The 288,358-nt window shown below is 36.9% G+C and overlaps 3 pseudogenes; all 3 read right to left on the bottom strand.

The window, feature by feature from the left end:
- Positions 1 to 80,992: 80,992 nt before the first annotated feature.
- LOC147824142 (tRNA pseudouridine synthase Pus10 pseudogene) lies at positions 80,993 to 81,799 on the bottom strand (annotated as a pseudogene).
- Positions 81,800 to 82,000: 201 nt separating this feature from the next.
- Positions 82,001 to 196,437, bottom strand: LOC110348536 (tRNA pseudouridine synthase Pus10 pseudogene; annotated as a pseudogene).
- A 3,019-nt stretch (positions 196,438 to 199,456) lies between these two features.
- Positions 199,457 to 200,093, bottom strand: LOC101696582 (acyl-coenzyme A thioesterase 1-like; annotated as a pseudogene).
- Between the last annotated feature and the right edge of the window lie 88,265 nt (positions 200,094 to 288,358).

Below are 288,358 nucleotides of genomic sequence, written 5' to 3' on the forward strand. Positions count from 1 at the left end.
GTGAATAATACATATCAATTCCCTAAGTCAGTAGGAGAGCTAAAGACTGAGGATTCATCTCTTTTCTCTGGGATGGAATATCAAATGATTGCATAAGAAGTAGGAAATATTTGGGAAGAGTGAAGTACATCTACATTCACATGTTTATTTCATGTTTTTACTTATTCAGCACAACATAAGCCTTTTTCTCTGTTATGTTACAATATGACAGCTTACAATTCTACTGATAATACAAGCATATTGTTTTTACTTAATCTTTTTTTCTTTTGAAGGGCACTTTGTTTGTTTTTAATTTCTCATGGGTGTAAATAACTCTGGCAGTACAATCTTGCCATATTTAGTAACATTTCCTTTGAGTTCATTCTGAGTGCCAAAATTCCTAAATCAAAATAAGACTCTTAAGCCATATTGTAAAATTGCTTCCTTAAAAGTTGCAATAATCTATCCTTCCTTAATCAGTGTAACAGAAAACCTTTTCCACTATTCTTTCCATTATTGTCCTCGTATTTTTTAATATGATGTGATAGGTGAAAATTGTTACTTAATTCTAATCATTGATTCTTTAATTATTAACAAATATGAACATTCCCCAGAGTTTTATCTTACAATAATGTAAAAACAAATACCAGAGCTTCGTATCAGCATTTATTTGACAAAGTTCAGTCAAAATCCAATCAACAAACTACACAGTGCTCAGTTACAAACTACACAGTGCTCTAAACGCCTCTGACATAGAGACAAGTTAAACAGAGCAAAGAGAGGATTACATACAATCTGATTAATATGATGAAAAGTATAATTGTCCAGAATTCTGGAAGCTCAGAATACAAAAAGCTCTTTCTGGAAACAGAATTACATGAGTTATTAAGACAAGTAGTGGACAAATGAAGGGAGTATGGAGGCAGCAGAAGGTATATGGCCATTCAAGGCAGGGGAAAAGGAATAGGCCAAGGCACCAAGGTTCAAAATAAGGTACTTGAGAGAGAGGAACTATAAGTAATCAGTATTATTACAGCAAATGAGGAAGAGGGAGGGCTAAAAATATTACCACAGGCCAGATCATGTGTTAACTCAATCATTTATAATTCTGCTCTTCTCTCTGCCTAGGCTATACTTATCATTTTTACCGCCTCTGCAAAATCACCTTCATCCCTCCACTCCTAACTCCTACCTCCTGGGTGGAGTATTTCATGACTTTTTTGTTTGACAGTAAAATGTGGATTGAAATTATCTGTTTAAATTTCTAAAATATGTACCTTATTGAAATTGGTAAAGGTAAGCTTACTGATTTAAAATGAATCTGAAATACAGTGCACTGAATGATACTTTCTGTTTAAAGGGACACACTCAGAGCAAACTCAAGAGAATGATTTAAAGAATGTGGCAGTCTTTGGCTTCCTCTACAGACTTATCTATAACTAATTAGTAAAGTATCATTTCAGTTTAGTATCTTCTGATACACTATTGGAATACTAGAGTTTAAATAAATCCATTGTTTATTATAATTTTTAATTTGCTGTTTTTATCCATTAATACTGATTTAATATCTACTATGTATAAATCTGGGAGCTAGATTACAAGGATAAATAGAATACTATTAAGAGCTTAACAATTTAATTGGAAATTTAAATTGTATCCCCATCACTATGTATGTAACTAGCCCATGTTGCACTGGTTGAAAGGAAAGAACTGGAGAATGTACCCAAGGAGGATGCAGTACGGTGCATGGAAGAAGTGGCATCAGAGCTGGCTTTTGAAAGATGAGATGGGTTTCAGGAAGGACTGATAAACTTATTGCATGCAGACTCATGAACAGGCCAAAATATGGATTGCTTGGAAAGTGCCATTGTCCAAGTGAATCAGTAGTGCAATATAAATATTAACTGAAATGCAGCAGAGGTTGAGGGGCAGATTAATGGCTAGAGAAGACCAGTGTAATGTAAGGTTTTCATTGTGGTATAAAATGGGAAAAGCTGATAGCTTTTTATCAGAGTAATAACTTCACCTAATTTGGTCTTTGCAGAGATTCATTTTGGCAAAGATGTGAGGTTGAATTTAAGAGGAGGAGGAGGGGGGAGAGAGCAGAATGACAGCAGTATAAAAAAAAATCATGAAATAGTACAGACATAAAACAATGAGGCTAAGCTAGTAACCAGGAGACTGAACAAGAATTCATCCACAAGTGAAACACTTCCAAAAATTCATTAATGCACATTTACTATATTACTAGTAAATTCTTACTACTATCACCTACTGTGTGGTGCTTTTTCTCTCTAAAGGTCCTAATCAGATTATTACAGCATCACGTAACTAATGCAAAAAGAAATCCATTGCTCACTAGAATTCTATGAAATGAACTGTGAGGTCAAAGTGTTTCTTTCAAATGGGTTTGTTCTCTTCTCTGAACTCTCCCATTACTAATTAAAGAGTCTCAGAGAAGAATGAAACATCACAACGTATTCAGTTACTGTACATTTTCAGACCACTGCATTTTAAGTGTGGGTTAGATTACACTAAGAAGAATCTTGCATCGCAAAAAAAAAAAAAAAAAAGGCCTCCATCAATTCACTGTCTTATGAGAATAGATCTTTCCAGAATCCTGTGCTTCCATCTGGAGCTCTACACATGAACTTCAGACACACACAAACCACTTTTTTAAAAAATGTATTCCCCGTGGTATACAATAAAAGATTTTAAAAATTGAAGTATAATATATATACAAGCATATGTATGTGCTATAACCATAGAGCTAGCTAAAGTTTTTCCAGTTGAATATCTATGTAACAAGACTCAGATCAAGAAACAGAACATTACCAATACTGTGATATCTTCCTTCTTTCATGAAGTCCCTACCACACCCTCCAAGGGAAACTACACTCCTGACTTCTAATGCCTTAGGTTTCTTCTACCAATCTTTGTGCTATTATGGAATTAAATAATATGTGTTATTTTCTTAGCTGTTTTCACTCTAGTTTGTGAGATTCACCCTTTTTGCTACAAGTAGTGCTTGGTCACTTATTTTATTGCTCTTATCATATCTCACTGTGCAAGTATGACACAAATTTTGGTGCATCAGTAAATAGGAAAAGTCAGCAAACTGGGTCACCGGCCAGGTGACTATTTTTGTAAATAATGCATTATTGGAACATGGTCACCTCCATTCAGGTACACCTTGCTTGTGGCTGCTTTCTTGCGACAATGGCAGTGTTCAAAAGTGACAACAGAGAATATATAGCCTGTAAACCTAAAATGTATACTACCTGCCTCTTTACAGGAAAAACTCTATTTACACTTATTTATGATATTCTATTGTGGGACTATGCCACATTTTGGGGTATTTCTCATTTTGACCTATTGCAAATACTACACCTCTGAATGTTCTAGCCCATGACTTTGTGTAGACATATGTGGAGTGGAATTAGCCATGCAGTGTGTGTTCAGCTTTAGCTTACATAGCTAAACAATTTTCCTAAGTAGTTTTACCAGTGTACACCCACACTAGCAATATATAACTTCCAGTTTTTCAATGTACTTGCCTACAAAAGGTATCTTCCATCTTTCTGATTTTAGCCACTCCTGGAGAGTGTAATGCAGGCTTAATTTGGATTTGTTTAGTTACCTGTAAGGTTCACCTTCTTTTAATACGTGCATTGGCCTTTTGAATATCTTCTGTTATACAATATCTATTTAAATTGTAGCAACTTTTTCATGGCTTGACTGCCTCTTTTCTCATTTGTGAGACTCAAGGTGAACTGTTACCTGTAAACCTCTGTAAAAATAAAAACAAGTTACATAATTCCAGGGTACAATGACAAAGCATAAACATTCATATTCTAAATGGAAACGATAGGGAGAGAGAAAATAATCTAACCTAATTAAGAACAAAACTCAGCAGGCCAAACATCAGGTCCTTTAGCTCCCTATCCAGCATCCAGAGTACATGGTGGTAAAATGAGAGTTCCAAAGTGCTTGGGAGGCCCCACCTTTATTGCCTTGCTGGTTGCAACCTGCAAGGCCTCTGTTTTGGACTGGTTCTATTCACAGCCTGAAGCTTTCCTCAGCAAATAATCCACATTCCTGCATCTCTGACTTCCTGGGATTTCCACTGAACCTTTGCCTTCATTCCCAATTATATGCAATGCCATCTCAGGGGTTCCTTGCCTATTCTCCCTGTCCTTTCTTTGGAATTTGGTTATTATTCCCCCTGACCTCACAACTCTCGCATTCTTTCAGCCAGTAAAACCAGCACTGCAGAAAAGTGCCATGCACCAATGTCAGTCAAAACATTATCCAGGTCCTCATAGACCATAGTTTCAGTGGGCTATGAGTGCCTTGCCTGGATGACTGAATATAGTGAAATAAATCCTAGGGAAGCAGTTGTGTAGGAGACCCTTCTTGAACAGGGGTTCCAGGGTTTGTTTGTTTTTTTCCCAAATGAATGGTTTACATAGTTGTACCCTTGAGCCCAAAGTGCATGGACACTTGCTGATTTCTGGAAGGCCCCCAACATACCTTTTTTCTTGTTCCTGTATGTCTTAGTTACTTTTCTCATTGCTGAGATAAAATACCCAACACACAATGTTAAAGGAGCAGAGATTTATTTAGCTCACAGTTTGTGGAGGTTTCAGTCCATAGTCAGCTGGCTTGAAGGCAGGGTGGCATGGCAGAGGGGCATCTCAGAGGACAAACAATCCATGACAAAGCGCGCAGGCAGAAGGCAGCAAAACAGTGAAGTAATAAAGTAGCTTCTTTCTGTCCCTTTATATTCCAACCAGGATACTCACTTTTTCATGGTGCAGCACCCTTAAACCCAGCATCACATCCTTAATCCCAGAATCACATACCCTAATCCAGATACCTTTGAAACTCGCTTCCTATGACCACGTAAGGCTGTGGGAGGACATCTAGATACAAGCCATAACATTGTATAAAGTATTTGTTTCCTTTTTAATGGCACTAACATTATCAGTAGCCACACTTCCTTTGCTTCACATTTATACATGGTTCCTTCTGGGTCAAAATTTAAAGTTTTGTTTTGTTTTGTTTTTTTGCGATACCAAGGATTGAACTCAGGACCTTGTGCTTGCAAGGCAGGAGCAGTGCCATTGAGCTAAATTCCCAGCACAAAATTTAAAGTTTTCAAAAATTTTCTGCTCTCCTTCCCTCTCATATGTAATTGTCACTAGAATGCTACATGAAAGCAACCAGCAGTGCCTATGCCATAGTCTTAACATTGGCTGACTTTGGATTCTTTCTACCGTGTTAATTAGTCCATTGCATCTAGTCTCAGTCTCCTGCAAAGTCTCAGGATGTGGACAAAATGTAGACAAAAATTTCTGCCATAGTGTAACACACAAAGCCTTCTAGTCCAATTGCTAATGAAGGCCTTGTTTCCAACTGAAACCTCCTGATCCTAGTCTTTACTGTCCACATTCCTATCAACATTATTGTCTTCAAGGCTGCGATTAGAATCACCTATCAGACTCTTACAGCATTCTAAGGCTTCTCTAGCCCACATCTCGTTACCTTTCCAAACTCCTCCCACAAACCAGTACCAAATGCTTCTAAACCACCTAGTGAGGTAAAATCATAACAGTAAACCCACTTCTCTGATGCAAATTTTCTGCATTAATCAGTTTTCCCATTTTTGAAACACAATACCCAACATACACAATTTAAAGGAGAAGAGTTTAGTATAGCTCTTGGTTTCAAGGGATTCAGTTCCTGGTTCTCCATCTGCATGGCAGGTACATCATGGCAGAAGGGCATGGCAGAGCAGAGCTGCTTAGGACATAGTAACCAGGAAGCAAAGCAGGGGAGCAGAACCACAGAGGAGATGGCAAGGGACCAGATGAAATACCCAAAGTGTGTCTCTATGACCAATCCAGATACACCCAATCCAGAAGTATACTCACCAGTCTTGTGGGTAGCTCCCAAGCCAATCAAATTGACACAACCAAGCATAACCATTACACTGGAATTGAATTTATATGCCCTTGAAATGAAGTAATTATCCAGATTTTTCAAGTACAAATATCCAGTTGACTCAGCATAAAATAATAAGAATACCATCTTTTCCCTCATTGTACTACCAGGTCCTCTACTACACTTAATTCATGTATTTTAGTGCCATTGATCACTCTTCCTCAATTACTCTGTAATACATCTTGGTATCTGGTTGTGAAAATCATTTCTTTTGTTCTTCTTCAAGATAATCTTGGCTATTCTTAGCCCTTTATGTTTCCACAGGAATATTAAAACTTACTTGTCAATTTACAAACACACACACAGATTTTGATTGGGAATTAATTGAATTAATAGCTAAATTTAGGGAGAGCTGACATCTTTACAATTATGAAAAGGATTTACTTTGTTTTGATTGAATCCGAGAGAACTTGTACTTATTCAACTTTTATTGATTCATTCAACAAATATTTATTGGACTTATATTAGTTGAATGGCAAGTTGATAGCTGCAGAGTTTTGAGATAAATGAAGAAAAGTAGAAATATCACATTAAATAGCCTACCAAGATAAGTAACAAAGCCTAGAATTTTTTCACTGCATTACTTAAGGTCCAAAAGTACAAAAGATTACACTAAAAATCTAATATTGGAGTATGTTTGGTGATAAATTCTGAAGATGATTAACAAATAAGTTTTTCCAGGATGGAGGGTTTTTTCAGTTAAATACTACAGAAAATGATTGGAATGTTGTGGCTAAAAAGTGGCTGACATTACAAACTATTAAATTTAAGCTGGCTAGGAAATAAAGAGAGTGAGAGAAATGAAGATGCTAAGGTGTAGAAGGACTTGAAGTCCAAGAACAGGTACTATGAGTGAGTGTAGCAAACCCTAATACCTGAAGTGATCTGAAAGTGGAATGTTGAATTTAATATTTACATGGTGTGCACATCTAAGATACTGCACATTCCGACAAATTTATGAGGCTGGATGAGAAATTACTAATGATGAGGAGCCCAAGGAAATTAGAGGTAGAAAATTGAAAGTTGAAGCAAAATAACTTGATGAAAAACCTAGTGTAGAGGAGAAGGATGGTTAGTCAAGTGTCTAAGCAATCAATAAATGATGGAAGCAACCTAAGGATGGATAAAAGGCAGTGTCAAGGAAGGACACTCATTTTCTGTATCAGTGGCATGACCTGAAAGAGCAGCAGGGTACACAAGTGTAGAGGAACAATGAAGTACTGGTGGATTGGGTGGTGAAGACACGTGGCACTACCTTGATCCTGCAACACATGAGATAAGCAGTGTTCACTGGAGAAAGGTGAATCACTTCATTTAGGGATGAACCAAGGCTCAGTTAAGGGATAGATGAAAAAAAAAGAAACCATGCAAGATTTGAGGGTGTGAGAGCATGTGTTAACCAGGGGCAAAACATCCAGGAGACATAATAGAAAAAAAATCTTTGAGGAAAATATCTTGGTATGGAAAAGACCATAATTATATGATCAAAACCATCCATGACCCTGGACAAATAGATGAAAGTGCTCATCACTTTGCCTTAGTGCCACAGTTAGAATGGGTTCTGAAGCTACTTTACTGGATTCACATAGTGTGGTATACACATTCTACAAAGTGAATCAATTTCATTTTATTTCAGCCTCTAAATAAGAGATAAGCATAAAACCCAGGTAGAATTTTTTTTGAAAAAAGATATGGTAATCCAGCATGGAAAAAGTGTACCTTGACCTATTACAATTGCCTTACATGTTTTATATGTTCTTTGGCCTATTAGTCTAGTTTTTGATCTGTATATATAATAATTAACTTTATAAGGTCATATAAGATAAATTAAACTGATGTTGTAAAAATAAAAAAGGGATGGGGAGAAAGAGAAAAAAAGAATTGAAATATCTCATGTACACGTACCTATTCTCTACAATGAAAGTAATCATTATGTACTGTAAACATATACTAATAAAAGTAAAAAAAAAGAAATTTTTTTGAAATACTATAAACAACATTTTTCATACTTTGTACCTTGTGAAAATGATCCATTTTACGTGTAGTATTGATAATATGCACATAAAGAGTAGTCATTACTGGCTTCTAAATCTTAAATCTCATGTACCTATTTTGTTCTGTAATGAAAGTCATTTATACACTCTGTTTCTTCAAGTACATCTTAAAGAAAATATATTAACTGATGTGTCTACTAAAAGTAGTTTTATCAGTAGTAAGCCTGATGGTTGGGTTTCATGTCTTTAAGAGGTCATTCTGGGGCCATTGATTTAGCTCGTTGGTTCTGTTGCCTGCCTCAAAAGTGCAAGGTCCAGAGTTCAATCCCTGGTACAAAAAAAAAAAAAAAAGAGAGAGATCATTCTATCTCTGTCTTACTTCAAACTATTTATTTAAAGCAACTGAAGAATAAGAAATACAACTTTTCAGTTCATTATATATTAAGAATTAGTTTTTTTGGACACCCTACCGAGGTCCCCAGTCACGTGGAACATGCCGAATCAGCCTGCTGCAGGCAGGCAGGTCTGTGCATGCCCCATCGAGGTCCTGAGTCACATGGAAGACACCGAATCACCTCACTGCAGACAGGCGGGTCTGCCCACACCCTACCGAGGTCCCCAATCACAGGGAACACACACCAAAAAAGCCTGCTGCAGACAGGCAGGTCTGTACATGCCCTACCAAGGTCCTGAGTCAGGCGGAAGATGCCTAATCACCCCGCTGCAGACAGGCAGGTCTGCCCATGCCCTACCAAGGTCCTGAGTCACACAGAACATGCAAAATCAGCCCACTGCAGACAGGCAGGTCTGTGCACGCCCTACCGAGGTCCTGAGTCACACTGAAGACACCGAATCACCCCGCTGCAGACAGGCAGCGACCTGATTCCACACTACAAAGACGCAGAGAACACCAGACCACCAGACCAAGGTACTGAGTCCTGCTGTTCCAGGCCCAGAGGTAGGGGCTTCTGAGCCATCGTCCCACTGCTCCTGGTATAGAGGAAGGGGCTTCCTGGTCACCATCCCTCCCGCTGCTCCCAGCCCAGAGGAAAGGGCTTTTGGGCCACCTTCTGTCCCACTGCTTCTGGCCCAGAGGAAGGGGCTTCTGAGCCACTATCCCACTGCTTCTGGTCCAGAGGAAGGGGTTTCCCGGACACCATCCCTCTGGCTGCTCCCAGGCCACAGGAAAGGGCTTTTAGGTCACCATCCCTACTGCTGCTCCTGGCCCCTGTCCCACCTCACCCAGCACAGAGGAGGTAATTTCTGCACATGCTAACAGCCCCCAACCCCAGTCAAAAGGAGAAAACACATAAATAAGTCTCAAAACCAGACTCCCAGATCACCTACAGCAACCCCAAAGGGAAATGAGATGGAACACTCTGATACTCAACCACTTGGACCCACTGAACTGGCAACAAAAGGGGATCTGGAAAAAATGAAATCAGAAATAATTTCTCAGAAAACAGGAGAAATTGTGCCCCTAGTGCAAGACATGATTAATAAATCTAGAGAGGAGCTCAGGAACATGATGGAATCCCAACATAAGAAACAAATGGAATCCATAAAACAGATGCAAATAGATTTCCAGGACATGAAAAACTCCATTGAAAGTCTACACAGCAGAATGAGCCAATGTGAGGACAGAATTTCAGATATAGAAGATAAGATTGCAATTAGTAACTAGGAAAAGAAAAATTGCTTCAAAATTGTAAGGGAATATGAGAAATCAATCCAGCAGCTGCTAGATGATGCAAAGAAGAATAACATAAGACTGATTGGGCTCAATGAAGAAACAGGAGAGAGTGCAGATGACATAAAAAAAAAAAAAATCTCTTCACAGAAATAATGGCAGAAAACTTCCCAAGCAGGGGAAAAGAGCTTGACAGACAGATAAGTGAGGCATATAGGACTCCAAAGAGCCTTGATCAAAAAAAATCTACACATAGGCATATAATTGTTAAGATTCCAGAAACACAGCAGAAGAACAAAGTTCTCCAAGCCGTCAGAGAAAAGAAACAAATCACATACAAAGGAAAGCCCATCAGAATCACAGCAGTCTTCTCAACACAAACCATCTAGGCAAGAAGAGCTTGGAGTGACATATTCCAAGCCCTAAAAGAAAACAGAATCCAACCCAGATTGATGTGCCCTATAAAAAACTATCTTTCAAAATGGATGGAGAAATAAGATACTTTCATGACAAAGAGCACCTTAGGAACCTCATGAATACCAAACCAGCACTCCAAAGAATTTTACACAATATCCTAGGAACAGATATTGAGGATCACAAAACCAGGAAGCAAAGCAGAATGAACCTTTCTGGCATGACAAGAAATTAAATGTAAAGGGGGAGAACCCAACAAAAAGAAAAAGTCATGGCAATGATAAGTCAGTACATTTCAGTTATAACCATCAATGTTAATGGTCTCAATTGACCAATCAAAAGAAATAGACTGGCAGAATGGGTCAAGAAGCAAAATCCAACAATATGCTGCATACAAGAAACACACTTAATTCAAAAGGAAACTCATAGACTGAAAGTTAAAGGGTGGAAAACAATACTGCATGTGACAGGATCCTGAAAAAAAGGAGGAGTAGCTATCCTCTTTGCAGATCAAGTAGATTTCAAACCAAGACTGATTAAGAGAGATGAAGAAGGACACTACATCCTTGTAAAGGGAACAATCCAAGAGGAAGAGATGACAATCATAAATATCTATGCACCAAACACTAGTGCATCCAACTATATAAAACAAATACTAACAGACATGAAAAGTCATATATGCACTAATACAATTGTAGTGGGGGACCTCAACACCACACTGTCACAAATAGATCAACTAGACTAAAAATAAGTAATGAAATATTAGAACTCAATCGAACTCTTGAACAAATGAACTTAACAGATGTTTACAGAGTCTTCCACCCCACAAAATCAGAATACACATTCTTCTCAGCTGCACATGAGTCATTCTCCAAAATAGACCACATACTCACTCATAGAACATGTTTAAGTAAGTGCAAAGGAATTGAAGTTGTCCCCTGTACATTATCAGACGGTAGTGCGGTGAAATTGGAGATCCATAGCTAAAGAAACTCAAAAACTTTCATAAACACATGGAAATTGAACAACACACTTCTGAATAACCAATGGGTCACAGAGGAAACTAAAGAAGAAATCAGACAGTTCCTTCAATTAAATGACAATGACAATACAACATATCGGAATCTATGGGACACAACAAAGGCAGTCTTACGAGGGAAATTCATAGCAGTGAATATGCATATTAGGAAAACAGAACGAGCCCAATTAAACAATCTGATGCTGAACCTCAAGCTTCTAGAAAAAGAAGAGCATGACAACCTCAAAGCTCATACAAGGGAGGAAATTATAAAGATCAGAGGAGAAATCAATGCAATGGAGACTAAGAGAATGATACAAAAAATCAATGAAGCCAAGAGTTGTTTCTTTGAAAGAATCAACAATATTGACAAACCTTTAGCCAACCTTGTCAGAAAAAGGAAAGAAAAGGCCCAAATCCATGCAATTAGGAATGAAAAGGGTGAAATTACAACAGACCCAGCAGAAATCCAGACAATTATCAATGCCTACTTCCAAAACCTATACACCAATAAGATGGACAACACAGAAGAAATGGACAGATTCCTAGATACATATGAATTACCAATGAAGAAGACCTAAAACTTCTGAACAACCCAATATCAACCAATGAAATTGAAAATGTAATGAAAAACTTATCAACTAAGAAAAGCCCAGGCCCTGATGACTTCACTGCTGAATTCTACAAGACATTTAGAGAGGAACTACTGCCACTACTGTTTAAAGTCTTCAATGAAATTGAAAGGGAAGCAATACTCCCAAATTCATTCCTGGAAGCAAGCATCACCTTGATCCCCAAAGCAGAGAAAGACCCAACTGAAAAAGAGAACTATAGGACAATCTCACTAATGAACATAGATGCAAAAATCCTTCATGAGATAGTGGCAAACAGAATGCAGAAGATCATAAAGAAGATCATACACCCTGATCAAGTGGGATTCATCCCAGGGATGCAGGGATGGTTCAATATACAAAAATCAATTAGTGTAATACACTATATCAATAGAGCCAAGGACAAAAACCATATGATTATCTCCATAGACACAGAAAAAGCATTTCACAAAATCCAACTTGCATTTATGATAAAAACCCTACAAAAAATTGGAATAGATAGATGGTCTCTACCTCAAACTGACAGAAGCCATCTATGAAAAACCAACAGCCAATATCATCCTAAATGGTCAAAAACTGAAATCCTTCACAATCAAATCAGGAACAAGACAAGGAGGTCCACTATCACCACTCTTCTTCAATATAGTTCTGGAAACATTAGCCACAGCAATTAGACAAGAGAAAGAAATAAAAGGAATAAAGATAGGTAATGAAGAAGTCAAATTGTCATTATTTGCAGATGACATGATACCCTATATAGAAGACCCCAAGAACTCCACCAAAAGTCTTCTAGACTTAATAACCAAATTCAGTCAAGTAGCTGGTTACAAGGTCAACACACAAAAATCAATAGCTTTCCTCTACACCAATGACAGACTCACTGAGAGAGAAATAGGGCAAATAATTCCTTTCACAATAGCATCCAAAAAACTGAAATACCTAGGAATCATCCTAACCAAAGAAATCAAAGACCTCTTCTCTGAAAACTATGGCACTCTGAAAAGAGAGATTGAAGATGATATCAGAAAATGGACAGACATCCCCTGCTCCTGGGTAGGAAGGATTAATAGAGTGAAAATGGCCAGACTTCCAAAACTGCTATATAGATTTAATGCAATTCCAATTGAGATCCCAGCAGCATACTTCATAGACCTCGAGAAAACAATCCAAAAATTCATTTGGAACAAGAAGAGACCCAGAATAGCAACAGCAATTCTAGGTAACAGAGACATGGCAGGGGGTATCACAATCCCCAACCTGAAACTCTACTACAAAGCTACTGTGATAAAAACAGCATGGTACTGGCAAAGAAACAGACTTGAGGACCAGTGGAACAGATTAGAAGATGCAGAAACAACCCCAGACACACTCAGCCATCTCATCTTCAACAAAGGAGCCAAACACCCTCACTGGAGGAAAGATAGCCTCTTTAATAAATGGTGCTGGAAAAATTGGGCTTCAACTTGTCAAAGATTAATACTAGACCTATATCTCTCACCATGCACTAAACTAAAATCAAAATGGATTAAAGATCTAAATATTAAAATAGAAACTCTGAACCAGTTGGAACAGAGGTTAGGTAGAACCCTTGAAGACATCGGTGTAGCAAAAGATTTTATGAACAAAACCTCAGTTGCCCATGAACTAGAACAAACAATCAACAAATGGGATCTCTTCTTATTAAAAGGCTTCTTCACAGCAAGAGAAACCACCAGCAGTGTGAAGAGACAACCCACAATGTGGGAAAAAATCTTCACCTGCTCTTCCTCAGACAAAGGTCTACTATCTAGAATCTATAAAGAACTTAAAAAGATCAGACCTCCCAAATTTAAAGTCCCAATCCAAAAATGGGCATCTGAAATGAACAGACATTTCTCAGACAAAGAAGTAGAAATAGCAAATAAATACATGAAAAAATGTTCAACATCACTGGTCATTCGAGAGATGCAAATGAAAACAATGCTGAGATTCCACTTCACTCCAGAAAAAGTGGCTACTGTCATGAAATCAACCAATAACCAATGCTGGCGGGGCTGTGGGGAAAGAGGAACCCTGCTCCACTGCTGGTGGGAGTGTAGACTGGTGCAACCACTGTGGAAATCAGTATGGAGATACCTCAAAGAACTAGAACTGGAAGTCCCATTTGAACCAGCTATTCCACTGCTGGGGATCTTCCCCAAAGAATTAAAAGAATCATACCACAGTGATATATGTGCACCCATGTTCATAGCAGTGCAGTTTGTAATAGCTAAAACTTGGAAACAGCCCAAATGCCCATCAACTGGAGACTGGATCAAGGAAATGTGGGGTTTTTTATAAAATGGAGTACTACTCAGCCATAAAAAATGAGAAATTAGAGACATTTATAGCTAAGTGGATGCACATTGAGGGAATACTCTTAAGTGAAATAAATAGGACACACATGTGTAAATACCGAATAGTTTCTCTGGTGTGAGAAACTGAAAGTGTAAATAAGGACTAAATGTATAATAGGTAATGTGAAATAGGAAGAAAAGGGGCAAAGGGGAAGGAAGTGGGAGGGCTAGGGGAAAGGATAGAAGGGAATGGGATTAATATGAGCAAATGGAAAAATAGGAACAAAATCTTTGTAAATAGGGAGGACTGGAGGGGTTGAAGGGAGGGCTGGGCAAGGGTGAAAAATAAGAACCAAGAGAGACTATGTAAAGGTGCAAATTTCCAATGATGAATGTCATTATATTGTATACCTAAAATGTACCAATGATTAGAATGAATAATCGATAATGTAAAATAGGAAGAAAAGGTCTAAAGGAGTAGGGGTAGTGGGCGGGGCAGGGTAAAGGAAAGAAGGGAAAGGACAAAATGATGAGAAATGGAAATAATGGAAATAAAGTCTTTGTAAATAGGGAAGGGTGTTGGGGGTGAAGGGGGGGCTAGGAATGGGGAAAAAATAAGAACCAAGATGCATCATGTAAAGGTACAACTCCCAATGAGAAATGTAATTGTGCTGTATACCTACAATGTACCAATAAAAGAATTTAATACAAAAAAAAAAAAAGAATTAGTTTTTTTGAGAAAATTTTAAAAATCTAAAAATTATCTTCCATAGGTAAACAAAGTTTGGCAGTGAGTTAGAAACAAAGAGGACTGACATAAATTAATTTCATAAAAAATAAGAAAGTCCTATAATATGTTCATGTGTATCTTTTTGTATGCTTTTCATTTTTAAAGATAATGCTTGTCTTTTTTCTCAATATACCATAAGAATAATAATAGTGTTTGGAAAGATTTTTTTTTTCCTCCAAACAATGTTGAGTGAAAACTCTACTCTCACAGTGAGACAATCTGCTTTATCATTCATTACTCCCTTCAGTAAAAATCAGCCAATACATTTTAACATGCACTCTTTATACATGGTCTTGGGCTTTCTATTATGAAACAAGTAAGTGCAGAAAGATGTTATTTTCTTTTGGTATTTAACAGGAGCTATAAAGTTAGGAAAAGCCCAAGAATCTACTATTTGAGGCACAATTATCTTTACCACATACTAACTTTGTTTTTTTTTTCTCTCCTCACTGAAAAAAACAACAAACCAGCAAGCTGGTGGGAGTGCTCACCATGCTGGACTGGGGGCTGGGTCAAGGGCTAAGAGAATGGGCTTTTGTTAGCTATCCCTTTTTTGTTTTCTTACAGGCTGGTCTTGACTATTACTTCCTTCTTTGTGCCTTATCTGTGGGTGAAATAATCTTCTGGAAAACTGAAGGGTAGCTTGACCTCTCATTTATCTCTTTCCAGAGCCCACTGTCACCAGACCGATGAAAAGTAGGGAAAAAGGTCCGTCACCAGAGCCTGTTAATTCAAAGATTGCTGTCTGACTCGTTTTGTTTTTAGAGTATAGACTTTCTTTCAGTTAAGTGAACAAATTATTTTCTTTCTGTCCAGTTCAGGCTATACAATGATTAGGGTCCTGAAGAGTAAATTAGGCTGTGATGACTGTGGTAACTGAGAAGTCTTATTAAAATAAGACTTTCCTTCTAAGTGTCACTATGTGTACCAGAGCCAACTGTTCATGACAGCATGGAGAAACAGAACTGAATTGATAAGGCTCCATTTAGATTTATCCAAATCCAGGGGGAAAATGAGCTGATATATGAACAAACCAGGCAGCATGGATCTGTGGAGACAAAGTTGACCTTTGATTGGAATGCATAAATCAAATATTTGCCAAAATTTCGAATTTCTTCCTGAAGTTTTCTTTCCTTTTCTTCCCTTTTTTTAATCTTTCCAAAAATGAAAACAGCATTTTCCAATATTCTCTTTCTTCTACAAATCAAAGTAATTGAGTGATGTAAATATATCTGTTATTGTAGAATATGTGCATAGGAACCTTCTATTTAAACCAAGATTGTTAACAGTGGAAAGTGTACTAAAGAATCTCATAGCCAGTGTTATCTTTCTAGTGTAGGGGATGTAGAGAGATGGGGTAAAGATGAAAACTATGAGCGTGGCCCAAAATAACAATAAAGATCTTTACAAATTGAAATGAGAAAAAAATACAGCAACATTATTCTTTTAGGGAGAGGGAGCTCAAAAAATACATTATCCCAATTTACGAAATTTTATATATTTTTTCTCATCCATTTTCAACACTGGCTATTTCTGAGTGGCACGATCACGATAGATTTTTATTTTTTATTCATTTTTTTAAAGTAAATGTTATTTTAATAACAAAAATTATATTCTATTATTTCTAATACATGTTTGTTTATGCCTTCATCTTCTCAAATATACTTTTTTAAATTTTAGTTTTAATATGTATGTAAGATAGTAACACTATGGCCAAGTTAAAATATAGAATAATTCTAAACTTGAAATATTTTTTAAAGTGTATTGGTGATTTTTAATTGTAGCAATTTTTATATTTACTTGCAGAAAAAATCATTTTAAACTTTAAAATGAGAATAAAAACAAAAATCAGTAGCAATTTATGTCTTTTAAACATAGCCTTGTGTCTGTTTCTAAGAAGCAATTTTCTTTTTAGTGACCACTGCAAAATAATAAAAATTTCTGTCATAAAAATGTACTTTGTGTGTCTCTTGGGCAATTAGTTGAGTCACTGCCCTAAGAAAGAGAAGACCAGAGTTCTCAGAAAAGCCCAGTGTCGACTCACCAACATTTACAGCCCGGCTGTCCTCCTCCATGCTTTTCTTAAGAAAAAAAACTCTTACATTCATCTCAGCCACATATACTGGATAGAAAATAAGCAGCTTCAATATCTTCTAGATGGAAAAAAATGTCTAAAATCATAATCGTACATACACTTTAAATACAAGGTCTTATTAGAGCACTTTTTTTGTCTGTGTTTTCAAAGCACAAGGCTAGACATTTTGTTCATATTTGAAACATAAGCATCATTGACATCAGGGTCATTTTCCACATTCATAAAGTGCATCTAATGAATTTATCTTTATTTTAATAGTATATCTACCTTCCTACCACAAAACTAACAAACTTAAATTCAAATGAAACCAGATATAGATATAGATATAGATATAGATTAGATATAGATATAGATATGGAAAAATAAAAAGGAGGAGGGGGGAGAAGGGAATTAAAATGTGCTATGTACATATACCAGTCCCCTATAGTGAATGTGGTCATTATGTACTACAAACACACACTAGTAAAAGACAAAAATCATATGGTTTTTCTTATGAGAAACTCAAAATATAAATAAAGAGCAAAACATAAGATAAATAATAGGAAGTAGAAAGATAGCTGTTCTGCAAATGGGAAAGGAACTGAGAGATGGAAGGAAGAGGGTAGAAGAGGGAAAGGAATGGAAAAGGTATTAAGATGTGTTATACACATGTATCAGCTCCACACAAGGAATGTAAACATTATGTACTGCAAACATTTACCAATAAAAAAAGTAAAAAATAACCTAATATATTTTTTTAATTTTTTATTGGTAAATGTTTTATATATATATATAGTGTTAAACATAAATGTTATATATAGTGAATTATATATGACAGCATATATTTGGATGCAAACAAGGGTAAATATTTTGTTTCAAAGATTTCTTATTAATATTAATTTACTACTGGCTTTCTTTTTAAAGTTCAATATTTAGGAAAGTCTACTCCTTATGAATCTTCTCAACCAAGTGAGTACTGGTGGTGCATCTTATAACTGCTCAAGCACTGCAGTGATGCAGAAGAATGTTTGATGTGGTCTCTAAACTCAAGAAAGATCCATGCTAATTGGGGGAGAAGAAAATAACACCCGTGAAAACAATTAAGTAACATGACAATAAACTGTATGTAATTTCTAATAAACTCTGTACCAATTCAGAGGAGAAAATAGTCTGTATACCTTGTGGCTATATTTCTCAATGTGTATTCTAGTGTGGTAATCCAAGCTCATCAAATTTCTTTACTGTACTCTTTAATATATTAATAACCCCTATGTGTCTAAGAAAATATAGTAGTGCATTAATGTTCCTATTCAAACAAAATGTTTTTTGGGTGCCCAGTATATGTCAGGCACCAGGAATTTGGCACTAAATAAAGTAAGGCTGCCCTTCACGTGGGGATTTTATGTAGAGTCAGATTAACTCTCATTAATAGGTCACAAGTGAGGAAAACAAAGAAGAAGCTGAATGAGAATGAGAAAAAAGAGCAAGAGGCAGAGACAGGAATGCATGTGGCATATTTCAGGAATGACAAGGGGTTCCCAGGCCTAGAGCAGAGGAAAAGGAGAGGAACCATTGAGCTACAAGAAGGATATTGGTTTCCAAATACTTTACTCTCTCTCCCCTTCTTGAGAGAATCCTGCAAGCCTGAGGGAAAGCAGAATATGCTGGCCAAGGACGGTCCAGGCAGCAGAGGTTAGATGTACTCTAGATGTCGGAACATGGGTTGGAGTACGTGGTTGACCTTGTTAAGAAAGAACATTCCAGGAAGCAGTGACAGAATGAACTGAGACCCACAGGAAGGACTGAATAACAGGTGGTGAGATAAGAATGCCAGAACGAGACCTGAGAGTAGGCGGTTATGTGATGGAGTTTATTTATGCAAACTAAATATCTAGAACATTGATGGAATTATTTGTTTTCAAGCTGAAAATATATTTTGCTAAGATTAATGTGGGGCTTGAGTTAGCCAGAAACTGGTTTCATTTCTCCTACTTTGAGTGTGCATGTGCCTTTTCATTCAATAGACTGAAGTTAAATCATAGGCTCTTTCTCTTGGGGAACAAAATACAAATATTGTTCACAATGATTTATATGGATAATTTATTTAACTCATTCAACAAATCATCTAGTCAGTGAGCCAGTCAGTTGCGATTTACTAAACACCTACTGTGGAGAAAATACACTGGCAAATACTGTGTGGGTTATAGAACTCTTAGAGACCCAGTCACTGCCCTCATTCTTCCAGGGAGCATAAAAAGATTGACATTTACTTTTTAGAAAAAAATTAATGTACCATGATAGGTTACAATTTCAGCTGGCTATCACTCCAGAATTTTCAAGGAAATGACATTCAGTGTCTGAATAAAAACTCCAAGAATGTCAGGCAACTCAAATATATATTATGTTACTGTCATGGGGTGAATATAAACAAGTCTAAAAAAACTAAAGACTTACTTGATGGTGAGCTGGGGTTTGTCTATTAAGGCTTTGTAATAACATTTGATCGATAAAAGGAGGAGGAAGAGGAAATTATGAGCATTTTATTTTGACTAAATTTGGAAAATAAAAATTATGTATTTGGCAGCATATACTCTGCAATTCTGCTATCAAGTCCTGCTCATTCAGGAAAAGTGGTTTTCAGGAATACAAATTCCTAAAATCAACGCCACTGACAAAGCAGCTTCAACTCACTGCTTCCATATTTTCAACAATTAAGAACACCAAAACATATGAAACCTACTCATTTCACTGTATGTGTGGGCTGCTCATCTTTCTTTTTTTCCTTCTTTGCTGTCTTGCTCATATCATGCTTTTAGAACATTGTCTCTGACATGAATGACCTCTTTGAATTTTCCTTGGTATAAGGCATTAGTCTCTGGAAAAAAGATGCATAGGAGCAAATGAATCTTGTCCAAAGGAAGGCTAGTGAGCGTCTTGCCGTAACCACCTCCATCTTGTGAGTTAACTGCAGGGAGAGAGAGGGGCTGGAAGGCAAGTGTTTTCTCTGCATTCCTACAGTCTCGGGGGACCACTCTTCTTCCAAAATGGGCCAATATGTGCAGGAACATCACAGAGTTCATTTTGTTTAATAAGAGTTTAACTATATCATAATTTTATTTCAACTCTAACTTCCTATAATTATTGTCAACATTGCTCATTAAACATGAAATTTTTACTGCCTACTGGTTTTTAAACTTTAGTCATGAGTTCATATATTTCCTTAATTAGTATTTTGATTTTTAAATGCTATCACTTTATGCATTTCTTCAAGTATACTGTGAGTATTTTGAAGAGATAAAGATTCAAAATAGATTGGGGGCGGGAGGGAGAGAGAGACTAAAGAGAGAAGAGAGAAAAGACAGAAGAGAGACTTTTTCCAGAATCTAGTATTAACTAAACTACAGGAGTAGTTTATAACTAAAATACAGAATGTATTCAGATTTCACCATTTTTTCATTAGGATCCATTTTTTGTTCCCAAGATCCGATCAAGGATCTCAATTTATATTTGGCGGTCATTTCTCGACCCTCAACTTTATTGGGTCTTTTGACTGTTGAGAAAGATGCTTGTGATGGCTCTGGTTCTGAAACAGTTTCATTATTCCACATGAAGAAAGTGTCAGTTGGTTCTTTTTCCACTAACTGATATTATTTTTACCTTTCAACTTACTGTCTTTTCAGAGTAAGTTATTAATCTCATCCAGCATTCTCAAGATTTCAGAAGGTAAGCCTGAATGTGCAAAATGGAAGTGCTGATTTTCCTCTCTTCCCCTTAAAATCATCCCCACCTGGAAAACCCTCCATATGGTAACCAGAGCATGTTTTTGCAGAGAAAATCTTTGTGTATTCTGAGCTAGTGCCAGGAATGATTTTTAGGAGGTTTAGTAAGTGTAGGGAACTGAAGTGGGTCCTGAGAAAGCAACACTTATCTGCAGGAAACATGGCTCTATGGTATTATATGATTTCCATTCTTCTATTATCAGTAAAAAATGTTAAGATCTTTGGCTCATTCCTGGGTGCAGACTCACTCCAGAGTGTATTTTTCCACCTTGAACTTTAGAGTGATTATCATCTCAGAAGCTTATGAGCACAAAAGTGAAGTCTAGGGCACATCTTGGCACACAACCAAGGGTCACCAAAATGTACACCTGACCCTTTGTGATCGACTCCTATTGAGACAATTGGCACTTTAAGGCCAACAAGAATTGTGAAACATGCTTTTGGTCTCCTATGTGCCAGGTTTTCATGGGTAACTGCTGAGCAGATGTCTCAAGTGAGACATTCAGCCTGGATAGCAATTGTGAACTGCTGAAAGCCTTCTCCTTCAGAGGAAATTTTGGAAGATGTCTTTCCTTCCTACTGTTTAAGCACGGCAGATTGTCAAATTATACATGGCAGATGGATTATAGTTTGTCCTTTTAGTGACAGGAAAAGCTGTTTCTATATCTTGGCAAAGACATCCATTTACATCAAGATAGGATTCTACTGCTCCTCAGTTATATTTGAGAAGATGGTTTTTGATCTTTTTAAATCAGTGATTATAAAGCTTTTTCATTATATTATGTCTCATTTAGATAACTGGTTTTCATTAATGTATTATACTAAAAATGCTATAGGCTTCCTATAATTACATGCTAAGACTTGGCATATATTTGCTCAACGGTGTAGTCTTTGTAGTGTATAGGAAAATTGCAAGATAGATAAAATTTTCATTGTGAATCATTCTGTCATTATTGGGAAATTGTTCTATTTATTTAAAAGCAAAAGGCAAATATAGCGTTTTTCTTGCTGTTAAAGCTATTACAGAAACTGAGTGTCTATTCTTTTAGTTTTTCTCTTTTTTCTTAAACTGTTATGCCTCAATATCTTTCTTGCTCTGTTCCCCTTGTCTTTCATATTTTCTCTTTGTTCTTTCAGGTGCAATCTTTGATTTCTTCCCCCAAAAGTTAATCTTCAAGGAGTCTTGACCTGGCTTTGGGTTGGGTAGATAAACTTCAAAGTATTGTCATTGAACTTTGTCATATGTTGAATGAATAAATGAAATAAAAATGGTATCAAAAATCGTGTTTCATAATTATGAATAAAGCTCTTGCATGCTCTCACCTCTTCGTCAATTCAATTTTTCCTTATAATCTGTTCTTTCCTGGAGAAAATAAAACTATTTTCAGCATGAGAAGCAAAGTCTTATGAGTACACCTGCTCTTCCCTCCATTCCCTAGTGTTCAATGTGTTACTATCCTTCTGGAATTTCCAATTGTGTCTCTGCTGTTTTCTTCAAATAGCCAGTGGATCCTGCCAGTCTGCTGGGGCCTGCTTCTTCTTTTTCTTCACTTCTATCATGGCCCAATGAATGCTTGCTCATTTCCAGACATCCAGACCCTGGAAATAGTTGCTTCACTGTTTTTACTACCCCTGGTCTTTTTCTTACTCTGCACCCCTCCACTAAACTGTCCTTGTAAATTCCTGCTTTGATCTTGAAAGTTGCTTGCTCAGAATCATTCACTCCTCTCAGAAACCTTAGTATGATGGTCATTTACAGAGACAATGATCAAAGAAGACAGAGAGTCTTCTGCTTACTAAGCAAGAAGTTCAGTTCCCTGACCTAGACCAGCTCCCAGTTTCCCTACCATGCTCAGTCTGCTTTCCACTGCAGGCCAGCTTCTCCTACTCATTCATGTTCCTATAAAGCAACTCCAATTTATGTATACTCCCAGAATCCATCAGGTGTTATTGTTCTCATCTCCTTGGAGCTCGTTAACCTTATTGTCTCCTGAAGTTGAAAGGAGACCATTTTCTCTTTAAAATTGAACTTAGTTCCTTCATAGAAAAATAATAAGCAACAAAATTCAAATTAGATCAAAGAACATCTAATATCATTTTAGAGAGATCTTGGTATTATGTCCAGGTCTCAGCAGCTGCAAATACCCACTGGGAGGTAGTTACTGAGACTTTTCCTCTTGTGTGTCACTGTGGTCCTATGCACGGAGACCTCAGGTACACCCATGCTTTAGGATGTCACATGCATGCTAAACAAATTCCAGGCAGGAGTCTTTAGTTATACTGCTACCCTTTTCCTCCTAGCTGTTGTACATAAGAAAGTTACTTTTGGCTGTGCACTAACAACACTCTGACTTCCAATTGCCTGTATTATTGTTGCTAATAATCCAAATACTATTCCTAACAACACACTTTCATTCTACTCTTCCAGCTTCTTCTCCTTCCCCATGGTACGATTAATGCCATCAGGGCCTCTACAGTTTTGCTTTCTACTTGTAACGTCTGCGTGCCTTCTTTTTTCCTTGCTGTTCTCAACTCATCTTTCAAACTTCAATCCCTCTCCCAATCTTCTCTAAAACCTTTCTTATCTTAGTCCATAATGGTTGCTATGGTTTGAATGTCTCCCCCAAAGTTCACGTTAAAATTAAACTAGCATAGTGATACTAAGAGGTGGAAACCTTAAGAGGTGATTGAGTCATGAAGGCTCCACTCTCAAGAATGGATTGTTGCTATTGTCATTAGAGTGGGTTAGCTATTACAGGAGTGGCTTTGTGATAAAACCGAGCAGTCTCACATGTGTTCTTTTGTCCCCCTCTCCCCCTTCTAATGCAGTCTCATGACGTGATGCCTCCATCATGTTATGACGCAGAAAGATGTATCCCTTCCATCTTGAGCCTTCAGCATCCTGAAAGATACATTTCTTTTCTTTATAAACTGCCCTGACTGTGGTATTGTTATAGCAGTGGAAAATGAACAAAGACAATGGCATACTTGTAACTTACAGCTTCTATTAATTTACCATTTTTGTTGTGCATGTCATTGAATTAAAAATTTAAAATGTCAATAATTTTTCTTTGTTATACCTTATTCTCTTACCTACCAGTATGGTATATTACCAAAACATATTGTAAAATCCAATGTTTTACACCCCTTGATCTTAGAGATCCTTGAGGGACAATAGTATTATGAAATTCCAAATTTTTGCAGATTCTGTGAATTCATTAAAAGACTAAAAATTCCATGAAGACTAAATTGCATATGGCTTACAAATATACATGCTAATAATTTATATACACATAGATGATGTTATTTTTACATATATTGTATGATTAATAAAATTATAATTTATTTAATGTATTATTGAATATAACATAGTTTTTAGACTTTTTCAAACAATGTATATTAAAACTAAACTACTGAAAAGAAATATTCCAGTCATTTTTACTTGAAAGGGGTTGTACTCATTCATCAACTGCATACATGTAAAGGCAAACAAAATACTTTTCCTCTACTTCAGTCTAGTTTCTACAACTTGATAGGAAACTCCCTCTTCAAAGCTACAATGATTATCAGTTGGGGCCTTTCCACAATGAAACACTTGGTAGTTGAGGCCAACTATGTCTTGAATAAATTGCTTAGTTGTTGAATAAATTACCTCTTCCTAACTTCTCAAAGCCTCTTATACAGCTCAGGTCAGAAAGTAGACATACATACTTTCAGGTGGCTCCTCTTCTGTGGGATCAGAGAAGAGAGTTTCCGCCTGTACCACATTTCATTTTCCTGACCTTCCTTTCCATCCTATTCTCAGGGAATTAATGAACTGTAAAAAGTGGAAACTGAGTAGCATTTGCAAAATACCCTGAACAATCAAATATCATTGCTGCACAGGCAGTTGATTGAGTTTGTCAAAGGCCCATTGACCATGAACACTCAAGAAAGAGCAGGGTCATAATTTGCAGATTATGAAGTTAGCAAATGAAGAATGAATCACATTAAAAAAGGAAAAGGAAGATGTCAAGTTTTACACGGAGACAGGCTTCTGGATCTATATATCTGCTCAGGAGACTTCTGCTCTTATGCATGTATCTGGTGACTCATGGTAAATATTAGTGTCCAGCTTCTTCAAAGAATGATTTTGCACATGTCATAAAGCAGAGGTATTAGCCATTAGAGATCAGTGTTTCTCCATTAAGAATTAAAATGTGTTAGAACCAAGACTATATTAGTGATTGTTGAATCAACAAAACATCTCTGTTGCTGACATCTTAATTAGCTCATTAATTATATTTTAATTATCCATTGTCCATAACCTACAATTGTCGGCAACTGAATTTTCAGTCATTGACATTAATTGTGTATTCTGTAATCACTCTCCATCACAGTCTGGAATTCTCCAATACAAATTAGCCAGTGTTACAAGCCAGTGCATTAAGCCAATACACTCTCGTGAGCAGAGTTATAGTGAGTGCCACTTGGACACTTACGATAATTACTTCAGGGAGTAATTTAGAAGGTAGACTCCAGCTAAATTCGGCATTCTTTTTTCACTCAGTCTCTCATTATGGGGCTCCTGCACTGAAATAGTTCCATCAGAAATTTTGACTGTAGTTATATCATCATTTAAAATAAAATTTTAAAAATGTAAAATATAATGTAGCTCTCATGTTAAGTAGAATCTTTGCCAACCAGAAAATAATTGAAGGTTACACTGCCAAATGTCCACAGGGCCAAATCTGTCCTGCCCAATTCCCTGTGTGTGTGATTTGAGACAGGTCAGAAATCCCTCTTTCCAAAAATATCTGTAAAAGTAGCTGTCTGTCACAATTACCTGGACATTATTTCTAAGTCAACACATAAGCACAGTCTGACAAAGGAGTTTTTGATGTGCTTATTTGTATATGACAAGGTTTGAAAAGTTAAAATTACATTGAAAGAACTTTTAACCAGTCCTTTACATTGAAAAATATTTTTAAAAAACAAAATATTTGGACTACTTCACAATATTTGGACTAACCTAGGATATGTGAGTTGTAAATAAGTTTTCAACACTTCCATTAGAATTTTATTTCTTAGGACTTGGAAGGCATTGAAATTCTTAAGAGGCTACAATTAAGATTCAAATCCCCCCAGAAGTATTAATACCTTTAGCATTTATCAATGAACACCTTAGTGAAAAATAGCCCATTACATGTGAGAGTTGTTATGAATTTTCCAAAATGTCAGCAGATGGAAAGTGCCAAAGTGACTTCATTTATTTCACTCTTTTCTCTGAAGCTAAGAAGAAAGTGAAGTAAGGAAATTAGAAAGAAAACTAGCATCTAATTCTTAAATGTTGTCTTATGAAACACACACATGAATGTTTGTGTGTGTATGTGTGTGTATGTGCATGTGTATGTGTATGTGCATGTGTATGTGTATGTATATTCTTAATCTAATCAAACGTGACAGCTCTCCACGGTCAGTAGCCAGGTTTGCATTGCCTATAAATACAGAGGTTAGACAGCTGTAGAGCCACAATTCAGATCGATTACTTTTCCCATTTATTTCAAGCCCTGTGTTCTTCTGATGGTATAGTTCTATATCTGAAAATATTCAGACCAAATCAGAAAACACATTCATCAAGAATGAACAGAAGAGAATCCAGCCCACGAGATGCAAGTTTCTTGATAATAACATCTCAGAAATGGGCTGAATATAAAATATTACATATAAAAATAAATGCATCTACTATGTTTCCTTTCTCCCATTCTCTTATTAAAATAGATGCTTTTTATTTTCCTTGGATAGAATGAAAAATTCTAAAGAGTAGAAACATATTTAAATGATGATAGGTTCTTCATTTCTCAAGTTTCATCCTGCTTCATGTAAGCTTGATTGCGTCAACTTCATTGGTTTGGGAACCACCCAGGGGAATGATAGAGCACACTTCTGGGTATGTCTGGGTGGGTCATGGGGGCCATGATCTTGGGGTCTATGTCTGGTCCCTGGCACCATTTTCCTGCTCTGCTTCCTATCCACTATGAACTAAGCAGCTTTGCTCCAACATATCTTCTGTTGTCCATGATGTTTCTGCCTTGGAGTCAGATCAGCTTGGAGTGAATCCCCTGTGACCATAAGCCAAATTAAACATGTCTTACTTTATATTTTAAGTATCAAATATTGTGTCTGAGTGATAGGAAAGCTGACCAATATAGAAAATTGATGCCAAGAGTAGGGTTGTTGCCACAACTGTACATGATCATGTGGTTTTGGAACTGGCTTTCAAAGGTGTTTGGAAAGATTTGGAGATGCAAGCTAGAGAAGCCTAAGAATGCTATAAGCATAGCCTGGTTGGAATTTAAAAGGCCTGAATGCTGAAAGGAATAAAGACAGTAAAGGCTGGGCTCAGGAGTTTTCAGTTGGGGACAAGGAGTATGTTGGCCTTTGAACTAGGAGCCATTTGTGTTAGACTCTGACAGATAATTTGCCTATATTTGGCCCATGACCTGAGACTTTGCAGGAGACTGAGATTAAGGACAGCAGACTAACTGATCTGACATATGAAATTTCAAAGCAACCTAACATTCGGGCTGTGGCATGAGTATTGCTGATTGCTTTTAGCAGGATTTATAGTGAGAATCAGGCAAAAAACAGAAAAGTATTTAGAAAACCTACATTTTGGCCTACAAAAAAATGTGTAAATTTGGGGTCAAATGAGGGATGGCTGCTGAAGACAATAGTACCATTAAAACAAACAAACAAATACCTGTACAAAGGCAAAAACAAAAATGCCTTAGAGGAATCTCAGGAATCAGGAAAACACACTCCATCAAGACACAAAGGTACAAGAGTATAAACATTTGACTTGAGAAGAGAATCCCTGGAACTGTAGCTGAAGAAGAGTCTTCTAAGAAATTGCTTCCTCAGGATTTATTTCACCATATTCATCCATCTGGGCACTAAAAGGCAACCACTGTAGCCATGGTTCAAGAGGGTCTGCTACTCCTTCCACTGACAGCAGACCTTAACTTTGTCCATGTGATGGTGGTTCTAATAACACGAAGAATGCAAGACTTGTGGGATCAGGAAAGCTTCCAACCAAATTTCAGTGGTAGACCTGGGAGGCCAGATAAGGACTCCCTGAGAGGGAAGTGTATGAAACTGTGGGAATGAAGTCAGTGGTACAGTGGAGACCCCAGGAAGTTGGGGATGCCAGGAATGTGAAATGTCTGCCAAGAAAAACTGAAGGCTGCAAACAGAGTCAGCTCAAAGAGAGGCTCTGTGGGTTACAACTATCAAGGCCAGAGGAGTGGGGCTTCTCAAGCCCTCTGAATGTCACCTCTTACCATCATGTGCCCCAAATACCAGATATGGAGCTACAGGATTTAATGCTTGTCCTGCTAAGATTTGGTCTTGCCTTGGTCTGATTCTCTTCTATCTCCTTTTTTCTCCCTTTTGGAAAGGAAATGTTTACCCTATGTCATTGTAGCTTGGGATTTTGAAACTTATTTTTTATTTTTACAAAAGTTTACAGATAAATGTTTGCCTTGTGTCTCAGAAGTAACTTGGACTTGAATGTTTTTTTACACACTGGAATTGTTAAGGCTTTGGGAAAAAGATCACTGCATTTTTGGTTATACACAAGATAGTCATATCATCCTGGATAGAATTATGACCTTGTGTTTATTCAGGTATTAAGTATGGTTTAAGGAGATGTTTTTGGATACCTGGTTCACACAGGGTGGGATATGGATGATTAAGCTAAATTATGTCAACTTGATTGGCTTGATTACTTAACCTACCGCAATGGTAGTGAACCTATGGCATGCATGCTGCAGCTGATTGTTTGTTATCATTGAAAGCCCTACAAGGTTGCCATCATTGGCTCAGGGGATTGGTGGAACATACTTCTGGGTATGTGTGGGTGAGTCAGAAAGGTAGGACCTTAGTAACTACATCTTGTCCATGGCTCCTTCTCTGGCACTCTTCCGCTACCCTGCTTCCCTGCCACCATGAGCTAAGTAAATAGCCTTGTTACACCACACCCTTCTGTTGTGAATTTCCTGCCTCAAAGCCAGACGATCATGGACTGAGTCCCATTCAAACATCAGCCAAATTAAATTTCCCTTCCTTTAAATTGTAGACATCAGGTATTTTTTCCAGCAACTGGAAAGTTGACTAATACAACTACTCTTCTCTAAACTTCTGTATTCTTTAATTTTCAATAGTTTGTAGCTCTATATTTCTTTTACTCAAATACCATATTTGAGATACTTAACTGAAAGAGAAAATTTCATGTTTAATCACAGTTTAGGGGGTTCCAGCCCAAGGTCAATTGACCTCATTGCTTTTGACCTGTGAGACGGTACATCATGGCAGCACATTATGAAAGAACAGAACTGCTCACCTTCTGGCCAGGGAGGAAAGAGAAAGAGGTAGAGGCCAGGATCCCACATTCTTCTTCAAGGGCCACACCTGCAGACCTGAGGCCCTCCACTGGGCATCATCACTCGAAGGCTCCAATATCTCCCAATAGTGTTTCCCTAAGAACCAGACCCCTACTGCATGAGCTTTGAGGGAACATTCAAGATCCAAACTACAGCAGATAGTTAGATGGTAGAAATCCAGAATTATGTAGCACACAATTCACTAAGGAATATTCCATAGAACTGTCTCATAGGGCAATAGTCTGGGAGAGCAATGACGATAAAATCATAAAGTTTATAGCAGACACCATTATTAAAACCTCTTCCCTGCTACTCCTTGCATTGTCAGATGATGTACCTGAGACCTTCCAGGTTGAATCATTTCTCCCATGTTCCATATTTCATTAATATTTAAGCCTGAATTTAAACAGAAACCTCTTGATTCCCAGAGAAACACTCCCTAGAGTAGCAAGGCTCCATTATATACTCTAGCTGTCCCCTTCTAATTGTAAAGTTTCATTACTTTCTAAATTTTTAGAAATGTGATTTTTCTTTTCTTATTATTGCAGGATTTTATTTAATGCACTGGGCTTCCTATATTGGTATATACATAATTGATTCATCTTGTAATGGACCTTGTGTAACTGGCAGTTTAGTTATCAGTGAATATTTAATTATAACAAAAATTATCCTCATGGCTTTTCAAATGAATAATAAGTATAGGAATTATTTATTTCATTATATTAACCTATAAAAGAAGTCCTGTTAAATTGATTAGCAGGTGATCTGACAGGCTTCTACTAGAAGCAAAAACTTGAAAAAGTAAAAATAGATCTCAGAAAGCATTCTGTGTGTCCATAGTTTTCTCATGGAGAAAAGTGAGTTCATACTATGTATAAAAGCTTTGGGGGAGACACTTGCACCTATAATATCCAACAGTCCAAAAGAAAGCAAGCGGTTTAATATGCAGAGTCAATGACCATACTTGCTGAGAAATCACTAACTAGATGTGAGGTTCTTATTTCATGCTACCAAATCTACTCCATCATTCAGCAGCACATATTACTATACTTTAGTTTTCTTCTACCAGTCTTAAGAAAATAGTATAAAGAGTAGCTGGTGCTCATTGGTACAACTCTTTTTAAAAAAAATATTTCAGTCTTTCAATCAGAGGATATAAGCTCTTATAATCTTACCTGGGATATCACTAGTAAAAATAGAATTAGATATGCCAGAGACTCTGCTCTCTACTCACTTTGTGCTGCCTCTGAATAACATAATGACAACTAGATTATGTAATGCCTTGATAATCAACCAGTGAAAGTGCTTTATGAGTTATAACAGGCTCCCAAAATTATTTGACATTAATTAGAAAGATATTTGTATCTGATAAACTTAAGGATTTTAGCTTGAACAGATATGTAATGGCATTTACAGTAGGCAAACTAGTCCCAGAATCTTGATGAACTATGTCTCACTTATTAAAATCTGCTTATATCCTTTACCTTGACATCTTCTTGAATTTAGTAGCTTCATTTTGGTTTCTTTATAAGAAGATGCAATAACAGTGTAAGCTGTAACTACATATAATAATATTTCAGAACAGAGATGATTTTTACTCCAGATCATCAAGACTCTGATGATTGAAAGAAAAATAGATCAGTAAAGTGCCTTTTAAAAACCTGTTGGAGATTAGTTATCTCAGAAAATCTTAAGTCTAACACTAAATTTATCTAGCAGGACTTAGTTTGATACAATTTTATAGCTCACACAAAAATCTCATTGATGCCTAACTTCACATAAGGAAATATTAACCCTTGCTTTGCCCTGCAATATTGGATTAGAATTAGAACTTCATTCTCCTAAATGTTGCCATTAAAAGAAGAAATTTTTTTAAAATTTGGTTAAAAACACTTGATGTATTACAACTCTAAAAGAGAGTCATGATTTGGCCAGAGAGCTGTTGTTGAGCTGATGGATGGAAATTGCCTACTCACCACCTGTTGGAAAATGTTAGTGTTCATGTTCAATTATGTGCCTAATTATGTGTGTAATTGGAAATGTAGTGGTTGCAAGGCTGGCAAATCTTTTTGAAGGTTTAGCTATTCATATTGAGGGTATTAATTACAGTGAAATAGAGGAGAACACGGAGCTATCAGGGGAACAGAGACCACTTTCAAAGCAACTGCTCAACAGGACACATACTGGTTACTTAGGAAGATAAAAGCACTATTTTGCCTGAGTAAGTGTGAAATATTTCAGGGCTGCCATATTATCACCATCTCAAATTGTCAGCAGATGTTTCTTCTATTTGAGTCAAATGGGCACTGGTTCATCTCACTGTAAAAAAATATGTGTGTGTGTGTGTGTGTGTGTGTGTGTGTAGCTTATATATATATATATGTGCGTGTGTGTATGTGTGTATGTGTGGTTTGTAAAGACCTTGTTTCTTTTTTTCCATCCTCTGTTAGCATTAAGATTTTCCTGCTGCATTTATTTATAATCATTACTGGAAATGCTATATGCACCTGGTACATTGCAATTTTCCCATCATTGTTTACTATATTGCTGAGCTGAAGCCTTCAACAGGATAAACCTAAGCAATTTTCGAGTGAAACCTTTAGTTCCCATAGTCAGCTGCCTCAGCTTCACCACTGGCAAAATTGGGGCCCCTCACACATACTGAGCATTCTCCAGGGCATGGAGAAGCTGATACATAATAGTAAGTCACATTGAAGGCCCTGAACTGCAGCCAGTTAGGCTCTGAAGCAATGAGTTGAGAACATAGCATTGAAAGGAAATTGAGAATGAAGAAGATTCTTTAGCAGCTATCATATGGCCAAGTAGAAGGGTGTGGGGGAGAGCTGTGAGTACAGAAGCCAGCAAAAATGCTAAGTATCCTGAATGTTGTGCACAGTCAGAGATTATTAGTTGTTTATCCTAAAACATTTCACCAGCAAACTGTAGAAGTGTAGAAACCTCTGGGAAATCTGTCCATCCCCAAGGAAACCAAGTCTTCTTGCTGTCACTGTGGTTCATTGCACAGCCACACCCACACGGCCACAATTATGACTATGAAGTCTCTGAAGAGTACTGTGCGTTCATGTTTTAATGAGAAAAGATGCACTTCATGATAAGAGGGGATGGGATGGATGTAAATTTATTTTAATCCTCATTCTCAATTCTCTTTATTATTCAAATTCCCAATCTCTCTCTATATATAATTTTATATATTATTATTATTATATTATTTATGTAATTATATCTATAATTTTTTTAACTTTAGTATGTAAACACCCTCCAGTTTGATGGCTCATCTCACCGCCTTATTCTTTAGCATGTTCTTTTTTGAAAGACTGGGCTCCAGGTCTGATCCTACATACATTTAGCTTCTCTCTGCATCTTTCAGTCCTCTTTTCGACTCAGCATCTTAAATCAGTCCCCAAAGACATAAGAACTGAGAAGCAAAAGAGTGAGAAAAACTGAATAATAATACCCTGGTCTATGTTTTCCCTGTTGAATTTGTATTTACTATAGTTATCTTATTCATATTAACATTTTATGTTTTAGTCATCTTGATATCTTCATGTTTCCTTTTAACACAAATAATATGCTACAAATTTTTTAATATAATGAGTCAGAGAAAATGCATATAAGGAAACTGGCAGGAATACAGAGAATAAGTGTAAAAGAGTGCATTGGATGAGGATCACCTCATATTACCATGCTTTGTTTAGAGATGATGATGTCTGCTAACTGTTCTGTTGTACCAACTAATATCACTCATACTATGCTAAATGAAGAGACCAGGATTTGGAAAGTGATAATGTCATAAAGCTAAGAAACTGAGAAATTCAATTTATAATGTGGTCTCTTTCCTCAAAGGAACTATTATGCTTAAAATTTCTCTTTAAAAAAAAAAGCAGAGGTCATATCAGCAAGATGACCTGTTGAAAGATCCTCATGCCTGTCTTTCCACAAAACAATTAAGGAACTACCTACTGGTGAACATAGCTCTGGAAGAACGTTGGACTACACAGAAGAAGGAGCACAGAAACTCAAGGTAGGAAGCATATTATCTCTGCCACTCCATCTTCTAGTCTGGAATCTCCCAAACCCGGGAGGAATAACCCCAGCCCTGACATCTCCCAGTGGAAGGAGAAGGGAACATGAGGACCCCAGCAAATGTTGCCATGGAGGACCGCTGCAGTCTTCACCAGCACTGACAAGTTAACACAGAGCCCAGAGTCCATGATACTCCACCATCTCTCTCAGAAGGAGCCACCTCCATACACAGTCCCTGACCCCCACCTCCATGCCACCTCCTTATGATCCAGCAATTCTATATATTTGTACACACCAAGAGAAAGTAAATCTTACTGGGTAAAAACATACAGGGGGGAAATATTACTAAAAATCTGTAAACCAAGTTATTTCCAGAGGTCCCTGAAGCCCAGGCCCCTCAAGTTGTCACAGTCCAAGGTAGAGGGGCCAGGTAGAATACAGAGCATAACCTGTAGAGACTACCTGCAAAAAATCAAACTGTCATAGTAAGGCAGAACTAAATCTGGAGAAACATCAACTCTAGACCTATCAAACTGATCTATAAGTCTACAAGTCACTTAACTGCATGAAATACACTAGAAGATTTTTTTAAAGATATTCAACAAGATCTACTACTCACAAGTGTAAAATTATAACATTTAGCATCTAATTAAACATTAGTAGGGATCACTTAAACATCTGTCAACAGATGAATGGGTAAGGAAAGTGTACATACACTTAATGAAATACTATTCCATATTTTTTAAAAGGAAAGAAGTCCTGTCATTTGTAATATGAAGAATCCCGACAGACATTGTGCTAAGTGAAATAAGCCAGATACATATAGATGATCTTGCCTATATGTAGAATCTTAAAAGGCCAAATTCATAGAAACACATAGTAGACTGATGGTCACCAGTCAGCAGAAAGAAAGAAATAGGGAGATATTGGTCAAGAGGAACAAAATTTCAGTTATGCATAGAAAAATAAGTTCTGGAGATCTAGCATAGAATAATGTAATTGTAATTAAAATGATGTACTGTATACTTGAAATTTCCAGGAAAATAGATTTTAAATGTTCTCACCACAGAAAGAAAGAAAGAAAGAAAGAAAGAAAGAAAGAAAGAAAGAAAGAAAGAAAGAAAGAAAGAAAGCTAATTATATAAGATGATAGATATGTTGATTAGTTTGAAATAAAATAAAATATCTAAGATTTCTCTGCTGCACTAGCTAGTTAGAAACATACAACACACCTACACACACATTTAGTCAGCCCTCTCCCCACTCATCCTCTTCCTTCCTCTCTCTGTCTCTCTCTCTCTCCCTCCCTTCTTAAATCATTTTTTTCTGGACATTCTCCCTTCTGAATATCGCTACTAGAAAGATCTGCTGAAGCACAGTTGCAAATCATGTTGTATCACATCTCAAAACATTTAATGAATCTCCACTTTCTTGAGAATAAAATCCAAACTTCTGTGTTCTGTGATCTGATACCAACATGCATCCTCAAATTACCTCCCACTGCTTCTGCTCATAGACCCTATGCTCCAAGCAAACCAGACTTGCTCACTATTGCTCCAATATGCTCCATTGCTAATGACTTGCCTGATTTTTCTCAATCTGCACACACTAAATTCCTACACATTTGCATGTCCAGCTCCAACGTTGCTGGCCATGAGACTGTTTCCAAGATTCTAAAACTGATCCCTTACTGTTTCTCTTTATTACAGCATGTTTGGTCTTATAGTAATTTCAATGCTAGCTTTTTCTGTGTTTCATTCCAAGTGAGAACAGAGCTGTCCATTCTTGCCTCCTCCGCACATAACACAATGACCAACACATAGAAGATATTAAATGCATGTTTAAAAAATTAGCCAAAATAGCTTAGTAAAATGACAATTTCATTGAATCCTCTCATTTATCTACAAATTTCCTATATTGCTAATAATGAATTACAATTTTTAGCTGGTAAATTATAAGAAACTTGGAACTGGGTGTGGTGGCACACACCTGTAATCTCAGCATTCTCTGAGGTTGAGGTAGGAAGATCACAAGTTCTAGCCCAGTCTGGGTAGCTCAGTGACTTAGTGAGACCCTGCTCATTATTTTTAAAAATGTGTGTAAATACCGAATAGTTTCTCTAGTGTGAGAAACTGAAAGTGTAAATAAGAGTTAAAATGATTAAAATGAATAATTAATAATTTGAAATAGGAAGAAAGGTCGAAAGGGGTAGGAGTGGTGGGAGGGGAAGGGGAAAGGAAAGAAGGGAAAGGAAAAATTATAAGAAAAGAAAAAAATGGAAATGAAGTCTATGTAAATAGGGAAGGGAGGAGGAGGGGAAGGGCGCACAGGTAATAGGGAAAAAATAAGAACCAAGATAGATCATGTAAAGGTACAAGCACCCAATGATAAATGTAAACGTATTGTATACCTAAAATGTACCAATAAAAGAACTTAAGAATTAAAAAAAAAACAGGCCAGGGATTTAGCTCAGTGGTTCTGGTGCCTGCCTCACAAGTGCAAGGTCCTGAGTTCGATCCCTGGTACAAAAAACAAAACAAAAACAAATGTGTGTGGGGTGGAGGATCTGGGGATGTAACCCCATGTTAAACTCTGGGTTCAATCCCCAATGTTAGAAAAAGAAAAAAAAATTTTATAGGTGAAATAGTTGGTAAATTCAAACTAAATTAAATATGATATGGAGGGGGTGAAAGGTGCACAGGTAATGGGAGAAAAAATAAGAACTAAGATACATCGTGTTCTGGTACAAACACCCAAAGATAAATGTAAATGTATTTTATACCTAAAATGTACCAATAACTATATATATAAATTTAAAAAATAAATAAATTAAATATGATAATATGACTTTAATGATTTAAGCCAAGGGGTGCGTGGCAAAATTCAACCAAGTGCATTTAAGATATAGAATGGTGCAAGTGCCAAGTTTGAGAACAGCTTTTGTTATTTGTGTCCCTTAAAGGTAGATATGAGAAACATAGAAATGTTACAAAACTCTGCAGTGGTATGCACCATAACTTCCAAGAAAATAGGTTTTTCAGAGTTCTTAAGTACATAGATACACATGCACATACGTGCACACACTGTACATCTGTATTCATTCAATATAACACATTTAAGAGAATGCTCTACAGCTGATAACTAGTACAAAAAATCAAAATTAAGAGTAATAAGCAAATTACACAGGTATAGCAATTTAGTTATTACATTTAGCTTTCTTTTCTCTAAAATTATACAAACAATTTTCCATTCAAAGAAATATATCCCATAATGGTACTTCTTAGAGTCATCACTTTTATACTGTGTTGGCCAAGAAACAGAATACTTATGTGTAGGTTTGATGAATACAGAGGTAGAATAGAAAAATCTACATCTACTTCCATCACGATTTTGCTTATCTGGAATAATTTCATATTTTAACTGATCAAAAGTCTTTCTTCTCCAAAATTTATGTCTTTACATTCAGGTATGATGGCTTTGAAAGCATATACATTATCCATCTTAATGGCAAAGAGCTAAAATCTTAGCCACTTAAAAAGATAATATGAAGTTTGATCATTCAAAGCACATTTTTCCTTTAAATTAATGATTTAGATGTATCTGTGAGTGCCTAGAAAGGTGTTAACATATAATAGAAGCTCAAGAAATATTAATTGAATAAATGAATGAAATACAGTATGAGTTCATTTTTGGTCACATAAAGCTTAAATGAGTTTTAGATGCTGAGCCTCTTCCTTTCTCTAAGGACCTTAGCATTCCACTGGCTATATCAATAAAAAAAGAGAAACCACACATGGGATGGTTTATCTGCTTGTACTTGTCGTGGTGCATACAATGGACTTCACATCGCACTGGCTAGAACTAAATCACATGCACTCACCTAACCTTGATGGAGACTGGAAAAAAATAGTCTAGCTTTGTGCACACAAAGAAAGTTGCTTTGGAGATCTGATAGGTCATGTCTGACCAAACAAAATCTCTAAGCTACTGTGACACCCAGGTTTTAGGGTACTCAGTCCGGAGGAACTCTGGATTATACTGCAGAACTCATATGGCAGGCACACTATTACTGCCACTGGGCAGAGATACTGCAGCCAGAAGTGGGGAGGCTGGCCTGTCACATCACCCCAAACAGCTGCCACTGTGTTTCTGCAACTGAATGTGGCTCTGGTCTTTTCCTGACATGATTTTATGCAGTTTCTACTTCTTTATTGCAAGCTGTCAACTGCTTCTGACTCAACATCAAGAAAAATACATCTGCTTGGTGGGCCTTGGTCATGTGTCAAGCTCTAGTCATGAGAGACATTAAGAAATCAAGTTCTAGCATGTATGGTGTCAATGAAAAATATCAAGTTCCTCTTCAAAAGTAAGACATTTCCTTAACATGTGAGTAAGTTTCAGACAGTGATTAGCTTCCTTCATCCAATAGAATAGGGCAAATGTGGACCACACCCACCAAGAAGACACAGTTTGCCTGGGACAGTTGAACAATTTTTAAAATTACACTTGGAAAAAGTAACCTCAATAACTTTAGAATAGAGATTGAAATAGGTATTCAAAAATGTTTAGTATCACACTGTTGGAGAGATTCTGAGGAAGTACTTGAGGGCTGAATAAATGGGACCAGCATTATTCGCATGTCAAAGATGTTTTGCGTCATGGCCTCCGCCGGCCACTCACCATATGATGCTGTGCTGTTCAGGATGGAACTTCATGAACTTGGTGGTGTCCAAGGAGTTTTTCTTTTAACTTTTAATGGAAACCTTAAGAGGAAAAAGTCATCTTCAGTTGAAAGCCTCAAAATGAAGAAGCTGGAGGGAAAAAAAAAATCCTTTATGAAATAAAATTAAAATCATCTGTTTCATTGATAGAACTACATGCATCACCATTGAACCATATATTTATCCAATCAAAAATGCTATTGTATGAAAATATAAGATGAATATAAGGTTTTAGTTGATATGTACTTCATGGGGGGAAGATTCCCTAGGACTGAGAACAATGAAATTAATTATTGTAATGACAGTCATCATCTTCAGACACATTTTGTATTGTCTTTGCTGATTTATGGGACACAGTGTAGCACAATAGTTAAGAACATAGGCTTTCAACCTTGCTAATCGTTTCTGTGAAACCTTAAATGTTTTCCTTGGCCTTTCTGCATGATTTAGTTTCTACATTCTAAAGTGGGAAAGCTAATAGTGCCTGTGTCATAAGATTATCGTATTTAACAGTATTCAGCAAATGTCTACTATGTGCCTAAGAGACTATTCAGTAGTAAAGAGAAATCAGTGAAGAGACAGACAAGATTATCTCTGCTCTGTTGGAACTTGCAACCTAGTGATTTCCAAAATTAAGTGAGATAACCGTAAAGCACTTATGAAAAGCCTTTGTAAATGGATCCAAACTCAACACACAAAACTCAGTACTGTTCCTTTATACCAATAGTGAATCCATTGAGAAAGAAATCTGGAAAATAATTTTATTCACAATAGCTCCAAAAAATATAAATACCTAAGAATCTGTCCAACCAAAGAGGTAAAACACAGTATCTCTACTATGAAATTTACAGAAGAAATTCTGAAGAAACAAATTAAAGAAGACATTAGAAAAAGGAAAGATATCAGTTGTTCTTGGATCAGAAAAACTAGTACCGTGAAAATAAAAAAAAATAGGCAACTGAACTTAATAACACTTTTGAAAAGCAATACAAATGGCCAATAAGTACATGGAAAAAATGTTTATCATCTTTAGCCAGTAGGGAAATGCAAATCAAAACAAGTTTTAGATTCCATCCTACCCTGGGTAAATGGCTATCATAAAGAACAAATAAAAAACAGCAAATCCTGGCAAAGTTGTGGAGAAAAGGAACCCTCCTATGTTATGGGTGGGAATATAAACTAGTGCAACTATTATGGAAATCAGTATGAAGATTCCTCAAAAACCTAAAAATAGAAATACCATTTGACCCAACCATACCTCTCCTAAGTATATTTCCAAAAGAATTTAAAATGACATACTATAGTGATACATGCATACCCATGTTTATAGTGGTGCAACTCATAACAGCTAACTTCTGGAAATAGTCTATATCATATGACAAAAGAAAATGTATTATAGGTACACAATGGAATGTTATTCAGCCACGAAGAAGCATGGAATCATGTCATCTGCAGGAAAGTTGATGGAGCTTGAGATCATCATGCTAAGAAAAATACATAAGCCTCAGAAAGTTAAATATCTTATATGAGAAACATTAAATGAATAAAAGAATAAAGCAAAGACAATAGGAAACTAGAAGGTACACTCTTAGAAGTGGTAAAGGGGATCAGGACAAGGTAAAGGAAAGGGAAAGAGATATAAAGGGATAGAAAATAATAGCTTCACAGTTCTGTATGACAAACATGCACTAATAAAAAAGTAGCATTTTTTTATTCCTTCATTAGTGTGCACTTTTCTTAAACTGCTTATTTACAGTGTATACTAATGTAATATAGAACATAAAATAGAACTTCTCTCCTAGACTTTCTTTGATTTTATGATAAAATTCACTTCAGTTTTAAAGTTTCTGTGTCATTCTTTAATTCACGGAAACTTAAAAATCTAGAGAAGGTTTAGATTTTTATTGTTGTTAAATGGTATTCCTCTCCTTTGCTTGATCAAAACTTACGAGTGAGTAATCTAGGCGTGGTGGCACAGGCCTGTTAAGATCAGCCCTCTGAGAGGCTTAGTCAAGAGGACCAAAAGCTCAAGCCCAGCCTGGACAATTTAGCAATTTAGCAGGCCCAGCCTCAAAAAAATTACAGAAGTACTAGTGATGTAGCCCCCTGAAAAGATGGTGGGTTCAATCCTCAGCATCACAAATGAAAAAAATAAAAACCTTATTAGTCGGTAACACTATGCCCCGAATTGTACATATCTGTGCTAATGGAGCATATTAAAGAGTTTTAGATGATTTTTGATTGACTGCTAAAAATTCATATTTTTGAAAGTTATTTTTGTTTAATCTGTAAAGTCCTTTCACTTTATTTCAAATTGATATGGAGGAAGATTTGTCTTCCAGAAGAGTGGATCCTTCATAGCACAAAAGTGATTTTCAGGTCTCAAACGCTCCATCGAGGATTGGGAAGATTGTCCATTATCTTAAATTATATCATTTTATTTAAAGTCTCTACCTCTAAAAGATATTTTGCCCTCTCATTAGCTTCCTTTTATTTTCAGTTAAACATCTTTTTCTAATTTACTGTGTCTAAGATATTCTGTTAATTGTTGGATCCATAGATGTACAATTAGAGAAATGAATAAATGTCTTTCTTTTGGAATGTAACAGTTGAATACACCAGTGCCAGAATGACTTAGGTCTTTGGCAGAGTATTTCAGAACACTCTGGAGCAGATTTTCATTTGCCTTCCACTTCCACTTTTGTAATCTCAACAGTTAGAGATGATTAGGTAATTAACTTTTCCACAATGGTGGTTTCCAGAGCACTAAGTACAATCTCAAAAATGAGCTTAGTTTTGGGAAATTCATGTGCTGAATCTCATGATTACCTTGGGAGGCATTTGCCTTACTTTCATAGCAAGAAAGAATAAGCAGATATACATGCGGTCACTAGATACATGTTAAAGAAATTTCAAAAAATAATGTTAGACATATTTATGAATTTCTATGGGCTTTGAAAAGGGAGGATTCTAACAATCAAAGATTTTTATTTTACAAATACAGAATTAAAAATTATTTGATTTGTATGCATACATGGTAAATATGTTACATAATAAATTACAATAGATTATAATTTTTTAAAAATATATTTTATATATGTGAAAAACATATATATAAATTTTTGCATCTTCTTTGGTACTTAAAGGGGTTAGGTTTTTATATGTCACCCGTTTTCCAAAAAGAATTTAAGGCAGCTTGAAATGAAGTTACAGCAAATTTTGTAGAAGAAAATTTTCGGTACCATTGTTGATATAATCCACTTTCTTTAGCAACAAAGGACGTATTATTCTAGTGAAAGTGGAGAAATTGTCCTAAGAGAATAAAAAAAAAATTAGGTAAGTCTTTACCAAAAAGAAAATTTTAGCTTCTTTGGTGTGTAAGCTTTCTTATGTGATTGCTCAAGGTTTTCATACTTAGTTTTTCTCAAATACTCCATTTTATTTCTGTTCTAATTAAGAACCCCCCAACTGTTTATGCTAATAAAAAAATATCGCAGTAAAAGCATAGACATATTTTTTCTCTACTTAGTCATAAATACTGCACTCAAAATTATCTTCTCTTTCTACTACTTTGATTATTTTACATTCATCATGAAAATCCTAAAGTACATTTTAATTCCCCTCTGCACATCACAACCAAGTGCTTCATTTTAGAGTCCAGATTTCTCAGGACTCTCCCTCCCTAACCCTTCTCCCCCCACACTCCACCCACCCATGGCTCTCCACCCAGATAAGGAAGCACATCAGACCTTTCGTCTGTGCATTCCAGAGACCTGAACTATGTTTGGAATCCCTTCTCCCTAGCCTTGATGAGTCTCATCCCTTCTGTCATTTATGAACCTTATCAGATCACACCTTCTTCTCAACCTTCCCCAAATAACTGAAAATGGAGGAGTTCCCTGCCCTGCCTCCTTGCCTCTAGAAGATAGAAAGTTTTGCCTACAAATGCATGAGAGAATGAACTACCAACATTTTACACTTCTGTTTGGTGCTTCTGACCTTTGCATTTTGTTAATGATTCAGTTGTCATTCTTTTAGGTAGTGTACACCACTACAGGTTGCTAATTCCAATAGGATAGAGTTGGAAATCTTGCCTTGTGCCCCACTAGAAGTATTTCTTCTTCTTGGAGCCAATACTCCCCCATATTCACAGAGTTAGAAGGAAAGGAGGCACAAGGTTCCACAAGAAGATCACTGGGAGGCCAATCATTCTTGTGAAGCTGAATAACTCCTAGAATCTAGGAACATGAGGTTACATGGGAAAAGAGACCTTGCAGATCTGCTTAAAGTTATAAGCCTAAAGATAAAGAGATTATTGTGGATTATAAGGTGGGCTGAACCTATTCACATGCACCTTTAAAAAACAAAATTTTCTCTGGTTTGAGTCAAAGAGATGCAGTAAAGGGGAAATCAGAGAGATTTGAAGTATGAATGGGACTTGACCTGCTATTGCTTGAGGAAGGAACATGGAAACATGAGAGGGAATGCAAGCAGCCTGTAGGAGGAAAAACTCTGTCCTCGAACCAGGGAACTAAAATTCAAGGAACTGAATTTAGCCAACAGTCTGTGGCAGCTTGGGTGTGGTTTCATCCCTAGAGGATCCTGAAAGCTGTACAAGCCCAGGAACACTTTGATGTCAGTTTTGTGAGACTTTTGGTAGAAATCAGGTCAACTCCACAAGTCTTCTAATCTACAGATTTATTAAAAAAAAAAAAAAAACAGAATAAACACAAATGAGTATTGTTTCAAGCTAAGTTACAATAGCAGTAGAAAATATACACAGGGCCACTCCCATGTCAAACCCCTGGCTTCTTACATGGTATGTTCTACCTAATATCACATAACCATTGGTGATTTCCGGGATATACTGAGTTCTGGAGGAAGGCTTCCAACCCCCTTAGATGTCGCCACAGAGCTAGTCCTTCACTGTGTTTTAGCATATCATTTCAACACTGCATTGGTATGGCAGCTTCTGGGAGAGCAGCATGAGACAGAACCAGTGGATCTCATATTCATGTGATTATTACCTCATCATATAATAGTCCTGGCTAACAGTTTCACGGGAAAGCAAACACAGAGCTAAAATATTTATCAATTACAATGAAGAGATATTATAGACTCTGAGAGTTTAAGGGGCCCAGTGGAATGACCTTGCCATTATATGCCTGATTTGTGTCCTCAAGGGATGATATGGCCCTGAAGGCTCAGTGTTTTTCTATATTTCTGGAGAGAAACATCAACAGCTTTAGTAGTTAGAGGAGGCTTGTTGAATGGTATTCCATGCTGATGGATGTGTATACACCATGCATCCTTACCACCATATATACTGCAGTGATCGACTAATCTAATGATAGGTTATATTGTCAATGTACTGGATTATTATCTACCTGGGTTTTTGTACCTTTTCTTAGTAGAACATCTTTCGTGGGTATTAACATGTAACAGAGACACCGTCTTTGCAGAAATCATGGGCTTTGCTAGATCTCAGAGGTCTAAATCGTAATTCTCCTACTGGGATTTGCCAAACAGTCTTTATGGCATCATATCTCTTTTCATAGATTTCTCTATAATTTAGCACTTTCTGGGCATGTTAGTCCAAGTCACAGAGCTGCTTGTACTGCCACCGGGACTTTGTTCAAAGCACTTTCTGTTATTGACCTGCCCAAAGCTGACAGGCTTTTTATCATTTGGAGAATGTATTAAAGACTATTAGTCATTGCTTTTCCATGAGGAATATGTTTCAAGACCCCCACATGAATGCCTAAAACCACAAATAGAACAAACTCTATATATATTGGATTTTTTATATGTGCATACCTACAATAAAGTTTTATGTACACATGAGCACAATGCCTTCTGATGTATCCAAATATGTTTCAGTCCATGGCATCAACTCACAAATTTAGTGACTTTTCTCTTTTCGCTAAGCACTTACCATGCAACCTGATAGGCATTTGTGTAGTTTGAATTATGACAGCAAAACTAGCATGAATTTCATTTTCCTTCTCCCTAACTGTATAAAGAATATTATTTTTTATCGTAGATCTCAAAACTTCCACAAACAACTTTTTTCTTTTCTTATTGAGAATTTGAAACTTTTCACTTAAAGCAAACCCTTATGGCTTTTGTTTGTCACATCTGAAATATCAGTAACACTGCTGCTGTCCTCTGGACCTGTTAGTAAATTTTAAAAAAAAGACACTTGAACACAGCATTGCAACAGGCAACAGTCAGTTTGACAATTCACATGGCTGCCCAGTGACTAGACAAGAGGGTGAGTACCTTTTGTGGTGTGGATACCTTATACAAAGGAAAGACTCATATCTTGGGAAGTTTAGAAGATGGTAGCATGAGGCTTCATCATACTGCTCAGAACAGTACACAATTTAAACTTATAAATTTTTAATGTATTAGTCACTTTCTCAACACTGAAACACAGTACTCAACACCCACAATTTAAAGAAGGAAATGTTTTGGCTCACAATTTGCAACAGTTTCAATCCATAGTCAGCTGGCTCCAAGGCAGGGTGGCATAGGAGAGGGGCATCACAGAGAAGAAATAGCTCCAGGCATGGCACCAAGAGAGGAGGGAAAGAGGGGAAGAGAGGGAGAGGGAGGGAGAGAGAGAGAGAGAGAGAGAAAGAGAGAGAGAGGAAGGGCAGAGAGGGAGACGCACCCTTCCAGGCCACACCCTCAGTGACCCACCTTCCCCAACCAGGATTCACCTCCCAAAATCCCATTTGGCTATAAATTGTTCAGAGTACTAATCCACTGATGAATAGCACATCCCCATATTCTATTAACCTCCAAAAAGCCCCACCTATGAGTGCATGAGGCTTTGAGAAGACATTGAGATATAACCCATAACATTCGACTCCTGGAGTTTTCCATTTAATATATTCAGACCATGATTGATCATAAGTAACTGAAACTACAGAAGATGAAATATCAGTAAACTACTGTAGTATTCTCAAGTATAGAATACACTGACCAAGAATGCAAAAATCCCTAGAATAAATTGTACATCCTTCTTATTTGTGGAAGATGTAAGATAAAATAATATTTTGGAAGTGATATCTTGGTAAGCTTCAGATCAGTGAACCCCTAAAACTTCTCTGGGAAAACAGACACCTAATTATTTGTAGAGTTTATTTCCTATGTGTCTCACCAAGGGCTCCAGTGTACTTGCTATTTTTCTTCCTCTATTGGTATTAAACGTCATTATTACAGTGGACCAAAGTGGTGCTCTGCAAAATATCTAAATAGCACAGGTTCCTTTGGACTATATAGTGACCCCAAAAATGGGATGTTAACATAGCCTTATGTCAAAACTACAAAAACATGCTATAGTAGTCAACCACTATAGTAGTTAGCTTTCCAGTCACTGGGACACAATTCCATATACCCACATTTTAAAGGAGGAGAGGTTTAATTTGGTTCACAGGTTTCAGAGAGCTCAATCCATGGTCAGCTTGTATCTAGGCAGAAATATCATGGCAGAAAAGCATGGTGAAGAAAAGCTGCTCAGTTCATGGTGGCCAGCACTGATGTAAAGCACTTGCAAGAAATATCCTCTCCATAGGCAAACCCCCAGTGGCCCACCTAGATGTACCCAGAAGTGTGCCTTACTAATCCTGTAGGTGATTTCCAAGCCAATATGGTTGAAAATGTATCTTAGCCATCACATTTCACCACTTGTCAACTCCTCACCTAATTACATCTCTTTGAACTATACTTAATCTCAAATAAAGACAATAGTAAGTTCATAATTCTGCCTAACATGATACAACTATCCTGTGTACAACAAGAAATGTACTGATTCCCTCCCTAGAATAGGAGGTAAAGTTTTTTTTTCTTTGGGTGATATTTATCCTCCTGACATTCCATAACTTAAATATTCTAATGTAGATTTATGAATATTTAAGAACCAATATTGGTCAATCAACATTATAGTACATGGTAGAGGAATACAAAGAAAACAAAGATATCTCCTTAATATATGTGCACAAGCATATTCTTTTAAGAAGAGAAAAAAATACTCATGACAATTACAATCCTTGTTTCTGTAATTGAATCCTGGATAAGGGAGAAATAGTACCATACATTGGCTGTTGATTCAGAGCAAACACACCCTTCTTGAGAACCTTGCCCCAGCCCTGCAAGGTATTGTCACTTAGCTGGTGCTGTAAATGCATCCTCAAAAGGTCATTCCACCTTTATATCAATCTAGCTGCTTCTGGATGATGTGAAACATGGTAAGACTACTGAATTCCATGAGCCCATTGTCATACTTCTTTTAGAGTCAAAATTTAAGCATTTCAAGTCTTTCTTCTCTACTTTTTACTGCCAATTCTCACTATAAATCTGGCTAATAGCAGCAAGAAGTACTCATGTGTGGAGAGCCAACAGCTCTGTAAGTATTAAGATGGACAACTTGGATTTCCTATGAAAGGGTTAAGTGAAATATTGTAGAGCTTGCTGCCCAGCTCTGAAGAAGCTGGGCGTAGGAGAAAGCGATAAGAACAGCACAAGGACACGGAGCTAGGGAAAAGAAAACACGGGACTGTCTCAAGGCCTGGGGAATTTCCAGATGTGCCTTATGTAAGATGTTTTCTATTCTTGAGTACTATAAAAGAGAACAGTAAAGTCAATAAAGTAGCTCGGTAACTGGGAGCCCTCCCGACTCTGTTTCTTTGTCTTTCTTTTCTTAATCCTTACTTCCCCATTCAGGAACCGTTCGACAGGTGACGGCAGGCTCCGTCACACTCATGCCCAGCCTAAACTTGAATTGTCTTGAAATTTTCTCCACCAGATCATTAGTCCATACCTCTCAGCCTTGCAAAAAGTCTTAGGACATGGGCAAGATATAGACCAGTTTGTTTGTTTGTTTTGTTGGTTGGTTGGTTGTCAAAGTATAACATATATAGCCTCTAATCTAATTCCCAACAGAGTCCTCACTGGGACTCTGTTTAAGCTAAAACCTCAGCTTGATCTTTCCTCTCTGTATTCCTCTCAGCATTCTAGTCTTCTGATCTCCAACCAGAACGGCTCGTCAGACTCTGCTTACAGAGTTCTAGGGCTTCTGTAGCCCACATCTTCAAACATTTCCAAACTCTTCCCAAAAACCAATTCCAGGGCTGGGGATTTAGCTCAGTGGTTTCGCCGCCTGCTGCTCAAGCGCAAGGACCGGAGTTCGATCCATGGTACCAAAAAAAAAAAAAAAAAAAAAAAAAAACAGTTCCAAAAGCTTCTGAAACATGTGGTCAGGAATAGTCACGACAATGACCCACTTCTCTGGTACCAGTTTTCTGTGTTAACTTTCCCATTTCTGGGACACAATACCAAATACTTGGAATTTAAAGGAGGGGTTTTATTTGACTCATGGTTTCAGAGGTTTCAGTTTATGGTCAGCCATCATGGTGGAAGACTGTGGTAGAACAGAACTGCTTATTTCATGTCATTTGGGAAGCAGAGCACAGGAGAAGAATGCCAGCAAGAGATATACGCTTCAAAGGCATGCCCTCTCTAACCTACCCCGACAAACTGAGAAGTATGTTCTATTAATCCTCCAGGTAGCCTCCAAACCAAAAAAGTAGTCAATTAAACTAATCATCAAAACCATTAAGAAGTCTACTACATAGACAGTGGAGTTGCTTTGAATATTCTAAGCTCTTGAATATTCAAGAAAATATTCACATTTTCTTTCATCTATTGCAGGCTTTTGTGTGCCCTACAAGTAAACACCAGCCCTCAGTGGGGAGTGTAGGAAAAGACAATTTCTGAGACTTTTGTGATTATGAGTATCTTAGTCAATTTGAGCTGACACAACAAAAATATCATAAACTAAATACCTTATAAATAACAGAAATTTAGAGGCTTAGAATTTAGCTCAGGGCACTGCACCTCCCTGGCAAACACAAGGTCCTGAGTTCAATTCCCAGTACTGAAAAAAAAAATTATTTTCCACAGTTCTGAAGGAAAAAAATTTCAGATCAAGGCACAGGCAGATTTGCCATCCTGTGAGGGCCTGCTGCTTTATAACCCTGTAATCTCACATGGTGAAAAACCATGAGCTCTCTCTAGGGCCTCTTTTATGAGGGCACTGACTCCACTTATGAGAGTTCTGTCATCATGACTTAATCACCTCCCAAAAGTCCCATCTCTGAACACCATTGCTTTGTAGATTAGTGTTCCAACATGAGTTTGGAAAGACACAATCACTCAGACTATAGAACTGAGTAAAGCTAAGAGATGGTTAGGGTCTAGCAGTTTCCCATACCTCAGTGGGGCTTTACTGGCACACTCCTAGCCCTGTACTTTATAGGCCAGATTAACCTCTATGCTATGACTAAAGCTACTCTAAACATATATGATATTGTATTTAACTCCAAGATACTTCCCAATAGGAGAATATTAAAAATGCTACCGAAAGTTGTAGAAATGCTTGGCACTATAACAAATTGACTAGATTCTGTCTAAAAGGATCATTTATCCAGGGAAAGAATTGCCCCACCTCCTAACAACACATTCAGCTAGGAACATATAATCCACTGATGTTCATCTATGAACATATAATCCACTGAGGAGTACAAGACCTCCTTCATTCAGTCATTTATCTGGAAGTGTCTTAGTCAAGTTGAATATTAAAATTAACTGACTCATTGCTGAAACTTGCTTTTCATAAAAATGAATTTGTAATAATTAATTAATAATTACTGAGACTCACTATTGGCTAACTACTTCATTATTTCATTATTTCTTGCATTATTTCATTAAACCCTCATAATTCTATAAGATATGTGTTATAATTATTTCTGTTTTAACAGATGGAGAACTGAAGCAAGAAGTGTGACAAGTTCTATTACACAAGCAAAAAAACTAGTGCTATGGGATGAATGTTTGTTTTCCCTAAGAATTTATATATTGTAGAGGCCAAGGATTTAGCCCAGTGGTGCCGACACCTGCCTCAAAAGCGTAAGTTCCTGAGTTCCATCCCCGGTACCAAAAATTTAAAAAAGTAATAATTTATATATTGAAACCTAATTGCCAATGTGATGGTGTTAGGAGTTGGAAGGACTCTATTCTTGTGAATGTGATTAGCGCCCTAAGATCTCCTTTACTCCTTTCACCGAGTGAGGTCACAGTGAGAGAAAATGCATCTGTGAACCAGGAAGCTGGTCCTTACCAGGCACAAATCTGCTAATGCCTTGACTGGGGACTCCTCAACCTCCAGAACTGTGAGAAATAAGTTCTCTTGCTTATAAACCCCTCATTTAATGAGTGTTCCATTGTGCTCCAATAGTCCAAGTGTACGGAGACACTTTCGTTTAAGGAAATATACTTCCTGGTTTTCTGCTGTGATTTCAATGCGTCCTTCAAATTTCATGTGTTGGAAACTTAACCCCCACATTCACGTTAGTGGTATTTGGATGTGGAACTTTTGAGAAATGAATAGGTGATGAGGGCTCTCTCCGCATTAAGGGATTAACTCATTCATGGGTCATCAAATAAGTGGCTTTGTTATAAAATCTCTCTGGCATCCTTGCTCTCTCTGCCCATGTGACACCTTCACCAAATTGTGATGCAACCATAAAGCCCTCAGCAGATGCTAATCACATGCTCTTAGGGTTTCTATTTCTCTGGTTTCGTGCTCTTAGGCTTTCTAGCTTCCTCTCGGCCGTTTTTCCACTTCCTCTGCTTCCTGGCTGCCATGAATTGTGCAGCTTTCCTCTCCTACCCCTTCCTGCCATGATCCTTCTGCCTCACTCCAGACCTAAAAGCAATGGAGTCAGTTGACCATGGAGTGAATCCTCTGAGACCATGAGCCAAAATAAATCTCTCCTCCTCAAGATCTTTTATCATAGTGACAGAGATGACCAATGGAATCAAGTCCTGTTAACTTTTAAAAGTATATATCTTGAGGGCTGGGGATTTAGCTCAGTGGTGCCGCATCTGCCTCACAGGTGCAAGGTCCTGAGTTCAATCCCCAGTACTAGGGGAAAAAAAGTATATTTCTTTCTTTCAGAGTATACCTTTTTCATTGGGATGTCAAAATAATGCAGGGTTCAAGAATACCCATAACACTGTACCTGTTACAGTCACTCATCTTGTGGCTGAAGCTAGCTATTCATACCACCATTTATTCCTTCAGATTGCACTTTAACCCAGTCCCAAAATATCTTGTTTCTTTTTCCTGGAGAAAATCTAAAAGTAATTCAGTTGACATGTCAAAGAGACACGGGAAGAGGACATCCAATCTTCCTTGGGCTTAACTAAGACACTAGGTAATTTATATAATACTTAGCAATTTAAACTTGTTCCTGTATAGAATAAGAAACCATTAATATAGTCAGAGAGTAATTTGCAAACATTTATATCTCACCATTTAACAATATAAGTCAATTATCTTCTTGTAAATGTTGACACTATGATATTAAAAACAATAGTCAACATCTCTCCAGAACATTTTTAAACCATAAATTTTCATGATTAGAGGACTTCGGATTTATCAGGGGGTATTTGTTCAAAGCAATCCCAGGTTTAAGAATTAAGTTACAGAATAAGCCATAACTAATGATTCCTTTCTAGTAAGTACTAAACTAGGAGTGGAGTCCCAAAACTTTATTGAGTCAATAGGATTTTTACACAAGATTACCCTGGAAAGAAATAAAATTTTAAAATCTGGTTAAGAGTGGCCTTGAGAAGAAATTCTTCAAATAAGCTTAATCAAGCAATGGGTTTAAGAAGTATTATGTTTAAACAATACAGTGAATGAGAGGTTAAAATGATGAGATCTTTTGAACATTTTGAGATTATTTTGCATCAATTGATCAAAGCTTCTTATTGCTGGCATTGAATAGCCATTCAATTTTAACCAAGAAGATTGGTCTATCAGTGTCTCAAACTGTGATCATAGAGCTTTCTCTTAATCTTAAAATATACAGCTTTTTCATGTATAATTGACATTGTTGCCTTATTATCCACTCAAGTCTTGGTTTATCCTTTTTAAATTCTCAGTGTATTCCCATGTCCTCTTGCAACCAAGACTCTCTCAAAAAGTGGAGTCTCTATGTGTTATACTAGTTTACTGGCGTTGCAGTTAGGAATAATAAGTGAATTGTGATGACAGATAAACACTGTATCTCCAAAACCATCTATTTTGGAGATTTTTATGTATCTAGGTATTATAGACAACTAAGTTAGGCTGTCTATTATAGGCAGTCAGACAGGGTTAGGCCTGTTGAGAGCATCAGGACAAAGGTAAAAATATATTGCAACTGTGGCCAGAGGCACATCTGTTGGAGGCCAGGCCTCAAGACAAAGATGAAATGACAAGGCCTAAGATAAGTGGTAACACTTGGTCTAATGAAGTCTAGATAGACATCAGCCACCTTGGTGGGTGACCAAGACCCTCAGACTCATCCCTTCCTGAAAAGTTCTTTGTTCCTTCCATGTACACTTGCTACATGACTTGCTTCCCCATTGGATCAATGTTACCTAAGCTACTATACTTATAATTTTATCAGTTGATCACAGCTGTAACCCATGTTGTACCCATGTGGTTGTGCTCTATAAAACTTCCTCTGAGAAGTAAGGTCCACAGCAACCCACTTTCAGGCCGCCTCCTGCCTGTCAGGAGCTGTATCTTTCCCCTCAATATATATTTGATTTATTATTCTTAACCTCTACTGTTCCTTAAAATTCATTCTTCAATTTTGGGGAACATAAACTCGGTGTGTCAGCCATGTAGCAGGTTGGGAGTTATACTATTTCCCCTCTATCATTTGGAGATCCTGTATCATTTCCTATATCACAAGACCTAAGGCCACATAGGCTGGCTCTTTCTACCTCAACTCAATTGTATCCTGTCTGTACTGATATCCCTGGAGTGCCCTAGCTTTCAGATTTAGTTTAAAAGATATTTCAGTCTCTATAATATTGGTATTTAAAATTCAGCTAAGCATTTTATAGTCCTACATTTTTTAGAAACCTTTTATTACTCTCAATAACATGAATCTAATATTAATGTCTACATTAGCTAGTTTTTATCTTTTGTAATTTTGGTAATTCCCAGAGTCCATTTATTAAACCTATGAGATTAGAATATTTTTCTAACAAGACAGCAAAGAAATATACCAGATTCTTTTTTTCTGCTGAAATGCCAGCCAGTATCATTTCCAAAAAAATTAATCCCTAAATGTCACATGCTTTTCCATTGAAATGAGAAATAAATGAAAAATAATTGATCATTTTTTTATTTTGCAAGAACTATAAACTTTTCATGAACATGGTTATTTTTTACTAGCAGCATTAAAAGTATTCTCTAATTGAAACTTTATCAAACAAGTTTAACAATGGCAAAAAGATTTTAAAGCTGAGTTTAATTTAATGAATAAAAACCAAGCATTAAAAATGTTCCTAAATTCCATTTTTCTTTCTCCCTTTTCTTTTTTCCCTTTTCAGAAATTTCATTTTCTTCTTCACCAATGGCTGATAATAACAGCTTTGTCTGGCTTCTGAATTCTTCCCTGTCATTTAATGCCAGCTGGAGTCTTAAGGGGTCCTGGCTTCACTTCTAGCTTTGAACTTCCCCAGACTGTAGGTTGTTAATTGTTCAGTAAAATAGCTGAAGATCAGATAAAGTTGCTTAACCCCTCCCAGCTGAGGGTCATGCAGCCTGCAGTCTCTCCTTTAGGAGTCATTCTGCTCCTTCCCTGTCATTACAGGTCAGCTCTGGAGGGCTTCAAACCATATCCTTTTGTTGAACTCCATCTTCCCTCTCTAGGGCACTAAAAGAGTTAAAGAACGTTAACATCAAAATTTATTTGCACTTTACCCTTTTCATCATTTGTGCTTTGGCTGGGATGTATATGGGACTTTTTCCCTGCTTTGCCTCCTACTATTTCATGTGAATGGTTAATGGATCTGTTAAAGAGGAGGGCTATTAAAGAGGAGAGTGTTACATAGGCTGCAATTTAATATATCTCTATAGTTTACTCAATCAATTAAGTCACTGATTGCCTTTTTTCTCCAAAATTGTTCATGATAGCTTTTTAAGAATACAAGCTGCAGTAAATAGGGGTAGGAGAGTGTGTGTTTGTGTATCTGTGTCTATGTGTGTCTCCCTATATGTATATTTTCTGTAGTATATACAGGCATATATGTGCATTTATATACTGGAGAAAATGTATAAATATACAATGTACACCACAGAAAGTACTAGACAAAAATGTACATAAGTATGTATAATTAAACACAATATGTTTATGTACCATATAATAAATTATATGCTATAATAATATATCAATTAAAAATATGTTATAAAATTATGTTAAAAATGTACAAACTGTTCTTATACTGGAAACTGGAAATTGAGGTATGTGTTCTATGTAGATTTTGATCATTAAGAAAACTTACACAGTACAATCCAAAACGATGGACATGCAAAACTGTCAGATCCTTTGCTCCAGACTTGCCTCACCTACTTATGTTTAATTTCCTTAATGGTTCTACTTTTTTAAAAAAGTGAAAGGACTTTGTAAAGATAAGGGTATATTAAAGCCCATTAACGCCATTAGGGCAAGTGTCTTAAAGAAAATCTATTAAAAGTAACAAAAATGCTGAATTTCTACTCTCAGGCATTTTTTTCACTTAGCTCCCAGGACAAGAGCCAGGTGGGGTACATTTCAAAGCACCTTAATGTCATTTATATTTTACTTATGGGATAACTTGACCACCGATAAACCTCAGGAAGGACAGAACCATTTAGTTAAACCTTGCATTGGGCCGTGTGACAGGAGCTGCACAGACAGTTTCCAGCTGTGAAGACACTTACGTTCCATTTACAACTCTACTCTGTGATCCTGTCTTTGAAAGGTCTCTCTAGGCTCTCAGCCCAGTACTTACTTTTATGAAGACTACAGAACTACACCTTTACATCACTTTCTAGAACACCACATGGAGTCCTAGTCAGTTAGCTGTAGAGTCACACAGCTATGGTAACAAGGTTTTGAATTTTATACAATTAAAAACAAAGGTTGTTGGGCCGGGGATTTAGCTCACTGGTTTTGCTGCCTGCTGCACAAGCGCAAGGACCCAAGTTCGATCCCCGGTACCAAAAAAAAAACGGTTGTAAATATATAAAAGGAAGTGCCTTAGTTAACATCTTACTTCTGTTAACTGCCACTTCCCTACTTGTTAAAAAATACAGACAGAAACATTTTATTTTGACCATATCTATAAATATGACCATCTCATATCTATGAGGATTTGATACTCAAGAGTAAGAAATTTATAATTGCATTTTTTTTCTGGTACTGGGGATCAAACTCAGGACCTTGAGCTTGCAAGGCAGGTGCGGTGCCACTGAGCTAGATCCCCAGCCCTAAGAGTAAGAAATTTTAAGAAAGAGAAAGGCAAATTTCAGTCTCTACAAAAATACATAGCCTACATCATTTTGTACATACTTGAATAAATAAGAAATTGTCCAAATTTATTTTTCATAGCAATTTTCCAGAGGTCAATTATGAAAGGTGAGATCTGCTTATGTGCAGAAAAAATGTCTGTGTAACTCTCGTTGACTCCCTGATATCACCTCACTCTTTGTCTGTCCCTCTGAAAGAAAAAGGGCATCATATAAATTAATAGAAGCAAGACAAGGATCATTTTAAATTCAGCCTGCTGCCTCTGTTGCAAATCATTTGCAAATGTCACTCCTTCCATTTGTAAGACATGCTCAAGGCAGTAAGAAAAAGGCAATGTATCGTGACAATAGTGGTTACAAGTATAGAAGAGTGTGATCCCAGCATAGGAAAAAAATAAAAATACTAGTATGAGTCAAGCCTTCCTAGATGTGAGATCCATCTGGCCTCTATTTGTTAGCTCTGTGACCTTAGGGATCTTCTTCTATTTTCTTCAACCTATAAAATAAATGGGAACAAGAATAGTACCTAGATAATATTCTTGAGAAAACCATAAGACATAACATACATAAGCACAATGCCTGACACATACTAAATAAATGCTATATTAAGATTCTGTAGTTTAGAAAAATTCTAGCATTAAAATTCTTAGTTCAAGAGCATTAGTTCAAGTATTGAAAATCTTCTGCTTTCATCCATGAGGAGAAAAAGGTCTGGATACACTTTTCCAGCAAAAACAAATAGTTGAACAAAATGTTTGAAACACCATTTTCAGATATTGGACAACAGACAACACAAGACTGTGATCTCTGAGGGAGAGGAAACAAATGAGGTGAATCTTATGATTACCTTAACTTTTTATCTGGAGATGTTTCCCAGACACAGCACAGGTAGGGAAACTAAGGGGAGAATGTAGGTTGAGAAGAATTTGAAGTATCAGAGTGGCTGCAAATTGTAAATTGTATTACTAGAAAGAAAGGAGCAATGCAAAGAAACATTTCCAGAATTTTACACAGTGTTCACTTAGCTCTTTGACTGTCAATATGTGTATGTTTAGAGCAAAATTCTATCATGCTGGGCAAAAATCAACATATGGAGGAAAACCATCAAAAATTGACAAGTCAGACTGGGGATTTAACTCAGTGGTGCTTGCATCTGCCTCACAACTGCAAGGTTGTGAGTTTGATTCCTGGTACAAAAAAAAAAAAAAGCAACAAAAAAAGACAGCAGAAAACCAAACAATGTTGGTGACTTTTGGTACAATATCAAACAACACACCTGTGTGCAATTGCAGTTCTAGTAGAAAAGGAAAAACCTTAAAACTGATAAAATAATAACTCAAAATGTTTATACTTTGATTAAATTTATAAAACTACAGTTGATATAACATCAATAAAACTCAAGCTGGGTAAACCAAACAGACATATCAAGGTATGTTATGATCAAATTACTTTAAACCATTCATTAAAATGAACTCTTAAAAGCAACATGGCAAATATAATATTCTAAAAATACTAAGTCAAAGCCAGGAGTGGTGGCTCATACCTATAATCCCAGCACTTAGGAGGCTGAGGCAGGAGGATTGCCATGAGTTGAAGATCAGCTTGGGTTACATAGTGAGTTCAAGGCCAGTCTGAACTATATAGTGAGACCCTGTCTCAAGCAAAGCAAAATAAAATAAACACACACACACACACACACACACACACACAGAGATACATATTAAGTCAAAAAGAAGACAGATGTAAAAGGAAAAATGAACAAGTACAACAGATGGAATAAATAGAAAACAACAAATAGTAGTTAAAATCAAACTATATTAATAATAACTTTAAACAGTTCAAATTACAATTAGAAGAAAAAATTCAAATTAGACAAAGGGAAAATGCAACATATACTATCTGCTAGATATGAATAGTGCATACATGAACAATGATTCATGTTTTGGGGGGTTGGTTGCCAGTGTGGTAATCTTGGAAAGTGATGGAACGTTTCATGGTGGAACTCAGAACAAAGTAATTGAGTCACTGGGAGCAGTGCCCTCAGAAAGAATTGTGGTAATTCCCAGGGCACCCCAGTTAGTTTTATTAAAATAAGGTTGTTATTTTTGAAAAGAAAAAGAAAAAAACAAAGCAAGACTGGTTGCTTCCCACCCTCTGGTTTTTTCTTGTCATGTGATCATTCATTCCCACACTCTTCTACCACAATGCCATTCACCATGAAGACCTTACTAAAGACTGAAATGATGGGGTCACCTGATCTCAGACTTCAAACCCCTAAACTACAAGTAAAACAAACCACTTTTCTTCATAGGTACTTTGTTATATAGCAATAGAAAATGAACTAATACACTCCTGTAAAAAGCTCACTTTGATTGTAAAAAAATTACATTAAAATTAACACATGGAAAAATATACACCTTGCAGAAAAAATGAATCATTAGAAAGCTAGAGTGGCAGTATTAATATCTACTGTGCTTTCAATAAATGTTCTCCAAAGCCCCAAGTGTTACAGGCTTGGTCACAAGGCTGTGGCGCTACTGGACTATGGTAGAACTTTAAAGGGATTGGCCTTAAAAATGAAATTGGAGGTCAGCAAAAGAAACCATAAGAACTCTATGGAAAGTGAATAACACCCTCCTGAACAAACAATGGCTCACAGAGGAAATTAAAGAAGAAATCAGACAGTTTTTACAATCAAATGACAATACCAACAGAACATATTGGAATTTATGGGGCACAATGAAAGCAATCCTAAGAGGAAAATTTATAGCAGTGAATACCCATATTAGGAAAACAGAGCAAGCTCAAATAAACAACCTATACTGCACCTCAAGCTTCCAGAAAAAGAAGAGCAAGACAAACTCAAAACTCATTCAATGGAGGAAATTATAAAGATCAGAGCAGAAATCAATGCAATAGAGACTGAGAGAATGATACAAAAAATCAATGAAGCAAAGAGTTGATTCTTTGAAAGACTAAGCAAAATTGACAAGTTCTTAGCCAACTTTATCAAAAAAGGAAAGAAAAGGCTCAAATCCATGCAATTAGAAATGAAAAGGGTGAAATTACAACAGACCCAACAGATCATCGATACCTATATTGAGAACCTGTATTCTAACAAGACAGAAAGTACAGAAGAATTGTCAGATTCCTAGATACATATGAATTACCAAAGTTGAACCAAGAAGACCTAAAAATTTTAAACACCCCAATATCAATCCATGAAATTGAAAATGTAATTAAAAGCTTACCAACAGAGAAAAGCCTAGGTCTTGATGGCTTCACTGCTGAATTCTACAAGAAACTTAGAGAAGAGCTACTGCCACTAATTCTCAAACTCTTTAATGAAATTTAAAGGGAACCAGTACTCCCAAATTCATTCCTGGAAGCAAGAATTACCTTGATTCTAGAAGCAGAGAAAGAACCAATCAAAAAAGAGAACTATAGACCAATCTACCCAATGAACATAGATCCAAAAATCCTCAATAAGATACTGCCAAACACAGTATTGAAGATCATCAAGATCATATACCCTGACCAAGTGGAATTCATCCCAGGGATACAGGAATGGTTCAACATACATAAATCAATAAATGTAATACACTGTATTGACAGAGTCAAGGAAAAAAAAACATATGATCATCTCAATAGATGAAAAAGCATTTGACAAAATCCAGTACCCATTCATGATAAAAACCCTATAGAAAATTGGAACTGATGGTCTTTATCTTAACCTAATAAAAGCCATATATGAAAAGCCAACAGCCAACATGACACTAAATGGTCAAAAACTGAAATCCTTCATGCTAAAATCTGGACAAGACAAGAATGTCCACTATCATGAGTCCTGTTCAATATAGTTCTGGAAACATTAGCCACAGCAATTAGACAAGAGAAAGAAATAAAAGGAGTAATGATAGGAAAGGAAGAAGTTAAACTGTCACTGTTTGTGGATGAGATGATACTCTATATAGAAGGCCCCAAGAACTCCACCAGAAGACTTAATAATCAAATTCAGTAGAGTATCTGGATACAAGGTCAACACTCAAAAATCTATAGACTTCTTGTACAAAAATAACAGATTCACTGAGAGAGAAATTAGGGAAACAATTCCTTTCACAATAGCATACAAAAAATAAAATACGTAGGAATCAATCTAACAAATGAAGTAAAAGACCTCTACTTTGTTTTCTGTTGGTACCAGGGATCAAACTTGGGTCCTTGCACTTGTGCAGCAAGCAGTGAAACCATTGAGCTAAATTCCTGGCACAAGACCTCTACTTTGAAAACCACAGCACTCTGAAAAAAGAGATGGAAGAGTATATCACAAAATGGAAAGACATCTCTTGTCCTTGGGTAGGAAGAACCAATATAGTGAAAATGGCCATACTTCCAAAACTACTATATAGATTCAATGGAATCTGAATTGAAATTCCAACAATATACTTCACAGAACTAGAGAAAATAATCCAAAAATTCATTTGGAACCAGAAAAGACCTAGAATAGCAAAAGCAATTCTAGGCAACACAGACAAGGCAGGGAGTATCACAATCCCCAACTTGAAACTACACTACAAAGGTACTGTGATAAAAACACCATAGTACTGAAAAAGAAACAGACCCAAGGATCAAAAGAACAGATTAGAAGATGCAGAAACAACTCTAGACACACTCAGCCACCTCATCTTTGACAAAGGAGCCAAACACCCTCACTGGAGGAAACATAGCCTCTTTAATAAATGGTGCTGGAAAAACTAGGTGTCAACTTGTCAAAGATTAAAACTAGGTCCATCTTTCATCATGCACTACACTAAAATAGAAATGGGTCAAAGATCTAAATATTAAAACAGAAACAGTAAACCTGCTGAGGTTAGGTAGAACTCTTGCAGACATTGGCATAGGAGTTTTATGAACAAAATCTCAGTCACATGGGAATAGCACAAAGAGTCAACAATCGGGATCTCATCTTATTAAAAAGCTTTTGCACACCAAGAGAAATCAACATCAGATTGAACAGACAACCCACAATGTGGGAAAAAACTTTTACCAGCTCCTCAGACATAGGTCTACTATCTAGAATATATAAGTAACTTTAAAAAATCATATTCCCCCAAGTTCAAATACTCACTTCAAAAATGGGCATCTGAAAGAACAGACACTTCTCAGATGAAGAAGCAGAAGCAACAAATAAACATATGAAAAAATGTTCAATATCACTGGTCATTTGAAAGATGCAAATGAAAACAACACTGAGATTCCATCTCACTCCAGGAAGAATGGCTGCTATCAAGAAATCAACCAATAACAAATGCTGGCAGGGCTGTGGAGAAAAACAAAACCTTCTCCATTAGTTTTGAGAGTATAGACTGGTGAAACTGCTATGGAAATCAGTGTGGAGACTTCAAAAAACTAGGATTAGAGGTCCCATTTGACCCAGCTAGTCCCCTTCTTGGAGTGTTCTTGAAAGAATTAAAAGCATCATACCACAGCAATGTATGTGCACTCATGTTTATAGTGGCACAGTTTGTAATAGCTAAATCTTGGAAACAGCCCAAATGCCTATTATCCAAGGATTGGATACAGAAGTTGTGGGTTTTTTATAGAATGGAGTACTACTCAGCCATAAAGAAAGATAAACTAGAGAAATTTATGACAAAAGGGATGCACCTTGAGGCCATACTCTTAAGTGAAATAAATAAGATACATATGTGTAAATTTTGAGTTATTTCTCTGGTGTGAGAAACTGAAACTGTAAATGTGGACCAAGATGCATAATAAATATTGTGCAATAGGAAGAACATGTTCAAAGAGGAAGAGGGACCAGGCAGAGAGGGTGGGGGAAAGGAAAGAAAAATAAATGAAGAAAAGAAGAAAAAAACAGAAACAAAGCTTTTGTATATGGGGAGGGGTGGAGGGGTTGAAGGAAGGGAAAGGGAATGGGGAAAAAATAAGAACAAAGATATATCATGTACAGGTACAAATTCCCAATGATGAATGTGATCATAATGTATACCTAAAATGTACCAATAAAATTAATGAATAAAAAAGAGATTGAAGTGAAGACTGTAATGAAGTGAGGCCACTGGGGGCTATGTCCTTGAAGGGGATATTGGGATCTGATCTCAGTTCTTTCTTCCTTCTTTCGTTTCCTCACCACCATGAGGTGAGCAGCATCACCCATCACATGCCCCAGCAAGAGCCAAAAACAGCAGGGCCAAATGACCATGCGATGAAACTTCTGAAACCATGAGCCAAAGAAAGTTTTCTTCCTTTTAAGCTGCCTCAGGTATTTTGTCCCAGTGACAGAAATTGGCTATCACAATATTCAACAAAGTAACCTTGAGAATGAGAAAAGTTATGAAAGACAAGGACAATTCCTAAAGGACTGCTTCATGAAGAAAATAAAATAATTTAGAATGTATATGCATGCAATAAAAGAGCTTCAAAATTGTTGGAGACACCCACAGAACTGGCAGAAAGATAGTTGTACATTTCACTATTTATTTCTCAGTAATTAAAAGAAAATAGCAAATCAATATGCTTCTAGAAGACTTAACCAACACTACCAATCAACTTAATCTAAATGATAGTCTAATACTTTACTCAAAAATTAATGCAAGGTTTGGGGATGTAGCTCAAAGTAGAGCACTTGACTAGCATGTGCAAGGCCTAGGTTTGATCCTCAATGCAAATAAATAAATATTTAAAAAACAAATAATAAATCTATGTAAACCATTCACTAGAATGAACATATTCAGAGCTATAAAATAAGATGCTTGTATTAGGAAAACATGTCCAGTAGCAGCAATCTGTGTTTCAACTTTAGGAAAATAGAAAACTAAGTAGAATAAAAGCAATAATGAAGTAGGTAGAAATAAAGGACTTAAAATAGATAGAAAATTAACAAAACAAAAGTTTATTCTTTGAAATAAAAATGATCACAATTATCAATATGAGAAATAAAGATGAGATACTATTACGGATCCTAGACACATTGAAGGATAATAAGAGAATGTTAGGAACCACTTTATGTCAATGTGGCAGTCATAAAAATTATCAAAACTTATTTATATAATAAATATAAATCTGAAGTATATAAAATCTGAAGAATTCTACATGTATTAAAGGAAATTAATTTGTATTCAAAACCTTGCAAAATGCAAGTAAAATTTAAAAATAATTGTATTTCTATATTCAAGCAATGAGAAACTGAATGCTTAAATAAAATGCCATTTTTTTAAAGGAACCTTATTGTTTGGTCTTTTTTTTCTTCTTTTATTTTTTGGTACCAGGAATCAAATTCAGGGCCTTGGGCTTGCCAGGCAGGCTCTGTGCTGCTGAAATACCATCTACATGTCATGCAAAAACTTAAGGATAGGGCTAGGGATTTAGCTCAGTGGTGCCGCCACCTGCCTCACAAGGGCAAGGTCCCGAGTTTGATCCCCAGTACCAAAAAAAAAATTTAAGGATAAATATTATTAAAAATATATGTAGGACCTGTAAATGAGAATTATTAAACAATGCTGAGAAAAAATTAGAAAATTTAAATAAAGAGATATACCATATTTAAGGATTTGATCGTTACATATTGCTAAGATGATGATTGTCCCCACGTTAACCTACAGATCCAGCATAATTTCCATCAAAATTAAATCCAGTTTTTTTATTTTTTTTCCATTAAATTTATTGGTACATTTTAGGTATAAAATACAGTTACCTTCATCATTGGGAACTTGTACCTGTGCATGACGTATCTTGGTTCTTATTTTTTTTCCCCTTCCCCTGCTCTCCCTTCACTCCCTCCACCCTTCCCTGTTTACAGACTTTGTTTCCATTTTTTTTCTTTTCTCACATTTTTTCTTTTCCCTTCTATCTTTTTCCCTACCCCTCCATCTTTTTCCCTACCCCTCCCACTTCCCCTACTCCTTTAGATCTTTTCTTCCTACACACAATATCAATTATATATTTTTAACTATAATACTGAGATTTAGAGGACATTATCACAGATTTTGCAGAATTTAAAAGGATATAGAGGGCCAGGGATTTAGCTCAGTAGTTTCGCCACGTACTGTGCAAGCACAAGGACCCAAGTTTGATCCCCAGTATCAAAAAAAAAATTAAAAAACAAAAGGATATAGAAAACATATTACAAAAATCTTTTTTGAAATAAATTTGGTAACTTCAATGAAGTACCTCAGAAGACAAATTAATGAAACTGACTCTGGAAGAAATATAAAATTTGGTTCAATTCCCTGTACCAAAAAGAAAGAAAGAAAGAAAGAAAGAAAGAAAGAAAGAAAGAAAGAAAGAAAGAAAGAAAGAAAGAAAAATTTTGAATAGCACCTATTAAAGAAAGTATATTCCTAGCTTGAAAACCTACCTATATGACAACAACAGGCTTGTATACATTTTAACTGATAAATTACGTCAAACATTCAAAGCAGAAAAAAGAAGGAACACTTCTCCCCTCATTTTAGGAAATCAACATTGTGCTAATCCTAAAACTGGATAAAGATAATAGAAGAAAAAAGTTTGAACATAGATAAAAATTTGTTTAACAAAACAAACTATTAGAAGTTAGATATGGCAGTATAGAGAAAGTGGTTTTGTTATAGAGATGGCAGTGTTGGTTCAGCATTGGAAGATCCACCCTCATAAGTCATCATTTTCACAGAGGAAAGGAAAAACCCATATAATCCTATCACAGTAGTTGCAGAAAAAATATTGGACTAAATTCTACAGCTGTTCATGGTAAAAGCTATCAGGAGACTAGAAGTAGAACAGAACCTTCTCAACAGATAGAAGACATATACTCCATACTTCCAGCAAAAACACCTTCTATGAATGGAAAAGATACAATGCTTTCTCCCTAAGGTGGGGAATAAGGGCAGATATGCCTACTCTTCATCTGTCCATTAAACTTTGAAACATAGGACCAAACAAAAATAGTCTGGCAATAAAAAGAAACAAATAGCATAGGATTGGCAAGGTAGAAGTAAAATCTTTATATGTAGATGAAATGGTAATTTACAGAGAAAATACTAAGAAATCTCTAGGAGCCCCTAGAACTTCTATTTGAATTTAGCAGGATTAGAAAATACAAAGTATATATAAAAATTCAGGTCTATGTATATTTTCTATAAATGAAGAATTGGATATTGAAATTTAAAAGTTATGTAGGAGTACAAAGGACCTAGAAAAGTTAAAAAAAAAAACAGTGTTGGAAGACATTTAGGACCTAGTTTTAAGACTTCCTCTAAAGCTACAGTAATCAAGGCAGTGTCAGTATAAGGAAAGACATATAGATCATTGGAATAAAACAGAGAATCTAGAAATAGAACCCACATATATGGTCCACTGAGTTTTGAAAGATTATTTAACATTAACATTTTATAGAACATAAACTCAATTCAAGAGCAGAGGAAAAGATAGTGTGTTCAGCAAATGGCACTAGAACACCTGATATCTGTGTATAAAAATTTAGCATCAACCCTTTATTTCCATACATAAAACTAACTTGAAAGGATTTATGAACCTAAATATGAAAGACTAAAACTATAAAACTTGAAGAAGAAATTATAAGGGAAAATGTTCATGAATTTAGGGTAGGCAAGAATTTCCTAGGATACAAAAAATATGATGTATAAAAGAAAAAAATTGATAAATGAGATTCCATCAAAATTTAGTACTTTAAATGACATTGTTAAGAAAATGAAAAGTAGTCCTTAAACAGACCATATTTACAATACATATAGCCTATGACCAGAATATATGAAGAACTCTTACAGCTCATTAATAGCCAGACCAATTAAAAAGTAGACATAAGAAGATGATAAACAGCCAGTACAGTACAAGGAAAGGTGTGCAACACTAGAATCAGAAAAATATTAATCAGTACAATAACAAGATCATATTATACACTCATTAGGGAGATTAAGTTAAAACTTTTGAAAGAAAAAATGTCAGGTGTGAACCAGTTAGAACTTTCTAAAACTGCTAATGTGAATGTAAAATGATAAAACCATTTTGGAAAACAATATACAAATTTCTTGTGATACTGTTAAGAACCAAAAGTTCAGCTCTTGTTTTTACTTAAAAGAAATGAAAACACATGTTCACAGCAGATTTGTACATAAAAGTTGACTATCCCTTATCTGAAATTCTTGGGACCAAAAATGTTTCAGATTTTGGTTTGAAATGCATTTGATCTGCAAAGAGGATAGCTACTCCTGCTTTTTTTCGGGTTCCTGTCACATGGAGTTTTGTTTTCCACCCTTTAATTTTCAGCCTATGAGTTTCTTTTTGAATTAAGTGTGTTTCTTATATGCAGCATATTGTTGGATCTTGCTTCTTGACCCAATCTGTCAGTCTATTTCTTTTGACTGGTGAATTGAGATCATTAACATTGATGGTTATAATTGATACATATTGACTTATCATTGTCATGACTTTTACTTTTTGTTGGATTCTCCCCCTTGGCATTTAATTTATTGCAGTGCCTGATGGATTCATTCTTCTGGGCTTCCTGGAGTTGTGATCCTCATTGTCTTTTCCTAGGATATTGTCTAAAATTTTTTGGAGTGCTGGTTTGGTATTTGTAAAGTTCCTAAGGTGCTCTTTATCATGAAAGTATCTTATTTCTCTATCCATTTTGAAAGATAGTTTTGCAGGGTACATCAATCTGAGTTGGAGGCTGTTTCCTTCTAGGGCTTGAAATATGTCACTCCAAGATCTTCTTGCCTTGAGGGTTTGTGTTGAGACGTTTGCTGTGATTCTGATGGGCTTTCCTTTGTATGTGATTTGTTTCTTTCCTCTTAACTACTTGTAGAATTTTGTTCTTCTGTTGGGTTTCTGGGATCTTAACTATTATATGCCTTTGTGTAGATTTTTTTTTTATCAAGTCCAGTTGGAGACCTATATGCCTCACTTATCTGTATGTCAAGTTCTTTTCCCCTGCTTGGGAAGTTTTCTGCCATTATTTCTGTGAACAGTTCTTTTTATGTCATCTGCACACTCTCCTGTTTCTTCACTGACTCCAATCAGTCTTATGTTATTCTTCTTTGCATCATCTAGCAGCTCCTGGATTGATTTCTCATGGTCCCTTACTTTTTTACAGCAATTTTTCTTTTCCTGATCACTAATTGCAATCTTATCTTCTATATCTAAAATTCTGTCCTCACATTGGCTCATTCTGCTGTGTAAACTTTCAGTGGAGTTTTTAATCTCCTGGAAATCTATTTGCATCTGTTTTATGGATTCCATTTGTTTCCTATGTTGGGATTCCATCATGTTCTTCAGCTCCTCTATTTTTTTAATCTGTGTCCACTCTAGATTTATTAATCATATATTGCACTATGAGCACAATTTCTGCTGTTATCTGAGAAATTATTTCTGATTTCATTTTTTCCAGATCCTCTTTTGTTGCCAGTTCAGGGAGTCCAGGTTGTTGAGTGTCAGGTTGTTCCATTTCATTTCCCTTTGGGGTTGCTTTAGGTGATCTGGAAATCTGGTTTTGAGACTTGTTTATGTTTCTTCTCATTTCAGCAGATGCAGCCTGCTGTGCCTTTGTTGAAGCAAACTTTTGCTCACCCAGTGGTCTTCAATTCTCAGCAAGCCACAGAGCAGCCTTTTCTTTGCTGCTCACCAGTACAGTAACTCCTGGGTTCGGAAAGGTGGCCTTCTGGGTCCCTAAGCTGACCTGTTGTCTGGGTGGGCTTCTGCCTGGGGCCTTTGCACACTTGGGATTTTAGCTAAGTGTGCCTCTGGCTAGGGCCCCTAGCTATTGTCTTGGAGGGTCTTTGGCTGGGGGCTGTGCACTCCAGTTTCTGTTGTGTGAGCAAGCTTCTGGCTAGGGTCTCGTGCACTTACCGATGGTATCAGGGTGAACCTCCGGCTGTTGCTTGTGTGCCCATGCAGCTCTTTTCCAGGCAGGCCCTTGGCTTGGGCCAGTGTGCCCCAGCTTCTGGGGTTGGGGTGGAGCCCTGGCTGGGATCTGCTTGCAGCCACACCACTCTGGTCCACACCACTGCTCCCCCAACTGAGGTGGTCTGGTGTGCCTTTACTGCAGTGATTTTCCTCACTTTTCTGGTGGGCTTTAATTTTCATCAAGGTGCCTCAGAGAGGCCCTCTTTCTGTTGTTCACTTCTTCTCTATCTTCTTGAGCTCAGAACAATGTCATTTATGACCCCTGCAACTCTCCAGTGTGGATCCAGGTAATGGCTCTGCACAGCCATGGGGAGGAGGGGATGCTGGTGCCCATGTGGTTCACCTCCTCTGTGCTAGGGGAGGCTCTGCTCCTCAGCATTCTGGGGCAGTGGTACAGTGGCCAGAGAGGCTCACCTCCTCTGCTAATCCAGTTTTTTAAAATTGATGAGTCAATCCTAAAATTCATTTTAAAATATAAAGGATCCAGAATGGATAATATATATTGAAAGAGAAAACCAAAATCAGAAGTTTAGAACTCCTAATTTTTGAAAACATATTACAGAGTTACAATAACCCAGACAGTGGTATATTTTCACAAGGATCAATGGAATAAAATAAAGAGATCCACATATATATATATATATATATATATATATATATATATATATATGTCTCATTGATTTTTGCCATGAGAATCAAGATGAAGGATAAAAGATCCAGGTGTGGTGGCACATGCCTATAATCCCAGCACTTGGGAGGCTAAGGCAGGAGGACCAACCTAGACTACGTGGTGAGATCTTATCTCAAAAAATCAAAAATTATTTTTAAAAAGGATAAAAGAATAATCTTTCAAAAAGGGGCTGAAACAATTAGCTATTCAATGGAAAAATTAAATCAACTCTTATTTATACCTTAGGTATAAATTAACCCATAAGGGATTATATACTAAACATAAAAGATACAACTATAAATCCTGTGGAAGAAAACTTTGTGAATGTAGGGTAAGCGAAGATTACTTAGAATGCAAAAAGCACAGAATATAAATGGAAAATGATAAAATAGACTTCATTAAAATTAAAACCTTCTGCTCTTAAAAGCAACAGACTAGGGAAATATTTACAGTATATATATCTGACATATGGCTTGTATAAAAAATATGTAAAAGCAAACAACCCAATAAACAGAAGGCCCAAAGATTTAAATAAACACTCACAAAGAGAAGTACATAAATGACCAATAAACACGTCTGAGAAAAATTGTCCACATCATTAGTTGTTAAAAAAAGGCAAAGTAAAACCATAATTAGATAACACCACACTCCCATTTGAGTGACTAACATTAAAGGAACTGATGATACCAAATGCCAAATGCTGGTGATAATGTAGAACAAATGGAAATCTTACACATTTTGGTAGGAATTTAAAATGGTACAACTGCTCTCAAAAATTTGTTTGGTAGTATGTTAAAAGTTAAATATATTCTTACCACATATCCCCCATTTCTACTCTTGAGTGTTTATCCAAAAGAATCAAAAATATGCCAGGGATGGTGGCACTGCCTGAAATCCCAGAAGTTGGGAGGCTGAGGCAGGAGGATCACCATAAGTTCATGACCAGCCTGGCCTCCATAGTCAGATCCTGTCAGAAAGAAAGAAAGAAAGAAAGAAAGAAAGAAAGAAAGAAAGAAAGAAAGAAAGAAAGAAAGAAAGAAAGAAAGAAAGAAAGAAAGGAGGAAAGGAAATGAAGGAAAGGAAGGAAGGAAGAAAGAAAGAAAGAAAGAAAGAAAGAAAGAAAGAAAGAAAGAAAGAAAAACCAAAAACATATGTCCATCCAAAATCTTATATAAAGTTGTGCTTTTATTTGCAATAATTTTTGTGGTGATGGATTATAAGATAATCCCCAACTCCTAGTATTTATGCCCCAAGTAAATTCCCCCCTTTTACATGTGAGTGAGGCCAATAACTTGTGTCTACCCAATGAATAGAACAAAGTGATTTAATTTCATACTTATGATTACACTGTTATATAAGGTTCCATCTTGATAACATACACTGTGGAAAGTGTTGATTTCTATTTCTGATATTTCTAAGTGACAAGTTACTATGCCTCCTGCAGGCTTCAGGAAATGAATTCTGCCAACAATGTGAGTGAGTTTGGATGAGAATCTTTCCCTCAGATGAGAACCCAGTCCTGGCTAACACCTTGGTGGTAGCCTTATAAAGGACCCAGCTTAAAGCATATGCACTGAAACAGCAAATGTGCATTGTTTTAAGCTAAATTTAGGGCAACATGCCACACAGCAATAGAAACTAATACAATTCAAAACCTGGGGACAACCTAAATATACAAAAAATACATGGATGTGTGCTACTGCTGTCTTCCTACTATAGAAAGAAAAATTTTACTGATGTACAGAACAGGATGAATTTCAAAAAAGTGCTGAATAGAAAAAATAAGAAATTAAAGTCATATTGCATGATTTAATTTATAGGAAAAACTTTAAAAGAAACAACTTTTTTCATTAGAAACAAAAAGATCAGTGCTCATTCAACTGTACCCACATACTATACCTTAATAAATTTGCTATTTTTAAACTTTAAAACCAGAATGTAAAAGAATTGAAGGTACCCCCTGTATGTTACTAGAACATAGTGAAATAAAATTGGAGATCAATAACATAAGAAACTGCAAAACCCCCACAAACACATGGAAATTGAATGACACCCTCCTGAACAACAAATGGGTCACAGAGGAAATTAAAGAAAAAATTAGACAGTTTCTACAAGTAAATGATAATGCCACTACACTATACAGGAATCTGTGGGACACAATGAAAGCAGTTCTACCCAGGAAATTTACAGCAGTGAATGCCCATATTAGGAAAACAGAAAGAACTCAAATAAATAACCTAATGCAGAACCTCAAACTCCTGCAAAAAGAAGAGCATAACAAATCCAAGGCTCATATAAGAGAGGAAATTATAATGATCAGAGCAGAAAGCAATACAAAGCAGACTAAGAGAATGACACCAAAAAATCAATGAATTGAAGAGTTAGTTCTTTAAAAAAATAAATAAAACTGATAAATCTTTAGCCAACCTTATTAAAGAAAGGCAAGAATAGGCTCAAGTCAATGCAAGTAAGAACGAAAAAGTTGAAGTCACAGCAGACCCAGCAGAAATCCACAGGATCATCAATACCTACTTCGAGAACCTGTACTCCAATAAAATGGAAAACACAGAAGAAATGGACAGATTCCTAGATACATTCGAATTGCTAAAGTTAAATAAAGAAGATACAGAAATTCTAAACATCCCAATTACAATGAGTGAAACTGAAAATGTAATAAAAAATTTACCGACAAAGAAAAGCTCAGGTCCTGATAGTTTCACTGCTGAATTCTATGAGACATTTAAAGAAGAACTATCACCATTACTCTTTAAACTTATCAAGGAAACTGAATGGAAAGCAAGGCTTCCAAATTCATTCCTGTAAGCAAGTGTTACTTTGATTCCAAAACCAGGGAAAAACCCAATCCAAAAAGAGAACTACAGGCCAATTGCCCTAATGAACATAGATTCAAAAATTCTCAACAAGATACTGGCAAACAGAATACAGAGGATCATCAAGAAGATCATGCACCCTGACCAAGTAGGATTTATCCAAGGGATGCAAGGATGTTTCAACATATGTAAATCCATAAATGTAATATACTATATTAACAGAGTCAAGGACAAAAACCATATGATCACCTCAATAGATGCAGAAAAAGCATTCAACAAAATCCAACACCCATTCATGATAAAAAAAAAAACCCTACAGAAAATTGGAATAGAAGGTCTTCATCTCAACCTGATTAAGGCTATATATGAAAAACCAATACCCAGCATCATCCTAAATGGTCAAAACCTGAAAACTTGCATGCTAAAATGAAGAACAAGACAAGGATGCCCACTATTGCCACTCCTGTTCAATATAGTTCTGGAAACATTAGCCACAGTAATTAGAAAAGAGAAAAAATGAAAGGAATAAAGATAGGAAAGGAAGAAGTTAAACTGTCATTATTTGCTGATGATATGATACTTCACATAGAAGACACCATAAACTTGGCCAAAAGACTTCTAGACTTAATTGACAGATGCAGTAGAGTAGCTGGATACAAGATCAACACTCAAAAATCTTGTACACAAATAACAGACTCACTGAGAGAGAAATTAGGGAAACAATTACTTTTACAATACCATCCCCAAAAAATGAAATATCTAGGAATCAATCTAACAAAGAAAGCAAAAGTCCTCTACACTGAAAACTACAGCACTCTGAAAAAGAAGATTGAGGAGGATATAAGAAAATGGAAAGACAGCCCTTGTTCCTGGGTAGGAAGAACCAACACAGTGAAAATGGCTATACTCCCAAAACTGCTATATAGATTTAATGCAACACCAACTGAAATTCCAACAATACATTTCACAGAACTAGAGAAAACAATCCAAAAATTCATTTGGAACCAGAAGAGACTTAGAATAGCAACAGCAATTCTAGGCAACAGAGACATGGCTGTTGCCTAACTTGAAACTATACTACAAAGCTACTGTGATAAAAACAGCATGGTACTGGCAAAGAAACAGACCTGAGGATCAGTGGAATAGATTAGAAGATCCAGAAACAACTCCAGACATACTCAGCTACCTCATCTTTGACAAAGGAGCGAACCACCCTCATTGAAGGAAAGATAGCCTATTTAATAAATGGTGTTGGAAAAACTGGATTTCAACCTCCCAAAGATTAAAACTAGACCCATACCTATCACCATACACTAAACTAAGATCAAAGTGGATTAAAGATCTAAATATTAAGACCAAAACACTAAACTTGCTGGAAGATAAGTTAGGTAGAACTCTTGAAGACATTGGCATAGGGAAAGACTTTATGAACAAAATCTTAGTAGCACGGGAACTAGCTCAAAGAATCAACAACTGGGATCTCATCTTATTAAAAAGCTTCTGCACTGCAAGAGAAACCACCAACAGAGCTAACAGACAACCTACAATATGGGAAAAAAATTTTGGCACCAGTACCCCAGACAAAGAACTACTATCTAGAATATATAAAGAACTGAAAAAAATCAGAACCCTTCAAATTCAAAGACCCAATTCAAAAATGGACATCTGAAATTAACAGACACTTCTCAGACAAAGAAGTAAAAGCAGCAAATAAACATATGAAAAAATGTTCAACATCACTGGTCATTGGAGAGATGCAGGTGAAAACAACACTGAGATTCCACCTCACCCCGGAAAGAATGGCTGCTATCAAGAAATCAACCAATGAGCAGTGAATTTAGCTCAGTGGTTCTGCCACTTGCCATGCAAGCGCAAGGACCCGAGTTCAATCCCTGGTACCAAAGAGAAAGAAAAAAATGAACCAATAACAAATGCTGGTGGGGGTGTGGAGAGAAAGGAACCCTTCTCCATTGTTGGTGGGAGAGCAGACTGGTGCAACCACTATGGAAATCAGTATGGAGATACCTCAAAGAATTAGGACTAGAGGTCCCATTTGACCCAGCTATTCCCCTGCTGGGGATCTTCCCAAAAGAATTTGAAAAATCATACCACTGTGATATATGTGCACCCATGTTTACAGTGGCACAATCTGTAATAGCTATAGCTTAGAAACAGCCCAACTGTCCAGCAACTGGAAACTAGATAAAGAAGATGTGGGGTTCTTTTATAAAATGGAGTACTACTCGGCCATAAAGAATGACAAATTAGAGACATTTATAGCTAAATGGACGCATATTGAGGCCATACTCTTAAGAGAAATAAATAGGACACACATGTGTAAATACTGATTCATTTCTCTAGTGTGAGAAACTGAGTGTAAATAAGGATTTGAATGATTAAAATGAATAATTGATAATTTGAAATAGGAAGAAAAGGTCCAAAAGTATAGGGGAAGTGGGAGAGAAGGGGAAAGGAAAGAAGGGAAAGGAAAGAAGGGAAAGGAAAAATTATGAGAAAAGAAAAAAATGGAAACAAAGTCTATGTAAATAGGGAAGGGTGGAGGGGGTGAAAGATTACAGGGAATGGGGAAAAAATAAGAACCAAGATACATCATGTGCAGGTACAAGCACCCAGTGATAAATGTAAATGTATTGTATACCTAAAATGTACCAATAAAAGAATTTAAGCAAAAAAAATTTTTCTTAACTCAGAATGTATATATTTATTGATAAATAATTCCATTAATGACATAGTGCATGCTCCTATATATTATATACATTTTATAAATATATATGTATATATTGGTGAGTCCATTCCTAGGGTTGTACTAAAGCTTGGGAAAGGGTCTTTGGAGTTGAAAGGTTATCTGGTGTTAGCTTTTCTGGCTTCAGAGTAAGCCTTTCTGTTGTCCCGCCTTCTCATTCTTCTTCATGTCATTCTGCTTCATTTTCTTCATAGCACTTATTACTTTTCAAATTTCACTTTCCACTTCTTTGTCTACTTGTGTAAGAGGAGATGCTCTTGTCGCTATCAGAATCCAAACTCTACAAGAACAAGGACCCTGCTAAAAATTCAGGGCTATAAATCAAGAATCTGCAGCAGAACATGTCATATACTGGCCCTTGAATGTTTGCTGAGTGACTGATGTGAATCTATAGAAAATGACATATAAAAGAAAAAACAGAGCTATCTTTAAGGGAGATATTGCTATGGTTTTAACCAGAGAAAATAAAGACCTCAATTCAGATTGTGCAAATGGAAATGGTAAGAAAAATAAAATATAATCATATTTCACTGGGTTTGACAGATTAATTGTGAGTAACAAATGGAAGGAAGTTATTGTCTTAGTCTAATTCTGATGATGTAACAAAATAGGTTAGATGGGGTAATTTGTAGGCATTTGAAATTCATTTCTTATGTTCTTAAGGCTGGAAAGTCCACAATCAAGGTGGGAGAGATTTGGTGTCTGGTGTGGGTTTGCTGTCTCTTAAGATTGCACCTGTTGCTGCACATTTCCACAGAATAAGGAGAGAACTCTCTGTCCTCTCTTGATGAAGGGTAAAAGGCAAAAGGGGGGAACTTGCTCCCCTTAAATGCTTTTTTTCTATTAATTTTATTGGTACATTTTAGTTACACAATATAATGACATTCATCATTGGAAAGTTGCACCTTTACATAATCTTTCTTGGTTCTTATTTTTTCCCCATTCCCCTGCCCTCCCTTCAACCCCTCCACCCCTCCCTATTTACAAAGATTTTGTTTACATTTTTTCATTTTCTCATATTAATTCCATTCCCTTCTTTCCTTTCCCCTACCCCTCCCTCCCCTTAAATTCTTTAATGGTGCGGGGGATTTAGCTCAGTGGTTCTGGTGCCTACCTCACAAGCGCAAGGTCCAGAGTTCGATCCCCTGTACCAAAAAAAAAAAAATTCTTTAATGGTGTAGTTACTTCTAAAAGGCTCCACTTCTTTTCCAATTTGGTGGGGTATAAATTCCAACATATGAATTTTGGAGGAGGACATACCATAACAAGTGTCTAGTATCCCTGGGATCCTGTAAGCTTAGATGGCCGGGAAGGGAGGATGGTGGTAACATTAGAAAAAAATGGCTTACCTAATAATACTAAGCTTAATGCTTTAAATTGTAATGGAGATGGATTGAAATATTGCTTGTAAATATATGAATCTCTTATCTGTTTTAAATTCTATTTTCCTTTAAAGTTTTTACAATTATGGTATTATTTTCTGAAGTTTTTCGTTCTTCAGCTGTAGCAAATTCTTATCATTCTATAAGGCAAAATCATGTCAGTATAAGAAAAGGTTATAACTCTGAAATTATCACAGGTTTTCTAAGTAAACAAAAATATAACATAAATAAACCAGGTTCATTTTCATATTTAACTTAATTTTACCTTCCAACAAAGTTTGTCAGTGTCAGCTACAGTGAGTAAAACTCTAGAATAGCATCAGTCAACTTGTATTTAATCATCTTCTAACACAAGATAACACACTGCTCTCTCTAACTGCCCAAATGTTTGTTCCCAACACTTGCTGTGTGACCCACAGGGTTCCCTAAATGAGCAGCTGATGGTAGAAGGACCAAGATTTAACCTGGAGCCGCAATGGGGAACATATCTAATGAAACACTTAGCTGGATAGATCTAAAATCTTGTAATAGTCTTTCAAACTGTTCCCTGACTTGAAATTCAGCATCATGCAATATGTTGAGAATATATTGTTTTTTCTCCTTTTTCTGATTGAAACTTCATCCAATCCGTAATCAGACAAAGAGGGCATCCTTTGCATAAATATAGAACAGATGATTCTGGTTCAATAATACAAAATAATCTCTTGATACAATACAAGAAATAGACAGCTGTGGTGCACATATCTGTAATCCCAGTGGAGGCCAAAGCATCTCTGTGAGTTCAAGGTCAGCCTAGGGCTGTAACGTGAGTTCAAGTCCACCCCGAACTACACAGAAAGACCTTGTGTCAAAATATGTAAATAGATGATAGATAGATAGATAGATAGATAGATAGATAGATAGATAGATAAGATTTCAACATGTTCTCATAAAACTCATAGTCTACCAAAGAAATTTGAAGGGGCTTGACTTCATCTTGCCCTTCTTAGCCTGTAATCTCACCTGTACATCTATGCCTAGACAGAGGTTCTGCTGAAAAAAGTAAGTGAAATTGTACTTACCTAACAGACACACTCCCACAGCAGAGCCTTTGCATGGAAAGAGTTTCTCTCTCTAGCACAGCCCAAATCCATAAGGCCATAAAGCCAGCTTTTCACATCTTCTTGTAGGTTTTCTTTTTCTATTCCAGACCATGTTGCTTCCACTGGATGCAAACCCCGCCGCCCCCACCCCCACCCCCAGTTTGGAGAATCATTTCACTTGGAAATAAGGAACATGACAAAACTCTCCCATCTCCCCTCACCTCCATGGCTAATGAGTCCAAGATTTGGGCATTCATCTAATAGTCTTCCGCTCCAGTAAGGTTAAGTTGCATCACAAAGAACCTCAGAATTCATTCATACAACAAACCCAACTTTCATCCCTTCTCAGTCTTTTGGCTAAGATCAAGTGTAACAAACCCAACTTTGGTCACAAAATTTCCTGTTCTTCTTGGAGTCAACAAAATTTCATCTTTAAACCACTTTTGCAAGCCATTCTCATAGCTGAAAGTTCAGTAAGCATTTCTGGTGCTCTGACCAAGCTTTCAACCTTCCACTTTCTCATTTCTTTATTCCCAGTATGAGAATATTCACAAGACATATAGTAAAGGATTAATACCTCATAAATCAGTAAGAAAAGGTCAAATCACTAGGAGAAAATGAGAAACTTATTTGAACAGGCAATTTAGAGAAAAGAACCCCAGAAAACCTTTACTTACATGATTCTTTTTCTTCAAATCCATCATTCTCGCTCCATAATTTAAATACTTTCCATTTTCTTACTCGAACCCTCAAGCTCTCTCCTGCATCTGTTATTTGAGTCACCACATCTTGTATTAATCTGTCCATCATTTTTTCCAATTGACTCCTTCCTGCTAATGGCTAATAGGTATAATTATAAAACCTTGTGATATCAAGTCTTACAAACTTAAAGCTTTTAACTTTAGATTGAGCTTTGGATCCCACAGAAACCATTTTAAGCTTTTATCACTTTACTAATGATATTTATTTGCAGTCAGTACATTATATTTTATATTATTTCACAGAAAAAGATTGCAATTACCAGATGGGAATGCCTTCCATTTTCTTATCATCAAACAGTATTTTAGATCTATTCAAAAATATACATGTCTTCTTAAAGATCTCTACACAATCACATTTCTGCCTCAGAGAAAAATCAGTTTTATTTTTGTGTCTTGATACCCCTTTCTGTACATTAAATAATTGTGTATGTATATGTATATATATATATATATATATAAAAATGTATTGGCACATTTATGTTTGAACAAAAATAGTGTTCTGTAGCTGTTGTTCTGAAAATTCCTTTTTTTTTCTTTGTTCATTGATATGGTATGAAGATTTTGCCATTTCAGTGTTTTTAATTTCTTAATATATTGTATAAATACATCACTGCTGATTTACCCATCCTCCTCTCTATGAACATGTAGATGTTTCTAATTTATTGATATTGCAAACAATGCTATCATAAGTATCTTTTTATAGTTCTACCTATTGATGTGTGCAGTTGCTTCTCTAATATAGGTGTGAAACTGCTAAGTACATACTCTGTATTTTTTAAAAATTTCTTTGTTTCTGCCTATTTGCTTCTAAAGTACTGTGTAATTTACACTGTACAAAATCAATGAATGAGAATACTATAATTCTCTTCTGTGCCCTCAGCAACACTTGGTACTTTTTGCTATTCTTATAGGCAAAAATGATATTGTGTTATTTTCTGTTTACCAATGTGCTAACTTGAAGTGTGAATTGGATATTTGTACTCTCTCTCTCTGCCTGTATAAAGTCAGTTTATATCTTTGCCTTTTTTGGGGAATATTATTTTTCAGTTGACTTGTGTAAACATGTTATTGATACATATCATCTGCATATTTAAAATATAAAATATTTCTTTCAGTTTCTCAATTTTCTTCCAGTCTTTCCAGTAACAAACTTTTAGCTTTATGATTGTGTTGTCTTATATTTAGAATTGCTTATGTTGACAGTTGTAAGGAATTTGCGCTGTTTTATTTTGACATATACAACTGCTCCAATCTTTTCTTTAAGACTTTCTTGACAGAAATGCTAGTTTATGAAGCATACTCCTATATATTTTCTTCTAATTCTCTGTATATTCATAAACATATACAATATATACATTCATGTGCACATGCTTAGGATAGATCTTTACTTAAACTTGTTGTGCCCAGATCGCGAAGTCCCCAAAGACCACCAAGGAGCCAATTCCAATGCAAACACACGAGGGTCGTTTATTCAAGCTCGAGCAGGGACTCTCAACCGACGCAGCGGGTCAGGATTGAGAGGCCCTAACTTCAAATTAGCAGGGTTTTTATTGTGGTTGCAGCAAGGTTTGGAGATTTTCCACTTAGCAGTTACATGATTGGTTGACATTTAGCAAGCATGAAGTGTACATTTCTGATTGGCTAGGTTCATGGGGGGCGGGGGGTTGAGGGGCGGTTACATGTAGGTTTTACGAGGGAAAGGAGGGACAAAGGTTAGTGGTCGACTGTCACGTACTGACGGTCAGCAGACACACTGACTATTAGTCACGACCATTACGTACTGACAGGCAGCACATCTACAGATTGTTCTATGGATAGGGGGCCCGGAACGTTCTTTTCCTAGGCACACAGATGGTTGAGTAATTAACTTAGGAACTCTGCTTCGGTACAGATTGTGTCTTTTGTCCCCGAGCATGCACATTTCAACCATTAATTTGTGAGAGTGGTGCATTTTAGCAAAATGGAGTCGCTTTGGTCTCACAAACTGGAATTTATTTCCTTTTGATTGTACATGGTAAATACTTTACTATGCTATTTTTATGAAATTCTCACACTATTGAGTAAAGAATCCACCCATTTTTCAGATGATATGAGTGTACCACATTTTAAGTTCCATTTATACCAGGGTCTACTGCTAAAAGCTCTATGCTGTTCCACTTATATATCATTTTATTTTTACATGGCTGTCATCATGTTTTACTTACTACATCTTCATTAAAATTTTTGAAGTCTTGTATTTCTAAATTGTCTTAGATAATTTTACTTAAATTTTTTCTTCAGATGTATTTTAAAATTTTACTTCTGTGTTCCTCTAAGAAACCTTGTTAAATTTTTATTTGGACTGTATCAAATTTAAAGATTATCTGGAACACTGCCCCCCTCCCCACCATGTAAAACTAGGAGGGAGAGTGGTACAAGGGGGGATGACGGAGGATGGAGGTGAGAATGTTCAAAATATGTTATGTGCATGCATGAATCTGCCAAAATGAACCCCATTAATCTGTATAACCAATACACAGTAATAAAAAGAGATGTGGGAAAAAAGGTTATTCTGGTCAGTATTTAAATATTTATGCATTGTGTCTTTCTATCCAGGAATAAAGTATCTTTCTCCATTCACTTGTATTTTCTCTTAATTCCATAGTTTGATGTTTTTCTTGTGCATGTTATTTCTTTTTCAAGATATTTTATAGTCTTATTCACTTGTGAATGAACCACAGGCTTATGAGAATGCATTTTCAGATATTCCTGGAGAAATCTCATGATCCCACCAAGCCTGAGCTCTTCCTTGGCGCAATTAGTCCTCTGACGCCTCCTTTCTTCCTCTGGGAGTAGAGGATGTTCCCTGCAGACCTGCTGGGTGTGTTGCTGGGCACAAGATCTCCCCACACTCCCCTGTGCACAATCTCAGAAATGCAGTCTTATCATGGAACTCCCCTACTTGGAATCCTCCACTGACTCTCATTATTACCTATGAGATTATGTCAGAAATGTCTGTAGCACACACTTAGCTTCTGCATTCTGGCTGCTGCTCTTTGCTCTGTCTTTATCTCTAGCTGTGTTCCTAGGCTCAGGTATCTTGTGGAGCATGGACCGTACCCAGTGTTGGGAGCAATGCTATATAATTCTAGGGAAAAATCATTTGAGTAGGCCTAGTTCTCCTGCCTACAGACCAGCTAGGACATTCCAGACATAATTGCATTTTGGCCTCCGGTCACAACTAAGACCTCAGTGATCCAGTGATGCTGTGATTCTTCAGGACCAGACCACACCTGCAGGAGACACCAGGGAGGAACCAAATCTTCATCTGCATAGTTCCTCATTGTTCTTGGATTTCCACTGCCCCCCAGTCTTCTGTTACACCTCGTTTATCCCAATGTGAAGTACTGAACTCTGCATTTCACTTGTTACATTTGTTTCTCCCAATGTACTGAATAAAAGGTGCAATAAGCTGGGGGCTTTTGTCTTTGCTGCCCAGAGCAGCACTGATCAGACCCAAAGCTCAGCTTCTTCTCATTCTCATTTGTCTACCTTTCCTGTAATTCACGTGTGCTGCTGTGGCTCACAGGAGACTAGGACTCACTGCAGAGGTTCTGGTAACGTCCCCTTCCCCTGTTCCCTACAACCCAGCTTCTTGCTCATTCCTGAGGGTGACATGCTCTGTTACCTTCTGTACTTTGACACACATTCATTCTTCCTTCACTTTGAAATGTTCTTCTCACCTTAGATCACCTACCTTATTCCTGCTCATCTGGAACTTGTGTCCTCCAAGACACTTTTTATCATATTCCAAGAATTTTCCTGACTTATTCCCACCCTCCTACCCCAGTCCATATTGCTACTTCATCTCAATACTTTCCTGCATCTGTATATGTATCACTTCATTCTAGAATGTGCCTCAGTGACCAGCATAGTGGCTGAGTGACAAAAAACTTATTTGTTAAAATAATAGGTTTCATCTATTTAATAGTACATTAACCCTGTAGTACCTAACCCTAACCCAAATGCTCTCATATATAAAGTTGATATTGCTCAAGCTCTCTCTACAACTTAAAGAAGGCAGATTACAGTTGCAATAATACCTCTAAATTTTAACATTTCAAATTTCTCACTTACAAAATTACACTTTTCTTGACATCTTTCTCTTTGATCTGTCTGAGAAATTCTAGGGATGCCAAGGTCCACTGAACACATCAGGTTATTGATTCTAAGGGAGGACCCTACCTCTAACAGTCATGAGCAGTTTGGGGAGAGAAAAGACTTTGTCTTGGGTTGTCAGAATCTCCACCTGCAGTTTCCAAATCCTCCTGTTCCACAGAGCATGTTCCTCTGCCCCACACATGGGCCAACATCCGTACCCCACAGGGAAGTCAGACCACTAACCTCTGCTGCTTCTCCCCTCAGTGTCTCCCCCCAAATTTCCACTCTGGGGACACATGTTTCCTAGAGAATTGGCACAGCAGAATTGTTTGGACCACAAGTAGCACTGTTCTTTTCTTTATAGAATCTCCATTTTCTCCCAGACCACACATATATCCTGAGGGTAGGGTTGGGTGGGGAAAAGAAAGGGACATTAGTGCCATGATGGAGCAAAAGTTGTCCAAGCACCTCACTCCTCGGACGTGCAGTCCAGCCCCACCAAGCACGCCACACATTCATTCTTGGTGGTTTGTTCTTAGGGCTCTACTTTTCCCTTTAGGGGATCTTCCAGTCTTTCTACAGCTCTGCATCACTTGAATATGCTATGGATAAAGCTCAAAATGTTTAGCACAAAGACTCTGTGCCAATCTTTTAAAAATGTAACAGTACTTTCCTGAATAATTAGAATTTCTTAAACATAATACACTAGGAGAATAACCTGACCAGGATACAGGCAACCTCTAGGGAAAAGTGTTTCCCATTCACAGAGTCACCTAAATGGTTAAGATAAAATAATTCTGCCACTGGTGAACTTTTTACTTTGTTCTTTTGTTTTTCCAGGCATATTTTAATTCATATAATTTAACATTTTAGAACATGATTTTAAAGTTTGTATATGTCTTGTGGAGGGAAATCTTACTGAAAGAAATTACAGCTTCTCAGACTAACAGGCAGTGTTTTCTCCTTATGTACCTCTCTAAACAAAAAAATTAGAGGATGAATGGTTTTATTATTTATAATTTGGTTTGTGGGAGTGAGAAAGGGAATGAGAAAAAAATATTAGGCATCATTTGAACAATTTAACACAAAATAGAGTATATGTATACATAGATACTATGTTGTTACAATGAATTTTAAAAATATCTAGATTAATGATCCAAATGATTTCTAAGACATCGTTATGACAGTTAAATAGCCTTGTTATAGTGTACGCTGCATGAATGTTAGAAAAACCCACGCTTCTGTCTCAAAACTTAAAATCTAGTTTCCAGTCAGTTGGCCAGTAAACATCAAAATTCAACATTCAGCTCAAGATTTTCATTCATCAGAAAGCCAATGTTTGACTTTGTTCTCCAAAAATCTTCATGTACACATTCCTTAATGTAGGTTCTAGTTGAGTCTTCACTTAGAAGCAAAAATAAAGCACATCCACATAGTGCATCTCTCTGGAGTTGAATGACATGAATTCTCACAATCAAAGCCTTAGGTAAAGGAACCAGACAAGTGTTTTCAGGTGGCTCCTTAAATCCTTTTTATCATTTAGGAATTCAGTGTCTTCTTCTGTATTGTTTTGTTTGTCCATATTAAAGCAGTTTGGGTCTTAATCTTTTCTTCATAGTTCTACCTCCTTTGTGACAAGCTGCACAGTTACATTTTGTTAGATGACTTATTAATTTCTGTTGAAGTTCCTCAATTTCTTGTGATGAGAAAGGTACTTTTTGAGAATTCACCAGACAAGTTGCAAAGGATCATTTCCTAATGTTTTCACATCTTCATCTTCTATGAGGATGAAAATTTAAAACTCATCCTTGAAAACTGTCAGCAGATAATCTGAATGTAATTCTTCCACTGAAGTTTCCATCTTCCTTTCTCCATCAATTAACTCAAGAGTTTGCAGTAGATTCCTAGAGTATCTATTACATCTGCAAGTCACAAAAGAAACAACATCATGAGCACATTCAATTTAAAAGTGGTGCATTCAATTTTTGGTGAGTTTGGAAGACAAAGGAGTTGTTTTCAGAGTTTCTCTACATTTATCTTATTAAAAGCTTTTATAACTGCCATTCTTTTACTTTTTTGATACTGGGGATTGAACTCAGGGCCTTGTGCTTGCCAGGCAGGCCTGGTGCCACTAAGCTACATCCCTGGCCCTATAACTTCCATTCTACTGAGTACCAAGTGCTTTGTTTCTCTTTTTGTGGCTGGCTGGATTGAAATAATCTGAGCAAACTACACCAGAGAGGTGGCACTCCTCAATGGTTTCTGGGTGAGCAAAGACCACACTCACTTAAAGCAAGCTCTTTCCATCCATGGAAACACCATTGTTACTATCAATGGAAACACCATTTCCTCTGAAAACAAAATGAGTTATCCATTTGTAGGCTTCTTTTAGCTGAACTAGATCATGTTTTCCCACCTACAGCCTCTTCCTTTCCATTCCCTATTTTACCAGCAACCATACAACATGCTCTCTTACTGGTTGTAATGAGAAGGAAACGGAAAATAAGTTGGTGAGTTAAAACCCAGAAGCCTCAAATCTTTTAGTGCAAGTTTTCAACGAACTCTCTGTGGCAGAATTCTTGGCAAATATTGCATAGATTTAAATTTAAGCTCTTGGAAGCAATTTTTGCACCTTTAATAACAGATTCAGATTATCAATCACATCTTGCAGTTATAGTCAAATTTCCTTGTGGGTAAGTTTGAAACTTTCAAAATTCACTCACCATTTTCAGTTTCTAGAAATTCTTCTAGTTTATTTAATAACTCTTTATATGACAGTTTATAAGGTACATGAGTATCCACGCTACAGAATCTAAAGATACATCTCAGACAGGTACCAGTATTGAGCAACAATTGGGCCACATATTTATTTTCTTCAATCTGTAGTAATATTTTGAATAATTAAAACTTTTTCCAAGAAGCTAAAGCTTAAGATTTCCAGACAAACTTTAAAATTTTAACTCTCACTACAGTTGTGGTACGTAGATAGACCTTGTTGTTGTTCACATTTTACAAAAGAAACAATTAATTTTGCAAATGTTTTATGATTTTCCCCATGCTAGACAACTAATGAGAGCCAAACCAAGACTGAGAACCCAGAAGTTAAGTATTACAAGTTAAACATGTGGATGTTGTCATCAGACTGTTATGGCTGTGAGTCCCAGATATGACACTTACTCCCCAGGTAGAATAATCCAAGGCTAACTTTCCTTCTCCACCTAATAGACTTCTACTTTGGGGTAGTTCTTTACAAAATATGTATGCAGAGAACAAAGCCCAAAGCTTGTGACAAAAGATTTGTTCTACAAATATCAACTGTTCATCTGTTCACATTTTATAACTCATCTTTTATTTTATAATATCATAAACTCTATTGCCTTAAATTTAAGGAACCAAACAACACTGCAGCTAAATATAATTTTTAAAGGAATCCCACTGAAAACCTTCAGCATAGTTCTGGATTCTAAAGATACAGTGACAGAAACACACTTCCTACAGTCAAGCTGTTTATTGACGGAATCAGTCAGCCTTCTGTCACTATGACAAAATACCTGAGATAAACAACTCATGAAGAGAGTAGATTTATTTTGGCTTATGATTTCAGAGGTTTTAGTCCATTTCCTGTTGGATTTGGACCTCAAGGGAGGCAGTGCACATATTGGCGAGAGAATATGGCAGAGGAAGCTATTCATCACATGGCAGCCAGAAGGCAAAGAGAGACAGGAGAGGGCTGGGTTCTCAGTGTCTCCTTCAAGAGCACCCCCTCAGTTACTTCGCTTCCCCCCATTAAGTCCCACCTCTTAAAGGTTCTACCACCTCCCAGTAGTGCACAGGCTGGAGATCAAGCCCTTAACCCATGGGCCTTTGGATATTTATCCAAACCAAAGTGGAACTGAGGACAGTGTTGGTCAGATGGGGTCACTCAATAATAATTACGAAGTATCTGCTGTGAAAAGGGTATTATTGCCTTCAAGATATGTTCCTTCTAAGGTTATGCCTGTATTTACAAATTCTCTCCCTCAAAGCAAAGAAAGCTTTTGGAAATGGTGCTCTGTAGGGAACAGGGAAAGGGGACGTTACTAGAACCTCTGCAGTAAGTCCAAGTCTCCTGCGAGCCACAGCGGCACAAGGCAAATTAACTTATTATACAAGAAAGGTAGAAAAATGAGACTTTGAGAAGGAGCTGAGCTTTGGGTCTGATCAGTGCTGCTCTGGGAGGCAAAGATGAAAGCTCCCAGCTTATGGCACCTTTTATTCAGTACGTCAGGAGAAACAGATGTAACAGATGACTTGCAGAGAGTTCAGTACATCCGGATAAACAAAGTGTAACAATCCAACAATAATGCGGAACTGAGTAGATGAAGATTTTGTTCCTCCCAGGATGTCTTCAGCTGGTGTAATCTTGTCCTGGAGCATCACAGCATCACCGGATCATTGAGGTCTCAGTTGTGACCGGGGGCCAAAATGGAATTATGTCTTGGAATGCCATAGCTGGGCTGTAGGCAGGAGAGCTAGGCTAACCAAATGATTTTTCCCTAAAATTATGTAACATTGTTCCCGACAGTGCTCCAATTGTGAACCAGGCTGTGAAGTCCCTTAATCATGTAATCTGATGTCTAAAAAAAATAGAATTGTTCCATATGTAAATGCCTGAAAGTACAAATGATAATAATCCATTCATTCATTCAGATCATAATTTACTAGGTGGCTACTTGGAACAAAGGATTTATCAATTCTCAATTGATGAGAAATTAGTTCATGGAAAGAGTATTATCATTCTCTAACTTATCCATGTGAAGCTACCAAGATTTATAATTCAGAAAATAATGATTACACATCAAAGTCAGTATTCTGTATTTTTCCAATAGCATGAAGTAAGATTGAGGCATTGGGCTTTGAAATTGGATTTCAAATTATATTTCTGTGGTAACTTGCTGTGTGTATAAAGAAAAGTTGTGATCTTTCTAAAGTTTTATTTTTAAAAATCTAAAACAAGCTTGGAAACAGCCCAAGTGCCCATCGACTGGAAACTGGATAAAGAAGATGTGGGTTTTTTATAAAATGGAGTACTACTCAGCCACAAAGAATGAGAAACTAGAAACATTTATAGCTAAGTGGATGCATATTGAGACCATACTCTTAAGTGAAATAAATAGAGCACACATGTGTAAATACTGAATAGTTTCTCTAGTGTGAGAAACTGAAAGTGTAAACAAGGATGAAAATGATTAAAATGAATAATTGATAATTTGAAATAGGAAAAGGTCCAAGGGTTTGAGGGTGTCGGGAGGGGAAGAGGAAAGGGAAGAAGGGAAAGGAAAAATTATGAGAAAGAAAAAAAAATGGAATCAGTCTGTGTAAATAGGGAAGGGTGGAGGGGATGAAGGGTGCACAGGTAATGGGAGAAAAAATAAGAACTAAAATACATCATGTTCAGGTACAAACACCCAATGATAAATGTAAATATATTTTATACCTAAAATGTACCAATAAATATATAAATTTTTAAAAATCTAAAACATGAAAAATCATGTTATTGAGGCTCAATGTCAGGCTCAATGTTAGGTTAAATTTAACTCAAATAAGATAAAGTATACCCATGCTGGTTGATGGTAAATACCCAATAAGTGTTGGTCTCCTTGTCTGTTTTTGCAACACAGTTATCCTGGATAAGAAGAGAAATTTGGAACAGTAACAATAATCTTATTTTATTTTGTAAAGTGTCTAATGATAATTTAACAAGAACTATCATTCCAAATTCATTTGTGTCTTGAACCTAATTTTAAACAAGATATATAGTACTATCCAGCACTTACAGGACAAACTTTATCAGTTGACTGTGTACACTGGAGGAGATACATCTAATATTCCTGCTCTACAGACTACTCCAAAAGTACAGTGGCCTCATTTATGTTATGAAATACAACATTGAATTGGCCAAACTAAGACTAAACATATAAAAAAAAAGTTGTGAATATAAAAGCAACTCATTGGTTTAAAATAAATTTTAAAATAGAATTATATTGAAATGGGATGATTATAATAAAAATTATATTAATTAAAAGGAAAATAAAATGAAAAGAAAAAAGGAAAGGAAAAAGCATTTATTTAGTCCCTATGTATGATGAGCCCTGTGGAGAGCTGCGTGTGCCGCGCCTTAAAGATGGCGCTGGTTTCCGCCTTCCGCCATCCCAACGGCGAGAGCTCTTTATGATAAACAACTCCTTATTTGGCTGTGATGTGTCTGATGCTCTGCCCCCTCTTACGTGTACCTATCCGCATTCGCCACATGACTATCCGTGATTGGTTGGTTCAGGGGTACTTATTCTAGGGACGGGTGCTCCCCAGGGGTAGAAGAAAAAGAATGTTAAGTTTTCCTGAATAAACTGCTAGAAGAAGAGCGTTGGTGTTGCGTCGTCATTGCTGGTCAAAGGCGAACGCGACAGAGCCCTTCATATTTGATATATTGGGTTTTCATAACTTTTCTATGGACTGTATAGAAGCAGTACATTGTTCAACTCAACACTGTCATTCACATCTTGGACCCGCTTTTAATATCTATAGAATCATCTGTGTACAATCTGTTGGCTATATTGAGTTTTATTTTTTAAAAAAAGATTATTCTCATTAATGATAAATAATACATGTCTATCAAATCCAAGTTTACTACATTTTATAAAATAAGAAACTTTTCTACAGAAATGAAGAGGGCGATATTAATTTTTGCAAGTTAAATGACACACCCTTAATAAAAATTATATATGGTTATGATAGTAAAGTTCTTTAAGATTTTTGTTTGTTTAGTTTTTGGTTTTGGTTTTGTTTATATAGTTCAGGCTGAACTTGAACTCACTATGTACCCCAGGCTGGGCTCAAGCTCATAGCAATCCTCCTGCTCTAAGATCTTTGATTATCAAAAATCTGGTTATCAGAGGGTGTTCAATCCTCTGACTGCCTAGAAGGGAGGATGGTGAGGGCTAAAGAAAAAAAGACAATGGAGACTTTTGTAATTTCAAGTATATGGGGGACCAGGAAGTCACTGACTCAGAGCGGGCAAAAACAAAGACACTCCAAGCTTGCTGCTATTTATGAGTTCATTGGGAGTATTAGATGACTCAGAGGGTGGCAATAATACTGAATTGAGGAAGATCTTATAATCAGAGGAAGTATCAAATGACTTGGAGGATGGCAGTAATCCTATGAACAATGAAGATCTTGTGCTGATGAGGATTTTAGGTCCATGAGGAGTTTAAATTGATTAGGATGGTGAGATGAGCAGAACGTTCTTACAACAGTAGGTGGGATCAGTTAAGCTGATAAGGAATTTGCTCCTTCCCAAGTAAAACCTTTCTGTTTTGTATTACTACTCAGTTCTTAAAGAACCAGGATGTCTTCAACTGATGTAATCTTCCCCTTGAGCATCACAGCATCACTGGACCATTGAGGCCTCAGCTGTGGCCGAGGCAAATCGAAGTTATGTTTCCAAATGCCATACCTGCCCTGGAGGCAAGAAGACTAGGCCTCAGACAGCCTAACCATAATTAAATTGTGAAATGATTTTTCCCCAAAATAATGTAGAATGGCTCCTGATACCTGGTCACTCCTTCAGGGAAACTAAATATTTTTCTTCATTTCTCTGGTTAGGCTGTAGAAATTCACACACAAAAAAAATCAGTATTTCCACTTTAGCAATGAGAAATCATAGAATGAACTTAAAAGTAAAAATTTTGTAGCTATTAAATTGCTTAGATACAAGGAAGTCAAAAAGAATTATATTCAGAGAGTAATGAACCCCTCCAAGGCAAGCAGAAACTATTGCTCACTTTTATTTGTGAGAGTACTGACTTTGGGGGTCGGGGATTTAGCTCAGTGGTTCCGCTGCCTGCTGCGCAAGCACAAGGATCAGAGTTCGATCCCCCTGCACTAAAACAAACAAACAAACAAAAAATAAAAATAAAAGAGAAGTTTTAAAAAAAAAAGAGAGTACTGACTTTCCATTGTCTAAGAGATAGTCAAGAAGAGCCATGAGCCTGGTAAAAGCTGGGACATTTGTTATGAAAAGGAGAATCTACTAAAACTCATAAAGTCTATGCATTTGTTGGCAAGTTAGGTTAAAATCTGAAGGAATACAGACTTAAGACTCCCTGCCATCAGTAATTTTTCCATAGGAACCTTTTCTGATGAAGCAGTATCATGGAAAATGGGTGAAACTAAAAAGCAGATAAAAAAGACAAAGTCTTGCTAAGCTTGGACCCAAAACCTTGTTGGAGAGAGGAAATAATTCCACCCCAAAATAATTAAAAATTAGAGGTGAACTGAAATAAAAGTAATAGTTCAACTTTGTGACAGCTCAGCTCTCCATTAGCTTCTTCACAAAAGGGCAAGCTTTTTCTGAAATAAAATTAGGATCCATTTCAGTTTTTGCCATGTTTTATATATAATATCTAATACATAATAAAAATGTAAAGAAACAATGAATATGACTCATATCCATTAAAAAATAGCCAATAAAAGCATATTCCCTAACTACCCACATGATCATACTAGCAGGCAAGGACTTGAAAAAAATCACTATGAATATGAAAATAGTTTAGAAGAAGAAGTTACTTTTAAGAGTAGAATTTCAATAGAAAAAAAGTCCTTAAAAGAGAAATTTATGATTCAAATGTATAGTATCAGAAATAACAGCTCCAATAGATGACTTAAGTTTGACATTGACATCAAACTGTTATGTGTAAGTGGAATCTCAAAAAAAGAAAAATGAGAATGTGATAATATTTAAAGAGATAAAGGCCAAGATTTCCAGAAACTTAGGATATCAACCCACAGATCCAGAAATCTCAGTTTGATTACAAAAAAAGCCACATGTAATCATCTTAAATTCAAACTGTTAATTATCAAAGAAAAAAGAGAAAAAAGCATGCAGAGAAATATACACACTATGCTTAGAGAAATAACATTAATAATGATAACTGGATTCTAACCAAGAAATAAAGAAAACCAAAGACAATGAAAAACATCTTAAACATGCTAAAAAACCCAATCAGACTAGACTTCTGAAAGATAAAGATATTTTACGTAAGTAAAAGCAGAGGAAATATATAATCAATAGACCCAAAACACAAATGTGAAAAATAAAAACACATAGCAAGACAATAGCAATGTTTGTAGTAAAGGTAAATGAGTTAGTCTTTTTGAAAAACTAGATTTAAAAACAAGACACAATTGTATGATATTTTTAGAAACATTTTTAAATATAAGTGAGAAAGATTAAAATTAAAAGAAAAAGGGAAAGGACTACAATCTGTCAAAGCTAATCATAAGAAAACTAATGTGGATGTACTGAGATAAAGTCAATTTTAAGAAGAGAATTATCAGAGAAAAGTGACATATTTCAAAATAACAAAAAAGCCAATTTATCAGAAGATAATAATTATGTATACTCGCAGAGAAATTACAACAAAATATATAAAGGAAAAATTGAAAACTAGATGAGAAAATAGAAAACTCTACAATCTAAATATTTTAACATAACTCGGTAATTGAAGAAGAAGAAAAATTAATAAATAAGAAGACAGAACATTTAATAATATTAATTGAACTAATCAATAGTTGCATTAAGTTTTACCCAACCACAGAAAGAGTCCATATTTTCAAAATTGATATTTCCACATGTTCAGTAAAATATACCATATAATAGACCATTTAACTAATCTCCATAAATTTCAAAAAACTGAAATAAAAGAGAAGATTTATGACTGCAGTGAAACTAAGCTAAGAATAAATAACAAAAAGAAAATGAAAAAGTTCCAATATTTCAAATAAGGCAACATTCTTTTAAATAAATTCTTGTGTCTGTGAAGAACTAACAATGAAAAAGAGAAAATTATTTTAAATAAATAATAATGCAAACCTAATATATTAAAGTTTATGCAATATAGATATATATATCCAATTTCTGTTATATTAATATATATATATCATCCTAGATAATGAGAAAAGTTTGAAATCAGTAATTAAAGCTTCTACTCAATAAGCTAGAAAAAGAAAGAAAAGTGAAATAAAAGGAGAATAGAAGGAAATAATAAAAAGAATTGTTGCCAATGACATGGAAAATATGAACAATAAAGGAACAAAGCCAAAATACAGGCCTTTATAGATAAAAATTCAATTAATCAATATAATGGGAGGGGAGAGAGAAGAAAATCAGGAATAAAAATATGAGACCCTGTTACAGACAATATCTATGATAAGGTAGAAATGAGAATGAATTTCTTATAAACCACAACCATTCAAAATTGGCATGCAAGAAGTAGAAAGTCTGATTAGTTCTATACCTATGTAAAACACTGAACTCATTATTTAAGACTTTCTTCAAAGAAAACTCCAAGTCTAAATTATAGAAGTGATATTTAAACACTTGAAGTGTAAAATGCAGAGAATAGTTTCAAAAATACGACTCTTAGGAAAAAAAATGTAATCAAAGTAAGCATCTCTCTCTGCTCACAAGGCCTTCACCTCAAGAATCATCTGTACATTCTTCTTTTTAGTTTTTACTCCCTTTTATAACTAAAGTTGTGTTTTTATATTCTATCTGCTAGATTCATACACAATATTTTCTTTCAAATAATTCCATTTTTCCAGGTCAAAATTATGTTAATTATTCATTTACCACTTACTCTATACCAGTGATGGAGAACTTTTTAGAGCTTTCAGTGATGCAAACAGCCTGCTGTGGCACACGTGCCATAGGTTTGCCACCTATCAATACCGTGTTAAGCATTTTACATATATTATATCACTGAATTTACATAAATTGGTTTGGACACTATGTTTTCCTGATCTTACAAATAAGGAAACTAAGGCTTGAAGTTCACTAACTTTGCCTGAGTCCAGAAGACTCAAAGCCTGTCTATTTGATTCTAGCTCCCACACTCCTTCCAACACATCATTCTGTCACTGAGTGAGTGACTAAGGGATCATTCTCAGCCAGCCTGTCAAGAAGAAGTACCATATAAGTTCTGTATTTAGTAGTGTCTTAATAATTCATTGAACCAGGAAAATTAAGAATTTCGTAGGGAGTGTTTATCTAGCTGCTTTCATTCTCATGAACCAATCAGTCATGCTTCAAACTACAGAACTTGTCAGAGGATAAATAACTTACTTTATCATTTGTAAACTTTCATGGATGTCTTAGCCCCATTTAGGTTTTTATGTAAAAAAATGCATTAATTTAAAACAGACAGGGATGAGAAAACCTACCTGTTAAAATAAGACTTCCAGCAGGAAGTGTTTGATTACTGCCTATTTTAAATAATACTCCGTCACTACTTGAGCTTAATGTTTTTACTACACTCTTCACCAGCTTGTAGTTACCACTTTAGAAACACTAGTATCCATATTCAAAACATTAAAAATAAACAAATGAAATTAATTGTAACAATAGTTTCAATTTAAACAATGTATCTGAGACATTATTATTTCAGCACATAATCACAAAAGTTATTTATAAGATGTGTATTCTTTTATTCATACTAAGTCTTCAAAAGTACATTTCATTGCTATCTAACAGAACATTGCAGTTCAGACTATTCACATTTTGGTTGCTCTATAGTTTCACATAGCTTGTGCTAATGTATTAAACAACACACAGTTCAAATTTACTGAAAAGACAATTTTAAATAGGGGGGAAAAGTTTGCATCAAAGTAGCAGTCAGATGGAGAGAAGAGAAGATTACTTTTGATTGGACAAAGACACCTATGGTGATTCATACTGAAAGGAAAACATGGAACTGGCTTCTTTTCCATCTTTTCCAGGTAGCATGAGTCTAGAGTATCTTTAAAGAGATGGGCAAAGAAATGTCTCTAAAGAATTAATTCCAAGGTTAAATGAAAATTGATTGCATGCTTTGAGGCAGACTGAATATTTTAATCATCTTGGTGAATTAGTTAATTACTAGGAAGAGAGAGGGAGATCTTTATGCCTTCTACGACAGATATGAAAACATCTGTGTGTGTGTGTATATATATATATATATATATATATATAGTGTATGTCTATATGTATACGTAATATAGCATATACATACAATGGTGTGTGTCTATACTATTCCACTTACCTGAAGTGGAAAATCATTAAGCTTTCTGGATCACAGATATCAGCAAGTTCATTAAATCACAGTTGTGTTATGATTGAGAGTATAAGTAACTCACAGTAATTTGTATTTTTCTGAACTCTGAAAAGCAGATTACAGATTGTTCAGAATCTGTCACATGCCATGAAATATCATCAGCCCTCAACCCATAGGTAGCTGGCTTTTGAGTAAAAGTTGACATGTCCTAGAACCTTAAAGGTATTTTCTAGCCCAGTTCTCACCTAATCCTGAGTTTAAGAATCCACATCATGTATCTAAATTACCACAGATAGTTCTAGTTTGGGCAAATCAAGCACAATTAGAGACAGAGATTTTATGGACCTGCCATAAAAAGAAGGGAGTCCAGTATCTTAGTGTCTCACAGGCCAACCCAGAACCAGCCAACCCAAATGATGAGACTTAAAAGGAGAGACTGTCAAGACCTTCATAACAGAATTGGATCACCAGCATTCACACTGTACTGATCCAGTGTCATCTCACCAGGCTTAGTTTTGAATCTCCTTTAACCAAAGGGGACTTCATGAGCCCAGACAAATCAAGAAAGAAAGATTTCCAAGAATCTCGCTAGTTGGTCCCTAAATCATTCCAAATATTATTAAGTTGAAAATACTACCCCAAGTCAGTATGATACTTTATATTTGAGAGCCACATCTCCCTCCTACTCAATTAATTATAACACATTGCTATAGAAAGTTAACTTTTAGGCCAACAAACCTATTTACACAGACTAATAAGAATCAAACCTAGTAAATTTCTAGTATGAAGTATCCTTACAAAACAACTACCCTGGAATAATGAGTTGTCTATCAAAGGGAGACATAAATGACCCCCAAAAAATCCAACTCCTTGGTAGATTAGAGGGATGTGAGAGAAGGATGTTGCCAAGCATGAAATAGCTAAGTAATGCCATTTGAAAACACCGGAAAGTTCAGTTTTGCCAGTGAGTTGTTTTTTCAGGCATTTCAAAACCACCCAATGATTATAAAATTTGGCTCTAATTTAAAAGCTAGCACACAGGCAAATTTATTAATTTTCTTAGAACAAGGTAATCTATATTGGTTTTGCTCAGATTTCTTGAGTAGGTTTAAAACCTAGGTGAGTTTTTGCTTAGCTTAAAGACATGGTCTTCTAGAAATGTGATTTTTTAATATGGTTTCTCATACACTGGCTTCCAATGCAATAAAGGTCAGTTTGTTAACTGTGGTGACAGCCTCCCTCTCATGGCACATGTCCAATAAATGTCAGTAAGTGAATGAATGGGAGATACTGGAACACTCTCAGCCTTAATAAACTGAAAAGGTAGAAGTGAACTGAAAGTTAAATTCATTCAGAATAAAAAGGTCTTTAGAGTCAGTTTTTCTGGTTGAAAGATCAGAGCAAATGAATCTAAACCTAAAATAGAAGTTGTTTTATTCTCAAGCGTTCTGACATTTTAGTGGTAAGCTGCAAGTTATAAAAACTGCTACTAACATCGAAATTCCTAGCACCATATGGAAAAAGATGCCTGCAATATGTCTATAAACATATACATATATATATATATATATATATATATATATATATGGTCATTGCACTTGAATTACTGCAGAATGATTTTTAAAGTAAGCACAATGAAATACTGACATACCGGGAAACCATACAAACTATGACAAGTAAGGAGATAGCAGCAGACCTCATGCTGCTTAAATTGAATATTTAAGCAGGCTCCCTTTACCTGCTCTTTGGTGAAATTGGTGAGTTTTAGAAGACTTATTATGTCTCTTATAAAAAGCCGCATGGCTGATTTGTGTCAAATTTCTTAGAATTTAAGGACTTTGAACGCTTGTGTGAACTTTAAATCACAGTTAGCTGAAAATGAAATTAAATAAATGGCTTATATCTAAGTGAGGTTGGATCTTTCTCATCAAGTACAAAATAGTTTTAAAATTAAAAATGTCCTCTCCTTGCCTTCTCTTAGTAATGAAATAAATAAGGAGTAAAATTTTGAAACACTGAAATGCAATTGCTGTGTGAGATAATCAGAAAAGTGATGCACAGAGCAAAATTTCAGAAAGCAGAAGCAGGTGTGTCCTCAGGATTCCTATTGTATGCTCCCTTCCTCCAAAAGAAATAACGTCTTATTCCTGCATTAGTATAGGGCATAGGCTCTTAAATACTTGGGCAATACCTCCTTCTACCATAGGGTATACTTGGTGCTACATTCTCACCTATCCTTTTTTAATGATAATAGCACCTAGAATTTTTGAAGTTTTTAGATGGTGTGGTAGGTAACTTCCTATTTCTCATCAAATTTCCACCACTACCATATGCAGTATTATCTTCGCTGTTCTGCTTATGAACGACAAGGCTTAGAGTGTCCAGAGAATCCCTACCTTCACTGAAAATTGGAATAAATTAGGAAGCTTATAAAATTTCAACGTTTAAGTCTTAACTCACAACTAAATCGCAGATTCTGGGAGTGAAATCAAAGTAACAGTATATTTTTAACAGCACTCAAGGTAACTCCAATTTGCAGTTTAGGTTGAGATACATTGGGTTAAATCAAGTTTATCAAGCTAGTAAGTAAGCTGAGAATAAAAAGGTAGTTCATATGAATACAAAGCCCAGTTCTGCCTCACAAATTTCCCACAAAATCGCCTTGGGTAACCTTGGGACCAGGGCACAAATATAGAACCATTATGCATCCGTCAGTGTACTGGTCTTGGGGAAAATTAGAATGACTTCTTGTATCCTCATCAACTTCATAGTCCATATCATATAAGGCAATTTCTGGGCCATTTGAGTAGCCAACACCATATTACCCAGAGGTGTATCAATGATATATTAGGTCATCAGCAAATACTTTGTACACTAAGATTCTACCAGCTTGCACACTCGATTTTATCCCACTAAAATATTTATCACTGTGCAAATACTGCCAGAGGGATTCTCTGGGATTGCTATGTGTTCCTTACTAACAAGTTTATTATTCAAGAGTGGCATTTAGCTACCATGGGACAATGCTGAGAATGGAAAATCTGGGGTGGTTTATAGAACCAGCACAAAACTTTCCATATGCTAGAAATTCAAAATCAGGGAGTCAAGTCACTAACAGTTGAAAACAATAAATCTAATTAGCTTCATTTTCTTTAAAAAGAGGCAAACTATACCATTTCTAGTGGTAGTGTGGTTTTAAAATATTTACTTTAAAGATATATTATGGCTAGATACACCAAAAACTCTCACTATCAAAAGTTTTCCTGAATACAAGCATAAAAATAGCCAAAAATAAAAGCATATATATGTATCATATTATTACACTGTACCCCATAAATATGTACCATCATTATATGGCCATTAAAAAATAAATAATGAAAATTTTAAAAATAAAAGCAGATTTACTAGTCCATTTGCAATACTAACTAAAGAATACCAAAAAATAGGAAAAGATATTATTTTTAATGGTTAGGATCTATTTAAAGCAAATTATAAAATTCAACCAAATGTATAAATAAGGACATAAGTGAAGAGCCATACATGGATGGAAAGAAAAAACACTGAGAAAGTATGAATGGTTCCCAAAGTAATTTTTAGATTTTGCATAATTCTCATCAAAATGCCATTTTAATATTTTTGGAAGTAGATAAATTTTTCCTTCTAAGGAAAGAACAGATAGGAAACTTTCAAAAGACTAATGAGAAAGTACCAGTTTCAAAAAATTAAGTATATTATAAATCTACGTTCATTAATACAGTATTGTGATATTTAAAAAGGCATATAAATTAGAAAACAAAATGAGAAGCCCAGAAATGAATGAAAATTTAATATTATTTGTAATTTGAATAAAATCAAAATAAGGGGAAAATATAATTATTTAGTGACTGGAAGCTAATTAAATTTTTAAATCAGCTTAGACCTTTGTTTATATTATAAAAATGGAAAAATATATACAAAAAATAAAAGTATAAACCTCTAAAGAAAATGCAGGTTAATATTTGTCTTTTAAATGGGAAAAGATTTTTGAGGCATAAAAATAATCAGTGTTGAGAAAAAACAAGAATGATAGATTTGGTTGCCTAAACATTTACATATTAAAAACCCAACTTTAAAAATCCTAAGAAAAAATTGGAGGGAATATCTACAAAAATTACAACAGAATTAATGCATAAAGAATTAAATTCAATCCACAAGAAAAGCATCACTCTCATAGTAGAAAAGTAGTCAGAAAACAAGCACAAAGAATGCACAGAAGAAATACAAGGGCATCACAAACAAAGACAGACACACAGCCTCAGAGTGATTTAAAAATAAAAATGAAAGGAATAAGATAATGTTTTGTCTGCCAACAAATAGAAATTTTCTAAATCATCATATTCAGTAGTGATCAGAAAACTCCAAGGTCGCTACTCCTCTGGGCTTCCAGTTTAAATATAGCTTGCAAGGAAAACAAATTAGCAATCAGAAGAGTATCAAAAAGTAAGACAAATATTATATACCATGATGTTAATAACATTATATATAATAATAAATAAGCATGAGAAATAAATAGCCAATGATTTGGGAATAGATCAAAATGTACAGCCAAAGAATAAAATAATACAACTAACAAAACCACTCTCTGAGGCTGAATGTGGTGGCACACACTTGTAATACCAGCCCTCTGGGAGGGCAAGGCAGTAAGATCACAAGTTTGAGCTTAGCCTAAGCAACTTAGCTACACTGCAAGACCCTGTCTCAAAATTTTGAAAAGGGGTGGGGAGTGGTCTGGGGATGTAGCTTAGTGCAAAGACCCTGGGTTCAATCCCAAATACCACCAAAAGAACATCCAAAATCTTCACTACTGCATATACTTCTCACCACGTTCTTACCAAATTTAACTATTGCGCCTCTTTCAAAGATAACAATGTAACTAGACTGGTGAACACGCATATGTGTGTATTCTCCAGCAGAGTGTCTCGCCTCATGGCTGGTACAGCAAGGACAGCACAGGAGTCCTTGATGTCATCAGAGGAATTCTGAAGCCACCTCCATCACAGATATCAACCCAGGGGGACAGTCTGACCGGCTCTTCCAGTAAACAAGAGCTGTTGCATCTGGTAAGAAAGCAGAATTACCAAGAACCAGCTTTGCTTGCAGTTCCATTTCAGACATACACAGTGAAAGTTAAAAATCAATTTTTCCACCTTTCCCATTTGTTAGTTTACTGGTAAGTTGATAGCTGATTCAATTCTCGTTTTGTAAGAATTAAAAATCTATGTACTTATAGGTTTTAATAAATGATTTCTGAAAATAAAACACTTTTGGATTCACTAATATAATGACTCAGAAATATGAGTTGTTTCAATTTTGTTCGAAGTGAATACTGTACAAGATAGTTCACCTTTTTCCTAATTCTTTCTAAGCACACCTGCCGCTTGGCCCTAAATTTAGGCTTGTACATATTATTGTTCAAGTGTTCCTGTGTATCTATACTAACTTCCTATGGATTGCAAACTTCCCAAAGACAGGCAGGAATATTTTTGTGTCCACATTCTTTCCGCTTTACATAGTGTGATTGAGACACAGCACAGTGATACCTGTCCCTAAATATTTTCCTGAAATGAACACCACCTGTTAGGAAATTCCCATTACTATTCATGTATTCATCAACCCAGTCATTTATGAAACATTTATTGAACACCAAGTATGTGCTAGGGATAATGCCAGGTACTTGTGATACTGAGATAAATAAGACATGATTAAGCCTTAGTATTTACATCCAACTCATTTCTGTTTATAGGACCAGAAGATGCTATCAAAATACCTCCTCTCGTCAATTTAACAAATGTTGCTAGACATCACCCATCAGCAAACCTCAATCTAACTTGCGCTATCCTACTTCTATTCCAATTATTTTGGACCTGTATATATCAGTGTTCACAAACCATGTTTCCCCCCTTCCTGTCATCAATTACAGAAACTCTAAGCACTCCCAGCCTTCTTCTGAAACTTTGGAATAAGTCTCATTTGCTTGGGCTTGTGATGAGCACAAAGCATTTAAAAGCATACTGCTGATACTGTATAAAATTAGGTAGTAATAAGCCTCTAAGTACCACTAAGCTGTAAGGCTTTCAAACAACTCAGTGGTGGGTCAGGGAAAATCCAACCAACCCAGGGACATATCACCACCTAATCTTTAGATTTCATCTGCTCTTTACCTATGATCAGATGGGAAGAATCATACACATTTATGTTCAAGAGGCCTGTAGTTATTTTTATAAAGCTTAAGGGCTACCCCAAGCACACTCTTAAAACCACTCTATTAATACTCCGACCATGGCTGTAGAAAATTTAAAAGCAAGAGTTTTGAGTGACTAGACCACAGGACCTCTTTAAAGGAAGATGCTTGATGAAAACATAAATCGATAAAATTGATAAAATTGACAAAATGGATAAAAACTATAAACCTCAAATATTTCTATTGACTCTGGATCACATAAAATTATAAACATTGTAAAGTATCTTTTATTAAATACGTGCAATTGACTTAATCTAGTTAAATAAAAGTATAAGGTCCTTCATTTTTAAAAAACACTAAAATACACCAATGTAAACATACACACATATACACCTGAAGATATAATTGCATGAAAATTTATTAGCTAAAGTCCTAAAGTGGCTTCTACTCATCTATGCAAAAAAAAAAAAAAAAAAACAAGACTTCACAGCTACTACAAACCTAATTTGTTGTTTATTTACTAAAAGTGATGATTGTTTTCACATGAGTTGCTGATGTCATCCCTCAATACATGCCCTTTTTTTTTTATGGTCATTACAACAATAATATAGTTAGCACTCATGTGGTACTAACTATATGCCAGACTCTGTTTTAAGAACAGAAGCAGAATCTTGACATGTGCAAAATGAACCAAATCTAAAGTCGGTTTTAATCTATGAAGGCATTTATATTTTAATCTAAAACATGAACTCAGGGTTGCTTAAGTTCAGCAGTAATGACATTTTCAGCCAAATAATTCTTTGTTTTAAAATCTGTCCAACAGATTGTAAAATGTTCAGAAGCACCCTGATCTCTGCTCAGTAGATGCCACTGGTATTCACTTCCCCTACCGATTTGACAACCAAAAATATCTCCAGACTACTAAATGTCCTTACTAGGGGGAAGGGAGGTCAAAATAATCCCTGGCTCAAAGCCACACTAATTTGCAGAGTAATAGGATATAAAAAAGTTGCTAGTAGCAACCCAAACAATGTAATGAAATATCCAAGAAAAGTAGTATGATATCAAACTATATTAAAAGTATGATGAATATTCTAATAGGAAAGACTGATGCTTCCCATTGTGAAATAATGGGCACATTATTATGGAAAATAGTGGATAATGCCTTTAATAAATTTACAGATCATCCAATGTGTCTTCAGAGATGACTGAAATAATAAGGAATCTCTAAAATCCTAAGGAAGATGGCTGAACAAACATGAAATATCTACAAGGTATGACTGAGAGAGACAAGCAAAATCTCTTCAAAGATAAGGAAGGATGGGATTTTTTTTTCTGCTGTGTCAAGAGGTAGAAAGAATCAATGAGAAAAAAATTATAGTCTAATGTGTTTGTAAGAGATATCCAAGAATAGGATATAGTTCCTTATTACTCAACTAAAATGAAAATGCAGTAAGAACGTGAGGAAGGAAAAATATTTTTAAAACACCTGAGGATTATCTTTTCCTCTATTCTTGGCTACTTCCATATATACATACTTTATTTTGTACCGGGAATTGAACTCAGGGCCTCCTGCTTGCCAGGCAGGCACTGTGCCACTGAGCTACATTCCCACTGAGCTAGGGCTGTTTCTATGGCTGGCTGCAAACCTCACCCACCATGGGTTACAAAAATAGCTCATACTGAAAACAACCAAAGTAACAAGTGAAAAGATGACACTTTTCTTACTATTGAACATCTTCTGACCAAAAATAATTTAATCATGCTCACCAAAAGGGATGCAGGCATATAAATGTCTTCAAGTAGATAGCAGAAATTTTTACAATAAGAAATATATACTTTTCTGCATTTCTCTTGAAAGAATCCACATTTTAAAATCACATCCTACAAATCTCTAAGTTCTCTTATCATTTCCATTTTTGGCTCAGTATGGGTCAGTTCTTTGATCTTCTAAGTAGACCTCCACTCACAGAGCTTCTGATCAACCAGTAGTTGCTCTAGAACACAACAGAATGCTTTTAAATCAATATTGCCTATGTCTACATTCATCACAGTAATAAGATGAAAATGAAGCCCCATATCTTTGGTACTCACTAAATTATAATTAATCATTTAATCATTGAGATAATTGCTTTCTCTTATTTTTCTGACAAGTTAAATTTCAAATTGTCGTTCCATTGAAATGAAAAAATATATAAACAATCTCTGTCATTACTCCACATTTTCTAATCCAGAATTCTATCTAAATGCTGACTTTAAGATTTGTGTCACTTATGAAAGGGTTTGTTAAGGAAATTAATAAAAGAGCCTTCCTACTAAGGACTTGGTACACTGATTTCGCTGATGTTTTCCAAAAGACCATAGTATTTTCTTTCTTAATTCTTAAAAAACTATAATTCTTTAGTACTCTAACTATAGTATATTTGATCAAAAGAAATAAAATGCCAGCTACTTCTATTTATTGGATATACTAATTAACTTGCCATGTTGTAATCAAATGTTTTGGTAATTTTCAAATACTGTATTTTGAATCAGTGGGTTTTACTGCAACACATCAAATAGTTGTGTTATGCGACAGTAATTGTCAAATTCAAGACCCCTGGAGAAACACATTTCTAAATGCTGTAGCTTTTTTAATAGAACCAACAAAGTCTTCATTAATTCTATATTTCCAGGCACTTCAAATACATGTAAGGAGCACTTACAAGTCAACAAGTGAAAGAATATCTCACAGAAAATAAGTGTACAGCTCCACAAGTAATTGAAATAATGCAAATTAAATTTAAAATGAAATACTATTTATTCTTTGCATATGCAAAATGCAAAAAGTGCTTTTTTATTTGTTTTTTTTTTCATTGGTACATTTTAGGTATACAATACATTCACATTTCTCATTAGGAACTCATACCTTTACATGATGTATTTTGGTTCTTATTTTTTCCCCATTCCCTGCCCTCCACCCCCTCCATCCCTCCCTATTTACAAAGACTTTGTTTCCATTTTTTCATTTTCTCATATTAATTCCATTCCCTTCTTTCCTTTCCCATAACACTCCTACTTTCCCTTCCCCTTTTCCCCTTTTCTTCCTAGTTCACATTATCTATCATACATTTTGTCATTATTTACACTTTCAGTTTCTCACATTAGAGAAACTATTGGGTATTTACACATATGTGTCCTATTTGATTTAAGAGTATTGCCTCAATGTGCATCCATTTAGCTATAAATGTCTCTAATTTCTCATATTTTATGGCTGAGTAGTACTCTATTTTATAAAAAAAAAAAAACACATTTTCTTTATTCAGTCTCCAGTTGATGGGAATTTGGGCTGCTTCTAAGTTTTAGCTATTACAAATTGTGCTGCTATGAACATGGGTACACATATATCACTGCGGTATGATTCTTTTAATTCTTTGGGGAAGATCCCCAGCAGGGGAATGGCTGGGTCAATGGGACTTGCAGTACTACTTCTTTGACGTATCTCCATACTGATTTCCATACTGGTTGCACCAGTCTAAACTCACACCAGCAGTGGAACAGTGTTCCTCTTTCCCCACAGCCCCGCCAGCGTTTGTTATTGGTTGATTTCATGATAGAAGCCATTCATTCTGGAGTGAGGTGGAATCTCAGCATTGTTTTCATTTGCATGTCTTGAATGATCAGCGATGTTAAACATTTTTTCATATGTTTATTTGCTATTTGCACTTCTTTGTCTGAGAAATGTCTGTTCATTTCAGATGCCCATTTTGGGATTGGGTCTTTCAATTTGGGAGGTCTGATCTTTTTAAGTTCCTTATAGATTCGAGATAGTAGGCCGTTGTCTGAGGAACAGCAGGTGAAGATTTTTTTTTCCCACATTATGGGTTGTCTCTTCACACTGCTGGTGGTTTCTCTTGCTGTGCAGAAGCTTTTTAATAAGAAGAGATCCCACTTGTTGATTGTCTGTGCTAGTTCATGGGCAACTGAGGTTTTGTTCATAAAATCGTTTCCTACACCAAAGTCTTCAAGAGATCTACCTAACCTCTGTTCCAGCCGGTTTAGCGATTCTATGTTAATATTTAGATATTTAATCCATTTTGATTTTAGTTTAGTGCATGATAAGAGATACAGATCTAGTTTCAATCTTTGGCAAGTTGAAACCCAATTTTTCCAGCACCATTTATTAAAGAAGCTATCTTTCTTCCAATGAGAGTGTTTGGTCCTTTATTGAAGATGAGATTGCTGAGTGTGTCTGGAGTTGTTTCTGTATCTTCTAAACTGTTCCACTGGTCCTTCGGTCTGTTTTTTTGCCAGTACCATGCTGTTTTTATCACAGTAGCTTTGTAGTATACTTACAAGTTGGGGATTGTGATACCCCCTGCCCTGTCTCTGTTACCTAGAATTACTTTTGCTATTCTGGGTCTCTTCTTGTTCCAAATGAATTTTTGGATTTTTTTTCTCAAGGTCCATGAAGTATGTTGCTGGGATCTCAATTGGAATTGCATTGAATCTATATAGCAGTTTTGGAAGTATGGCCATTTTCACTATATTGGTCCTTCCTACCCTGGAGCAAGGGATGTCTTTCCATTTTCTGATATCATCTTCAATCTCTCTTTTCAGAGTGCTATAGTTTTAAGAGAAGAGGTGTTCAATTTCTTTCATTAGGTTGATTCCTAGGTATTTCAGTTTTTTGGATGCTATTGTGAAAGAAATTGTTTGCTCTATTTCTGCCTCAGTGTGTCTGTTGCTCATGTAGAGGAAAGCAATTGATTTTTGTGTGTTGACCTTGTATCCAGCTACTTACTGAATTTGGTTATTAAGTCTAGAAGACTTTTCATGGTGTTCTTGGGGTCTTCAATATAGAGTATCATGTCATCTGCAAATACTGACAATTTGACTTCTTCATTTCCTATCTTTATTCCTTGATTTCTTTCTCTTGTCTAATTGCAATGGCTAATATTTCCAAAACTATATTGAAAAAGAGTGGTGATCGTGAACATCCTTGTCTTGTTCCTGATTTTAGTGTGAAGGATTTAAGTTTTTGACCATTTAGTATGATATTGGCTATTGGTTTTTCATAGACAGTTTTTATCAGATTGAAATAGATACCATCTATTCCAATTTTTGTAGGGTTTTTATCATAAATGCATGTTGGATTTTGTCAAATACTTTTTCTGCATCTATGGAGATAATCATATGGTTTTTTGTCCTTGGCTCTATTGATATAGTGTATTACATTGATTGATTTGTGTATATTGAACCATCCCTGCATCCCTGGGATGAATCCCACTTGGTCAAGGTGTATGATCTTCTTGATGATCTTCTGCATTGTATTTGCCAGTATCTTATTGAGGATTTTTGGATCTATGTTTATTAGTGAAATTGGCCTATAGTTCTCTTTTTCAGTTGGGTGTTTCTCTGTTTTGGGGATCAAGGTGATGCTTGCTTCTAGGAATGAGTATTGCTTCCCTTTCAATTTCATTGAAGAGTTTAAACAGTAGTGGCAGTAGTTCCTCTCTAAATGTCTTGTAGAATTCAGCAGTGAAGCCATCAGGACCTGAGCTTTTCTTCGTTGGTAAATTTTTTAATTTTGTTTTCAATATCATTGGTTGATATTGGGTTGTTTAGAATTTTTGGGTCTTCTTCGTTCAACTTTGGAATTTATATGTATCTAGGAATATGTCCATTCCTTCTGTGTTTTCCATCTTATTGGCATATAGGTTCTCAAAGCAGTGATTGATGATCCTGTGGATTTCTGCTGAGTCCATTGTAATTTCACCCTTTTCATTCCTAATTGCATGGATTTGGGTCTTTTCTTTCCTTTTTCTGAGTGTTTGATTGAGTTCTAGTATTTTGTTGCTTGTTTCTTGTCTAGTTGATCTATCAATTTGTGACAGTGGGGTACTGAGGTCCCCCACTACTATTTTATTAGTGCATATATGACTTTTCATGTCTGTATTTGTTTTATATAGTTGGGCACACTAGTGTTTGGTGCATAGATGTTTATGATTGGGATCTCTTCCTGTTGGATTGTTTCCTTTACAAGGATGTAGTGTCCTTCTTTGTCTCTCTTAATCAGTGTGCGTTTGAAATCTACTTGATCTGCAAATAGGGTCGTTATTCTGCTTTTTTTTGGATTCCTGTCACATGGAGCATTGTTTTCTATCCTTTAACTTTCAGTCTATTAGTTTCATTTTGAATTAAGTGTTTTTCTTGTATCTTGGATTTTCCTTCTTGACCCATTCTGCCCATCTATTTCTTTTGATTGGTGAATGGAGACCATTAACATTGATGGTTATAACTGATTCGTATTGACTTATCTTTGTCATGACTTTTTCCTTTTGTTGGATTCTCCCACTTTACATTTAATTTCTTGTTGCACCCAATGGATTCATTCTTCTGGGCTTCCTGGGGTTGTGATCCCCATTGTCTGTTCCTAGGATATTGTCTAAAATTCTTTGGAGTGCCAGTTTGGTATTCATGAAGTTCCTGAGGTGCTCTTTGTCATGAAAGTATCTTATTTCTCCATCAGTTTTGAAAGATAGTTTTGCAGGGTACATCAGTCTGGATTGGAGGCTGTTTTCCTGTAGGGCTTGGAATATGTCACTCCAAGCTCTTCTTGCCTTGAGGGTTTGCACTGTGAAGTCTGCTGTGATTCTGATGGTCTTTCCTTTGTATGTGATTTGTTTCTTTTCTCTAACTGCTTGTAGAACTTTTTTCTTCTGTTGGGTTTCTGGAATTTTAACAATTATATACCTATGTATAGTTTTCTTTATCAAGGTTATTTGGAGTCCTATATGCCTCACTTATCTATGTCAAGTTCTTTTCCCCTGCTTGGGAAGTTTTCTGCCATTGCTTCTGTGAAGAGCTTTTTTATGTGATCTGCACTCTCTCCTGTTTCTTCATTGACTCCAATCAGTCTTATGTTACTCTCCTTTGCATCATCTAGAACCTGCTGGATGAATTTCTCGTAGTCCCTTACTATTTTGAAGCAATTTTTCTTTTCCTGGTCACTAATTGCAATCTTATCTTCTATATCTGAAATTCTGTCCTCACATTAGCTCATTCTGCTGTGTAGACTTTCAATGGAGTTTTTGATCTCCTGGAAATCTATTTGCATCTGTTTTATGGATTCCATTTGTTTCCTATGTTGGGATTCCATCATGCTCCTCGGGTCCTCTCTAGATTTATTAATCATGTCTTGCACTGCAAGCACAATCTCTGCTGTTATCTGATAAATTATTTCTGATTTCATTTTTTTCAGACCCTCTTTTGTTGCCAGTTCAGGGAGTCCAGGTGGTTGAGTATCATAGTAATATCATTTCCCTTCAGGGTTGCTGTAGGTGATCTGGAAGTCTGGTTTTGAGACTTGTTTATGTGTCTTTTCATTTAGACGGCGCGGGGGGGGCATGGCTGTGCTGTTGGTGTCTGCATGCCTCACCTCCTCTGAGAGCAGTGGAATGCTGGCCCTTAAGCCCATTCCTCTGGGCTGAGAGTGGTGGAAATGGGGCCCAGAATTCCCTACCTCTGGGCTGGGAGCAGTGGAACGGCAGCCCAGAAGCCCCTTCCTCTGAGCTTATTTGTTTGTTTTTTGAGACTGTGTTTCATTATATAGTTCAAGCTGGCCTTAAACTCACTATGTAGCTGAAGCTGGCCTCAAACTCACAGAAATCCTCCTGCCTTAGCCTCCCAAGTGCTGGGATTACAGTCATGCACCACCACACCTGGGGAGAAATGCATTTTCTAAAACTAATTAAACTTAAAAAGGATGCACAGGAGAGGTAAGTCTCAGGTATTGTGGGGTGTTTTAATAATTACAGACTTATTCAGGAGAATTTAACAAAAGTTTTCAAATAAAAGATTAAAGCTTTTCAATTTATAAATCTCATCCCTTGGAATCTACTCTTAAAACAGAATTGTGAATGGGGGGAGAGATTTACAATTATGGTAGTATAATTATAGTAGTATAAAACTGGTTATGACCTAAATACCTAATCAATTAATGGATTTTCCCAGGCACTATTTTTATGGCAGCATAAAATCTGAAAGACAAGCATTATAAAAATCACACAAATATATATTTATAACTCCTATAAAATGGTAGAACAGGAAATCCAAAGAACTTGAAAAAGTGTTAACAGAAGAACCAAATTCAGATTGAAGGGAATTAAGGAAGACCTCTCTAAGATGGTGATGTTTAAGACCCAAGGGACATACAGACATCAAGAGGCAAAGAATAAGAGGAAGAGTCTCCAGGTAGTGATGGAGCTGATCTTGGCTGGAAAGAACATGGAACCATTATTTTTGGACAGGAGATTAGGGTTGGTTATTTTACCCTAGGCACATTGGCAAATGACTAAATGTTACATAATTACATTTGCATTTCCTGAAGATCAATATAACTCATTAAACTATCCTGCCTCAATTTTTATCTAGAGATTATGATTTTTATTTTATTAATTCAACCATCCATTCACTAAATAAATACTCACCTGGCATCTACTCTGTAAATGCTAAGTTCTGTTCTAGGTGTTACAGTACAACAAACACAAAGCAGACAAAAACCCTAACCCTCCTGGAGTTTACATTTTTGCATAGGAGACAGACAATTTAAAAATAAATAATTAAAATATATAGTGTCAAATGAGGGGACAATTCAGACAAGGAGGGAGATGAAGGTGTGGTAGTTATGAGGTGAGAGGTAACTGAAATTTCCAGTAGGTCAGAGAAGACCTGAGGAAAGTAGAAACATCTGTGGAAATGCCTGAAGGAAAGAGAGAGGAGGGACACAGAAATTTCTGGAAAGAGGACTAAGTTTAGAGCAGCAAAGAGTGACATTAGCAAGGAAGAGGCTGTGACGAAATGAAATTGGAGATGTTTTCCTTCCCTTTTGAATTCTAGGTAGGGTAGAAAGCCATCAGGAGGTCCTATAGTTTGGATCTGAAATGTCTTCCCAAGGTCCATGTCTTAAAGGTTTGGCGCTCAGTCTATGTTGCTATTGGTAAGTGGTGGAACCTTTAAAATTTGGGATCTAGTGGGAAGAAGTTAAGTCATTGAGAGTTTTCCATTGAAAGTGATACTGGGAATCCACCCATTCTTGTCTCTTTATTTTATGGGCATCATGAGGTGAACACTCTGTCTTGTCTGAACCAAAGCAGAAGCAGGAAGACCAAGCAGGAATCTATAGCATTACATGTAGAGACATAAATGGCTATGATACAAATCATGCAGCTGAGAGAGCTCAGAAATGCAAAATAACTAGGCCTCCAAGAAGGGAAAAAAACCAGAGGAAGCCTGGCCTCTTAAGAGACTAGAACAGGATTCATGATGTTTCTCCTCACCCTCCGCCATTAGCAGTTACAGTTGACTGTCATTCAGTATATCTGACTTCAATTCCTAGCTAATCATCATTGTCACTGTTAAATGGCTCTCATTGTGGGATGATAACTGAGATCAGCTGCCCAATTCTGTTCCTATCTCAGTTGGAACTTGTAAGTCAGGGTCATGTGGGACAGAACAAGGCCAGCTGGGTAGAAGAAACAGCCCAATACATCCTTGCAGTCACTTTTAGGTGCCCATTTCACCCCAGGAAAGTATGTCAGGCTTGCTCCCTCCATCTAATGCAAATATTCCTCATCCACCAAGGCATCCTCCTCCTAAGCAGCAAACTACCTGCTTCAGCCAAGCATGCCAGACCATCACTTCTTAAATGTTAATGTGAAACCCCCAATTTTGATTCAGTAGCTGTGTGACTCCAAAATGTGCATTTCTAACAAATTCTCAGGTAATCCTGATTTAACTGGTCCACAAACTGTATTTAGAGATCAAGACTCTAGAAAACCATTTCCATTCATGACATGTCAAGCCAAAGTTATCTGATAAACCTCTCTAATCTTTCTTTATGATGCAGAACAAAAGCAAATGAGACACTCAACTTTATAGTCCCAATTCTTATCATTGTGCTGATTCTATGGTAGGTCATGAGAAAGTGTTTGCTGAATCAGTTAAATGCATTTGTTTCTTGCAGAGTCCTAGTTGCAGGTTCCTCTTTCTTGGGGTCACTTTCTCTGCTTCTCAACCCCTACTGTTTCAGGTTCCCACATGATAATGATGGTTGGTACACACGCCATGGGATCACTGTTAGTTCTGATTGTACATCTTATAACCACAACTTCTGTGCTCACTTGACTCTGGGAGAAGGAAGAGTGGGCTAAATGCTGTAGTTTTAGGACCATCCCTTGATTGTGAAATTGTCCCCTTGATGGAGGCCTGCAATTGATGAGCAATATGCTGCTCTATTGCCTCAATTAAATAGTTTGCCTTTTTTCTGAAAATGTCACCCTACTTCTCCTGGGACATCTTGGACTTAAAATAGCTTCTTGAAGCATTTGAAGCATGTGGCTGGATAGATGGGCAATAAGGGAGCTTTCCCGGGCCCGATCTGTGGTTCTTTCTTGCTCTCAGTTCTCCCTTATTTAGCAATCTTTATGCTGTTTGATTTGTACCAGGCTTCTGGCTATTCCTCTGTTTTTCCATGTGCACTGACAAATTTTACAGGGTACTAGCTACATAATTGCCTACTGCTTTTATGAGCTCAGCCATAGCATTGTTGGGGCCAGGTGCTTTCCTTAGCTAACTTTTTTACTGTGGCTTTTAGATGTGGTTTCAATTTCTTCCCCAAGGCTTTTGAAGGCAGGGTTTCTCTCAGTGCTCCATCATTGATCATTTTCCTTGGAATATTTAATATCTCTTTCTAATGTCTATGGGCCTGAAATATTCTTTCAGATGTTTTCTTTTTATATATAAGTATCCCTTATCCTTTAGACACAGAATTTAAAATTATAGTCTAAAACTCTCCATGTCTCAGAAAAGATAGCCATCCACTCTACAATGCTCTTCCCTGAGTCTCATCTGTAATTGGAGAAGCAAATCTAATCAGGATATCTGGACAAACCTAGTATACTTTAGTGGTTGTATTATTTATAATTGGTATTTATGAACATATAAACTTTCCAAATGGACTTTGACTTGAAAATGTGGGAAAAATTTTTGCTTTGAACAATTACTCCTTCTGAACACAAAATATTAAAGAACACCTTGGCCTCTTAAGAGCCAACCATATTTTAAATTTCCTTTGTTAGATTTTAAAGAAAAACTAGAAAATACTATGAATTTCAAGATTGAGAGTTCATTGATAGGACGAATATGAAATACTAGGAACACAGATACTCTTTGTAGTTTCTCAAATATAAACAATAAGCAATACAGGTAGAAAAATTTCTATAGATAGAAAAGTGCAATTCTCTGACTAGGAAAACAATAGGATCCCCTAGAGACAGATATCAAAACTTTTCTCATTTATCATTTTTATAAATGATTGTGAAATTTATAGCGAGAAAATTCCAGTCTTAAGAAAACACCAAGTTTCTCAAAGCAACCTTGTTAACATACAGGTTTTGACCTATCAAGTCTGATCTAGGAGTCACAGGATGGGATCCCATGATTCTGCATTTTCAACAAACTCTCAAATGATGGAGGACCAGATTTTTCCCAGGTCATATGCTGAGAAGCAAGACATCAAGAGCAATTATTCCCAACACTGGCTGCAGAGTAGAATCTCTTAGGCAAACTTTAAAAATTCAATACTAAATCCATACCCCAGAAAAATTAAATTCGAATTTTTTAGATCAAACACAGGCAAAAGTATTTAATCTTCACAGGTGATGCCAATGAACAATCAAGGCTGAGAATCACAGTTGTAAATCATAAAAGAAGAAAGGCAGCTCAAAACATCTAGAAAGAGGTCCAAGGAAGTTTCTGGGTTGAAAAGTGCAAAGTAATGCATTTAGGTAAATCTACGTCCCCTCATGTACACAACATGACAAACTTTAGACTAACAATTTTGACTTAGGAAAGACCTATGTGCTTCAATAAGCAACAACATGTAGTATGCTGTTTATGAGAAGTAGAAATAAAAGATTGATTACACTATATTCCATCCTATCAGAATTTGAAGTGTCATACTTAGTTTTTGAAGTTATAATACAAGCAAAGAAACAACAAACTTTAAAAAATCATGAAAAAGACTAAAGGATTAATGGAATGGAAAAGTTCATACCAGGATAAAAAGAATCATGAGATTGACACAAGGTATGATCAAAATATACAGTGATAAATTTTTAAATCTATTACTGTAAAAGACACATTGCCATTAATCCCTTCACTTCTGACATACTTATCTCATAATTCTTGACACTTTCTGATGCAGATCTAGAAGTCCTCTTTCATCTCTTTATGGGGTACCATCAAAAATACAGTGAGACGGCACACCCTACCAAGGTCCTGAGTCACGCGGAAGACCCCGAATCACCCCGATGCAGACAGGCAGGTCTGCCCATGCCCTACCGAGGTCCTGAGTCACACAGAACACGCTGCATCAGCCTGCTGCAGACAGGCAGGTCTGTGCATGCCCTACCTAGGTCCTGAGTCACACAGAACATGCCAAATCAGCCTGCTACAGACAGGCAGCCACCTGGTTCGACACTACAAAGACGCAGAGGACACCAGACCACCAGACCAAGGTACAGAGTCCCACTGTTCCCGGCCCAGAGGTAGGGGCTTCTGAGCCATCCTCCCACTGTTCCTGGTCCAGAGGAAGGGACTTCCCGGTCACCATCCCTCCCGCTACTCCCAGACCAGAGGAAAGGGCTTTTGGGCCACCTTCTCTCCCCCTGCTCCTGGATCAGAGGAAGGGGCTACCAGCCCACCATCCCTCCCACCGCTACCAGCACAGAGGGAGGGGCTTGTGAGCCACCATCCCACTGCTCTTGCTCCAGAGGAAGGGGATTCTCAGTCACCATCCCTCCCACTGCTCCCAGCCCACAGGAAAGGGCTTTTGGGTCACTATCACTACCGCTGCTCCCGGCCCCTGTCCCAAATCACCCAGCTCAGAGGAGGTAATCCGTGCAGGTGCTAACAAACCCCCGCCCCAGTCGAAATGAGAAAACACATAAATAAGTCTCAAAACCAGACTTCCAGATCACCTACAGCAACCACAAAGGGAAATGAGATGGAACACTCTGATACTCAACCACCTGGACCCACTGAACTGACAACAACAGGGGAGCTGGAAAAAAATCAAATCAGAAATAATTTCTCAGATAACAGGAGAAATTGTGCCCCTAGTGCAAGACATGGTTAATAAATCTAGAGAGGAGCTGAGGAACATGATGGAATCCCAACATAAGAAAAAAATAGAATCCATAAAACAGATGCAAATAGATTTCCAGAACATGAAAAACTCCATTAAAAGTCTACGCAGCAGAATGAGCCAATGTGAGGACAGAATTTCAGATATAGAAGATAAGATTGCAATTAGTGACCAGGAAAAGAAAAATTGCTTCCAAATTATAAGGGACCCTGAGAAATCAATCCAGCAGCTGCTAGATGATGCAAAGAAGAATAACATAAGACTGATTGGGCTCAATGAAGAAACAGGAGAGAGTGCAGATGGCATAAAAAATCTCTTCACAGAAATAATGGCAGAAAACCTCCCAAGCAGGGAAAAAGAGCTTGACATGCAGATAAGTGAGGCATATAGGACTCCAAATAGCCTTGATCAAAAAAAATCTACACATAGGCATATAATTGTTAAGATTCCAGAAACACAACAGAAGAACAAAGTTCTCCAAGCAGTCAGAGAAAAAGAAACAAATCACATACAAAGGAAAGCCCATCAGAATCACAGCAGACTTCTCAACACAAACCATCAAAGCAAGAAGAGCTTGGAGTGACATATTCCAAGCCCTAAAAGAAAACAGCCTCCGACCCAGGTTGATGTACCCTGCAAAACTATCTTTCAAAATGGATGGAGAAATAAGATATTTTCATGTCAAAGAGCACCTTAGGAACTTCATGAATACCAAACCAGCACTCCAAAGAATTTTACACAATATCCTAGGAACAGACATTGAGGATCACAACCCCAGGAAGCAAAGCAGAATGAACCCATCTGGCAGGACAAGAAATTAAATGTGAAGGGGGAGAACCCAACAAAAAGAAAAAGTCATGGCAATGACAAGTCAATACATTTCAGTTATAACCATCAACATTAATGGTCTCAATTAACCAATCAAAAGAAATAGACTGGCAGAATGGGTCAAGAAGCAAAATCCAACAATATGCTGCATACAAGAAACACACTTAATTCAAAAGGAAACTCATAGACTGAAAGTTGAAGGGTGGAAAACAATACTCCATGCAACAGGAACCTGAAAAAAAGCAAGAGTAGCTATCCTCTTGGCAGATCAAGTAGATTTCAAACCAACACTGATTAAGAGAGATAAAGAAGGACACTACATCCTTGTAAAGGGAAGAATCCAAGAGGAAGGGATAACAATCATAAATATCTATGCACCAAACACTAGTGCATCCAACTATATAAAACAAATACTAACAGACCTGAAAAGTCATATATGCACTAATACAATTGTAGTGGGGGACCTCAACACCCCACTGTCACAAATAGATAGATCAACTAGACTAAAAATAAGTAATGAAATACTAGAACTCAATCGAACTCTTGAACAAATGAACTTAACAGATGTTTACAAAGTCTTCCACCCCACAAAATCAGAATACACATTCTTCTCAGCTGCACATGGGTCATTCTCAAAAATAGACCACATACTCACACATAGAACATGTTTAAGTAAGTGCAAAGGAATTGAAGTTATCCCCTGTATATTATCAGACCATAGTGCAATGAAATTGGAGATCCATAGCAAAGGAAACTCAAAAAATTTCATAAACATGTGGAAATTGAACAACACACTTCTGAATAACCAATGGGTCACAGAAGAAATTAAAGAAGAAATCAGACAGTTCCTTCAATTAAATGACAATGACAATACAACATATCGGAATCTATGGGACACAGTAAAAGGAGTCTTATGAGGGAAATTCATAGCAGTGAATATGCATATTAAGAAAACAGAATGAGCTCAATTAAACAACCTGATGCTGAACCTTAAGCTTCTAGAAAAAGAAGAGCAGGACAACCCCAAAGCTCATACAAGGGAGGAAATTATAAAGATCAGAGGAGAAATCAATGCAATGGAGACTAAGAGAATGATACAAAAAATTAATGAAGCCAAGAGTTGTTTCTTTGAAAGAATCAACAAAATTGACAAACCTTTAGCCAACCTTATCAGAAAAAGGAAAGAAAAGGCCCAAATCCATGCAATTAGGAATGAAAAGGGTGAAATTACAACAGACCTAGCAGAAATCCAGAGGATCATCAATACCTACTTCTAGAACCTATACTCCAATAAGATAGACAACACAGAAGAAATGGATAGATTCCTAGATACATATGAATTACCAAAGTTCAGCGAAGAAGACCTAAAAATTCTGAGCGACCCAATATTAACCAATGAAATTGAAAATGTAATTAAAAACTTATCAACTAAGAAAAGCCCAGGCCCTGATGACTTCACTGCTGAATTCTACAAGACATTTAGAGAGGAACTGCTGCCACTACTGTTTAAACTCTTCAATGAAATTGAAAGGGAAGCAATACTCCCAAATTCATTCCTGGAAGCAAGCATCACCTTGATCCCCAAAGCAGAGAAAGACCCAACTGAAAAAGAGAACTATAGGCCAATCTCACTAATGAACATAGATGTAAATATCCTTAATATGATACTGGCAAATACAATGCAGAAGATCATCAAGAAGACCATACACCCTGATCAAGTGGGATTCATCCCAGGGATGCAGGGATAGTTCAATGTATGAAAATCAATCAATGTAATACACTATATCAATAGAGCCAAGGACAAAATCCATATGATTTTCTCCATAGATGCAGAAAAAGCATTTGACAAAATCCAACTTGCATTTATGATAAAAACCCTACAAAAAATTGGAATAGATGGTCTCTACCTCAAACTGATAGAAGCCATCTATGCAAAACCAACAGCCAATATCATACTAAATGGTCAAAAACTGAAATCCTTCACACTCAAATCAGGAACAAGACAAGGATGTCCACTATCACCACTCTTGCTCAATATACACCTGGAAACATTAGCCACACCAATTAGACAAGAGAAAGAAATAAAAGGAATAAAGATAGGAAATGAAGAAGTCAAATTGTCATTATTTGCAGATGACATGATACTCTATATAGAAGACCCCAAGAACTCCACCAAAAGTCTTCTAGACTTAAAAACCAAATTCAGTCAAGTAGCTGGTTACAAGGTCAACACACAAAAATCAATAGCTTTCCTCTACACCAATGACAGATTCACTGAGAGAGAAATAGGGCAAATAATTCCTTTCACAATAGCATCCAAAAAACTGAAATACCTAGGAATCATCCTAACAAAAGAAATCAAAGACCTCTTCTCTGAAAACTATGGCACTCTGAAAAGAGAGATTGAAGATGATATCAGAAAATGGACAGACATCCCCTGGTCCTGGGTAGGAAGGATTAATATAGTGAAAATGGCCATACTTCCAAAACTACTATATAGATTTAATGCAATTCCAATTGAGATCCCAGCAGCATACTTCATAGACCTCGAGAAAACAATCCAAAAATTCATTTAGAACAAGAATAGACCTAAAATAGCAAAAGGAATTCTAGGTAACAGAGACATGGCAGGGGCTATCACAATCCCCAACTTGCAACTATACTACAAAGCTACTGTGATAAAAACAGCATGGTACTGGCAAAGAAACAGACTTGAGGACCAGTGGAACAGATTAGAAGATGCAGAAACAACCCCAGACACATTCAGTCATCTCATCTTCAACAAAGGAGCCAAACACCCTCACTGGAGGAAAGATAGCCCCTTTAATAAATGGTGCTGGAAAAATTGGGCTTCAACTTGCCAAAGATTAAAACTAGACCTGTATCTCTCACCATGCACTAAACTAAAATCAAAATGGATTAAAGATCTAAATATTAAAATAGAAACTCTGAACCAGTTGGAACAGAGGTTAGGTAGAACCCTTGAAGACATCAGTGTAGGAAAAGATTTTATGAACAAAACCTCAGTTGCCCATGAACTAGCACAAACAATCAACAAATGGGATCTCTTCTTATTAAAAGGCTTCTGCACAGCAAGAGAAACCACCAGCAGTGTGAAGAGACAACCCAAAATGTGGGAAAAGATCTTCACCTGCTCTTCCTCAGACAAAGGTCTACTATCTAGAATCTATAAAGAACTTAAAAAGATCAGACCTCCCAAATTTAAAGACCCAATCCAAAAATGGGCATCTGAAATGAACAGACATTTCTCAGACAAAGAAGTAGAAATAGCAAATAAATACATGAAAAAATGTTCAACATCACTGGTCATTCGAGAGATGCAAATGAAAACAATGCTGAGATTCCACTTCACTCCAGAAAGAATGGCTGCTATCATGAAATCAACCAATAACAAATGCTGGTGGGGCTGTGGGGAAAGAGGAACCCTGCTCCACTGCTGGTGGGAGTGTAGACTGGTGCAAGCACTGTGGAAATCAGTATGGAGATACCTCAAAGAACTAGGCCTGGAAGTCCCATTTGACCCCACTATTCCACTGCTGGGGATCTTCCCCAAAGAATTAAAAGAATCATACCACAGTGATATATGTGTGCCCATGTTCATAGCAGCACAGTTTGTAATAGCTAAAACTTGGAAACAGCCCAAATACCCATCAACCGGAGACTGGATCAAGAAAATGTGGTTTTTTTAATAAAATGGAGTACTACTCAGCCATAAAAATGAGAAATTAGAGACATTTATAGCTAAGTGAATGCACATTGAGGCAATACTCTTATGTGAAATAAATAGGACACACATGTGTAAATACTGAATAGTTTCTCTGGTGTGAGAAACTGAAAGTGTGAATAAGGACTAAATGTATAATAGGTAATGTGAAATAGGAAGAAAAGGGGCAAAGGGGAAGGAAGTGGGAGGGCTAGGAGAAAGGATAGAAGGGAATGGGATTAATATGGGAAAATGGAAAAATAGGAACAAAATCTTTGTAAATAGGGAGGACTGGAGGGGTTGAAGGGAGGGCTGGGCAAGGGTGAAAAATAAGAACCAAGAGAGACTATGTAAAGGTGCAAATTTCCAATGATGAATGTCATTATATTGTATACCTAAAATGTACCAATGATTAGAATGAATGAGCGATAATGTAAAACAGGAAGAAAAAGTCCAAAGGGGTAGGAGTAGTGGGAGGGGCAGGGGAAAGGAAAGAAAGGAAAGGAAAAATGATGAGAAATGGAAAAATGGAAATAAAGTCTTTGTAAATTGGGAAGGGTGGAGGGCGTGAAGGGAGGGCTAGGAATGGGGAAATAATAAGAACCAAGATGCATTATGTAAAGGTACAATTCCCAGTGAGAAATGTAATTGTGTTGTATACCTACAATACACCAATAAAAGAATTTAATACAAAAAAAAAAAGAATGTCAGCTATCACAGCTCTTATTCAATATAGTACTCAAAAAATTAGCCAGAGTAATCAGGCAAGGGAAAGAAATAAAAGAAATATGTGCAGGAAATGAAGAAGTTAAATTATCATTATTTGAGACAATATGATCCTTTACATAGAAGACCCAAAAAAAATTCCACCAAAAGACTCCTAGAATTAGCAACCAAATTCAGCAGTGTAGCAGGATACAAAATTAATATACAAAATTTAATAGCATTTCTTACACCAATAATGAACTCTCCAAGAAAGAAATTATAAAAAGTATCATTAAAAATAGCGTCAAGAAAAATTAAATATTAAAAGTTTGGAGGGGTGAAGGGCGCACAGGTAATGGGGAAAAAATAAGAACCAAGATACATCATGTACAAGTACAAACACTCAATGATAAATGTAAATGAATTGTATACCTAAAATGCACCAATAAAAGAATTTAAGCAAAAAATAATAAATAAATAAAGTACAGTTGGATGAAAAAAACCAAAAGTTAACCTAAGGAATGAAAGAGCACTACAATGAAAACTCTTAAAAGGGGGTTTGAGAAGGAGATCACAAAATGGAAGGATATCCCCTGTTCCTGGATAGGCAGAACCAATACAGTCAAAATGGCCATAGTTCCAAAACTGATATCCAGATTTACTGCAATCCCAATCAAAACACCAAAAGCATTTCTCACACAATCCTAAAATTCATTTGGAACTAAAAGAGGCCTAGAATAGCAAAAACAATTCTGGGTAACAAGAACAAAGCTGAAGTCATCATAACTGTGGGTCTCAAGTTATACTGTAAAGCTACAGTGTTTTTTTAAAAAATAGCATAATACTGGCATAAATACAGACATATGGATCCAAGGAACAGAATAGAAAATGCAGAAACAGCCCCAGGCACATTCAGCTATCTGATCTTTGACAAAGGCCCAAAGACAAACACTGGAGAAAAAATGATACTGGAAAATTAGCTATTTACTTGCAGAAGGCTGACTCTAGACCCATATCTCTCACCATGCACTGAACTAAAATCACATAGATGAATGATCTAAATGTTAAAACAGAGACAATATGCTATAAATAAAATAAGTAAAACTCTTGAAGACATAGGCATAGGCAAGGACTTTCTGAACAAAATCCTAGTTGCATAAGAAATAACATCAAGAATCAACAAATGGGATCATATCAAATTAAAAACTTCTGCACCAGCAAAACAACCAACAGAGTGAAGAGACAACATACAGAATGGGAAAAAGGTTTTGCTGTCTATTTCTCAGACAGAGGACTAATATCTAGACTATACAAAGAATTCAAAAAAACTAGACCCCCAAATAAAAGATCCTTACAAAAATGAGCAATTGAAATTAAAAGATATTGCTCAGAAGAAAAAGTACACATGGCCAATATATACATGAAAAAGTGTTCCACATCTCTGGTCATTAGGGTAATAAAAATTAACATTAATTTCTATCTTACTACAAAAAGAATAGCTATCATCAAGAAGTCAGATAACAACAAATGCTAGTGAAGCTGCGGGGAAAAAGGAACTCTTCTTCATTGTTGGTGGGAATGTAAACTAGTACAACCTCATGGAAATCAAAATGTACAATCCTCAAAAATATAAAACTAGAAATTCCATTCAACCCAGCGATTCCCCTTTTAGGTATTTTTCCAGAAGAGTTAAAGACATATTACAGTGATACATACATATCCATGTTTACAGGAGCACAATTCATAATAGCTAAATCTTGGAAATGGCTTCTATATCCATCAACAGATGAATGGATAAAGAAAATGTGGCATGTATATACAGTGGAGCACTACTCAGCCATAACAAAGGATAAATTTTAGTCATTTGTAGGAAAATGGGTGTACCTTGAGACCACAGTGTGATGTAAAATAAATCAGACACACAAGCTTAAATATCACATGATTTCTCTTATGTGAAAAATCCAAAGCATGAATAATTCATAAGCAAAATAAAAGATAGATAATACGAAACAAGGAGATAGATCTTTTACAAAAGAGAAAGGATCCGAGAGATGGAGGGAAAGGAGAAGAAGGGGGTGAAAAAGGAATTAAGATGTGTTATGTACATTACACCAGCTCCCCACAAGGAATGCAATCATATATACCATAAACATCTATTAATAAAAATAAAAATAAATAAATAAGTGTGCCACTCTTGTGAGGGATGTTACTGGAAAGGCTGTGCATATTTAGGGGCAGATGACACATGGGAAATCTCTGTATTTTCATTCAGTTTTTCTGTGAACTAAGTCTGTGCTAAAAGTAGTCTATTAATTTTTTAAATTTTCATGTAAATAAATGTACATTAAAGTAAGTTTAAGACAAAGAATAGACTTTTAAAATTTTTTTCATGAGAAATGAGCATTTATTTGTGGACAATTGCAGCAAGCTTAAGGCCATGGTTCTGCCCTAGGTTAGAGAGGAGTCAGATAACCAGGGCTCCTCTAAGAGGGGCATCTCAAGATCACACAAGAGGTCATTGTACCTATCATTGTACTGCCCACATGGAGACTTGGATATTCTTCCTCACGCTGGTCCATTTGTGTATCGTGTGTGCCATAAGCCTTCATTACCTATTGAAGCTTGCCATATCTATCAAACAGGTTAAGATGGAAAAAATTCACCATCATTGTCTTAAGGCATTAAATAATAACAAAGTATACCTTGCCAAGCTTTTTTGAATGATCAGAGAAACATTAGGAAAACATGGATTTAAATTTTTTATAAGAATAACAAAGTCACTATTCTCTTAGTTTGTGTTTCATTTAAGGATAAAACATTTTTAAAACTCCTACCCATCTAAACTGTTTTCATAATACAGAATGCACAACAAAGTTTAGTGAAAATTAAGTGAAGTGGAAAATTTCACATTATGAGAAAAGACATAGCGCAATGCAGCACTTAAATAAAAACGTAAGAACATTGAATTATGTCCCAAGAAAGATATGCTGATGTTCTAACTTTATAATGTTAAAATGTGACCTTATTTGGAAAACATGTCATTATAGCTGTAATTATTGAATTGTTAAAACGAAGTCATACAGGAATAGGGTGAGACCTCAGTTTAGTATGACTGTGTCTTTCTAAGAAAAGGAAAGAGCAGGCAAAATGGTATATGCCCATAATCCCAGCTACTGGTGAGGCTGAGGCAAGAGATTTACAAGTTTGAGGTCATCTTGTACAATTTAGTGATATTCTCTCTCAAAATTTAAAACCAAAGTTGGGAACTCAGTGGTAAAGAGCTTGCCTAGCAAGCATGAGCCCCTGGCTACAATCCCCAGTACCAGAAACTAAATAAATAAATATAAAAGAAAGAGACAAACACAGAGAAGACAGTCAAAGACTACCAGAGGCAGCAAGTAGATACTTCACCCACAAGCCAAGAAACATCCAGAATGCCCCCAAAATATCAAAAGATAGAAGAAACAAGGAAGGATTCCCCCTTCAAGGTTTCAGAGGGAGCATGAGCCTCCCAAAACCTCTCTGGAGACTTGTAATCTCCAGAATTGTGTCAAAGTTTCCAATTTAATCCACCCCATTTATGATGGTTTGATAAGTAGCCCTAGGAGACGAATACACTCAGGCTCTGTCCCTTATTAGGGGTGGCCCTAAGGAGGTCCTTTACCTCTTTAGACCTTGGGTTCCTTAAATGTATAATGAGGATGATAGTGTTGATACTTAATAGGATTGTGGTAATGAGATATATTTTTTTCAAAAATGTTAGGTGCTTAGTAACATTTATTAAATGTTTATTGTACTTGTAAATATATAAAGGATCTACCACAATACCTGATACACAGAGGACATTCAGTGAACTGTTGCTTTCCTTATGTAATAATAAATTTTTAGATTAGTCTGTCCTCTGACCTTTTTCTTCTGTTTTCCTCCCTTTTCTGGAAATTTTGAATCCTCAATTTCTCTATGAAAAATCCTCCAAACCCACATTTTACTACCCAGTTCTTCTGTGTAGGTACATAAAATATAAATTTACTTAGCTATGAGACAAATATGGTTTGATAAATTTGATTACTTTTCATTCCCTCACAACCTCTAAATCATAATCATTCATTTTTTATATCCACAGAATCCTACAATTTGTGTTTTGGATTTTTGAGTTTCTAATCCTTCATTATAGACATTGGAATTCTTAATTTTTATGGATGTTGACCTGCTCTTGACCATGCATTGATATTTATGAAGTGTTCTGTCATCTTTTTAAAAAGTGAGTTACATTTTGATACATTTCACATGGCAATTTCATGTCATACATAATGCTATTAGTATATTAATTTTTCTTATATTTATATACTTACTATTTTTTTCATACTCATTCAATATGTACTCATCAAGAAAGGATTTACTTGTACAGATAACTAGGGAAAAGAGAAGATATAGAAATGTAAGAAATTAATAAGATAAAAACATGATAGAAGCAATTATATACAAACCATTGGTTCCTCTTGGGACAATAAATAAAGCTCTCATTACAGACATAGCAGCTGACTGAACTCTTGGAGAACATGGATTTTAAAAACTTAAATTGTTCTTTTCACTTATATGCTTTCATAAAAATTTCTCAGCTTGTAAGACCTACAATTAAAAACTAAAACAGTGAGAATCCAAAGTAGATGAACATTTTTCCATGGTAAATCTAAAACATTTGTCAGAATCCTATTGAGAGCACTGACCTTCAGAGCTCTGATACAAATCTGATCCTTAAGAAATGGAAGTTCCTGAGACTGAGAGATGGAGTAGGAGGAGTGTCAGAGGAGGGGTCTGTGCCTGCGTGACCCTCTAAAACCAAGGCGCCCATGGAAACGTCTTCTGACATCTTCTCAGGTATCACCTGGAAGAATTTGGGGTTCAAGGCAATGTAAAGTTTATGATTACTTTAATTCTAGTGCTGTTTGAAAACTTAATGCACCACTTTAATACAGTATTTCTTTTGGACTTTGGCAAAACAAACCCATAAGAGAGATATTGGATTTGTTTTATTTGGCAGAAAGGCACAGCCTGGACTTCTTTCATCTGAAACTCTTTCACCACTTTTGGTCAGAGAGCAGCTGAGATAATGGCTGACTTGTGCACTCTCCAAGGGACCCAAAGGAAGTGGAACCATCCCTGAAAATATTGATGTTCAGCAGGAAACTCTGAGAACAAGAGCAGAAGGAAAGACAGACAAAGAGAGATTGAGATTCTGTTATATTGGTATACTGATAAAATTTTTTTAAAGTTTCAAGATTACATATTAATTACCCGAAAACATTCAATATAAACTGTCATGGAGTCTCAGAGAGCCACTAACCAATATCAATCAATTGCTCAAATTATGAATTTAGAATTAACTGCATCACACTCTTTAAGGAAAGCAGTCCATACTTCTATGGTGCTTTATTATACAGGCAAAACTGAGCAATGAATTATGACAATTATACAGATAAGTCAATGAAAAAAACCTAGCTACAGTCTTATAATCTGCAAATCCCATTTTTTTACCAAGATTTATCTACATATACTGATTTTTTGTTGTTGTTATTCAATTTAATTTTGAACTAGGGTCAGGCAGCAGACTATAGAGAAACCAGGTATACCAGATTTTGGAGGGCTCTTCCATTGAATGCTCAAGGCCATTGTCCAGGAGAGAATCTGTGAGGGCTCAGGTATCAAATTCAGGCTCTGCTGTTTTCCAATTGGGCAGCCCTGGTTGATTTTCTTGACCTCTAAGAACATACACTTTCTTGTCTGTAAAATGGAGTAAATAACACCTAATTCTCAGAGTGCTGCTGAAGGATAAAGCACATGGCACAGCATTTAATAAGTGAAAGCCATAATTACTGCTGTTTGCTAAGGAAGTTTTTTCCACTGCTTGATTTAAGCACTGCTCACAATGAGTTAAAATTGATGTAATTTTTTTGTCTGCACTCACTTAAATGGGAAACAAAAGAATATGTTTCAGCTACTTTTCTAACAACCACCCAAAACTCTTGGAAAGACCTCTCAATTTTAGGCTTGTGAACTGGCATGAGGAAGAACCTTTTTTTAAATAATAGAAATTATATGAAAAGCTATCCCCTTCCTGCGGTCTCACAGGCTTTGGCAGGCATTAATGATCCTGGGAACAAACACAATCCAGCACCTGCACTTTCTGCATTCTGATCCAGCTACCACCATCACTAGCCATCACAAAGACTGAGAAGAAATGTGTAAGGGTCACAGTCAGATATACATGAGTGCCTCTTGGACATGCAATTTCCTTTGGATGAGACATTAAATGTTGGAGTTTAGTATTCTACTCATTGGAGACATTGGAATGCTTTCATAGGTGAAGATTTTAAATAATCTTCTACACAGATTTTTAATTAAAAAACTAGGCAGATTTCTTTCTTGACTAGTTTGAAAATGGTCTCCTAAAAAGATAACAAACATTAGGTGACTGTTTGTTGTCCCTTCCAAATTATCCTGTGACTTTTATTCCATGATACATTTCTTCCGTGTATTACATTTCCTTAAACCACATCCAAATGTCCCCTATCCAGGACTTTGCTGCAGGAGGCTGGGTATAATTGATCATCTACTCCTTTATGATGCCTGTTAACATAAAACAATAGTGGAAAAGGAAACTACAGAGTAGACTAGAGCCATGCCACACACCATGAAGACCATTGTAAATATTGACTCATGACATGCACCAACCCAACCCTGTAGTATCAGTTTCATTTAAGATTGCATGTAATTGTAATCTAAACACTCTGAGAGGCTGAGGCAGCAGCATGGAAAGTTCAATCCCAGCCTGGGCAATTTAGTAACATAGCAAGACCCTGTCACAAAATAAAAATTTTTTAAAAGACCAGGGAATGTCACTTGATGCAAAGGTCATGGGTTCAATACTCAGTACTGAAAAAGAAATGCACATAAGGCATTGTGGTAAGTTAGAGAGTTATAATAGTGAACAAGAAACTGATTCAGCTCTTAAAAAGCTCTGAACAAAGACTGCCTTTGGAAGACTAAAACCACTCCCTTAACACAATGCTTGGGTTTAATGATGCAATTCTTCATCATTGTGATGAAATAGGGTGAATGGTAAAAAAATGCCTACCATAGCTTACCCACCTCTTTGAAAGTCAACCAAATTATTCAAAGTACTCATATTTCAGTGAAAAAACATGTTTAAAGTAGAGAAATTTCTGACCACCATGGATTCTGATTCATATAATTGGACACCACTAGATTTGGTCAAGAATATCAGAATTTTCCATTCTACTATGGAAAAAAGGAATTTTTGTTCAACATTTTATCAAAGATCTTTTTTCATATGTTTTTATATTCTTACCTCAAAAGCCTCTCAGTAAACAAAAAAAAAATAGAGACCAGAATTAGTGATTCCATTGGCTTTCTTCCCAGACACAGTACTCACAGAAAAATGAGATTTTTATATCCCTAAACATCTGCATTTCATTCACATCTTCTCCCAAGGAGAGAATTTGAAGCAGGATAAAAGACCAGCTCTTCATTTACAGAAGTGTCCTGGCTTGAATAAGCCAAATGTCTTAGAAAGCTTATCCAGTGAGAAAAACCCTAAACTGAACCACACTGTTGTGAATATGTCCTATATGCATCCACCTCCCAGCATATTGTCCAGGGCAACTGCTTAAATTCTTTAGATTTGGTAATAAACAGTTACCATTTTGACCATTTCCTTTCCTAGACTCACAAACTAAGGAATGACTGAATAGCTGCTTTCCTTTGATAGTCTTGCCTGAGGGCTGTTTTAGCACCCCATAAATCCTATAATTGTATAAGATCATCTGGCAGTGTGTGGGTTTTTATGCTAAATCACAGTGAGAAGATCAGGAGGAACCTGAAAAATAAAGCATTCTAGTAGCATTAGAAGAGTTATAGTAGGAGTGAACAGCACTGGCAAAACCCCAGCAAGGCCTTTATTACTGGAAAGATGGCATGGCTAGGCACTGATGGTCTCCTGTTTTACCTGAGAGGAAAAGTTAGAGTCAACTGTAGCTCTTGCTTCTGTATATTTCTGCTGTTGGGGTGAATGTAATGAAATTCAAAGTGGCTGTTCTATCAAGGATATCAAGTGAGTAAGCTCATACCCTTCTCTAGAGGAGTTCTATAAATGGGCTTATTACATGGGGTTGGGGAAAGACAGGGATAGGAAACAAAACACAGCCATTTGTGCACACATTGTGTTTTTTTGTTTTGTGTATGTGTGTCTTTTCCCAGAGGGTCTCCATCAAATAAATGTGATTAAAAACATTGCAGGATTCTGCAATTGTATTGAGGGGCGCGTGGTGAGGATTGAACCCAGAGCCTTGCATATGCTCAGAGCCTTGCATATGCTCAGCATGTGCTCTACCACTGAGCTATGCATACTCAGCCTCAAGTAACTATCATTTCAGTGACCTGAGATGCATGGCTGCATTTGTGTGCTTCAAAAAGCAGTCAGTGTGATGGGAAAAGCTGGAGACTAGGCTGTGCTGTTATGGCTGCTGGAGACTGGCAGTGGGTTGGGAAACCACGTTGTACCGCATTTAATAAAACCTGTGCTATTCCCTTGGTAAGAAACCTCCACTGATGTGTTTAAAATGCTTTGAGAACAGAGAAATGCACAAAGATGTATGAAGCAGTTCCCCTAATTATATCAAATTTAAATGTTTTCTAGCAAGTTGAAACCAGTACAAAGCTGCCATAATTAACAGATTAAAACCTATCAACAGACTCTTCACATCAGAAATTAAAAGGAAAATTACAGGTCCCTTGAGAAGTTAAAGATTCTTAGACAGCAATGGCAAAGAATAACCTCATACCATAAAGGAATTTTTTTCTCAATTAAGCAGTACTAAATTATATGGAATGCATAATTCTTTTGAACCGTCTAAGCCTGAGAATCCTATGAAATACAACTTTCAGGTTTTTAAAAGTTATTGCTAAAGCAAAATATATATTGGAAATAACTGATAATAAATGCCAACCACGTTGGAACTTACCCAGGACTTGGCTCGGGGTGCTAGCTCCTCTTCATCACGTGTGCACACTCCATCCTCAGCTGATCTCATACATCCTCCAGCTTCCTAGTGTCACTGAAGTACCACAGAGTCCCAAAGTTAACGCCCCATATCTCAGCACCCACCTGAGCTCTAAGCTGGTGAGCTCAATTGCCAGCCCGATAACTAATTTTTCCTGTGTCTGAAAGTGAACTTGTCCAAAAGAAGACTTTTGATTTTCAACTTCACTACACACAAACATAAAAACAAAACTGTTGTTCTTCCTATCCAAGAACAATGGATATCTTTCTATTTTCTCATATCCTCTTTGATCTCCTTTTTCAGGATACTGTAATTTTCAATGTAGAGGTCATTCACTTCCTTCATTAGGTTGATTCCTAGGTATTTTTTTGGATGCTATTGTGAAAAGGATTGTTTCTCTAATTTCTCTCTCCATGCATCTGTTATTTTTGTACAAGGCTATTGATTTTTGAGAGTTCGCTTTGTATCCAGCTATGCCACTGAATTTGGTTATCAAATCTAAAAGTCTTTTGGTAGAGTTTTTGGGGTCGTCTATGTAGAGTATCATGTCATCCCCAAATAATTATAATTTAACATCTCCCTTTCCTATCCTTATTCCTTTTATTTCTTTCTCTTGCCTAATTGCTCTGGCTAGTGTTTCCAGAACTGTATAGAACAAGAGTAAAGGCAGTGGTCGTCCTTGCCTTGTTCCTAATTTTAGAGTGAAAGCTTTCAGTTTTTGACCATTTAGCATGATGTTGGCTGTTGGTTTATCATACACGGCTTCTATCAGATTGAGATAAAGACCATCTATACCAATTTTCATAGGGTTTTTATCATGAATGGGTTTTGGACCTTGTCAAATGCTTTTTCTGCATCTATTGAGAGGATCATATAGTTTTTGTCTGGGGCTCTGTTAATACAGTGTATTACATTTATTGATTTGCATATGTTGAACCATCCCTGCATCCCTGGGATGAATCCAACTTGGTCATGGTGTAAAACCTTCTTGACAATTTGCTGAATTCTGTTTGCCAGTACCTTATTGAGGATTTTTGCATCTATGTTCATTAGGAGACTGACCTGCCATTCTCCTTTTTGGTTGAATCCTTCTCTGGTTTTGGAATCAGGGTGAGGCTTGCTTCCACAAATGAATTTGGGAGTATTGGGTCCCTTTCAATTTCATTAAAGAGTTGAGGAGTAGTGGCATTAGATCTTCTCTAAAATTCTTGTAGAATTCAGCAGTGAACCCATCAGAGCCAGGGCTTGTCTTTGTTAGCAGGTTTTTAATTACATATTCAATTTAATTGTCTGATATTTGTTTATTTAGAATTTCTATACCTTCTTCATTCAGTTTTGGTAATTCGTATGTATCTAGGAATCTGTCCATTTCTTCTGTATTTTCCAAATAATTAGAATACAGAGCCAAGGATTTAGCTCAGTGGCACAGCACCCACCTCACAAACGCAAGGTCATGAGTTCGATCCCTAGTATCAAAAAAAAAAAAGGAATACAGGTTCTCAAAGTAAGTATTGAAAATCTTCTGAATTTCTACAGGATCTGTTGTGACTTCACCCTTTCATTCCTAATTGCATGAATTTGAGTCTTTTCTTTCCTTTTTTTGATAAGGTTTGTCAATTTTATTTAATCTTTCAAAGAACCAGCTCTTTGATTCATTGATTCTTTGTATTGTTTTCTTAGTTTCCACTGCATTAATTTCTGCTCTGATCTTTATAATTTCCTTCCTCGTACAAGCTGTGGGCTTGCCTTGCTCTTCTTTTCCTAGAAGCTTGAGGTTCAACATTAATTTGTTTGGGGTAACTCACTTTCCGGTCCCCCTTCTGTCTCTCTTAGACAGAAGCTTTTTTTCTCTCAATAAATTTTTCCTACTCTTAACCTCCCTTGTTCCCAGAATTCATTCTTTGATTTTAGAGAACACGAACTCGCATTTCAGATATCTAGTGCCTTCATGGGGCCTCAGATGGCTGGGCTTCGACACATCTGCCAGCAGCCCCCTACACCAGAATTGATAAATGATCATTAGACCAGGGGAAGAACAATATATATCTGCCCAAAGAACTCTACAAAAGAATTCTGAAGCAGACTGACCAACAGACAAGTGAAACATCACAAGAATCTCCTAAAAAAACAAGAAGACTAGCAAGATGTCAAATATGTCCTACCAAAGAAGAAAGGAAAACAAAACACATGTGCTAATGTGAAATAGAAAGAAACGGTCTAAAGAAGTAGGGAAAGTGGGAGGGGTAGGGGAAAGGAAAGAAGGAAAAAGAAAAAATATGAGAAAAGGAAAAAATGGAAACAAAGTTTTTGTAAATAGGGAAGGGTGGAGAGGGTGAAGGGAACAGAGGGTGAAGGGAGGGCAGGGGAAGGGAGAAAAAATAAGAACCAAGATGCATCATGTAAAGGTACAAGATCCCAATGAGAAATGTAAATGTATTGTATACCTAAAATGTACCAATAAACTTAATGGAAAAAAAAAACCAGTCGCTGTCTTTGCCCTTCCCATCTCATTCAAGACTCTTATCTTCCTCCCAGTCCCCAGGCCCCAATTTAGGAATTTTCTTTTTTTCTTTTTTTTTTATTAAATTCTTTTATTGGTACATTGTAGGTATACAACACAATTACATTTCTCATTGGGAATTGTACCTTTACATAATGCATCTTGGTTCTTATTTTTTCCCCATTCCTAGCCCTCCCTTCACGCCCTCCACCCTTCCCTATTTACAAAGACTTTATTTCCATTTTTCCATTTCTCATCATTTTTCCTTTCCCTTCTTTCCTTTCCCCTGCCCCTCCCACTACCCCTACCTGTTTGCACCTTTTATTCCTATTTTGCATTATCGATTATTCATTCTAATCATTGGTACATTTTAGGTATACAATATAATGACATTCATCATTGGAAATTTACACCTTTACATATTCTCTCTTGGTTCTGATTTTTCACCCTTGCCCAGCCCTCCCTTCAACCCCTCCAGTCCTCCCTATTTACAAAGATTTTGTTCCTATTTTTCCATTTTCTCATATTAATCCCATTCTCTTCTATCCTTTCCCCTAGCCCTCCCACTTCCTTTCCCTTTGCCCCTTTTCTTCCTATTTCACATTACCTATTATACATTTAGTCCTTATTTACACTTTCAGTTTCTCACACCAGAGAAACTATTCAGTATTTACACATGTGTGTCCTATTTATTTCACATAAGAGTATTGCCTCCATGTGCATCCACTTAGCTATAAATGTCTCTAATTTCTCATTTTTTATGACTGAGTAGTACTCCATTTTATAAAAAAAACCACATTTTCTTTATCCAGTCTCCAGTTGATGGGCAGTTGGGCTGTTTCCAAGTTTTAGCTATTACAAACTGTGCTGCTATGAACATGGGTGCATGTATATAACTGTGGTATGATTCTTTTAATTCTTTGGAGAAGACTCCCAGCAGTGGAATAGTGGGGTCAAATGGGACTTCCAGTCCTAGTTCTTCGAGGTATCTCCATACTGATTTCCACGGTGCTTGCACCAGTCTACACTCCCACCAGCAGTGGAGCAGGGTTCCTCTTTCCCCACAGCCCTGCCAGCATTTGTTATTGGTGGATTTCATGATAGCAGCCATTCTTTCTGGAGTGAACTGGAATCTCAGCGTTGTTTTCATTTGCATCTCTCAAATGACCAGTGATGTTGAACATTTTTTCATGTATTTATTTGCTATTTCTACTTCTTTGTCTGAGAAATGTCTGTTCATTTCAGATGCCCATTTCTGGATTGGGTCTTTAAATTTGGGAGGTCTGATCTTTTTAAGTTCTTTATAGATTCGAGATAGTAGACCTTTGTCTGAGGAAGAGCAGGTGAAGATTTTTTCCCACATTTTGGGTTGTCTCTTCACACTGCTGGTGGTTACTCTTGCTGTGCAGAAGCTTTTTAATAAGAAGAGATCCCATCTGTTGATTGTTTGTACTAGTTCATGGGCAACTGAGGTTTTGTTCATAAAATCTTTTCCTACACTGATGTCTTCAAGGGTTCTACCTAACCTCTGTTCCAACTGGTTCAGAGTTTCTATTTTAATATTTAGATCTTTAATCCATTTTGATTTTAGTTTAGTGCATGGTGAGAGATACAGGTCTAGTTTTAATCTTTGGCAAGTTGAAGCTCAATATTTACAGCACCATTCATTAAAGAGGCTATCTTTCCTCCAGTGAGGGTGTTTGGCTCCTTTGTCGAAGATGAGATGGCTGAGTGTGTCTGGGGTTGTTTCTGCATCTTCTAATCTGTTCCACTGGTCCTCAAGTCTGTTCCTATGCCAGTACCATGCTGTTTTTATCATAGTAGCTTTGTAGTATAGTTTCAGGTTGGGGATTGTGATACCCCCTGCCATGTCTCTGTTACCTGGAATTGCTTTTGCTATTCTGGGTCTCTTCTTGCTCCAAATGAATTTTTGGATTGTTTTCTCAAGGTCTATGAAGTATGCTGCTGGGATCTCAATTGGAATTGCATTAAATCTATATAGTAGTTTTGGAAGTATGGCCATTTTCACTATATTAATCCTTCCTACCCAGGACCAGGGGATGTCTGTCCATTTTCTGATATCATCTTCAATCTCTCTTTTCAGAGTGCCATAGTTTTCAGAGAAGAGGTCTTTGGTTTCTTTTGTTAGGATGATTCCTAGGTATTTCAGTTTTTTGGATGCTATTGTGAAAGGAATTATTTGCCCTATTTCTCTCTCAGTGAGTCTGTCATTGGTGTAGAGGAAAGCTATTGATTTTTGTGTGTTGACCTTGTAACCAGCTACTTGACTGAATTTGGTTTTTAAGTCTAGAAGACTTTTGGTGGAGTTCTTGGGGTCTTCTATATAGAGTATCATGTCATCTGCAAATAATGACAATTTGACTTCTTCATTTCCTATCTTTATTCCTTTTATTTCTTTCTCTTGTCTAATTGGTGTGGCTAATGTTTCCAGGTGTATATTGAGCAAGAGTGGTGATAGTGGACATCCTTGTCTTGTTCCTGATTTTAGTGTGAAGGATTTCAGTTTTTGACCATTTAGTATGATATTGGCTGTTGGTTTTGCATAGATGGCTTCTATCAGTTTGAGGTAGAGACCATCTATTCCAATTTTTTGTAGGGTTTTTATCATAAATGCAAGTTGGATTTTGTCAAATGCTTTTTCTGCATCTATGGAGAAAATCATATGGATTTTGTCCTTGGCTCTATTGATATAGTGTATTACATTGATTGACTTTCATACATTGAACTATCCCTGCATCCCTGGGATGAATCCCACTTGATCAGGGTGTATGGTCTTCTTGATGATCTTCTGCATTGTATTTGCCAGTATCATATTAAGGATATTTACATCTATGGTCATTAGTGAGATTGGCCTATAGTTCTCTTTTTCAGTTGGGTGTTTCTCTGCTTTGGGGAACAAGGTGATGCTTGCTTCCAGGAATGAATTTGGGAGTATTGCTTCCCTTTCAATTTCATTGAAGAGTTTAAACAGTAGTGGCAGCAGTTCCTCTCTAAATGTCTTGTAGAATTCAGCAGTGAAGTCATCAGGGCCTGGGCTTTTCTTAGTTGATAAGTTTTTAATTACATTTTCAATTTCATTGGTTGATATTAGGTTGTTCAGAATTTTTAGGTCTTCTTCGTTCAACTTTGGTAATTCATATGTACCTAGGAATCTATCCATTTCTTCTGTGTTGTCCATCTTATTGGCGTATACGTTTTGGAAGAAGGTATTGATGATCTTCTGGATTTCTGCTGGGTCTGTTGTAATTTCACCCTTTTCATTCCTAATTGCATGGATTTGGGCCTTTTCTTTCCTTTTTCTGACAAGGTTGGCCAAGGGTTTGTCAATTTTGTTGATTCTTTTGAAGAACCAACTCCTGGCTTCATTGATTTTTTGTATCATTCTCTTAGTCTCCATTGCACTGATTTCTCCTCTGATCTTTATAATTTCCTCCCTTGTATGAATTCTGGGGTTGTCCTGCTCTTCTTTTTCTAGAAGCTTGAGGTTCAGCATCAGATTGTTTAATTGGGCTCATTCTGTTTTCCTAATATGCATATTCACTGCTATGAATTTCCCTCGTAAGACTGCCTTTGTTGTGTCCCATAGATTCCGATATGTTGTATTGTCATTGTCATTTAATTGAAGGAACTGTCTGATTTCTTCTTTAGTTTCCTCTGTGACCCATTGGTTATTCAGAAGTGTGTTGTTCAATTTCCACGTGTTTATGAAATTTTTTGAGTTTCTTTTGCTATGGGTCTCCAATTTCATCGCACTATGGTCTGATAATATACAGGGGATAACTTCAGTTCCTTTGCACTTACTTAAACATGTTCTATGTGTGAGTATGTGGTCTATTTTGGAGAATGACCCATGTGCAGCTGAGAAGAATGTGTATTCTGATTTTGTGGGGTGGAAGACTTTGTAAACATCTGTTAAGTTCATTTGTTCAAGAGTTCGATTGAGTTCTAGTATTTCATTACTTATTTTTAGTCTAGTTGATCTATCTATTTGTGACAGTGGGGTGTTGAGGTCCCCCACTACAATTGTATTAGTGCATATATGACTTTTCAGGTCTGTTAGTATTTGTTTTATATAGTTGGATGCACTAGTGTTTGGTGCATAGATATTTATGATTGTCATCTCTTCCTCTTGAATTCTTCCCTTTACAAGGATGTAGTGTCCTTCTTCATCTCTCTTAATCAGTCTTGGTTTGAAATCTACTTGATCTGCAAAGAGAATAGCTACTCTTGCTTTTTTTCGGGTTCCTGTTGCATGGAGTATTGTTTTCCACCCTTCAACTTTCAGTCTATGAGTTTCCTTTTGAATTAAGTGTGTTTCTTGTATGCAGCATATTGTTGGATTTTGCTTCTTGACCCATTCTGCCAGTCTATTTCTTTTGATTGGTGAATTGAGACCATTAATGTTGATAGTTATAACTGAAATGTATTGACTTGTCATTTCCATGACTTTTTCTTTTTGTTGGGTTCGCCCCCTTTACATTTAATTTCTTGTCCTGCCAGATGGGTTCATTCTGCTTTGCTTCCTGGGGTTGTGATCCTCAATGTCTGTTCCTAGGATATTGTGTAAAATTCTTTGGAGTGCTGGTTTGGTATTCACGAAGTTCCTAAGGTGCTCTTTGTCATGAAAGTATCTTATTTCTCCATCCATTTTGAAAGACAGTTTTGCAGGGTACATCAACCTGGGTTGGAGGCTGTTTTCTTTTAGGGCTTGGAATATGTCACTCCAAGCTCTTCTTGCTTTGATGGTTTGTGTTGAGAAGTCTGCTGTGATTCTGATGGGCTTTCCTTTGTATGTGATTTGTTTCTTTTCTCTGACTGCTTGGAGAACGTTGTTCTTCTGTTGTGTTTCTGGAATCTTAACAATTATATGCCTATGTGTAGATTTTTTTTTGATCAAGGCTATTTGGAGTCCTATATGCCTCACTTATCTGTATGTCAAGCTGTTTTCCCCTCCTTGGGAAGTTTTCTGCCATTATTTCTGTGAAGAGGGTTTTTATGTCATCTGCACTCTCTCCTGTTTCTTCATTGAGCCCAATCAGTCTTATGTTATTCTTCTTTGCATCATCTAGCAGCTGCTGGATTGTTTTCTCATGTTCCCTTTGAATTTTGAAGCAATTTTTCTTTTCCTGGTCACTACTTGCAATCTTATCTTCTATATCTGAAATTCTGTCCTCACATTGGCTCATTCTGCTGTGTAGACTTTCAATGGAGTTTTTCATCTCCTGGAAATCTATTTGTATCTGTTTTATGGATTCCCTTTGTTTCTTATGTTGGGATTCCATCATGTTCCTGAGCTCCTCTCTAGATTTATTAATCATGTCTTGCACTAGGGGCACAATTTCTCCTGTTATCTGAGAAATTATTTCTGATTTCATTTTTTCCAGATCCCCTTTTGTTGCCAGTTCAGTGGGTCCAGGTGGTTGAGTATCAGAGTGTTCCATCTCATTTCCCTTTGTGGTTGCTGTAGGTGATCTGGAAGTCTGGTTTTGAGACTTATTTATGTGTTTTCTCATTTTGATTGGGGCTGGGGCCTCTTAGCACCTGCACGGATTACCTCTTCTGAGCTGGGTGAGGTGGGACAGGGGCCGTGAGCAGCGGTAGGGATGGTGACCCAAAAGTCCTTTCCTGTGGGCTGGGAGCAGCCAGAGGAATGGTGGCTGAGAAACCCCTTCCTCTGGACCAGGAGCAGTGGGATGGTGGCTCAGAAGCCCCTTCCTCTGGGCCAGGAGCAGCGGGAGAGAAGGTGGCCCAAAAGCCCTTTGCTCTGGGCTGGGAGCAGTGGGAGGGATGGTGACTAGGAAGCCCCTTCCTCTGGACCAGGAGCAGTGGGACAATGGCTCAGAAGCCCTTCCTCTGGGCAGAGAACAGTGGGACTCAGTACCTTGGTCTAGTGGTCTGGTGTCCTCTGCGTCTTTGTAGTGTGGAATCCAGAAACTAAATTTTTATCTGAGAATTACCTGAAAGTACATTACAAAAACACAATGGAGACATACTGAGTGGCTGAAGGTAATGTTCACGGAGGGTTGTACATCATGCCATGCTATGCTATGCTGTAATGTCCAGTGGTGGACAACATATCACTGCTCTGCCATGTCATGCCACTGCTTTGCTGGAATACAGCTTCTAGTGATCCTAAATCCAGCATCTGTAAAGAACTCAATTTTCAAAGATGTTTTATACCAGTTTAGGAATTTTCAATAATTATTCTCTCTCTCCTGCCATCTATAAGTCTTCAGCAAGATACATTCCTTCTGGGCTGGGGATTTAACTCAGTAGTTCTGCCACCTGCCTCACAAGCACAAGGTCCTGAGTTTGATCCCCGGTACAGAAAGAAAAGAAGATACATTCCTTCTTCCCCTGAATATACACCAAATACCTCATTTTTCTTTTCTTCTCACTGCTACTGCCCTGTCCCAAGGCACTCTACCTCTCTTTGCCTCCTTAGTCTCTCACTTTAATTCTTGTTCTCAGGCCAAGAAAAAGGACAAGTAGAGTATTCCGTAAGTAAGAAGATGGGTTAGCAGGGATACAGAAGTTTAGCAGTCAGAAAAGTGAATTATTAGCAGGATGCGAGGATCTTGTGATACAGGACAATTAAAAATTATGATTCAAGATAATTGAAAACATTCAAGAAGACAATATTTTGGATTTTGGATTGGTAATGTGATTCTTTAAAGAAAGCAGAACAATAAAATAAGAGAAGTCAACCCAGCTAAGACCTCCTCCGAACTCTGACCCAACCAGACATATGCCTATTAACTAGTAAGTGAAAATAAGCAACTTGCAGGAACTTCAAACCCTATTTGAACATTGTTCCAAAGGAACTGACATCTATATGTTTATTTGTTTAGGCCATTAAATTGTCAGTCAACAAACACTCATTAGCAAGTATCACACCCAGAAATCTAGTCTGACCCAATAGCATGGAAGTGAAAAAGGTATAGGACTTTCTAGGACTTCACATCCCAGAAGACAGAAATGCAAGTAAGTATAAGTAAATATTAGGAGTACCATAATAGTGGTGGAAACAAGTCAACAGAAGTAACTGACACTAGCCGGGGATTTAGCTCAGTGGTTCCGCCACCTGCCTCGCAAGTGTAAGGTCCCGAGTTGGATCCCCAGTACCAAAAAAAAGAAGTAACTGACATTGGATGTGGGATTGGAAAGTCAAATGGGGGATTTCTAGGTAGACAAGGAAGAAAGGAGCAAGAAAAGAAGGAACAATGTGTGAAAGTATAAAAATCAGTATCTCACAGGATCAAGAGCTTTTTAACTTTTTTTTTTTAAGGAAAGGGAATTTTCTGCTTTGGATTCTGGAGAAAAGGCAGTCTCCCATCTTGAGCTCCCTGAAACATTTTGTGTGTCCTAGATCCGAAATATGATTATTACATCTTGCATATTGGTCAGATCTACCATGTGCAAGCACAGAGCAAGCCATCCGGGGAATAAAAGACATGAAATAGCCCTTATCCTCAGTCAAGTCACCACATAAACAAGCGGTACAGAACACCAGCAAAGATTAGACATGAATCACCTTTTTTCCTAAAGTAAAAGTACCACAAAGTTCCATAGGGAAGCTGTTAATATGTTAACTAAAAATGTCTGACATGGTAATTTAGTAAGAAAAAATTAATAGACCTTAACGTCTCTTCCCAAGGAACAAAAGGTGAGGGCTGTGCTTTTGCAGTAGACACAGACCTGAAGCGCTGGCAGGACTGCACTGCCCCCACAGGGCTATCAAGGAATCATTGTTTGTCTCTTCCAGCTTCTGGTAGTTCCAGGGGTTTCCTGGCTTGTGGCTGCCATTCTCCAGTCTCTGTCTTCATTCTCATATGGGCTTTGGATCTGTCTGGGTCTTCTTTGATGGACAATTGTCATTGGAGTTAAGGTCAGAATAATCTTATCTAGAGATCTCTAAGTTAATGACATCTCAAGAGATGAGGGAAGGGAGAAGAAAAGGTGGGGAAGGGGTGTAAAACAAATTAAGATGTGTCGTATACATGTACCAATTCCCCATGATGAATATAATCATTATGCAAACATGTATTAATAAAGATATAAGTTTTTAAAAGTTAATGACATCTGCAAAGACCTTCCAGGCGTCATTCACAAGGCTGGAGTATTAGGGTGTGGCTACTTGGGGACAGGGGTAGCTGCCGTCAACCCCTACAATTGCTGTCAGGGAACAGAGCTGAATATCAGACCTGATGGGGAAAAAACAAGAACCAAGATGCATCATGTACAGGTACAAGCACCCAATGATAAATGTAAATGTATTGCATACCTAAAATGCACCAAGAAAAGAATTTAAGGCAAAAAGAAAAAAGGAAAAAACAAGCTATCTGATTCTTGGATCCTTGCTTTCTAAACCACTCCTTCAAATATGGCTTCTCAAAAGGCTAAGATGGGTGGAAAGGAGGGCAAATCAGAACTTCCCTGTATGTTCTGAGCTAGGCAAAATTGCTGAAACTTTCACTTGACCTTACCAGTGGGGAAGAGTATCTGAGTAATGGCTGACATATCATCAGGTGAGATGAGGTACCTGTACCTCTGATCCAATATTGTGGAGTATAATTCACACCTACAGCTACAGAGGGAAAAAGCATAAGGCTAAGCCATTTTTCTCCATTCTCTGGAACATTCATAATTTCAACATTCTCTTTTTTTATTTTAATAATTTATTTTGTCCTAGGTAAGGATTTAAAGATCAAAATTCATACTGTATTTTCTAGGCAGATCAAGCTGCTAAATGATTGTAGTAAAATAGCTTCTCCAGGATAATGGATAAGCAAAGCCTGTCAAGTTGGAGAAGAGCCTTAACTTCCTGGTAATTTGGACATTTAAATTAATTAAGACCTCTGATATGGCAGGTGAGGCTCCTAGTAGTCCAGGTATACTTTGCTCCATGACCAAGAACAAATTTCTTAGCATTGAGCCCTCAGTTCCCCCTTATCCATAAAGTAAAATAGTAGGAATACATAACTCTCAGAACTTATTATTTGCTCAAAAAATTTTATTCAACTGTTTTTTAAGCCTTGCCAACTTCACTGCTAAGCAATAAGATCTTGAAGAAAGAATCAATTCATTTGAATATTCATTTTCCATTGAATTATATCATATTCTTCTTCATTTTTAGCAATAGACTTCAAAAAGAAATTTTCTCTAGAAATCTTTTTCAAGCTAATTTGAGACTTATTTTGGTTACATTAGTTTTACTCTACATTGGAAGCTAACCAGAGAAGAATTTCCTCATAAATTAATTGTATTAATCTCCTCTGGGAAACTTCAACCTTAATTTATCTCTTAAAATTACAAAATAATTGGTAATGGGGCATTTCATAACAATAAATAATTAGTTAGTAGGAACTCCCACTTCTGGGAAGTCTATGACATTGGTGATTCAGTTGTAAGTTGCTAAAGTATTTGCAGGAGAAATTGAAGAGGATTTCTGGAACTACTTTATTGCATTTATATTCTCTGTTTTGCCCTGTTACTTTTAAATATTTTTTGAGGAGAGGACACATCTTGATTGGATCAGTATTATGAGAATCACCTTCTCATATTGGGAACCATAAATAATGGATTCACTGAAGCCAGGTGACTTGCTTTAGGAACTGGATCCTATTACTTCCAACAACTGGAAAGAGGTGCTTAACGGGACAGTCATGTTTCATCCATGAACTGCACAACCATCGCCATGTTGTAGGTACTCACAATACAAGTATTCAGCAAAGTGGTCATTAAAACAGAAAATACAAAACACATTTACTCTGCGAGTAACATATTATAATTACAATTTCCCTTTCTCCATTACCTCTGATGTGTTCAGAACTTCAAAACTCAGCCAGAAAGAAACAAGAAAGTAGAGATCAGCAAGAGTGTGGATCACTTCCCTTCCTAGGTACCACTTCTGAACAAGTGCCTTCATTATTAGTGTGAGAGAATTCACCAGCTCAATTTGAAAACAAGGTCCACAGAAATAAAAAAAATTTACCCCCAAAAAAACCTTTTTCTGTTCCAGAAAATGATTTCTCTACTTATCCCACAGGCAGCATTCATAATTTCACCACTCTCTTTTCTTTTATTATAATCTTTTATTTTGTCAGCACCCTACCCAAATCATCCTGTGACCTTCCTTTCCTCATGTTAAATTAACCTCCTATAAACTTTTCACCATCTCCCACACTCTACTACTTCCTCTAAAAGAAAGAGGTGGAGTTTTTACCCTCTGTTCCTTCCTTACCAGATTTGCTCTCTAGCTATATCTTTCCTACTTACATTTGGAAGGAGAAAAAAAATACGTTATTGTAATGTACAGATTGGACCCATAATAAAACCACTATGGACTGATCCTTTTTCCTTTCACAGAATATATGTCCCCTGAAGTGAAACTTAGCTTTTTATATCTGAAGCAACATCATAAGAAGAGTTAGCAATTACACCATAACTCATAGCTTTGCATAGTTGCACTTTGAAATATAATTCCCTGTCCTTAAGAACTTAAATCTCCCTGAGAAAGGCTGCATACAAAGTCAACATGCAGCAGTGAGTGTGCCAAAGGAAGTGGGGATGCAGGAGGGAGACAGAGCAGGCTGTTGTGGTCAGGGCGGGGTCTTCCAGAAAAGAAGCCCAGAATGTACTGGAAGAATACAGGAGATCACTCAGTCATGGACTTTGGTGAAAACAGAGTGTGATGCCTGTGCTTTGCCATTTTGTGTGACTTCTGGTAAGTTACCATCCCTCTTCCGGCTCTGTTTCTTCACTTACAAGCTAGACACGACAAGATCGACACCATCATTTCAAAATCCAGTATTACTTGCTCTTTTTGAGACTTTTGACGTTGTTAAACAACAGCTTCTCCTTAGAATACTCTTCCCCTTTGGGTTTTGAAAAATCGCTAATCTCTTGGTGCCATCCAGGTTTTAGGATAAGGGTCTTATCTTTCTTTTAAAAACTGAGGTTCCCCTGGGACTGGAGGTCCCATTTGACCCAGCTGTTCCCCTGCTGGGTATCTTCCTCAAGGAATTAAAAGAATCATACCACAGTGATGTGTGCAGCACAGATTGTAATAGCTAAAGCTTGGAAGCGGCCCAATTGCCCATCAGCTGGAGACTGGATAAAGAAATGTGGTTTTTTTGTGGAATGGAGTGTTGCTCGGCCACGGAGTGCAAAAGACTGGAGACGTTTGGGGCTGTGTGGATATACGTTGAGGCGGTGCTCTTGGGTGAGGCGAATGGAACACACATGTGTGGATGCCGAGTGTTTTCTCTGGTGTGAGAGGCTGAAAGTGTAGATAACGATTAAAAGGTATGGTGCATGGTGTGAGGTGGGAGTAGGGGATGCGGGTTGGGGGGGTGGAGTTAATATGAGAAAAGGAGAGGGTGGAGGTGGGGTCTTTGTGGATGCGGGGAGGGCAGGGGAATGGGGAGGGGATGGGAACCGGGCTGGATTATGTGGGGGTGCAAGTTTCCAGTGATGAATGTCATTACACTGTATACCTTAAATGTACCAATAAAATTAATTTTAAAAATTGAAGTTCCCTACAATTCTCCTACACTCTCTTTCCTTCTTATTCCCAAGATAAACTCATCCTTACACCTGGGTTGAAATAATATGTCTAAAGTTATGGTTGCTAGCTTCACAGCCTGGGTTGGCCCCCTCTCTCTCATTCCATTTTATATATACTTCTTACTGAGCGCCGCTGCTTAGATGCCCCCTAAGCACCTCAGCTCAGTATGGTCAAACCTGAACTCATGTTTGCCTCCACATCTGTCTCCTCATATATTCCCTAACCCCATGAACAGCATCACCATCTAGCCGATGAATCATTTGTGTTCAGGCACGCCAAGTCATCCTCATTTGCAATGATTCTCTAGATCAGTGGTAGCGAACTTAGGGCACATGTGCCAGAGTCAGCTGTCTGTTACCATTGAAAGGGCTGAAAGATTTGCTCTCACTGCTCTAGATGGACTTACAGAACTCAGAAAAGCTGTTACACTCGCTGTTGCAATTTATTGTCATGACAGAAAACAGATTGAAATCAGCAAAGAAATAGTCATGAGGAAGTGACCAGGGAAAGAGGCCAGGTACCAGCTTCCAGCTCTCCTTTCCCAGAGATTCTTACAGCTCCCACTTAATTCTCTTACTAGCAATGTGTGACAACACACACAAAGAGCTATTGACCAAGGAAGTTCCCAAGCTTAGTGGCTAGAGTTTTTATTAGGACCTAGTCACATAAATGAGTCTGACTGCCCTTCTGGCTGACATTATTATTTACTATCCAGTCCTCCCAGAGGCCAAGTCTATCCTGCAAGACCTAAGGTCCAACCATAAACCACACTGTTAGCATAGCCAAGGCCCCGTTCAAGGCCCAGAGTAAACAAAGACAACCTTTTTTAAAAAAAATTAATTTTATTGGTACATTTAAGGTATACAATATAATGACATTTATCATTGGAAATTTGCACCTTTACATAATCCATTTTGGTTCTTATTTTTTCTCCATTCCCCTTCCCTCCCTTCAACCTCCCCATCCCTCCCTATCTACAAAGACTTTGTTTCCATTTTTTCATTTTCCTGTATTAATTCCATTCCCTTCTTTCTTTTCCCCTAAGACAATCTTAACGGCCAGGATGCTCCCAGGGCCAGGAGTTATGTTCCAGGGGATGGGCAAAGGATCACTTTTTCTTTGAAATCTAAAGGATTTGGGCAATTTAGATTTACTGAGTTAATCTTTGACTACATATAACACAATTGAAAATGAACTTACTGTAATAACTCTTCTCTTCCCCTTACAACTCACATCCAATTGTTCTATAAATACTGCTTATTCTGTCTTCATATCTCCATATGTTTATTCATCCATCTTTAACCACAGCTCTTCTTTCCCAGCCCTTACTAACCTGTTACTAAGACCCATTCATTTCCATTTCCATTTCTACTGCCTCCTCATTTGTATTTAACCACCATCATGTCTTATATACATCTGCCTGCCACCTGCCAATCATCCTCCTTACTGCTTTCAAAATGATGCTTATTAAGAAAGAAATTTAGTCATATCACTTTGCTACATAAAGTCTATTGAGTAAGCATTAGTGGCTCCATTTGTTCCAATGCTTTGGAACAGCCTTGAATAACACGGCTGCCCACCCCTCCAGCCTCATAATTTATTGTGGTCCACATTAACCAAAATGCTTCTTTATCTCATGTTCTTGCATATTCTGCTCCCTCTACCTGAATATCCTTTCCCTCCTACAGTCACCCACATCCAATCAATAATTCCTTAGGTTAAACTCCCAGGATCTACAAGAGTCAGCTTGACAGAGTTGCTTTAGAATGCCTACTTTCAAAGTTGATCAAGTGTCCTTGGGCTGTATTTTGTAAACATTCTGCACATGATTCAGTCATTTCACATTGTTGTTCCTTATTCTACTTGTCAATATGCTTCTTTATGCCCCTACTGGACTAAAAGACCCCCAATGACTATGTCTGTGCATTTCAAAATGTCATCTCCCGAATCTAGTGGGTAGCAGCCAGTTATGACAGGTCATATTTTTGAAGACTGGACATAACCTTTGTGTCACAATAACAAAGCTGATCTTAACAGGATGGCAGCTATTTTTGTTCCCAGTTAAAGTGGAGTCACAATATAGCAATAGGTCAAATATATTTTACCAACCTCTTCATCTGCCATCTTTACAAAACATACAAGATTTTAATAAATTTAAGGGGGTTTGCAGTTTCTATTTTTGCATAAAGTGAAACTCTAATATGGATGTTATATGATTTCACGTGATATAATTTAATTTGACAACAAATATAATGGCCATGTCCAGCACCTCATTTTTAATAAATACTGAAGGTGCATTTCCCTTCTAACTAGTCCTTTCTGTCCCCAAACATATATTGTTTACTTTCATCATCCTTTTCATGACTACATTAGTAATCACCAGTGTGATTTCTCAAGATCTTAGACAAAGTAAGCTACACCTTTTCTCTGCTCTTTTTTTCAAATGATTACAACTTCTCCAAAAAATATGAAGTGCAAACCAAACACTCTATATTTCACATGTATTTTGTATTGTAAAGCAAGGAATAATCATCAGAGGCCAAGCGTTTAAATTACATAATAATCCTGGCATACCTGATACCAGATATAACATGAAATATAATCTCAGTTAATGAAGTCACAGTTTTAATTAATCTAATTCAAACAAAGCCATTTCTATAAAGTAAATGTAAAGAGCTTTAAGATTCCTGTGTGCATTATTAGTACTGACTGTGAGGTCTAGAGTCGTTGCAATATGTTTTAGTAATGTTAATAATTTACAAATGATAATAAACTTTTATCATCAAGAACCTAAAAATGTATAGATCTCTTTAGCCTAGGCATGAAAATTTTTATTTGCCTTATAGCCTCTTAAAAAAACAAGGGATTCTGTTTTAGTTTTATTGGCTGTCTGGCAGAGCAGGAGTATAAAAATTGGAACAAAGAAAAAAGGGTTGCCTTTTGGTTTTGTAGCATATAGATTAGTATTAATCGCCATGTAATGAGCTGAAAATTCCTGCCAAGAAGCTGGGGTTTGTGGATCCTTTAATGAGTATTTTCTTCCTACTGGGTGAAATAAAAATTTAAAAGTGTTAGGGATTTGCACTTGGAAAACATCTCTAAGCTTGTTATACGAGCAAGTCAATAGGAAAGCACGTTTTCCATTTGTAACTTTTGTAGTGCGTTTCTGGATGTCGCAGCTGGGGCAGTGGGCAGGAGGGAGACCAGCAATCTCCACTGGACTTCTCAGGCCCACCCTGTGCTTCTTCTCTGCTGAGAAAGAGTTCTCTGTTCCCCCTCGCTTTCCACACAGTGTTTGCTTTGTCCCAGTTACAGTGTTTCGGGACAGTTTGTCATCGCTGCCATGTAGAATATTTTTGAGGAGGAGAAATCGAAACATTATGAAGCCTGAACAAAGCTGGGCTCTTGGCAAGGCTCCGAGACTGCACCATTGTCTTGCTGGGAGAAGTGGCACTCCTGAGTGGCCTGGTTCTGTGCTCTGAATCCACCACCGCCTCATTACTCCTAGCCAGAGACTGGGACAAGATGCAGGTTGTGCTTGCAATGGATGCCAGGCAAGATCCAGACCTGGGAGAAGCAGGGCTCCTAGGATGGGAAGCTTCAGAGTTCAGCATGGTGACTCCCACTGGCCTGGCCACAGCCTTTGCAGAACTGTACCTCAGATGGAGACTCTGCCTGTCCTTTCCTTCCTCTCCTCTCTCCTTTTTACTGTTGTCTTCATCCCCTCCAGCTCCATCCCCTTTTCTCTTCACAGACTACCTCCCTAATAAATCTCCATGTCTACTCATGTCTTGATGTCTATTTCTATGTCAACTCCAATTAATGTTTCTATTGGATCAGTTGGGATTGTGTTACCTTGACTATATAGAAAACCCAAAATAAGACTGTCTCAATAATCATTGAATTCCATTTTTCTCTTAACTCCAAGAGTACAACTTCTGCTACTATAGTGGCATAACTGAAGAGTCTTCTAGCTTTTTCTTCTAGCACTCTTAATATTGGACATCATTCCTGGGATCACCTCACAGTACAAAATGACTGCTAGAGCTCCAACCATCCCATCTGCCCAGGCAGCAGGAAAAAGTAATGATAGAAGACAAAAATGATTTTCTTCCTAATGAGCAAGATTTCCTGCTCCATTTCCTGTAGACATTGAGAAACAGGTTCAATGTCTGGCTCTCTGAAAGAGGGAGTCCTAAAAATGAGTCTATTCATCTTCAGCCAGAAAAATATGAACATGACCCTGTGATCCTTTCCTCAATTTTCCAAAAGACTTGTCTTAGGATTTCAGAGTGGAAGTGAAAATTTTTAATGATTCTAACTGGACAGATAAAAGTATAAATATTGCTTTTCTTCAAAACTACAGTTTAATGGTTAAAAACAGCAGAACTTTGATGTCAGAAAGAACTTGAACAAAATCTCAGCTTTTTGTCCACATTAACAGAGTGAACTAATGAACAAATAATTAGGCCTTTCTGTCATGAAGTGATTGCTCAATAAATATTAGTTAAGAGCTGGTCCCTTAATAAATGGGAGTGTAATTTTTTTTTTTTTGGTACCGGTGATTGAACTCAGGACCTTGTGCTTGTGAGGCAGGCAGCAGCACCACTGAGCTAAATCCCAGCCCTGGAGTGTAATATTTTTGAAAGACCTATGGATTTTAAACTGTCTCATCCTAAACACCATATCCCAAAACATCAAGCCTACTTTCTTTTGTTTTTTTAAGTTACTTTCTATTATTTTAAAATATTTTAAAAACTCTATTTGGAATATTTCCAGTCTTCTCTACTTCTTAGTCTATTCTATATCACTGGTCTTGCATTTTTGTTTCTATAGCCTCTTTTCTGCCTTTTACTTTTTTTTCTTTTCATGTGTTCTCTGGCCTTTAGGATGTTCCAGGTCCCCTTTCTAACCTCCACTACCAGGCCTTTTAGATTCTATCCCTCCCAGCACCTCCCACCCAACACTGTAAAGTGGGAACTGAAAATCTCATAGGGTCCAGGTTGTACTGCAATCTACACATTTAGAATCACCAGCAAGTGGTACTTAGTTAAGTATCCATTGCCTGCACATTTTAATCATTTCCACACTGTAAGACCAAAATATACATTTTCTGCCAGTTTGTTCATATGATATAAACACAGTGCAGTGCTTAGCCAACTTGAACTTGATTCTAGATCAGCTACTGAAGAAGTTAGGAAAAAAATCTCCTTACCTAAGAAGGAAAGGCCTTTTGCAAACTCACAGGATAATCTTAATGATCTCTAAGATTTTAGATGGAAGTTGTGCCTCACTGCACACTATCATAAAATGCAATCACCCAAAATACCGTGTTCATTGGGGATCAATGGGTAAAATATTTTAAATTTCATATATATATATCTGTTGCCACACACTGCTGGAAATCATTTGTCCATAAGCCAAAGCCTATCAATGGAAAGAGAGTTTTTTCCTTCTTTTTAGTCTCTATAGTTCCCTTATAACTAAACTCATGCCAGAAATAATAGTGTTGTAGCTTTTGCCTATCTACAAAGTTGAAATCATTTTTCACCCACAGATAGAGATGATACTATACTTATACTTCCTTTCTAGATATCCTATAAACAATTGCTTCCCTTTCTAGGGCTCAGTTTCCTCATTTGTCAAGAAGAATTAACAATACCCACCTGGCAGGATTGTTGTACAGAACTGAAGATCAGAGGCAATAGATGTGATGCATTAACTCCAGTACATTCTACTTAACAGGCACTCAGTCAATGGGGACAGCAGTGGTGTGACGATGGTGATGATGGTGATGACAAAAACAGCGATAATGACAATGGTGAAGATGGTTAAAAGCAGGATTTGAAAGTGGAGGAGATAAAGGGAATGGAGAAGGAAAGTGTTCCTGTTTTCTATTGTACAGTAACATCTTACCACAAGCTCAGTGAACAGGAGTTTGGGCTCAGTTTTGCTTCCAGCCTCTCAAGACCTAAATCAAGGTCACCAGGGTTGTGTTCCTCCTGAGGATCTAGGGCACCTCCCATTCCCTTGCCTTTTGCAGCTTCTGAGGGCTGCCTGCATCCTGTGGTCATGGCTTCTTTTCTCCACCTGTCATGCCAGTAATGGCCCTGCCAGAGCCTTGAATGTCTACCTTCTTCTTCCATCTCACCTTTCTGACTTACTGACTTGCCCTTCTCTTTGAAAGGCCCATGTATTTTCACTGATATCACCCAAAAATCTTCCTATATGAATGCCCACATCTTAATACCATCCATAATCACTTCGCCGTGTAGGATGACACATTCCCAGGTTCCAAGGATGAGGGGATAGACATCTTTTGTGGCTATAATTCTGCCTGCACAGAGGGAAAAGAAAGTGTCAACCATAATAGGAATTATTCATTCATCTTGAGATAAGATTCTAAATGATTTGGCCTTTCTTGGTGTTGAAAGGGAAAAAAAATCCTCTGTAATTATTTTAATCCAATTTATACTACTCTAACAATTTATCAGAGGCTAAATACATTTAAGGAAAGAGGTTTATTTACCTCATAGTTCAAATCAAAGAGCATGGGGTGGAAATCTGCAAGGCTCTGTTGAGGACCTCATGGTAGAGTGCATCACATGGCAAGAGAGTTGACATGGCAAAAGGGCAAGCAGAGGAAGCTGAATTCACTTTATAGCAATCCATTCATTTAAGAACTGTTCTAGTACCAGGAGACCTGCTGCCTCCCAAGAGATATCTTTATTCCTATTGTGAGAGTGGAGTCCCGTTATCTAATTACTTTCTCCTAGGACCCTCCTCTTAAAGCTTCTCCTATCCTAACACCACCACACTGGGGAAGGCTGGGGCACAGACCCTATCTAAACCACAGCAAAAAATCATCTTGTAGTAATGGCAAGAGCAGTTACCTTTGTTCCCTCTCTGTAACCTTGAGCAAGGTATGAAATGCTTTTAGGTTTCTGACTGTTTCATCTCTGAGGCAAGAAAATCAGTTCAGGAATATGAAAATGTTGTTTCTGTTTACAAAATTATATCATTTGACTAGAATAAACTTAACACAAAAAAATCTCCTCAATCCTTCCATGAATTAGAGTGACATTGTTTCACCAAAACTAAAGACAAACTTGGGGCTGCACCTTATGGTCCACGAGTCATGTGGAGAATGATAATGAAAATGAAGCCCTGGTTTGTTTTTAATAGATTAGAATTGCATGGAAAGATAAGCATGTGTTGTCACTTTCTCAGCATGTAATTCTCCTGCTGTGAACTGTCTCCTCTTTAAAAGTTAAACAGGAAGAGCTAAACCTGAGAAGATGAGAGCCATTCTATGCACACATCTATTACTTCCAGGTACAGAAATACATTAGCACCTATAAAAATATGAATCCTACCCAATTAAGCAGTTTCTGATTGTAAATGTGTCCTATGTGGAAAATAGATTTTCATATTTTTTCCCCTCTTCTAAAATTTTTAACTCTCTTAGATATTTCTATATTTTTTGATAGAGGTTTCCAATAATATATGTGGTGCAAAATTGATTTATTTACAACAGTGCAACTATTGTTTTTCAATCAACTGGGTTTCTTAATGGAGTTTGTAAAATAATAATATTTCTCGTCAACTCATTCAGAGTAATGTCTGCCCAGTTCTGTACCCCTTACTGTCATGAGAATTAAAATCAGCTTGAATATTGCCATGTAACGGAAAAGTTTCATTCCCAATTTTTAATTAGACCATACTTAAGATTTCACCAACACTCACCGATCACCTTATCTATGCTCTGCAACAGCCTAGACAGTGGAAATACAAAGATGACTACTATGCAGATTTTCATTTTAATCATCCCAAAGTCAATTAGGAAGAAAGACAGGTAAAAGTACATTAGTAAAATAATAAGCATTATTATTATAATGCAAGAGGTACCGTCATTTTAATAACATCTACAGCATCCAAAGATAGCCCAGTGAATAGCCTTAAGCAAATGGAGATTTGACAGGAGACTTGAAGAAAGTAGTACTATATGTGCTGGGTTTTTATTTTGCCAGGTGCACAAAGTAAGGAAGAGAATGTTATGCAAAATTAATAGTATAGGAGAAAGGAGAAAAAGACCAGGCATGTATTTTTTTAAATCCTTCTCTGTGAAATATCAGTGCACACTAATCTACATCTTTAAATTTTTTGACATTTGAGAAACTTCTCTTCTGTTATATGAGTGTGCAATTTGCTAGAATTGAAAGTTATATCTACTGGTCCTTATTCCAAAAAGAGAAACCAGGATCTAGGAAATGATAAAATACACAGTGGAGGAATAGAAATTTTACATTAAAAACTTAAAGTATATAGAAGAAAAAATTTTTAAATATGTTAGTATTTAAGTCCCTGATGGTTAATGAGGTAGGGAAAGCTGTATAAAGCAAGCTGAAAGATAAGGAAAGAATAATGAACATTTGGAGATACATATAAGCAATTTCAAAATCATAACATATGAAACTATTCATCAATTAGGGAGACTCCTAGACTATGGAAAAATATGTCTTAATATGTGTATTAGCAGCAAAAGAAAAATGTATAAGGATCTCATTTAAGCTGTTAAGAAAGGAACTTTCAAGTTTGTAATGAAGCAAGAATAAGTGGCACAGTCTCTATCATTAATTACTGAAGTTATATCACTGATAATATTTTTACTTGGACTTTTGTTTTTATAGTAATGAATATTATTGGAAAAGAGGGCTCAACCTTGGCCCAGTGGCACAGGCCTACAATCCCAGCACTTGGGAGGCTGAGGCAGCAGGACTGTGAATTCAAGGCCAGTCTGGGCAACTTAGTGAGATTCTATATCAGGGAGAGGGGAGAAACGGAGAGGGAGAGAGAACTCATATACTGTTTTTTAGTTTTTTTCTTTTTTTGTAAAGGAAACTTCCAGTTTCTTCTTAAGTACAAACAAAAACCTACTCCTTAATACTTGGTGTCCCTTCTTGGTTATGCTGATTTGAGTAGAGTACATTAGGCTCCCTTATGGTCTCAGAGAGACCATCTCTTCCTATACTTTGGGATTTATAGGACTGTTAATGAAGGGCAAATAAAATCCAAAGAATATTCCACAAGAAAGAGCTTAATACCTGGACTACTTGCTCCTTGGTGATTTCATATTGCTAGACTTTCTTGTAATGGGATCTCATGGCATTCCCCGAGGTGGGCTGGCAATAATACCAACCAGGAGCCCAAAGTGAAGCTCACCCTGAGCATTGGGTAAACATTGTTCAACGTGGGTGCACAAAGTTTGGAGGAGAAGAGCTAGCTTTGCATGGAATGTAATGAACGGAGTTTTTCTAATATAATAACCCTGCTACAAGAGCAGATTGACTCTAAGTCACATGGCCTCACCACACAAAGACAGCAAGCTGAAAGGTGAAAGCATTCCATGGTGGGGAGAGTGCTTATCGCAGGAGCTCTGATGAGCCCAGTGTCATGCAGCCCACGTCAAAGTCCCCTGTTTCCACTCCCCAGTCACTAGCCCAGGACATTGATAGCAACAATGGCTGAAACCATAAACAGAAGTATGACAAAGTAGGCATTTAAAAGAATTTATTAAATATGGCTAAATAACTCCCTGCTTTCTCCTGTACTTGGAAACCATGGAACAAATGAGCATTATGCTGTATTTCTCAGCCTCCATACTCCTTCTAAGTTACTTGGCTTCTTATAGAATAACAATAGTTTCTCATTCAACCATGAAAATAAATCCCCAATTCAAAGCTAGGAAAATACTCAGTTCAAATGCACTTTTTAAATATAAGGCATAATTTTAACCAGGCTTATTTTTATAAACAAAAGTATGCACAAAAGGCATTTGGAATTGAATGACTTTATAAATGTAAGTGCTGCATATATATTAAATGCCATTTAATCATCTCAGTTGAATTCATTCTAAGAGGAAAAGATACAGTACCTGGTTTTGATGGTCAACATATGTCTAGATACTTTTATGATATTTTCATAAAGCCCAGTATGAATTACTAATCTATTTGCCTTAGAGGGAAATGGATGAATAGTTGAGTATGTTATGTGAGTTGACAAGGCCCTGGACTAAGCAGACTATCAATAAAGAACAAGATGGAAATAATTCTACTTTGGAAGATCTGCTTTGTGTTGGGTAGTTACATGAATTCTTTGCCTGATTTATAAATCAGTTTCTTAACTACCATGCTCAGTTTCTGGCAAGCCAGATCATTTTGTCTTTTTTTAAATTATCTAGAGCAAGAATTACCTGGTGAACTTTTCAGGTTTTGGGTTTTTTTTTTTATGTGCTACATCAGAACCATTGAACAAAGTCTGACCAGCCTTACTTTGTTCTAAACTGTTTTATGTTCTTATTGATGCCTTTCTTACTTACTAATCAATAATTTTTTCAAGGTTAAAATCCATCTTTCTAAAAGTTAAGCAATTGATGTTATTTTAGTTACATACACAACAGACACACAAAACTTCTTTAGATATATCCAAAAACATTTCATTTTCTTAATTGGATCAATGCTTAGTAACATAAAATCTGCTCTAGTAACCATGAAAAAGAAGGAACAGACTAAGAACATTTATACCAATTGAGACTAACAAAAGAAATTTATTTCATAATGTGGTGACCAATACATAATTTTATCTACTATTAGGGTAAATATCAAATGGGTAAAATGCGTGGCCTCCTATGAGAGAAAAAAATCATCTTTCTAAAATTATTTTCAGTTTCAAAGAACTACAGAAAATGATAAATTCAAAAACAACAGAGCAATGAGGTCAGTGTTGCCCTTAGACATGGACAAAATGACAAGAGCATTTTAAAAGCTCAGCATGGTGGCACACACTTGTAATTCCAGCTACTTGGGAGGCTGAGGCAGGAGGATTCCAGGTTCAAGATCAGCCTAGAAAACTTAGCAAGACCATGTTTCAAAATAAAATAGCAAAAAGAGCTGGGGATGTAGCTCAGTGGTAGGATGTTTGCCTAGCAGATAAAAGACCATAGGTCAATCCCTAGTACCAAAGAAAAAGTATTTTAGAGGGTTCTGTATATCATCAACTCATGCAGAAACAAATGTATTGAAAGACACATGGATATCTTGCTCACTCAGGATCCAATGTACTGAAGTTTATCAAGGAGGTCAAGAAGGATTTGATGTGTAGTGTATGCTGATTTCCAAAGTGTAAATACTCCCACCATGGCCACATCCAAGTTCCAATGTGATGTCTTAATCTCAGAGCTGGAAAAGATGCCATTAGTGGTACTGGCTGTAGCATATCAATTGCCACGACCCTAACCACCTCCTCTTTTAACTAAAATACAGGCTGCATTCCTTGCCCTATGTCTACTAGAAAAGACTGATTATATCCAAATGCCAGGAAGTTTCCAGTACTGAGTTTCTGACAGTGTCAGCAATGGACCCTGCTTTGGAGTGTGGGAAAGATCTATCAGGCAGAAAAAATTAATTAGTCAAATCTTTCCTTTCCAATAACTTGCATGGAATAGATTCTTGCATAAAGAAATTTCATAATTTGAGCAAAAATAATAGTGATTTTTCAGAATGAGAAAATAATTTTGATTAAATTAATTGTGAATATATGTTTTATTTGATCATTCACTAGCTTATCTATTGAGCATTCAATTAAGCACAAGAATAAATTATCTTTGACAGTTTGCCAAATTTTAGTTATATTAATAATATAATTTTTCATTTTGACGTTATTTTGTCCTATTAAATTCTATTTGTCAAGGTAAAAAGCTACAACATATTTTATTTCGCCCCCCCATTAAGTTTATTGGTACATTTTAGGTATAAAATATAGTTACATTCATCATTGGGATCTTGTACCTTTACATGAGTATATTGGTTCTTATTTTTTTCCCTTTCCCTTGCCCTCCCTTCACCCCCTCCACCCTTCCCTATTTGCAAAGACCTTGTTTCCATTTTTTTCTCTTCTCATAGTTTTTCCTTTCCCTTTTGTCCCTTCCCTTACCCTCCCAATTACCCTGCTCTTTTAGACCTTTTCTTCCTGTTACACAATATCAGTTATACATTTTTTAAATTACAATATTAAGATCTAGGAGACATTACCACAGATTTAACAGAATTTAAAAGGATATAGAAAGCATATTACAAAAATCTTTTTTGAAATATATTTGACAACTTCTAAGAGGTAACTTGGATGACAAATTAATGAAACTAACTCTGGAGGAAATATGAAATTTGAACAGCAACTATTAAAGAAAGTATATTCCTAGCTTGAAAACCTACCTATATGACAACAGCAGGTTCATAAACATTTTAGCTGATAAATTATATCAAACAATTAAAGCAGAAAAAAGAAGGAACACTTCTCCCCTCATTTTAGGAACTCAACATTGTGCTAATCCTAAAACTGGATAAAGATAATAGAAGAAAAATGTATGAACATAGATAGAAATTTGTTTAACAAAACAAACTAGTAGAAGTCAGATCTGGCAGGATGTAGAAAGTGGTTTTGTTATAGGGATGGCAGTGTTGGTTCAGCATTGGAAGATCCACCCCCAAAAGTCATCAATTAAATAGAGGAAAGGAAAAAGCCGTATGATCCTGTCACTAGTTGGAGAAAAAGTGTTGGACTAAATTCTACAGCTGGAACATATTTTATTTAACAGATTAATAACTTGATTTATACCTTTATTCTTTAGACAATACTATATAATTAGCTAAGTATTTATGAAATCACTGGTCAATATTATCACATTCAATATTATATTTGCTATGCATAGGAACCCCAAATTAATCTTTGTGAAATTATTTTTTTAATTTTCAAGTATTCTGAAAATATATGATTATAAATTTGAATTTAAATTTTTAAGACAAGTTTCCATTTTCCCCCACAATTGATTAGAGCATGCCTCCTGACTATAAATGAACTCAATTAAGCATTTATACTGAAAGCATTTAATGGCTGGAACCAAATTAATAAGTCCAAAGATAGTAATACTTGTACTTTCTTTGAAATTTTCTGAATTGCCAGTTCTTTTCTCTGGAAACACTTTTCACCCAAAAATTATGGATTTACTTAACTGGAAACTGTATTGAAATCATGGCTCTGCTATATCACTCAAATCAAATAATTAAACCTCCTATAGTCTTAAATATCTGAATATGGAAAATAAGAATCAAACATACATTCATAACTGTACTGCAGATTTTAGGGTTTTATGAAATAATATGTTGCAGCATCTAGCATGACCTGGACCTTCATCAAATGTTTTTGCCTTCCTTTCTCACAAGGTAACTTCAATGGCAATCACATAGTATACTTTCATAGTCTGATCTTACTATTTAATTAAATTTTGATTGACGGAAGACAGGAAATATGCCTCCACTTACTTTTAAATCTCTAACCCTGAAGTTTAATGTCTAGTACATTTCCAGTGTTGGAAAATACCTTAAATATAAACCTTAAATATAAATCTGTTCTACTATGTTCATATTGCAGAAACCTGAAACAGCAAGCAATGTGGAGACAGTGTAAGTGATTACAGTGTGATGTGATGTGATGTAAAGCAGTCCAGGAAGTCTTGTTTAAAAAAAAAAAATCCTAATTCTGTATCTCACATTTTATCATCACAGTGAAATTACTTTGGGATTTTCTTGTTTTGGCTTTCATATGAAATAATCATCAGAAGTTAAAGAATATATACATCCTTTCTCTTTGGGAATACAGAGATGATAGAACCCCAGCCAAACAAGAGTTTTCCAAACACTTTGCCAGAACTTGCTATAGGTACTTGCACTTGATGGTTATAAATAGCTCATCATACAGAACTTCCATAGTAGATAACACTGGAATTTGAAAGAACCAGATATTACACTTTAGAAATCATAGCATTTTCTAGCATCTCTAAGCCAAAATAAATTTTTTGTACTTGATATTTTTCGTTGCCTTATTGCAATCACCATGTTTCTGTGTTCTTCCAGAATCATAAAAAGAAACCAAAAGAAATGACTCTTCATTCTCACTCATCACTTGCATCTCATCTCGTATAGAAATGCAAATTAAACAAGGAGATGAAAAATGCAAGATATAGGATATCTGCCAGGATCTAGAGACTTGCAAAAGTTAAGTGGAAAATGATAAAATAAATTAGGCTAATGCGGGGTTTTGTCTTGGTGGGGAAGAGGTGAGTAGACTGGGAGAGGGATTGTCCATTAGACACATAAGTTACAGAAAAGGTCAAACATGTTAAAATCAGTTCCCTGAAGCCCATATATTAAATAATGCTTGACTCTCCGTGATTCAAGTTGTCATTGTTATTTATCAGGTATTTAAGGCAAAGTCATGAGAGATGATCCTTAGTATAGTTTACACCAAACAAAAGTTTGACCCACTAATCTGAACCCACTAATGTCACTGGGAGTGGAAGTATCTCGTGACAGGTCCAAGTTGAGAGCTCCAAACAGAGGTGTCTTGTGGTGGGGAAGTAGAGCACGGCCATACGGACTGTGGCTGTCCTGTATGCACAGCATAACGAGGTACTATTCCTTGTTTATAGCCTCATTTTAGGAGAACATTTCAAGCTATTAGAATACTTTTTAAAAGTCCTTCACTGCAAGTAGCAAAGGACAGAAATGTAGAAGTCGGTCTATATTTCATGTCAATTTCTTTCTTTGTTTCACAAAAACACATAGCCTAGAAGAATCTTCAAATAGCTAAAGAAACTTCAGCGGTATTACTGTTTAATGTAAAATGCTAGGTTAAATCACAGCTACTGAGGTAGCACCTTTATGATGCTCAGTACATTTGCACAAACATTGCCTGACTCAGTGCTTACAACAATCCTGTAAGTTATCATCAGAAGGTGATTCGGGGCTGAGGGAGTGACCCAGTGGCAAAGCACACACTCAGAATGTGTGAGGCCCTGGGTTGAATCCCTAGCAGAGTGAGGGAGGAAGGAAAGGAGGGAAGGAGGGAGGGAGGGAGAGAGGAAGGAAGGGAGGGAGGGAGGGAAGAAAAGGAAAGGAAGCTAGTTTGAAGAAGCAATTTGACTCATCCTTTAACTTGGGATCTATTGGAAATTTTGGATTTATTTTCCATTTGAAAATCAATTTTAGAAGCTATATTTAATTATTACAACAGTTTTCATCTTTTCTCTTCTGTTTTCACGCCTCATTCAAATTTTTCATATAAAGTAGTTGTCACTGCATGTGATGGCCAAACTTTAGGGATCAGTTTGATTAGGCTAAGGAGTACCCTTACAGCTGAAACAGAATTAGTACTAATTATGGATGGAAGGATGTTTCTGGGAGAGGTTAAATTTGAACCAGCAACCTGAGTAAGGAGATCTGTGTTCACCAAAGTAGGCATCATCTTTCCATCAGGGCCCCAAATAGAAGAAGAACAAATTCATTCCTTCTCTATTCAACTAACTCTCTCTCTCTCTCTCTCTCTCTCTCTCTCTCTCTCTCTCTCTCTCTCTCTTTCTCTCTCTCTCTCTTTCTCTCTCTCTCTCTCCTTCAGACACCAGATTTTTCCTGGTCCTCCAGCTTATAAAATTGCATGTTGTGTAACTTCTCACGCTCCATAATGATGTGCAACAATTCCCATATAAACTCTCCTCTTCCAGCCGCTTGTCATTAAGACTAGCTCGTTAACTAGTTCATTATTCTGAAGCTGCAGCCCTAAGATTCTGAAATATGTCTCTATACCAACTTCATTAATTGTGACCACGAAGGAAAAGGGGGGCCATAAGTTAGAATGGCATGTTTTCAATAGGTCGTTCAACTTTGAAATACATCTTATTATCCTGTTTTTATTCTGCTATTTTTGCACTGCTTTTCTTTGGCAAGAGCATCCCAGACACTATTCCACAAAATTTTGGAATGCCATAACATATTAATAGCTGTTCTTTGAAAGCTCTTTATTAAATTTGAGAAACCCCACAGTAAACAGATTTTTAAAAGAAATACTTAGGTCTATTTTACATCTTTGGGGGTAGAAAGGTAAGTTATATGAAATGTTTTTCAAAGTGACTTGACCTTAGAGCATGGTTTTAAAAACAGTGGTGTAGGCTTAGGTGTAGACCAACATAAAATGATTTTAAGAGTGTTTTGAACATTATTGTAATTAAAAAACACTTTAATTTCCCAACCATACACTAACTTAGTGATAAGTAACAAACAACAAACTATGAGTAACAGAGTGTTTTGAGCTAAAGTAAAAAAGTATGCCCTAAGAAATCCACCTAGGAAATCTTAAAAGGAAGTAAGTGCATGTGTAGTTACCACAGAAGAATGAATTGTTCAGCTTTCTCTTCAAAAGAATATGCCTCATAAGTTATTCCCTTAATATGAACTGGTATGTGTAGAACAGAATTGGCTGAAAGGATGGAGGTAAATTCCAACTGCCTTATCTCCAAATCTGCAAATGAAGCGGGCTCATAACCAATATAATTCATTTGTACATATGTGCATGCAGGTGTCTGCATTGTGAACATGCTCGTGTGTAGCACCTAGAACATCCTTCAGTTTTGTACTTACATATCTCTGTAATTGTTTGTTGACCTAGTTGTTGTTTCCCATAAATCTGGAAGAGATTAGGGATTTTTTTTGTTTCATTTTGGCAACTCCTCAAACCTGCAATGATGTCTCCCACAAAAGCACATATGTTAAGTAGATATGTCAGGAATCTCACGAGAATTTTTAGGACAAATAAGATAACTAGTCCTTCTGCATGTTGTCTGTTTGCTGGTGTTCAAAAAGTAATACTCTCTAGTCACAGTGATGATAAACATGAATTTTTAATAAGTACACAACTAAGTTTTTATTCATCTGGTAAAGAAAATATATCTCATTAATATTTATAGTATGGAATTCTTACTTATCTCAAGTTCTTTGCACTTGTAGATCTTATAAAGGGGGAATTTGGTGTTTCAATCACTAAATTTTCTTGAGGCCCAAGAAATCTGTCTTGTTCTATGTTAACCATTACAGCTCTGAAGCTAAGAAAACTTTTTGTAAAGACAGATATGTCTTCAGCTTTTAAACTTTATTTTTTCATTGAATAATATAATACAACTCCTCTCTAGTAAATTAGAACTCTTCATATTTATATTGCAACATATTTGCCCTATCCCATTTTGTTTTTTATAGTATATTATTTCTATTGTCATCTGTTATTAAGGTTAACTAGCCTAACTTTAATGTTCTAATTACCACCTGACATTATTTTTAGAATGAGGCAAGACATAAATAGATATATAAATAAACAGAAGAATGGATAAATATTCTTCATATTTTTCTTGTTAAAATATTTTCCAAGCAATTGTACAACTACTCGTACTTTCTCATCCCAGATATAGTACATGATAATATCTTTTTAGAACTTCTCTAAAAATCCAGAAAAGTATAATGACAAGCATAATAAGAAATCTAAATGTGAAATATATAACCATTTGTGGCTTATTCCAGATATTTTATCAGAAAAAAAATTATGTGGCCAGCCTATATTCAGCTTAGCTTGAAAGGATTATTTTCAGCTTTGACTTTGGAGCTTTATAATTTTCTTTTTTAATTTTCTCCTCCCTTAAGATAATAACAGTAATCATCATAAGAGTAGGATGAGTTTTCGTACTTTTTATGTGCTAACTGCATTATACACATTACAACTCTCAAAACAAGCCTATGATATAGCCGTCATTATTTATTTTATAGATAAGGAAGATGAAGCTATGAGAATTTAAGTAAGTTTTCCATAATCACCCAATTTGAAGGTTATAGGATGAGTATTTGAATCATCTGACTCCAAAGTGTAGAATTATAACACTAACAAGTAATATTTTTATATTTATTCAAATACCAAAGTTACAGTTTTTTGTTTGTTTGTTTCAGTACCAGAGATTGAACCCAGGACCTTGCGCTTTTGAGGCAAGCACAGTGTCACTAAGCTAAATCCCCAGACCAAAGTTATAGTTTTTTTGTTGTTATTTTTTGGTACCGGGGATGGAATTCAGGTCCTTGCACTTGCTCAGCAGGCTGCAAAACCACTGAGCTAAATCCTCGGCCCCCCCAAAGTTATAGTTTTTAAAAAGTCTTTTAGAGAAGAATTTGGTAAGTTTAACTTTTGCTATTTCGATGATAGGATTCTTGTCTCTTAAAAAATTAATAAAACCATTTAATGTTTATAAATTGTAAGGGGACATTTGTTTTAATTATCAAAGCCTTTTCACCAAACAGGGATACCAAGTCAAATTTCTCTTCCCCAGTAAAATTGTAATTAAATTGAAAATTTATCTTTCTATAAAAAGTTTAGAATAAAGTGACTCATAGGAACTTTATTGACACATTCCTAAATTGATTGCTAACAAGGTTTTTTTTAATTCAGCTGAGAACAATTTAATTTTTCCATCCCACATTCATGTTAGCTGTAGATTGGATTTCTTCCCTTTAGTAAGGGAATTAAATTAACATGTTAGAGTTCCAGGGTTTGGCAGTAGCTAGATACAATGTCATGTTTATACACTAGGTCCACTAATTTTGTTTTGTTGTTGTTGTTGTTGTTGTTGTTTTTTAAAAGCACTATGATCTAGATAACTGTTGCAAATAGAGCCAGCCTAGCAAAGTAAAATACCTTCATATAAAAACAAAATCTTCTATAACTTAAAAGATACCATTTTAAATCCTCAAAGTTACTCTTGGACTAAAGTGCCTCACACCGTGGCCTTCTCCTACATCTCCAAGTGGGCATTACATCCTGCGTAGAAAGCATGATTTCCTAATTAATTTTTACATTTGGAATATTATGACTAACAATCTGAGATTTATGTATTTCTTAGACTTGGGAAGGAAACAACAGAAATCCAGTCTATCAGACAATTAAAATCTAACCATTCTCTAATTCAACTCTAATGACATATCCAATATTATTTATGATGCAGTTACCTTTACTGACATTTTGATCGATATTTCTTTTGTGTTTCTAGAACTCTGAAGTGGGGTGGCAAAGGTGGGAGTAGGTACAGGGATGGGTAGAGAGTCATTCCATATCAGAAGACCACAGAAAAGGTAATGTACAATGGACAGCAGCGTATTTCTCACAGTTCTGGAAGTTGGGTGGTCCGATTTTGAGGAGCTGTCATCTGGTGAAGGTCTTCTCACCGTATCATCCCATGGTGGAAGTAGGAGGACAAGGAAAGGGTAAGAGAGTCAGAGGGAACCAAACTTCACCTTTTACAATGAGCCCACTCCTGGGCTTGGGGATTTAGCTCAGTGGCACCGCGCTTGCCTTGCAAGTGCAAGGTCCTGAGTTCGATCCCTGGTACCAAAAAAAAAAAAAAAATGAGCCCACTCCCACAATAACAGAATTATTTCATTCATGAAAGCAGTGCACTGTGTCTCAAACATCTATCATTAGGTCCTGCCTTCCAACACTGCTGCTTTGGGATCAAGTTTGCAATATGTGAACTTTGGGGAACACATTCACACTATAACAAAATAAATACATGGAACCTAGCCTAGGGGAACACTCAAAACGTTCTGAGTCATGTTACTCCCCAAATCAGCATTCTTCCTTATCAATTGTGACTGCTAATTTTATCAATACTTCTCTAGTCCTTTCAATCCATAAACTAGAGATCTTTAAAAAGTGACACTATTTGGGGAATCATAGTGAGAGTCAAGTTTTCAAATAGTAGCAGTTTGGTCTTCAAAATGTTATGATATAGATAATTGCACAGCAATGAATTTGAAAATGGCTTCCCACATATCACAAAATAAATCCATAATAAATTCTTTCCATAAATTTTTCTATAATGCCACTCAGATTCAACCCTTTCTTTCCATTCTCACAGTCACTGCTGTGGTGCTTGCAGATTATCATGTGTAAATTAGGTCAAAAGTTAGCTGGTCTTTCATTCAAACCAGTACATAATTGATGAGATGATGGTCCTTAAAGACGTTTTCATTACAGTACTCCTTCATTCAAGAAATTCTCTGAGCGACATCACTGGGGGTATCACAATACCCAACTTGAAGCTATACTACAAAGCAACTGTGATAAAAACAGCATGGTACTGGTAAAGAAACAGACGTGAGGATCAGTGGAATAGATTTGAAGATGCAGAAACAACTCCAGACATACTCAGCTACCTCATCTTTGACAAAGGAGCCAACCACCCTCATTGGAGGAAAGATAGCCTATTTAATAAATGGTGTTGGAAAAACTGGATTTCAACCTGTCAGAGATTAAAACTAGACCCATATCTATCACCATGCACTAAACTAAGATCTAAGTGGATTAAAGATGTAAATATTAAGACAGAAATACTAAACTTGCTGGAAGATAAGTTAGGTAGAACTCTTGAAGATATTGGCATAGGAAAAGACTTTATGAACAAAACCTCAGTAGCACAGGAACTAGCACAAAGAATCAACAACTGGGATTTCATCTTATTAAAAAGCTTCTGCACTGCAAGAGAAACCACCAACAGAGCTAAGAGACAACCTACAATGTGGGAAAAAAATTTTAGCAGCTGTAAATCAGACAAAGGACTACTACTTAGAATATATAAAGAACTCAAAAAAATCAGACCCCTCAAATTCAAAGATCCAATTCAAAAATGGGCATCTGAAATGAACAGACATTTCTCAGGCAAACAAGTAAAAGCAGCAAATAAATATATGAAAAAATGTTCAACATCAGTGGTCATTGGAGAGCTGCAGATGAAAACAACACTGAGATTCCACCTCACCCCAAAAAAAGTAGCTGCTATCAAGAAATCAACCAATAACAAATGCTGGAGGGGGTGTGGAGAGAAAGAAACCCTTCTCCATTGTTGGTGGGAGTGCAGACTGGTGCAACCACTATGGAAATCAGTATGGACATACCTCAAAGAAGTAGGACTGGAAGTCCCATTTGACCCAGCTATTCCCCTGCTGGGGAATCTTCCCCAAAGAATTAAAAGAATCATACCACAGTGATATATGTGCACCCATGCTCATAGCAGCACAGTTTGTAATAGCTAAAACTTGGAAACAGCCCAAATGCCCATCAACTGGAGACAGGATAAAGAAAATGTGGTTTTTTTATAAAATGGAGTACTACTCAGTCATAAAAAATGAGAAATTAGAGACATTTATAGCTAAGTGGATGCACATTGAGGTGATACTCTTAAGTGAAATAAATAGGACACACATGTGTAAATACTGAATAGTTTCTCTGGTGTGAGAAACTGAAAGTGTCAATAAGGACTAAATATACAATAGGTAATGTGAAATAGAAAGAAAAGGGGCAAAGGGGAAGGAAGTGGGAGGGCTAGGGGAAACGATAGAAGGGAATGGGATTAATATGAGAAAATGGAAAAATAGGAAGAAAATCTTTGTAAATAGGGAGGACTGGAGAAGTTGAAGGGAGGGCTGGGCAAAGGTGAAAAATAAGAACCAAGAGAGACTATGTAAAGGTGCAAATTTCCAATGATGAATGTCATTATATTGTATACCTAAAATGTACCAATTATTAGAATGAATAATCGATAATGTAAAATAGGAATAAAAGGTCCAAAGGGGTAGGGGTAGTGGGAGGGGCAGGGGAAAGGAAAGAAGGGAAAGGAAAAATGCTGAGAAATGGAAAAAATGGAAATAAAGTCTTTGTAAATAGGGAAGGGTGGAGGGAGTGAAGGGAGGGCTAGGAATGGGGAAAAAATAAGAACCAAGATGCATGATGTAAAGGTACAATTCCCAGTGAGAAATGTAATTGTGTTGTATACCTATAATGTACCAATAAAAGAATTTAATTTTTAAAAGTATACAATTCGGTCAGAAGAGAGCGTGTCCCTGAAGATATGCCACACTGTGATGGAGGTCCGGCGCTTGCATTCCATGCCCAGTTGTTATGGATGACAGGGCCAACTTTCTCATGTAAAGATCATGAAGGCCAAAACACAGACAAGCATTCCTTTCTGCCAAGTAGACATTGCTGTGCACTTGAGGTTTTTCCAGCACGTATTAGGCAAGTATATTTATGAGGGCTGTGGTAATGTAGAGGGAGCCCTGAAGTCAGAATTTATAAGTACTGCTTTCCACTCCCAATTGTGAAGCACACACACTAAGCTAGAAAAGTTGCTTTTGAGCTTCCATTTTTACCAGTAAAATAGAGATGTAATAACTATTCTATTTCACAGTGTGGGGAAGTTCAAATGATATAAACATGAAAACACTTTGTAAATTGCAAAACATCATACAAATGAAAGATATTAATAATTATTTCATAAAATCTTTATCTCTTTTTCTACTCAAAAGAGTGAGAATACCAACTGGTTGACAGTGATTGCTACATCACAGGATCCGGGTATGAAGCTACATCTGTCCCCCCAGGAAGGGTACACCAATCAGTAGGCAGTGGCCCCTACTGGTACAAGCAGGAGACAAGGGACATGTGTCAGCTCATAACCAGATTTTGCTTCATACTGTATAGGACCAAAGCAGGTAAATGCTTCTACGTGGCGGTAACCTAGGAACACAGTTTCACTGCACTGTTAAACAATTAAAGTTATATGTGTATGAATAATAATTGGCTTTTAGTGGTTTCAAGTTGGGACAAAACTTGGGACAATTTTGTCTCTAGTGGTCAGAAGATAAAAAGTCACTAGGCGCAGGCAACAAGAATCAGGCCAGATGCTGAGAATTAGTGAAGATGGAGAAAAGGAGCAAAGGCCCCCACCATGGTTATATGGACCCAGTTCTGAGGCAGGGCTGTTTTATTGGCTGGTCTTCCATGTGCCCTGAATGAACGTTAATAACATGAAAGGAGAGAGTATCTGGCATTCATGGTTAGGCTGGGAAGAAATTACCATTGCTAAGAGTTTGACAAGAGTGCTTGCTGGGAGTTTCAAGTATGTCAGGCAGAGAAGAGAGGAACCTGAGACTGTGGGTGGATATTTGCAGTTTTGAAAGTAGAGGAATGTGCCATTACATATGCAATATTGTGTTTGTTTGTGAAACACTGAGAGTGATTTCATCTCTTTTTTTTTCCAGTGGACCATGACGATGAGCAGACCAGTGCTCTCATTAAGCATGACCTTTGCTCTGATAGAGCCCCTTGGAATGCAGGTAATGACATCTTGGAGTCACACACGTTGAAGTATGTTTACTTGCACAAGTTGGAGCAGGAAAGGTGCTTTAGGATAGCATCCCCTTGGTTACCAGGAGGGGCCATGTGACCTTTTGCTGTGGCTGTCTTCAAATACAGAGTCACAGCTGCTCCGTTGGTTATGTATGGTCCTGTGGGGATGAGCTTTCCAGTTGCCTCTCTTGCTCCTAAAATCATATGCATACATTGTGTTTCCTGGAAATGATTTGCATAACATCTGTTCCCTTCATCTTTTTTTTCCTGTCCCGCAGAAGACTAATTAGAAAAATAACCTAATAAGAAAAATAAAGAATTAAAGCAGTAGTGTTTATGTTGACCATTCAAGGCCCCCAGAAGGATTTTTTTTTCGTCAGTTTTAAGAGACTTCAGCCAGGGGTGGTGGTACATCCCTATACTCCCAGTGTTCAGGAGACTGAGGCAGGAGGATTAGCATGAATTCGAAGAGAGCTTGGACTACGTGAGTTTAAGACCAGCCTGAACTGCATGATGAGACTCTGTCTCAAAAAGAAAGAGAGAGAGAGAGAGAGAGAGAGAGGAGCTCCAGATAAAAATTGAAACTGATAGATAACTGCTTTTATTTAAACCTCCATTTGCACAAATCAAAAAGAGAAAAGCTTCCACAAAATCATGTTTTCTAACAAGGAGATAGTATCAGTCTTAGTGAAATGGTTACCTATATACAGAAAGCATGTACAAGTTAAATGGTAGTTTTACACTGAGAAAAATTTCCCAATGAAAATTAGTATTCTCTCTAGGTTGTATTAGTTCCCTATTGATGCAGTAACAAATTACCACATATTTAATGGCTTGAAACAATAAAAATGTGTTATTCAACAGTTCAACAGAGCTTTCAATCAGGCATGGTGGCACAGAACCATAACCCCACTTATTTGGCAGGCTGAGACAGGAGTATTGCAAGTTCAAGGCGATCCTGACAACTTAGAAGCATATCTCAAAATAAAAAAAAAATTGAAAAAACAAATAAACCTGGGGATGTAGCTCCATGGTACAGTACTTGCTAAGCATGCATAAGGCTTGAGTTCAATCCCCATTACCAGGACAAAGCAAAACAAACAACAAGGCAGCTTTCACTGGATTGAAATTAGGAGTTAGCAGGGCTCCTTCCTAGCTGAAGGCTATGGGAGATTATCTCCTTGCCTTTTCCAGTGTTCTTCTCATATGCATCGTTCTGACCTTCTGCAGTCATCTCTGCCTCTGCTTCTTCTCTTCTTCCTCTCTCTTCCACTGTCAAGAACTTTGCTTATACTACACTGGGCCCAACAGGTAAGCCGACGTATCTCCTTGTTATGATCAACTGAATGGTAAATTTCCCTTCACCATCTAATGCAACATATTCACCATTTCTGGTATTAGGATATGGACACTTTGGGAAGATGGGGGGGGGGGGGTTACTCCACCTACCACTCTTCCTAAACTAGAAACTAAAAACATCTCTTTTCCTCTGGGTGGAAAGAACACAGATTCAGTAGTCCTGGGTAGAAGAAAACAGGATTCATACCGCCTCCTAACTGCATATCTAGTAGTGGAACAGCAGAGTCCTAACCAAGTTGAGTGAAGGCTTACAGGCCCTATTAGTTTAGGAAGGGGTAAGTCAAAGAGACAGCCTGAAGCCTGTCCACGTCAATGTGTTGTTTGAGGGGTTGGCAAACACATTCCACGTGACTACAAAAGTAACACACCCACAGTAGGAAGAAAGACTGCTTTGTTATCTGCCGTGTTTGGGGGTAGTTGAGTGGGGTGCCACAGGTTCACATCCTGGGACCTTGGCCTCCAGCATGATGATGTTGAAAAGTGATGGCACTTTTAAGAGATGGGATCTAGAGAAAGACAGTCAGGTAATTGTAGGTGCTACCTTCTGAAGGCGTTAATACAGTTCTCAAGGGCCCTGGTTAGCTCTGGAAGGAACAAGCTACGATAAAGAGTAAACCTCCCTGGGTGTAATGATACACACCGTAATCCCAGCACTCTGAGAGGCTGATGCAGGAGGATCACAAGTTCCAGCCCAGCATGGGCAACTTAGCAATTTAACAAGACCCTGTCATAAAATTAAAAAATTTAAATCTGGGAAAGGTAGCCCAGTGAGAAGGCCCAGGATTACTCCCCAGTACCCGCCCACACACACACACACACACACACACACATAAAGCATGGACCCTCTGCCTTTCTGATTGCTATGAGATTGTTTTCACATGAGCTCCTACCACAATGCTATTCCTCATGTTGTTATGTAACCAGAAGACGCTCACCAGAGCTGAGCAGATGGGGCCACCTGATCTTGGACTTTCAGCTGCCAAATCTACAAGCTAAACAAGCTTCTACAAGCTCTTTCCTCTTAAAATTCCTAGCTTCAGGTATTTTGTTATAACAACAGAAAATGATCAAAGGCGTTATCTTAGGCTTTACTCAAGCCACGGACTTGAACTTGAGAGGTACTGCCTCAGAAGTACTTGAGACAGACTTCAGGAAGAGGAGTGGGCTTCCCATTCACACTCAGCTACTAAACTTTTGAAATTACACCCTTGACAGTGAGTTCTACCTTGCATGGCAAAAAAGTATTTGTCGAGGGTCAAGGGTGTGAGATAATAAAGAGGATGGATATGAACAAAATGTTACGTGCATCTATGAAAATACCACATTGAATTCCAATATGTTGTAAAGTTAATAAGCACTAAAAGGGCGTGTATTAAAAAAAAGCATGTGGGCCAGGGATTTAGCTCAGTGGCACCACACCTGCCTCACAAGCGCAAGGTCCTGAGTTCGATCCCTGGTACTGGAAAAAATATATATATATTTTATACACATATATATATATATATATATATAAAAAAACTGGAAACTTTGTAAAATTCATTCTTAGTCAATTTTTTTTAGAATTAATTTTATTGGTGCAGTTTTTTTTTTTTTTTTTTTGGAGTGCTGGGGATTGAACCTAAGGCCTTGAGCATACTAGGTAAGTGACCTAGCACCAAGCTACATCCCCAGACCTATTGGTACACTTTGGATATACACATTCATGAAAAGGAATTTGTACCTGTACATATCTTGATTCTTTTCTTTCCCATACCCCTCCCCTCTTTTCAACCGCTCTTCCCCTCTTTATTTACAAAAGCTTTGTTTTAATTTTTTCCTTCTATTCTCTTTTTTTCCTTTCCCTTCCTTCTTTCCACCCTCCCCAATTCCTAGTTCCCCTTCCCATTTGAACATTTTCATCCTATTTCCAATATCTGTTATACATTTTGGTCTTTATTTACTCTTTTGGTTTCCTACATCAGAGAAACAATGCTATATTTAAACATATGTGTCAGATTTATTTCACTACAAGGTATGGTCTCAAGGTGCATACATTTATCTAAAAATGTCTCAAGTTTATACTTCTTTATGGCTCAGTATTGCTTCACTGTGTGAAAAAAACATCTTCTTTATCCATTCATTTGTTGATGGGCATTTGAGCTGTTGCCAAGATTTAGCTATTACAAATTGTGGTGTTGTAAGTATGGTTCTGCATATATCACTGTGCTATGATTCTTTTCATTCTTTCAGAAAGATAACAAGAAGGGAATAGCTGAGTCAAATGGAACCTCTACTTAAGTTTTTGAGGAATCTCCACACTGATTTCCACAGTAGTCCACACTTTCAACAACGGTGAAGAATGATTCCTTTTAACCTATAGCCCAGCCAGCATTTGTTATTCGTTGATTTCTTGATAATAGCCATTCTTTCTGGAGGGAGATGGAGTCTCAGTATTGAACATTTATATTTAATTGCCATTTGTACTTCTTAATCTGAGAAGTATCTCTTCATTTCAGATTCCCATTGTTTGGATTGGATCTATAAATTTGGGGGTATCTGATTATTACTGGTGTACAAGAATGCTATCGATATTTGAGTGTTGACTTTGTATCCAGCTACACCACTGAATTTTGTTATTAAATCTAGAAGTCTTTTGGTGGAGTTTGGGGTCTTCTATATAGAGTATCATGTCATCTACAAATACTGATATTTTAACTTCTTCCTTTCCCAACCTTATTCCTTTTATTTCCTTCCCTTATCTATTTGCTTTAGCTAATGTTTCCAGAGCTATGTGGAATAAGAATTGTGATAGTGGACATCCTTGTCTTGTTCCAGATTTTAGAGTGAAAGCTTTCGGTTTTTGTCCATTTAGTATGATACTAATTGTTGGTTTGTTGCAGATGGCTTTTATCAGATTGAGATAAAGACCATCAATTCCAATTTTCTGTAGAGTTTTTATCATGAATGGGTGCTGCTTTTTCTGCATCTATTGAGATGATCATGTGGTTTTTGTCCTTGGTTCTGTTCATATGGTGCATTACATTTATTGATTTGTGTATGTTGAACCATGCCTACATCCCTGAAATGAATTCTACTTGATCATGGTGTATAAGCTTCTTGGTGATTTGCTGCATTCTGTTGGCCCATATTTTCTTGAGGATTTTTGCATCTATGTTCATTAAGTAGATTGGCCTGTAGTTCTCTTTTTTGGTTGGATTCTTCTCTGGTTTTGGTTATCAGGGTAATGCTTGCTTCCCAAAATGAGGTTGGGATTATTGCCTCCCTTTCAGTTTCATTGAAGAGTTGGGAAAGTAGCTTAGGTCTTCTCTAAATTTCTTGTAGAATTCAGCAGTGAATTGGTCAGGATCTGGATTTTTTTGTTGGTAGGTTTTTAATTACATCTTCAATTTCATTGACTGACATTGGTTTATTTAGATTTTTATATCTTCTTGATTCAGCTTTGATAATTCATATGTATCTAGGAATCTGTCAATTTCTTCTGTACTTTCTATCTTATTAGAATACAGGTTCTTGAAGTGTGTGTTGAAGATCTGGATTTCTGCAGGATCCATTGTGATTTCACTCTTTTCATTCCTAATTGCATGGGTTTGTGTCTTTAATTTCCTTTTTTGCTAAGGTTGGCCAAGAGCTTATCAATTTTATTTAATCTTCCAAAGAACTAACTCTTCAATTCATTGATTCTTTCTATTGTTTTTTTAGTCTCAATTGCATTAGTATCTGCTCTGCTCTTTATAATGTCCTTCCTCATACAAACTTTGAGCTTCATTTGCTCTTTTTTTTCTAGAACTTTGAGATTCAAAATTAGGTTGTTTATTTGAGCTCTCTCTGACATGAGAATTCACTACTATAAATTTCCCTCATAAGACTGCTTTCATTGTGTCCTATAAGTTCCAGTATGTTGCATTGTCATTATCATTTGGTTGTACAAACTGTTTAATTTCTTCTTTAATTTCATTTGAGACTCATTGGTTGTTCAGGAGGGTGTTATTTAATTTCCATATGTTTATGAAGTTTCTGTGATTTCTTTTGCTATTGATTTCCAATCTCTTTGCAGTATGGCCTGATAATATGTATGGGATAATTTCAATTCCTTTGCATTTATCTAAGTATGTTCCATAAGACAGATGTGGTCCATTTTGAGGAACATCCCATGTGCAGCTAAGAAGAATGTATACTCTGATGATGTAGGGTGGAACACTCTATAGATATCTAACAATTTGTTCAAAAGTTTGGTTCAGTTCTGATATTTCTTTGTTGATTTTTTGTCTAATTCATCTGTCTATTTGTGACAAAGGGGTATTGAGGTCCCTCATTACAATTATATTAGTGCTTATTTGATTTTTCATGTCCATTAATATTTGTTTTACATAGTTGGGTACACTGGTATTTGGTGCATATATATTTATGATTGTTATCTCTTGCTCTTGGATTTTTCCCTTAACAAGTATGCAGTGAACTTCTTTGTCCCTTTTGATCAGTCTTGGCTTGAAATACACTTGGTTTGCAAATAGAATAGCTACCTCTGCTTTTTTCTGGGCTCATTTCACATGGGCTATTGTTTTCCATCCTTTAACTTTCAGTCTATGGATTTCTTTTTGAGTTAAAGGTTTTTATTTTATGCAGCATATAGTTGGATCTTGTTTCTTGATCCATTCTGCCAGTCTGTTTCTTTTGATAGGTGAATTGAGACCATTTACATTGATGGTTATAACTGATATGTATTGACTTATCCTTGTCATATTATTTCCTGTTGTTGGTGCTATTTCTTTCACCTATGTTTAATTACTTGCCTTGCATGGTGTATTCTGTTTAATTACTTGCTTTGCCTGCAGTTTTGGGGTTGAGCTCTTCATTATCTCTTTCTAAAATGTCTAGAAATTTGGTCTTTTTTCATTAAGTTTATTGGTACATTTTAGATATACAATACAGTTACATTCATCATTGGGATCTTGTACCATTACATGATGTATCTTGGTTTGTATTTTTTCCCCATTACCCAGCCCTCCCTTCACCCCCTCCACCCTTCCCTATTTACAAAGACTTTATTTCCATTTTTTCCTTTTCTCACATTTTTTTCTTTTCCCCTCCCCCTCCCCATGGCCTACTCCTTTAGGCTATTTATTCCTATTTCAATTATCATTTATACATTTTGATCCTTATTTACACTTTTAGTTTTTCATGCAAAGGAAACTATTTGGTATTTACATGTATGCCCTATTTCACTTAAGAGTATGGCCTCAATGGGTATCCACTTAGCTATAAATATCTCTAGTTTCTTGTTCTTTAGAACTGAATAGTGCTCCATTTTATTTAAAAAAAAAAAAAAAAAAAACCACATCTTCTTTATCCAGTATCCAGTTGATGGGCAATTGGGCTGTTTCCAATTTTTAGCTATCACAAACTGTGCCGCTATAAACATGGGTGGGCATATATTGCTGTGGTATTATACTTTTAATTCTTTTGGGAAGATACCCAGCAGAAGGAATAGCTGGGTCAAATGGGACTTCTAATCCTAGTTCTTTGAGGTATCTCCATATTGATTTCCACAGTGGTTACACCAGTCTGCACTCCCACTAGCAATCGAGAAGGGTTCCTTTCTCTCCACACGCCTGCCAGCATTTGTTACTGTTTGATTTCTTGATAGCAGCCATTCTTTCTGGAGTGAGGTGGAATCTCAGTGTTCTTTTCATTTGCATCTCTCAAATGACCAGTGATGATGAACATTTTTCATATGTTTATTTACTTCTTTTACCTCTTTGTCTGAGAAATGTCTGTCCATTTCAGATACCCATTTTTTGAATTAGGTCTTTATATTTGGTCTTGATTTTTTTGAGTTCTTTATATATTCTAGATAGTAGACCTTTGTCTGAGGACCAGCTGATAAAATTTTTTCCCCACGTTGTAGGTTGTCTCTTAGCTCTGTTGGTGATTTCTCTTGTAGTGCAGAAGCTTTTTAATAAGATGAAATCCCATTTGTTGATTCTTTGTGCTAGTTCCCATGCTACTGAGGTTTTGTTCATAAAGTCTTTTCCCATGCCAATGTCTTCAAGAGTTCTATCTAACTCATCTTACAGCAAGTTTAGTGTTTCTCTTCTAATATTTAGATCTTTAATCCATTTTTATTTTAGTTTAGTGCCTGGTGAGAGATATAGGTCTAGTTTTAATCTTTGACAGGTTGAAATCCAGTTTTTCCAACACCATTTATTAAAGAGTCTATCTTTCCTCCAGTGATGGTGGTTGGCTCCTTTGTCAAAGATGAGGTAGCTGAGTATGTCTGGAGTTGTTTCTGCATCTTCTAATCTATTCCACTGATCCTCGGGTCTGTTTCTTTGCCCATACCATGCTGTTTTTATCACAGTAGCTTTGTAGTATGGTTTCAAGTTGAGGATTGTGATACCTCCTGTCATGACTCTGTTACCTAGAATTTCTTTTGCTATTCTAGGTCTCTTCTGGTTCCAAATGAATTTTTGGGTTGTTTTCTCTAGTTCTGTGAAATATACTGTTGAGATTTCAATCAGAATTGCACTGAATCTGTATAGCAGTTTTGGAAGTATGGCCACTTTCACTATATTGGTTCTTCCTACCCAGGAACAAGGGATGTCTTTCCATTTTCTTATATCCTCTTCGATCTCTTTTTTTAGAGTGCTGTAGTTCTCAGTGTAGAGATCTTTGCTTCCTTCATTAGATTAATTCCTAGATATTTCATTTTTTTGGATGCTCTTGCAAAAGGAATTGTTTCCCTAATTTCTCACTCAGTGAGTCTGTTATTTGTGTACAAGAAGGCTATTGATATTTGACTATTGACCTTGTATCCAGCTGCTCTACTGAATCTGTTAATTAAGTCTTAGAATGTCTTGAACTTTGGAGCACTGGTTTGGTGGTCATGAATTTCTTCAGATGTTCTTTGTCATGGAAGTATCTTATTTCTCCTTCACTTCTGAAAGATAATTTTGTAAAGTACATCAATCTGGGTTGGAAGTTTTCTTTTTTGGCTTGAAATACTCCATTCCAAGCTCTCCTTGATTTAAGGGTTTGTGCTGAGAAGTCTTCTTTGATTCTGAAGGGCTTTTCTTCATAGGTAACTTGTTTCTTTTCCCTAACAACTTTTAATATTCTGTTCTTGTGTTGAATTTCTGGAATCTTAACTATTATATGCCTTGGTGTATTTTTTTATCATAGATAATTGGAGTTCTGTATGCCTCATGTATCTGTACATCAAATTCTTTTTCCATGTTTGGGGAGTTTTCTGCCATTACTTCTGTGAACAGGTTTTTTTATGAAGTTTGCACTAACTTGCTTTTTCATTGACTCTGATCAGCCTCATGTTATTCTTCTTTGCATCATCTAGCAGTAGTTGGGTTAATTTTTCATGATCCCTTGCAATTTTTAAGAAATCTTTACTTTCATGATCACTAACTACAATCCTGCTTCTAGAGCTGACATTCTTTCCTCACACTGGCTCATTCTGCTGCATCTAATTTCAAAAGAATTTTTAATCTCCTAGATATCATGAGTTAACTTTTACTAATGCAATTTAATACACTTTTGGTCATTGTGATGAATAATATGTTTAGTTATAGATATGTCAGATTTTCAATGTCTTTGCTTATTATTCTAACTTGTTCTCACCTTTTTTTCTTGTGGTTTACTGTATTAACTATAAGTTCTTTGTCTTTTTTGAAAATTTTCTCTAGTGAATTAAAACATACACATATACTTCAACATTTAGTTAATAATAAACATCTTGATTTTAGACTCCACATATTAACTATACCTATATTTCTCTATTTTATATTTAGTACCACATTGAAGGTACAAGAAAGAACAAAGAAAAATTCTACTCAAAGGAAGTTACTTTCTGGAGAGGGATATATAAGTACTGAACAAGAGAAAAAATAAACAAGAGGCTTACTGCACCATCCTCTATGGGAACCAAAGTAAATAATGTGTTAGGGAGCAAGCAGGGGAAATTCTATGGTCCAGAATGCTTAAGGAAGTCCTCTCTGCATAGGAGACTTTTGAACTGGCAATCGAAGAATAAAAAGCAACAGAGAAAAAAGAAATGCAGAAAAGATCATCCATATAATCTTAAGTGAAATAAATCAAACACACAAGTTTAAATATTACATTGTTTCTCTTGTGTGAGAAATCCAAACAGTAAACAAAGAGCATAATGGAGGTTAGATATTGGGAGATAGACAGAAAATGTTCAAATGGGAAAGGGAACAAAGGAGAGGGGAGGAAAGGAAGGAAAAAGAAGGAGTGGATAGGAACAATTATAAAAGAGGAGGACTAGACCCGAGACCCAACTTTCAAGCTAATGGTGATAGTGTCATTGTTTAAAATGGTGACAGTGAAAATAGAAAGGTAAGGATTTTAAAGATATAGAAAAGGAAAATGCAGAAACATAAATCCTAAATTCATGCCAGGAGAAATGAAATGAATAATACTGCCATTAGTTATTATGAAGACCATGGGAAGAGGAAGAGGTGAGGCTAGGAATAGAATGCAGAATTCTGTGATAAACATATTGTCCTCGATATGCCCACATTACAGTCAAATGGAGTCCCCCACTCCCAGTCAGATATAAGGTCTTAGCTCAAGGGAGAAGTTCACACTGAAGAGACAGAACTTGGGAAGCATCAGCCTTTAAGTGGCATTAAAAGTACGTCTGAAAACCTGTAAAAATAAAAAACAAAAGAGGCAAAAAGGAGATAGGAATAGAAAATAGAAAAAGAGGAGAGATAAGAAGACCTAACACCAGATACTGAGATGCTTCAAACTTTAAAGTTTGGTAGACATGAAAGAGCCATCAAAGAAAAGTAATAAAAATGTTGGGTCAAGAGAAAGCTTGGTTTTTGTGTTGTGTTTCTATGGCTTACTTTTTAGCATGAAGGCACAATGAAGTATGCTAATACAAATGATGCAATAGAGAGACTAGCTTATGATTTAGAAGAGAAGGAAACAAAGAAATAACACACTTAGAAAGGCAACTGAGACAGGATCCAGAGCAAAAGAAGTAAAATTCTCCTTTTATCTGAACTAAGTCAGAAAAAGTATCCTTGATAGTCCCAACACAGAAGAGAATTGTTGGAGCATTTCTTTAGCACACTTCTGCCATTAACTTCCAAATCATCATTAATACAATCTCATTCTAATATTACATCATTGAACATTGTATATATTGCTTTTTTTATTAAATTCTTTTATTGGTACATTTTAGGTATGCAATACGTTTACATTTATCATTGGGTGCTTGTACCTGTACATGATGTATCTTGATTCTTATTTTGTGCCCATTACCTGTGTGCCCTTCCCCTCCACCCTTCCCTATTTACATAGACTTTGTTTCCATTTTTTTCTTTTTTCACAATTTTTCCTTTCCCTTCTTTCCTTTCCCCTTCCCCTCCCACTTGCCCTACCACTTTGGATCTTTTCCTCCTATTTCAAATTATCAATTATTCATTTTAATCATTTTAATCCTTATTTACACTTTCAGTTTCTCACACCAGAGAAACTATTCGGTATTTACACATGTGTGTCCTATTTATTTCACTTGAGAGTGTGACCTCAATATGCATCCATTTAGCTATAAATGTCTCTAGTTTCTCATTCTTTATGGCTGAGTAGTACTCCATTTTATAAAAAATCCACATCTTCTTTATCCAGTTTCCAGTTGATGGGCACTTGGGCTGTTTCCAAGCTTTAGCTATTACAAACTGTGCCGCTATAAACATGGATACACATATATCGCTGTGGTATGATTCTTTTAATTCTTTTAGGAAGGTACTCAGCAGGGGAATAGATGAGTCAAATGGGACCTCTCTAGTCCTAGTTCATATTGCTTTTAAAGGAGAGTTTTTCAGATTTGATTCATTTTTATTCTTTAGACCAATTACAAATTAAAAGTCTATTATCAGCAATTTTGAATAGACAATGAACGAAGTGCTTTGCATCCATTGAATCATTTAATGCTTAAAATCAATAAAGCATACATAGTTTATTTTTACCATAGCAGTGGAAATGTTGCAGAAATTGAATTCAGCAGTTTCTAGTTTGTATCTTGAGGCAGCACACCTTCTAGCAGTACCTTCTACCTTTAGTTTACGGATGAGTAAGAAAGGACTGATAGGGGAAAAAAAGTTATGGGTTGTCCTGTCTTTCCCTTTGGTTTATGCCTTGGAGTCAATGTAGTTTATCCCCCACCCAAGTGGTTTGTGTGGGGGAAGCTTGGCTCTCAGTGTGGCAATGTTGAGAGGTGGTTTAGAATCTTTAACGGGGGGAGGGTAGGCCATTTAGGGATATTCCCTTGGGAGGGGTTAATGTAGTTCTCATGGGACTGCAGTCTCTCTCTAACTCATGTCTTTTCACGTTAAACTTCCTCCTGCATGTGTTCCTACTATTGTGATGCTATCCTCCCAAAGTCCTCACCAGACCCATGCCAATATAGGAACCAGGCCCTTGAAGCTCCAGGACTGTGGGCTAAATAAACTTTTCTTCTTTGTAAAGTACCTGGCCTCAGGTATTTCTCTAGAGTAACAAAAAGACATGCTATGTCACTAATTGCAGCATGACTAGATAATATAAGGAAGCAACTATTAATATATCAGTTTTATATAGCTGCCATAATGAAGCACCACATGTCAGATGGCTTAAATAAGAGAAATATATTTTCTCACATTTCTGGACACTACCAGGCAAACATCAAGGTGTCAAGAGGATTGGTTTCTTCTGAGGTTTCTCTGCTTGTCTTGTAGATGGCTACTTTCTCCCCGTATTATCGATGGTCTCCCTTCTCTGTGTGTCTGTGTCCACATTTTCTCATCTATTGAGAATAACAACCACTAGATTAGTGCCTACCCTTAAAAAAAACTCAATTAATTTAATTACATCTTTAAAGGTGCTCTACTGAGGGTTAGAACTTCAACATATAAGTTGGGGAGGGTACATAAGTCAGCCTATAATAGTTAGAAAGGACATGATAGTGTTCTGTGGTTGTTTGTGCTTCTTACAATGGTACTGGTTTCTTTCTTCATTCAAAGGCAGGTTTGGTTCAAATGGAAAACAAGACCTCTTAATGCTATTGTCTTCTATACTTACTCAACTGTGAACACAGCACACTTACTTTTACTGTTTTTGAGTCTCACTGACACCCACAACAATGTGAGTCCCCTGGAATTCTTTGTTCATGCAACATTAACAGACTAAGTGAGGTTGATGTGATAACAAACAGCAGACACATTGCATGCATCTCCTTGGCTCACACTCATGCTCCATGTGCATGAGACTTCACACACACACACACACATAAAACACAACTATAAATATAAAATTATTAAGAAGTTCTATGACCATAATGGAAGAACATTAAAACAAATGAGACCTCTTCTGAGAACAAGTCCCTGATTACAAGATATATCATGAAATTCACTTAGCAGGAATGACAAATGCTCTAGATGAAGGAAGTAACAATGGCAATGAATACTCATTATATTAGTCAGCTTTTCATCACTGTGACCAAATACCTGACATACAGTGCTTAAAGAAGAAAAGGTTTATTCTGTCTATTGCAGAGGTTTCGGTCTATTGGTGGCTGGCTCCAAAGCAGAAACATCATGGCAGAAGGGCATGGCAGAGGCAAGCAGCTCAATTTCTGTCACCCAGGAAGCAGAGATCAGAGTAAGAGCCTGAAAGGAAGGGGCCAGGGATCAGATATAGTTCCCAGGGTCATGCCCTATGACCCATCCAAACAGACTCAGAAGTGTGCTCTACTAATGTCCTAGGCATATCTCAGCCCGGCCAAATTGAACCATCACACTCACGACGCCTCTGTCTCCTTTATTCACGTATGTGCTCCGCTGTCCTGTCAGAATTCATTTCTAAACATAAGCTCAAAAGTAAAATTAAGAATTTCAAGAAGGCAATAGAAAAGCTTCTAAGCATGTAACTACACAGGTTGCATGGCCACGAGACGACTCTCGGAAACAGATGTGGCCACCCACAGAAAGTACTGGCCACATGGACAGGAAGCCTTCTTTGTTTAGCTGTCCTCTGAACTGCCCCACAGTCATGGTATGGTTGAAAATCTTTTCTCATCTTTCTTAAATTCCAGGTGGTTTCAGCAAAATATTTCGGCACTCCTGATAAAAGGATGTAGAACATAATACATCCACAAAATGCATTTATCAAAAATACAATCTACAGCGTATGTTATTAGCAACCCTTATTACAGCTTCTACATAAAATACTACATATTACATGTTATAAATACAGCTTTTAGACAAAGTTTTCAATAAAATAGAACAATATGTTACATGGCACTGGATGTAAGTCATGTTATAACGTAACAAAATGGTCTTGATTTTTTGCAATGTTCATTTTTACATCTCATCTTTATTTCATTAACAGAGAGCTCATATACACAGCTTCCAAGCTGGACACCGGGGTGTCCTGACCTTTTCCTGTCTGGTCCTGCTGTTCTGTTTCAGCACTTTCATCAGTACACTAATGGTTTGTCAATTCAGCCCCATCTATGTTGTGGTTAGTGAAACTCTTCCTGGTGTCTGGCAATCCATTATTTGATATTCCTACTTTCCAGTGTTCTTGGAACTCTGAATCAATTTTTATGCTTCCAAGTGTTTCAGTGGGAGTGGCAGGAAAAACAACTCAGCTAGTTGCCTTCAGAGCCAAAAAGTCCGCCTGCTCTCTTGTGGTTTAACAACAAAGAAAGAGCCATGGATTTTATGGGATCAAATAAAGCACGCACCACTTTCCACTTTATACTATTGGAGTGCATGTGTGCATACATGTGCATGGGCACACGTCTATATTCATGGGGGGGACAATGGCTCAGTGATACAACTAGGATTAAGTTAGTTCACCAACCTCCCCCATACTGTATATTGGGCTCTGTTCTCTCTCGTGTGACAATATAGACAATAAACAAATATGGAACATGTCAGGAGATGGAAGTGTTATTTTAAAAGTTAAACACCAGGTGGAGGATTTAGCTCAGTGGTGCTGCCACCTGCCTCACAAGTGCAAGGTCCCTAGATCGATCCCCGGTACCAAAAAAAAGTTAAACACCATTGAGGATTTAAGATTTGGTGGGAGGTGGGTAGAAGAGGCAGGGCTGTGTCTTAGGGAGGGTGCCATGCTGATGGAGATGTTTCCTGCTGGGGACATTTGAGAAGACACATGCAAGAAGTGAGGAAGCAGTCATACAGATATCTGGGGTGGGGGAGTTCAGAAGGAATAAGATCAAAGGCAGAAGCTTTCTGTGTCTGAGGAAGCAAAGAGCCAGTCTTCCCTGAGCACCGTGGGGGGAGGTAATGTTTCACATTTCTTTTCATTGTAAGTTAAAGAATTATTGGTGTGTTTGCAGCAAAGAGTGGTGTGATCTGTCCACACTGGCTGCTGTGTAGTGAACCATTTAGAAAATCAAGAAGTTGGCTTAGGAGGAAGCTATCCTAACAGGGCTAGATAAAGATGGTGGCGACTTGCACCAGGATGGGAATAGTGGGAGTAGGGAGGGGTAGTAGGATATGGGAGGTAATCTGCTGGATTTCCTAATAAAATAGATCCAGGATGTGGACAAAATAATGCTGTCAAGGATGCATCCAAGGTTTTTTAGCCCAAGCAACTAAAAAAAATAGAATTGCCAGCTGTAATTCCACAATTTTTCTTCCTTTTCAAGAAAATATATAGTAATGCAAAGAAGCATTCGATGTAATGATAAAGGACAACCTGCAATTTACTCTAATCTATAAAATGGCATTTTTAAGTGATGTTTTCCTTGACTATTACATAATAAAATACATGTGCCATACTTCACGATTAATTGTTGTGACTCTGGTATACAAAACATGACATTTAGATTCTCTGCATGCTGTTTCTTTGGAGAGCTTAAGAATTAAAGAACTTCCTGTGTTCCCCACATGTCAGCCTATGGTACTGACTAGAAACTACTTCAGAGAGCATTGAGTATAACCTGCTTCTGTTGACACATAATAAGATGTTACTTATAAATAGGGTTACCATATAATTCATCATCTATCCTATGTTTTGCTTTGTTCTATGTTTTGCTGTTGTTTTTTGGTTTTGTTTTGTTTTCCTTGGCTTTGCTTTACTTTGTTTCATTTTTGTGATACGAAAGATTGAAGCCAGAGCCTTTGAACTAAGCTAAACCCCCAGCTCTTTCTTTTTTTATTTTGAGTTATGGTCTTACTAAGTCACTAAGTTGCTTAGGGTGGGCTCAAACTCGCAATCCTTCTTCCTCAGCATCCCTGAGTGCTGAAATTACACCCATGCGCCACTACACCCAGTTCATCTACTCTATGATATTTTAAGAGTTAGAAAAGGTGTTACAATTATTGCACAGTAATTATGAACATACACAGGAACATTCCAGGCATCCTAATGGAGCATGTTGGGAAAAGACACAGGAGCTAGCCTAACATAAACTGATTCCAAAGGCTTCTGCTGCTGGGGGTTGGGGCATGGGGGGTTTGCAACAAATGCAGACCTGCTCCATCTGGGTTTGCAACACAAGATGCTCTAATTTAATGGTAAAGAATGGGAACCAGTGTTTCTAGGCAGAAGCAATGAAGATCATATGTTGTACATCAGAATTGATGCAATATTGTGTGGAGTATTGAGAAAAGAAATGACAATATTGGGGTCTGCCCAAGGAAGAAAGATTTAGAATAAAGCAGTCCTCTAATCAACAATCATGGAATCAGAGTGGAAATCCAGCCCTAACCATTGTCCCTCTCTCTGATGAGGAGCAGTCCTTATGACTTAAGACAGGGAATGTCCTGATCCTTCTTTTTTTGGGGGGGGGGGGGCGTCCGGGGATCGAACTCAGGTCCTTGCGCCTGCACAGCAGGTGGCGAAACCACTAAGCTAAATCCCCAGCCCCCTGATCCTTCTTTATTATTGGAGCAGTGGGATTCTTAGTACCTTATTTCCTTTCCCTAATAGAACTTTGAGAAGGCTGGAGTCTCAACAAGGAATAATTTCTGAAAAAGACTTACCACCAACCTCACATTACATGAATCAAAATAACAAGACACGTGATAAGTGCAACAAAAACTAAAATATCAAAGGTTGCCATCAGAAGACTGCTGAAGTTTATATTATGAAATATTTTTAAGCACACAAGAAAGAACAGGAAAAAAGAAAACCTGTGTACTTGCTGATAAGCTTTGCCAAACTCTAATATTGCTTAACATTTGCTTCAAATCTTTTTACAGAAGTAAAACACTACAGAATACAGCTAAATTCCAGTTTACTCTCCTCCCACTCCATCTCATTTCTCTTCCTCCCTCTGGTGTAACCACTAACCTGAATCGGATGCTTCCCCTTCCCATGCACATTGTTTTATGCTTTGACTAAATATGGATACATGCATTTAAATACACTATTGTTATGAAGATTTGAAAGCTATTTAAATGGTATAATATTTGTAGTACTTTGCAATTTGTTTTTGCTTACCACATCATATTTATTTTTTAATTATATCTGTTTTGATACTTTTAACTCCAGTTCATTATTTCAGTGGCCGAAATTTCATTATATGAATATATTGCTACAAACATATATATTGATACACAAATAGCTGATCAAGGTATATAAAGATAAAAGGCAGACATCAATAGTAACTATTCTTCTTTTAATAAACATTTAAGTTGTTTCTAGTTATTTGCTATTATAAATTCCACCAGCAATGGCTGAGAATTTTAATTGTTGTGCATGCTTACCAACACCTGCATTTTTACTTTTTAAAAAATTTCTTCCTCTATAGTGGATATGATATAAAACCTAGTTGTTTAATTTCTATTTACCAATACTGGCAAGATTGAGAATCAATTTCATACATCTGTAGGCCTCTCAGGGTTTGTCCATGGATTTCTGGTTCACATCAGTTACTCACTTTACTCCAGTTCTTTTTATATATTCCAGAGCTAACCACTGTTTCATTATATGCTTTACTAATGTCCACCACTCCCTGTTATGTCTTTTCACTTTGATTCTGAGGGCTTATGTTCTATGAAAGTTTTGTACTTTAATGAAAACAGATTCATCAAAATACTCCTCTTTGCTGATGCTTTTGTCTTACTTTGTAAGCCTTTTCCTGTTCCAAGTTTAAATTCTTATCAAAAGTATTGATGTTTTGCTCTTTACATGTTTGACTTTAATTTGCCAGTGGTATATTTTTGTAATTGGGATGAGGTAACAATCTAATTTTCCCCAATGAAGTCACCCATTTGGCCAGCATATAGCAAATCATCCAACCTTTCCTTGCTTGTGACAGCTCCCCTGTCTGTCACCTCTGCACAGGTCTATTCCTGTTGCTTCTCTTCTGTTTCACTAGTTTATTTTTCTAGGCCAAAACCAATATCACTATTTTAATTAGTTCTGCTTTAAAACAGTACCAATATTTTGTGGTGGGACAAGCCCCCTGGTACTTCTGTTATCCATCGCCAAAACTGCATAGGCTATTCTGAATCTCTTTTTTTCCATAAAAATTTTAAACTCAGCTGTTCAAATCTCACTGAAAAATCTACAAGAATTTTGGTTGAAATTGCATGGAATTTATGATAAATTTGGAGAAAAGTTGTATCTTTACATTAATGCTTTTCCATCTATATACTTGTATCTTTTTTCCTTTTAATCGTCTTCATTTATGTAGCAGCAGATTCTTTTATTTACCTTCCCAATAAACTTCTTTGCTTTCCTCCTAATATCAAAATACAATTTTTTTTTTTAGAGATGATGATGTGCCCAGCTTCAAGTGATAAATACACAGTAGGAATTCAATAAATAGCTGTTACTTAAGTATCATTACCCCATGGTCTGCCATTCAGTGACCAAAGCAAAACAATATCTATGCAGGGATTGACAAATTAAAGTTCACAAGCAAGATCTGACCCTCTTTCTACTTTTATAAGGTAAGCTTGATTGGTACATAGCCATGTTCATTTGTTTATACACTGTCAGTACAGTATCTGCCTTTATATTAAGGCAGCAAAGCTGAGTAGCTGCAACCTGTTTGACTACTTATGGCCTCTGAAACCTGCCTGGCCCTTGCATAGAAAAACTTTGCTGACCACTGGTGTAGACAGTAATCTTTGCCAGATATTGGCTTAGATGGTTCTATTGCTACTTGCCAGATGCTTGTTTTTTGCAGCTAAAAGCATCCCTGGGGCTCAGAGTTGGCTCACCACTTAAGGAGAAAGACCTTTAAATTCCAAATCAAGGCAGTGACTACAAAAGAAAAGCTTGCTGTCACCAACTCTTCCACTTTTTTCCTACCTCACCCAGAGATGATACCTAGAGCTTTAAGAGCTGTCTTGCAATTATGAGGAAACTATTATGGGAGAAGGGCTGGAAGGCAAGCAAGAACCTGAGGTGGCAGACAGAGCCAGCTATAGAATTTGCAGGGCTCAATAAGGAAAGAAAGAAAGAGGCGGGGAGGGAGGGAGGGAGGAAGAAAGGAAGGAAGAAAGGGACCCGTGTTCCAAAAGCAGGAGAAATGTTTCTTTAAGCATACTAAGATATAAAACTTGTGTCTTTCTTCTATGGTCTTTCTTGTCATGTCAAAATACTTTTTATTTTCTATTTAATGTTCTCAGTAAAGAAAATTTGAGACCTCAAATTATTAGCATAAGTTTTATCATTTTCTTTATATTATACAATGCAAGTTTTAAATGTAGGAGCATTCGATTCATGTGCAGAATCACAAAATTTACACAATTTCTATTTCATAGCTGGTACATGCATGCATATGTATTTTGTTCTTAACAGAACAGCAGAAACATTGTACAACATCAACTCAATTTTGTGTTTGGATTTATACACATTCTATCAACACTTCCTACGTTCAACTAACTGATGGGTAATGAAAAACTGAAATAAAAGGTATGATAAGTTTCCCTAGATTTCCCTTTCCTGTATGTCATCATTTTTAGTATAAATCTTTATTGAAGAGTTGACATAGGTGAGAAATAATATAATAAGGTCCCTTGTCTAAGTGTCTTACAATGACATTGTCTTCTTTCTGTGCTTGAAACAAGTTCTGCTTTGAATGGAAAGTGAGGCCTCTTTAGATTGTCACCTCCCACACACAGAGATGTAACACATTTAACTGGTGGTCGCTTTGAGTCTTGCCAAACTCCATGTGTGCTGGGTCCATCAGACTTCAGTGCTCATGGGACATCACAAAGACCACATGCGAATGGATTGCCAAGGTGTAATGGACACCATACTGTACATATCTTCTGTGCTCAAATCCAGGTTCAGTTGTCCCATCAGACTTCTTTACTAAACATAAGTTCAAAGATAAAATTATCAAGACTTTCAAAACAGCCACAGTGAAGCATTAGACAGAGCACGGGCTTTTCTGGATGTGGCCAAGTGTCCATGAAGTAGCCTTGGTGACAGAGTAAAAAAGTGCAAAGCCAAGATCATCAGTGACATAGTTGAGCTGCCAAAACAAGCTATCTTAAGACATTTTCTTTTTTCTTCCCTCAAACCCATTTCTTTTTTAATTTTATTGATACCCTTTAGATATATATATATAATGATCACATTCAGTATAAAATATTTGCATCTGTACATAATATATCTTGATTCTTCCTTTTTCCCTAAATTTATCTCCTCCCTTCAACCCCTCTTCCTCCCCATTTTCTCTTTCTAACAATTAAAAACCACTCCATACATTTTGTTAAAAGTATTCCGAGGCTCATTAGAGTTTGAATTGCTGTTATAAAATATAACATTTCAGATTATGTTCTTTATTCTTATTTTGTTTTGTGACATAGAATACAACAGATTTTTGTATGCTAATATTTTATTCAAAATCTACCAAATTCCCTAATTGATCTTAAGAAGAGCTCTTGAATTCTCTTAGATTATTTTAGGTTAGAACCACAAATTGAAAAACAGATACATATTGAAACTATTGAGCTTTTTTTTCAGTCTTTATGACTCTTTTTCTGGTCATGCTACAACTAGCATGTACCTTCAGTATAATGATGAGCAAGTTTCCTGCCCCTGTTCCTGACTTCAAAGGGAATTCTCTCATCATCAAGTATGTTATTTGCTATAGAATTTTACTGAGTTCTTTTTACCAGGTAAAAGAAATTCACTAGTATTTTCACTTTGCTAAGTGTTTTTATAATGAGAAGATGCAGAGTTTTATCAGATTGTTTTTCTGCATCTATTAAGAGAATCAGATGTTTTATGTCATTTACTACATAACGAATTAGAGATTCTTTAATTTTAAACTTCTTCATGATTCTAAGATAAACCCAACTTGATCATGATGTATTAATATTATACAAACATACTCACATGGACATCAATATACAACTATGCACATATATGTAAATCTAAATGGACATCTCTTTCATAAATATTTTCCAAGTAGATAATAATCTTCCTTTCTTGTGCTGTTCTTGACTGGTTTTGTTATCAAGCTAAGAAGTAGGAAACATTTTCTTCTTGCTTATTCTCTTTATCCAGTAATTAGTCAGTAATTATTAACAAATAATAAATAATTATTTATTTAACAAATATTTACTTAGAGAAGGCTATAAAAATAGGGACTCTCTCCTCCTTAAATGCTTGGAAGAATGTGCCTGTGAGTTGGATGGACCTTGTGTCTTCTTTATTTGTTTTTTCCTATTTTTTTTTGTTTGTTTGGTTTTGGGTTTTTTTTGGTACCGGGGATTGAATTCAGGACCTTGCGCTTGCAAGGCAGGCACCGGAACCACTGAGCTACATCCCCAGCCCTGTTTTTTCCTATTGTTGATGTTATATCTATAGCTGCTGATGAAAAACTTTACTGTTTCTTTTGGATTGCTTATAGCTTCTATTTCACTAAAGTTTTTAAATTATATATTTCATACAATTTTATTCACTTAAGTGCTACAAAATCAAGAATGTTATTTAATTTTAATTTTCAAATAAAAACTATATAATTGTGGTGTACAATGTGATGTTTTGATATATAGAGAGACTTAAAGTTTTAAGTGGGTAAAGTTCTTCCTAACTCCATCATGACAATGGTTATACTTATAAATTGATAAATCTAAATTTCCACCAGATTATAATCTTTCTTACAACAGACCAAGATCTCTTCTTCCACAGGTGCCTAGAACCTAGTACATGATAGACACTAGTGTACAATTTGTTAAGCGAGTGAATAAGTGAATGCATGAATGAATGAATGAATATCTACTTAAAGAAAGCTATATGGAGATTTTTTTAAATCTCTAGTTCATAAGCCGCTTTTGCGTACTTTTCAACTTAATTATTTACCTTTTATTACAGTGCAGGAATTAAACATCTAGTTTGAGAAACAGTTTAGGAAGACTGTGCTGCATTTAAAGAATACAATAATTCAAACACATTTGAAGCAATCATATCATTACTTACATAATATTGTGTATTTTAATGACTTAATGTTCCAAAACCAAATTTTACTGCAACATGTTCTGAAAGTTTTCCTTCTTTCATGAAAATTGAACCTTTCTAACCGAGTAACAGTTGCTAAGGGATTTGGAATGGAGATTAACATAGATTTGGGTGGCACAAATGGTCTTTTGTGCACCGTAAACAGTCTACTTTTCATTTAAAAAATTAATATCCATGTCTGTGATGCCCACTAAGACTAGTTTGAAAATAAACTAAGTATAATCCTCTTCCCTTTAATTTCCATGAGGCCAGCACTACTTGATCTGATTATGTAATGTCAAAGAACTCAAGTTTTACTGGCTGAGAGCACAGCGCCTCCATGTCCTAGTGCTAAGAGAAATCTTTAGCAGTAATAAAACTTCTATCTTTCTGAAGAGCTTCTGAAAATACATTCAAGGTCAGGGAGTCCAAGAAATCTGACTGTAGAAACATTTTAATTTTGTTGTCTCTGAACTGTGAAAATCAGTCAGATTCATTTTCTTGCAAAAAGTTCTGCCATTTACTTCATAGAACCCACACTTCCCACCAGTCTCTTTCACTTTAGATCATTATCACCTTTTCCAGGGATGCATTCTAGAACGTTCACTTTTGCTGGCTATACCACTGTTGATCCAGGGCCCAGGCTCCTACTGACCATCAGGAGTTTTTCCCAGCTGCACCAGCCCTGACCTGGGAGTCGTCCATGGTAGACAGCCTTGGGTCCTCTCCAGACCACCTCCCTGGGACTCAGTGAACACAATTTCCAGGCTAATCACAAATTTCTAACTTGCTCCAATTTACCAATAATCTTTTCTCTTCAAAAATAGTCCTCAACAGCTACTATATCATGGCTATTGTTACTCTTTGGATCTAAAATGTTTCCTAAGAGGCTCATGTCTTGGAGGCTTGGTCCTCATGAAGCAATGTTCAGAGGTGATTGCATCATGAGAGCTCTAACCTCATCCATGGTTTAATCCACTAATGGATTCATAATTCAATGGACTACTGGGAGGTGCTGGAAACTGTAAGAGGATAGCAAGGTCAAAGTCAGCCTGATCAGCTTACCCAGACTGTCTCAAAAAAAAAAGAAATCTGGATGTAGCTGAGTGTTCCCTGGCTTCAACCACTGGTACCACAAAAAATAAATGGAGCTAATCAAACAATGGCCCTTGAATGCATAAGATGTGAAAGAAATCACTTTACCTATTAAAATATTACTTCTTTGCAAACTTTGAGACTGATTAATCTAGCAATATTTATGGAGCATCTGCTGTTCAATTGGCATTCTCCTAGTTCTTGGGAAGAATACAAAATTTATGTCTGTAGAATTTATAATCATTTGAGAATGGTAGAGTATATCCTATAATCGTATCTTAAAATATGATCTGAATTACTTTGAATTCTACCATTGATTCTTATATCAGGAAAGCAATTGTACACATCAGCCTCCATATTCATCACAGTGCCAAGGTTTCTAGCCTTATTTGAGGGGGAAGAAAAGGGTTAAATTCCTCACAAAGTAAACCACAAGCAACTGAAGTACAATATAACACAGTAATACTGGAGACCCACTAGGAGAGGGAGAGATCATTATACACAGCAAGTCAGGGAGAAGGGCTGATTCTCAAACTTGTCTATATCAGCAGGGTTCGATGCACAATTTATGGGGCTGGTGTAAAGTAAAATGTCAAACAAGCAAAAAGGTACTAAAAGAATGGATTTTTTTTTTCTTTTATCCACATTCTTTGACTAGGAGTGGTGTTTTGCTATTTAATAACGTTCTAATTAAGAAAAATTAAAAACTAAATCATTACCATGAATTATATCATCTTTTTTAAATGCAAACAGAACATTTACCTCATGCACAGAGTCATCAAACATTATCCAATTTGCATTTCATAGCTTGTGCATTAATAAGCATTTTGTTCTAACCAGAAGAGTGGAAATATTCCCACAGCTAGATTAGTTGTCAATATTTCACATTTCAGTTCACACACACACTTTTTCTTCAATTTATGGATAACGGAGAAAAGTCTAAGAGTAAAGTGAACTATAGGTTGTCTTCTTTTGGCGTGAATGTAAGGGTAAGACTTTGTGTAAATGACATAGCTAGTGCAGGAAAGGAACATAAGAAAGGATTTGATAAGCCTCTCTGGTTGTTTGCAGTTTTAAAACATCATTTCTCTCTCTCTCTCTCCCTCCCTCCCTCCCTCCCACCCTCCCTCTCTCTCTGTTTGGAGCAAGTTCTGATTCGAATAAAAACTGTGCCTTTCTGGTTTGAATGGAAATATGGGGGCTGTCATCTCCCCACCTACTTCATCCTAGTGTAACATGTCCAGCTTGAACCCATTTGGAGCTTCCCTGAACTCCAGGTGTGTTATATCCAACAGAACTCAGAGCCTGAATCATGGCAAAGTCTGTATGGGAACAGTGCAGCAAGATACAGTAGACACACATTGCACACATCACCTCTGCTCAGTTGTTCCATAGCTGCACATTTGAAGAAAAAAAGCCACAGTTTCAAAGATAAAATGACTATGTATTGCAAGACAATGACTGCAGAGCCTTAAACTAAGTTTGGATTTATTTTGAGCACCAGTTCATGATGCCATCCACACACATAAGATTCATCTGAAGAGCTTGAAGAAGTGCTGACAACAACTGGGTGTGGTAGCACATGCCTATAATCCCAGCACTTAGGGAGGCTGAGGCAGGTGGACCACAACGAATTTGAGGTGAGCCTGGGCTACATAATGTGTTCAAGGCCAACCTAAACTATACAGTAAGACTGTCACACACAAAAAAATTAAAAATCAAAAATTTTAAAAAAGAAAGGTATTGATGACAGCCAGGCATGGTAGCACACATCTGTAATCCCAGCATTCTGGGAGGCTGATGCAGGAGGACTGAAAGTTCAAACCCAGCCTAGGTAATTTAATGACTTAGCAAGATTTCAAAATTTAAAAAGGCCTGGAGATATAGCTCATTGTAAAGGCCCTGGGTTCAAACTCTAGTACCTCAAAAAATAATAACAATAAAATAAAAATAAACTACTGATAACTGGGATTCACCCTCAGAGATTTGATTGTAGCACTACCCCAGATCAGAAATTTTACAGTTCCTCAAAAGATGCTATGTGTAAGCAAGATTGAAAACCACAGGAGTTAGAAGGTTCTAGCGTTATTTTACAATGTGAATTAAAGCAGTAATGATCAGAGGAGTATACCCTGGGACCACCAGTCACTGCTTTTCACTACTCCTGTAAAACCAACGTTCATCAGCCTGTTGAGAATAATACTTTTCATGAGCTCTCTCCAATGAAAAGTGGTGCCGGTTAAGCAAACATATTGATATTACTTACCAAACTTCTAATTAGCAGCATTATTGGAAAAGGAGATGGAGGAGAAGAAAGGAGCAAGAAGAGGAAAAAGAAAGAAAAGTAGGAGAAAAAGACAAGATAACTAAAATACCTAGAATAAGGTAATGATTAAGTAAATTATTATACAATCATGTAATGAATTACCATGCAGCCATTTAAAAGGAAAAAGAAAAAAGAAATACAGACCTAGATGCACTGATGTAGAAATAATCCATAACATCAGGAAAAAAGGAAATTTCAGGACTCTAAAACTTATTTTGTAATTATAAGATATGAGCAAATAAATTACCCATATATCTCTGTGTATATACATGCAAGCAAAGAAAAATCTGAAAGAACATCAGCTAAAAAGATAATTTGGTATCTCTTGTATAGCTCTCACTTTTTGCTTTATATATTTCTATTTAATTCAAGTGTGTTACATTATGTATTGCCAAAGAATAAGAAAGAAAAAATATGGATGGTAATACAGCAGAGAAAGTTACTAGATTTGGATTCCAGAAACATTATTTTATTCACACATTCATTTTCCACAGATTATAAAAAATATACTTGAGTTTATCAGAAAAGCAGCACTAGTTATGTATGTGTCTCTTTTTCCTCAAATATAAACAAGAGTCTTATATATTGTCCACAGGTTAAATATAAATTAGGAATAATATCATTACAAATATGTAGTGCACATCTCAACTATATAATATTATAATTATATATATGATACTATAAAACATAACTGAAGCTAATCTTGGCTGTCCTGATTTTGTTCTCTGACAAAAATAAGAATCATGCCTCCCTCAGGCAAAGGCCACCATCAAAGAACGTATGATTCACACTGCAAAAAGCAAGAGGTTGGTATTTTAGAATATTTAACATGGAATAGTTTCACTCAAGTTCTTGTATCGTTCCCAAAGATGTCCTTATTCTTTCAAGAAAAGATAAATGGTTGCAATTGTCCCTATCAGGATGGAGAATAATCAAAAGGAAAGCAACTTCCTCACTAATTCCCATCTCCATAGAAACCACCCAGCTCCCCAAGCTTCTTGTCCACACGCATCAGTCAACAGAGTTGTCTGATATTAAGCAGTGCGAGCAGAAGCCTGCGTTCTCTCACATTGTAATACCTTGAAGGGTGAGTTGAAAGAACAAAAAGACTTGTGCCAAATTTTTAAAGACCCCACTGCATCAGATTTAAATCCTTCCTGTATTTTTTTTCATGTTTCTAAGACACAGTGCTTAACATGAGTTTAAAAGGCCTATGTGAAATGTGCCTGTTATCAGAGGGTCTTTAATCCTGAATATCCGAAATGTCCCTTTCTGTTATTTACACTCAAATGGTACATTGATAAGAATTTCCTTTCTTCCTTAACTCTTTTTTTAATGCATATCCCCAGAAAAGTGAGACCAGGCTGTGGGAATATTTACCTGCTGTGTGAATAAGTCTCTTTAATGTGGAAGTGACAGATGTGTATTATTCACTCCCCATGCCCCTTTGTTCCTTTTCACATCACAAGCTGGGGGATGTTATGGTAAATAGCCCGCATCTGATTGAAAACAATTTAACTCAGTGGCTAACTGGATGTAATAATTCTACCACAGGCTTAAATGCATTGAGGTCCATTGACCTGAAAATGAATTATCAAACTAGAAATCTGGGGTTAGTTGAATTGATAGAACTTTAAAGCTAGACTTTTAGAGATCACATAAACCAGGATTTTATCTAATGTTAGCTTTTTGCTGGAATAAACTGGGGAATTTTTTTTAGAAATAGACCCCTCATCCCACATCTGATTATTAAGAATTCACATGAATGAAGTCTAAGAATTTGTATTTTTTGATATGCTAAATTATAATCAATTACATTTGAAAACCAGTTTTCTAAAATTGCCCGTCACTCTCCCCAGTGTCTATTTTACGGATAGTAACGTTGATATCTGGATGGCTATCTTAGAGGTTGCAGGCCTGGTGCCTTCCAAGGCAGATGATAAACGACATGCTGAGTCTGGATAAGAAAACTGTTTGGGGAGGACAGCACAGGCTTAGCTCAAGGGGACAGTATTATTCGGCCCTGCTCAAATGTCCTTCTGAAAAAAGGTCAAATATCAATGGAATGTCCCCCTTTTTTTCAGAAGCAATTGCAAGTCCGGATTTTTAGGTGAAATTTTCCTGTTTTCTAAATACTGTGGAAAAAAACAAAACAGAATTGCAGTAAAACTGGACCTTTGGATGCCAGTTTTCCACCTCCTAAAAAAAGTAACTTTTCTAAGATCATGCACAGAGCTTGTGGCAATATTAGAGAATAACTGAGGTTATTTGGATCCCAGGACAAATTATTTCCTCTACCTTGTGTTCCCATCTCTTCAAGGAAGAGCAACTTATAGAGAGCAGAGGAGAATGATCTTTAAATTTCCTCCCAGCTCTGGATCTATGATTTTAATGGTAGTCAACATCTAAAGTTCTTTTTTAAAAAAATAGGAATTGTACGTCTTTCTTTTATAAAACTCACTTGGCTATTTTTTATTTTTATTTTTTGAGACAAGGTCTTGCTATGTAGTCCAGGCTGGCTCTGAATTCCCCACATAGCCCAGGGGTGACCTTGAGCTCACCATCCTCCTGCCTCAGCCACCCTAGTGCTGGGATTATAGGAGTCCATCACCATACACTGTTCACTTGGCATTTAAAATGGGATGGTTTGAGCTGGGGATGTAGCTTGGATCCACACCTGCCTGACAAGTTCAAGGTCCTGAGTTCGATTCCTAGTACCCAAAAATAAAATAAAATAAGATGCAGTGGTTTACTCTGTAATTGCAGGAAAATGAATAGCTTAATTAAAACATTGGACCATTCCTATAATTATATCTTCTACTGCGGGATCAGAAGCCTTCAACAATAGAAGTCAACTGCCCTGTGTGTGTTTTCATTGTACCTGTCTTTGAAACACAGTGAGGTTTTTCTTTTGTTTGTTTTTGTTTTTGTTCCAGTACCAGAGATTGAACTCAGGACCTTGTGCTTAACCAGGCAGGTGTGGTACCTCTGAGCTACATCCCCCGCCCCAAAACACACTGAGTTTTTAAAGTGTACAGTAACAACCTTAGTATTGTGGTGCTACAAGGAATGTTGTTTACAGCTGTCAACAAAATGCTTAGGTGCTGACTCTGAACAGGTTAAGACACCACACCTAGTCCCTCACTTGCCAATGACCATTTCCTGTCCCTTTCCGAGGGCCATTTGTTACCAGCTCCTGTCCCACCAAGTCCAGTTGACATCTCCTCCTACTCTTTCCACTCCCCTGAGTGACAGGAAACCCAGAGGCAACAATCTAGGACCAAGAAGTGCCCAAGGCTAACATTATCCTAAAAGGCATGAAATTCCACACTTCACTTTTTCACATCCCTTGAAATTCTATCCTTTAGAAATGCATTTTAGTTAACTTACTGACACCTTTTCAAACACAAACTGCCCTGGGAAGGCAGCACCCCAGGGTGGATTTGTTCCACAGTTTGCTTTAATGTAGAGATGCTGAAAAGCCTACTGGATTTCTAGAAGAAAATGCAGAGCAAAAAGGTTCCTCAGGGCCTGGGTTATGTTAGAGGGTCACAACCCTGTTGAGATTTGGAAAAAATAGGAAAATCAAACAGAAAAATATTTTGAACTACTGACTGTGAAGCCCAAGAAAGGAAGCTAATAATAAATAAACCCAAAGCAAACTTATTTTACCCCAAAACTTTACTTGGGGATGTCTTATGGAGGAGTCAGAAATTCAGGCCTAGACATTATTGCCTGTCATACTAGGGAAGTCTCAAAGCCCTAAAATCTTGCTTTCTTTCCATCTTTTTCCATCTAACCTACCCACCTCCCTCCCCTCCCACCAATTTTTTTTTTCATTTTGAGTTGGTAATGATTTTTCAGTCATTTGTGTTGACATTTTATGACAGCTGACCACGGTTTTTTTCAAGTCATTATAAAAGATCAGTATGGTTTTTCCATTAAGACTCCAACTCAGAAAAATCCTTAAATTGATTACCCAGGCATACTTAATTCACTTTTTAATTAATTAATGATTTTTCCTCAGAAACATCTCCATATTAATGGTATGTACTACAAGAAAGAGAAGCTTCACCACTTTGTTGTCTTAATACTAGTAAATATTGAAATTATAATTGTTCAAAGCATCTGACTTTAGAGGCTTCTTCTAGCCTGGGATGCCAGTTCATCCTGCACTGAATCTTTGGGGCAATGTGTTCCAAATACCTGTAACCTCTGTAACCTGTAACCTTTCCTAACTCAAATAACTTTACAGTAAAAATGAAATCAATAGTGATAAAAACTTTTGTAAGACCAAAGCGACTCCATTTTGCTAAAATGCACTATTCCCCTAGTCTCTGTTGTCCTCACAAATTAATGGTTGAAATGTGCATGCTCGGGGACAAAAGACACAATCTGTACCGAAGCAGAGTTCCTAAGTTAATTACTCAACCATCTGTTTGCCTAGGAAAAGAACGTTCCGGGCCCCCTATCCATAGAACAATCTGTAGATGTGCTGCCTGTCAGTACGTAATGGTCGTGACTAATAGTCAGTGTGTCTGCTGACCGTCAGTACGTGACAGTCGACCACTAACCTTTGTCCCTCCTTTCCCTCGTAAAACCTACATGTAACCGCCCCTCAACCCCCCGCCCCCCATGAACCTAGCCAATCAGAAATGTACACTTCATGCTTGCTAAATATTAACCAACCATGTAACTGCTAAGTGAAAAATCTCCAAACCTTGGTGTAACCTCTATAAAAACCCCACTAATTTGAAATTCGGGGCTCTCAATCCTGACCCGCTGAGTCGGTGACGGTTGAGAGTCCCTGCCCGAGCTTGAATAAGCGACCCTCGTGTGTTTGCATCGGAATTGGCTCCTTGGTGGTCTTTGGGGACCTCGCGATCTGGGCACAACACTTTCATCGTTTCTCTTTCTCTTTTTTTTTTTATACCAGGGATCAAAATCAGGACCTCATGCTTGTGATGAGCCAGGCACTGTGCCACTGAGCTAAATCCTTGGCCCTCTCTTCTTTTGTTGCTGTTTAAAAATAATTGTGGGAGCGCTGTGGTGTAACTCCACCATAGAGTGTGTGTTTAGCATGCATGAAGTCCTCAGTTCAATCCCTAATACTAAAAAAATTAAATTAAATTTAAAATAATTCATTGAATGTCAAAAACATAACCAGGCATTGTTCTGGAACCTTGGGATCCAAAGATGAATAAAACTATGCTTAGTCTTAACTGAGTATATATGGTACACTAATTAAAAAAGAAAATCTCAAAGTCACTTGCTCTGCTGAATAAAGACATTGACAAATTGTTGTATTGGAGGGGAATAGAGCAATGAGCTCATTCACCCCTGAAATAGTAGGGAAAGCCTGTAGAATATACAGGAGAGTCAGGACAAATGATTGGGGTTTGCTAAGGAAAAAGGAAAAGGAGACCAAGGATGCATCTTGGTGATACAGTGCTTGCCTATTAAGCAGAAGGCCGAGTTCACCCAGACCACAGAAAAACAAAAGAGAGAAACAAAGCAGGGGAGGAGGGGGAGGAAGGAAGGAGGGAAAGAGAAGGGAAGAAAAGGGAAGGGAGGGAAAGGAAGGGAAAGGAAAGGGAAGAGAAGGGAAGGGAAGGAAGAGAAGAGAAGGGGTCCTTAAACAGTAGTAATAGGCTTTGCAAACACAAAGTACAGTCAAGGAAATGTGTATTTTTTCCATGTGGCTATAAATTAGCTGGAGACAATGGGAAGGTGGATAAAAATAGCAGTCTTAGCCTAAGAGAGACTAGGGTTCACACCTTAGAATCCCATATCAATAAATTTGGATGGAATTCTGAAGAAAACTGGTAATCTTTGACAAATGTTAACCAAGACCAAAAAAAAGTGTCCTACAACATTCTTTGTAGAGCTGGGGCTTGGACTAAGAGTGGAAGGAGACAGACTAACAGTAGTATTTTCACAACCTTCTATTTTAGTCCACTAAAGAACTTTCAGGAAAGCAAGCCTTCTTCTCTTCTCATTCATATATGCATCCAGGTTGAAAAGGTAAATTACTTGCCCAATGGCAAGTGTAATCTGAGGACTCAACAGACCAATCCTCTGATTATCATCCCAGTGACAGTCACTGGCCCTAGGCTCTCAGTGTGACAGCAGCACTGCCCACTTGAAAGACACTTACTGGCCAGGCACTGTGCTGAGCATATTGTCTTCATTATCTCTTTTAGATCTCAATCAACTCTGTGACACATAAATCATTATTCCCATTTTAAAAGTAAAGCAACTAAAATGCATGAATACATTAACAAATCATAAAGCTGGGACTCAAGAGCAGCTCTGATTCCAGAGACTTGCTTTTAGCTACTATGCTAAAGTTTTTCTTAATATTCAAGAAGAAAAGCAACACCACAGCAACACAGGCAACTGCCATGTGAGAGGCACTCACACATCTTGGCTGAATGCTGAAAAAAGGCTTTAGTCACGTAGCAAATTAGTGGCAGAGCTGCACCTAGAAAGAAACCAGGTCTCCCACCGGCATTCTTCCCATGACCGCACTTGGCAACAATCTACTTTGGACCTAATTTAGACAGACGAAGTTGTCAAACTCACACTGAGAAGAGTTACAGAATGTCTGGCATGATGTTGAAATCTCCGGCCTCTGAGTTCAAACTTTCCAAACCTCATCTTTCCGGTATCCTGCCAGCCAGCGGGGCAGCTCAGATGGGAGCTGATCCTTTAAATGGCCTAATAATCAGACCTAGAAAAATCTAACAGTAGCTTCAGAAAGCTAGATAAATGAGAATATGGACCTGTGATGCAAAAATAAAGTCTTAACTGATGTTTAATTTTTCACATAAAATGAGCTCAGCAAAATAATAGGCAATGAAAACAGTTGGTAAAGAAAGCTCTAGTTTCACGCCAAACCTTAACATTACCTTAAATACAATTTCACATGGAAAAAAAAAAGTGTAGAAAAATGTGATTACACTGCAAAGAAAATGAAGGTATACAATGAGGAGACATTTGTCTTCTAGGAACTTAACTACGAGATAATTAAATTCAATGGAGTGTGTAATTACACAAAAACGAAACCCAACCTCCCTAGAAATTTCCTCTCTCCTACCTCAGGGGAATCAGCCAGACCCTGTGTTTTTTCTTGTTGGTATTTTCTGTATTCAACTAGTCACGATTTGTAACAAAAGATCCCAGTATTAGCCTTCAGATTGGTTTCACATCTCCTGGAGTTCCCATGTTGGGAAAGTCTGCTCTTGCTGGACGGAGCTTTGAGTACCTTCTAGTGAACAGAGGTGGCCGGAAGAAGGCGCCTTTCCCTGAGGCCTGTCATTCAGCCTGAGACTTTGACTCCCTAGAGGACAAAGGGTTGTCTCATTACAGGTGCTGAACTGATAAGAATGACCTCTTTTTAAAATATAAAGTTCCGATAAATCTCCTTAAAATGTTCATGGACAAAAAAAACTCTTTAACTGACAGAATTTATTTTTGAAAAGGCATATTCTATGATAATCTTGTTTCATAACAAGATTAGCTTATTACAACTGTAAAGAGATAAGAAGGGAATGCATTTTTCAGATTCCAGTTGGATTTTTTTACCCTCCCATAAACAATGTGGCCCACATACATTTATGTATTTAAAAAAATGAACTTCATGTACTTTTCCCTTTGTGTTCTTATCAGTATTTTGAGATTCAATATATGACATCTATGCTTTCCCTGAACGTGGTTACTTTGAGGTCATCTGTGACTTAAGAGCTGACAATATCCCAGCTATTTGTTTCCCATCTAAGTTTCCCATTCTCTGAGGAAGTGGCCATATTCAGTAACAGCCTCTTCCAGTGCACCGTGTGTGGTTACGTGACCGCAGTGTGCGGAAAACAGCAGACAGACATGGATGCTCCTCTCCCTGCCACATTCTTTCCCCCACTGACTCCTTTCCCTTCTAACGGTTTCTAAACAAAGAAAACTACGAATTGCAACAGGAGCTGCAATAACAACAAAAGCCTGGATGCCATTGTTCTTGCCTTGAATGTGTCACATTTGATGCCTTTTGCCAGGTGAAAGGTTGGTGAGATAATAAAAGAAGCATCAGGACAGCACACTCTATTTCTATATTTCCCTGATTTTCTTGATGGACAACATCAGAACGGTTTTGGGATTCTCCAGTCTGCTGCTCTCAAGCACTGGGTCTCAAGCACAGGGTTCAGAGGTCTTTCCCCAAAGCTTCCCCTCTTGTCGCTGCACCATTTGCTTCTCTGGGCCCTTACCTCAGGCAGAGCGCCATCACTGGGCAACGCCATTGCCCCCAGGGTAGCTGCTTTAAGGGTTTATTGGTTCCTCAAGAAACGGATTTTTTTTTTATATATAAATCCTTTTTTGGCATATACCTTACGATGTGGATGGAGAGTCCTCTAGAGTGAACGCTTACATGGACAGTAAACCCCATACAAATGAGGACTGACCTGTTGCATTTGTGAATGTACAACTACAATTAACGTTCATAATGGGTTCCCGCCTTTATCTCAGAATCCCACGGGGTTTGCAGATTAATTCAGTTGCAGAGTTAGGATCCTTAATGTGATCCTCTTTAGAGAAATAAAAAAGACCAGGAGGCTTTGGGCTTAAACTGTCAGAGTAAGAACAATAGATCTTAATGAAGTTCTTTTTGAATTGATGACTTTTTACTTCAATGCAGGAAGGTTTCATGAAGAATAAAGGAAAAGATTCCTTGTTCTGTTTGTGTACAAGCACCTATTTAATGACCATGGGACACAATATATCACAAAAGCTGGATTTCAATCTGAAGAGAGTAAGTAGTTAAGAGCCTCAGAGAGAGGTGATCTAACTGCATTGTTCTGCTCAGTTTTGGGGGTTTTTAATCCACTCCCTCTTCTCTAGAAATTGTACCCCTGTCTTTGCAGGCTCAGAAGACAAACTGTTCTCTGAGCTTTTAGCATGAAAAACCTAGTGCGGTTTTTTTTTCTCTTTTTTCCCTTTTTTTTTTTTAAATAAGAGAGAAATTAATAAGCAGAGCTACAAATATAGTGCTTGTTGAACAGATATCAACTGACTCTTTTTCAGAGAACAGGATGTCTGTGGGTTCCAAGCAATTTAACTTTCAGTGGCTCCCTGCATGCTCCTCCACTGCAGCATCTACATTTACCAGAACCACACAGGGAATTTCATATGCTACTGTGTGCTTTTATACCTATCAGTGTCTCCATTAACTAGTTTGCATTCATGAGCATCTTTAGCTAGAAATAAAATTTTCACATAGAATTTGAATGAGCTAAACATTAAATTTAAATGATTTAAAAACTAGATACCAAATGAATGTTTAACTACCTTTAAAGCACTTCATTCCTGGATACTTTTTCAAACATAGTAATTTTGTCCCTTAGTGTTTTCAGGTTCTTTAATACATTTTATTTTCTCTTTTGGCTATACTCACAAATTTGTAAAACTTCTGGTCAGAAAATGAGCATGTGGTTCTTTCAAATTCAAAATAAGTCCACTGTAGATTTTCAGTAGGAAGTATTAACATAAAAAATGATAAAAATCTGCATTTTTGCTTTTCTTTTTATTTATCTAATTTAAGTGTCTTAATGAGAAGTTTAAATCCGTTAAGCTTCGTAAATTTTGATGTCACTTTCAAGTTTTCTCTCCTTTTTTTTTTTCTTTAGCAGTACTGGGGATTGGACCAAAGGACTTCACACTGAGCTACATCCCCAGCCCATTTGTTAATTTTTCATTTTGAGACAGGGTCTTGCTAAGTCACTAAGTAGCCCCAGGCTGGCCTTAGACCTTGTGATGATTCTTCCTTAGCCTCCCAGAATGATGGGATTACTTTCAAATTTTCCCTGAAACATAAAACTGAAGGAGAAAAAGAGAAGAGGCAGATTTTAGAAACCAGCAATGTGCCATAATCTCTGGCTGCGCAGGGATGGAGGCCCAGCTGCCTTCCCAGTGCCCCCCTACGAGGTCGTCTGCTCTACTCCCTCCCCTCAACACACATTCTGAGCTTTCACTGGGTCCTCCTGTGAACTTTACCTGCCTAAATTACTTCACACACTTCATTCTTTATAACTTTCAAAACAACCCTTTGAGGTAGGAGTCTATTTTACAAATGACAAAACTGAGGTCTAGAAAGGCCTGTATACTTGTCCTGTGTACAGAGCAAATAAGTGGCAGAATGATCCTGTTTTCCAATGCAGTACAGCACCTCAGTTAGGGCAGGAGTGCACACAGGGAGCTCCATCCTCTCTGGAGGAAGCCGGAGACAGATAAGCTAGCAGAGATTCGGTGGGAGAAAGGAGAAAGGCCACCGGCTGAGCCCCGTAAGCGGAGGAGGAACCTGGAGATGACTGAGCCCAAGCCAAAGCTGCTTTCCTTTCATAGTCTCCTCCTCCTCTTTGTCTGTCCAAGCGCTACGTGTCCTTCAGCTCCAAGCTCAGCTTTCACTTTCTTCGTGAAAACTTTCGGCCCACCTCGTTCTTTTGAACTGCTAGAGCAATTATTTATTGGTTTATGAATAAGAATAGACTGCTTTTTGATATCCTTTTTCACTGAAAGGAGTTATAAATTCTGATATGTTTGCCCCTATTTGTGGCTCCACACAGCTAGCTTTTTTCCCTCATGCTTTTTATTTTCTTTCTTTCTTTCTTTCTTTCTTTCTTTCTTTCTTTCTTTCTTTCTTTCTTTCTTTCTTTTCTGGTACCAGGAATCCAATTTAGGACCTTGTGCTTGCCAGGCAGGGGCGGTGCCACTGAGCTACATCCCTGGCCCCTTATTATGTTTCTTATAGTGCCTTGGAGAATGCCCCAAAGATTGGACACATAATAGATTTTTAAATATTATTTGAAGGCTTTTAAAACTGACTGTTGCAAACATCCTAAGTGAATACCCCTTACTACTCTACAAGTATCATAAACATTAACAACTCAGAACATCAGAGGGAGATGAAGCAATCAATTTAATTACAGAAACATCTAATTATAAAGTATTATAAATAAATGAATATTTTCTATGGTGATCCAAACTGACCTGTCCATCTGAAAGATTTCTTTTTCTTTCTTTTTTTCTTCTTATTTTTAATATTGGTGTTCAAACTCAAGGCCTTGCATGCCCTAGACAAGTGCTCTACCTCTGAGCCTTATCCCCAGCCCTTTTTTAAATTTTATTTTGAGACAAGGTCTTGTTAAATTGCCAACTCTGGGCTTGAACTTGTGATCCTCCTGCCTCAGCCTCCCGAGTAGCTGGGATTACAGGCATGTGCTACTGTGCCCAGTTCACCTGACAGCTTTCCTGTCTCACCTCCTCTCAGTTCCCTCCTCCCCGCTTTTTCAACCAGACCTGCTCCAAGTTATGCAGAGCAGCCTTGCACAAGAGGAAATAAAGGACCTCAATATAGTGCCCAGTTTCAGGATAACAGATGATCTGGGGCTTTGTCTTCCCATGGGCCTGTAAGCGCTTAGAGGCCTCATTAGCATAGAACTCACTCTTCCAGTTGTGATCATCCTCACCTACAAGGAACAGGAAGGTGGTGTCAGACTTTCCACAGGAATGAAGCTCTTCTTGTCTTCCAAAGGGCTTTTCAGGGCATCCACAATGTCCATGATGCCATCTTTGGTAATCTTGACTTGATCCCTCATGATAGTCACAGGAGGAACAGATTCATCCTTATAGTGTATGGTTCCCCTGACAGCAGCTACAGATCCATTGATGATGACAGCAGCTGTGATGCCCTTCAGAAAAGAGGCCACGGCGAGGCATAGTTCACCCCCTTTGGAAGTCCCAGCAGCCCAATTCCTGGACCCTTGACTTCAGGGTAATTGAGCAGGTAGTTCTTGGTCTGTAATGCTTTCTTGGGGTCACATACTGCATTAGGAGCACATTGCAACCCAAGCCTTTCTGTGTCTCCAGCTCCTGTACAAGAGCTGAATGATACAAGGCACATTCTTCATGTTGGAAGAAGCAGAGGTGCATGATTATATGCCTGACTGCAATCCCAGGAAGAAGATGTCCAGGAAAGGGTTTCATGGGGAGGAATAAGGGCCCTCGGAGGAAGGATGGCCACTGGGAAGACTTAGAGGTTAAAGTTAAAGACAAAGCCTGAACATAGTCATAAAAGATCAGCGAGAGTTTAGCAGTAGGATAGGAGGGAAAGACATTCCATGTGGAAAAACGCCTCTGCAAAGTACAGCACGAGAGAAGTCAGGGACCTTCAGGGAATGTCACTCCATCAGAACAGCCATGGGAAAAACACACCTCTGCCCTGCTGGGATTGAAGCACTCCTGACACCACCAGGGAAAAATCTTCCTTCCCAAAGGAACCCAGATTGTTCGTGGATAGTCTCTCTTTTGTACTTAAGCAAGTTAGTTTGTCATCTCTGTGTTCTATGTCAGAAATAACCTGTTTATCAAGCAAAAAGACAAAGCTTAGATTATCTACAGATGATCTGAGTAAAAGATCTTAATCTATAAATTATACTTTTTTGAGACAGATTCTCACAAAGTTGCCCCAGCTGCCTCAACTTTGTAATCCTTGTGCTTCAGCCTCCCAAAATGCTAGGATGACAGGATTACCTGTGTGTGACAGTGTACCTGGCTTTGTATTTATTTTTATGGTCCTAGAGATTGAAACTAAGGCCTTCACATTGAGCTACATCCCCAGATCTTATTCTTATTTTCTATGTGAGACAGAGGATTGCTAAGTTACTAAAGTTCCCAGGCTGGAAATTGCAATACTCCTGCCTCAGCCTCCCAGAGAGCTGGGATTGCAGGCATGAACCACCATGCCCACATTATATTATTTTTTATGTTCTTTCTTTTATTTTTGTTTTTTTTCCCCATGTACACAATTCTGCATTTATTAAAATACAATCCTGTGACCATCTTCTGGAGCATCGTCATAACTCTCCAAACCCCAAATTCTGGCATGAATTTCTTGCAACTCAATTTTCAGTAGAACTTCATGTCAAGCAATAGAGCTCTCCTTAAATCATCATTTTTTTTTTAAGTTTTTTGAGATAAGGTCTCACTATGTAAACCAGGCTGATGGTTTTTCCCCTTTGTATCAAGTTTACTTATTTTTTCTTTCTCTTTTCAAAATTTTATTGGTACATTTTAGATATATATAATGATAACATTCATCATAAGGAATTTGTACCTTCACATGATATATCTTGCTTCTTTTTTCTCCATTCTCCTTCCCTCCCTTCAACCCCTCTTATCCTCCTTATTTACAAAAGCTTTGTTTCCTTTATTTTTTCTATTCTCTTTTTTGTCCCTTCCTTCCTTTCCCCCACCTCCTCCCTTGTTCCCCTTCTCATTTGAAAGTTTCTTCCCATTTCCCAATACCTAGTCTATATTTTGATCCTTATTTACACTTTGGGTTTCTCACACCAGAGAAACAATGCTATAAGCAAACATGTGTGTCAAATTTATTTCACTAAACAGTAGGGTCTCAAGGTGCATCCATTTAGCTAGAAACGTCTCAAATTTATCCATTTTTATGGCAGAGTGGTACTCCATTGTATTTTTAAAAACATTTTCTTCATCTCTTTGGTTGATGGGCATTTGGGCTGTTCCGGAGATTTAGCTATTGCAAACTATGCCCTTATAAACATGAGTATGCATATATTGCTGTGTTATGATGCTTTAAATAAATTTTTTTATTAAATTCTTTTATTGGTTTCATTGTAGGTATACAACACAATTACATTTCTCATTGGGAATTGTACCTTTACATAATGCATCTTGGTTCTTATTTTTTCCCCATTCCTAGCCCTCCCTTCACGCCCTCCACCCTTCCCTATTTACAGAGACTTTATTTCCATTTTTTCCATTTCTCATCATTTTTCCTTTCCCTTCTTTCCTTTCCCTTGCTCCTCCCACTACCCCTACCCCTTTGGACCTTTTTTTCCTATTTTACATTATCGATTATTCATTCTAATCATTGGTACATTTTAGGTATACAATAGAATGACATTCATCATTGGAAATTTGCACCTTTACATAGTCTCTCTTGGTTCTTATTTTTCACCCTTGCCCAGCGCTCCCTTCAACCCCTCCAGTCCTCCCTATTTACAAAGATTTTGTTCCTATTTTTCCATTTGCTCATATTAATCCCATTCCCTTCTATCCTTTCCCCTAGCCCTACCATTTCCTTCCCCTTTGACCCTTTTCTTCCTATTTCACATTACCTATTATACATTTAGTCCTTATTTACACTTTCAGTTTCTCACACCAGAGAAACTATTCGGTATTTACACATGTGTGTCCTATTTATTTCACATAAGAGTATTGCCTCCATGTGCATCCACTTAGCTATAAATGTCTCTAATTTCTCATTTTTTATGGCTGAGTAGTACTCCATTTTATTAAAAAAAAAAAACCCACATTTTCTTGGTCCAGTCTCCAGTTGATGGGCATTTGGGCTGTTTCCAAGTTTTAGCTATCACAAACTGTGCTGCTATGAACATGGGTGCACATATATCACTGTGGTATGATTCTTTTAATTCTTTGGGGAAGATCCCCAGCAGGGGAATAGTGGGGTCAAATGGGACTTCCAGTCCTAGTTCTTTGAGGTATTTCCATACTGATTTCCACAGTGCTTGCACCAGTCTACACTCCCACCAGCAGTGGAGCAGGGTCCCTCTTTCCCCACAGCCCTGCCAGCATTTGTTATTGGTTGATTTCATGATAGCAGCCATTCTTTCTGGAGTGAAGTGGAATCTCAGCATTGTTTTCATTTGCATCTCTCAAATGATCAGTGATGTTGAACAGTTTTTCATGTATTTATTTGGTATTTCTACTTCTTTGTCTGAGAAATGTCTGTTCATTTCAGATGCCCATTTTTGGATTGGGTCTTTCAATTTGGGAGGTCTGACCTTTTTAAGTTCTTTATAGATTTGAGATAGTAGATCTTTGTCTGAGGAAGAGCAGGTGAAGATTTTTTCCCACATTGTGGGTTGTCTCTTCACACTGCTGGTGGTTACTCTTGCTGCGCAGAAGTCTTTTAATAAGAAGAGATCCCACTTGTTTGTGCTAGTTCACAGGCAACTGAGGTTTTGTTCATAAAATCTTTTCCTACACCAATGTCTTCAAGGGTTCTACCTAACCTCTTTTCCAACTGGTTCAGAGTTTCTATTTTAATATTTAGATCTTTAATCCATTTTGATTTTAGTTTAGTGCATGGTGAGAGATATAGGTCTAGTTTTAATCTTTGGCAAGTTGAAGGCCAATTTTTCCAGCACCATTTATTGAAGAGGCTATCTTTCCTCCAGTGAGGGTGTTTGGCTCCTTTGTCGAAGATGACATGGCTGTGTGTCTCCGGCGTTGTGTCTGCATCTTCTAATCTGTTCCACTGGTCCTCAAGTCTGTTTTTTTGCCAGTACCATGCCGTTTTTATCACAGTAGCTTTGTAATATAGTTGCAGGTTGGGGATTGTGATCGCCCCTGCCATGTCTCTGTTACCTAGAATTGCTTTTGCTATTATGGGTTTCTTCTTGTTCCAAATGAATTTTTGGATTGTTCTCTCAAGGTCTATGAAGTATGCTGCTGGGATCTCAATTGGAATTGCATCAAATCTATATAGCAGTTTTAGAAGTATGGCCATTTTCACTATATTAATCCTTCCTACCCAGGAGCACGGGATGTCTGTCCATTTTCTGATATCATCTTCAATCTCTCTTCTCAGAGTGCCATAGTTTTCAGAGAAGAGGTCTTTGATTTCTTTAGTTAGGATGATTCCTAGGTATTTCAATTTTTTGGATGCTATTGTGAAAGGAATTATTTGCCCTATTTCTCTCTCAGTGAGTCTGTCATTGGTGGAGAGGAAAGCTGTTGATTTTTGTGTCCTGACCTTGTAACCAGCTACTTGACTGAATTTGGTTACTAAGTTTAGAACACTTTTGGTGGCATTCTTGGGGTCTTCTATATAGAGTATCATGTCATCTGCAAATAATGACAATTTGACTTCTTCATTTCCTATCTTTATTCCTTTTATTTCTTTCTCTTGTCTAATTGCCATGGCTAATGTTTCCAGAACTATATTGAACAAGAGTGGTGATAGTGGACCTCCTTGTCTTGTTCCTGCTTTGAGTGTGAAGGATTTCAGTTTTTGACCATTTAGTATGATATTGGCTGTTGGTTTTTCATAGATGGCTTCTATCAGTTTGAAGTAGAGACCATCTATTCCAATTTTTTGAAGGGTTTTTATCATAAATGCATGTTGGATTTTGTCAAATGCTTTTTCTGCGTCTATGGAGAAAATCATATGGTTTTTGTCCTTGGCTCTATTGATATAGTGTATTACATTGATTGATTTCCGTATATTGAACCATCCCTGCATCCCTGGGATGAATCCCACTTGATCAGGGTGTATGATCTTCTTGAGGATGTTCTGCATTGTATTTGCCAGTATCATATTAAGGATTTTTACATCTATGTTCACTAGTGAGATTGGCCTGTAGTTCTCTTTTTCAGTTGGGACTTTCTCTGCTTTGGGGATCAAGGTGATGCTTGGTTCCAGGAATGAAATTGTGAGTATTGCTTCCCTTTCAATTTCATTGAAAAGTTTCAACAGTAGTGGCAGCAGTTCCTCTCTAAATGTCTTGTAGAATTCAGCAGTGAAGCCATCAGGGCCCAGGCTTTTCTTAGTTGATAAGTTTTTAATTACATTTTCAATTTCATTGGTTAATATTGGGTCCCTCAGAATTTTTAGGTCTTCTTCGCTGAACTTTGGTAATTCATATGTATCTAGGAATCTATCCATTTCTTCTGTGTTGTCTATATTATTGGAGTATAGGTTCTAGAAGTAGGTATTGATGATCCTCTGGATTTCTGCTAGGTCTGTTGTAATTTCACCCTTTTCATTCCTAATTGCATGGATTTGGGCCTTTTCTTTCCTTTTTCTGATAAGGTTGGCTAAAGGTTTGTCAATTTTGTTGATTCTTTCAAAGAAACAACTCTTGGCTTCATTAATTTTTTGTATCATTCTCTTAGTCTCCATTGCATTGATTTCTCCTCTGATCTTTATAATTTCCTCCCTTGTATGAGCTTTGGGGTTGTCCTGCTCTTCTTTTTCTAGAAGCTTAAGGTTCAGCATCAGGTTGTTTAATTGAGCTCATTCTGTTTTCTTAATATGCATATTCACTGCTATGAATTTCCCTCATAAGACTCCTTTCACTGTGTCCCATAGATTCCGATATGTTGTATTGTCATTGTCATTTAATTGAAGGAACTGTCTGATTTCTTCTTTAATTTCTTCTGTGACCCATTGGTTATTCAGAAGAGTGTTGTTCAATTTCCACAGGTTTATGAAATTTTTTGAGTTTCCTTTGCTATGGATCTCCAATTTCATTGCACTATGGTCTGATAATATACAGGGGATAACTTCAATTCCTTTGCACTTACTTAAACATGTTCTATGTGTGAGTATGTGGTCTATTTTTGAGAATGACCCATGTGCAGCTGAGAAGAATGTGTATTCTGACTTTGTGGGGTGGAAGACTTTGTAAACATCTGTTAAGTTCATTTGTTCAAGAGTTCGATTGAGTTCTAGTATTTCATTACTTATTTTTAGTCTAGTTGATCTATCTATTTGTGACAGTGGGGTGTTGAGGTCCCCCACTACAATTTTATTAGTGCATATATGACTTTTCATGTCTGTCAGTATTTGTTTTATATAGTTGGGTGCACTAGTGTTTGGTGCATAGATATTTATGATTGTCATCTCTTCCTCTTGGATTGTTCCCTTTACAAGGATGTAGTGTCCTTCTTCATCTCTCTTAATCAGTGTTGGTTTGAAATCTACTTGATCTGTCAAGAGGATAGCTACTCTTGCTTTTTTTTAGGTTCCTGTTGCATGGAGTATTGTTTTCCACCCTTTAACTTTCAGTCTATGAGTTTCCTTTTGAATGAAGTGTGTTTCTTGTATGCAGCATATTGTTGGATTTTGCTTCTTGACCCATTCTGCCAGTCTATTTCTTTTGATTGGTGAATTGAGACCATTAACATTGATGGTTATAACTGAAATGTATTGACTTGTCATTGCCATGACTTTTTCTTTTTGTTGGGTTCTCCCCCTTCACATTTAATTTCTTGTCCTGCCAGATGGGTTCATTCTGCTTTGCTTCCTGGGGTTGTGATCCTCAATGTCTGTTCCTAGGATATTGTGTAAAATTCTTTGCAGTGGTGGTTTGGTATTCACAAAGTTCCTAAGGTGCTCTTTGTCATGAAAGTATCTTATTTCTCCATCCATTTTGAAAGATAGTTTTGCAGGGTACATCAACCTGGGTTGGAGGCTGTTTTCTTTTAGGGCTTGGAATATGTCACTCCAAGCTCTTCTTGCCTTGATGGTTTGTGTTGAGAAGTCTGCTGTGATTCTGATGGGCTTTCCTTTGTATGTGATTTGTTTCTTTTTTCTGACTGCTTGTAGAACTTTGTTCTTCTGTTGTGTTTCTGGAATCTTAACAATTATATGCCTATGTGTAGATTTTTTTTGATCAAGGCTATTTGGAGTCCTATATGCCTCACTTATCTGTCTGTCAAGCTCTTTTCCCCTGCTTGGGAAGTTTTCTTCCATTATTTCTGTGAAGAGGTTTTTATGTCATCTCCACTCTCTCCTGTTTCTTCATTGAGCCCAATCAGTCTTATGTTATTCTTCTTTGCATCATCTAGCAGGTGGTGGATTGATTTCTCATGTTCCCTTAGAATTTTGAAGCAATTTTTCTTTTCCTGGTCAGTAATCGCAATCTTATCTTCTATATCTGAAATTCTGTCCTCACATTGGCTCATTCTGCTGTGTAGACTTTCAGTGGAGTTTTTCATGTCCTGGAAATCTATTTGTATCTGTTTTATGGATTCCCTTTGTTTCTTATGTTGGGATTCCATCATGTTCCTGAGCTCCTCTCTAGATTTATTAATCATGTCTTGCACTAGGGGCACAATTTCTCCTGTTATCTGAGAAATTATTTCTGATTTCATTTTTTCCAGATCCCCTTTTGTTGCCAGTTCAGTGGGTCGAGGTGGTTGAGTATCAGAGTGTTCCATCTCATTTCCCTTTGGGGTTGCTGTAGGTGATCTGGAAGTCTGGTTTTGAGACTTATTTACGTGTTTTCTCATTTTGACTGGGGCGGGGGCCTGTTAGCGCCTGCATGGATTACCTCCTCTGAGCTGGGAGAGGTGGGACAGGGGCCAGGAGCAGCAGTAGGGATGGTGACCCAAAAGCCCTTTCCTGTGGGCTGGGAGCAGCAGGCGGGATGGTGACCAAGAAAGCCCTTCCTCTAGACCAGCAGCAGTGGGATGGTGGCTCAGAAGCCCCTCCCTCTGTGCTGGGAGCGGTGGGAGGAATGCTGGCCTGGAAACCCCCTCCTCTGGCCCAAGAGCAGCGGGACAGAAGGTGGCCCAAAAGCCCTTTCCTCTGGGCTGGGAGCAGTGGGAGGGATGGTGACCAGGAAGCCCTTCCTCTAGACCAGGAGCAATGGGATGGCAGCTCAGAAGCCCCTACCTCTGGGCCGGGAGCAGCGGGACTCAGTACCATGGTCTGGTGGTCTGGTGTCCTCTGCGTCTTTGTAGTGTGGAACCAGGTGGCTGCCTGTCTGCAAGGGGGTGATTCGGCGTCTTCTGCTCGACTGGGAACCTCGGTAGGGCGTGGGAAGACCTGCCTGTCTGCAGCGGGTTGATTCGGCATCTTCCATGGGACTCGGTACCTCAGTAGGGTGTGCACAGACCTGCCTGTTCTGGATGGGTAAAAGCCTTCCCGACTAAAGGAGAGACAGCTACAATAATCCTGCTTTAAATTCTTTCAGAAAGATATCAAGAAGGGAAATAGGTGGGTCAAATGGAACCTCTAGTTTTAGGTTTTTGTTTTGTTTTTGTTTTTGTTTTTGTTTTTTGGTACTGGGGATCGAATTCAGGTCCTTGAGCTTGCACAGCAGGAGGGGAAACAACTGAGCTAAATTCCTGGCCCCCTGTAGTTTTAGTTTTGTGAGGAATCTCCACACTGATTTCCACCATGTTTGCACCAGTCTACACTTCCACCAACAGTGGAGAAGGGTTCCTTTTTCCCCACATACCCACCAGCATTTGTTATTGCTTGATTTCTTGATAACAAGCCATTCTTTCTGGAGGAACATGGAATCTCAGTGTTGCTTTAATTTACATCTCTCGAATGACCAGTGATACTGAACATTTTATCATAAATTTATTTGCCATTTCTACTTCTTCATCTGAAAACTGTCTCTTCATTTCAGATGCCCATTTTTGGATTGGGTCTTTAAATTTAGGAGATCTAATTGTTTTTAGTTCTTTTTTTTTTGTACCAGGTATCGAACTCAGGACTTTGTGCTTGTGAGGCAGGCACTGGTGCCACTGAGCTAAATACCCAGCCCTTGAGATCTTTATATATTCTAGATATTAGTCCTTCATTTGAGGAACAGCTGGCAAAACTTTTTTCCACTTTGTGAGTTGTCTCTTCACTCTGTTGGTGATTTCTTTTGCTGTGCAGGAGCTTCTCAATAAGATGAGATCCTAGTTGTTGATTCTTTGAAAATAGTTTCTGTGCGATCAGGGTTTTGTTCATAAAGTCTCTGCCTACACCAATGTCTTCAAGAGTTCTACCTATTCTAAACTTCAGCAAATTTTGTGTTTTTGTTTTAATATTTAATATGTAATATTTGATCCACTTTGATTTTAATTTAGTGTACGGTGAAAGATATGGGTATAGTTTCAATCTTCAGCATGTGGAAAGCCAATTTTTCCAGCATTATTTATTAGAGGCTATCTTTCTTCCATTGAAGGTGTTTGGTTCCTTTGTCAAAGATAAGGTAGGTGAGTGTGTTTGGAGTTGTTTCTGCATCTTCTAATCTGTGCCATTGATCTTCAGGTCTGTTGTTTTGTTTCATTTTGGATTTTTTGCCAGTACCAGAATGCAGCAAATTATCAAGAAGATTTTACACTGTGACCAAGTAGAATTCATCCCAAGGATGCTGCTGTACATCCAGCACATGACTCAGTGGTTTGTTTGCTTCCCCCATCTGCCAACATGGTCAAGGATATGCCTCAGCTTAAATGGTTACCACACTCCAGGGTGCACAACAGAGGGGCCTCTAGAGCAGGAAAGGGGGACTCCTCACAAACTCACTAGACTGTAGAGCTAGGCAGAGGATGTAGTGACTTGGGGTGCACAGAGGGACACAGAAATTGAGAGCAGCTGGAATGAAGACAGCCCTAGGGCAGACAATACTGACCAAACGATGCCAGCAGGTGGAGTGAGGCAGAACTCAGTATTCACACACAAAAACATGAACATGGAAAAAGTACAGGATTTAGTAGTGACTCATTATCCCTGCCAGTATCTGATAGATTCTAGTACTACAGAATATGAAAAGAAATAATTCATTCAAAAAGATGAATAATTTTTTTGGACTCATTTCTCTTTTTCTTCATTGGTTTTTTTAGAGGGCTTAGGGTCTTTTTCTACTTTTTGCTTTTTTCTTTTTTTGCTGTTTTTTTATTTTTCCTTCTTTTTCTTGTTTGTTCATTTCTGTTATTTTTATTAAATTTTACTAATTTTCTCTTTATCATTACTAGGATCCTTTAACACACTTTTCTCTCATCTTCCTTTTCTTTCTTTTTAAAATTTTACTTCTTTCTTTTTGTCCTTTCCCATGTCCTCCATTTTAATTAGTATTAATATTAAGCTTTATTAATATTTAAATAATTAGTACACTATGATATTATTGTTTTATTCTTTTCTATTGTTTTTTGAGGGGGGAGGGCACCAGGGATCAAACTCAGGACCTTGTTCTTGCAAGGCAGGTGGCAGAACCACTGAGCTAAATCCCCAGCCCTATTCTCTTCTATTGTTAATGGTGGTCTAGTTGTTGCATTTAGTAGATATTTATTATACATCAATATTTGGATTGTTTTTGTTTTTGTCACCAAGAATCAAACTCAGGGCCTCACGCTTGCCAGGCAGGCACTGCACCACTGAGCTACATCCCTGTTTTTGTGTCTACATTATTGCAGATCTCTTTTCTGTTGTTAAGGGTAATACAGTGGTAACTTTCATGTCAATATCCAGTTTGTCTTTGACTATATTATTGTTGAAGATTTCATTGCAATTGCCAGAGTAGCATAGCCATTACTGGTAAGAGATTTTTATTAGATGCCAATATCTGGTTTATATTTGTGTCACCACAATATTGCAGTTCATTTCCAAAGAACTGGATGCTGGACCAATTACACTGCACATCCCTCTCTCCAAAATAACAGAGGTGGTTGGATTTTAAGAAAGAGATGTGTCCAAGCCTGGAGTGCATCACTTGAAAACAGACAATAAGAACTCCATACTAGCAACAAAGTTTTCCATTATAATTAACCCTCAATCCATGCACACAACAACAATATGAGAAAATAAGTCAACAAAATGTCTCCTAAAACCCTCAACTCACTCAAAGCTAATCATGGAGCATAAATGAGAAGGAAGTCAAAAGCCAAACAGCTGAATTATGTGAAGTGACAAAAGAGGAAACAAAAAAAGTGGATCAATAAAGTGCTCAATGAGCTCAAAGACAATATAACTGAACAGATATTGGACTTAACAAAAAAGATTGGCAACCCTACAGAAGACATTATAAAAAAGCTAGCTGAGCTATACCAGTCATAGTGACCCACACCTGTAATCCCAACACTTGGGAGGCTCAAACAGGAAGATCAGGCCAGCCTGAGTTATATAATGAGTGCAAGGCCATCCTAAACTAAAACAAACAAACAAAAAAAACCAAAATGTAGCTGAGCTATACAAAATTATACAAAATACAAATGATCATTTTAGCAAAAAATTAGAGTCCACAAAAATGTACCAAACAATAACCCAAAAGACAAAAATTCTATGGAAAGTATGGCAGCAGAAATGACCCATATGAAGACAGAGTATCAGAACTAGAAAATAGGGCTGATCAGATAACTATATACTCAGATACTTTTAACAACAAGGGAACATGGTAAATAGATCCAACTCCTGCTAGATAATGCAAATACTTATCTGAGATTAATTGGAATTAGTGGAAAAAAAGAAACAGAAGACAGCACAAATGGTATAAAATACCTATTTACAGAAATAATTGCAGGAAACTTGCCAAGTATGGGGAAAGAAATTAACATACTGATAAGTAAGCATATAAAACCCCAAATAGCCATGATCATAAAAGAACTTTTCCATGACACATGACAGTCAAGATCTCAGAAGTCCAACAGAAAGATAAGAGTATTGAAATCTATTAGAGAAATGCAATAAATCACTTATAAAAATAGACTCATTAGAATTATAGCAGACTTCTCAACACAAACCTTAAAGATCAGGAGAATATTAAATACTTTAAGCCCTTAAAAAAATTATCTTTCAAAACTGAAGGAGAAATAAGGTCTTTCTATGGCAAAGAACATTCTAAGAAACTCATGACTACCAATATACCGCTTTAAAAAATTCTCACGTGTATCCTGTAAAAAAGCAATGAGGCCAACAATGCCAAAAAGTCTAGTGGAGGGTCAGCCAGATTTAGCTCAGCAGCACCGTGCCTGCCTTGAAGGACAGGTCCAGTGTTCCATCCCCTGTACCAAAAAAAAAGTCTAGTGAAGTGAATGAGCAGTTAAGCAGAAGGGGAAAAAGTGAATCAACAACAGGAAAACAGTGTAATCACAGGAATGTCAGTATTACCATAATAACTCTCAATGTGAATTGCCTTTACTCACCAATCAAAAGACACCAATTAGAGGCTGGGGATTTAGCTCAGTGGCACAGCGCCTGCCTGATAAGTGTAAGGTCCTAAATTTGATCTCTGGTACAAAAAAAAAAGTAAAAAAGTAAAAAAGGCACAGATTGGAAGAATCAATCAAAAAATAAAACCCAGCAGTATGCTGTGAACAAGAAACACACTTAATCCAAAAAGAACATTATGGACTAAAATCAAAGGTCTGAAAACAATACTCTATGAAAACAGAACCTGTAAGAAGCTGGAGAAGGTATGCTATTTTCACACAAGGTGGATGTCAAGTTAAAACTAATCAGAAGAAGCAAACCAGGTCAGTACATATTGACTAAAGGAATAATTAAACAGGAAGAGATAACAATTATAACTATACATGCACCAAACACTTGCACACCCAACTTGATAAAACAAATACTATTGGACATAAAAGATCAGATAAAGATCAAGAAAATTGTAGTTGGAGCCTCAATACACCACTGTCACAAATAGATTGACTAGGTCAAAATCAACAAAGAAATACCTAAAGTGAACCACACCTTTGAACAAATGGATTTAATAGTTATCTACAGTGTTCCACCCAACAACAGAATACACATTCTTCTGAACAGCACATGGAACTTTCTCCAAAATAAATCACATACTCACTCATAAAGTATGTTTAAATGAATACAAAAGAATTGAAATTATCTCATGCATATTATCAGATCAAAGAGCAATGAAACTGGAATTCAATGGAAAAGAAACCAGAAAAATTACACAAACACATGGAAATTAAAAAACATACTCTTGAATAACCATTGAGTCATAGTAAAAGTCAAGAGAAAATTAGATAGTTTATTCCTAGAATCAATTGATAAAGCCATACCAACATAGCAGAACCTACAGGACTCAATGAATGCAGTCCTAAGAAGGAAGTTTATAACTATGAATTCCCATATCAGAAAATCAGAGTGAGCTCAAGTAAATAACCTAATCACATACCTCAAGGTCCCAGAGAATCAAGAATAATCCAAATACAAATCTAATACAAAGAAGGAATTATAATGATCAGAGTAGAAATTAATGAAATTGAGGCTTAACAATCAATACAAAGAATCAATGAATCAAAGATATGGGTTCACCAGGGCCAGGAATTTAGCTCAGTAGTTTCACCACCTGCCTCATAAGCACAAGATCCTGAGTTTGATCCCCGGTACAAAAAAAAAAAGATATGGGTTCATCAAAAGAATAAACAAAATAGATAAACTCTTACTAAATCTTACTAAAAAAAAACAAAACCAAAAAAGAAAAGATCCATATCAATACAATCAGAAATTAAAAATGTGAAATCACAAAGGACACCACTAAAATCCAGATTATTAGTAACTTCTTCTAAAAAAAAATCTGTACTCCAATAAATCAAAAATAAATGGATTCCTGGATACACATGAATTACCAAAACGGAACCAAGAAGATCTGAATAACCCAATAACAGGTAATGAAATTGAGGCAATAATAATTTTTTTTAAAAAAAACCCTACCAACTAATAAAAGCCCAGGAAACCATGAATTCATCACTGAATTCTACAAGAACTTCAGGTAAGATCTAACATGAATACTTCTCAAACTCTTTAATAAAATTGGAAAGAAAGAAGTACTCCCAAAGTCATTCCTGGAAGCTAGAATTACCCAGATTCTAAAACCAGAAAACAATACAACCAAAAAAGTAAACTAAAGTCCAAACTCTTTGATGAACATAGCTGTCAAAATCCTGAACAAGATACTGGCAAAGAGAATGTAACAAATCATTTAAAAAGTCATACAATGTGACAAAGTAGACTTCATCCCAGGGATGCAAGGATGGTTCAACACATACAAGTCAATAAATGTAATATATCACATAAAAAGAAGCAGGGATAAAAATCACATGTTCATCTCAATACATGTAGAAAAAGCCTTTGACTAAATCCAACCTCCCTTCATGTTAAAAATCCTGAAGAAAATAGGTATAGAAAGAACTTATCTCAATCTGGTAAGAGTCATTCATGAAAAACTTAACTGTAAACATCACGCTAAATGAGGAAAAGATGAAAATATTTTCATTAAAATCAGGAACAAGACAAGGATATTCATGACTCCTTTCAATATAGTACTATAGTACTCGAAACCTTAGCCAGAGCAGTCAGGCAAGAGAAAGAAATAAGAGGGATATATATAGGAAAGAAAGAAGTCAAACTGTCCTTATTCACAGACAACATGATCCTTTACATACGTAACCAAAAAAATTTCACCCAAAGACTCCTAGAACTAATAAATTCAGCAAGGTAGAAAGATACAAAATTAACACACAAATACTGATAGCACTCCTATACACCAATAATGAACCTACTGAGAAAGAAATTAGGAAAATAATGCCATTTACAATAGCTTCAAGAAAAGTTAAACCCTTAGGAATTAATCAGGGATGGAAATGTAGCTCAGTGGTAGAGTGCTTGCCTTACATATGTGAGGCCTTGGGTTCAATCCTCCATACTGGAAAAAAAAAGTAGAGGAGTTCATCTAACAAAGTAAAGTAGAAGATTTCTATAATAAAACCTATGGTATAGTACTCTGGAAAAGGAGATTGAAGAGGATATCAAATAATGGAAAGCTATTTCCTGTTTCTGGACTACCTTCTTGCCCCTGTGACTGTGTGTGTTATCTCTAACACTTACTTATATTATGAAGCAAAGGTGGCCTTACTAGAAGTCCATTTGTAAGTAGACCATTCAGATCATATCACCACTACATTGTCAGTTGTATTTTTTTTTCCTTAAATTCTTTTATGGTACATTTTAGGTATAAAATACATTTACATTTATCAGTGGGTGCTTGTACCTGTACATGATGTATCTTCGTTCTTACTTTTTTCCCCATTACCTGTGCACCCTTCAACCCCTCCACCCTTCCCTATTTACATAGACTTCTTTTCCATTTTTTTTTCTTTTCACATAATTTTCCTTCCCCTTCTTTCCTTTCCCCTTCCCCTCCCACCACCCCTACCACTTTGGACCTTTTCTTCCTATTTCAAGTTACCAATTATTTGTTTTAACCATAACTGAAAGTGTCAGTTGTATTTTTTAAAAAAAATATGTGACTAAAAAGAGAAAACTTATTAAATAACTATTTTAGAGCATTTTTCTGTTTAGATATTTCTGGTATTTAGATTCTGGTAAAATCGCTGTTTATCATGACCATGCTATTAGACTGAATCATATTACCTAAAAGAATATATTGTATAAACTAGTACAACCACAGCAGAAATAAGTATGGAAAGACCTCAAAAAACTAAAACTAGAAATTCCATTTGACCCAGCTATTCTTCTTCTAGGTCTCTTCCCAAAAGAGTTAAAAATCATCATATTACAGTAATAAAATGTGATAGTAAACTATTGTGTCAACTTGAGTAAGAAATGTCCGACTGCCTGGATTGGCATAGTTCTTCAAAGATTTGATGAAGAAAAGACTCACCCTACATGTGCGTGGCACCAACCAATAGGCTTGTTGTCTGAATGGAATAAAATGGAACAAAGAAGGAAGTCTTGCTTCTGTTTCTTCAGAGGAGCTCCAGTCTTTGCCTTCATCTTGGATGCTGATCTCCTGGATTCCAGCACAAACCCTTCAACCTTCCATCACAGACTCTTCGGCCTCCTTATATGGACTCACACAGGTCTCTACAGTGAGCTCTAGATCTTCCATCTTTGACTGGATCTTTCAGATCTCCCGCGTGCAGACAATCCTTTTGCACTCTTCCACACCTGATTCTGCATATGGTCATTGTAAGCCTAGCTTATAAATCCTTATGTATTTATATATCTTTTATTAAATCTCTTTCTCTGGTGAATGCTGACTGATACATACATGCATATCCATATTTATAGCAGCACAGTTCATAATAGCTAAATCTTTGAAGCAGCCTATACGTCCATCAAAAGATGAGTGGACAAAGAACATGTGGTATTTATAAGCAATGGAGTACTACTCTGCCATAACAATAAACCTGAGGGATTTGTAGGAAAATGGATGCACCTTGAGACTATGATGTTAAATGAAATATATCAAACACACAAGCTTACATATCCATGGTTTCTTTTATATGAGGAACCTAAAGTATGAATAAAGAGCAAAATAACAGATAATAGGAAGTAGGGTGATAGAGCTTTCTCAAATGGGAAAGGATCAAGAGATCAAGCGAGGGAAGAGAGGGAAAGGGGATAAAAAAGGAATCAAGATAAGTTTTGCACATGCACCAACCCCACACAAGGAATGTAAACATTGTCTACTGCACACATGTACTAATAAAAAAAGAATATGTTGAGAAATAGCAGTCTTGTGAGTCCCAGAACAGGATCCCAAGAAATAGCAATAAATGGAGTTATGAATAAAACCACAAATGAATCATTTAAGGTAAGAAACTGGTAGAAATCAGTTTCAGAAATTTCTATCAGTTATAGAAATCAGTGGGAGAGGGTTTCAAAGTCTTCTTGGATCACAGTGTCCAAATTCATTAGTGAGTGTCCATGAGTTTTAGCATTGTGGTGGCCAGGGTAACATTTACCCAAACCATTTCTTGTCGAATTTTAGAGCCAGAAGCAGGGCTGCTATGGGAAAAGAAGACAATTCTTATAAGAAACATCCCTAAATGGGAGGAAGAGTGACTGTACCACAGCCAATGGTGATGGAAGGAAGGGCAGCTGTTCTCAGGTGGTAACAACTCAAAAATGTTCCCAGGTGAAGGTAAATTGCAAGCAAAAAGTAAGAGGCCAGAGATGCCTAATAGGGAGGATAGGTTGATTTAAACAAGTTCTTGAAGGAATAGATGCATTGGTTAGGATTGAGCTAAAAGCACAAGTTGCACTTCTTCATACATATTTGTTCCACGATTAGAATGTAAACTCCCTATGTCAGATTCTTATGTAAAGTGTATTTTTGGAGCTCCATGGAACTCAACCATAGCAGGAATTTAATGAATGTGTGATGGTTTATTAAAGGAGTTCTCCTTACCTAATCAAGATGATAACCTCTTCAGTTTCTTTGAGTTCAAAGTTAACAAATTTGAAATAAATCCAAGTCTAAATGGTCTTGATTTCTACCATTTTTTATAATGCTGGCTATAAATGCTGTGAGTTCTGACTTGGCATTTATGTTAATGATAAGCATTAAGGAGATATCAAACATTTGGATTGGTGCAAACAAGTCTTATCTTCTGATGAAGTTGTTAAATGGATCTTGTATGTAAATAGTGTTTTATTTATGTCAAAATGTATATACCTAGGGCCAGGGATTTAGCTCAGTGGTTCCACCTCAAAAGTGCAAGGACCCAAGTTTGATCCCTGGTACCAAGAAAACTGTATATACCTCGTCAGATTTCCACAAGCTTTTAAAAAAAAAATTTATTTTATTGGTACATTTTAGGTATACAATATAATGACATTCATCACTGGAAATTTGCACCTTTATATAATCTCTCTTGGTTCTTACTTTTTCCCCCTTCCTCTGCCCTCCCATGGGTGTCAGGATGGCTGAGCAGTCTAAGGCACCAGACTCAAGGTGCACACCTCCACAAGCCTTTATAAAAACCAAGACTTTCCTAAGAATTGGAGCAGCACTGCCCATACCCAGATGAAGAACCCCACAGTGCTTGTGAGATAAATAGCTAAACTGGGGAATGTTTATCATGAGTGCTCCATCTTAGAGCAGATGATTCGGAGTACTGCAACAGGTAGTAGCATAACCAATAGATGGCTTTCTGGCTATTGTGCTTTGTGCCCAACTCTTCAAATGGCTTCACTTTTTTTCAGATTTCATTGTTTTATCCTTTTTTAAATTAAATTCTTCCAAAGCAAACAGGTCTATCCAGTGAAACCACTAAAAACCAGGGATGGTGGCTCATGCCTGTAATCCCAGGCCTTGGGAGGCTGAGGCAGTAGGATCCCTGTGAGTTCAAGGCCAGCCTGGGCTACACAGTGAGACCTTGTCTCAAAAAACAAAACAAGGAGAAAGAGAGATACAGAGAGAGAGAGACAGAGAAAGAGAGAGAGAGAGTGCATGCGAGAGAGATCCTCTACAGCTCTTATCTACTCAGAAACCATAATGAATGATCAAAAACAAGTTTTTGGAATGGCGATATGTACCAAGTGGGAAATTTTTCATCATCCCTTCCTCCTCCATGATTGATTTTCACTGGTTGCAACCAGAAGACCCCCTAACAATGAGTAGCCCCTACCTGAGAGTGCTTCTATGCCTGATGGATAGTGTGTTCAAATTTGACATGGCCTTTGTTAAAATATAAGCTGCTTTTTCATACCTCAAGGGAGTTATCAGTTTTGTTCTGCTTACTTTACAGTTTTTCACAGTGGCATAGGAAGGAAATGTTTTTTCCTTTAAGAAGTTGAAATGACTTTGTTTTCTGGTTTCCATTTTAACTCTTAAAACTGAAGTGGATGAAGTACTGAGGGATGATAATTTTATATGCAGAGTAATTTGAAAGGAGATTAATATGTTCTCCTAGGTCAACAGAAACCTCATTTATTGTCTCAGAAGTATATTTAAAAGAGTAAATGTTTTCTGAAATTAGAAATTCTATATGTCTCAGCTATCCCCCAACTCAGTTTCTTCCCCAAAAAGCTTACTACATACATACCAATGTTTATAGCAGCACAGTTCAAGATAGCTAAATCCTGGAAGCAGCCTGTGCACCCATCAACAGATGACTGAAGAAAGAAAATATGGTATCTATATATAATGAAATATTATTTGGCTATAAAGAATGACAAATTTGAGACATAGGAAAATGGAAGCACCTGGAAAATATAATTGTGGGTGAACTGAACAAGATACACAAACTTAAATACCATATGGTATCTCTCATTTTGGTGAGGTAAAGTAAAAACAAGAGAATAAAGGATGGATAGAAGGGGAAAAGGGAAGGGACCTCTTGTATTGGGAAGTGGATGAAGGGAAAAAGCATGAGGGTTGAGGAGGGGAAATAAGTAGAATAAAGTTATGTCATGAAGAGATATCTAATAAGCTCAATTAGTGCAAATATTGTATCCCATAACATGAACTATGGGGCCACCATACCACCACCCGAAGCACAGAGGAGTAGAGCTGCCCCCAGTGCCAAGGAGGTGAACCATGTGGGCACCATAAGCACACATCTCCCCGCCCCCACTGCAATGAGAAGACACAGAAAAAAGTCTCAAAGCCAGACTTCCAGATCAACTACATCAACCCCAAAGGGAAATGAGATGAAAAATCTGATACTCAACCACCTGGACTCCCTGAACTGGCAATGAAAGAGGATCTGGAAAAAATGAAATCAGAACTAATTTATCACATAACAGCAGAGATTGTGCCCAAAGTGCAAGACATGATTAAAAAAATAGAGGAGCTGGGGAACATAATGGAATCCCAACATAGGATACAAATTGAATCCATAAAACAGATGCAAACAGATTTCCAGGAGATTAAAACCTCCATTGAAAATTTACACACCAGAATGAGACAATGTGAGGACAGAATTTCAGATATAGAAGATAAGATTGCAATTAGTGACCAGGAAAAGAAAAATTGCTTTAAAATAGTAAGGGGCGATGAGAAATAAATCCAGCAGCTGCTAGATGATGCAAAAAAGAATAAGAGAAGACTGACTGGAGTCAATGAAGACTCAGGAGAGAGTGCAGGTTACAAGAAAAAACTGTTCACAGAAGTGATGGCAGAAAAATTCCCAAGCAGGGGAAAAGAACTTGACATAGAGATAAGTGAGGCATATAGAACTCCAACAAGTCTTGATCAAAAAATATCTACACATAGGCATATAATAGTAAAAATTCCAGAAATCCAACAGAAGAACAAAATTCTACAAGCAGTCAGAGAAAAGAAAGAAATCGCATACACAGGAAAGCCCATCAGTATCATAGCAGACTTCTCAAACGCAAACCCTCAAGGCAAGAAGAGCTTAGAGTGACGTATTCCAAGCCCTACAGGAAAACAATCTCCAACCCAGACTGATGTACACTGAAAAATTATTTTTCAAAATTGATGGAGAAATAAGACACTTTCATGACAAAGAGCACATTGAAAACTTCATGAATACCAAACCAGCACTCCAAAAAATTTTAGAAAACATCCTAGGAACAGACAATGAGTATAACAGCCACAGGAAGCCCAGCAGAATGAATCCACCAGGCATGACAAGAAATTAAAAGCAAAGGGGGAAAATCCAACAAAAAGAAAAAGTCATGACAATGATAAGTCAATACATATCAATTATAACCATCAATGTTAATGGTCTCAATTCACCAATCAAAAGAAATAGACTGACAGAATGGGTCAAGAAGCAAGATCCAACAATATGCTGCATATAAGAAACACACTTAATTCAAAAAGAAACTCATAGACTGAAAGTTAAAGGGTGGAAAACAATATTCCATGAAACAGTAGCCAAAAAAAAGCAGGAGTAGCTATCCTCTTTGCAGATCAAGTTGATTTCAACCAACACTGATTTTTAAAATTTTTAAATTTTTAAATTCCTTTATCGGTACATTGTAGGTATAAAACACATTTCATTTCTCATTGGGAACTTGTACCTTTACATGATGCATCTTGGTTCTTATTTTTTCCCCATTCCTAACTGTAGGGAACAGGGGAAGGGGATGTTACCAGAACCTCTGCAGTAAGTCCTAGTCTCCTGTGAGCCACGGCAGCACAGGGCAAATTACAGGAAAGGCAGACAAATGAGACTGAGAAGAAGCTGAGCTTTGGGTCTGATCAGTGCTGCTCTGGGCGGCAAAGACAAAAATCCTCTAGCTTGCAGCACCTTTTATTCAGTACATGGGGAAACAAATGTAACAAGTGAAATGCAGAGTTCAGTACTTCACATTGGGATAAACAAGGTGTAACAAAAAGCTGGGGGGCAGTGGAAATCTAAGAACAATGAGGAATTATGCAGATGAAGATTTGGTTCCTACCTGTCTCCCACAGGTGTGGTCTTGTCCTGGAGATTGCAGCATGGGGGGGGGGGGGATCACTGAGGTCTCAGTTGTGACCAGAGGCCAAAATGCAATTATGTCTGGAATGTCCTAGCTGGTCTGTAGGCAGGAGAACTAGGCCTACTCAAATGATTTTTCCCTAGAATTATGTAGCATTGCTCCCAACACCTAACCCTCCCTTCACCCCCTCCAACTTCCCTATTTGCAAAGACATTGTTTCCATTTTTGCCATTTCTCTTCATTTTTCCTTTCCCTTTTATCCTTTCCCCTTCCCCTCCCACTAGCCCTACCCCTTTGCACCTTTTCTTCCTATTTTGCATTATCAATTATTCATTCTAATCATTGGTACATTTTAGGTATACAATATAATGACATTCAGAATTGGAAATTTGCAATTTTATGTAATCTCTCTTGGTTCTTATTTTTCACCCTTGCCCAGCCCTCCCTTCAACCCCTCCATCCTTCCCTATTTACAAAGATTTTGTTTCCATTTTTCCATTTTTTCATTTTAATTCCATTCCCTTCTTTCTTTTTCCCTACCCCTTCCACTTGCCCTTCCCCTTTGACCCTTTACTTCCTATTTCACATTATCTATTGTATGTTTTAGTCTTTATTTACCCTTTCAGTTCCTCACACTAGAGAAACCATTCGGTATTTATACAAGTGTGTTCTATTTATTTCACTTAAGAGGATCATCTCAATGTGCATTCATTTAGCTATAAATGTCTCTAATTTCTCATTTTGATGACTGAGTAGTACTCCATTTTATTAAAAAAAAAAAACACCACATTTTCTTTATCCAGTTTCCAGTTAATGGGCATTTGGGCTGCTTCCAAGCTTTAGCTATTACAAATTGTGCTGCTATGAGCATGGGTGCACATATATCACTGTGGTATGATTCTTTTAATTCTTTGGGAAAGATACCCAGCAGGGGAATAGCTGGGTCAAATGGGACCTCCAGTCCTAGTCCTTTGAGGTATCTCCATACTGATTTCCACAGTGCTTGCACCAGTCTACATTCCCACTAGCAGTGGACTAGGGTTTCTCTTTCTCCAAAGCCCTGCCAGCATTTATTATTGGTTGATTTCATGATAGCAGCCTTTCTTTCTGGAGTGAGGTGAAATCTCAGCATTGTTTTCATTTGCATCTTTCAAATGACCAGTGATGTTGAACATATTTTCATGTATTTATTTGCTATTTCTACTTCTTTGTCTGAGAAATGTCTGTTCATTTCAGATGCCCATTTTCAGATTGGGTCTTTCAATTTGGGAGGTCGGACCTTTTTAAGTTCTTTGTAGATTTGAGATAGTAGACCTTTGTCTAAGGAATAGCAGGTGAAGATTTTTTTCCCACATTGTGAGTTGTATCTTCACACTGCTGGTGATTTCTCTTGCTGTGCAGAAGCTTTTTAAAAAGAAGAGATCCCACTTGTTGATTGTTTGCTCTAGTTCACAGGCAACTGAGGTTTTCTTCATAAAATTTTTTGCTACACCCATGTCTTCAAGAATTCTACCTAACCTCTTTTCCAGCCAGTTCAGCGTTTCTATTTTAATATTTAGATCTTTAATCCATTTCGATTTTAGTTTAGTGCATGGCAAGAGATATAGATCTAGTTTTAATATTTGGCAAGTTGAAACCCAATTTTTCCAGCACCATCTATTAAAGAGGCTATCTTTCCTCTAGTGAGGGTGTTTGGCTCCTTTATCAAAGATGAGATGGCTGAGTGTCTGGTGTTGTTACTGAATCTTCTAATCTGTTCCATGGGTCCTCAGGTCTGTTTCTTTGCCAGTACCATGCTGTTTTTATCACAGTAGCTTTGTAGTATATTTTCAAGTTGGGGATTGTGATAGCCCCTGCCATGTCTCTGTTACCTAGAATTGCTTTTACTATTCTGAGTCTCTTCTTGTTCCAAGTGAATTTTTGAATTGTTTTCTCAAGATCCGTGAAGGATGCTGCTGGGATCTGAATTGGAATTGCATTGAATCTATATAGCAGTTTTGGAAGTATGGCCATTTTCACTATGTTGACACTTCCTACCCAAGAGCAAGGGATGTCTTTCCATTTTCTAATATCGTCTTCACTCTCTCTTTTCAGAGTGCTATAGTTTTCAGAGAAGAGGTCTTTGATTTCTTTTGTTAGGTTGATTCCTGAGTATTTCAGTTTTTTGGATGCTATTGTGAAAGGAAGTCTTTGCCCTATTTCTCTCTCAGTGAGTCTGTTGTTTGTGTAGAGGAAACCTATCGATTGTTGTGTGTTGACTTTATATGCAGCTACTTTACTGAATTTTGTTATTAAGTCTAGAAGACTTTTGATGGAGTTCTTGGGGTCTTCTATATACACTATCATGTCATCTGCAAATAATGACAATGTGACTTCTTCATTTCCTATCTTTATTCCTTTTATTTCTTTCTCTTGTCTAATTGTCGTGGCTAATGTTTCCAAACCTATATTGAACAAGAGTGGTGATAGTGGACATCCTTGTCTTGTTCCTGATTTTAGTGTGAAGGATTTCAGTTTTTGACCATTTAGTATGATACTGGCTGTTGGTTTTTCATAGATGGCTTTTATCAGTTTGAGGTAGAGACCATCTATTCCAATTTTTTGTAGGGTTTTTATCATAAATGCATGTTGGATTTTGTCAAATGCTTTTTCTGCATCTATGGAGATAATCATATGGTTTTTGTCCTTGGCTCTATTGATACAGCATATTACATTGATTGTTTTGTACATGTTAAACCATCCCTGCATCCCTGGGATGAATCCCACTTGATCAGGGTGTATGGTCTTCTTGATAATCTTCTGCATTCTGTTTGCCAGTATCTTATTAAGGATTTTTGCATCTATGTTCATTAGTGAGATTGGCCTATAGTTCTCTTTTTCAGTTGGGTCTTTCTCTGCTTTGGGTATCAAGGTGATGCTTACTTCCAGGAATGAATTTGGGAGTATTGCTTCCCTTTCAATTTCATTGAAGAGTTTCAACAGTAGTGGCAGCAGTTCCTCTCTAAATGTCTTGTAGAATTCAGCAGTGAAGCCATCAGGGCCAGGGCTTTCCTTAGTTGATAAGTTTTTAATTACATTTTCAATTTCATTGGTTGATATTGGGTTGTTTAGAAATTTTGGGTCTTCTTCGTTCAACTTTGGTAATTCATATGTATCTAGGAATCTGTCCTTTTCTTCTTTGTTTTCCATCTTATTGAAGTATAGGTTCTCAAAGTAGGCATTGATGATCCTCTGGATTTCTGGTTGTAATTTCATTCTTTTCATTCCTAATTGCATGGATTTGGGCCTTTTCTTTCCTTTTTCTGATAAGGTTGGCTAAGAGTTTGTCAGTGTTGTTGATTCTTTAGAGGAACCAACTCTTGGCTTCATTGATTTTTTTGTATCGTTCTCTTAGTCTCCATTGCATTGATTTCTCCTCTGATCTTTATAATTTCCTTCCTTGTATGAGCTTTGAGTTTGTCCTGGTCTTTTTCTAGAAGCTTGAGGTTCAGCATCAGGTTGTTTAATTGAGCTCATTCTGTTTTCCTAATATGAGTATTCACTGCTATGAATTTCCCTCATAAGACTGCTTTCATTGTGTCCCATAGATTCCAATATGTTGTATTGTCATTATCATTTAATTGAAGGAACTGTCTGATTTCTTCTTTAATTTCATCTGTGACCCATTGGTTGTTCAGATGTGTGTTGTTCAATTTCCATGTGTTTATGAAATTTTTCCAATTTCTTTTACTGTGGATCTCCAATTTCATCACACTATGATCTGATAATACAGAGGGGATAACTTCAATTCCTTTGAACTTACTTAAACATGTTCTATGTGTGAGTATGTGGTCTATTTTTGAGAATGATCCATGTGTAGCTGAGAAGAATGTGTATTCTGATTTTGTGGGGTGGAAGACTCTGTAAACATCTGTTAAGTCCATTTGTTCAAGAGATCGTTTGAGTTCTAGTATTTCATTACTTATTTTTTGTCTAGTTGATCTATTTGTGATAGTGGGGTATTGAGGTTGCCCACTACTATTTTATTAATGCATATATGACTTTTCATGTCCGTTAGTAGTTGTTTTATATAGTTGGGCACACTAGCATTTGGTGAATAGATATTTATGATTGTCATCTCCTCCTGTTGGATTGTTCCCTTTTCAAGGATGTAATGTCCTTCTTTGCCTCTGTTAATCAGTGTAAACCAACACTTGAACAAATGAACTTAACAGATGTTTACAGAGTGTTCCACCTCACATTCTTCTCAGCAGCACACAAGTCATTCTCCAAAATGGACCACATACTCACTCATAGAACATGTTTAAGTAAATGCAAAGAATTGAAGATATCCCCTAAATATTATCAGACCATAGTGGAATGAAATTGGAGATCAGTAGCAAAAAAAAGTGCAAAAACAAATAGCAGACTCATTGAGAGAGAAATTAGGGAAGCAATTCCTTTTACAATAGCATCCAAAAAAATGAAATATCTAGGAATCAATGTAACAAAGTAAGGAAAAGACCTCTACACTGAGAACTACAGCACTCTAAAAAAGGAGGTCAAGGAGGATGTAAGAAAATGAAAAGACATCCCTTGTTCCTGGATAGGAAGAACCAATATAGTGAAAATGGCCATACTTCCAAAACTACTATATAGATTTAATGCAATGCCAATTGAAATTCCAACAATATACTTCACAGAACTAGAGAAAACAATCCAAAAATTCATTTGGAACCAGAAGAGACCTAGAGCAGCAAAAGCAATTCTAAGCAACAGAGACATGGCTGGGGGTATCACAATCCCCAACTTGAAACTATACTACAAAGCAACTGTGATAAAAAAAACAGCATGGTACTGGCAAAGAAACAGACCTAAGGATGAGTGGAATAGATTAGAAGATGCAGAAACAACTCCAGACATCCTCAGCCACCTCATCTTTGACAAAGGAGCCAACTACCCTCATTGGAGAAAAGATAGCCTATTTAATAAATGGTGTTGGAAAAACTGGATTTCCACCTACCAAACATTAAAACTAGACCCATATCTATCACCATGTACTAAACTAAGATCAAAGTGGATTAAAGATCTAAATATTAAGACAGGAACACTAAACTTGCTGGAAGATAAGTTAGGTAGAACTCTTGAAGACATTCATAGGAAAAGACTTCATGAACAAAACCTCAGTAGCATGGGAACTAGCACAAAGAATCAACAACTGGGATCTCATCTTATTAAAAAGCTTCTGCACTGCAAGAGAAACCACCAACAGAGCTAAGAGACAACCTACAATGTGGGAAAAAAAATTTAGCAGCTGTACCTCATACAAAGGTCTACTATCTAGAACGAAGAATTGAAAAAAATCAGGGCCCCCAAATTCAAAGATCCAATTCAAAAATTAGCATCTGAAATGAACAGACATTTCTCAGACAAAGAAGTGAAAGTAGCAAATAAATATATGAAAAAGTGCTCAACATCACTGGTCATTTGAGAGATGCAGATGAAAACAACACTGAGATTCTACATCACCCCAGAAAGAATGGCTGCTATCATGAAATCAACCAAAAACAAATGCTGTTGGGGCTGTGGAGAAAGAGGAACACTGCTCCAGTGCTGGTGGGAGTACTGACTGGTGCAACCACTGTGGAAATCAGTATGGCGATACCTCAAAGAACTAGGACTGGAGGTCCCATTTGACCCAGCTATTCCCCTGCTGGGTATCTTCCCCAAAGAATTAAAAGAATCATACCACAGTGATATATGTGCACCCATGTTCATAGCAGCACAATTTGCAATAGCTAAAACTTGGAAGTATCCCAATTGCCTATCAACTGGAAACTGGATAAAGAAAATGTGGGGGTTTTTTGTAAAATGGAGTACTACTCACCCATAAAAATGAGAAATTAGAAGCATTTATAGCTAAGTGGATGCACATTGAGGTGATACTCTTAAGTGAAATAAATAGGACACACATGTGTAAACACCGAATAGTTTCTCTGGTGTGAGAAACTGAAAGTATAAATAAGGACTAAAATGCATAATGGATAATGTGAAATAAGAAGAAAAGGGGCAAAGGGGAAGGGGAAGTGGGAGGGGTAGGGGAAAGGAAAGAAGGGAATAGAATTAATATGAGAAAATGGAAAAATGGAAACAAAGTCTTTGTAAATAGGGAGGGATGGAGGGGTTGAAGGGAGGGCAGGGGAAGAGGGAAAAATAAGAACCAAGAGAGATTATGTAAAGGTGGAAATATCCAATGATGAATGTCATTATGTTGTATACCTAAAATGTACCAATAAAATTTTTTTAAAGGCATGAACTATGATTAATAATATCAAGAAGAACGAAAAGTGAGCTAGGGGAAGGAGATTTTTAAAAAAGAAACAAACTAGGGCAGAGATTTAGCTCAGTGGTTCCACCGCCTGCCTTGCAAGCAAGCGCAAGGTCCTGAGTTTGATCCCCATTACAAATAAATAAATATACAAATATACAACTAAATTAATTAATTAAATAAAAAAGGAACACGCTGTAGTAGGTACCTGCAACCACTCCCCCAATATGATTGTAAACTGCATGAACTGCAAATATGTACTAATAAAATTAAAAAGTTAAAAGAAGAGTTAATGTTCTTTTCTTTAAAATGTTAACACTGAGTCAGGCATGGTGATACACAATGGTAACCCTAAGCACTCAGGGGGTTGAAGCAGGAAGATCATGAGATCCAGGCAGCCTAAGCTACCTAAATAGTTCAAGGCAAGCCTGTATTACATTGGAAAAAATAGTCAGGAAGGAAGGAGGAAATGGAAAGAAGGAAGGGAAGGAAGGAGAGTGGGGGAGGAATAGAAGGAAGGAGGACAGAGAGAGTGTGGAAGCAAAGAAAGGAGGAAAGAAGAGAGGAAGAGAAGGAAAAGAGAAAGAAGGAAAGAGGGAGGAAGGGAAGATACTGTAGATATAGCTCAGTGGTAGAGCACTTGCTTAGTATAAGTAAGGCACTGTAAAGAGAAAAAAGAAGTCTTTCCACTGAGACACTAGAAACTTTCTTGATAAAATTAGGAACAAGGCAAAGGTATATATACCCTCTAAGAATACTTTTCAACGTCATACTGGAAGTCCTACTAAATAGAATAAGACAACCACAGGAAATAAAAGTGATATAGATTGGAAAGGAAAAATAAAGCTGCCATTGTTCACAGATTATATTATTATCTTAGTGGAAAATCTAAAAAAATCAACAAAATTCTACTGAAACTAGTAAGTGATTATTGCAAGGTTACAGCATACTAGGTTAATACACAAAGGTCAGTTGCTTTGCTATACTAGAAATAAACAGGTGGAACTTATCAATTACATTAACAACTCCTCAAAATGAAATGGTTAAGTATAAATCTAAAATGAAAACTTATAATGTTTATGTAAACAAAATGACAAAATCTAATGAAAGAAATCAAAGAATCTAGTAAATTGAGAGAGTTTATTTTCGTGGATAAGTTGACTTAGCATTATCAAAATGTTAGCTCTTCCCTACCTCACCTTCAGAGTCAACACAACCTCAATCAAAATAACATCAAGTTATTTTGTGGATATCAATAAACAAATTCTATACTGTATATGGAGAGCCAAAAGGCCCAAAATAGAAAACTCAATATGAGGACAGATGCCTTCTGACTTCAACACTTACTATGGGGCTAAAGCAGTCAAGAGAGTGTGGTATTGCTGAAAGAATATAAAAACAGATGAGTGAAGCAAAAGAGAGCCACCTACATGTAGTCAACTGACCTTTCACAAAGCAGCAAAGACAATGCAATGGAGAAAAGAGCTTTCCAAAAAATAGAGCTAGAAAAGTTGAACATTCACATACAAAAAACAAAAACATTTTACTTGAGACACAGATCTTACACCCCACAAAAGAAATTCAAAATAGGTCACAGATTTAAATGTAAAGTGCAAAACTGTAAAAGTCCTAAAACATAATATAGGAGAAAGTCTAAATGACATTCGCTATGGTGATGATTTTTTTAGATACAACACCAAAGGAATGATCCATAAAAGAAAGAATTGAAAAGTTTGATTTTGTTAAAATTTAAAACTTCTGCTCTGCAAAAGACACTAGTAAGAGAACCAAGAAATAAGTCAGGGACTGAGAGAAAGTATTTTCAAAAGACAGATCTGATAAAAGACTATTATCCAAAATATACAAAGTATTCTTAAAACTCAACAATAAGAAAATAAGTAACACACTGGAGAAATGGGCAAAGATCTGAACATACACTTCACACAAGAAAATAAACAGTTGGAAAAGCATATAGAAAGATGCTCTACATCATGTGTCATCAGGGAAATGCAAACTAAAACAGTAATGAAGTACATACCACCATATATTTGTAAGAATGGTCAACATTTCAGAATTGACAACACCAAATGCTGGAGAGAATGTGGAGCTACCAGAACTCTCATTTGTTGCTGGTAGAAATGCAAAATGTACAGCTACTTTGGAAGAGAGCTTGGCAGTTTCTGATGAAGCTTAACATACTCATATAGGATCTCTTCCATATTTACACAAAGGAGTAGAAAACTGATGTTCACTGTTGTACACAGAGTATATAGTAGACATATTCATAGTTGCCAAAAGGTGAAAGCAACAAAATTGTCCTTCTGTAGTAATTGAATGAATAAACAAACTTTAGTATATCCAAGAAATGGAATATTGGTTGGCATTAAAAATAAATGAGCTGTGGGAGGAGCTATGGAAAAGAAAGAAGGGAAAGGAGAAAATATGAGAAAAGGAAAAAATGGAAACAAAGTCTTTGTAAATAGGGAGGGGTGGAAGGGTTGAAGGGAGAGCAGAAGAATGGGGAAAAAATAAGAACCAAGATATATCATGTAAAGGTACAAATTCCCAATGATGAATTTCATCATACTGTACACCTAAAATGTACCAATAAACTTAATGAAGAAGGAAAGAAAGAAAAAAAGAGAGAAAGAAAGAAAGAAAGAGAGAGAGAAAGGAAAGAAAGAAAGAAAGAAACAAAGAAAGAAAGAAACAAAGAAAGAAAGAAACAAAGAAAGAAAGAAACAAAGAAAGAAAGAAACAAAGAAAGAAAGAAAGAAAGAAAGAAAGAAAGAAAGAAAGAAAGAAAGAAAGAAAGAAAGAAAGAAAGAAAGAAAGAAAGAACCTATCAGGCCATGAACACATGGAGGAATCTTAAGTGCACATTGTGAAGTGAATGGGCTATGTACTATATGATTCCAACTATAAGATATTCTGGAAAAGGCAAAATTATGGAGAAAGTAAAACTATCAGTGTTCTCTGAGCATGGAGAAGGAAGGATAAACAGGCTGAGAATAGAGGTTTTAGGGCAGTAAATAAACTCTGTAAGCTATTATAATCATGGAAATGTATCATTACATTTTTGTCAAAACTCAGAATGTACAACATCAAGAGTGAACTCTATTGTAAACTTCTGGGGACAATGGTGAGTTAATCTATGTTTATCAAGGTAATAAATGTACCTTCTGGAGAAGACTGTTGATAATGAGGGAGTCTATTAAATATTTATCTTATTTTATGTAATTAAATATGATGAAGCAACTCTTCAGAAAGTAGATATTTTCCTGCTTTTTGTAGGAAATGAGAACTTATTTGTATACTACTGCACCAAGCTTAAGAAAGGAGTTTAAACTGTAATTCCAGTGAAAGATCCTTTCAAAACACTCTAAGTGGTTTGGATCAGCCTTTATATGAATTTTGTTACTGCTGCTAGGGGCGAGTCTGGATTTTTTTACCTAGTAGTCATAAGCTGAAGGGAAGTTCATGGTTTGGTCAATTCAAACCTATAAACATCACACAAAGTAAAACAATGTTCCACTCTCTTGACAAGATGCCAGCCATAGATGTTACAGGAAAGTGTCTGAATCATAAAGTGGACAGATCCGGTGTGGGTGGCTTACTATAAACTCATGACCATTTATGAACAAACAGTCTTCCAGCAATGGCCCAGTGTTATATTTGTGTTAAAGAAAAATGACAACTTACTGAGGATTTGTAAAGTGAAAATTATAGAAGACAGAATCCCAATTTACATTAACAGGCTACTAATCCTCCCATACTCCATTACTTGGTTCTGATCCCGGGCAAATGAAGGTTTGTGGATTTTGATTTGGTTTGAATCAGTGGTGCTGGACACAGGATTGTGTCTTAGAAACACAGTAATTATTTCAGAAAACCATCTCTTTCACCAGGGGTTGGAGGACAATATTTCATTACAGCAGCAATTTCTAATTTTATTTTGGAAAAAAAGAAAATTGAATAGGCCACACTTTGTGAACTGTAGTCCCTGCCTGTCTGGTCCCACTGGGTAGTATGACTATTGTCATTCTGTCACACATATTAATGAAACCTCAATTTGTGATTTGCTTCTGCAGCCAGAAGTCTTACTCATGGAAGAATGGGAATTGATTTGCTCACTGTTGGCATGGCCATACCTCAGGCCCCTGCTCTCTACTGTGGTCTTCTTGCTCATAATCTGCTCACCTCCCTCTTCCCCATCATCACAATCAGCTACAACCTAATTCTACCCAAAGGAACTGGAAACATTTTTTACATCTTCCTGAGACATGGGACCTAGAGCTCTCAGATTAGGTAGAGACAAGGACAGACAGGAAAAGTCACACCAAGAGAGGAAGAGAAGACCAGCAGTGTATTTCTTCCAGGGTACACTGGACAAAAGCAAAAAGCCTTAGCAAAAGCACTGATAAAAACTGCACTGCAAGAAGGAACACAGAACTTTAAGACTATCTGAAAGTGGTATTGACCCAGGTCCTAACCCAACAGAGACCCTCAGGAAATTTAAGACTTTAAATTTCCTTCCAGAACATAGTACTACCCATCAGATGCTCCCCTTTCTGTTCCTGCTACTAGACTTTGTCTCTTCATCTTTCTTCCTTTTCCTGTTATCCCTTCCTCTCCTCTTTCCTCTATTTATACTCTTAGTCCTCCCATGTTGGTAGCTATGAAAAGTTCCCCTTTGGGGAATCCATAGTAATTGGGGCTGGTTGGGCAAGAAGGCTAAGGGGTGTCATTTACTTGTCACTAGTCTTGAAGAGATAAGTAGATATTTAATATTGTTTCTCTTAACTCAAGTTTGGGCAAATGCTTACCCAACTCTCTATTCTACCCCAACAATAGCTAGAGTTCCAAGAATCTGTGGTAAAGGGAAATCAAATTGAATAACTGGTGGCCAACAAAGGAAGTGGACATAAATATTCATCACCTCAAAGATAATGACATTTTCTGCTCCCGGAGTGAAAAAGACAGCAGTCAGTGGGTACTGATGACAGAACATATGGGACTCTCATTCAACCCTGGTTTCCCTTCCATTAATTAACCTCAGCAGACAGACTAGCCCCTTGGGGACTTAGAAATTGGCAACCCAGGGCCCCACCCTCAGAAAATCTGATGCAGATGGTCTGAGGTATGGACTTGCATTGGAATTTTCTAACACTGGTCCCTCACCATGATTCCAGGGTATGGATGAGGTTGTAACCTACTGGCCTCATGGAGTGAGAACTAGAGCATGAAACAAACCCAAGAGAGAGTTGATTTCTCCCAAACCTGACACACAATTTTCCTCAGCACCTTTGGGACATCAGGCTCTTTCTAGGGTTCATATATGTGCTCTGATTTCATCCTCACACTATTACTAAGATATCACTACTCCACGTTTAAATAAGAAGAAACAAATTGAGAGGGAAATAACCCCAAATCACTTTGCCAGCTTTGGGGTTGATCTTGACTCATCCTCAACTCTCCTTTAGTTATGTTTTATATCTAGATGTCCCCCCAGTGTCTCATGTGCTCATAGATATGGTTTGGGGGAGGTGATTGGATCATAGGCACATGATACTCATCAGGGAATTAGTCTACTAATGAGTTTATAGCTAAATGTGATGTTGGGAGATGAAGCCTGGTTGGAGGAGGTGGGTCACTGGGGGAGTGGCCTAGAAGGGTATATCTCCCTCCCTCCTCCCTTGATCTCTCTCTCTCTGCTTCCTGTCTGCCATGCCGTGAGCTGTTTCTATTCTGATGTGTCCCTCTACCATGCTGCCCTACCTTGGAGCCAGCCAACTATGCGCTGAAACCTCTACAAACTTTCTCTCTTCACGTGTATAAACCTTTCTTTTCCATATTTTTTATTCTAATGCTACCCATCCTTTAATAAGATCATGCAGCACAACCTTAGAAACACTTACCTTCACAGATATCATCTTCCTAATGTTCTATCATTCTTAAACACTTTATCATCATCTTGGCATTTGATTAAATTGTCATAGATTGTTTATCATTTATTTCAGGATTCTGGAAGATTGAAACATGCATTTAAGAGTCTTCTCTCAGAAATACAATACAAGCTGAGCATGGTGGTGCATGCCTGTAATCCTAGCACTCAGGAGCCTGAGGTAGGAGGACTGCCTTGAGTTCAAGGCCAGCCTGAAGTATATAGCTAGACGCTGTCTCAAAAAGAAGAAGAAGAAGGAGGAGGAGGAGGAGGAGGAGGAGGGCACTAAAAAGTTTTAAAGTAGACACATATTTGCAGGAATAAAGAGAATGCAAAGAGAGTTCAAAGCTGTATGATTCTGGAGGCTAGAAAGTCAAAAATAAGTGGCAATAGAACTAAATTAGCAGTTTTGAGAAAATTAAATCCATAGGTAGCAGAGAAACGCCAAGAAGTAAATCAGTTTTTACCACAGAGACAATTCCAGAAAGTCTTAAGTAATGGAAATACCATGTATTCCTGGAGTTGGTGATGAAGTGGGCCTAGAATCAGCAATATCACTGTTTTAGGACTGTGACCTATATCTTCCCCTTTTGGGAAATGAGCATCAGCCTTTTTCTCACCACTGCAGATGAGTAGAAATCTATTTTCAAAGAAAAGGGAAGTTCAACCACTCCCAGCCCAGAGGAAGGGGCTTCTAAGCTGCCATTCCACTGCTCCCAGCTCAGAGGAGGTGAGTCGCATGGGCAACAAAAACAACCCCCGACCCAATGGAAATGAGAAGACATGTAAACAAGTCTCAAAACCAATCTTCCAGATCACCTACAGCAACCCCAAAGGGAAAGGAGATGGGACACTCTGATGCTCAACCACCTGGACTCCCTGAACTGGCAACAAAAGGGGATCTGGAAAAAAGAAAACAGAAATAATTTCTCAGATAACAGGAGAGATTGTGCTCATAGTGCAAGACATGATTAATAAATCTAGAGAGGAGCTGAGGAACATGATGGAATCCCAACACAGGAAACAAATGGAATCCATAATACAGATACAAACAGATTTCCAGGAGATTAAAAACTACATTGAAAGTCTATGCAGCAGAATGAAACAATGTGAGGACAGAATTTCAGATATAGAGGATAAGATTGCAATTAGTGGCCAGGAAAAGAAAAATTGCTTCAAATTTGTAAGGGATGAGAAATCATTCCAGCAGCTACTAGACAATGCAAAGAAGAATAACTTAAGACTGATTGGAATCAATGAAAAAATAGGAGAGAGTGTAGATGACATAAAAAAACTATTCACAGAAGTAATGGCAGAAAAGTTCTCAAGCGGGGGGGGGGGGGGGAAGAACTTGACATCCAGATAAGTGAGGCATATAGGACTCCAACTAGCCCTGATAAAAAAAAAATCTACAAAAAGGCATATAACTGTTAAGATTCCAGAAAACCAACAGAAGAACAAAGTTCTAAAAGCAGTTAGAGAAAAGAAACAAATCACATACAAAGAAAAGCCCATCAGAATCACAGCAGACTTCTCAACGCAAACCCTCTAGGCAAGAAGAGCTTGGAGTGACATATTCCATACCCTAAAGGAAAACAGCCTCCAACCCAGACTGATGTACCCTGAAAAACTATCTTTCAAAATTGATAGGGAAATAAGATACTTTCATGACACAGAGCACCTTAGGAACATCAAGAATACAATACTAGCACTCCAAAAAATTTAGACAACATCCCAGGAACAGACAGTGAGGATCACAACCACAGGAAGGAAGCAGAGTAGGATGAACACATCAGGCACAACAAGAAATTAAGTGTAAAGGGGGAAAATCCAACAAAAAGAAAAAGTCATGACAATGATAACTCAATACGTATCAGTTATAACCATCAATGTTAATGGGCTCAATTCACCAATCAAATGAAATAGACTGGAAGAATGGGTCAAAAAGCAAGGTCCAACAATATGGTGCATACAAGGAACACACTTAATTCAAAAAGAAACTCAGAGACTGAAAGTTAAAGGGTGGAAAACAATACTCCATGTAACAAAAACCTGAAAAAAAGCAGAAGTAGCTATCCTTTTTGCAGGACAAGTTCATTTCAAACCCACACTGATTAAGAGAGACAAAGAAGGACACTACATCCTTGTAAAGGGAACAATCCAAGAGGAAGAGATGACAATCATAAATATCTATGCACCAAACACTAGTGCACCCAACTATATAAAACAAATACTAACAGACATGAAAAGCCATATATGCACTAATACAATAGTAGTAGAGGACATCAATATGCAACTCTCACAAACAGATCAACTAGACAAAAAACAAGAAACAAAATACTAGAACACAATCAAACTCTTGAACAAATGAACTTAACAGATGTTTACAGAGTCTTCCACCCAACAAAACCAGAATACACATTCTTTTCAGCTGTACATGGATGGTTCTCCAAAACAGACCACATACTCATGCATAGAACATATTTAGCTAAGTGCAAAGGAATTGAAGTTATCCCCTGTATATTATAAGACCATAGTGCGATTAAATTGGAGATCCATAGCAAAAGAAACTCAAAAAATTTCATAAACACATGGAAATGGACAATACACTTCTGAATAACCAATGGGTCACAGAGGAAATTAAAGAAGAAATCAGACAGTTCCTTCAATTAAATGATAATGACAATACAACATATCAGAATCTGTGGGGCACAATAAAAGGAGTCTTACAAGGGAAAGTCATAGCAGTGAATACTCATATTAAGAAAACGGAGCAAGCCCACTTAAACAACCTGATGCTGAACATCAAGCTTCTAGAAAAAGAAGAGAAGGACAAACCCAAAGCCCATAGAAAGGAGGAAATTATAAAGATCAGAGGAGAAATCAATGCCATGGAGAATGAGAGAACAGCACAAAAAATCAATGAAGTCAAGAGTTGGTTCTTCAAAAGAATCAACAAAATTGACAAACTCTTAGCCAACCTTATCAGAAAAAGGAAAGAAAAGGCCCAAATCCATGCAATTAGGAATGAAAAGAATGAAATTACAACCAGAAATCCAGAGGATCATCAATGCCTACTTTGAGAACCTATACTTCAATAAGATGGAAAACAAAGAAGAAAAGGACAGATTCCTAGATACATATGAATTACCAAAGTTGAACGAAGAAGACCCAAAATTTCTAAACAACCCAATATCAACCAATGAAATTGAAAATGTAATTAAAAACTTATCAACTAAGGAAAGCCCTGGCCCTGATGGCTTCACTGCTGAATTCTACAAGACATTTAGAGAGGAACTGCTGCCACTACTGTTGAAACTCTTCAATGAAATTGAAAGGGAAGCAATACTCCCAAATTCATTCCTGGAAGTAAGCATCACCTTGATACCCAAAGCAGAGAAAGACCCAACTGAAAAAGAGAACTATAGGCCAATCTCACTAATGAACATAGATGCAAAAATCCTTAATAAGATACTGGCAAACAGAATGCAGAAGATTATCAAGAAGACCATACACCCTGATCAAGTGGGATTCATCCCAGGGATGCAGGGATGGTTTAACATGTACAAAACAATCAATGTAATATGCTGTATCAATAGAGCCAAGGACAAAAACCATATGATTATCTCCATAGATGCAGAAAAAGCATTTGACAAAATCCAACATGCATTTATGATAAAAACCCTACAAAAAATTGGAATAGATGGTCTCTACCTCAAACTGATAAAAGCCATCTATGAAAAACCAACAGCCAGTATCATACTAAATGGTCAAAAACTGAAATCCTTCACACTAAAATCAGGAACAAGACAAGGATGTCCACTATCACCACTCTTGTTCAATATAGGTTTGGAAACATTAGCCACGACAATTAGACAAGAGAAAGAAATAAAAGGAATAAAGATAGGAAATGAAGAAGTCACATTGTCATTATTTGCAGATGACATGATAGTGTATATAGAAGACCCCAAGAACTCCATCAAAAGTCTTCTAGACTTAATAACAAAATTCAGTAAAGTAGCTGCATATAAAGTCAACACACAACAATCGATAGGTTTCCTCTACACAAACAACAGACTCACTGAGAGAGAAATAGGGCAAAGACTTCCTTTCACAATAGCATCCAAAAAACTGAAATACCTAGGAATCAACCTAATGAAAGAAATCAAAGACCTCTTCTCTGAAAACTGTAGCACTCTGAAAAGAGAGATCGAAGACAATATCAGAAAATGGAAAGACATTGCCTGCTCCTGGATAGGAACCATCAATACAGTGAAAATGGCTATATTTCCAAAACTGCTATAAAGATTCAATGCAATCCCAATTGAAATCCCAGCAGCATACTTCATGGACCTTGAGAAAACAATCCAAAAACTCATTTGGAACAAGAAGAGACCCACAATAGCAAAAGCAATTCTAGGTAACAGAGACATGGCAGGGGCTATCACAATCCCCAACTTGAAACTATACTACAAAGCTCCTGTGATAAAAACAGCATGGTGCTGGCAAAGAACCAGACCTGAGGACCAGTGGAATAGATTAGAAGATGCAGAAACAACTCCAGACACACCCAGCCATCTCATCTTTGATAAAGGAGCCAAACACCCTCACTGGAGGAAAGATAGCCTCTAATAAATGGTGCTGAAGAAATTGGGTTTCATCTTGCCAAAGACCAAACCTAGATCTATATCTCTTGCCATGCACTCAACTAAACTCAAAATGGATTAAAGATCTAAATATTAAAACAGAAGCGCTGAACCAGCTGGAGCAGAGGTTAGGGAGAACTCTTGAGGACATTGTTGTAGGAAATGATTTTATGAACAAAACTTCAGTTGTCTGTGAACTAGCACAAACAATCAACAAGTGGGATCTCTTCTTACTAAAAAGCTTCTGCATAGCAAGAGAAACCACCAGCAGTGTGAAGAGATAATCCACAATGTGGGAACAAATTTTCACCAGTGGTCCCTCAAAGGTCTACTATCTCGAATCTATAAAGAACTTTAAAAAATCAGACCCACATTTAAAGACCCAATCCAAAAATGAGCATCTGAAATGAACAGACATTTCTCACACAAAGAAGTAGAAATGGCAAGTAAACTTATGAAAAAAAGTTCAACGTTATTGGTCATTTGAGAGATCCAAATGAAAACAATGCTGAGATTTTACCTCACCCCAGAAAGAATGGCTGCTATCATGGTATCAACCAATAACAAATGCTGGCTGGGCTGTGGGGAAAGAGAAACACTGCTCCACTGCTGAAGGGGGTGTAGACTGGTGCAACCACTGTGGAAATCAGTATGGAGATACCTCAAAGAACTGGGACTGGAAGTCCCATTTGACCCAGCTATCCCACTGCTGGGTATCTTCCCCAAAGAATTAAAAGAATTATACCACAGTGATATATGTGCACCCATGTTCATAGCAGCACAGTTTGTAATAGCTAAAACTTGGAAACAGCCCAAATGCCCATCAACTCGAGACTGGATAAAGAAAATGTGTTTTTTTAATAAAATGGAGTACTACTCAGCCATAAAAAGTGAGAAATTAGAGTCATTTATTACTAAATGGATGCACATTGAGGCGATACTCTTAAGTGAAATAAATAAGACACACATGTGTAAATACCGAATAGTTTCTCTATTGTGAGAAACTGAAAGTGTAAATAAGGACTGAAAGGTATAATAGATAATGTGAAATAGGAAGAAAAGGCGCAAAGGGGAAGGGGTAGGGGAAAGGAAAGAAGGGAATGGAATTAATATGAGAAAATGAAAAAAAAGAAATCTCTTTTGATGAAAGTTCCATATGTACTCAAAAAGAAAAGAAAAATGTACTTGAAAAGAACTGCACTTGTGAATCTCTTATTGAACATAAGTAAATTATGTCAAGTTGGTTCATCATGTTGTGCATAATTTCTGTATTCTTACAGATTTTCCTGCTTACTCTATCAATTATTATGAAAGCTGTGGAAAGATTATTTTTAAGTTTTTATCTGCTAACTGCAAGATCTGATCATCTATTGGTCTTCTATTGTTTATTCATTCTCATTATTTTCAGTCACACATACTCCCTCTTCATACGTCAAGTGATTTCTTAGCAAACATTGGGTATGAAAAACCTGCAAAGGCCACAGATGGCTGGCCACTTGAATTTACAACCAAGAACTAAGCTGCATCTAGAAGGGCTAGTCTCAGGAAGACTGATTCTACCTAGTTCATTTCCTTGGCTGTGACCCACATCCTGCTAAGTCTCTTTTCTTTTGCCCTGACAGACACGGAGATTAAGCTGTACCCTTTGAAGTTTTCACCTACTTCTTTGCCTCCTGTTTCCACAGCTTCAAAATCTGACCAAGGAGACTCACTTCATGTTTGGGGTGGTCTGACTCCCTCCAGTTTGACTTTGTTTTCTAAGCCCCATCAGATTACTGGAGACTTCACTTGACCTTTCAGAAGCCCCTTGCCTAGTGCCCCAGCCTGCTGTTTGCATCACATGCATTAGGATTCTCACTATCAAAAGCTGAGGTCTTCTATTTTCCTAAGTAGCATTCTTTACACGGGCCAAACCCAATGTTCAGTATGAGTTTAGAATTAGGCATGTTCCCCAGGAAAAAAAATGCCTGGGCATTTACAGCTACCTGCATCTGCATCTCTCTCTCTCTCGCTCTCTCTCTCTCTCTCTCTCGCTCTCTCTCTCTCTCGCTCTCTCTCTCTCTCTATCTCTCTCTCTCTCATCATTCTCAAGAATGCTAATTTATCTTATTACTTCTTCAGCTCTCTGCTACCTTTAAATTGTTTTTGTGTTTGTTTTATTCCTCTATTTATTGCAGGAAAAACACTGAATTGCAGGAAAGTACTACATCCTATCCAAAAGCAGCTAAGAATGATCTCTTTGATGTACAATCTGGGGATGTTATTCTCCCCCTTACGTCCTTTAATGACGCTCCATTGCCCTTAAGATATACTCCAGAATCCGTACAAGAGTTTATGAGACTTTTTATAATAAAACCATCATTTGAGGTTTTTACTAATGTTCCATTGTGTCTTATAATCCTAGACCTCTGCATCACAGACTGCTCCTGCTGGAACATACTTCCTTCAGTGTTCCCTCTTCATCTAATATGCTTTCTTTTTAATTTTAATTTTAATTTTTACGAGGACAGCTTTGCAGTACGTAATGATTCCAGTCACTGTGGGCCGGTGGTACTTGGACCTAACAGATTTTAATTCTTTTTGTGACCCCTTCCTCTCACTTCCATCCCCACTCCCTTTTGGTCCCTTTAGGCTAATTCTTACTTGTTCTTTGGGAACCACCTTGCCCTTCTTTTTTGAAGAAGGTCATTAAGTCACTCAGGACTGATTTAGGGTTTCCTACCTAAATTCTTTCATCACACTGAGTTATAGTTATTTGTTCACTCTTCTGTATTCCCCAACAAACTTCTGATTCCTTCTGATGATTGGAAATGTCTCGTATTTGTCATCAGAAGAACATCAAAGAGTTTAGAAACATGGGCTCTGGGTTCAAATGTTAACTCTGACACTTCCTAGCTACCTCATGGAGATAGCACAAGTGCTTATTTAGTAGATTTAGAAATAAGAAAGTAATCACTGGAAAATAGAGTGCCCTTTGCAATAATAGAGCCTCACAGAAAAAGAGCCATAACAAATAAATAAACTAAAGGGAGAAACTAGGGAGGAAAAAAAAGGGAAACATGAGTTACTGAACCATGCCCTGCTCCAGTATTTAGAGAGACACAGTCAATGGAAAGCTAGTGTCAAGCCACCTCCAACTAGGGCTCATCCCTCCAGTCCACTAAAATTGCTCTTGCCATGTCATCTCTCTCCATTGCCTGGGTAAATCCAACAGTCAATGCTCAGTATTCACGTTACATGACCTATTAGAATATTGGCTCAAATGGTCACTCTATTTTTCTTTCTGTGTTTGGCTTCAAGGAATTCCTGCCTTCTAGACTTTCTTCTTTGTCTCCTTTGAAGGTTTCTCCTCCTGTCCTTGACCTCTTAATATTGTAGCATACAGGGCTCAGTCCTTGGTCCTTTCTGTTGCCTTTCTATGCATTCCCCTTATGATCTCATTTTATTTCTTAGCTTCAAGTACAATTTATATGCCAAAGACTCTCAAAATTACTTTTCCAGTTTGGACCTCTCTCCTGGACTCCACACTTGTCTATAAAATTTCCTACACACTATCTTCAACATAGATCTTGAATATGGATCTCTAACTTACATGTCCAAAATTGTTTCCCCAACCTCTGCCCACAGCCTTGCCCGTGTCAGGTGGTAACCTATCTGTCCCTCCAGTAGCTCTGAGAGAAATCCATGAAGTTTCTCTTGGTTCTTCTCTTTCTCATACCCCACAACAATTCTATTAGCATATCTTGCTGGCTCCATCTATTTTACAGGGAGGTGTTAGAAAGTTAGCTTTTTTATTGTAGGGAGAAGAGGATTGAGACAGGCTCTTGCTGTGTAGCCCAGACCAGCCTTGAACTGCGTGTAGTCCAGGCTGGCCTCCAGCTGACAATCCTCCCCACTCTGCCCCCCATCCAAGCATTAGAATTACAGGTATGCCCCACCACACCTGGCTCGAAAGTTATCTTTTGTTAATGATCCCCCTGAAGATTCATAAAGTGACTTCCTCTTACCACTGCATGGGACTTAGTCCCATGCCCAGGCTGAACTTCAAGAAAGGCTAACAAATATGAGCCACATTATTTCCTGTAAATAAGTCAGATTTCTTTTACTTTGCAATAGAGCAGGTCCTCGCATCACAGAGTCTAACAGACCTCAAGTCTCTGCAGACTGATATATAGACTGACAGAAAACTAGCATTAGAATCTACATTCTAAACTAGGTGTGGTGCCACAGACCTGTAATCCCCCACACTCAGGAGGCTGAGGCAGAAGGACCAAGACAAGTTGGAGACCAGCCTGGGCTACATAGCAAGTCCCTGTCTCAAACAAACAAAAATGTAAAAAAGAATCTACATTCTAAATACCAGGTGTGATCCTAAATTAATATTATGCATATCCAGGAATCTGCAGCCATCCAGCCCCACGGAGCCAGGTAGCTTCCTTGGCAAGACATCTAGGGGAGAGTTCTACTGCTTCCCCTTACTGGAAAGCTTGGGCTCTGCCTTCTAATTCTTTTCATTAAAGAGTTTGAGAGCACCCGGAAGGAAGCTCCCCCACTGCCATCCCAAGCTCCTAGGGCAGAGAAGGTGAGCTGCACAACGCCAGAAGCACCCCACCACCACCACCATGGAAATGAGAAGACATGTAAACAAGCCTCAAAAACAGACTTCCAGATCACCTACAGCAACCCCAAAGGGAAACGAGATGGAACACTCTGATACTCAACCACCTGGACTCTCTGAACTGGCAACAAAAGAGGATCTGGGAAAAATGAAATCAGAAATAATTACTCAGATAACAGCAAAGATTTTGCTCATGGTGCAAGACATGATTAATAAATCTAGAGAGGACACAGATAAAAAAAATAGAGGATCTGAGGAACATGATAGAATCCCAACATAGGAAACAAATGGAATCGCTTCTCAGCCTTTTGGCTAAGATCAAGTGTAGAAACAAATGGAATCCATAAAAGAGATGCAAAAAGATTTCCAGGAGATTAAAAACTCCATCGAAAGTCTGCCCAGCAGAATGAACCAATGTGAGGATAGAATTTCAGATATAGAAAAAAAGATTCCAATTAGTGACCAGGAAAAGAAACATTGCTTTAAAATTGTAAAGGAACACGAGAAATCAATCCAGCAGCTGCTAGACGATGCAAAGAAGAATAACATAAGACTGACTGGAGTCAATGAAGAAAGAGGAGAGAGTGCAGATGACATAAAAAAACTGTTCACAGAAGTGATGGCAGAAAACTTCCCAAGGAGGGGAAAACAACTTGACATACAGATAAGTGAGGCATATAGGACTCCAGCTAGCCTTAATCAAAACAAATCTACACATAGGCATATAATAGTTAGGATTCCAGAAATCCAACAGAAGAACAAAATTCTACAAGCAGTGAGAGAAAAGAAACAAATCAATACAAAGGAAAGCCCATCAGAATCACAGCAGACTTCTCAATGCAAACCATCAAGGTAAGAAGAGCTTGGAGTGATGTATTTCAAGCCCTAAAGGAAAACAGCCTCCAACCCAGATTGATGTACCCTCAAAAACTATTTTTCAAAATTGATGGGGAAATAAGATACTTTCATGATGAAGAGTACCTCAGGAACTTCATGAGTATCAGACCAGCACTTCAAAAAATTTTAGACAATACCCTAGGAAAAGACAATGAGGATCACAACCCCAGGAAACCCAGCAGAATGAATCCACTGGGTGTGACAAATTAAACGCAAAGGGGGAGAATCCAACAAAAAGAAAAAGTCATGACAAGGCTTTTAAAACTTTTGACTTCATCTCCCTAATGAGTGTATAATTCAATCTTATTATTGTACTGATTAGTATTTTTCTGATCCTAGAATTGCACACCATTCCTTGTGCTATACTGGCTATTTATCATCTTCTTGTGTCTACATTTTAATTGGGTTGTCTATTAATGAGCTGTAAGAATTCTTTATATATTCTGCTCATAGGTTATATGCATTGTAAATATGGTCTGTTTAAGGACTACTTTTCATTTTAATGATGTCATTTAAAGTTCTAAATTTTGATGGAATCTCATCAATTTTTTTTCTTTTATACATCATGTTTTTTGTATCCTAGGTAGTTCTTGCCTACCCTGAATTCATAAACATGTTCCCTTATAATTTTTTCTTAAAGTTTTATACTTTAAGGCTTTCATATTTAGGTTCATAGATCCCTTCAAGTTATTTTCATGTATGGAAATAAAGGGTTGAGGTTAATTTTTTATATACAGATACCAGGTGTTCTAGTGCCATTTGCTGAAAACACTATCTCTTCCTCGGCTCTTGAATTGAGTTTATAGTCTATAAAATGCTAATGTTAAATAATCTCTCAAAACTCAGTGGACCATATATGTGTGGTTCTATTTCTAGATTCTCTGTTTTATTTAAATGATCTACATGTCTTTCCTTACACCAACACTGCCTTGATTACTGTAGCTTTAGCAGAAGTCTTAAAATTAGGTACTAAATGTCTTCCAATACTGTTTTTTTTTTAACTTTTCTAGGTCCTTTGTACTCCCACATAACTTTTAAATTTCAATATCCAATTCTTCATTTATAGCAAGTATACACAGACCTGAATTTTTATATATACCTTGTGTTTTCTAATCCTGCTAAATTCAAGTACAAGTTCTAGGGACTCCTAGAGATTTCTTAGTATTTTCTCTGTAGATGATCATTTCATCTACATATAAAGATTTTGCTTCTACCTTGCCAACCCTATCCTAATTGTGTCATTTTATTGCCAGACTATTTTGGTGGGGCCTGTTTCAAAGTTTAATGGACAGATAAAGAGTAAGCATATCTGCCCTTGTTCCCCACCTTAAGGAGAAAGCATTGTATCTTCTCCACTCATATAAGGCATTCTTGCTGGAAGTATGGAGTACATGTCTTTAACCTGTTGAGAAGTTTCTGTTCTACTTCTAGTCTCCTGATAGCTTTTACCATGAACAGCTGTGGAATTTAGTCCAATACTTTTTCTCCAACTAGTGACAGGATCATATGGCTTTTTCCTTTCCTCTGTTAAAATGATGACTTTTGGGGGTGGATCTTCCAATGCTGAACCAACACTACCATCCCTATAACAAAACCACTTTCTACATCCTGCCAGATCTGACTTCTAAGAGTTTGTTTTGTTAAACAAATTTATATCTATGTTCATACTTTTTTCTTTTATTATCTTTATCCAGTTTCAGGATTAGCACAATGTTGAGTTCCTAAAATGAGGGGAGAAGTGTTCCTTCTTTTTTCTGCTTTAATTGTTTGATATAATTTATCAGCTAAAATGTATATGAGCCTGCTGTTGTCATATAGGTAGGTTTTCAAGCTAGAAATATACTTTCTTTCATAGGTGCTATTCAAATTTTATATTTCCTCCAGAGTTAGTTTCATTAATTTGTCTTCCAAGGTACTTCTTAGAAGTTGTCAGATTTATTTCAAAAAAGATTTTTGTAATATGCTTTCTATATCCTTTTAAATTCTGTAAAATGTGTGGTAATGTCTTCTAGATCTTGATACTGTAATTTTAAAAATGTATAATTGATATTGTGTAACAGGAAGAAAAGGTCTAAAGGAACAGGGGAAGTGGGAGGAGTAGGGGAAAGGAAAAAAGGGAAAAGAAAAAATATGAGAAAAGGAAAAACATGAAATCAAAGTCTTTGCAAATAGGAAAAGGTGGAGGGGGTGAAGGGAGGGCAAGGGAAGGGGAAAAAAAATAAGAACCAAGATACTCATGTGAAGGTACAAGATCCCAATGATGAATGTAACTATATTTTATACCGAAAATGTACCAATAAACTTAATGGGAAAAAAATATTATGCACATCCAGGACACTCATTTTCTTACCTGGGCTAGCCAACCCTCCTACCTGTTTCAATAAGGGATCAGTTTCAGAGATCAGAGTCTACTCTAGCAAGTTTATTGAAAGATTGATTAATGGTTATTAAATGGCTTAAAAATGGTTCAAAAGGCAAAAGAAAAAGAAGCTCAAGGTAGACAGACATTTCTCAGAACTGTGCTACCAAAGGAGAAGCCATCCTCTATAATTGAGAAAGCACTGACTGCTGAGGATGTAACTCAGTGTCGGAGCACTTACTTAGCATGTGAGAAGCTCTGGGCTCCATTTGTAATATCAGAAGGAAAAAGGAAGAAGAAAGCTACCTACAAGAAGGGAAAACTCTGGAAATCTAGCACTACTGCCACAATCAGGAAGCTGTCATTAGTGCCACACAGTGTTGGTTAAGTGAAAAGTACAGAAAGAATGGAAATAGAGTTTTGCCTTGTTTCCAACTTCAAATGAACATCTGAGCATCTGACTAAGAAATATAAATGGCATCCAGAATTCTAAAGATACCCACAAAAGAGGTTAGAGTGTCTAAAATGGGAAATCCTATAAAAAGATATGATTTGCATATTTATGTGTATTACAAAAGAATCTTGTTTATTTGTGTGGAGAGCTAGAAGCAGGGAGCAGAGATAACTGGAGGCTATAAATAATTGTGAAAATCCTTTCCACCAGTGTTTACACTCTCGTCCTTTCTCTGATCATTTTAGTGGAAGCAGTAAGTGGCAAAGTGTTTTGAGTTTTGTGTTTGCTTCTGCATGCCTCTCCCCACAGGGCACTAATAACTGAAAAAGAGCTGAAAGGAAGAACAGCTGTCAGAAAGAAAAACAAAATACTTAGATTATTCATTCATTGGATAAATCAGCCAAGAGAAAACTGAGCATTTGCTGACTGCTCCATACTGTGATGTTTATACCCCCAATAAAATATTTAAGAATACAGAGAAAGAGACAGGCGTGTGAAGAATTTATTTTTAAATTGAAGTTTTTGAAAATGACTTCAAAACACAGTTTTAAGTACATATTGTAAAGCACAGAGGATAAAAAAGTGAGGACCAAAGAGTCACCTGGGAATATCCCAATCTGAATCATATTATTCAATTTAAAATGTTTGCAGAGGAAATAATTTGAGTTCCAGGCAAAAGAGTCTGGGCCAAAGCAGGGAGGGTCTTGTCTGTCTCTGCTCTTCTGTGAGTCTGGGTTGCTCATTTTGACCAGACTTTAATAAGGCAGGTGTTAGGCCTCCTGCTAGCTGAACCCCTGGGGTTCTTTCCTCACGTGAAGCTCTGTGCTGTCTGCTGACTCCCATTGACCTCGAGGGTCCCACTGTTCATCTGCCCTTCAGCTTTGCTACCAGCTACCCTTTCTCTTGAGGTGTCCCCTCCCACTGGACTGGCACATGGTCAGCGTTAATCAGAGAAGGATTGAATAGAATACACTCTCAGACTCACATTTCTTTTCTGTCTTCAAAATTTAATACATCAATCTTTAAGAGATTACTGCCTCTTATCATCAGAGAAAATGATAAAGTTTAGTCTTCTAAGATGGTATTGTTCTTGCCTTAGTCTCTAATTTCAGGAACTTCATTTATTAGGTGATACTCAGGAGCCCGTCTCAGCTAGAAGCATCTCTCTAATGATCTTGGATTCTAGGCTAAGCTGCACAGACTCGTCTCCAGCTCGAAGCACAGAAGGACTAGTGTCAATGTTAACACTGACAGCAAAGCTGGGTAAAGTGGCACACAACTGTGATCCTAGCTATTCAAGAGGCAGAGGCAGGAGGAGTGAAAGTTCCAGGCCAGCCCAGGCAACTTAGTGAGATCCTGTACTAAAATAAAACAAAAAATAATCTAAAAATAAAATGGTCTGAGGATGTACCTCAGTGGTAGAGTACTTCACAGACCAAAAAAAGACTGGCAGTGAGAACCTAAAGTCCTTTTCCCCCTCACTCCAAAACTTCTTCATCTTTCAGATCTTTCTAGGCCAACTTAAAGACTCTCTCTCACTGCTCCCAACACCAAGAACAATTGCCATTGTGGTAGATTGTCATTTTTCAACCGTGGCAGCCTCAATGCCTCTGTCCTGCATGGCTGTCTTCTCTGCTCTTTTTGCAAAGTGATTCTGACACTTCGTCCAAGTGCAGGCTATGTCACCTCCCCTTGAATTTGTGCTGATGATCCAAGTGGTGCCTTGCAACTTCAGCAGCAAGGTTTTAAAAAGCAAAACAGCTTCTTCTTGGGTCTCCCGGGTCCCTTGCTCTTGGAAACCAGGCTGGGGTGTAACCCACAGCAGCCCCCTCTGTGGAACATGGAGAAGCCAGGTGATGTGTTCTCGCAGGCAGCCCCAGCCAACATCTGTTTCCAGGCATGTAAGTGAAGACAGATGAGTCAGGCTGTACCCTTTGAGTCACTTAGCCTTTGACAAGCCATCCACTCTGTGGCCATCCAATTCCCAGCTCTCATAATCCATGAGCATAATAAAATGACTGTTTCACCCACTAAATGTGAGAGAAGTTTACAATGTAGGAATAGTTACTACAATAATCATTTATCCTTTATTTTTAAAAAAAACTTACTGGGCCAGGGATTTAGCTCAGTGGTTCTGCTGCCTGCCTCACAAGGGCAAGGTCCTCAGTTCAATCCCCAGCACCAAAAAAATAAAATAAAATAAAATAAATTTTTAAACTTACTAAGTTCCAACTAAGGGCTAGATGTGAATTTTCAGCCTTAGCCCTGAACTACTGGTCTTTTCCTACTGAAATATGAAATAGTCTCCTCCTGGTCTTCAGAGGACTTGCAGCTGCCTCTTTACTCTTCCTATAACTCCCTTGGCTTCGTTCTCAGAAAGCTTTTCCCTTGGCCCAGTACTCTCTGTATTATGTGTTGTTTGTCTGCAGCACAATAGCTGTGCGGTTGCTAAGGCTGGGTCCACTCTTCAGTGATGCTGGGATTCTTCACCTATTATTCTAAGTTCTTGTCTAAGCCGAGGCTTCCCAGAGCCATTTGGTCCAGATGGTGAAACTCTCCCCAAGAGTTTATTTGTCCGGCATGTTCCCTCCTCTTCAGCCCTCATCTCTCTACCCTTCTCTGGCTGTTTAGGGGATAGTTCCAAGTACACTGTAGGGTTCTTTTTTTTGTTTTTGGTACCGGGGATCAAACTCGGGACCTTGTGCTTGTGAGGCAGGCACTGGAACAACTGAGCTAAATCCCTGGCCCAACTGTAGGGTTCTTTTAGGGGATCAGTACAATATTTTCGTCACCTGTAGCAATGCTCAGCACACAATAGGTACCCAATGCATAATAATTTTCCTTGGCCCCTCCTTTTTAACCAAAGACTGAAGTTCTCACAGGATGTTTCCATAGATTATTACTTCTAGTCTGAGATATTTCCAGGGCCAAAATAATTGCTCTGTGGTCAGTATTCACACCGACTAATGTTTTAACCTGGAGGGTCATCAGATATATTTTCAAAAGTATACAAGTTTATCTTTTTGTTTTCCTTCGGCAGTGCTGGGGATTGAACCCAGGCCCTTGTTCATGCTAAACAAATGCTCTACCACTAAGCTATATTCCCAGCCCACCAATATTTTTAAATATTGCATTTCTGGCACTGTTACAAACTTATGAATAAAATTGTTTTGCAGTCTCATGCAAAGTTTTGAAAAAGTTTCATGAAATTGATTTTAATTCTGCAGATGTTATTTCTCCTATTAGGGTCAAGAAGTTCATAGGCATGTCCTAAAGCCCTGAAGGAATTGCTGCTGCTTCTGCTGCTGTTATTTATTATTGTTTTAAAATGAACCATGCACTGCTTTATTTTAAAACAAAATGTTCAACTTTGTAGGTCACTATCCCAAGTCAAGGCTGTTCCTAAATCTATCGGTCTATCAATTATTATATTAAATAAACAATATATTGCAAATTGCTTTTCTGTTATTTCTCAAATGTACGTAGAAACCATGATAATTATCAATTTATTTTAAATTACTGCTGAATTCATTCATAGTAGTTTTAGCAAGGTTTTCTCAATCAACAGCTATTGAAAGCATAATTATGAATCGAAATAGAGACAATACTTTTGATGTTCTAATGGTCCTTCTGCTCAACAAACATCAAGACTCATTTCTATCCATCTTTCCTTCTGAACAAAAGTGACAGATTTAGATGGCTTCCCTAGGGAACAGAAGGAGAGTTCAGAATTACAATGTCTAACATGAAGACTGCGTACCCATACATAATTTTCATAATTTTCACCAAGGGAAAACAAAAGTTATTTCAAACATTGACCACATTATAATGCAGCAATACAACTGGTGTGTGTGTGTGTGTGTGTGTGTGTGTGTGCGCGCGCGTGCTTCATAAAAGGCAAAGGGTATATTTTCACACAGATCTCAGACGTAATGCTTGGAACATGCTGGTGAAATGACGGGGTGCCTTAAATCAGTTTGTGGCCACCATCCTAACTTAAATCTTACATGAATATTCTGCAATATTCTGCATGAAAAAATATGCACTAAAAAAATTACTGCTAGAACAAACCTTAGGTTAACTTTCCCACACTTATATGACAAATAATAATTTAGCCAATCTTTTTCTGCAGTATTTCTGGCTCATTTCTTAAACAGAAGGATTTCTGTTTCAACAAAATCTATAAATGTTCACATTTTTTTTCCAAGAACCTGAGTGGCCTCTACTATGATTTCAGTTTCATGGGAGGGTGGAGAAAGGAGGGGGTGATGGGAATCACATAAAAGTTATTGGTTCACTGCCACTATAATGAAAACCATGTGTAAGAGGAAATTTACACCATAAATCTCTCTGTGGACATAACTCCTAATTAAAACCTCATAACAATCTTTTCCAGATAATGGACATAATTCTGAGATCCAGTGTAATTTCATTGTTTCAGGAATAGACATGAAGAATGTGTATCAAGTGATGCTTTGCAACAATACCATCACTGAGATAGCAGAAGAGAACATCATAGTCACCATCTCTCAAAAAAATGCAGAGTAGGAGACTGAAGTTGTTGACTTGAAAAAAATGTTATCAGCTGGGCTGGGGCTGTAACTCAATGATAGAGCATTTTCGGGGCATGTGAAAGCCCCTGGCTTCAATCCCCAGCACACCTCATCCCCTTCCCCAAAAAAAGTATTTATGCTCAGAATTAATATCAGTAAGTCTAAGATATCTGATTTGGTATTGAAGTCATCAGATTTTAGATAACTAGTCTCCCCACAGTGAACATGCACACACTAGACAGAATTCATAATATGTTGAATTAGCAATTTACTGGAACTATGCTGTGAGGCCCTGGGTTCAGTGCTCAGCACCAAAAAAAATTTTTTAAAAGAAAATAAAATAGTTCCTAGTATATGCTACTCGGTAAGCCCAAGGGATGGAATGTGTGTGCTGATAAAACCATGATCCCATTCTTTGGATCCTGGCCTCTTACATAGCCCAGTTTGCCTCTTGGGCAACTCCTTTTGGCCAATCCAAACAGAGTTCACAAATTCCAGGAAGGAGGACAAGTGTTTTCCCAGAGGAAGGCAGATTACATAGAAGGGCAGGCAAGAAAGGTCAATGATTCTAGCTTAAACCAAAATTTCAAAACCATCCCATGAAGAATGGATAAAACATTTCTTTCCAGTTAGAATCGTAGAGAGAGAGCAATAACTTGACCCCTAAAATAGTTACTAACTGCCTTCTTTATTAAGAATTGTTTCCCAGGCATGGTGGAACATGCCTGTGATCCCAGCATTCAGGAGACTGGGGCAGGACAATCTCAGTGAGTTCAAGGCCAGCCCGAACTACATAGTGAGACTTTGTCTCAAAAAAGAAAAACAAGGGTTGGGGATTTAGCTCAGTTGTTCTGCCGCCTGCCTTGCAAGCGCAAGGTCCCAAGTTCCATCCCAGGTACCAAAAAAAAAAAAAAAGAAAGAAAAGAAAAACAAACCAAAAAAGAACTATTTCTCCTCTCAATTGAATATAGTCTAATGGTAATAAACATGTTTAATCAATTAACTTAAATGGAAGGCCCAAGGAGCCCTCTTTGAACTCCACTCCTTCCTCTGAAAGTCATGGCTAATCAAAAAGCATAAATCACTTTAAATACAATAAATCTAATGGCTATATCACTCGGCTTTAACAACCAGTCCATTCATCAACTAAAAATATATCCTAATGATAGTTGATAAAAATTACAAATAGTACTTTTCTTGAAGCAAAATTGCATTTAACCATAGATAATACAAGCGGCAAACTTAAAGCCCCAGCTCAACAATATATGCAAGTGCCTCTGTGCCAACTCAAATAGAGTTTTATTGACCACACTTGATCTTAAGCCCCCTTATTCCCCTTTAACAGTTTAATAAAAAGCAGTTACAGCCTAGCCAGCTTTTGCATATATGTTTAAAACTCAGAAAGTGATATCAGACAAGTTTATCAGTTTATAGAAAGCAGCATACCATGAATTTAATTTAACAAACAAAAAAAACCACATTTTTAAATTAACCTGGTCATTTGTTGTCAATTATTTTCACAATCTGCTTAAGACATCTAAGGCTGGGCTTATCAAAGCTTTCTCAGGTCCTTAATTCAGGCCTGGCCTTTATGTTCAAGAGCTCAAGCTGCTGGCGGCAACAAGAGCCCTGGGATTATGCCTGAAGGAGGGTACCTAGGAGTGATCATTCTTCCCAAACATCTGCGGCCATTGAGAGGCGACCTGCTCGGAGGGCCGGGCAGCAGGCCATTATGGCCTGGCCTCTGTGTCCCTCTCAGCTGCCACCGCACTGAAGTGCCAGGTGCAGAGTCCTTGCTCAAGAGGAGACTATTGAGAAGGGTAATGGCCACAGCGATTACAAACTGATAATTATTCCCTCCCTAGTTCCTTATTTCAGCCAACTGGTTGCTTCACTGATTATTTTCTCTTTATTGCTGAAAATGGTATCCCATGGCTAGGGGCCGACTATATCTTTCTTTCTAGCAAGACCTTTATTTCAAAATTATGTGGCATGCAGTTTGTTAGATTGTACCTATTTGCCATAAATCTGAAGAAATCACTCTATTCAACATTTTGCATTGGAAGGGTGGAGAGATAACAGAAAATATTATACCCTTCATACTCCTTTATAAAAAAATGAACTACCTATGTGGTCCACTTGATATTTTCTTTTGAGTTTGAGTGCAGTTGTTGAACAAGTTCTTAGTTTATCTTTGTAGAGTCCTTCTTGTTCTCACTGACACACATTTAAGAAGTTGTATTTCATTTCCATGCACCTAAGAAAGCAGGGTACTGTGCTTGCATTCACAAATGTGGCACAAATTTTATAGGGTACAATACAATAAATATTTTATAGACGTCCTCTATATGGCCAAAGACTAATTAAAAGCAAGTTGAAGCTTTTATTCCCCCTTATAATGCGATATGAAGGCCAAAGTGTTTCAGTAAAACAATGGTTTTCATTGCTATGTGACATAGTTGTTAAAGGCTGTCTGAACTCTAGAGTTTCAACAGAGAGTAAGGGAGTTGGAAGGACTTCTCAGGGCTGCGTGTGTAAGCAACAATCCGCCACAGCAGCATGGTAGAAAAAGGAAACTTGAAAATAGATGTTTAAAACTTCAATATTTTATCTGAAACAATTGTAAAATGGGCACAATGTTCCCATTCAAATAAGTATAAATCCTGTCATGCTGAATCTCAAAACTTACCAATGTGCCAAGTTTTCATTAGTATAGGAAAATTCTAAGTCTTATAGATGATTGCAACTGACATCAGTTAACATCTTTAAAAGAGATTTAGCATTTCTGAAAATTTTGAAACCATAGGGGGGAAAATTATTTTCCATCTTTTTGTTCTTTCCCTCAAAGGGTAAAAAGTGAAAGAAATCTAATGGGAATATTAAAATCAAACAAAGACAAAGACTCAAGCATATTTTCTAACCCTAAGATAACTTTGCTTCCTTATGAATATTAACTATATTGTGTGAAGATTGATTTGCTCAAAAAATTATCATATTTTTATTAAATTTCAAAGCAAACATTTAAATAAACTTTTATGGTTTATCATTTGAATTTTTTAATAAATAGAAACTGATGTTATTGAATCTTATAGAAACTTTTTGACTTAACTTTTTTCTAAACTGCGAAGCCAACCGAGACTGTAAAGAAGGATCTATTTTAAAATGACTCTTGCTGTGTAAAATTGATTCAGAAAGCATTATTTTTAGAAATGGATTTTTAACAAAAAAAAATGGATTTACAAAGAAAAAACACAAAATTCGTAACTTTTCCATTTGCTGTGTAAAATATTATCTAGTTCTCTCCTTTAGAATTGTGTATTCCATAAGCCATTATTTTGAAATCTCTTTCCTTCTCTCTTGCAGTGAGGAAATATTCTTTTATGTTAGAAGCTGGCCTCACCACTTTGCTGATGGTAATAAATAAACAGAATTTTGTGGGCAATTTGAACATAAATATCCTGTAATAAATATCAGATATAGACTAAGATCTGGTGACTCCTCAAAGTTAACTGTCCCCAGTGTTCTAATTCTCAGGTTTGTCTCTATTAAGATTGGCTTCACGGGGCTGAGGATGTAGCTCAGTGGTGCCTCTCCTGCCTGGCAAGCACAAGGTCCTGAGTTCAATTCCTGGTATCAGAAAAAAAAAGATTGTCTTCATGAATTTTTCTATATAACAACAGGTTGTTAGAGACTCCACAAAGATTCATATGTAAGTTGTAAAAATGCCTATTATTTAACTGAACAGCTATGTTGTAAATATCTGATTCATATATCAAATATGATTCAGATTACTTAAGTATTTTCACACAACTATAAATCTTTGGTTGAGAATGATTAAAAATTTTGCCCAGAGATAGGGATATAGCTCAGGGATAGAGGACTTACATAGCATGCCTGAGGCCCTAAGTTTGATCCCCAGCCTTGGAAAGAAACAAATTTGTCCAAAGCCATCCTGGTGCACCACGCCTGTAATCTCAGCACTGGGAAGGCTGATGGAAAAGGATTGCAAATTCAAGGCCAGTCTGAGCTACACAGCAAGTTCAAAGCCAGCCTAGACTACATAGTGATGACCTCCCTAAAATAAAAAGTGTTGCCCAAGGCTTTTTCCTCTTCTTCTTCCTCTTCCTCTTCTTCTTCCTCTTCTTCTTTTTCAAATTTAAAAACGTGGTACATTTTGCAAATACTACGTAGGTCACCTGGCCAGGAAGTAGCGAGTTTTGATATCTTTTAACATTTGCTCTAATTCTGCAGCTCTGGTCATTTTCAGCATCAAAACAAATTTGAAAATTTTAAATTTTATTTGTATATGAATGCTTGCAATGTTTCTGGTGTTCAATACAAGATCAAATATAAGCCTATATGTATGCTACATTTTTCTTTTCTTCTCTTCTTTTTTCTTTTGAGTCCTGGGGATTGAATCCAAGTGTTCAAGGCCAGTGTTCTAGCCCTGAGTTTCAGCCTCAGATGCCCAGCCTCAAGTACTTATATATAAATATATATATTTTATATATTTTATATAATGTTTATAATATTATATATTAAATATATTACATATAATTATATAATTATTGTTGCTTTAGAGGCAGGATCTCACTATGTAGTTCAGGCCAGCCTTGAACTCCCTATGTAGCCAAGGCCAGCCTCAAACTTGAAATCTTCCTGCCTCAGCCTTCTAAGTGCTGGAATTATAGGTATGTGCCACCAAGTCCAACAATACACCAAATTCGTGCAGCTTCCTTTTATAGAACAAGTGTCACCTCTAGGCAGAAATGCATTAGACCTTCAAGAAATGCAGATGAAAACAACACTGAGATTCCACCTCACCCCAGAAAAAATGGCTGCTATCAAGACATCAACCTATAACCAATGCTGGCAGGGTTGTGGGGAGAAAGAAGCCCTTCTTCATTGTTGGTAGGAGTGCAGACTGGTGCAACCACTATGGAAATCAATATGGGGATACATACCTCAAACAACTAGGATTGGAAGTCCCACTTAACCCAGCTATTCCCCTGCTGGGTATCTTCCCCAAAGAATTAAAAGAATCATACCACACTGATATATACTCACCCATGTTTATAGCAGCACAGTTTATAATAGCTAAAACTTGGGAGCAGCCCAATTGCCCATCAACTGGAGACTGGATCAAGAAGATACGGGGTTTTTTATAAAATGAGGTACTACTCAGTCATAAAGAATGAGAAACTAGAGACATTTATAGCTAAGTGGATGCACTTTGAGGCGATACTCTTAAGTGAAATAAATAGGACACACATGTGTAAATACCGAGTAGTTTCTCTGGTGTAAAAAACTAAAAGTGTAAATAAGGATCAAAATTGATATAATTGTATAATTGATATTGTGAAATAGGAAGAAAAGGTCTAAAGGAATAGGGGAAATGGGAGGGATAGGGGAAAGGAAAGAAGGAAAAAAATATGAGAAAAGGAAAAAAAATATTTGTAAATAGGGAAGGGTAGAAGGGGTGAAGGGAGGGCTGGGAATGGGAAAAAAAATAAGAACTGAGATACATCATGTAAAGGTGCAAGATCCCAATAATGAATGTAACTGTATTGTATACTTAAAATGTACCAATAAATAAACTTAATAAAAAAATAAAAATAAAATACAAAGAAATGCTTCAGACCTCTGCTCTGTTCCTAGCATTTGTTGCATATGATATTTAATGATCTGAAACCATAGATTACTTCATGAAAGAAGCTTTCTGTGCATGCTGTGCTAGTCCTTTGAGTTCTTGTAACAAAATACCCAAGGCTTGGTTCTTTATAAGAAAAGAGATTTACTTATCTCAAATCTTAAACATCACGAGCAGGGTGAGGGTCCCACTGCATGACAGAAAAACAGAAAAGGAACTGGTTAAGAAGCTACAAGCATAGCTCAGTGGCAGAATGCTTGCCCAGCAGGCACAAGGCCTGGGTTCAATCCCCAGCATGGCAATAACATAAAATTGAAAATAAAGTTACATTTCATAATAATACAGAACAAAGAATGGGAACTGGATGAGAATAGAAGGCCCCAAGAGCATGAGATGGCCTTGCCTTCTAACAACTAACATGCTGCTCAGAACGGTGCTCCTGTCTTCTGCAGGAATCACCCAGGGCTGCGTACCTTGCATGGGACCCCCACCTCTGAGTGTCCCACTGCCTCGGCACAGTTCAGGGCATCGAGCTGGTAGCACAGGCCCTCTGGGGAAACATACAGAACATACCCAAACCACAGGGCCTGACACTTACTCAACTCTCTTCTCTCTTTTATCCACTTACTGTGAACCACACTGAAGATAACAGTATTGAATCTGTTCACTTTGTTAAGAGTTGTGGTTTTGTGTTTTGTTTTGTTGGTTTTGTGAGACAAGGTTTCACTGTGTAGTTCAGGCCAGACTTGAACTCACTATGTAGCTCAAGCTGGCCTTGAACTTGTGCCAATCCTCCTGCCTCAGCCTCCCGAGTGCTGGGATTATGTACACATCTGTATTCCCAGCACTCAGGAGGCTGAGGCAGTAGTACTGCTGCAAGTTTGAGGCCAGCCTGGACTACATAGTGAGATCTTGTCACAAAAAATCAAAAGAAAAAAGAATTGTTGAAATAGTACAAATAGGGTGGGGGATATAGTTTAGTGGTAAAACATGCACTCAGCATGTATGAGGCCCTCAGTTCAATACCAGCAACACACACACACACACACACACGCACACCCGCACAGTCACCCTAATGCATGCAAGTTCCTGGAATACAATTCTATAACTAGAGAGACTATACCACACCATGCAAACTGAAACTTCAGTCAACAGCTCCCATCAAACTGAGCAAATCTGGCTCTTTTTGCTAGCACAATCCTGCTTCCTTGTAATTAGCCAATCACCCTTAATTCCTTTTTGGAAGTAATATATGCCATCCATCACACTGTGGGCATGACCTTTTTGTCTTGCTATCCTCTGGGAGATAAGAGAATTGGGGAAATACTAAACACTTATGGAAAAACTTCAGAAGAAAAGTCTGTTCTCACATTTTTGTTGTGGATGAGTCCACTGGTTAAGAATATCTGATTCCACTGGAGAGGCCTAGGCAGGAGGATCACTATGAGTTCAAGGCCAACCTGGGCTACACAATGAGACCCTGTCTCAAAAAAAATCAAAAATAATAAATGAATGAATATCTGATTCTAGAGTTTTTGATAAAATCACAACCATCTAAGAATTAAAGATATTCTGTTAAAATGTCAAGAACAATTCAAAAACAATATTGTGGCTATGGGTTTGAATTAGTTGGTCTTTAAAGGGACTGTATTCAGTGGTCATTCTTTTGTTTAACCTCATAATCTCTTCACTGTGTGATTTGCAATTTTCTTAGTCATAATGATGTCACAGTGTACTTTCACTCCAAATTTTCACACCCAAATGCATAATTAAACTATATTACTTTCTCTCTCCACCTTTCATACAAAACCTTACTTCTGAAAAAAATAGGGTTTTTTGCTTAGTTTTTATGATCACTTGAGCTCCTTTGTTTTCACATTTTCTCTGGAAATTCTGTGAGTTCTTCAGATTCTCAAAGTTTTCATTTTTTCACTAAAGTACATGTTAATAATGTATTTGTTTTTATAAAAATACATGAATTTAATCCTATATTTTTTAGTGATCAAAATTATAATTAACTTAAACCTGAAGCTCTGGTATTGCACAGATTTACACTACTGCCTAGCCAGCACTCCATTTCAGGAACTGTTCCTTTCACAACTCCAATCTCTGGGTCCAATGAAAAGCTGCTTTCTTTTATGATTCTATCCACCCTTCTAAAACACACTGTCACAGGCGATTGGCCTAGAAGTAGGCACTTGACACAAAAATGGCCAATCAAATTCCTTCCTCAGGCCTTTCAACCTGAATCCAAATCAGAGAGTTGGTCTGTCTCTAGTGGTAAAAGTTACTCAGTGAGAAAACCCAGCCCCTCCCTTGCTTTTAAGGAGCATGCTTCTTGCTCCATAGAGGAACATAATCAGCCTCTAGAGAGTATGATATTTATAAAGAAATGAAAAGATAAAAGAAAATGAAAGACACAGTCAGTATTTGTGTCCCTCATTTCAGTTGATATTAAGGTCAGCTATATCTTCACCTTTCTGTGACTTAGCTCTTCAACTCTTCCCTTCCATAAATTCCTCAACTTATGCAAGCTACTTCAAGATAACTTTCTGTCACTTACAACTAAAACAAACCCAATTAGCATACTTGTGCTAATTCCTTAATAATATATGTTTTTAAAATCCAAAAGCTGTAATTAAAAAGGAAACTGAAATTCCTTGGCATTGGTGTTTCTTCTCATTTTTTTCTAGGAACAATAATAAAAGGCTCTGAGCAATTTCCAGAATTTCCAAGGATTCCAGCCCATTTTACCCTCCCCTCCAAAATTCTGTGTCTCATATATCGCAGATCAAACAATCAGCAGTTGTTTCATATTTTCTATTCTTCCAACACTCATGCAGATATAAGACTAAAATAGGTTTCATTTGATTATATCTTTGCCTCATATTGTGCACTTAGTAAGAAGTTAGGCTTTAGTAATTTGACTAAGGTCACTCTGATGTTAAATTTAAATTTAAATCATGATTTAAATGTAAGAATTAGTTATCTCAGTCTAGTTTTTAAATTTCTTTAAACCACCAGCTACGCATTAGCCCCTTCTACCCTCTATCTCAATTTTTTATTTTGTCAAATTTTCAACTTACTAAAAATTTAAGGAATAGGACAAAAACTTCATAAATGCCTTATCTAGTTGTTAACATCAACTGTTAATATTGTAGTACATTTGCTGGCTTTTATGTTTGATAGATGATAAATAAGAGATAGATAAATAGAAAAACAGGCGAATAGATGACAGATGAAATGATAAGAGTGGTAAGAGATAGATAAATAGAAAGATAGGCAGACAGATGATAGATTACATATATGATAGAATAGATAAGATAGATACAATGGATAGATGATAGATAACCATTTCAAAAATGAGTTGCAGATACTATGACACTTTATGGTTTAATACTTCAGTGTGTATCTCTGAAGGCTCCAGGCCGATTCCTTCAACCTGTTTGTTTGTTTGTTTTTGTTTGTTTGTTTTGAGGCAGGGTCTCACCCTGTAGTACAGACTGGCATTGAACTCACTATGTAGCCCAGACTTGCCTAAAACTCACAGTGATCCTCTTGCCTCAGCCTCTTGAGGGCAGGGATTACAAGTGTGCACCACCATGCTTGGGACTAACCATTTTGAAGGGTCTAGAATAGTTGTTTTAGAAGTGTCCTACAATCTAGATTTATTTGATCACTTTTTCATGGCTCAATTTAGATTTAACATTTTGGACAAGAATACATTGAGGATATTGGTCTTCTCCCTACAGCACAGCAAAAGGCACATAAACCGATGTATTCCATGGTGGTGCTGCTAAATTTGACCACTTGGTTAATGTAGCTTTTGTCCTCTCTCCTATTTAAAGGCACAGTGTAACTAGCAATTTTCACATCAATTATTAATCCTTACTTACGTCAATTAATTCACTGGTGGCAGTAAAACAATAATTTCCTAATTCTAGTTCACATTTTAATAACTAGAGTTTTTCTGCAGCAAAGAGATGATCTCTCATCTTTTTAAAAATTTGAATATCATGGCTACTGTGTTCTTTCTCAGTAGTCCACCCTCAGGCTGTAGGGTATATTTTTTTTCCTTTTAACTTGGCCCAAATTCACTCTGCAGAGGCTGCTTCTTTTTGTACTTTTAATAAATGTAAACCCTGCTAGCAATAAGAAGAAAATAAACTAACATTTGCATACCATAATTGATTTATAGATTAATTTTAAATGAATGTATTATAATCCCTTATCAATATTACTCATTTTGATACATTAATTCTTCCAGTTTGGGCCTTGCAAACTTGCAAACACTCATTAAAGATACTTTATATGTCCTTTTGACATTTTCCCATTAGTCTTTGAGCTCTTTCTTTCTTTCTTTCTTTTTTGTTGTACTGTAGAATTGAACCTAGTACCTTCTCACTTGGCTACACCCACTCCTCCCTTTTTGAGACAGAGTCTCTCTAAGTCACTGAGTTGCCCAAGCTGGGCTCAAACTTGAAATCCTCCTGCCTCAGCCTCACAGAGTGCTAGGATTACAGGCAAGGTCACCACACCTAGCTCATTGTCTTTCATTATAGTAAACAATGTTCTAAATTACCTTATGCTTCTCTAGGGCTGACCTGGAATCAACTGTCTTTCTTTGGAGCCCTGGGTCCTGTTAGTGGGAAATGGTATTTCAGACCATTATCATTGCTGAGTGTGCTCATTGCCTTAGACCCTTTCAATGGCTCAAGCTACAAAATGAATTTTTAAATATTAATTGATCATTGGTGTGGACACCTGTAACCCCAGCACTCAGGAGGCTGAGTCAGGAGGATTGTTGCTAGTTCAAGGTCTGTGTGGACTACATACCCTGTCTCAAAAAAAACCAAAAAATTAATTAATTGATATTTATTCTCCCTACAGATCCTTCACCACGGCATTTTTCCTCTTCCCATTCCATATTCGTATATCCTCCCAGAAACCTGGTTCCCAGTAATGTCAACATTATTCATTCATTTGCTGTATTCAGTAACATGTGTAAAATCAGTTAATAATTTCAATACCAACAACAAATGTGCTGAGTAAAATTGAAGATTTCTTTGCACTTCTGTGCATCATGGGCAGCAACATCATCGTTTCAAGATACAGTGGGGCACATGTGTTTATCACAGTGCTGTCATAGCACAGCATCCTCATTCCTGAATTCTGAATCTTCATCTCTCTGCTTTTAGCTAACCTGTGTTTCTAAGCAACCTTTTCAGGGAGAAATCTAATTCTAAGACCTGGCTATATCCCTGAATTTTTTCTACTATCTTTATACATGAGTGAAAATTTGAATCTCTTTGGCTACTTATTGTTGATTTCAAATCCTTTATAAATTTGATGCTGTTGGGGTGTGTGTGTGTGTGTGAGAGAGAGAGAGAGAGAGAGAGAGAGAGAGAGAGAGAGAGAGAGATCCTAGGTTTGAAATCGGTGGTGCTTTACCACTGAACTACATCCTAGCTCTTTTTATTTTGAAGACAAGAACCACTAAGTTGCCCAGGTTAGGCTCAAATTTGCAATCCTCTTGTCTCAGCCCCAAGCCCAAATAGATGAGATTACAGGTATGTGCTACCACACCTAATTTAAGTGGAATTTTATAACATTTTTAAGGTTATAATAGATTCCAGTGTGTTCGTTTTATTGTTGTTTTCTTTTGCTATTTTTATGAGTACATATTTGCCACACATAGTATGCACATTCATCATAGGAAATTTATACCTGGACATAATATATCTTAATTTTTTCCCATTTCCCTCCCCTCACTTCAACCCTTCTTCCCCTCTCCATTTACAGAAGCTTTGTTTCCACTTTTTTCTTTCCATTCTTTGTTTTTAATCCCTTTTCTCTTCCTTCCTTTCCCTCTCCCTGCTCCCTTGTTCCCCTTCTCATATGAACATGTTCTTCCTACTTTCCAATATCTATCCTCCATTTTGTTCTTTGTTTATTTACCCTTAGAGTTTTTCACACAAGAAAAACACTGTGATATTTAAACTTGTGTGTCTTATTTATTTCAACTAGTGTGTTTATTTTGGAAAAGGCCTTATTACTAAATCATTATTATTCAATATTATTCAAATAGTTTTCAACTGATTTTTTTCTTTGGTTTCTTGAAAGAAAATTATATCATTGGAAAATGCAGAAGCTTCTCTATTTAAGAATAAGTTCACTTCAAAGAACTGATCCCTAGCCTAAATGTTTGTTGGTCTAAATTGATAGCATATGAGCAATTGTTTACAGCCTCTAATCTTGGTGAGGAGAGTTAATGTACTTCTTTCCAGGTATTTAAAATTGGTTAACATGTTTGAATATGTGTTATACCTGCAGAAACAAAATCAAATGTAATGCTAGCTAGAAATACTGAAAGGAATGAAAATTAAAATTAGACTGACTTTTATTCAGTACTAATTGGCATTGTCTTTAAGTTAAACGCTCTTAAACTACTATCTTTAAGAAGGACAGCAACCGTGCACAGTGCCACTTGCTTGTAATCCCAGCATTCAGGAGACTGACGCAGGAGGATCACTGTGAGCTTAAGGCCAGGCTGGGCTACATAGCAAGACCTTGTCTCAAAAAAATAAATAAACAAACAAAGCAAAAAATGCATAAATAAGGATAGTGAACCAAAAGCAAGCTAAATAATTTTCTTCTTTCTCTTTTTTTGTTGTGGTAGTGGTGATTGTGGTGCTGGAATCAAAACTAGAACTTCTCTTATTCTTGGCACATGCTCAGCTACAAAGCCATATCCTTCTCTGTTATTCTTTTGCCATCAAGGAAACAAACATTTAGGGCTGGGGATGTAGCTCAGTGATATATCACAAGCTTAGCATGCATGAGGTCTTGATTCAATCTCCAGAAACAAAAAAATATGCACACCTGCACATTCATGTATGTGTGTTTGTTTTAGATTCTTCCATACCACTTCCAAGAGCCAAAGTAATGTAATTGCCACACATTCAAATATGTTATGGAAAGGAAGCAAAATAAGTAGCATAGGTGAAACTTATTAGAGGGACTAAGCATAGAGACATTAAACAAGTAGTTTATAAAATACAGGTGAAACTTCTAAGATGTATTAATTGTGTATAAGAAGTAGACAGGTAGCTTCAGAAATATAGGCAGAATACATATATACATATACATACATTATATGGCAGTCTACATATATGGCAGTCTACATATATATGTCAGTCTACATGTCAGTCTACAATATTTTAAGTAATGTCATATTATTGCTGTTGACCAATCTTTTTTTCTCCATATTTAAATTAAGTAGCTGGAATCAGTTGAAGAATGAGGAAATTTTGAAATTTACATGTATCTTATGAATATTATCAAATATTATATTAAAGAAACTTTAGAATTTTAGTAATATAATGCTTTCATTTTTACCTAAAATTGTTTCTTTATAAATCACTTCACAAAAGTGATGATAGATTATTAAAATTCATACAGGAGGTCTGTGAGATTATAAATTACTGAGAAAGGAATTCATTAATCAAAAAAATTGGAAAATTGTCTACTTTAAACATTTCCCAAAGAGTTCCAATACACACCATGGATATAAAGCAGAAGAACTAGCACAACCACAAGGCACCTAACTCTAGCTTCTCGTTTTCTTACCACGATTTGATTTTGACTTCTATATTTTACAGTTACATGCACATACACCCACACTCAGACAACCAGTGAAAATAAAATTTATCTGCCTTCTCAATAAAATGCATCTGCACTTGAATAAATACAAATAACCTCCTAGATATTTTTAAGAAAAACAAAATTCAAGAAATCTTTAAAAACTTAAAGGAGTAACCATAAAATTGATTTATGCTCCAGGTATCTAAACCTATGAAGTCAAACTCATCGTTGATTAGCAGTTGAAATTTTAGGTATTCCAAAATGTAGATGAGTTTGATTGAGTCCTAAATAACTTTAGAAAAAGTATGCGAAGAAAATTATTTTTCTACTGGATAATAACAGGGACTTAGCTTGGCTTCTATACAAATCACTTAATCCCTTACTTCAGTTTATGGTCAGCAATGTCTAAAATATAGAAATGAGATGACCAAAGGCTAACATTTAGAACAAGCTTTGAAGTTTAGTAATATGGAGATACTGGCCGGGTAGCAGCACAATTGTGTTCATTGTGTCTAATACTTTCCTAACCCAGGGTTTCCACTGATGAAAGCCCTTAACAAAGTGGTCATGGTGTGTGTAGGTTTCATGTCTGCCTATGCATAGACATGAAACATCCACTTACTCATTGATAAATTAGTATTAACTATTATTATTTGATTTTTTTAACTTTTTCATTTATTTAAGTTTTCTTAGTTCTCCAAATTAATTCATTTATGCAGGTTAGAAATGCTCTAAATGTATACACCTTACATTGGATAACAACATTTACTTCACAGACATAATTTTGACTCTAGGATGAGATTTTATAGTCTATCAAATGAATAAGTCATCAAGAAGAGCTTATATTTAAAATATGTGCACAAGCCGGGGATTTAGCTCAGTGGTTTCGCTGCCTGCTGCACAAGCATGAGGACTCAAGTTCCATCTCCGGTACCTAAATTAATTAATTAATTAATTAAAATATGTGCACAAGATGAAGTCAAAAGTTACCGAATCAATGTGGTTTCACATACTCGTAGTAAAAATCAGATGCTATTTCATTGACATCCATTAGAAGTCCCTTCTTTCTTGGTCAATTCCTATTTCTGAGTGATGAAAAACTAAGCTCCTAAGTAGAGGCATAAATGCCTCTTTGTTTCTGTTAAGATTTACGGAATTTTCTCCAGTCTTTCACAGGACGCAAAGTCCTCATCTTTAATAAAAAGGATATAAATTTCATAAAACTAATTTGCACAAATGAGGATTTCTTTTTCAATATTAAATGATACCACTTTTTATTTCCTACATTACATTTATTCTAAAAACCTTTTGACAGCCGAGATTTTTTTTAGTTATACAATGACATCTACTTGTAAAAAACAACAATAAAATAATATAAATGATATTGGATGAATTCTATACATTCCATCAATCCAGTCTCATCAAAGTAATCTTACTGGGAAACTATACAGATATTCAAATATATATACACATATATATATTTGAATATCTGTGTGTGTGTGTGTGTGTGTGTATATATATATATATATATATATAGGCTTTTTGAGATAGAGTCCCACTATGTAGTTCAGGCTGGACTTGAACTCACTATGTGGTTCAGGCTGTCCTTGAACTTGCATCAATCTTCCTGCCTCAGCCTCCCAAGTGATGGGATTATAGGCATGCACCACCACACCCTGCTCAAACAGTATATTTTGAAATAGTATTGCAGCTATTCTTTAACCATAGTAGGAATTCATTATTTCCTAAATACTAAAGCAATTAATTAATGAAAGAATGAATGGATGGCCTTCACAGAGGATATAATATGCTTTAATATCAAAAAGGGTGATAAATATTGATTCTTCAAAAGTAATTTCAAGAAAAGACCATTAGATGTGTACTCTAGGGCGGGGGATTTAGCTCAGTGGTTTCGCTGCCTGCTGCACAAGTGCAAGGACCTGAGTTAGATCCCCGTTACAAAAAAAATAATAAATGTGTACTCTAATGAATATTTAAGCTAATCAGGATTTAGTGAAGAGTGGAGAAAAGTTGATCGTTCGCAAAGAACTTACTATGTGCCTCCTATATAGTAAAACTAGCAGTTGCTAACTTTTTTTCTTCCTAAAACCCCCAATTTTGTTTTTTCCTTCTCCTACTGACCAAACAAACCCAAGTTAACCCTATTCCCAGATCTCGAGGTTTGTGAATTTAAGGCTGTCAATGCACATGGAATTACTGGAAACTACTATTGGGGGAAGAATGGGTCTATCTTTTTATCCAAGTAGACTAACAAGAAGAATTTAATTTTTTTTTTTAAGCAAGTCCTCTCTATGTAGCTCAAACCCAGCATCTCCCTGCTTCAGCCTCCCAGTGCTGGACGTATAAGCATGTGCCACCACACTTGACTAATGGAAAGGATTTCTATTCTCTAATCCGGAAAATTTGTAACCCCACTCAAGATATTTCATGTCATGGTTTGCAAGACTTCTGCTATGGTTTGGCTCTGGAAGTTCCCCCTAAAGCCTTATGTTTTCAGAGGTGGAGCTTCTCCAAGATGATTGGATCGCCTTCATAGCAGACTTGCTCTTAGGAGGTGAGATTTGGGTGGAGGTGGGTCACTGGGAGCCTGACCTGGAAGAACTCTCTCCCTTCCTAGCTCCTCCCTTCTCTCTCTCTGCTTCCTGGATAACAAGATGTCAGTCAGCAGCTTTCCTCTGCCCAGGCCCCTTCCACCATCCATTTCTGCCTTGGGACCAGCTGAGCAGGAACTGTAACCATGAGCCAAAATAAGCCTCACTTTCTTGATGTTGTAAATGTGAGATTTTTGTCCCAGGAAAGAGAAAGTGGTAACTAAGACAACTCCTAAGCTTATTTCATTATAAATTTCCAAAACTCTCACACTCAATAACAATAAGATCTACGTCTTAGATTGGTGGCAGGAAGTAGCAGGTAAAGATGGTCCAAAAAGAAAAAGCATTAAAAAATACTGCATATATATATTTGGCAGCTCTGGGAATTGAACTCAGAGCCTTTATACTATGCTACATCCCAGAACGTTTTTTAAAAGACAGAATTTCCTTGAATGAATAAATTTCCCAGGCTTGGTTTGAACTTGCCATTCTCCTGCCTCAGTTTCCCAGAGTACTGGGATTATGAGCATGTGCCACCATGCCCAGTTTATCCAGCCATAAATAGATTTTGAGTCTTTTTTGTTTTTGGTACCGGGGATCAAACTCAGGACCTTGGGCTTGCGAGGCAGGCAGCAGCACCACTGAGCTAAATCCCTGGCCCTGCCATAATTATGTTTTAAGAGAACATGTGGAGAAAGACCATTTAGATCCTCTGTATGTTTTGATATCGATTGTTAACAAGCTCCTTTGCAAAACTATATTCGAGTCCTGAATTTGATACTGTTACTGGATTTTTGTTGGTTGGTTTGTTTTTTGCTTCGAGTTTTTTTTTTTCCAGTACTGGAGAATGAACTCAAGGCCTTCACACTGAGCTATGTCCCCAGCACTTTTTGATCTTTATTTTGAGACAGGGTCTCACTAAGTCACTAAACTGTGCAGGTTGGGCTTGAACTGGGATCCTCCTCCCTCAGCCTCCTAGGGGGCTAGGGTTAGGGTGTGTGCCACCATACTTGGCAGTGTCACTGGTCTTAAGTAAAATTTTCATAACAAGCTGTACTTGTTTTCTCATCTTTATCTAGATATGAAGGAACCAATACAAATTTACAATTGAATGCTGAGAAGTCATAGAAAATAAATGAGATGGTTCCAACCTATAGCTAATGTAGGAGAGGTCCAAAACATATTGTTAAGTGGCATAAAATTAAGGTGCAGAACAGTGTGTAATGACCAACTCTATTGCTGAAAATAAAAAACTTGAATGCTTAGATTTTCATTTATTGCATAATTTGTTAGGGAAAATTCAAAGCAATTATCTTTTTAAATATTATTTCTGACTGTTTTAGAGCTAGACACTTTCCACAAACTCAAATGTCTTTTCTGTTCTTTCAGTATTCTTCTTTCTGTATAATGAAGTCTTTTCGATACATTCTTTGATCTGTTTTTCAGTTCACTAATTCTCCATTCAACTTTATTTAACCTGCTGTTAAACCTATTTATTTTGTTCTTTTTTATTTTATTCTTTACTTCTTTAATTCTCCCTTGTTTCTTTTATTATAGATCCTCATTCTATGCAAATTTTTATTATTAATTTCTCAAACATAACCATAGATATTATACATTTAGTTTCTGGTGTGTAGATTATCTAGATTCCTCCTATTCTGCTTCTACTGTCTACTCTTTTCCTTTGGTTTCTAGTCACTTGATCATATCTCCTTGTATACTCCCTTTTTTCTTTTTTAAATACTGAAGATTGTATAAGCGAAAAATTATAGACATAATATATGGCTTTGAATAATGCAATCTTTCTGAAATGATTGTTTGCTTTGGGCAGAAAAGTATGCTAGAGTCAGGAAAATCACAAAAATTCACATTAATCCAATCAAGAACTGGGACAGTTCAAAACTGATTCAATGCTGGGTCTTTTTCCTGAACAAGCTAATCTATTTTCAATGTATTTTTACTCCTAGGATGTGTTACTTTGGCTCCTAAGTCAAAGCTTAAGAAGGTCAGCATGTTTTATTTTCCTTGAGGGAACTTGGACTCCAATTTTTTTCCCTCTGGCCTATGTATCCATTGAAGCATACATTACTTTCAGGATTGACAGCACCTGCAGAGGTTAAAGTGGCCTTCAATACAAAGTTCATCTGGGCTTGGTTATGCAGGCCTATTATCCCAGCACTCGATGGGCAGAGGCAGAAGGACAGCAAGCCTAGGCAGTGAGACCTGGAAGCTCTCTTTTGCAGGGTTCTGGCTGCACAGTCCCTTACCATCTTGGTAGCTTTCCAATGCCTTTAAAGAGAGTTTTCAACATTTGTCCAGCTTCTGTAGTTGTTTGGAGTATGAGAGTTTATTTAATTACCTAGTTTGCAGTTTCCACAAGCCAAAAACCAATATATGTACACATTTTTATAATATGTAAAAGTCTCCAGGAGGGACTGGAGATCTGGAGATGTAGCTTAGTGGTAGATCACTTGCTTAGCATGCAAAAGGCCCTGGGTTTGATCCCCCAACATTAAATAAATAAATAAATAAATAAATAAATAAATAAATAAATTTTTTAAACTCCACTTTAAGAGAATATACAACAACAGTCTGAATGTGTTGACCTCTTGGAAGAAGGAAAAAAATTCAAATAAGGAAATTTTCACTTCCAGCACAGAATCCATATACAGTTACAATTTCTTTTTCCAATAAGTATGCATTACTGTTTTTTAATTTAGTTCAAAAAATTATTAAATGGAAATTTAGAAAGAAAATAGTAATCAAACAAAGATAACTTTGCGGCAATAATTTAACATTCTCAAGTAGGAGTAATATTTGGGACCCTATTTAAATTATAGATTAGAAACTATTAATTCAAGCTTGAACTTTGTTATGGCTTATATCTAGATGTCCTTGCAAAGCCTCAGGTGGTCATAGACATGATTTTCAGAGGTGGCTAGATCTAAGGCGTGTGATACTGGGATTAAGTATGTGATGCTGGGATTAAGGGTGCCCCACCCTGGGTGTGGATGGCAGGACCCTAAAGGTGAGTAGCCTGGATGGGATAAAAGGGAGGGGCAGGATTGCTGCTGCTACTTTTGCTATTTTGTTGCTCTTACTGCTGCCGCTGCTGCTGCTCCTGCTGCTGCTGCTATGGCAGCCGCTTGCTGCCTTCTGACTGCCCTGCCATGCCATGGACAGTTTCTCCTTTGTGATGCTCCCCTCCCATTCCTCCTTGCCTTGGAGCTATCCAACTTGGAATAAAATATCTACAAACTGAGAACCAAAATAAACCTTTCCTCCTTTAACTTCTGTATGTTGGGTATTTTGCCCCAGCAATGAGAAAAGTAATGAAGACAGACTTGAAATTGATTTCAAAATAGGAAAACATAGGCAAATACAGAAAATGTCTAGTTTGCACAGTAGTACACAGGATACATCTACAAAGATATAGAACCATTCACATTTTACTTCCATGAACTGAAATACTTAATTTATCTTTTTAGTCATATGGAGAATAATTTGTTCAAGGAGAGAAAGAAACAGTAAAACTGACATTAAAAATATCCTTCAAATCTCTACCTGTTTTATTGTAATTATTCTAAGCCTCTAAATATGCTGTGTGCCATAATTACCAAATAAGCCACCTCATGTTTTCATGTTCTTATGCAAAATGAAAAGGAAAGGGAAAGACAAATACATGCACAGATATGTCATCCATGTGTGTATGTATATCAAACCAAGGAAGAAAATGCAGTAATACACCTTCCCTGCCTATCATACCTGCTAGATTTATTGTGAGTCAGAACTGAGATCAAGCATCCAAAGTACCTTGCAAAAGACAAGATTCTGCTTCACACAATCTGGAAGTGCTATTGAAGTAACTGAATTGCTAAAATAGAGTCAACATTATGTGTAAAGCCATCTCATTGTTTTCATTTGCACTTCTCTGATGATATGTATTGTTCAGCATCTTTTTATATGTTGAACTTCCATCTGTATTTCTTCTTTGGTGAGGTATTCAAATCTTATGCCCATTTCATATTGGGTTGTTTAGATTCTTATTGTTGAGTCATAAGTGCTCTAAGAGTATTTGGATACAAACCCTTTACTACGTATGAGTTGTACAAATACGGGTTGAACATCCATAATCCAAAATTCTGAAAATGAAAATGTTTCAAAATCTAAACTTTTGAAAAGATTTTAGAACATTTTGGATATCCAATTTTTAAATCAGGGATGCACATATGGCACACTCAATGCAAATATTCCAAAACCTAAAAATCTCAGAAACCTAAAACACTTCTGATCCAAAGATTCACAACCTGAATTTTCTCTCTCCCTCTGACTTATACTTTTCATTCTCCTAAATATGCTTTTTTCTTTTTCTTTTCTCTTCTTCTTTTTTTTTTTTTTTTTTTAATACTGGACTGAACATTCTCCAGAGGTTGCACACTGAGCTGCATCTTTATCCTTTTTCTGTTTTTGGGGGGGTTTTTTTGGTATCAGGGATCAAACTTGGGTCCTTGCACTTGCACAGCAGGTGATGAAACCACTGAGCTAAATCCCTGGGCCTTTATTTTCTTTTCAAGAAATGATCTCATTAAGAAGTTAGGGGGTGAATCTTCCTTGGCTGCTGTACCAACATCCCCAGTGCTGAGGAACAGAGGTGCCTGCAGCACAGAGAAGGTGAAACTTCTGGGCTGACGAACAACCACCCTCAGTGCCAAGGAGGTGAGCTGTGCAGGCACCAGCAGCACACATCCCTGCCCATTGAAATAAGAAGACACGTAGTCTCAACACAAGACTTCGAGATCCCCTAAAGCAACTTCAAAGAGAAACAAGATGGAACAATCTGATACTTAACCACCTGGACTCGCTGAAATGGCCCCAAAAGAGGACCTCAAAAAAATGAAATCAGAAAAAATGTCTCACATAACAGCAGAGATTGTGCCCATAGTGCAAGATATGATTGATAAATCTACAGAGGACACAAATTAAAAAATAGAGGAGCTGAGGAACATGATGGGATCCCAGCATAGGAAACAAATGGAATCCATAAAACATATGCAAACAGATTACCACAAGATTAAAAATTCCATTGAACGTTTACCCAGCAAAATGAGCCAATGTGAGGTCAAAATTTCAAAGATAGGAGATAAGATGGCAATTAGGCACCAGGAAAAGAAAAATTGTTTTAAAATTGTAAGGGACCACAAGAAATAATCCAGCAGCTGCTAGATGATGCAAAGAATAACATAAGACTGCTTGGAGTCAACAAAGAAACAGGAGCAAGTACAGATGACATAAACTGTTCACAGAAGTGACAGCAGAAAACTTCCTAAGCAGGGGAAAAGAACTTGACATACAGATAAGTGAGGCATATAAGACTCCAAATAGCCTTGATCAAAAAAAATCTACACTTAAGCATATATTAGTTAAGATTTCAGAAACCCAACAGGAGAACAAAATTCTACATGCAGTGAGAGAAAAGAAACAAATCACATACAAAGGAAAGCCCATCAGAATCACAGCAGACTTCTCAATGCAAACCCTCAAGGCAAGAAGAGCTTGGAGTGATGTATTTCAAGCCCTAAAGGAAAACAGCCTCCAACCCAGATTGATGTACCCTGCAAAACTATCTTTCAAAATTGATGGAGAAATAAGATACTTTCATGATAAAGAGCACCTCAGGAACTTCATGAATACCAAACCGGCACTCCAAAAAATTTTAGACAATACCCTAGGAAAAGACAATGAGGATCACAACCCCAGGAAACCCAGCAGAATAAATCCATTGGGTGTGACAAATTAAATGCAAAGGGGGAGAATCCAACAAAAAGAAAAATTCATGACAAGGTTTTTAAAACTTTTAACTTCATCTCCCTAAGGAGTGTATAAGTCAGTCTTATTATTGGACTGATTAGTATTTTTCTGATTCAAGAGTTGCACACCATTCCTTGTGCTATACTGGCTATTTATCATCTTCTTATGTCTACATTTTAATTGGGTTGTCTATTAATGAGCTGTAAGAGTTCTTTATATATTCTGGTCATAGGTTATATGCATTGTAAATATGGTCTGTTTAAGGACTACTTTTCATTTTAATGATGTCATTTAAAGCTCTAAATATTGATGCAATCTCATTTATCAATTGTTTTCTTTTATACATCATGTCTTTTGTATCCTAGGTAGTTCTTGCCTATCCTGAATTCATAAATATTTTCCCTTATAATTTCTTCTTAAAGTTTCATACTTTTAGGCTTTCTTATTTAGGTTCATAGATCCCTTCAAGTTATTTTCATGTATGGAATAAAAGGGTTGAGGTTAACTTTTTATATACGGATACCAGGTGTTCTAGGGCCATTTGCTGAAAACACTATCACTTCCTCAGCTCTTGAATTGAGTTTATAGTCTATAAAATGCTAATGTTAAATAATTTTGCAAAACTCAGTGGACCATATATGTGTGGTTCTAGTTCTAGATTCTCTGTTTTATTCAAATGATCTATATGTCTTTCCTTACATCAACACTGCCTTGATTACTGTAGCTTTAGAAGAAGTCTTAAAATTAGGTACTGAATGTCTTAGAACACTGGTTTTTTTTTGTTTTTGTTTTTTTTTTAACTTTTCTAGGTCCTTTGTACTCCCACATAACTTTTAAATTTCAATATCCAATTCTTCATTTATAGCAAGTATACACAGACCTGAATTTTTGTATAAACCTTGTGTTTTCTAATCCTGCTAAATTCAAATACAAGTTCTAGGGGCTCCTAGAGATTTCTTAGTATTTTCTCTGTAGATGATCATTTCATCTACATATAAAGATTTTGCTTCTGCCATGCTAACCCTATCCTAGTTGAGTCATTTTATTGCCAGACTATTTTGGTGGGGCCTATGTTTCAAAGTTTAATGGACAGATAAAGAGTAAGCATATCTGCCCTTGTTTCCCACCTTAAGGAGAAAGCATTGTATCTTCTCCATTCATATAACGTGTTCTTGCTGGAAGTATGCAGTACATGTCTTTAATCTGTTGAGAAGTTTCTGTTCTACTTCTAGTCACCTGATAGCTTTTACCATGAACAGCTGTAGAATTTAGTCCAATACTTTTTCTCCAACTAGTGACAGGATCATATGGCTTTTTCCTTTCCTCTGTTAAAATGATGACTTTTGGGGGTGGATCTTCCAATGCTGAACCAACACTGCCATCCCTATAACAAAACCACTTTCTACATCCTGCCAGATCTGACTTCCAATAGTTTGTTTTGTTAAACAAATTTCTATCTATGTTCATACATTTTTCTTCTATTATCTTTATCCAGTTTCAGGATTACCACAACATTAAGTTCCTAAAATGAGGGGAGAAGTGTTCCTTCTTTTTTCTGCTTTAATTGTTTGATATAATTTATCAGTTAAAATGTATATGAGCCTGCTGTTGTCATATAGGTAGGTTTTCAAGCTAGGAATATACTTTCTTTAATAGTTGCTATTCAAATTTCATATTTCCTCCAGAGTTAGTTTCATTAATTTGTCTTCCAAGGTACTTTTTAGAAGTTGTCAAATTTATTTCAAAAAAGATTTTTGTAATATGCTTTCTATATCCTTTTAAATTCTGTTAAATCTGTGGTAATGTCTCCTAGATCTTAATATTGTAATTTAAAAATGTACAACTGACATTGTGTAACAGGAAGAAAAGGTCTAAAAGAGCAAGGGAATTGGGAGGGGTAAGGGAAGGGACAAAAGGGAAAGGAAAAAACATGAGAAGAGGAAAAAAATGGAAACAAGGTCTTTGCAAAAAGGGAAGGGTGGAGGGGGTGAAGGGAGGGCAAGGGAAGGGGGAAAAAATAAGAACCAAGAGACATATGTAATGGTACAAGATTCCAATGATGAATATAACTGTATTTTATACCTAAAATGTATGAATAAAGTTAATGGGGGAAAAAAAACCAAAAAATCTATGAAGCCAAGAGTTGGTTCTTTGAAAGAATAAACAAAATTGACAAACTTCTAGCAAACCTTATCAGAAAAAGGGGAAAAAAGGCCCAAATCCAAGCAATTAGGAATGAAAAGGATGAAATTACAACAGACTCAGCAGAAATACAGAGGATCATCAATACCTACCTCGAGAACCTATCTGCCAATAAGATGGAAAACACAGAAGAAACGGATAGATTCCTACATACGTATGAATTACCAAAATTGAACGAAGAAGACCTAAAAATTCTAAACAACCCAATAGCAATCAGTGAAGTGGAAAACAATTAAAAACTTACCAATGCAGAAAAGACTGGGCCCTGATGGCTTCACTGCTGAATTCTATAAGAGATGTAGAGAGGAACTACTGCCACTACTGTTTAGACTCTTCAATGAAATTGAAAGGGAAGCAATACTCTCAAATTCATTCCTGGCAGCAAGCATTACTTTGATCCAAAAAGCAGAAAAAGACCCAATCAGAAAGAGAACTATACGCCAACCTCACTAATGAACATAGATGAAAAAATCCTTCATAAGATGCAGGCAAATAGAATGCATAAGATCATCAAGAAGATCATACACTCTGAGCAAGTGGGCTATATACCAGGGATCCAGGGATGGTTCAACATACACAAATCAATCAATGTAATACACTATATCAATAGAGCCAAGGAAAAAAACTATATGATTATCTCCATAGATGGAGAAAAACATTGGACAAAATCAAACACTCCTTTATGATAAAAATCTTACAAAAAATTGGAATAGACAGTTTCTACCTCAATTTTATAAAAGCCATCTATGAAAAACCAACAGCCAATATCATACTAAATGGTCAAAAACTGAAATCCCTCACATTAAAATCAGGAACAAGACAAGGATGTCCACTATCACCACTCTTGTTCAATATAGTTCTGGAAACATTAGCCACGGCAATTAGACAAGAGAAAGAAATAAAAGGAATAAAGATAGGTAATGAAGAAGTCAAATTGTCATTATTTGCAGATGACATGATACTCTATATAGAAGACCCCAAGAACTCCACCAAAAGTCTTCTAGACTTAATAACAAAATTCAGTCAAGTAGCTGGATACAAGTTCAACACACAAAAATCAATAGCTTTCCTCTACACAAATGACAGACTCACTGAGAGAGAAATAGGGCAAACAGTTCCTTTCACAATAGCATCCAAAAAACTGAAATACCTAGGAATCAACCTAACAAAAGAAATCAAAGACCTCTTCTCTGAAAACTATGGCACTCTGAAAAGAGAGATTGAAGATGATATCAGAAAATGGACAGACGTCCCCTGCTCCTGGGTAGGAAGGATCAATATAGTGAAAATGGCCATACTTTCAAAACTGCTATATAGATTCAATGCAATGCCTATTGAAGTCCCAGCAGCATACTTCAAGGACCATGAGAAAATAATCCAAACATTCATTTGGAACAAGAAGAGACCCAGAACAGCAAAATCAATTCTAGGCAACAGAGACATGGCAGGGGCTATCACAATCCCCAACTTGAAACTATACTACAAAGCTCCTGTGATAAAAACAGCATGGTACTGCCAAAGAAACAGACCTGAGGACCAGAGGAACAGATTAGAAGATGCAGAAACAACTCCAGACACATTCAGCCATCTCATCTTCAACAAAGGAGCCAAATATCCTCACTGGAGGAAAGATAGCCTCTTTAATAAATGGTGCTTGAAAAATTGGGTTTCAACTTGCTAAAGATTAAAACTAGATCTATATCTCTCATCATGCACTAAACTAAAATTGAAAAGGATTAAAGATCTAAATATTAACACAGAAATGCTACACTGGCTGGAACAGAGGTTAGGTAGATCTCTTGAAGACATCGGTGTAGGAAAAGATTTTATGAACAAAACCTTAGTTGCCAATGAATTAGCACAAACAAGCAACAAGTGGGATCTCTTCTTATTAAAAGCTTCTGCACAGCAAGAGAAACCACCAACAGTGTGAAGAGGCAACCCACAATGTGGCAAAAAATTTTCACCTGCTGTTCCTCAGACAAAGGTCTACTATCTCGAATCTATAAAGAACTTTAGAAGATCAGACCTCCCACATTTAAAGACACAATTCAAAAATAGGCATCTGAAATGAACAGACATTTCTGAGACAACGAGATGGAAATAACAAATAAATACATGAAAAAATGCTCAACATCACTGGTCATTCGAGAGATGCAAATGAAAACAACACTGAGATTCCACCTCATCCCAGAATGAATGGCTGCTATCACGAAATCAACCAATAACAAATGCTAACAGAGCTATGGGGAAAGAGGAACCCTGCTCCACTGCTGGTGGGAGTGTAGACTGGTGCAACCACTGTGAAAATCAGTATGGAGATACCTCAAAAACTAGGACTGGAAGTCCCATTTGACCCAGCTATTCCCCTGCTGGGGATCTTCCCCAAAGAATTAAAAGTATCATACCACAGTGATATATTTGCACCCATGTTCATAGCAGCACAATTTGTAATAGCTAAAACTTGGAAGCAGCTCAGTTGCCCATCAACTGGAGACTGGATAAAGAAAATGTGTTGGTTTTTGTTTTTGTTTTTGTTCTTGTTTTGTTTAAATTCTTTTATTGGTATATTTTTATTACTTAAATTCTTTTATTGGTATATTTTAGGTATACAACACATTTACATTTCTCATTGGGAACTTGAAACTTTACATGATGCATCTTGGATCTTGTTTTTTTCCCATTCCTAGCCCTCCCTTCACCCCCTCTACCCTTCTCCATTTACAAAGATTTTGTTTCCATTTTTTCCATTTCTCATAATTTTTCCTTTCCCTTCTTTCCTTTCCCCTGCCCATCCTACTACCCCTACCCCTAATGACATTCATCACTGGAAATTTGCACCTTTACATAATCTCTCTTGGTTCTTATTTTTCACCCTGCCCAGCCCTCCCTTCAACCCCTTCATCCCTCCCTATTTACAAAGATTTTGTATCCATTTTTCCATTTTCTCATATTAATTCCATTCCCTTTGTTCTTTCCCCTACCCCTCCCACTTCCCCTTCCCCTTTTCCCCTTTTCTTCCTATTTCACATTATCTATTATATGTTTTAGTCCTTATTTACACTTTCAGTTTCTCACACTCGAGAAACTATTTGGTGTTTATACTGGTGTGTCCTATTTATTTCACTTAAGAGTATCATCTCAATGTGCATTCATTTAGCTATAAATGTCTCTAATTTCTCATTTTTTATGGCTGAGTAGTACTCCATTTTATTGAAAAACCACATTTTCATTATCCAGTCTCCAGTTGTTGGACATTTGGGCTGCTTCCAAGTTTTAGCTATTACAAATTGTGCTGCTATGAACATGGGTGCACATATATCACTGTGGTATGATACTTTTAATTCTTTGGGGAAGATCCCCAGCAGGGGAATAGCTGGGTCAAATGGGACTTCCAGTCCTAGTTTTTGAGGTATCTCCATACTGATTTTCACAGTGGTTGCACCAGTCTACACTCCCACCAGCAGTGGAGCAGGGTTCCTCTTTCCCCATAGCTCTGTTAGCATTTGTTATTGGTTGATTTCGTGATAGCAGCCATTCATTCTGGGATGAGGTGGAATCTCAGTGTTGTTTTCATTTGCATCTCTCAAATGACAAGTGGTGTTGAACATTTTTCATGTATTTATTTGTTATTTCCATCTCGTTGTCTCAGAAATGTCTGTTCATTTCAGATGCCCATTTTTGAATTGGGTCTTTAAATTTGGAGGTCTGATTTTTTTTTTTATGTTCTTTATAGATTCGAGATAGTAGACCTTTGTCTGAGGAAGAGCAGGTGAAGATTTTTTGCCACATCATGGGTTGTCTCTTCACACTGCTGGTGGTTTCTCTTGCTGTGCAGAAGCTTTTTAATAAGAAGAGATCCCACTTGTTAATTGTTTGTGCTAGTTCACAGGCAACTGAGGTTTTGTTCATAAAATCTTTTCCTACACCGATGTCTTCAAGAGATCTACCTAACCTCTGTTCCAGCCAGTGTAGCGTTTCTGTGTTAATATTTAGATCTTTAATCCATTTCGATTTTAGTTTAGTGCATGATGAGAGATATAGATCTAGTTTTAATCTTTAGCAAGTTGAAACCCAATTTTTCAAGCACCATTTATTAAAGAGGCTATCTTTCCTCCAGTGAGGATATTTGGCTCCTTTGTTGAAGATGAGATGGCTGAATGTGTCTGGAGTTGTTTCTGCATCTTCTAATCTGTTCCTCTGGTCCTCAGGTCTGTTTCTTTGGCAGTACCATGCTGTTTTTATCACAGGAGCTTTGTAGTATAGTTTCAAGTTGGGGATTGTGATAGCCCCTGCCATGTCTCTGTTGCCTAGAATTGCTTTTGCTATTGTGGGTCTCTTCTTGTTCCAAATGAATGTTTGGATTGTTTTCTCATGGTCCTTGAAGTATGCTGCTGGGACTTCAATAGGCATTGCATTGAATCTATATAGCAGTTTTGAAAGTATGGCCATTTTCACTATATTGATCCTTCCTACCCAGGAGCAGGGGACGTCTGTCCATTTTCTGATATCATCTTCAATCTCTCTTTTCAGAGTGCCATAGTTTTCAGAGAAGAGGTCTTTGATTTCTTTTGTTAGGTTGATTCCTAGGTATTTCAGTTTTTTGGATGCTATTGTGAAAGGAACTGTTTGCCCTATTTCTCTCTCAGTGAGTCTGTCATTTGTGTAGAGGAAAGCTATTGATTTTTGTGTGTTGAACTTGTATCCAGCTACTTGACTGAATTTTGTTATTAAGTCTAGAAGACTTTTGGTGGAGTTCTTGGGGTCTTCTATATAGAGTATCATGTCATCTGCAAATAATAACAATTTGACTTCTTCATTACCTATCTTTATTCCTTTTATTTCTTTCTCTTGTCTAATTGGTGTGGCTAATGTTTCCAGGTGTATATTGAGCAAGAGTGGTGATAGTGGACATCCTTGTCTTGTTCCTGACTTTAGTGTGAAGGATTTCAGTTTTTGACCATTTAGTATGATATTGGCTGTTGGTTTTTCATAGATGGCTTTTGTCAGTTTGAGGTAGAGACCATTTATTCCAATTTTTTGTAAGGTTTTTATCATAAATGAGTGTTGGATTTTTTCAAATGCTTTTTCTGCATCTATGGAGATAATCATATAGTTTTTGTCCTTGGCTCTATTGATATAGTGTATTACATTGATTGATTTGCATATATTGAACCATTCCTGCATCCCTGGGATGAATCCCACTTGATCAGGGTGTATGATCTTCTTGATGCTCTTTTGCATTCTCTTTGCCAATATCTTATGAAGGATTTTTTCATCTATGTTCATTAGTGAGATTGGCCTATAGTTCTCTTTTTCAGTTGAGTCTTTCTCTGCTTTGGGGATCAAGGTGATGCCTGCTTCCAAGAACGAATTTGAGAGTATTGCTTCCCTTTCAATTTCATTGAAGAGTTTAAACAGTAGTGGCAGTAGTTCCTCTCTAAATGTCTTGTAGAATTCAGCAGTGAAGTCATCAGGGCCAGGGATTTTCTTAGTTGATAAGTTTTTAATTACATTTTCAATTTCATTGGTTGATATTAGGTTGTTTAGAATTTTTAGGTCTTCTTCGTTGAACTTTGATAATTCATATGTATCTAGGAATCTGTCCATTTCTTCTGTGTTTTCCATCTTATTGGCGTATATGTTCTGGAATTAGGTATTGATGATCCTCTGGATTTCTGCTGGGTCTGTTGTAATTTCAACCTTTTCATTCCTAATTGCATGGATTTGGGCCGTTTCTTTCTTTTTTCTGATAAGGTTGCCTAAGGATTTATCAATTTTGTTTATTCTTTCAAAGAACCAAGTCTTGGCCTCATTAATTTTTTATATCGTTCTCTTAGTCTCCGTTGAATGGACTTGTGCTCTGATCTTTATAATTTCCTCCCTTGTATGAGCTTTGGGTTTGTCCTGCTCTTCTTTTTCTAGAAGCTTGAGGTTCAGCATCAGGTTGTTTAATTGGGATTATTCTGTTTTCCTAATATGAGTATTCACTGCTATGAATTTCCCTCATAAGACTCCTTTCATTGAATCCCATAGATTCCAATATGTTTTATTGTCATTGTCATGTAATTGAAGGAACTGTCTGATTTCTTCCTTAAGTTCCTCTGTGACCCATTGATTATTCAGAAGTATGTTGTTCAGTTTCCATGTGTTTATGAAATTTTTCCAGTTTCTTTTGCTATGGATCTCCAATTTCATGGCACTGTGGTCTGATAATACACAGGGGATAAGTTCAAGTCCTTTGCACTTACATAAACATGTTCTACACATGAATATGTGGTCTATTTTGGAGAATGACCCATGTGCAGCTGAGGAGAATCTTTATTCTGATTTTGTGGGGTGGAACATGGTAAACATCTGTTAAGTTCATTTGTTCAAGAGTTCAATTGAGTTCTACTATTTCATTACTTATTTTTTGTCTAGTTCATCTATCTATTTGTGATAGAGGGGTATTGAAGTCCCCCACTACATTTGTATTAGTGTATATATGACTTTTCATGTCCAGTAGTATTTCTTTTATATAGTTGGGCACATTAATGTTTGGTGCATAGATATTTATGACTGTCATCTCTTCCTGTTGGAATGTTCCCTTTACAAGGATATATTGTCCTTCTTTGTCTCTCTTAATCAGTGTTGGTTTGAAATCCACTTGATCTTCAAAGACGATAGCTACTCCTGCTTTTCTTCAGGTTCCTGTCACAGGGAGTATTGTTTTCCACCCTTTAATTTTCAGTCTATGAGTTTCCTTTTGAATTAAGTGTGTTTCTTGTATGCAGCATATTGTTGGATCTTGCTTCTTGACCCATTCTGCTGGTCTATTTCTTTTGATTGGTGAATTGAGACCATTCACATTGATGGTTATAACTGAAATCTATTGACTTATCATTGTCATGACTGTTTTTTTGTTGGGTTCTCCCCCTTTATACTCAATTTCTTCTCGTGCCAGATGGGTTCATTCTGCTTTGCTTACTGGGGTTGCAATCCTCATTGTCTGTTCCTAGGATATTGTCTAAAATTTTTTGGAATGCTGGTTTCATATTTTGGAGTGCTGGAAGTTCCTAAGCTGTTCTTTGTCATGAAAGTATCTTATTTCTCCATCAATTTTGAAAGATAGTTTTGCAGGGTACATCAATCTGGGTTGGAGTTTGTTTTCTTTTAGGGCTTGGAATATGTCACTCCCAGGTCTTCTTGCCTTGAGGGTTTGCATTGAGAAATCTGCTGTGATTCTGATGGGCTTTCCTTTGTATGTGATTTGTTTCTATTCTCTCACTGCTTTTAGAACTTTGTTCTTCTGTTGTGTTTCTGGAATCTTAACAATTATATGCCTATGTGTAGATTTTTTTTTGATCAAGGCTATTTGGAGTCCTATATGCTGCACTTATCTGTATGTCTAGTTCTCTTCCCCTGCTTGGGAAGTTTTATGCCATTACTTCTGTGAAAATTTTTTTATGTTGTCTGCAGTCTCTCCTGTTTCTTCTTTGACTCCAATCAGTCTTATGTTATTCTTCTTTGCACTGTCTAGCAGCTGCTAGATTGATTTCTTGTGTTCCCTTACAATTTTGAATTAATTTTTCTTTTCCTGGTCACTAATTGGAATCTTATCTTCTCTATATGAAATTCTGTCCTCACATTGGCTCATTCTGCTGTGTAGACTTTCAATGGAGTTTTTGATCTCCTGGAAGTCTATTTGCATCTGTTTTATAGATTCCATTTGTTTCCTATGTTGGGATTCCATCATGTTCCTCAGCTCCTCTCTAGATTTATTAATCATGTCTTGCACTATAAGCACAATCACTTCTGTTATCTGAGAAATTATTTCTGATTTCATTTTTTCCAGATCCTCTTTTGTTGCCAGTTCAGGGGGTCCAGATGGTTTAGTATCAGAGTGTTCCATCACATTTCCCTTTGGGGTTGCTGTAGGTGATCTGAAAGTCTGGTTTTGAGACTTATTTATGTGTCTTCTCATTTCGACCTGGGGTGGGGGGGTGCTGTTGGCGTCCATGCAGCTCACCTCCTCTAAGCTGAGAGAGGTGGGACAGTGTCTCAGAAGCCCCTTCCTCTGGGCTAGGAATGGCAGGACAGATGGCGGCCCGGAAACCTCTACCTCTGGGCTGGGAGCAGCAGAATGAACAGTGGCCTGGAAGCCCCTTTCTCTGAGCTGGGAGCAGTGGGATGGCAGCTTATTGGTACATTTTAGGTATGTAATACTTTTACATTTATCATTCGGTGCTTGTACATGATGTATCTTGGTTCTTATTTTTTCCCCATTACCTGTGTGCCCTTCAGCCCCTCTACCCTTCCCTATTTACACAGACTTTGCTTCCATTTTTTTCTTTTCTCATAATTCTTCCCTTCCCTTCTTTCCCTTCCCCTTCCCCTCCCAGTTCCCTACCCCTTTGGATCTATTCTCTATTCAGTTTCCAGTTGACGGGCACTTGGGCTGTTTCCAAGCTTTAGCTATTATGAACTGTGCTGCTATAAACACAGCACATAGATTGCTGTGGTATGATTCTTTTAATTCTTTTTGGAAGATACCCAGCAGAGGAATAGCTGGGTCAAATGGGACCTCCACCCCTAGTTCTTTGAGGTATCTCCATACTTATTTCCACAGTGGTTGCACCAGTCTGCACTCCCAGAAAATGTGTTTTTTTTTTATAAAATGGAGTACTGCTCAGCCATAAAAAAATGAGAAATTAGAGATATTTATCGCTAAATGGATGCACATTGAGGCGATACTCTTAAGTGAAATAAATAGGACACACGTGTGTAAATACTGAACAGTTTCTCTAGTGTGAGAAACTGGAAGTGTAAATAAGGACTAAAAGCTATAATAGATAATGTGAAATTGGAAGAAAAGGGGGAAAAGGAAAGGGGAAGTGGAAGGGGTAGGGGAAAGGAAAGAGGGGAATGGAATCAATATGAGAAAATGAAAAAATGGAAACAAAGCCTTTGTAAACAGGGAAGGATAGAGGGGTTGAAGTGAGAGAAGGGAATGGGGAAAAAAATAAGAACCAAGATAGGTTACATAAAGTTGCAAATTTCCAATGATGAATGTCATTATATTGTATACCTAAAATTTATCAATAAAATTAATTTTTTAAAAAAGAGGTTAGGCTTCCCAGGCTGGGCTCAAATTCACAATCCTTCTGCCTCATCCTCCCAGAGTGGTGAAATTACAGGTCTGTGCTACCACACCCAGCTCAATATGCTTCATTCTTTTCAAGAGACCTTTATATACCAAACTCTGTATTATACACCAATGCTACCAGAATAGACAAGATACTGCACCTGCTATCAATCAACCCATAATAAAATCAGGAAACACAAATTAATAACTTCTTTTTTGAGACCGGGTCTTGCTTTGTGGTTCAGGCTGATCTTGAACTCACTATGTCGCCCAGGTTGGCCTCGAACTCATAGCGATCCTCCTGCCTCAGCATCCAGAGTGTTGGGATTACAGGGATGTACCACTATGCCTGGCTACAAATTAATAATTCAATGTTATTATGTTTACAATGACCTACTGCTGTAAAAATGTATATGCAAAGTATTTTTGGACCCGATATCAAAAAATCAATAGGCATTGATAATTCTTTACAGATAAGGTAAAATATGAAGTAATGTTTAAATAATGAGTCAGTGCACCTTACATAAAAGAAGAAAAGCCATTTCAGCAAAGAAAAGAGTATATTTACTGGGTACTGGGTACAGTAACTTGCACCAGTAATTCTAACTCTCTGGATGGCTGAGGCAGGAGGATCACAAATTAGTGACTTAAAAGAAACTGTCTAAAATAAAAAGTACAAAAAAAAAAAAAAAGGTCTGGGATGTAGCTCAGTGTGAAGTCCTGGGTTCAATCTCCAGTATTGCCACAAAGGAAAGAGTACATGCTCAAACACAGAGAAGCATTAAAAGAGCCTGGATGTTCACAGTCATTACAATGTTAGGTTCAATCACCCCTGTCATCGAAGGTCTTGGGAGCAATAGGAAGGCTTTCAGACTTACTATATTTTATAAACTGAAAAAAGGTTTTATGACTGAAAAAGTCTAAATCATGTTATAGAGGAACAGAAACATGACAGCAGTTGAGATAACATGTAAGACAATTAGGATAGTCAAAATTAAAGTCACAGAAGTGCCACTGGGGCATTAGGCACAGTGAAAAACAATATCTTTAAAAATCATTAACAGTGGGGGCAGGAGTGTACACCTGTAGTTCCAGTACTTGGAGGCTGAAGCAAGAGAGTCACTCGAATCTGAGGCCAGTCTGGGCTACCTAGTGAGTTCAAGACCAGCCTGAACTATGTAGCAAGACCCTATCTCAAAAAATACACAAATACACACCTACATACAGGTATGGTGGCAGACACTTGTAAACCCAGCCCTCTGGAAGCTGCGGCAGGAGGATCCCAACCAGTTCAAGGCCGCTTGGCCTACATAATGAGACCCTGTCTTAAAAAAAGAAAAAAAAAACTGTAAGATGTGCACCAACTTTTTCTGTTACCAGTTGGTAAAGTCTAAGCTTTAAACACATATGCAAATCAAAAATGTAGAAAAAGGCTGAGAATATAGTTCAGCAGTAATCTTTCCTGGCATGCCCTGGGTTCAAACCCAGTACATGAAAGAAAAAATTAGAGGAAAGAAACAGTCTACAACCTGCAGTAAGTGTAGTTAGTTGATGCTCTGGACTTCCTAGTTATGAAAAGAAACAAAAATGGTCTTTTAATGCTAAGGTCAGTTTGAGTTGTCATTTGCAAATTAAAAATTTCTGGCAAGTTAGATTTATGGTGAGTTTAATATACAAAGTTAATTTCAAAATTTTATTTGACCTTGAACCTTGAAGATCTGCCAATTCAAGGATATGTAGGTTGATATTACTTGAGAGATTATTATTCATTGGTAAATCCCAGAATTATGACCCATTGGATGAAATTCACAAGTCTGAGCCTCAGAGAGCCATCCCTTACTTTTGGGCCCTTTCTTGAAGCACAGTTTTAAGAAAAAAGAAAATAGAGAAATAAATAAATTTATGAGAAATATATACTTTTAAATATTTGGAGAACTCTCCTCTTTTTATTTTCACAATTTTGTTATGTTTTTGCAAGTTATGACAAAGAATCTTAAAGCCCAAAAACAATAAAACAATCATTGGGTAATGAAGATTCTGTATCATTATTACATATAAAATATTTTAACACTCAAATAACACTCCATTTTTCATTTGCAAATGAGACCAAGTTGTCGACATAACATGTTGTTAATTTATCTGCAGAAATAATTATTGACTATCAAAACAGAAATATAATAGCTACGTTCACAACAGCAAAGTCATCCTAGGTTGCAGAAATGTCTTTTTATTTACAACACAAAGTTATTCCAACATTATAAAAATAGAATTTAATTGAGTTCGGGTAGAACTATTTCCAACATATATACGCCATGAATTCAAGATTCAAGAATGGAGGAAAGCAGTAAAACAAATGTTTCTTTGAAGCTGCTTCCGTTCCAGCCTTAGCGGTGACAGTGAACACTGTTTGATTTCCTCTGTGAACAGCGCCACCTGGCCCTTGGCACAAGAGGCCTGGACTACAGGGCTCGCACTGGTCCAAGGTAGGGCTAGGTTCACCCCTGCACGCTGATTTTCTGATCTGAGCATGAGTGCACTGAGACACAAAATCGGCCTTGCTGCCCTTATTAAGGCGTAGATGTAAGTATCCCTGCAATAGTAAAGGAAGTGAGCCACTGTTAGGGTTTAATGTTCTTGTCATGTAAAGTTGCTTTTCTTTCTTTTACTTCTTCTGTTCTTTTCTCTTCCTTTATTTATTTATTTTTAAACAGAGACTGCAAACAACAGGGGAGGTAGAGACCTTGAAATCACCAGAAAATGAAATGTTTCCGCAGCAATGAGATGTATTTAGGGCTAAAAGAAATTAAGGACCTTTTGCTAGCCTTTTGTAAAAGGGAGGGTATTTTGAAAGAAAATGAAAGTGAAATAACTTTAGGGTGATAGGGCAGCCCCATCCTGGAGGACATGCTGCTGTCTTGCCATTTTCAGACTGTTAGATGATGAAAGAAAAGGAAAGAAGGGGAAATTTTCTAATCACACTTCCATTACTTAGTGGATAAACAAGAGAAAATAGTCACTATTGTGTTCATTAAAGTGACTTTCCAGAAAGGAGAGATTTCAGTATTAGTGACACTGAGTGCTTATGGCTGACTGTCATTGGAAACTATTGCTTTTATTTGTGTTTTTGTCCATGACATAGCTTCATAGCATGTATATGGCTGTCTTTTTAGTTCACTCTCAAAGTTCAGTTTGCTGATGTTTCATTGTTGTGGAAAATTACATTCAAAATAAATTAAGCATTTTTTAAAAACTCAAAATAGTAATGAATAGTTTGATAAAAAACTTTTTTCTTCGTGGTACTGGGGATTGAACCCAGGGCCTTGCACATGCTAAGCAAATGCTCCACTCTAAGGTATACCCCCAGCTAATACAAATACTGTTTAATTAAAAAATAAAAAGAACTACATGTATTATGCATGTATACTTCATAATCTTATTCGATGTTTGCTATTTCAGATGAAAATAGTGCTGTACGTCTGTTGTACAAAGTTAAAATTATATAGCTAGGCATGTGGTGCAGTCCCAACGCTCAGAAGACTGAAGCTGGAGGCTCACTGCTAGTTCAAGGCTTGCCCGGGCTACGCTAGTGAGACTCTGTACCAGAAAAAATTAAAATAATATAAAGAGGTAGAAATGCAAAGCAGTAATCTCCCACAAACTGCCTCTCCCCTGCCACCTATCCCATGTCACCCCGTTAGTCTACCCAACATTGATGCCTATGCATACAGTACATCCTTTCACACTGCCATGTTTATACATCCCATATGGGCTTCTATGCAAAGATGTGGGGGTGATTAATTTCAGGGAAAAATAATCCTATTGTTTTTGAAATTGTTTTTTTTAATTTTGAAGTTACGTCATAAAAATTCATGTAAGATTTTGGTTATGAATTTTTAAACATTGTTACTATAAAAATATATTAAACATATGCAAAAGTATAGAGACTTCTATATGGACCCCATGTAGCCATAAATCAGCTTAAAAATAATCAACTAAATGACAATATTTTTATATCTTCTCAGTATTCACCCAAAAGAATTTAAATTGGGATCTTGAGTTACTTGCATTCCCATGTTCATTGTAGCATAGTCAACATGTTGAAACTACCTAAATTTCCACTGATGGACAAATGGATAAAGAAAATGTGTTATTACACACAATGGAGTATTTTTCCAGCCTAAAAAGGAAAAAAATCCTGTCATTTTTTATAATGTGAATGAACCTTGAGGATATAATGCTAAGTGAAATGAGCCAGACAGAGAAAGATAAATAGTATATGGTAATATTTGTATCTGGAATCTAACATAGTTAAATTGACCAAAAGAAAGAATAGAATGTTAGTTACCAGCTTCTGAGGAAATAGAGAAGTGAAGAATTGATGATCAAAAGGCACATTGTTTCAGTTATGCTAGATAAATTTCAGAAATCTGCTACATAGAGTAGTGTCTATAGCTAGCAGTACTGTGCTGGATACTTAAAATTTACTGAGCAGATATATACCTCATGTTAAGCATTCATCACAACAAAAACAATGTATACTGTATGTATACTGATCTTCAAATTGATGAAGAAGTATGTATTAATTATGTACAGCCTCTCACATTTCACTCAT

This window comes from Heterocephalus glaber, unplaced genomic scaffold (genome assembly GCF_053883595.1).
Source record: "Heterocephalus glaber isolate CG9 unplaced genomic scaffold, H.glaber_assembly_v1.0 deba00001553, whole genome shotgun sequence".
Classification (NCBI taxonomy): domain Eukaryota; kingdom Metazoa; phylum Chordata; class Mammalia; order Rodentia; family Bathyergidae; genus Heterocephalus; species Heterocephalus glaber.